This window comes from Chiloscyllium punctatum, chromosome 21, assembly GCF_047496795.1.
Source record: "Chiloscyllium punctatum isolate Juve2018m chromosome 21, sChiPun1.3, whole genome shotgun sequence".
Taxonomy (NCBI): Eukaryota; Metazoa; Chordata; class Chondrichthyes; order Orectolobiformes; family Hemiscylliidae; genus Chiloscyllium; species Chiloscyllium punctatum.
In genome coordinates, this window is record NC_092759.1 from 417,490 (window position 1) to 653,783 (window position 236,294).

The following is a 236,294-nucleotide window of genomic DNA, read 5'->3' on the forward strand; positions in this document are numbered from 1 at the left end:
TTATGGCAATGAATTCCACAGATTCTCCACTCTCCAGCTGAAGAAGTTTCTCCTCATCTCCATTCTAAAGGAGAATCTTTATTCGAAGGCTGTGCCCTTCAATCTTCATCTCCTGCTATTGGAAACATGTTCCCAACATCCAGGCTGTCCAGGACATTAAGTATTTTGTAAGTTTCAATCAGACTCCAATCTCCCTCCCCCCCACCCTATCCTTCTAAACTCCAACAAGTATAGACCCAAAGACCTGAAACATTCCTTATATATTAAGCCTTTCGTTCCTGGGAAAATTCTTGTAATCTCCTCCGGACCTGCTCCAGGACCAGGACATCCCGAGGTATGGAGACCAAAATTGCTCACAATACTCTCAACATGGTCTGACAAGAGCCTTATAAAGCCTCAGAAGTACCTCCCTGCTTTTACATTCAAGTCCTCTCAAAATAAATGCCAACATTGTATTTGCTTTCCTAAATACTGACTCAACCTGCAAGTTTACCTTAAGAGAATCCTGGACTAGAGCTCCCAAGTCTCTTTGCACTTCAGATTTCTGAATTTTCTCCCTATTTAGAAAATAGTCTATTCTTCCTACCAAAGTGCATGTCCTCACACTTTCCCACATTGTATTTCATCTGTCACTTCTTTGCCCACTCTCCTAACCTGTCTAAATCCTTCTGCAGCCTCCCTGCCTCCTCAATACTACCTGCCCCTCCACCTACCTCTGTATCATCTGCAAACTTGGCCAGTACACCCTGTGTTCCTTCATCTAGATCGTTAATGTATAAAGTGAAAAGTTGTGGTCCCAACACAGACCCTTGTGGAACACCACTTGTCACCAGCTGCCATCCTGAGAAGGACCCCTCTGCTTTTTGCCAGACAGCCAGGCTACTAACCCTGCTAGCAACTCGCCTCTAATAACATGGGCCCTGATCTTACTCAGCAGACCCCCATACGGCAACTTGTCAAAGGCCAAGTAGATAACATCCATTGGTTCTCCTTGGTCTAACCTGCTTGTTAACCTCCTGAAAGCATTCTAACAGATTATGGAAGATGGGGAGTACTGCAATCAGGCGACTGGCATCTCCTCCCCCACTCACCCATTGTACTCTATGCTACTCTCTCCCCACCCCCACCCTCCTCTAGCTTATCTCTCCATGCTTCAGGCTCACTGCCTTTATTCCTGATGAAGGGCTTTTGCCCGAAACGTTGATTTCGCTGCTCGTTGGATGCTGCCTGAACTGCTGTGCTCTTCCAGCACCACTAATCCAGTATTTGATTTTCAGCATCTGCAGTCATTGTTTTTACCTATGTGGGCTGAATGGCCTCCTGCCGTGACATAAATGTTGATGAGTCTCTCATTCCCACAACCATTCTCCTGAATCGTGTCTGCTCTGTCTCCGTGTCTTCTCAAAGTGTGGTGTCCAGGCATTAATCCCTGTCCAGGCCTTGATATAAGGTCCCTGGTGAGGTTGGGAGGAGAGGCAACCAGTACACAATTCTATCTCCCTTTGGGCAAACATGCAGTGATTGAAAGTTAATAGTGCTTGCTTCCTGAGACGAGACACTTATTTGTGCCAAACGGGGGAATGTCCCTTTCACAGCCAGTGAAGTGCATTTGAAGTGTTTCCCATCTTTTAAAAGAGGCACACAATTTGTACAAAGTAAGCTCCCATCAACGGGAAATTGAGAATGATCTGATAATAATTTGTTTTCAGAGATGTTGATCAGCCTCTGGAGAACAAGGAGATATTCCTCCACTCCTCCATCACTGCCCCACCTTGCATTTGATTTTTTTAAAAATTAGCATTGTCACATGTACTGAGATACAGTGGGAAGTATTGTTTTGTGTGTGAGAGACAATATTGTAGCTTTAAGAAGTTATTTTGTCCTAGTTTCTTTCAAAAAGAGATTAGGGGTCAAGTACTAAGCAGTCTATGAGAAGATAAACAACGTGTGAAGCCTTGAGTTTTTTTTATTAAAAGTTAGAACAATAGAAGCAGCCTGACTGGGTGGGCTCAAGTGCTCTCAGGTGCAGGATTTTTAGATTTAGCTTTCAGCAACAGTTGCTGTTGGGGGCTTTAAGAAGTGGAAACTATTTTCCCTTGTTTTGATTATAACCTAAAGCTGGAGACTCTCTTGGTAGGCTGCTGGATTACAGGTGAAACAAAACCTGTTTTCAAATTTGCCTTTTTACCAAAGGATGTATTCCAATATATACATAGGAACAATTAATTAGTAATAGTTACTAAATGTGTTATTCTGTTAAGTTTTCCAATAATTTCTCTTTCTTTTGTTGTATTTTAACTATAGTGCTTGAATAAATTGTGTTTTACTTAACATTGTGTAGTTTAACTAGTCGAATTGCATCTAAAGCACAGCACCTCACATTTACCTGTAAAATAAGAAAAAAAGTTACAGTCTAGGTTACTTTCTTAATATATTTTGAGGGAATCTGGTCTGGTCCATAACAAATGCTATCCAGACGAATCCCACCTTATATAAACACATCAGGGTAAAACAGAATGCAGCATATACTGTTACAGCTACAGAGAAGGTGCAGAGAAAGATCAACTCTTATAGATGAGAGGTCCATTTAGAAATCTGATAACAGCGGGGAAGAAGCTTTTCTTGAATCTGTTGGTATGTGTTTTCAATCTTTTGTATCTTCTGTCTGATGGAAGAGATTATAACCAGGTCGGGAGGGGTCATTGATTATAGTGGCTGCTATCCTGAGGCAGCAGGAAGCGTAGATGAAATCAATGGATGGGAGGCTGGTTTGAGTGATGGACTGGGCTGTGGTCACAACTCTTTGCAGTTTCTTGTGGTCCTGGGTCAGTTGCTGTACCAAGCCATGATACATCCAGATTGGATGCTTTCTGCGCTGCACCTATAAAGAAATGGTATGAGTCATTGTGGACATGTTGAATTTCCTTAGCCTTCTGAGTCCTTGGAAGCATTAGCCATTGGATTATTTTCCTTCGCTGACAGGGTCACAGGACATCTCATCTGAAGGACAGTACCTCTGACTTGGCTGCTATCTCCTGTTTTAAACTGCTGCTGATATGGAATCTGAAACCAAAACCACTCACTGATGGAGGTGCACTGAGATCTCAGAAAGTTACAAAAGAGTTAGAAATTACAAAAAAGATCTTGGTCAATTTGGGTCAACGGGCTGAGGCGTGGCAGATGGTGTTTAATTTGGATAAATGCGAGTTATTGCATTTTGGTCAAACACACAGCGGGACATATACAGTTGAGGGGTGACCTTATAGAGGTTTATTAAAATCACAAGGGGCAAAGATAAGGTGAACAATAGCAGTCTTTACCCTAAGGTGGGTGAGTTCAAAACTAAGGGGCATATTTTTAAGATGAGAGGAGACAGATTTAAAACGGACAAGAGGAACAACTATTTTGCACAGAGGGTGGTTCGTGTGTGGAGTGAACTGCCAGAGGAAGTGGTGGATGCAGGTATAGTTACAACATTTAAAAGACATTTGGATAAGTGCAGGAATAGGAAAGGTTTGGAGGGATGTGAGCCAGGGGCAAGGTAGGTGGGGCCAGTTTACTTTAGGGTTATGGTCGGCACGGATTAGTTGGACTGATTTCGGTGCAATCCGACTCTATGACACACCTTTCGAAACACCCTGCTAGATGTCAAAGTCTAACACTTTGAAAGCAGACACACCCTGGGGGCCAGAGTTTAATTGCTGCACGATGACGAAAATGTGGAGATCTCTTCTAAAGCAGCTGTTCAGCGAACTGAACTAGGTCCTGCTATCTTCCTCCTTCAGTTGGGTGGGGAAGTCAGCGCGAACAGCAATGCATTCTTGAAGCTCAAGTACTCCAAACGGAAAGGAAGAAATGTACAGCATAGAAACAGACACTTCCGTCCAACTTGTCCATGCCAACTCGATAATCTGCTGAGAACCCTATCACATTGCCGTCTTCTCTTAGTCGGTCCGAACGGCCTGTTTCTGGCCTCCTCTACTTGGGTATACTTGACAATAAAACCCAACTCTAATTCTTTTTAATCACACAGTCACAGCCAAGGCACTCTGATAAACAGATTTAATCAGCAAAGTTTGTTAGGGCAGGTATACAGAAACACATTCACATTTATTTCTGATTTTAAAAAAAAACTCTTTGCCTAGCTTCAATGAATCTAATTCCAAGTTCCTTTCATGATATGACATTGTGGTTGAAAAGAAAATGCATGTTAAAACATGCCAGTACGTCTAAAGGCTAATTCGGTGCACAAACGGAAAGCATACCTACGGGAAGATAATGGGCTCTTGACAGCTATGTTCACTTCAAATAAAAACAGAGTTGTGAAATAAAATAAACTACTGTGCAAACACCTGTCTCAACTTAACACTCTCCAACCATTAACAGGGTTGCAGCTAAGTACAGCAGGCGCAGGAAATTCAAAACAAAAACACAATCGATTACTCAGCACACCAGGATAACGAGAGTTAGCGTTTTAGGTTAGTGATCTTTCAGAGATGCAGTGAGGCCCACTGAGCGTTCAGAGAATTTGAAACACGCATTGTCACTCAATCAACCTTCTTTAAAAAAGCACTGACTCCCTTACTGTACATAGGTCCCTTGGAGCTGTTGGCACATGGTTATTGCCCGACTATGAGCCCAGATCATAAATGACCCTATTAATCTTGACCGTATTGGGATTGTGTGGGTGTGTGTGTTAGAAACACTGATGTGCATTCCCTTTCTCCTGAAGGGCAGCACAGTCAGGAACAGGAGAAAGCTCCTTCATACTGGAGCAGAGGGGCAGGATTTGTGTCCCCAGTTCACGATTCATCAGAATAGGTTCACTAGTCAGCTATGTGGACTACATCCACGCAGAAGGTGAGTTCTGTAACATCTCAGCTTTCTGATAAATCTCTCCAGCTACGGGAACCCCAGTAGATTGTCAATAAACAAATTACAGACGGTGAACATTGAATCGATATATGGAAAGGAAACTAGAATGAAAGAAAGCTTGGCCAATAACTACTGTTGGTAATTTAAAATAAAATTCACTCACGCAACGAGAGCATCACTAGCTGGGCCCAGCAGTTATTGCCCCAGAGGGCAGTTTGAGTCAACCACATTGGATGTGGGTCTGGAGTCACATGTAAGGCCAGATCCCTTCCCTAAAGGGTATTAGTGAACCAGATGGGCTTTCCTGACAACTGTCATTGTTAGACTCTTAATTCCAGATTTTTCTTAAATTGAATTCAAATTGCACCATCTGCCATGGGCAGGGTTCGAACCTGGGTCCCCAGAACATGACCTGGATCTCTGGATTAACAGTCCAGCGATAATACCACTAAGCTGTTGCCTTCACCCAGAACACCCTCTCTCCCTCATCACCCCCTCCCTGCCTGCAACACCCCCTCCATCCCTACCCCCAATCCCCCACACTCCCTCCCACCACATCCCCTATTCGCACTTCCCCTCCCTCCCACGACATCCCCATCTGCACTTCCCCCCTCCCTTCCCACCACATCCCCATCTGCACTTCCCCCCTCCCTTGCCCCCACTTCTCCTTCCTCCTACATCCCCGATCTGCACTTCTCCCCTCCCCCCACTTCTCCTCCCTCCCTCCCCTCCACTTCTCCTCCCTCCCTCCCCTCCACTTCTCCTCCCTCCCCCCAAACTTCTCCTTCCTCCCGCCCCACCCACTTCTCCTCCCTCCCCCCAAACTTCTCCTTCCTCCCTCCCCCCACTTTGCCTCCCTCCCTCCCCCCCACTTCGCCTCCCTCCCTCCCCCCCACTTCTCCCTCCCTCCCTTCCTTCCCCCAACTTCCCTTCCCTCCCTTCCTTCCCCCACTTCCCCTCCCTCCCTTCCTTCCCCCACTTCCCCTCCCTTCCACACACCCTCCACTTCCCCTCCCTCCACCCAGTCCCACTTTCCCCCCTTCTCCTCTCTAACCCCCAACCCCCCCATCCCCCTCCCTCAACTCCTCCCCAGAAAGCCCATCTACTTCAGGGAAGTGAAATCTGCCATCCTTACCCAGTCTTGCCTACATGTGACTCCAGACCTACAGCCCATGTGGTTGACTCTCAGTTGCCCTCTATGCAGCAACACCCATATTCACTGAACATGTAAACTAAAGAAAAAGTTAAAATTGCCCCTGCGTCTTTTTAGATTAGATTACTTACAGTGTGGAAACAGGCCCTTCGGCCCAACAAATCCACACCGCCCCACCGAAGCGCAACCCACCCATACCCCTACATTTACCCCTTAAATAACACTACGGGCAATTTAGCATGGCTAATTCACCTATCCTGCACATTTTTGGACTGTAGGAGGAAACCGGAGCACCCGGAGGAAACCCACGCAGACACGGGGAGAACGTGCAAACTCCACACAGTCAGTCGCCTGAGGCAGGAATTGAACCCGCGTCTCTGGCGCTGTGAGGCAGCAGTGCTAACCACTGTGCCACCGTGCCGCCCTATTTGGTTCCTGACACAGTTCAGAGTTTAAAACTAAAATAAACACTGTCTAAGTAAAAGCACAGTCTGGCTGGAGCTGAAGGAAAAACTGGAAATGCTAAAATCAGAAACAGATATGGAAACTGCTGGAAAAGCTCAGCGGGTCTGGCAGCATCTGAAGAGAGACACCAGAGTTAACGTTCTGGCTCGAGTTCTGAGGAAGGGTCACTGGATCCTGAAATGTTAACTCCGATTTCTCTCCACAGATGCTGCCAGACCCACTGAGCTTTCCGGCAATTCCTGCTTTTTTTTGTTCCTGAAAGAAACTGAAATACTTTGTGTCTTCAACTCCCTCAAAGTTTTAAGGATTAATTTTGTGGAAGGGGCAATTCTGCCTCCTCAGCCTCATAGCTTCATACGATACAGGGGAGTGGGGAGAAAGATGGCAGACTCAAGGCTCAGCTGAAACCTCAACCGTTCCTGAACGCGGCATCGTAAGGTCATGCTGTGTCTACAATAAAATCCCTTACTTTCAACCATGCTTGAAAGGGACAGTTTCCAGATGATGATGTCACATCCATTGCCTGCACCAAGACAAATCTGCGCAAAATGGCAATGTATTGACACAGCTGAAAATGTGTTGCTGGAAAAGCGCAGCAGGTCAGGCAGCATCCAAGGAACAGGAGAATTGACGTTTCGGGCATAAGCCCTTCTTCAGGAATGCCCGAAACGTCGATTCTCCTGTTCCTTGGATGCTGCCTGACCTGCTGCACTTTTCCAGCAACACACTTTTCAGCTCTGATACTCCAGCATCTGCAGTCCTCACTTTCTCCAATGTATTGACACAGCTTGCTCTCTGTCCAATAATGATCTCCTTCATAAAAAAACCGAAAAGAACAGTCGATGCTGGAGATCAGAAACAAAAAGGGAACTGCTGAAAAGGTTTGGCAGGTCTGGTGGCACGTGTGGAGAGAAATCAGAGTTTGGGGTCCAGTGACTCTTCCTCAGAGGTTCTGAGGCTCAGACCAGCTGATCTTTTCTTTCATCTCCCCATATAAACCCAAACCCAAACCCTTGTTTGACGCTGTCATCTGCTGCTCCCTAATGGTCAGTGCAAGACACAGCAAGGCCTAACGGTTGTCAGGGTCAACACAGGAATTGAAAGGGGCAAATTGGGGACACAGGCAAACCTTGAGAGAAAAGAAAAGCAACAACAGGGAACAAGCCAAATTACCAGCAGGTACAGATGAATAATTTCAGGTTACGTCTTGAAGAGAAAAAAAAAGTCAGACTGCCAGAGCAGTACAAGAGCCACTGGTCCCCAGCTACATCAACAGAACTGAAATATTTGGTTTTGCTTGCTTGCTTTCCTCGTAGGTCTGCGATCCTGAGTTATCCGGGTTCATCTGGAAGAGGGAGACAGCCAAAGTAGAGGAGTTACGGCATTCAATACAAATGGAGTGGGCGGTTCGCTAGATTCTCTCAAAAGGCCGCAATGCGGTGTGGCCCTTCTCAATCCACATTGAGCCCAGACTGAACGCTTGGAATTTGTTGCAAACTCTCAGTGACAACGGGGCGGTAGGTGACAGGATGCTGGTTGGGGTGGGTGGGGAGGGGTACAGACAGAGAGACCCATCTGAGCAGGGCTACATAGGATGGTACAGCACAGGAACAGACCCTTCGGCCCACCACACGAGAAACCCCTGAGACATTGGGCAGCTTGGAGTCTGTGACCCTGGAGCCCCCTTCCCACCTTGTGTGGGTCGAGAGTCATGCTACCAGCCCTCTTCCCTTGCACACATCTCCCTTGGCTTCTATTCCCTTCACCTCTTCCCGCCTCAATCACTTCCTGGATAAGCCAATTCCACATTCTCACCACTGTCTGGCGAAAGGGTTTACTCCCAAGTTCCTCTGGGTGACCATTCCTACTTCCACTGCGCCCATGCCCAACCCAATGCAGTCCATTCCAATTCAAGATGGCGGCAGAGTAGGCAATGCAGCGTGTGGGCTCCTGCCTGGAGTTCATCTGCTGGCACTTTCTTTTCCTTCTTTCACTCTTTTTTTTCCCCTCACTTTCATCTATTCTCCTTCTGTGGAGAATGGATGTGTGCAGTGTGGAGGAGATCGAACCAATGGGGGTGGGATTGCGAGGCCAGTGAGGCTAAGCACTGTAGCTCAGTGGTTAGTACTGCAGCCTCACAGCACCAGGGACCTAGGTTCGATTCCAGCCTTGGGCGACTGACCGTGTAGAGTTTGCACTTTCTCTCAGCGGCTGCGTGAGTTTCTTCCGGGTGCTCCAGTTTCCTCCCACATCCAAAGATGTGCAGGTTGGGGTGAATTGGCCGTGCTAAATTGCCCATAGTATTAGGTGCATTAGTCAGAGGGAAATGGGACTGGGTGGGTTACTCTTCGGATGGTCAGTGTGGACTTGTTGGGCCGAAGGGCCTGTTTCCACACGTTAGGGATTCTAATCTTATCTAATCAAGCACTTAAGAAGAATTGTAATTTGAACTTGGGCCTTTATTTCTTTTTTCTTTCTACTTTGTAAAGATGGTAATGTACAACTTGTAACTTTATTTTTCTACCTGGTACCTAAGATTTTGTACCTGGATACCTTTGTACTTAAGATGGCACCGGGAATGGTAACATTGGACATTTTTCACTGTAACTGTGTGCACGTGAGAATAAAACACAATTTTAATTCACGGCTGCACAGTCCTTCTAGTTTTTCTTTCAGTGCGAGTGTGGGCATCATGTATTTCCCATTTCTGACAGGCGCAGCACTGGTGACGGGTTTTAAAAATATGAAAAAAGTGACGGTGATTTGGTGGCGGGAATGACACCCAGCCGTGTGTGAGCGCACTTCAGGATAGCAAGAGAGTCACAGTCAACTCCATTGCTGCTGGTCTGGGATCACGTGCAGGTCAGACGGGTAATGGGGGGCAGATTTCTGTTACTAAAGAACTAGACCGGCTCAATCCGACAATGGTACTTCTAACATTCCTGATTTGGATCAAAAAGATTGACTTTACTAGATGCCCTGGCGGGATTTGAACCCAGTGCACCAGCCCAGAACTCTAACTTCCTGGCCCAGCAACATTACCACTACTCCATCATCTCTCTCTCTCTCTCTCTCTCACCCCCCAACTCTGGGCTGCTGCATACCATCGGTGACCAGGTCACATGCCGGCCTCTTCTCCTCACTGTACAGAGTTGGCAAAGTATAGCTTCATTCGCTGGCCATCTATCTCCATATTCTGGAATTGCGCCCTTGCCCTCGTTGCTTCCTCCACCGTCTTAAAGTCCACAAAGGCAAACCTACAGCACATTTTGGTAGGAATAACAGTAAAAAAAGGATCATTACTTGAATGCTTAAAATGTTGCAGCTTAATGTTATGCAGAGGGAGCTGGGCACCCTTGCGCATGGATCACAGAAGGTTGGTTTGCAGGTTCAAGTAATTAGGAAGGCAAATGGAATTTTGTCCTTCATTGAGTTTAAAAGCAGGGAGGTTATGCTGCAGCTGTACAGGGTGCTGGTGAGGCCACACCTGGAGTACTGTGTGCAGGTTTGGTCTCCTTACTTGAGAAAGGATATACTGGCACTTTGGGTGCAGAGGAGGTTCACCAGATTGATACTGGAGTTGAGGGGGTTGCTCTATGAGGAGAAACTGAGTAGACTGGAATTCAGAAGAATGGGGTGGGGGGGGTGGGGTGGGGTGATCTTATAGAAACATATAAAGTTAGGAAGGGTATGGATAAAATAAAAGGATGTTTCCACTGGCAGGTGAAGCGAGCACAAGAGGGTGTAGCCTCAAAATTAAGGGGGCCAGATTTAGGCCAGAATTGAGAAGGAACTTCTTCACCCAGAGGGTTCTTAATCAATGGAATTCCTTGCCCAGCGAACGAGTTGACAATACTTCAGTAAATACTTTTGAAGCTAAGGTAGACTTTTTTTCTTGAAAAATAAAGGAATTAAGGGATACAGTGAGAGGGAGGGTAAGTGGAGCTGGGGCCATGAAAAGATCAGCCATGACCTTCCTTGATCTTATTGAATGGTGGAGTAGGCTCGAAGGGCCAGACGGCCTACTCTTGCTTTTAGTCCTTATGTTCTTACAAACAGGCCACTGAGGTCTAGACTTTGGCAACACGGCCCAGCACCTTCTCACCTGGGCTCCATTTCTCAAAAAAAAACAGAAAATTGTTTTTCAAGTCCATCACTTGTGGCATTGGCACCCCCTCTCCCACCACTGGCCCTGGTTGCGAGACAACGCAAGGACGTGTCGAACCTACGAGGCCGCGTGAGAGAGTCAGCAGAAATACTCTCCACAGAGCTCCCCCAGTGATGGGAATCTCAAACCACACTCTCAATGTCAATGCTGCAAAACCAACTTGGAAAGCTTGGTTCACCAATCTGACATCGGTGACCACTGGCATTCTTTCCTGCTTGGATCCTGCTTGACAGGTTACCCCCACCCCCCCACCCCTGCCATCCCTCACCCACAAACAGGCTGGCATCCTTCACCTGCGAGTGGAGGAGGTAGCCCGTCAGTAAACTATTCAACCACAAAATGCGTCACACCGAGTCATCATTTAAATACCCACTCGCGCACACATTATACTCTTGGGATTTTATTGGTGTTACTCGTGATTAGTCAGCCATTAGGGATCAGAAGCCTGGTTAATTCCTCCACTCAACAGCCCAGCTGTGGTAGGCAGCATTTCCAATACAGCAAGGAAGCAACTAGGCGACAGCTGCTCGATAACATGACATTTACCCTGTTTTTGAATGTTTAATGTTCATCAGTTTACAGAAAGGTTCTAGCTATATAGGGGTGGCATGGTGGCTCAGTGGTTAACACTGCTGCCTCACAGCACCAGGGACCTGGGTTCAATTCCTGCCTTGGGCAGCTGTCTGCGTGCACATTCTCCCCATGTTTGTGGGTTTCCTCCGGGTGCTCCGGTTTCCTTCTACAGTCCAAAGATGCGCAGGTTAGGGTGAATTGGCCATGCTAAATTGCTCCATCGTGTTCAGGGATGTGTAGGTTAGGTGAACTGGCCATGCTAAATTGCCCGTAGGTGCATTAGTCAGGGGTAAATGTAGGGGAACCGGTCTGGATGGGTTGCTCTTCGGAGGGTCGGTGTGGACTTTTTGGGCCGAAGGGCCTGCTCTAATCATATAGCACCTTTCGCAATTTTTTATTCGCTCGTGAGTCATGGGCGTTGCTGGTTAAACCCAGCATTTATTGCCTATCCCTAACTGCCCAGAGGGCAGTCAACCACATGGCTGTGGGTCTGGAGTCACATGTAGGCCAGACCGGGTAAAGATGGCGGTTTCCTTTATTAAGGGACATTAGCAGACCAGATGGGTTTTTCCAACAAAGTCATCACTAGAGTCTTAATACTAGATTTCTTTTTTTTAAAAAAATCAAATTCAAATTCTACTATCAGCCATGGTGGGAATGGAACCTGGGTCCCCAGGATGTTACCTGAGTCTCTGGATTAATAGTTTAGTGATAAATACTACTAGGCCATCACCTCCCCCTCCATCTTCAGATCATGCCAAAGCAATTCATAATCAATGGCACATATTTTGGAAGTGCAGTTGCTGATGTATTGTAAGAAACCTGGCTGCAGAGTCAGCTCCTGTAGCTGGTGATAACCACGAGACAACATGTTATCGTTTTGAATCCTAGAACCCCCACAGTGTGGAGACAGGCCATTTGGCCCAACAAGTCCACAGTCAAGGTAGTTGCACAGGGAGGTGGGAGAGCTTCTCAACTTTTCCACGGGATGGTGGTGGCAACGGGAATTGGCTGGTGTTTTCTCTAAAAAAAGAAAGGTCAGCGAATGCTCACCGCCGTCCCTTTTTCCGTGATATCCTGGCACCCACGGCCTCCTTGAAGGTTGATTTCAACATTTCGACTGTTGTTCGTTTGGACAGGCGCCATACAAACAGGGATCTGGTGGAAGCTGAAAGGAGAGAAAGCAGGTCAGCGCAGTCTTGAAACACTCTCGTCTGTTCCCTCAAAACTTGGAGCAAACCCATCACAGAAAAGGCCAGGAGAGAAGACACCCATGTATCGCTGTTAAAGAGATACATTACACACCGACGCTTTCCATCGTGCACTTAAGATGCAAGAACACCAAATCCCAAAGAATTGCCTTTTCTCTCCATTTTCAGAGAAGACAGTGGAAAAATAAATTGCTGTTTGTTAGATGGGCAATGCCAACCTCTGTGAACTGTAGTAGCAAGGGAAGACTATGGAGGAGGAGAGGTATCGCCACCGTACAGAGTTCCTCAAAAAGGGTGTTCTGGACTTTACGCGGTGGCCCAATCCATGGGCATTCCCAGGCGGACTTTGTACCCATTAGGTCCAATGATGGGGTGTCCATCTCCATCGAGGACAGGATCCTGCTTCCCAAGAGCTGCCAACCATTTGGAAGTGCTCTCCAGGCCCAGCAGCGCCACAGTGAGCAATGGCCACTACTGGGACTGCAACCAGAGAGCAACTTGGATGCCAACATGATCACGGGTGCGTTGGCCGGGCAGTGTCAGGAGGACCCAGTGGCTGGCGAGTACTTGGATGAGGGGGCTGTTCAGTAGGGGTCGGCCATAACTACAGGGTACCGCCTTCTGTGCACTACAGAGTAACAAACCAGGAGTCTCCTCCCTGGATCTGAGGTTGACCAGGCCATCTGCACGTGGCAAAAGACCTTCACTGGTCACTCGAGAGCTTCAACTGGTCCCTGGGCTGGAGAGCTACTATCCACCTTCCCCTGTCACTGGTGAAACACCAGGGGGAAGCCTGTATACGTGTTCTTCCCAGCCGCTGAATTACTTTTTACAGCTGGTCACATCAAGACCGGAGATCCTGCAAATCCTGATCAATGAATTCTTTCGATGGGTGTTGCCCATCCCTAACAGCCCCCTGAGCTGAGTGGCTTGTTCGACTGGTTCAGAGGACAGTCATAAAGTCACATAGCATGGAAACAGACCCTTTGGCCCAACTCGTCCAGACCAACCAGATATCCTAAATTAGTCTAGTCCCATTTGCCAGCACTTGGCCCATATCCCTCTAAACCCTTCCTACTCCATGTACCTGCCTGAGTGCCTTCTAAACGTTGTAACCGTACTAGTTCCTCTGGCAGCTCATCCTATTTGCCAAACACCCTCTATATGAAAAAGGTACCCCTTAGGTCCCTTTTAAATCGTTCCCCTCTCACCTTAAGCCCATGCCCTCTAGTTTTGGACTCCCCTAACATTGGAAAAAGCACCTTAGCTAATCACCCCATCCATGTCCCTCATGACTTTATAAGCCTTGGAAAATTAACCCCCTCAGCCTCCGAAGATCCAGGGAGAAAGGTCCCAGGCCTATCCAGCCTCCGTTCTGGCAACATCAACCATGTTGAAGTGAGTCTGGAGTCACATGTGGGTCAGATGGGGTAAGGACAGACGCATTCCCACGAACACCACGCTGTTTCAAAGCTGGACGTCTTGCATTTTATTCATTGAAGTTAACTCCACCAGCAGCCGTGGTGGGAGTTGAACCCATATCCACAAAACATAAAACCAAGGCACCTGATCACATGTCCACAGTGTCCCCATCATCCCCGGGGAACGAGAGGAGACCAGATTTGTGGAGCCTAACGCCAGCAAGGCAACAATTCAGCTGTTGGAAAGAGCGAATGCCAGCAGCAGCAGTAGCTTCCATTCAGTAATTATCACGGGGGATTGGTTTAGCTCAGTTGGCTGGATTGTTGGTTTACACAGCAGTGTGATGCCAACAGCGTGGGTTCAATTCCCATCACCGGCTTGAGGTTATCATGAGGGACTCTCCTTCTCAAACTCTTGCCTCGGCTGAGATCTGGTGGCCCGCAGGTTAAATCACCACCAGTTGCTTCTCTTTAATGGCAAGACTGTGGTGACGCAACACAACAATTATCGGAGGGGTTCAAACTTACCCCCTTTGTTAAAAAAAAAAGCCCCTTGCTTATTGAAGGACTATTATGCTGTGCAAAGGTTTCTGGTCTTAACAGCCGTTACACATGCCACAAACGAACTGTCGAGCGGATAAAGGGAACTCTGTTCAGTTGTCTGACATGAGGGACGCCACTCAGGCACTGGGGGCAATGCACAGCAAACTGACCTTTGGAGAAAGTGAGGACTGCAGATGCTGGAGATCAGAGCTGAAAATGTGTTGCTGGAAAAGCGCAGCAGGTCAGGCAGCATCCAAGGAGCAGGAGAATCGACGTTTCGGGCACGAGCCTGAAGAAGTCCTTCCTGAAGAAGGGCTCATGCCCGAAACGTTGATTCTCCTGCTCCTTGGATGCTGCCTGACCTGCTGCGCTTGACTGACCGTGTTGTCAAATTCTTGGTTCTGGGGATCGAGTGGAGAGATCGGAAGCACGTGTCGTGTTAAGTTGGTGAAAGGTAAATGGGTCTTAATGAATAGGCGACAAATGGGGTTTGGGGCCAGGCAGAGGTTGACGTGGATTGACAAACGCATGGCATGGGGTCAGAGGTGAAAGAAGCTGCAGTGTGCACCTTGAATGGAAATGATTTGGTTGCCCTGCTGTAGAAAGGATATTATTAAACGAGAAAGAATGCACAAAAGATTTACTAGGTTGCCATCTGGACTGGAAGGTTTGAGTTATAGGGAGGGGTTGGATGGGCTGGGACCCCCCCCTAGAGCGTAGGAGACAGAGAGGTGACCTTATAGAGTCATGAGAGGCATAGATAAGCTAGAAGATGGCCAACAGCTTTTCCCTTAGGTATGGGAGCCTAAAAATAGAGGGCATAGGTTTAGATTGAGAGTGGAGAGATTTAAAAGGGTCCAGAGGGTCAATTTGTTTCACACAGAAGGTGGCGAGTGTCTGGAATGGGCTGCTGAGGTAGCAGTGGAAGCGACTACAATTTCATCATTTAAATAAACATCCGGACAGGTATGTGGATGGGGTAGGTATAGCGGGACATGGACCAAACGCAGGCAAATGGGACTAGATTAATTTAAAAACTGGATGGCATGGACGCGTTGGGCCGAAGGGCCTGTTTCCATGCTGTCGCCCTCTTTGACACTATGACCGGACCGCAGATGTACCTTGTTTCACTGGATATGCACGGTCCAGTCGGAGCAGGTTTCCTCTGCATTCTATTTCACCTTTACTTAGCGCGTTAGCTTTGTCTTCCTCTGTCTCAAACATGACAAGTCCAAACCTGGCAAAGAAAAACAAGACAACAGTTACACACAGTTACATTTAACATGTTATATTGGTGGATCTTCTGTGTTATTGTTCACAGTTATGAAAAAAAGTTATTTAAACCAAACAACTTACCGACCATAGGTTGAACTCTCTTAATGCTCTTATTGCCTTGCCAATTGCGGCTGGTCTGATTAGTCCAAATTCCTACCCGCCCTTGATAACCTTTCGGCTCCCCGGCCCCCACTTCAATGATCAGGAATCTATCCACTTCTGCCTTGAAATATTCAGGGACTCTATTTCCTTTTTAGGAAGACAAGATTCCCAATCCCCAAAGGAAAGTAAAGTCTCTTCATTATGCCAGGCAGCATGGTGACTCAGTGGTTGTGCTGTCTCACATGCCAGGGACCCGTGTTCGATTCCACCCTCAGGGGACCGTCTGTGTGGAGACTGCACGTTCTCCCTTTGTCTATATGGGTTTCCTGCTTGCTCACAAATCCAACTACACGCTGACCACGTACCTTTCGTTGACGTTCTGACATATCCAAACACCAGCAACTTTCTCAAATAAACGCTTAAGGTCCTTGGCACAGACGTCACTTGGAAGGGTTTTCACACGAAGTGTCCTAGAGTCAATTCCTAAAAGGAAACGCAGGTGATAAAATCTGTCTGGTTCACTTCTCCCATTCTGAGAGGGAAATCTGCCATCCTTACCTGGTCTGGCCTACATGAGACTGCACAACTACAGAAAGCCACTTTAATTTGCATGAGTCTCTGTTCTCTTTAGCCCGCTCCTGTTCTTTTCCACATTTATCATCCTCTTCAACATCTCCCCAGCTTTCCTTTCAGCCCACAACTTGCGTTTCAATAGCACCTTTAAGGTAGAGGAACTTCCCAATGTGCTTCACACAAGGTGGTGTTTGGCACGTTTACTTTCATTGGTCAGAGTACAGTGCACAGGAACTGTGGTGTCATGTTATGGCTGTACATTGGGTGAGGCCACATTTGGAACACTGTGTACAATTCTGGCTGCCCTGCTCTAGGAAGGATGTTATTAAGCTGGAAAGGGTGCAAAAAAACAAAGACTAACAAGGATGTTACCATGACTGGAGGATTTGAGTTGTAAGGAGAGGCTGTGTAGGCTGGGACCTTTTCCCCTGGAGCCCAGGAGGTTGAGGGATGACTTCAGGGAGGTTTATAAAATCATGAGGGGTATAGATAGGGTGAATAGTCAAGGTCTTTCCTCCAGGGTGGAGTCTTCCAAAACTAGAGGGCATAGGTTTAAGGTGAGAGGGGAAAGATTTAAAAGGGAGAGAGGGTGGTACATGTATGGAATGAACTGCCAGAGGAAGTGGTACAGGCTGGTACAATTACAACATTTAAAAGGCACCTGGATGGACGTATGAATCGGAATGGCTTAGAGGGATATGAGCCAAATACTGGCAGATGGGACAAGATTAATTTAGGATATTGGGTCAGCATGGACGGGTTGGCCCAAAGGGTCTGTTTCATGCTAAGAACATTATTTTTTTTTGAAAAAAAAAACTGATACTGAGCCACACATTGGGACAGCAGAAACAGTAAATGGTTACAGTATGGAAGGAGGCCATTTGGCCCATCATGTCTGCAAAGCCTCTCTAAAAGAAGAACTGATATAGTACCATCCTCCCCGAAATCCTGCATATTTCCATTAAGTCCCTTGTACCCTCCTGTTCACTAACAATTTCATTTTCACTGCAATATTATTGGAAGAGATTTGCAACAGTGGAGATATATACGCCCTCTGGTGGTGCAGGGAGTGATCCAACTTGGTTGACAACCACCCAGCACCGAAGACATACACTCCCTCCATTTCTGACACTCCGCGGCTGCAGTGTGTACTAGATGCACAGATTTCTATAAAATCAGGAGGGACGTAAATAAGGTGAATAGCCAAGGATCTTTCCCCGGGGCAGAGGAGTCCAAAACTAGAGGGCATAGGCTTTAGGTGAGGGGAAAGAATTAAGAAAGGTGGGCCAAAGGGCCTGTTTCCCTGTTCTATGCCTTGATAACCATCCAAACCTTCTAAATCAATCATCTAGAAGGATAAAGGTGGCAGATATCAGCCCTGCAAGCTCTCCTCCAAACCACTCACCATCCTGACTTGGAAATCCATTGCTGTTCTTTCACAGTCGCTGGGTCAACATCCTCAAATTCCTGTCCTTTCCAGCAACTGGAGGGATCCAATGGTCATTGGTTTTAAAATATCTGCTGTTTCTTTTGCTCCTCATCGTCAATTCCCCAGTTACATCCTCCTAAGGTCTCACACTTACTTTAGTTACTCAAACACGGCAAAAGTTTGCAAACCTAACATGTGGTTTTCCACATTCATTGGTACAGGGAAAATAGCCTCAGCCCATTCAACCTCTCCCTATCGCTCAGACCTTCCAATCCCAGCAACATCCTTGCAAATCTTCTCCGCACTCTTTCCTATAGCAGCAAGACCAGAACTGCGCACAGTACTCCAAAACTGGCCCAACTCATGTCTTGTACAGCTACAACATGACTTCCCAGCTCCTACACTCAATGCACTGACCAATAAAGGCAAACGTACCAAATGTCTTCTTCACATCCCGAGAAACGAGGCATACTCCCTGGCTGGAAAGCCTTTGCGTGTTGGTCAAGGAAGGGACTGGGGTCTCCGTTGTAGGACCCCTGCTACTCAGCTTTGCAATGTGCATCGTTCAGGCTCAGCATGGAGCCTGGTCCCTTTGCCAATGACCAGGAGGCTCATTCCCCTTTAGGGGATTCCTACGCCAGGAATCAATGCCTTCAGCAGAGCATCGTGAACTGAAGGCACTGGGGGAAAAAAAAAAGAGACTGACTCACTGCCGTTCAGTGCTCCCAGTTTCTCCACCTTGCTTAATCTTGCTACTTGTCCGAGAATGTTGCACGTGTCAAACTGCAGAGCTTCATTCAGATCGCCCTCATGGTTCAGTTCAACACAGGCGGAGCAGCTAGAAGTGAGCCAGCAAGAAATCGGTCAAATCGATCAAATAAATCTAACTTTTAAACAAGTACACAGATTGCTCAAAACACTGGCAAAGCATTTGGCTTCTTTTCTAAAGGGATTGAAATACAAGAGAAACCACGTTAAACCTGCTCAGACAAACTATGAAATTCTGGTGTACAGATGCTACAAATTGATGTACAGGCAAAAGGTGCAAAATTATTTAATTCATTGAGACAGAACCGGATGGTGGTACCTATTAAGGAAGAATTCCAGAGGAAGGTTGGCAAATTTGCATCCTTTCATTTTGTGGACATTGATATATGAATCTACAGTTATGGCGTTATGCTAAACTCCCCTCAGTCATGTGACCCCACCTGAAGCAAGCTTCCAAATGATGGGTGTTAGCAGCAGTTTTGCTTCTGGTGAGGATATTGTGTTCTGACCCCATCCAACAATTCAGACTGGGTAGTGAAGGAGTTCTGCAGCATTGAAGGTAGCCGTCTGTCAGGTCCTAACCACCAGTCCCACTGGTTCAGGTGGATGCTGGACTCCTTTACTCCTGGGTAATGCACCAATGTTTCGCTATGCAACATCATCCTAACTCCACCCCCCCCAACCCCCCTGATATTTATGGGATCTTTAAGTGCACACAATGACATGACAATATCTGCTGTTCATAACAATTTTCCACAGCATATGTGAAAGGTTGGGATGTTAGAAAGTTACTTCTGTCGTGTGCAAATGCAAGTTTACAACAAGATTCAGAAAAGCCATTGGGGGCTTATTGTTGTATTGTGGGTAGGTGGTTGGGGAAATTAACTGCATCTCTTTCCACCCTGGACCTGATTTGGGATGATCTGATTTTGCAGCGGAAAGCAGCTTCACTTGTGTATTTGCCCTGCGAGTGTTTAGAAACTACTTACTCTGTACCTAACTGTATGTTATACCTGTCCCGGGAGTGTTTGGTGGAGACAGTGTAGAGAAAGCTTCAGTTGGTATCTAACTGTGCGCTATATTTGTCCTGGGAATGTATGCTAGAGACAGTGTAGAGAGTGCTTTACTCCATATCGAACCCCTTGCTATACCTGCGCTGGGAATGTTTGATGGGGACGGTGTAGAGAGAGCTTTACTCTATCGAACCCTGTGCTGTCCCTGCCCTGGGAGTGTTTGATGGGGGGGACAGTGTAGAGGAAGTATTACTCTGTATCTAACCCTGTGCTGTCACTGTCTTGGGAGTGTCTGATGGGGACTGTGTAGAAAGAACTTTACTCTGCATCTAATCCCGTGCCGTCATGGGAATGTTTGATGGGCAAAGTTCTAGATGGAGCTTTACTCTCGTACACAATTTATGTAGTCTGGGAGATTTTGCCGCTGACACTATGTGCCTAGAGTTGGGAAAGAAAAAGCATCTCCTTCCCTGGATTTGACATCAGGTCCCAGTTGGATAGAAAACTGACTGTCGTGAGAGAAACTCAAGCCCATACCTGTCAGGATCCAGCTGGATCGCTTTGTAGGGGACCGACCTCTCACTTAGAAAATCGGCAATGGCTGCCTTCAGCTCACAAGGTGAATTCTGGGACCTCAACTTCTGGATGTAGAGACACCAGGAAGCTGTGAGAACAAGAAACGTGATGAGTAGAAAGACCTCACGCTGTCGATTCCCCGAAGAAAGTTGGTTACTTTCCTAACCCAATGGAGGTCTTTATCATTCTAAACATGGTCACAAACTGGGGCTTTGCAAACACCAAAGGGATTTTGGTTTGGTGGAGTGGGGGGGTCTCAAAATATTTGAGTGTCATCTGGGATTGGTATTACTGGATGGCACACCAACACATACACCCCCCACCCCCACCAATGGACACTGAGCCAGTTGTTTCACCTGGGGAGGGAAGGAGCATAGAGGAGCTCCAAGCGGGGCCAGAACCACAGGGATCAAATCATTGCAAACTTGAGGTAGCACCAGTGAAACTGTGCAACTTGTACTCATAACTCCTGATGAAGTAGACACTGGTACTAGGGTGTTTCAGGGATGTACAGATGGTAAGGAAAGGCCAGGGTTGGATAACACAAGAGAGGTGAAAACACAAGCCCTAGATTCCTGCTAATGGCCCTTAGGAGTATAAAACAAGACGGTATTTCATCTCAGGCACATTTTGATTATACAGTGCGATGAGTTTTGAGAAGACTTGTACAGCGTGGTTTTGCAAACAAAACCAGAGACAACATGAGAAATGATTTTCTGACATTGCGGGTTTTCGTGACCGGAGAAGTGCTCGCTTTCAATTATTCTGCATTAACTTTCAGAGGGAGAGTGGATAAATGCTTTAAGGGGGAAAAATTTATGAAGCGATAGGGAAAGAACAAGGGCAAAGGGAAGTGGGAGCTGTTTGAGAACTCTTTCAAAGAGATCACCCAAGGACCAGGGACTGAATGAGCTCCTTCCATGCTGGAGCATGGAGTCATTTACAGTACAGGCAGTGACAATTCAGCCCATTGAGTCCATGCCAGCTCCCTGCGGAGCAATCTGGTCAGTGCCTCTCTCCTGGTCGATACCTGTAGCCCTGAAAATTTATTCCCCGAGTGGCCATCCAATTTCCCTTTGGAATTAGTTAGTAATGGTCTCTGCTTCCAGCATCCTCGTGACGCCCCGAGTTCTTACCACATGCTCCATTAAAAAAATCTTCCTCATAGCATCCCTAAATCTCTAGTCTGAAACTTTAAATTTTGTCCCTTCACCCTGATACCATCCATTACACAGTCACACCACATTGAAACAAACCCTTTGGTCCAGTCAGTCCACATTGACCACGTTCCAAAACGAAACCAGTCCCAGCTGCCTGCTCCTGGCCCATATCCCTCCAAACCTTTCCTATTCATTTACTTATCAAAATGTCTTTTAAATGTTATAACTGTACCCGCATCCACCACTTCCTCTGACAGTTCATTCCACACACTGACCGCCCTCTGTGTAAAAACGTTACCCTTCACATCTTCTTCAAAACCTTTTCCTCTCCCTTAAAAACATGCCTGCTGATATTGAACACCCCAACCTAGGGGAACGACCCTTGTTACTCACCTTACCTATGTCCCTCATGATTTTATAAACCTCCATAAGTCACCCCTCAACCTCTTACGCTTCCGTGAAAAAAAGTCCCGGCCTACTTTTATAACTCAAACCCCTAATGGGAAGAATTGCTCCTTCCAAGCCTGTTATCCTGCCATCACGCAAACCCCAGTTTACCATCCACCGACTCCATCTATACTTCCCACCACACCGGGAAAGCAACCAACATCAAAGGCCCCTCTCCCATCCTGGATATACGCTCTCCCACCTTCTTAAAGTTTCTATACACATACAAATAGATTCAAGAACAGCTTCTTCCCCGCTGTTATTAGATATCTGAATGGGCCTCTCACATTTTAAATTTAATGTTGATCTCTGCAGCTTGTGCACCTTCTCTGCAGCTGTAACCTTGTGTTCCTCGCTCTGTTCTATTATTCCTATGCCCTTTGTATCTGTCTGCACCGCACGCAAAACAAACCTTTTCACTGTACTGAGGTACATGTGACAATAAAAAAATCAAATCAAATACACCTCTTGCAATCTCCTCAGCTCCGAGGTGAGCAGCCCACGGTACAACAATGTGTTTCTGTGTATGGCAGCCAAAAGAGGGAGACAAAAAACACAAAACGCAATCAACAGAACTTACTGGAGAGACTCAGCAGGTCTGGAAGCATCTGTGGAGACAATGTTCTGAGGGAGGGTCACTGGACTCAAATCATTGACTCTGCTTTCTCTTCACAGATGCTGCCAGATCTGCTGAGCTGCTCCTGCAATTTCTGTTTTTGTTTCAGATCTTCAGCCCCCCCACAGTTCCTTGTTTTATGTTAACTTTGATTGTGTTCCATTTTAACGTACTTTTCTCTTGCGTCTTTTTACGTTTCTTCGTCTTTGCGCTGGTGGCGTGCTCCTCCACTGCTGTTTTCTCGCTTAAAGTCACTTTGAGGAAGAAAATAAGAAGGTAGTAACAGTTGGCGTTATCAGACAACCAGAGTGAGCACAGTAAGTCTGGCAGAGAAATGCAGTGGGACAGGCTAGGAGCCCCGCATTTGACAGTCTCCTTGTTAATGGGACAGATCATGGCATCAAAGAGACAGAACTGAGCACTACTTCAGATTTTGTTGTTAGAAATTGTTTAATCTACTTACATTGCTTCTTACTTTCTTTCTTTTTCTTTTGCAGCACAGAGGCAACCTTCTCCTCCTCCTTCTCCTCCTCTGCTCTCTTGTCGATTAAGAAAACTGAAGGAAGACCAAAGAAATGTTTTGTGGCAATAGACTGGCGAGCCTTACTTTGTACATGTACCAGGGAATCGTTCGTGGTGTTTCAGGGGAGGCTGCGACACAGTAGTGATACATCAAGGTGGTGGGAGGGCTTGAAGGGGCTGGTGATCCCATGTGTCCGCTGCCCTTGTCCTTCCAGATGGAAATGGGTTATGGGTTTGGCGGGTGCTGCCTGAGGATCTTTGGTGAACTCCTGCAGTGCATCTTGTAGATGGCACACACTGCTGCTCCTGAGCGTCAGTGGTGGAGGGAGTGGATGCGGCGCCCAATAAGTGGGGGCTGCTTTGGCCTGGACGGTGTTGGAGCTGCACCCATCCAGGCAAGCAGGGAGTATTCCATCAGAGTCCTGCCTTGTGCCTAGTGGACAGGCGTTGGGGAGTCAGGTGGTGAGTTACTTTCCACAGTATTCCCAGCCTCTGACCTGCTCCTGTAACTGCTGTGTTTATGTGGAGAGTCGAGTTGAGCTTCTGAACAATAATAACCCCTAGGACGTTGATAGTGGTGAGGTGGGGGAATTCAGTGATGATAACACAACTGAATATCAAGGGGTAGAGATTAGATTGCCTCTTATTGGTGATGGTCATTGCCTGACATTTCTGTCAGCCTAAATTTGGATGTCATCTTGTTAAATGTGTTTTTTTTAAAAAAATATATATCTCATTTTCAGATATCTTTTTGAACTTGAACATGGACAGCTTCAGTGTCCGAGAAGCCGCAAATGGTACTGACGTGGTGTAACCATTAGGCCGAAGTGAGTACTGCTGATGCTGGAGATCAGAGTGAAGATTAGAGTGGTGCTGGAAAAGCACAGCAGGTCAGGCAGCATCTGAGAAGCAGGGAAAAAAAAAAAAATCGATGTTTCCGGCAAAAGCTCTTCATCAGAAACGTAACCATTCCTAGTTGTAACCATTGGTGAACATCCCCGCTTCTGTATCTCAACTCGATTTTACCACTCTTTCTCAATATCCAAACCCTTTCATTCCACTCCTTTTTCTTAAATCTTGTTTGGGTAATACTGTTAACATGAAAAGACAGCTTTTCTCCCCCCGCCCCCCACCAAAGTTCTCTACGGTAATACAGGGACATGTAGGTCAGACTGCGTTGCACTGGGAAATGTTGCCATGAATGAGATAGGTTTCCAAGAATAACTTGATATTAGTTTGCTGCAGTCAGGTTCAAACTCAGGATCACGGCGTTGTTAATCTAAACAGTTTGAGCAGGTTTGAGACACTGAACCCTGTTTCTGTTTCTGTTTCCATGGATACTGCCGGGCCTGTTTGGTTTCTCCAGCAGTTTCTGTTTTTGTTTGGTACATGTTTTCTTTCATCTGCAAACTTTGAAATTGTCCCCTGACTTTAATATCTGGATGTTTTTCAGTCACTTTGGCTTTGTTTTGTTTGTTTCTGCTGTTTTTTTTTCAAGATTCCAGTTTTGTAGTCAAGTGTGTAACCAATCGGGCGTCAGAGAATGGCGATTTTGTACACTTTTCATTGTACTCCTGTATTCCTATACTCGAGTACATGTGAGAATAAAATCTAATCCAAAATTGACCACCATGCTGCAAACTTCTGTTTATGTGTGTGTGTGTGTGTATTGTGTGAGTGAGTGTGTGCACGAGTGCTGTGAGTGTGAGTGTGTGAAGTGTGCCAACTGATTACCAGCAATATCACAAGCACTTCACAGTATCCCTACAGTGTGGAAGCAGGCCATTCGGACCATTAAGTCCACACCGACCCTCTAAAGAGCATTCCATCCACACCTAGCCCCCAACCCTAGCCCTATAACTCTGCCTTTCCCATGGCCAATACTCCCAACCTGCACATTTGTGGACTGTGGAAGGAAACCAGAGCACCCGGAAGTAACCCACGGAGACACAGGGAGAAGGTGCGGACTCCACACAGACAGTTGCTCAAGGGTGGAACCAAGGCCGGGTCCCCGGTGCTGTGAGGCAGCAGTGCTAACCACTGAGCCGCTCCTGTTCAAACCAGCAATGGAAGTCATTGAAAAGGTTGAAGTAGACACAACTTCAAGTCTTGAAAAGAACTTCCTTACCTTTCTCCTCAGCATTTTTCCTTTTCTTTTTCTTCTTCTTCGGAGGCAGAGAAGCAGCGTCCCCGTCTGTGTTTTCACTAAAAGCAGCTTTTTAGGAAGAAAGGAAGGGTTTGATGGCAGTGGTGTTACTGAGCAATGCAAGAGGCCACATTCTGACAATGGGATCCTGTTAAATTGCTCTCCTATAATTCTCCCTTTCCCTCTATCAGACCCGGCAAGTTGATCAGGTCATCAAAAACGCAAGCACTTGAGATTCCAGCCTTTACGAAGGGAATAGAGTACAAAACCTACTGGCCAAACCTCAGAGTACTGTGTCTCAGTTGTAAGCCCAGTACTTCGAAAAGGAAATCAAAGGGGAAAAGGAGGTAGTGACATAGATTTGGTATTTGCTCCTGATGACCAGGGGAGCCAAGAACCAGGAGTGGAATTCTCTGTCACAGAACACAGCTGAAGCCAAAACATTGAAAGCTTTGAAAGAGTTACATAGGGTTGTTAGGGCTAAAGGATATGGGGCGAAAGCGGGAACAGGGAACTGAACCGGATGAACAACCAACATCATTATGAATGGCTTGAAGGGCCGAATGGCCCTAATTCTGCTCTTATTTGCAAGAAACTTGGTTTTTATTTTCTCCCTATGCAGCAGGTGGCAACCAGCTAGGACTAATATCTGGGTGCAGGAAGAGATGATGAACGATTTCAAAAGGAAAATGGATGGGCACTTGAAGGTAAAGAACTTGCAAGTCTGTGGGGATAGCATGGATGGAGTGGGACTGACAGGACCACTCCAAGCTGCCACCATCCTGACTACGTCAGCTCTTCCCTTACTGTTGCTGAGTCAAATAGGGATGGCCTAGTGGCATTATCACAAGATTATAACTCAGCGAATGTTCTGGGTTCGAATCCCACCTCAGCAGATGGTAGAATTTGAATTCAACAGAAAAAGAATCCACTGATGATCATGAGACCGTTGACGTTGTTGGGAAAACCCATCTGGTTCACTGATGGCCTTCAGGGAAGGAAGCCGCCATTTGTGACTCTGGGCTGACAGCAATAGACTCTCAATTGCCCTCTGAAATGGCCTAGCAAGCCATTCAGTTGTACTAATCGCTACAAAGGGTCTTCAAGGACATCAAGGGGTGGGTAATAAATGCTGGCCAGCAAATGAATAAAAGACACTCCTAGAACTGCCTTCCTAATAACACGGTGAGTGTATCTATACCCCACGGACTTCAGCGGTTGAAGTTATCACCTCAAAGGCAATTAGTGACGACCAATAAACGCTGGCCTGGCTAACGATGCACTTCCTATTTAAACTTTTTTTGTGATTCGTTCACAGCATATGGGCATTGCGCGTTTTGCTCATCTCATAATCAGCCTTAAGATTCTTCTGGAGCATTGCCGTATTGAACGGCTGAAGTCTGTCTGCTGTGGTGTGGGGATACCCACAATGCCGTGGGAGGGAATTCCAGGCTTTTGACCCAGCGACACAGTGAGGGCGCAGTCGATGTAGTTCCAAGTCAGGGTGGTGCGTGAAAAAATATATGGTTGAACGAACTGATAGGCAATAAAGTGAGTGAGCAGGAAACAACTATTCACTTACGTCTTTCTGTACTTTGCTTCTTTTCCTTCTCAAATAGCTTGTCCTCCAGCTCGTCGCCTTTGCATCCCTCACTTGAAGCTGCTTTTCGAGAACAAAGCAGTGAGTTTTCTGACAAGAGCTGTGCTCGGTAAGGTGCACTCCAGTCCCACAATCCTACTGCCCCTGCCCCGCCTTTCCACCCCAACTTTTGCCACCAGCCCTGGCTTTTTCCTGTCCCGCTCTGCACCTGGTAAGGATCTCCTGAAAAAAAGGTGTTTCCCACCTGGCCTCTTCAGTTCATGCCCCTGTCAAATCCATCAAGGGTTCAGCCTGTAACTTCCACAGAAGCCCGACAGTGTGGGAGCAGGCCATTTGGCCCATTGAGTCACCGCTGACCATCTAAAGAGCATACCACCCACGCCCAACCCCCTACCCTATCCCTGCATTTCCCATGGGTAATCCACCTGGCCTACACATCCCTGGACACTTTAGGACACGTTAGCATAGCCAATCCAACCCAACCTGCACATCTTTGGACTGTGGGAGAAAACGGGAGCACCCAGGGGGAGAATGCGCAAACTCCACACAGACAGCCACCTGAGGGTGGAATCGAACCCTGGTCTCTGGCGCTGTGAGGCAGCACTGAGCCACTGTGCCACCCAGTTTCCACCAGACAAATTTTCAAAAATGTAGATACCAGGAATCTGGCACAGCAGAAACCATGAAGTGGCTCACCCATGCATACTTGATGGGCTCAATGGCCTCCTTTGGTGTTGTACTCCCCTGGTCAAAGCTACAGGTGTACAATATGAGCTACCCTGCTGTTAAGGCAGCTTTAAGTGGATGTGGAAAACAGTCAGAAATGATGTGAGGCAAAACATCGTAACAAAGACTTTGGAGAGGAGATTCAGCAGAGCGTCTCCAGGGATGAGTGATTACACATAAATGGGACTAGATTAATTTAGCGTGTCTGGCCTGCATGGAAAAGTTGGACCAAAGGGTCTGTTTCCATGCTGTATATCTCTATGACTCGTCAGGGGCAATGAATTGACTGACTGAGTCTGCAGACATGCTTGGCAAGGTAGCCAGTGCTGTGCCTGAACAGGCTCAGCCAGAGACAACCTCAAATCACAAGTAGTTTTATCCACTTACACTTGCCGTGTCTCCGTTTCTTCAGCAGGCAAAGCGAGGTTTCTGTGGCGTCTTCTGCGCCTTCTCCATGCTGCTCAGTTGAAGCAGCTTCCCAGGAAGAAACAAGTTCAAAAGATAGTGTCAGTGCCACTTTCCTGCCTTTTCTGATTAGATTCCCTACAGTGTGGAAACAGGCCCTTCGGCCCAACAGGTCCACACCAACCTTCCGAAGAGTAAGTCACCCAGACCCGTTTCCCTCTGACTATGGGCAACTTAGCATGGCCAATTCACCTGACCTGCACATCTTTTGGATAGTGGGAGGAAACCCACGCAGACACGGGGAGAATGTGCAAACTCTACACAGACAATCGCCTGAGGCTGGAATCGAACCTGGGTTTTGGCGCTGTGAGGCAGCAGTGCTAACCAATGAGCCACCGTGCCACTCTTTCTACTCAAATAGCCATATGGACAAGTCATAATGCTCATCTGAAGAGCTCCATTCCCATGCTGAAGACCTGAGCACAAAGATTCAGGCTGACAGCTCTGGTGGCAGTGTTAACAGAGCACTGCGGTTTTGAAAACGCTGGCTGTCGGCTAAAATTGAGGCTCGGCTTTGGGTAGACATAAAAGATCCTTCAGTTGCTATTTTGAAGAGGACTGAGGGGTGTTCTACAGGACAATGTTTTTTATTCATTTGCGGGATTGTGGGGGTCACTGGCTGGGCCCAGCGTTTATTCCGTCCCTAGTTGCCCTCGAGAAGGTGGGGGACGAGCTGCCTTCTTGAACCGCTGCAGTCCCACAATGCCATTAGGAAGGAAACTCCAGCATTTTGACCCAGCGACAGCAACGTACACACTGACATATTTCCAAGCCAGGATGGAGATTTGCTTGGAGTGAAACTTGCAGGGGCTGGTGTTTCCACGTATCTGCTAGCTCTTGTCTTTCTAGATGGACGTGGCCAAGGGTCTGGAAGGGCTGTCTGAGGATCTTTGATGAATTGCTGCAGTGCACACAGTGCTGCGATTGAGGGAGTGGGTGTTTGTGGATGTGGTGCCAATCAAATGGACTGCTTTGTCCTGAATGGCGTCGAGCTTCAAGTGTCGTTTCAGCTGCACTCATCCAGGCAACTGAGGAGTATTCCATCACACTCCTGACTTGTGCCTTGTTGATGATGGACAGACTTTAGGGTGTCAGGAGGTGAGTTTCTTGTCACAGTATTCCTAGCCTTTGATTTGCTCTTGTAGCCAGTGTTTATGTGGTGAGTCCAGTTGAGTTTCCAGTCAACGATAACCCCCAGGATGTTGATAGTGGGGGCTTTGACAGTAACACCACTGCAAGAATGTTACAGGTTGCGGGGGACTTGCAAACTGTCGACTACTCCACCGACTTTAGTGTCATCTGCGAATTTACTAATCCATCCACCTTTGCCTGCGTCGAAGGTGACAAACAGCAGTGGTCCCAAAACAGATCCTTGTGGCACACCACTAGTAACCAGACTCCAGGCTGAATATTTTCCATCAACTACCACTCGTTGCCTTCTTTCAGAAAACTGCTAAATCACCCTCAATTCCATGCCTCTGCATTTTCTCCAACAGCCTACCATGTGGAACCTTATCAAAGGCTTTACTAAAGTCTAGATACACCACGTCAACTGCCCTACCCTCATCTACATGCTAGGTCACCTTCTCAAAAATCTCAATAAGGTTTGTGAGATATGACGAATCCACGTTGACTATCTGAAATCAAATTGTTGCTTGCTAGATTATTATAAATCCTCTCTCTTATAACCCTTTCCTACAACAGAAGTAAGGCTCACTGGTCTATAATTACCTGGGTCATCTCTACTGCCCTTCTTGAATAACATTTGCAATCCTCCAGTCCTCTGGTACTAAACCTGTAGACAATGTTGATTCAAATATCACAACCAAAGGCTCTGCTATCTCCTCCCTAGCTTCCCAGAGAATCCTCTGATAAATCCCATCTGGCGCAGGGGACTTGTCTACTTTCAATTCTAGAATTGATAACACCTGTCCGTAACTAACCCCGACCCTTTCTAGTCTAATATCTCGTAACTCAATCATCTCCTCTCCAATATTCTCCTTTTCCTGAGTGAAAACCGATGAGAAATGTTCATTTAGCCCCTCTCCGATCTCCACAGGGTCCACACACAACTTCCCACTTCTGTCTTTGACTGGCCCCTATTCCTACTCTAGTCATTCTTTTATTCCTCACATACCTATAGAAAGCTTTAGGGTTCTCCTTTATTCTACCTGCTAAAGACTGTCCGTGTCCTCCCTTTGCTCTTCTTAACTCTCTCTTTAAATCCTTCCTAGCTGATCTGTAACTCTCCATCGCCTCAACTGAACCATCCTGTCTCATCAACACATAAGCCTCTTTCTTCCGCTTAACAAGAAATGCGATTTCTGTAGTAAACCACGGTTCCCTTACCTTATCACTTCCTGCCTGACAGGGACATACTTATCAAGGACACGCAATATCTATTCCTTAAACCAGCTCCACACTTCCATTGTCCGCATCCCCTGCATTTTGCTCCCCCATTCTATGCATCGTAATTCTTGCCTAATCGCATTATAATTGCCCTTGCTCCATCGATAACTCTTAGGCATGTACCTATCCCTTTCCAACCAAATGCTGAATTATGGTCACTCTCTCCAAAGTGCTCACCTACAACTAAATCAAACACCTGTATATTTACAGATTGAAACGTAAAAGCTTGATGACATAAATAGTGTGACATTATTCTTCAAGGTGTCACGAACAGACGAGATACATTCGCAAATAATAACAGCACTAGAGAACTGTCCCATTGTAGCATGAGGCCATTCAGCCCATCATGTTGGCACTGACATGCTAATTGAGGATCTGGTCTGGGCCAGTGTCCCCGTAACCCAGCCCATTGTTCCTTTTCAGATCACCATCTCACTCCCATTTACATGCCTCAATGGACCTTGCTCACACCACACTTGCAGCCGGTATATTCCAGATCCCACCCCTCACCGCATATCATTCTCACTTGTTTCACTAACTCCTTCAAAGCTGTGTCCCCTTGTTGTTGATCCTTTTTTGAGTGGAAACGTTCTCTCCCTGTTTACACCATCCGGCTGTGACTTCTCAAAATTCGCTTCTCCAGGGACAATAGTCCTTGAAGTCCTCACACGGAATCATTCTCATAAAATCTCCTCTCTCGTCCCTCCAATCCCAGCACATCGTTCCTGAAGTCCCAGTTCCCAGAACTGGGCACAATCCTCCAACTGAGGCCAAACTGGTGTCTTATGAAGAGCCTCCTTGTTCTTTGACCCTACCAGTGCAGCTGGGACAGGATAGGAGGGATGGGAAATTGGCTCTAGAGACTTATTTGCTGGCTAGACTCTTCAATTACACCAGGACAGCTGACAGCTTAACAGTGAATGGGGAAATGTGGCTGGAAATGTACAGAGAATTGTGGAGATATACAGCACAGAAACAGAATCTCCACGTCAACCAGACATCCCAACCCAATCTAGTCCCATTTGCAAGCATTTGGCCCATATCGTTCTAAAACCATTCCTATCTATCCAGATGCCTTTTAAATGCTGGAAAGCTCATTCCATACATGCACCACCCTTTTGTGTGAAAAAGTTGCCCTTTAGGTCCCTTTTAAATTTTCTCCCTTTCACTCTAAACCTATGCCCTCTAGTTCTGTACTCCCCCACCCCAGGGAAAAGACCTTGTCTATTTATCCTATCCATGCTCCTCATAATTTTATAAACCTCTGGTCAACCCCTCAGCCTCCGACGCTCCAGGGAAAACAGCCCCAGCCTATTCAGCCTCTCCCTGTAGCTCAAACCCTCCAACCCTGGCAGCATCCTGTTAAATCTTTTCTGAACCCTTTCAAGTTTCACAACATCCTTCTAATAGGGCATCATCTCAGAACAGGGTCTTCCAGCTGGGACAGTCATGAGGAGGAATTTCTTCTCCGATGGTAGTCAGTCTGGGGATTACATTATCACAGTGGGCTGTCAAGGCTGGATCATTAAGTATATTTAAACTCAGTAAGGATACCGAGGGTGGTTGGAGAAAAAGCAGAGAAGTGGAGTTGAAGATTATGAGATCAGTCATTATATCACTAGTAGCAAAGTAGATTCGACAGGCTGAACGGCCTACGTCTTCTCCTATGATGTTAGAAACACAAAGTCCCTACAGTGTGGAAACAGGCCATTTGGCCCATCAAGTCCACATAGACCCTGTGAAGAGCATCCCACCCAGATCTAGCCCCTACCTCACCTCTGTAACTCTGCATTTCCATGGCTAATTCACCCAGCCTGCACATACTTGGACGCTATGCACAATTTAGCATGACCAACCCACCCTAATCTGCACATCTTTGGAAACCCATGCGAGGCAAATGTGCAAACTCCACACGGACAGTTGCCTGAGGGAACTGGCACTGAGAGGCAGCGGTGCTAACCACTGAGAGACCGCATCTGCAAGATATCGGCAAGCATCTATTTACATACTTATCTCCCAATGTCTTTTCTTCATCTTCTGATGTGCCAATGCTTCCTCCTCCTCCATTTTCTCAGCTTCTGATGAACAAACATACAATTAGCAGCATAATAAATTCCTTGGTCCTATACAAGACCCTGAGACTTTGCCTGCTCCTCCCATGCATACCCACCAATCAAGCCAGCAGTAGGGATATTACTGGTCAGTCCTCAAGAGTCCAAAGGCCAGCTAAAACGCTAGCTCAGGGACACAGAGACCAACCGCACTGCACACCCACTCCAACCAGCAAACTCAATTCAAACTGGAATTTGAATCTAGTGCAGGGCTGTTTGTAGAACAACAAACTGTGAACTTTTCACTCTCGGCCATTCGGCCCATCATGCCTACTCGTGGTACAACAGTTGTGTCAATTCACTGCATGTATTTGTGTGCTTTTAGCTGTGATTTAAGAGCAACCAGCGCAAACTGGGCAAAGGGGAGGGCACCAGCAGCTGTTTAGACTTCTATCCCTAACCCAAGAATGTCAGATAGAATGTCTGCCAAACTTTAAAACTGTGTATAAAGGAGAATAAGATTAGTGGACTAAATTAGATTCCCTACAGTGTGGAAACAGGCCATTTGGCCCAACAGGTCCACACCGACCCTCCAAACAGTAATCCACCCAGACCCACTTCCCTGACCAATGCACCTAACACTAAGGGAATTGGACTGCTTTCAGAGAATCATAGGATCCCTACAGTGTGAAAACAGGCCCTTCGGCCGAAGAAGTCCACACCGACCCTTCGAAGAATAACCCACCTAGAACCATTCTCTTATCCTGTTACCCGAACATTATCCCTGACTAATGCACCCAACCTACACATCGCTGAACACTATGGGACAATTTAGCATGGCCAACTCACCTAACCTGCACATCTTTGGACTGTGGGAGGAAACCAGAGCACCCGGAGGAAACCCACGCAGACACGGGGAGAACGTGTAAACTGCACACAGACAGTCACCCGAGGCTGGAATCGAATCCGGGTCCCTGGTGCTGCCATGGTGAGAGTCAAACCTATACCCAACCTATTAGCGTTAGCCTGGGTTCTGGATTAGCAGTCTATCGGTAAAGGGTGAAACAAGACCCGGCCAGTTAGTTTACCCTACAGCATAGGTGCTGCCCACCTTTCCCATCCACAGTCCAGACTCTCCCAGGCGGAACTGGGTTGTTATGGACTTTTAACCTAATCTGTTCGGACAAGTAATGACACACCTCCAGGACAGGTAGGGCTTGAACCTGGTGCAGAGGAAGGGGCACTACCATTACTCCAGAATACCCTCTGGTCCCCAAATAGCATACGCTGTTCTTAAATCACAACTAGAACATGCAGATTTACACACTCTATTGACAAAGCACGAGTAGGCATGACGGGCTGAATGGCTTCCTTTTAAGCACTGAAGGCTCAGCCAGTTTGACAGAGTTTGATTGTCTCCTTGGTGCACATGGGCCAGTAGCACAAGATATACTGACAACCGTCAGCCATTTTCTGAGCTAGAACCAGAGTGCATTCTGGGTGTTTGCTGGGGAGTAGTAAATTCGGTAGAAAGAGGCCAAGAAGAGTACAGATTAATTTCAGGAACTGATGATGTGTACATACTTTGTTCTTGTTTCTTCTTCCTTCTTTTAATCAGTAACTCTTGCTCCTTCTTGTTTTTCTTAGTCAATATGGCTTTTGGAAAACAAAAAGTAAAGAGCTAAGTAACAACGGGAACACAGTTGGGAAAAGTACAAAAAGACTTGCAGAATCACAGAACAGTTATGGCACAGGAGGAGGCCACTCAGCCCCTCACATCTATAGCAGCTCTCTGCACCTGCAACTCAATTAATCCCACCCTTCTGCCACTGCCCTGGAGCCCTGGCCCGACAATTATAACGATTTTTACAGCGGCTTTCAAAGTCTAAGTTACAAAGTGCTTTTCAGCCAGTGTCGTATTTTTGAAACAAGAACACAAATCACTGGAAAAGCTCAGCAGGTCTGGCAGCATCTGTGGAGAGAAACCAGAAGTAACATTTTGGGTCAAGTGACTCTATCTCAGAACTATGACAGGGTGGTGGTGGTGGTGGGTAAACAATAGATGGAGATAGAGCCCAAAATGTGAGAGAACAGTTGGACAGACGAAGGAGTGGATGACGATCAGGCTAGGAGGGTGAATAGCTATTAATGGGGACTGTTAGCGGTTAAGAGTCATAACAGCAGACCCTGTGATAATAAGGCCTGGTGTGTGGGGTTGGGGCAAGGCCATGGGACCGCTCAAACCCTCAAGGTGTTGAACTCGATATGGAGTCCAGAAGCCTGCAGAGTTCCTGAGCGGAAAACGAGGTGATGTTCTTCCAGCTTGCACTGAACTTCACTTGAGCACTGCAGCGAGCTGGAGACAGAAATGTTGGCCAGGGAAGACAGGGCTATGTGTTGAAGTGGTCGGCAGCGGAGGCTCAGAGTCCTTTTTGCGGGCAAAATGTAGGCGTTCTGTGAAGTTGTCACCCAGCCTACCCTTCGTTTCCTCAGCGTAGAGGAGACCACATTATCAATAGCGAATACAATAGACTAGACTGAGTGAACCTTTGAAATGTTCTAATTAAAACCCAGCAGCCGACTCACATACTGCAAGATCCCACGGCTATATCGAGATATCGGTTCAGAGACAAATGCTGTCATGCCATGGGGTCTCCAACTTAGCTGCCAATGTTCAGTCTGAAAGGTGGCGCCTCAGCAGCATACATCCCACGTTGGGAATGCTGTCCCAGGTTGTGTGTTCAGGTCCACGAGCTGGGTACCCAAACCCCCACAACTCTGCAGTTCAAAGGTTAGTCAGCTACTGAGCCGCAGCTTTAAAGGAGCCTGAGATTGAGGTAACTGGCTGCTCTGCCCCCCCCACCCCCTTCACCAAATCTACCGGCATATTCCACTACGGTTCTGGAACGCTGCTGTGATGATGCCACGTACTTGCTTTCCGAACCTTCTTCTTCTTTGCCGGAATCAAGAATTCCCTGTCAGCATCCTTAAGCTTTCGTTTCCTTCCCTTGACAACTTTGAAAATAAACATCGCAAACGTCAAACAAACTAACAACTTCACTTGCAGAACAAATGCAAGGATGGAACTTAAACTATGCCTTCGACTTACTGGCTACCGGTCTCAGAATCTGCAGGGGTCTACGTATCCGCAGGGCCCGGCCGAACAACTCTTCACCATTGTACTTCAGTGCTTGGCTTGCATCTTTACCAGACAGGAAGGTCACGATGCCACGTTTTCTAAGGCGCGGGGAAAGAGAGGAAAAACACAAGAGTTTGGCTTAGGAAGATAAGAGAAGAATTCACTGCTATCCCAAAGAGCATGAAAATCAACAAAAACAAAATCAAAATATGTATTCTTCAAAAAGCAGACTTTTGTTCACTTGCTCAACTCTGTTCTCATCTGGTTGAATATCATTCCTGCCCTGGGCACCACACTTACCACTGACTATTCGGCTACAGAAAGCAGTTTGGTGGCACCCATGCCTCAGACTCAGGAGGTCAGGGCTTCAGAGACTTGAGTAAATAATCCAGGCCAACTGCTCCCAGTGCAGTGACAGAGGAAGTCTTTCTGCCTCGATCAGAGATAACTATTATGGAATCGTAGAATCCCTATGGTGCGTAAGCAGGCCATTTGGCCCACCAAGTCCATACTGACCCTCCAAAGAGCATCGAACCCAGATCCCTCCCCTACGCTATCCCCATAACCCTGCATTTCCCATGGCTAATCAAACTAGTCAGCAGATCCCAGGATGCTCTGGACAATTGGGCAAGGCCAATCCACCTAACCTGCACATCTTCCATTCTTTCGTACTTCATCCGTTTAATCTAATATTTGGATCTCCCATCCGTGCAGACACGGGGGAGAACGTGCAAACTCTACACAGACAGTCGCCCGATACTGGAATCAAATCCAGATCCCTGGTGCTGTGAGGCAGCAGTTACACTGAGCCACCTTGTCACCCTCCTGGAAGGAAGAGTTCCGCACCATGTTCTGATCAAGAGTGATCTTTGCAACCTACACCAAAGCTGAGGATCTGGTCGTTTGCAGGAGAGGTTTGTACGTAAGTCATCACACTTCATACAGTCAAAACAAATCACTAAAAACCAGGTTATACTCCAACAGGTTTATGCAGTACTAGCTTGCAGAACGCTGCTCCTTCGTAACTAGCTATCTGATGAAGGAGCAGTGCTCTGAAAGCTAGTGCTTCCAAATACAAACCTGTTGCACTATAACCTGGTGCCATGTGTGATTTTTAACTGCGCCCACCCCAGTCCAACACCAGCACCTCCACGTCATGACATTTCATAGATTATAACCATGATTAGAAGCACTTAGTGGTTGTTAAAATGCTTCAGAATCACTTGTGGTCTAGAAAAGTAATTACTGTAAATAATTTTCTTGCCCTTACCCGGCGCTACTGATGCTAACTGCAACTTCCCAAAGCTCTTTGCTATTGATCAACCTTGTCCTAATGCATAAGTTTGCCTTGCTCCTTCTGATGGACCTCTTTTGCTTGCATGGTGCTCCTCCGGCAGTTATAATTCCAGTTCACAAGAGCAAGGAGGTTATGATGTTCGCAGTTCTGATCGCAACACCTGTGGGAAGGACATGACTGTACTGGAGAGAGTGCAGAAGGGGATTCACAGGAGGTTGACTGGGCAGGAGTAGTTCAGAGAGATGTGACAGACTGGGGTTGTTTTCCTTTGAGCAGAGAAGGCAGATGGGTTTCTGACTGAGGTGTACAACGTTCTGAGGGGCATAGACAGAGAGAAGTGTTACCCCCTTAGTAAAGGGGGTCAATAACCAATTTTAATGTAAAGGAGCAGGGGCTTTTGAGGAGATTTGAGGAAAGGATTTTAACCCAGAGGATGGTGTGTATCTGGACCTCACTGCCTGAGAGGGTGGGAAGGGTAGAAACTGTCCAGATATTTAAGTAATTATCAGATGAACACTTTAAATGCCATAGCTTACGAGGCTACAGGCCGAGTGCTGAAAAATGGGATGAGAATAAATTAATATTCAATGATCAATTGCACACAGGGTGGGGAGTGTTTTCTCACACACACACAGGGTGGGGAGTGTTTTCACACACACACACAGGGTGGGGAGTGTTTTCACACACACACACAGGGTGGGGAGTGTTTTCACACACACACACAGGGTGGGGAGTGTTTTCACACACACACAGGGTGGGGAGTGTTTTCACACACACACAGGGCGGGGAGTGTTTTCACTCACACACACACAGGGCGGGGAGTGTTTTCACACACACACACAGGGCGGGGAGTGTTTTCACACACACACACAGGGCGGGGAGTGTTTTCACACACACACACAGGGCGGGGAGTGTTTTCACACACACACACAGGGCGGGGAGTGTTTTCACACACACACACAGGGCGGGGAGTGTTTTCACACACACACACAGGGCGGGGAGTGTTTTCACACACACACACAGGGTGGGGAGTGTTTTCACACACACACACAGGGTGGGGAGTGTTTTCACACACACACACAGGGTGGGGAGTGTTTTCACACACACACACAGGGTGGGGAGTGTTTTCACACACACACACAGGGTGGGGAGTGTTTTCACACACACACAGGGTGGGGAGTGTTTTCACACACACACACAGGGCGGGGAGTGTTTTCACTCACACACACACAGGGTGGGGAGTGTTTTCACACACACACAGGGTGGGGAGTGTTTTCACACACACACACAGGGTGGGGAGTGTTTTCACACACACACAGGGTGGGGAGTGTTTTCTCACACACACAGGGTGGGGAGTGTTTTCACACACACACAGGGTGGGGAGTGTTTTCACACACACACACAGGGTGGGGAGTGTTTTCACACACACACAGGGTGGGGAGTGTTTTCTCACACACACAGGGTGGGGAGTGTTTTCACACACACACACAGGGTGGGGAGTGTTTTCACTCACACACACAGGGTGGGGAGTGTTTTCACTCACACACACAGGGTGGGGAGTGTTTTCACACACACACAGGGCGGGGAGTGTTTTCACTCACACACACACAGGGCGGGGAGTGTTTTCACACACACACACAGGGTGGGGAGTGTTTTCACACATACACAGGGTGGGGAGTGTTTTCACACACACACACAGGGTGGGGAGTGTTTTCACACACACACACACAGGGTGGGGAGTGTTTTCACACACACACACAGGGTGGGGAGTGTTTTCACACACACAGGGTGGGGAGTGTTTTCACACACACAGGGTGGGGAGTGTTTTCACACACACACACAGGGTGGGGAGTGTTTTCACACACACACACAGGGTGGGGAGTGTTTTCACACACACACACAGGGTGGGGAGTGTTTTCACACACACACACAGGGTGGGGAGTGTTTTCACACACACACACAGGGTGGGGAGTGTTTTCACACACACAGGGTGGGGAGTGTTTTCACACACACAGGGTGGGGAGTGTTTTCACACACACACACAGGGTGGGGAGTTTTTTCACTCACACACACAGGGTGGGGAGTGTTTTCACAACACACACAGGGTGGGGAGTATTTTGACATACACAGGGTGGGGAGTGTTTTCACACACACAGGGTGGGGAGTGTTTTCACACACACACACACAGGGTGGGGAGTGTTTTCACACACACACAGGGTGGGGAGTGTTTTCACACACACACACAGGGTGGGGAGTGTTTTCACACACACACACAGGGTGGGGAGTGTTTTCACACACACAGGGTGGGGAGTGTTTTCACACACACACACAGGGTGGGGAATGTTTTCACACACACACACAGGGTGGGGAGTGTTTTCACACACACACACAGGGTGGGGAGTGTTTTCACACACACACACAGGGCGGGGAGTGTTTTCACACACACACACAGGGTGGGGAATGTTTTCACACACACACACAGGGTGGGGAGTATTTTGACACACACAGGGTGGGGAGTGTTTTCACACACACAGGGTGGGGAGTGTTTTCACACACACACACAGGGTGGGGAGTGTTTTCACACACACAGGGTGGGGAGTGTTTTCACACACACAGGGTGGGGAGTGTTTTCACACACACACACAGGGTGGGGAGTGTTTTCACACACACACATAGGGTGGGGAGTGTTTTCACACACACACACAGGGTGGAGAGTGTTTTCACACACACAGGGTGGGGAGTGTTTTCACACACACACACAGGGTGGGGAGTGTTTTCACACACACACATAGGGTGGGGAGTGTTTTCACACACACACACAGGGTGGGGAGTGTTTTCACACACACAGGGTGGGGAGTGTTTTCACACACACACACAGGGTGGGGAGTGTTTTCACACACACACACAGGGTGGGGAGTGTTTTCACACACACACACAGGGGGGGGAGTGTTTTCACACACACACACAGGGGGGGGAGTGTTTTCACACACACACACAGGGTGGGGAGTGTTTTCACACACACACACAGGGTGGGGAGTGTTTTCACACACACACACAGGGTGGGGAGTGTTTTCACACACACACACAGGGTGGGGAGTATTTTGACATACACAGGGTGGGGAGTGTTTTCACACACACAGGGTGGGGAGTGTTTTCACACACACACACAGGGTGGGGAGTGTTTTCACACACACACACAGGGTGGGGAGTGTTTTCACACACACACACAGGGTGGGGAGTGTTTTCACACACACAGGGTGGGGAGTGTTTTCACACACACACACAGGGTGGGGAATGTTTTCACACACACACACAGGGTGGGGAGTGTTTTCACACACACACACAGGGTGGGGAGTGTTTTCACACACACACACAGGGCGGGGAGTGTTTTCACACACACACACAGGGTGGGGAGTATTTTGACACACACAGGGTGGGGAGTGTTTTCACACACACAGGGTGGGGAGTGTTTTCACACACACAGGGTGGGGAGTGTTTTCACACACACACACAGGGTGGGGAGTGTTTTCACACACACACACAGGGTGGGGAGTGTTTTCACACACACAGGGTGGGGAGTGTTTTCACACACACAGGGTGGGGAGTGTTTTCACACACACACACAGGGTGGGGAGTGTTTTCACACACACAGGGTGGGGAGTGTATTCACACACACAGGGTGGGGAGTGTTTTCACACATACACAGGGTGGGGAGTGTTTTCACACATACACAGGGTGGGGAGTGTTTTCACACACACACAGGGTGGGGAGTGTTTTCACACACACACATAGGGTGGGGAGTGTTTTCACACACACACACAGGGTGGGGAGTGTTTTCACACACACAGGGTGGGGAGTGTTTTCACACACACACAGGGTGGGGAGTGTTTTCACACACACACACAGGGTGGGGAGTGTTTTCACACACACACACAGGGTGGGGAGTGTTTTCACACACACACACAGGGTGGGGAGTGTTTTCACACACACACACAGGGTGGGGAGTATTTTGACATACACAGGGTGGGGAGTGTTTTCACACACACAGGGTGGGGAGTGTTTTCACACACACACACAGGGTGGGGAGTGTTTTCACACACACACACAGGGTGGGGAGTGTTTTCACACACACACACAGGGTGGGGAGTGTTTTCACACACACACACAGGGTGGGGAGTGTTTTCACACACACACACAGGGTGGGGAGTGTTTTCACACACACACACAGGGTGGGGAGTGTTTTCACAACACACACACAGGGTGGGGAGTGTTTTCACACACACACACAGGGTGGGGAGTGTTTTCACACACACACACAGGGTGGGGAGTGTTTTCACACACACACACAGGGTGGGGAGTGTTTTCACAACACACACTGGGTGGGGAGTGTTTTCACACACACACACAGGGTGGGGAGTGTTTTCACACACACACATTCACAGGGTGGGGAGTGTTTTCACACACACACACAGGGTGGGGAGTGTTTTCACACACACACATTCACAGGGTGGGGAGTGTTTTCTCACACACACACAGGGTGGGGAGTGTTTTCACACACACACACAGGGTGGGGAGTGTTTTCACACACACACACACAGGGTGGGGAGTGATTTCACACACACACACAGGGTGGGGAGTGTTTTCACACACACACACACAGGGTGGGGAGTGTTTTCACAACACACACACAGGGTGGGGAGTGTTTTCACACACACACACAGGGTGGGGAGTGTTTTCACAACACACACACTGGGTGGGGAGTGTTTTCACACACACACACAGGGTGGGGAGTGTTTTCACACACACACATTCACAGGGTGGGGAGTGTTTTCACACACACACACAGGGTGGGGAGTGTTTTCACACACACACACAGGGTGGGGAGTGTTTTCACACACACACACAGGGTGGGGAGTGTTTTCACACACACACACAGGGTGGGGAGTGTTTTCACACACACACACAGGGTGGGGAGTGTTTTCACACACACACAGGGTGGGGAGTGTTTTCACACACACAGGGTGGGGAGTGTTTTCACACACACACACAGGGTGGGGAATGTTTTCACACACACAGGGTGGGGAGTGTTTTCACACACACACACAGGGTGGGGAGTGTTTTCACACACACACACAGGGCGGGGAGTGTTTTCACACACACACACAGGGCAGGGAGTGTTTTCACACACACACACAGGGCGGGGAGTGTTTTCACACACACACACAGGGTGGGGAGTATTTTGACACACACACACAGGGTGGGGAGTATTTTGACACACACAGGGTGGGGAGTGTTTTCACACACACAGGGTGGGGAGTGTTTTCACACACACACACAGGGTGGGGAGTGTTTTCACACACACAGGGTGGGGAGTGTTTTCACACACACAGGGTGGGGAGTGTTTTCACACACACAGGGTGGGGAGTGTTTTCACACACACACACAGGGTGGGGAGTGTTTTCACACATACACAGGGTGGGGAGTGTTTTTACACACACACACAGGGTGGGGAGTGTTTTCACACACACACACAGGGTGGGGAGTGTTTTCACACACACACACAGGGTGGGGAGTGTTTTCACACACACAGGGTGGGGAGTGTTTTCACACACACAGGGTGGGGAGTGTTTTCACACACACAGGGTGGGGAGTGTTTTCACTCACACACACAGGGTGGGGAGTGTTTTCACACACACACACAGGGTGGGGAGTGTTTTCACACACACACACAGGGTGGGGAGTGTTTTCACACACACAGGGTGGGGAGTGTTTTCACACACACACACAGGGTGGGGAGTGTTTTCACACACACACACAGGGTGGGGAGTTTTTTCACTCACACACACAGGGTGGGGAGTGTTTTCACACACACACACAGGGTGGGGAGTGTTTTCACACACACACACAGGGTGGGGAGTGTTTTCACACACACAGGGTGGGGAGTGTTTTCACACACACACACAGGGTGGGGAGTGTTTTCACACACACACACAGGGTGGAGAGTGTTTTCACACACACACACAGGGTGGAGAGTGTTTTCACACACACACACAGGGTGGGGAGTGTTTTCACACACACAGGGTGGGGAGTGTTTTCACACACACACACAGGGTGGGGAGTGTTTTCACAACACACACACAGGGTGGGGAGTATTTTGACATACACAGGGTGGGGAGTGTTTTCACACACACAGGGTGGGGAGTGTTTTCACACACACACACAGGGTGGGGAGTGTTTTCACACACACACACAGGGTGGGGAGTGTTTTCACACACACACACAGGGTGGGGAATGTTTTCACACACACAGGGTGGGGAGTGTTTTCACACATACACAGGGTGGGGAGTGTTTTCACACACACACACAGGGTGGGGAGTGTTTTCACACACACAGGGTGGGGAGTGTTTTCACACACACAGGGTGGGGAGTGTTTTCACACACACACACAGGGTGGGGAGTTTTTTCACTCACACACACAGGGTGGGGAGTTTTTTCACTCACACACACAGGGTGGGGAGTGTTTTGACACACACACACAGGGTGGGGAGTGTTTTCACACACACACACAGGGTGGGGAGTGTTTTCACACACACACACAGGGTGGGGAGTGTTTTCACACACACACACAGGGTGGGGAGTGTTTTCACACACACACACAGGGTGGGGAGTGTTTTCACACACACACAGGGTGGGGAGTGTTTTCACACACACACACAGGGTGGGGAGTGTTTTCACACACACACAGGGTGGGGAGTGTTTTCACACACACACACAGGGTGGGGAGTGTTTTCACTCACACACACACAGGGTGGGGAGTGTTTTCACACACACAGGGTGGGGAGTGTTTTCACACACACACACAGGGTGGGGAGTGTTTTCACACACACACAGGGTGGGGAGTGTTTTCACACACACACAGGGTGGGGAGTGTTTTCACTCACACACACACAGGGTGGGGAGTGTTTTCACACACACAGGGTGGGGAGTGTTTTCACACACACACACAGGGTGGGGAGTGTTTTCACACACACACACAGGGTGGGGAGTGTTTTCACACACACACAGGGTGGGGAGTGTTTTCACACACACACACAGGGTGGGGAGTGTTTTCACACACACACAGGGTGGGGAGTGTTTTCACACACACACACAGGGTGGGGAGTGTTTTCACTCACACACACACAGGGTGGGGAGTGTTTTCACACACACAGGGTGGGGAGTGTTTTCACACACACACACACACACAGGGTGGGGAGTGTTTTCACACACACACACAGGGTGGGGAGTGTTTTCACACACACACACAGGGTGGGGAGTGTTTTCACACACACACACAGGGTGGGGAGTGTTTTCACAACACACACTGGGTGGGGAGTGTTTTCACACACACACACAGGGTGGGGAGTGTTTTCACACACACACATTCACAGGGTGGGGAGTGTTTTCTCACACACACACAGGGTGGGGAGTGTTTTCACACACACACACAGGGTGGGGAGTGTTTTCACACACACACACACAGGGTGGGGAGTGATTTCACACACACACACAGGGTGGGGAGTGTTTTCACACACACACACACAGGGAGGGGAGTGTTTTCTCACACACACACAGGGTGGGGAGTGTTTTCACACACACACACAGGGTGGGGAGTGTTTTCACAACACACACACAGGGTGGGGAGTGTTTTCACACACACACACAGGGTGGGGAGTGTTTTCACAACACACACACTGGGTGGGGAGTGTTTTCACACACACACACAGGGTGGGGAGTGTTTTCACACACACACATTCACAGGGTGGGGAGTGTTTTCACACACACACACAGGGTGGGGAGTGTTTTCACACACACACACAGGGTGGGGAGTGTTTTCACAACACACACACAGGGTGGGGAGTGTTTTCACACACACACACAGGGTGGGGAGTGTTTTCACAACACACACACTGGGTGGGGAGTGTTTTCACACACACACACAGGGTGGGGAGTGTTTTCACACACACACATTCACAGGGTGGGGAGTGTTTTCTCACACACACACAGGGTGGGGAGTGTTTTCACACACACACACAGGGTGGGGAGTGTTTTCACACACACACACAGGGTGGGGAGTGTTTTCACACACACACACACAGGGTGGGGAGTGTTTTCTCACACACACACAGGGTGGGGAGTGTTTTCACAACACACACACTGGGTGGGGAGTGTTTTCACACACACACACAGGGTGGGGAGTGTTTTCACACACACACAGGGTGGGGAGTGTTTTCACACACACACAGGGTGGGGAGTGTTTTCACACACACACAGGGTGGGGAGTGTTTTCACACACACACAGGGTGGGGAGTGTTTTCACACACACACACAGGGTGGGGAGTGTTTTCACACACACACACAGGGTGGGGAGTGTTTTCACACACACACAGGGTGGGGAGTGTTTTCACACACACACAGGGTGGGGAGTGTTTTCACACACACAGGGTGGGGAGCGTTTTCACACACACAGGGTGGGGAGCGTTTTCACACACACACAGGGTGGGGAGTGTTTTCACACACACACAGGGTGGGGAGTGTTTTCACACACACACACACAGGGTGGGGAGTGTTTTCACACACACACACAGGGTGGGGAGTGTTTTCACACACACACACAGGGTGGGGAGTGTTTTCACACACACACACACAGGGTGGGGAGTGTTTTCACACACACACAGGGTGGGGAGCGTTTTCACACACACACACAGGGTGGGGAGTGTTTTCACACACACACACAGGGTGGGGAGTGTTTTCACACACACACACAGGGTGGGGAGTGTTTTCACACACACACACAGGGTGGGGAGTGTTTTCACTCACACACACACAGGGTGGGGAGTGTTTTGACACACACACAGGGTGGGGAGTATTTTGACACACACACACAGGGTGGGGAGTGTTTTCACACACACACACACAGGGTGGGGAGTGTTTTGACACACACACAGGGTGGGGAGTATTTTGACACACACAGGGTGGGGAGTGTTTTCACACACACACACAGGGTGGGGAGTGTTTTCACACACACACACAGGGTGGGGAGTGTTCTCACACACACACACAGGGTGGGGAGTATTTTGACACACACACACAGGGTGGGGAGTGTTTTCACACACACACACACAGGGTGGGGAGTGTTTTGAAACACACACAGGGTGGGGAGTATTTTGACACACACAGGGTGGGGAGTGTTTTCACACACACACACAGGGTGGGGAGTGTTTTCACACACACACAGGGTGGGGAGTGTTTTCACACACACACACACACAGGGTGGGGAGTGTTTTCACACACACACACACACACACAGGGTGGGGAGTGCTTTCACACACACACACACACACACAGGGTGGGGAGTGTTTTCACACACACACACACACACAGGGTGGGGAGTGTTTTCACACACACACACACACAGGGTGGGGAGTGTTTTCACACACACACACACACAGGGTGGGGAGTGTTTTCACACACACACACACACAGGGTGGGGAGTGTTTTCACACACACACACACACACAGGGTGGGGAGTGTTTTCACCCACACACACACAGGGTGGGGAGTGTTTTCACACACACACACACACAGGTTGGGGAGTGTTTTCACACCCACACACACACAGGGTGGGGAGTGTTTTCACACCCACACACACACAGGGTGGGGAGTGTTTTCACACACACACACACAGGGTGGGGAGTGTTTTCACACACACACACAGGGTGGGGAGTGTTTTCACACACACAATGTGGTGAGTGTCTGGAATGGGAGGTGGTGGGGGAAGCGAGTACAACTTTATAATTTAATAAACATTTGGACAGGTACATCGATGGGATAGGTACGGAGGGATATAGACCAAACATACACACACAGGGTGGTGAGTGTTTTCACACACACACACAGGGTGGTGAGATTAGTTTAAATTGTGAAAAATGGGCGGCATGGACAAGTTGGGCGGAAGTGCCTGTTTCCATGATATAGACCTCCCTGGCTGACACAGACACATTGGGGCAGAGGGCTGAAAAAACTTGATAACAATGGAAACACAAGGATACAGTGATAACATCCCTACCTGAACTAGGTGATCAAGGTTCAAGGCCCAAATTCCATGGAGATGTGACATAAAATGTCTGAACAGATTGACTGAAGCGTAATTAAAAGGGGAAGCAGAAGACATCTGGTGCATTGTTTCCTAAACCTCTTCCCTCAGTGTGACCCCAGACCATGCTAATTCAGAGAATGTGGGTGGGGAACGAGACGGTGTCTCTGACCGGTGGGGAAGCGGGGAGGGTGGCGATAGACCGGTGGCTTAGGACAGGGTGGAGTTGAGAGCTGTTCTGATGGCGTTGGGAGGAGGGGATATATTGTCCGACGTGCGGGGTGAGGGTTCAAAGCTGCACGGTCTGAGCCGATAAAAGAGAAAAGACCCACCATCCGAGGAACTGTGGGTGTAGCAGCCTCCAGCCTCCAGAGAACTGAGCCGTGCCCACTGACAGGAAACAAAAGCACAAGCATTTCAAGCGGTCTTGTAGCTGTTAGCACTCCGCACAAGCTCCACGGCTGACACTTCCACCTCAAAACCTCACCCCACAATTTCACTGGGTATTGAGACCCAGTGCAGCAGCAAGCACTGTCCTTATGACAAACTGATTTCACCCCTCCCTACCTCGATTTCTTCATGTCAATGGATGTGATCAACAGCTTTCTCTCCATGAAGAATGTGATGACAGCAATCTGCAGCTCGGCAAAATTCTTCGAAGAGTTCAGGTTGCTCACAACCAGCTGCAGCCCTGTTTGAAGGACAGAGGGAAAGAGAGTGACCACATTCAGTTGAGACGTCTAGAATCATACAGCACAGAAAGAGATGCTTTAGTCCAGCTAGTCCACACTGAGCATGTCCCCCCCCCCCCCCCCAAAAACATTGGCCTCATCTGCCTGAGCTTGCCCCACTACTCTCCAAACCTCGCCTCAAAATGAACTTCTGTTTCCGCCCCATATGACTCTATGAGCGAAACTTATCCAAGTGTCTTTTCAATTTTGTAACTTGGCCTGCATCCAATATTTCCGCTGCAGTTCATTCCACACACACTAACCTCACACTGTGTTAAAAAAAAATTGCCCCTCATGTCCTTTTAAAATCTTTCCCCTCTCTCACCTTAAACCTTTGCCCTCTAGTTTTGGACTCCCCCACCCCAGGGAAAAGACCTCGTCTATTTACCCTATCCATGCCCCTCATGGTTGTATAAACCTCTATACAGTCACCCCCTCAGCCTCCGACACTCCAGGGAAAACAGCCCCAGCCTGTTCAGCCTCTCCCTATAGCTCAAACCCTCCAACCCTGGCAACATCCTGGTCAATCTTTTCTGCACCCTTTCAAGTTTAGAAGGCTGATTAGCATTGTACGCAGTATTCTAAAGGTAGCCTTACCAATATCCTGTACAGCTGCAATGTGACAATATGATTACCTGATTTGGGGGTCTCCTTCCATTTTTCCATCTGCTGAGCTTCTGCTTCCTGATGCAAATTAGCAGTAGCCGCCTCCACCTGGCCAATCACTCCTTTATCTTCCTCACTGGCTTCTGGTATCTCCACCTTGAAGTTAAGATCGGTGTGAACATCAAGGCCACCTCCAAAACTCTATGAGCAAAGGTCAAATCACTCGGAAATTGTTCGATCACCGTTACTTGGTACACACGAGGTAGAAAGCTACATAACTCAGAGGGGGCAGAAGTGGTGGGGAATGGGCATAGGGCAGCTGAGGGGAAGGTGGGAGACAGGAGGGAAGAGGAAGGGGTCAAAGCAGAGAAGGTGAGCAGAAATAGTGAAGGACAAAGCCAAGGGGCAGACAGGAATGTCATGTGGAGAATGAGGCAGTGCAGCTGGGGTTGATGGGCAGGGTGAGGGCAGGGGTCACAGGTGACATGGGCACACAGTGGGGAGATGGGTGGGGGGCACTGGTGACAGGACATTGGGGTGCTGATGGGGTACAGGGGAGCTCCCTCCCTAACAGCACTGCAGTTGTCTCTACACCACACAGAGGCAGCAGCTCGCCACCAGCTTCTCAAGGGGCAACTAGGGATGGGCAACAAATGTCAAACTGGCCGGTAACGCCCATGTTCCCTAAACGAGTGGCGGGGATTTGCAATGTGCTGCCTGAGCGTAGTCAATGGTGGTCGCCGAAGCAGCAGGGCATCATGGGGGAATGCGGGGGCTGGAAAATAGCATAAAGGGCATCGTTCAACCAGTCTCCTTCTGCTCTGTTAACAATTCCGGATTCAGAATGAGAAGACAGAAGAGGTGGGAATAAGAACAAGGAATGTTGATGCCTTTCACCTCATCGCTTTCCGGTTTCCCTCTCATCACTTCCCTTGTGCTTCCTTCACCCACTCTCTGACCTTCTGCACTGGCGTCTTGCTCGAGCTCCACAGCTCCTAGATAGGAAAATAGTAGAAAACTTAAATTCAGCTCACTGAGCATCGGCACAGCATGCAGATCTCAGAGCAACTCCTGAGCAGTGCACTGGCCCCACCACCACTGCAGCACAGTATTCAGACCATAGCTGACAGCGACAAATAAGGACAGCAGACGTTAGCGTTGGAAGTATTTTGCAAGATATTTGTTGAAGTGGTTCTAGCCAATTGGTCGGATTTTCTGGAATGGTTGAAACAGAATGCAAATCCGTACAACTGCAGTGGGTGAGAAGGAATTAGATTCAGTGGTGTTGCAGAGAACGGGAAGGAAAAGGGCCCATTGCAGCTTTCTGTTGGATGAGCTGCAAAACAGTTGGGTCCATCAACATTCTCTACAATGAGAGTCAATGAGGACAGGGCGGCACGGTGGCTCAGTGGTTAGCACTGCTGCCTCATAGAGTTAGGGACCAGGGTTCGATTCTACCCTCACGTGACTGTCTGTGCAGAGTTTGCACGTTCTCCCAGTGCCCACCTGGGTTTCCTCCCACAGTCCAAAGATGTGTCGGTTAGGCCATGCTAGATTGCCCATAGTGTCCAAGGATGTGCAGACTAGGCGGATTAGCCATGGGAAAATGCAGGGCTATGGAGATGGGGGTGGGATAATCTTTGGAGGGCCGGCGTGAACTTGATGGGACGAATGGCCTACTTCTACACTGTAGGGATTCTATGTGAGATTGAGTCGAACCAATCTGCATTCTCTGGAATTCAAAAGAACTGAGATGTGATTACATTCAGAGGAGATGACGACAAAGAGTTAATGTCACTCGACTAATAATCCAGAAACCTTGGTTAATGCTCTGAGGACATGGTGGTGGACCAGTGGCTGATTGGTGGAATGTAAATTCAATTTAATAAAAATCAAATTAAGCTAGGCTTGGAGGTGGTGACCATGAAACGACCACCGATCGTTGTAATAGCTCACTGGCTCACCAATGGCCTTTCGGGATGCCAGTGTGCCGTTCCTACCCAGTCTGGCCGACACATGACTCCAGTCTCTCAGCAATGTGGTTACCTTTTAATTGTCCTCTGAAATGGCCAGACAAGCCACTCAGCTCAAGGGGAAATTAGAGATGGTCATCAAATGCCGGCCTAATCGGTGAGGCTCACATCCCATAAAAGAACAAAGAAAAACATAAATGGAGAAGTTTAATTAAATGCAGAGGGCTTGCCAGAGTAGATGCTGGGAGCACGTTTCCCCAGTTGAAGAGACTAGAACTGGGCATAATGGGTGGGCCATTTAGGGTATCTTTCCACTCAAGGGGTAGAGAACTTTTGGAATTCTCTGTCTCAGAGAACTGTGGGTCGTCAGATATTGATGGATGTGTGGATACCAGGAGGAGGTTGGCTAATGTGGTACCATTATTTAAGAAAGGCTGTCAGGAAAAGTCAAGGGACTATAGCCCTATGTCAATGATTGGTACGTTTTGAGGGGATTCTGAGGTGTACGTGCATTTGGAAAGACAATGACTGATTAGGGATAGTCAGCATGGCTGTGTGTGTTAGAAATTGTGCCTCGTTAACTTGATCAAGTGTTTTTGTAAAGGCGACAAAGAAGATTGATGACGTCAGCGCGACAGACATTGGCTATAAAGGTCCTCAACAAAGCATTCAACAAGGTTTTGCATGGTTGACTGGTTAGTAAGGTTAGCTAGCATGAGAACCAGATGGAGCTAGTCGACTGGATATAAAATTAGGCTTGAAGGTATGAGATGGAGTTGGTGGAGGGTTGTTTAATTGGTTTGAAAGTCTATGACTGGTGGTGTGCCACAAGGATCAGTGCTGGGTCTATTGATCTTCGTCATTTATATAAATGATTTGTAGGAGAATATAAGAAGTATGTTTAGTAAGTTTGCAGATGACACCAAAACAGGTGTTGCGATGGAGAGGGAAGGAAATTATTTCAGAGTACAATGGGACCTTGATCGGGATGGGCTGAGGAGTGGCAGATGGAGCTTAATTTAGACAAATGTGAGGTGTTGCATTTTGGTAAGGCAAATCAGGGTAGGATGTATAGTCTTAATGGTCGGGTCCTGGGGAATGTTGCCAAACAAGGAGACCCAGGGTGCAGGTGCATAGTTCTTGAAGGTGGAATCAAAGGTAGACAGGGTAGTGACAAAAGCTTTCAACATTCTTGCTGCATTGGCAAGAGCATTGAGCATTGGAGTTGGGAGGTCATGTTGCGGCTGTACAGGACACTGGTGAGGCCACTTTTGGAACACTCCATACAATTCTGGTTACCCTTCTGTAGGAAGAATGTTATTAAACTGGAAAGGGTTCAGAAAAGATTTACCAGGATGTTGCCAGAACTGAAGGGTTTGAGTTATAGGGAGAGGCTGAACAGGCTGGGGCTATTTTTCCTAGATTATCAGAAGCTGAGGGGGTGACCTTATAGAGGTTTATAAAATCATGAGGGGCATGGATAGGGTAAACATCTTTTCCCTGAGATGGGGGAGTCCAGATCTAGATGGCATGAGTTTAAGGTGAGAGTGGAAAGATTTAAAAGGGACCTGAAGGGAACATTTTCATACCGAGGATGGTGTGTGTATGGAATGAGCTGCCAGAGGAAGTGGTGGAGGCTGGTACAATGACCATATTTAAAAGGCATCTGGGATGGGTATATGAATAGGAAGGGTATAGAGGGATATGGACCAAATGCCGGCAAATGAGACGAAGTCAGACTGGGATGTCTGGTTGGCGTGGACAAGTTGGACCAAAGAGTCAGTTTCTGTGCTGCATGACTCTGCGACTTTACAAGTCGAGTGACAGGGGAATCAGGTAGGATCGTACTGAACGAGAGAACAGGCTGGAATGGTGGCAAAGCTCACCCCAGCTCCTGGTTCAGAGATAGTTGTGCGCCAAAAGCAAACGTTTGTGTCGCTGAGCGAAAATGCCTAGGTGTCAACTGATTAGGTGCACGTTAAAAATACCCTTACTTTCAGTTTGATTGCACTCCACTATTATCTTCACCGTCTCCAATTTGGTGTCACTTGCTCTATCGGTGCGTGGCCCTTCACCACTCAATTCTTTTACCTCATAAACAGCCAGAGATTGCAGTGTATCAATGGAAGGTACTGGGACTGCTACTTCCCCAGCCCGCTCACCCCCAACTGATATTGTAACATTGGCTGAGACGACAGAACTCCGCATTTCGGAGCCTTCCTGCACCAAGGAGTTGGTTTTCTGAACCCCTCTCCTCCTCCTCCTCCTTCTCCTCCTCCTCGAGTGCTTCCGGGTCGCCAGGTCAGTCAGTCCTTCCTGGTTTGCTGAGTGCATCAACCCAGCTGACTTGCTGCTGGCTTGGATCACTTGCTCTCTTGGTGGAATGCAAGCCAGCTCACCCTGGGCTTCCTCCAGCCTCAACGCGGTATTTGCATCCGGGTGTTCTGCTTGGACCACCAACGCAGAGTCTGCGGGAGGCTCTCTGGCTGCTGCACCGTCAGAAATGGCAGACCCACTATCGGCCAGCGGAAGGTGATGTGCTGACCGAAGGGCTACCGAGCCCTCAGAGGTTTTTAAAGCTTCACTCAGCTCCTCCCTGACGGTATTCAGCGTCTCTGAAGGTTTAAAATCAGCCTTCGACTCACGGTCGTGTAACCTGCCCAAAGGTAAAGGCAGTGATTCACCCAGAGCTTCTAAATGGTGCTCACTGGGAGTTGCTGTCACATATTGACTTTCAGGTTCTTGTAGGGGTGTGCACTGCTCCTCCACATTGGCCATTCCTGGCTCATACCGTGGCCATAGTTTCAATGATGGAGCACATTTGGACTTCAAATCCGTCCCCCCATTACTCTCCAAGATGGATGACTCAGGAAGATTTGTCCCTCCATTACTCTCCGAGATGGACGACTCAGGGAGATTTGTCTCCATAGCTTCAGTCTCCGACATGAATGATCCAGATAATTTTGCTCCTCCAGCATCAGGCTCTGAGACAGTTGACCCTGGGAGGCTTGTTCGCTCAGGCCCAGGCTCTGAGATGAATGACCTGGGAAGGCCTGCACCTCCAGCATCAGATTCTGCAACGTGCACACCCTTGCCTGCAGTCTCCAGGCTGGTGGATCCAAGATGGTTCGGCCTTGCAGCCTCAATTTCAGAGGCCTGGGACCCAGAAGGGCTCGCGGGCGCAGCCTGCCCTCTTCCGCTCGGCGGTTTGCTGGGTGGCGCAAGGAGCACTCCCTTTCCCATGGCTCCAGAACGGTCTGGCTCACTCCCAGGTGCCGTGTCAGCGCGGACTGTCTCGGATTCTCCAGTGCATTCCATCGCCCCCTCCCGATCTCCTGCCGCTCCGTGAAGGGTTTCACATGGTGGTTCAGAGAGTCCCCTCCCCGGAGCAGCAACTTTGGGAGGCAGGGCTGGTTCCTCCTCCCCGCTTACCCCCATCGACGCACTGGAGGGTTTGCCACCTTCAGAACCCAGGGGCAGGCTCTCAGAGCATGCCATGCTGTCCTCGTGGCTCTCGGGCCCCAGGGGCACCTCAGAGCATTCGGCCTCTCTTCCGGCTGCCTGCTCTTCCCGTTTCCCAGGCATCACTTCGCCTGCAGGCCACACGGAGGTCCGACTCTTATTCCACTCATCAAAGGCAGAAGCCGTCTGAAAATCTCAGCACTCTGCCTCAGTTGCGGCAGCACTGTGAACAACGTAACTTTGCAAGAACTAGCTACCTGATGAAGGAGCAGCACTCCAAAAGCTTGCACTTCCAAATAAACCTGTTGGGACTATAACCTGGTGTTGGGTGATTTTCTTTTTTTTAAACTTTGCAAGAACTCCCGGTGTCGGAGACCCGTCCCTCGTGGGAAAGCACCTTCCCTCACCAGCCTACTCTCTTTCTCAGCTGCCTCTGCTCCAATGTGCCCGTCCAAATGCCCTTGAGGCGCAGCTACCAATTACACGCTCCAAGGGCCAGGCCGCACCCTGTTCCTGTGCCAATCAGCGAGGCAGAGGAGCTGGCCGCACTCAGGCTCAGTTGATCCCGGGCTACATGCAACACTGCCTCCTGTCACTTCTCATCAAGTCCTTCAGAAGCCCAGTGCTTACCCAAACAAAAGGAACTTCAAACAAAAAAATGGGAACTCAGCTCGCCCATTAAATGAAAAGTTCTGCTGCCAACTCTTTGAGACTGCACTGATCGAGGTGAGCATTTTCCTAAACGTCTCCCCGAATTAAAAACTTACATCTTTCACTTTCCTCATGGCTCCATTTCAGGCAGGAGACGCAAAATGAAAGCGGGAAAGCCCTTCCTCTTCCCGCTGTCCCCACCTCGATAACCAGGGCACTGAAAAATATTTCAACGCAGAATGGACCAACCTTGCAACGCTCACTCGTGGCGTGAGAGGCCACGGTAGGAACTGTTTCAGCTTGCTCCTTCCTGCTGTGATGCAGGAAACACAGCCAGCCATTTTCACACAGCCAGCTCCCACAAACAGCAAATCAGCAGATAATAATCTCTGCCTCAGTCGTAATGTTAGCCAGGGTGGGGCGTAGGGGTTATACCTCAGCACAGGACACTGCTGAGGAAGTTGAACTCTTATTTTGACAGCGATCATTGGATTCTTCATGCCCACCCCAGGGGCAGATGGTCACACCTCATGTCCGGAAGGTGGGACTGGCTGAATCAGAGTTGGTACTGGGTGGAGGAAGACCATTCTGCCCGTCATGTCTGCACCTGCACTCCGAACGATTTAGTGCCATTATCCCACTCTTTCCCTGTAACTGTTAGCTTTCCCTTTAAATACTGCCTTCTTAAATGCTTCGATGGAACCTGACCCCACCATAATTACAGACCTGAACCACTTGCCGCGTGAAAACGTTTCTCCTCACATTGCACGTGCCTCTTTAGCAAATCACTTTCAATCCATGCCCTCTCCTTCCTGATCCTTTTACGAGTGGGGAACAGATTTTTCCCCTCCCTGCTTTGACCTGAATTCCCCTTGTAATTTTGAAATCTTTAATGACTCTCTCTGTTGCATTCTTCTCTCTGAGGGAAACAGTCTCAATTTCACCAATCTGTCTGCATTCTCCTCAATGGGCAGACTTCCTTCCTAAAGGGTGCTTCCCAGGATTGTAGTAACAGATCTAACTGGTGTTGTATGCACGTACTGTATAACCATCTTGGTCTTGTACAGGTTGTTCTGGTATAATGCATATTTCGTTAACATGAGTTGGCTATAACTCGATTGATGAATTATGGACGCAATTTGGATAAGGCGAACTTTTTACCGAACAGATATAGCAATTTTGTACAGTGTGGTTTTCCATAGCACGGGGTCGCAAAGGTATACAACTGTCACATTATAGCAGAACGACCTAGACTCCTTGCAATTATTAATAAAGCCAAGGATAATGTATGTAGGAAAGATATTGTGCAGAAAAGATTTACAAGGATGTTGCCAGGGTTGGAGGGCTTGAGCCACAGGGAGAGGCTGAACAGACTGGGGCTATTTTCCCTGGAGCGTCGGAGGCGGAGGGGTGACCTTATCGAGGTTCATAACATCATGAGGAGCATGGAGAGGGTGAAAAGCCAAGGTCTTTTTCTCAGGGTAGGGGAGCCCAAAACTAGAGGGCAGAGGTTTAAGGTGAGAGGGGAAAGATTCAACAGGGACCTAAGGGACAGCTTTGTCTTGCAGAGGATGGTGCGTGTATGGAATGAGCTGCCAGAGGAAGTGGTGGAGGCTGGTACAATTACAACATTTGAAAAGCATCTGAATGGGTACATGAATAGGAAGGGTTTGGAGTGATATGGGGCAAATGCTGGCAAATGGGGCTAAATTAATTTCGGATACCTGGTCGGCATGGACGAGGTCGACAAAAGGGTCCGTTTCTGTGCTGTACGACTCTATAACTGCACTCTTCAAGGCAGCTAATACCCAAAGTAACACAGTTTCATTAATTGTACTGGGAATATCAGCCTCCATTCTCTGCTTCGGACTCTGAAGGGGTGGCTTGAACGCACCATATTCTGACACAGAGTTGAGCAGGCCATCAATTGCCATGGTTGGCCTAAGTGGTAGCCATGTTAAACACGTCAAGGGGTCATAAATAAAGACTGTCCCTAAAATAAATCCAGCAAGGGAGTTTGGGAGTAGCACTATTACCCAGAGAGTGGTGCAAATGTGAAAACTGCAAGCACAGACTGATTTGTATTTTAAAAACAGGATTCACAGGCTCTAGATGATGTAGCTGGCATTTATTATCCATCCCTAACGGCTGCTGAACTGAGTGGCTTGATTGCCCATTTCAAAGGAGTCAACCACATTGCTGTTGGTCTGCAGTCACATGTAGCCCAGACTGGGCTAAGATTTACAACAATTTATTGAATCATTTTTTTGAACGATTCAAGATTTATTTATTGGAGTTTCATCAGGGAGTTGCTCTGGTGGGATGTGAACCCGTGCTCCTACAGGATCAGGACTAGGCCTCTGGCTTATTGTCTCGGTGATATTACTGCTACATCACTGCCTCCTCTTGGTTACAACAAACAGATGCTTCTGAGGGAAAGCCTGGATTTGTGAATGACAGAGAAGGGATTAGAAGGATATGCTAAAGAGCTTAGGAAAAGCCATAATGCCAGAGGGAGGTAGACAAGATTCCCCCTCCCATCCACAGCACAATGCACAGAAAATGGAACTGCACAACAGGACGCCTGAAGAAACCTGGGGGCGCTGGTGCAAAGAGAACATGGAAAAGTGCAAGTTATGCACTACTTTTCAAACAGGCATTAGTTACTAGTTGATTTCTAGAACAGAAGGTCCTATTTGCAAAGCACTGACATAAACCATGTTCTTTACCAAATTCCGTTCCATTCCCGAGATTCCCGTAGGCTTGCTCAAACGGAGGGCTTTCTTTAATGGCATCCATCTGCCATTCCTTTGGAGAGGGCTCTTCCGCAAACTGAGGAGGAACACAGATGCACAACTTTGTTAGCAATTATTTTGGAATATAGCTCGCTCCATAACAAGTGCCATTCCCAGTAGGAAGAGGACGGCTTGTAGTAAAGGGGGAGGGAGGAGGGCAACAGACAAAAAGTCAAAGGGTCCATGGTGAGTATTTATCACTTAAGATTGCTATTTTTGAGATAATTCCACCAACTTGTTTTGATCTTGACCACAGGGCAGCGTAGTGGCTCACTGGTTAACACTGCTGCCTCAGAGAGCCAGGGACCTGGGTTTGATTTCACCTTCGGGATGGAGTTTACCGGCTCTCCCCATGTCCACATGGGTTTCCTCCCACAGTCCAAAGATGCACAGGTTTTGCGGACTGTCCATGCAAAATTCCCCCTTAGTGTCAAGGATGTGCAGGCTACATAGGTTAGCCATAGGCTACTGAGTAAGGTAAGGGCTCATGGTGTCAGAGGCAAGGTGCTAGCATGGATAGAAGCCTGGCTACCTGGCAAAAAGCAGAGAATGGGGATAAAATTGTCCTGCTCAGGATGGTAGCCAGTGACCAAGTGGTGTTCCACAAGGATCAGTGTTGGAACCACAACTTTTCACTTTATGCATTAATGATCTAGATGAAGGAACTGAGGGCATTCTGGCCAAGTTTGCAGATGATACAGAGGTAGGTGGAGGGGCAGGTAACATTGAGGAGGCAGGGAGACTGCAGAAGGATTTGGACAGGTTAGGAGAGTGGGCAAAGTAGCAGCAAATAGAGTACAACATGGGAAAGAGTGAGGTCACGTGCTTTGGGAGGAAGAATAGAGACACGGAATATTTTCCAAATGGGGAGAAAATTCAGAAGTCTGAAGTGCAAAAAGACCTTCGAGTTCTAGTCCAGGATTCTCTCAAGGTAAACTTGCAGGTTGAGTCAGTAGTTAGGAAAGCAATGATAGCTTTTATTTTGAGAAGACTTGAATATAAAAGCAAGGGGATGTACTTCTGAGGCTCTATAAGGCACAGGTCAGACCACATTTGGAGGACTGTGTGCAGTTTTGGGCCCCATATCTCAGGAAGGGTGTACTGGCCTGGAGTGTGCTCAGAGGTGGTTCACGAGAATGGTCCCAGGAATGAAAAGCTTAACATATGAGGAACATTTAGAAGGATGTGGGGGGGACCTAATTGAAACTTACAGAATACCGAATGTCCTGGACAGAGGGGATGTTGGGAAGATGTTTCCATTGATAGGACAGACTAGGACCGAAGGGCACATACTGAGTGTAAAGGGAACAGTTTTTAGAACAGTAGATAAGGAGAAACTTCTTTAGCCAGAGAGTGGTGAATCTTTGGAATTCACTGCCACAGAAGGCTGTGGAGGCCAGGCCATTGACTATATTTAAGACTGAGATAGATAGGTTCTTGAGTATCAAGGGGATCAAGGGTTATGGGGAGAAAGCGGGAGAATGGAATTGAGAAACTGATCATTCATGATTGAATGGCAGAGCAGAATCGATGGGCTGAATGGCCTAATTTCCGCTCCTATGTCTTATGGTCTTTTGCAGGGTTACAGGAATGGGCGGGATGCTCTTTGGAGGGTCAGTGTAGACTTGATGGGCTGAATGGCCTGCTTCCACACTGTAGCAATTCTCTGACATAGCCCTGATCGGGAACAGGGAACTGCAATGAGCAGGACAGTCATTTGGTTACATACACTCCACAAACTACGTGGCAGAAGTCCCTTCGGCCCAGAAAGGCCATCCTACCCTCATCCTATCCCACTTATGGCTTATATCCCTCTGCCCACTCCCAGTTACCTGTCTTTGGTCATCTCTCAGTCACTCTTATGTGTCTCTACAAATGGGGCTACGGTGCCTACTTCAATACTCTTCCTTGGCAACCTCCTGCAGCTTGATTGCCCTGAGATTTTCTTCATTATTATTTGCTCAGGGGACGTGAGCGTTGGTGGCTGGATTAGCATTTACTGAACCATGCCTAACTGCCCTCGAGAAGGGGTTGTTCAGACTGCTCTCTATGATGCTCCAGAGAGGGAGTTTCAGAAGTTTAACCTAGTGACCGTAATAGAAGAGCCGATATATTTCGGTGGAAGCTCAGAGCTAGAACAAACAGAGTTGTTTTCTCTGGTTTGTTGCCCGCGAGGCAAGGAATAAAAAGTGAGAGGAGTTGAACATGTGGCTACAGGGATGGTGCAGGAGGGAAGGTTTTGGACTCCTGGATAATTGGAGCTCTTTCTGGGGTAGATGGGACCTCTACACGCAGGATGGTCTTCAAGTGTTTTAAACCCACCTTCGGGACAGTTTAAACTAATTCAGCAGGAGGATAGGAACCTAAACTGTAGTTCCAGTATATCGCAGTTTGTGAATAGTAAGGTCAGAAATGAGATTTCAAGGTCGCAAGAGGGCAATGGCAAGCAAGAAGTTGGTTTGAAGTGTGTCTGCTTCAACACCAGGAGCATTCGGAATAAGGTGGGTGAACGTGCAGCACGGGTTGGTACCTGGGATCTTGATGTTGTGGCCATTTCGGAGACATGGTAGAGTACGGATAGGAATGGTTGTTGCAGGTTTAGATGTTTCAGTAACAACAGAGAAGATAGTAAAGGGGGAGGTGTGGCATTGTTAATCAAGGACAGTATTGTGGTGGCAGAAACGACATTTGAGAACTCATCTACTGAGGTGGTATGGGCTGAGATTAGAAACAGGAAAGGAGAGCTCACCCTGTTGGGAGTTTTCTATCGACCTCCGAATAGCTCCAGAGTTGCAGAGGAAAGGACAGCAAAGATGATTTTCAACAGGAATGGAAGTGACAGGGTAGTTTAACTTTCCAAATATTGACTGGGAATGCTATGCTTCAAGTACTATAGATGGGTCAGCTTTTGTCCAATGTTTCCTGACACAGTATGTAGATAGGCCAACAGGGGCTGAGGCCACATTGGATTTGGTACTGGGGAATGAACCCGGCCAAGTGTTAGATTTGGAGGTAGGTGAGCATTTGGGTGATAGTGATCACAATTCGGTTATGTTTATTTTAGCGATGGAAAGGTATAGGTATATAAAGCAGGGCAAGAGTTATAGCTAGGGGAAAGGCAATTACGATGTGATTAGGCAAGATTTAGGCTGCAGAGGATGGGCACAATTGAAATGAGGAGCTTGTTCAAGGAACAGCTACTACGTGTCCATGATAAGTATGTACCTGTCAGGCAGGGAGAAATTTGTAAAGAGAGGGAGCAGTGGTTGACTAAAGAAGTTGAAGCTCTTGTCAAAAAGGAAGAAGGATGAGACGTGCAGGCTCAGTTAGGGTGCTTGAGAGTTACAAGTTAGCCAGGAAAGACCTAAAGAGAGAGCTAAGAAAAACCAGGAGGGGACATGAGAAGTTGTGGGTGGATAGGATTAAGGAAAACCCTAAGGCTTTCTATTGGTATATCAGGAATAAAAGAATGACTAGAGTAAGATTAGAACCAATCGAGGATAGTAGTGAGAAGTTGTGCTTGGAGTCAGAGGAGATAGGGGAAGCACTAAATGAATATTTTTCGTCAGTATTCACATTGGAAAAAGACAATGTTGTCAAGGAGGATACTAAGATACAGGCTTCTAGACTAGACAGGATTGAGGTTCACAAGGAGGAGGTGCTAGCAATTCTGCAAAGTGTAAAAATAAGTAAGTCTCCTGGGCCGATGGGATTTATCCTAGGATTCTCCGGGAAGCCAGAAAGGAGATTGCAGAGCTTTTGGCTTTGATCCTATGTTGACATTGTCTACAGGAATAGTGCCAGAAGACTGGAGGATAGCAAATGTTGTTCCCTTATTCAAGAAGGAGGGGGGCGGTTAGAGACCAACCTTGTTACCAACCCTGGTAATTATAGACCAGTGAGCCTTACTTCAGTTGTGGATAAAGTGTTGAAAAAGGTTATAAGAAATATGATTTATAATCATTTAGAAAGGAATAAGTTGATTAAGACTAGTCAACATGGTTTTGTGAAGGGTAGGTTTGCCTCACAAACCTTATTGAGTTCTTTGAGAAGGTGACCAAACAAGTGGATGAGGGTAAAGCGGTTGATGTGGTATATTTGAATTTCAGCAAGGCATTTGATAAGGTTCCCTATGGCAGACTATTGCACAAAATACGGAGGCATGGGATTGAGGGTGATTTCGCAGTTTGGATCAGAAATTGGCTACCTGAAAGAAGACAGAGGTGGTTGATGGGAAATGTTTATCCTGGAGTTCAGTTACTAGTGGTGTACTACAAGGATCTGTTTTGGGACCATTGCTGTTTGTCATTTTTATAAATGATCTGGATGACGGCATTGAAGGATAGGTTAGTAAATTTGCAGATGACACTAAGGCTGGTAGAGTTGTGGATAATACTGAAGGATGTTGTAGTTTACAGAGAGACATAGATAAGCTGCAGAGCTGGGCTGAGAGGGGTTTAATGCAAAAAAGTGTAAGGTGATTCACTTTGGAAGGAGTAACAGGAATGCAGAATACTAGCAAGATTCTTGGCAGTGCAGATGAGCAGAGAGATCTTGGTGTCCATGCACATAGATCCCTGAAAGCTGCCACCCACATTGATAGGGCTGTTAAGAAGGCATACGGTGTGTTAGCTTTTATTATTAGAGGGAGTAGATCATGCTGCAGCTGTACAAAATTCTGGTGCGGCTACACTTGGAGTATTGTGTACAGTTCTGGTCACCGCATTATAGGAAGGATGTGGAAGCTTTGGAAAGGGTTCAGAGGAGATTTACTAAGACGTTGCCTGGTCTGGAGGGAAGGTCTAATGAGGAAAGGCTGAGGGACTTGAGGTTGTTTTCATTAGAGAGGAGAAGGTTGAGAGAAGTGACTTAATTGAGACATATAAGATAATCAGAGGGTTAGATAGGGTGGACAGTGAGAGCCTTTTTCCTCGGATGGTGATGACTAGCATGTGGGGACAACATTTTAAATTGAGTGGTGATAGATATAGGAAAGATGTCAGAGGTAGTTGCTTTACTCAGACAGCAGCAGGGGTGTGGAATGGCCTGCCAGCAACAGTAGTTGACTCGCCACATTTAAACAGACATTGGGATGAAAACAGAATAGTATAGGTTAAATGGGCTTCGGATTGGTTTCACAGGTTGGCACAATATTGAGGGCTGAAGGGCCTGTACTGCGCTATAATGTTCCATATTCGATCTATGCTCTATTTCCAAGCTGGGGTGACAAGTGGCTCAGGATGGGGTGGTGTTGTCACGGATCTGCTGCCCTTGTCCATCTACACAGATGTGGGTCACAGGTTTAGCCGGTGCTTTCAGTGGCTCCTTGGTGAGTCACTGCAGTGCGTTTTGAAGATGGTGCACACTGCTGCTCCTGTAGGTCAAGAATGGTGTAGAGAATGAAAGCTGGAGGCGATAGATAGGGAATTGATCACATAGTTTGCTTTGTCCTGGATGGCACTGAGCTTCTCGAGTGTTGCTGGTGCTGCTGTCATTCAGGTGAGTATCCCATCACACTGCTGACTTGTACCTTGTCGGTGGTGGATAGGCTTTAGGGAGTCAGGAGGTAGATTACTTGCTGTAGAAGCCCCAGCCTCTGACTTGTTCTTGCAGCCACAGTATTTATATGGCTGGTCCATTTCAGTTTCAGGTCAATGTTAACCCCCAGGATATCGAAAGAATCATAGAATCCCTACTGTGTGTGGAAACAGGTCATTTGGCTCGACAAGTCGACACCAACCCTCTGAGGAGTAACCCATTCCCTTACCCTATTACTTTACATTTCCCCTGATTGATGCACCTAATCTACACACCCATAAACACCATGGGTAATTTAGCATGGCCAATTCACCTAACTTGCACATCTTTGGAACAGCATCCCACCCCATTCCTGTAACCCTGCATTTCCATCAGACCACAAGACACAGGAGCAGAAATTAGGCCATTCAGCCCATCGAGTCTGCTCTGCCATTCAATCATGGCTGGTAAGTTTCTCAACCCCATTCTCCCGATATAGGCAGCGGGATATTCAGTGATGGTAATCCCCTTGATGGAGATGGTCACTTGTGCCATTTACATGCAGGAAGCAGCACTTGCTACGTGACAGCCCAAGCCCGGATACTGCCCAGGTCTTGCTGGTAATAAATTGCATCCAACCCTTTCCTCTGATTAAGTAATAAGCATATTCTTTTTGTTAATGGAAAGTTTGATGACAGTGGTAACATAACCACTCTTGCCTGCATATCTAGGTCTTCAGTCTTTGGAGTCATTGCAACAAACTTCGAAGTCACCGTCTGCATTTCCTTGTCGACACAACTGGCTTTAGGTGTCATAATCCCAACATCCTGCTCCTGTGCTAAAAAGGATGAAAATATGAGATGAGGTTAGATATTGTCATGCCAATTACAAAGTGAAGGCTTAGTGTCACCACGCTCCGGTACATCTTGAAAGAGAATATAATGCAAGACAGTCATGCAATAGAGTTTATCTTTATGTTTCCTACAAGGTGGCCTCCCCTCCTCCTCCTTACAGGCTGTGGGGTCTCTGCAATGGGCTTCGAAGTCTCCATTATGAGCTCCACCTCTGTTGGTGCTTCCACGACCGCCGCTTACAAATCGGAGCCAGTTCATGGGCCTAGCTCCGGACTCCCCCAGCCACAGCGCTAAGGTCTGTGCGACCACTGCACTCAAGCCAGAGCCGACCACGGGGGCTGGGGATAACCTCCGCACCCGTGCCATGGAATCCCCATCGCCATGCAGTCAGTGAGCCTGGCCACAGCCGAGACACTGCTGCTCATCAGCTGGCACTGTTTAGGATGGGTGATGTACACAGGGGAGGGCCGTCTGTGTGTGCATGCGTGACAGGGTGAGAGTGAGTGTGGGTGGGCGGGCGGGCGGTGGGGTGGGGGAGAGTAAGCTTGAGAGAGCTAGCGAGAAAGTGCGTGAGAGAGTGCGTGAGAGAGCGCGAGAGAGAGCGTGAGAGAATGCGAGAGAATGTGAGACAGCACGTGGGAGTGCGTGAGAGAGAGAGAGACTGCATGAGAGAGAGCCAGAGAGTGTGAGATAGCGAGAGAGAGCGTGAGAGAGAGACTGCGTGAGAGAAAGACTGCGTGAGAGAGAGAGAGAGAGAGAGAGAGAGAGAGAGAGAGAGAGAGAGAGAGAGTGTGTGCGTGAGAGAGAGAGTGAGAGCGTGCGAGAGAGAGTTTGTGACAAAGAGAGCATGTGAGTGAGTGTGTGTATGGAGTGTCAGAGGCTGCGTGGCATATATATACGGTGATTTGCCAAAGTCTTTTCCCCAGGGTAGAGAGTCCAAAATTACAGGGTGTAGGTTTAAGGTAAGAGAGGCAAGATTTAAAAGGGATCTAAGGGGCAACTTATTCATGAAGAGGGTGGTCCGTGTTTGGAATGATCTGCTAGAAAATGTGGTGGAGGCGGATACAATTGGGTATATGAATAGAAGGAGATTAGAAGGATATGGGCCAAATGCTGGCAAATGGGATGAGATTAATTTAGGATATCTGGTTGGCATGGACAAGTTGGACCGAAGGGTCTGTTTGTGTACTGTACATCTCTATCGACTTTATAAAGGAGGAACAGGCTCAAGGGGTTACTCAGAATTGAAAGTGCAGACAGGCCTTTCAACCCATCTGGTCTAGGCCAGTGTTCATTTTCCTTCTAGCAAATCCTCCTGCTCCGTTCTCCCTTGTGCTTATCCAGTTTGCCTGTAAGCATCTACACTACCTGCCTCAACCCCTCCTGTAGTAGCGAGTTCCATAATCTCAAGGGAAAGAGGTTTCGCTGAAGAGAGTAACACATTGCTGACTTGTTGGACCGAACGGCCTGTTTCCACACTGTAGGGATTCTATGATTCTTACCTGTGTCGTTGTTACTTTGTGCTGAACTTCTACATGTGTCCTGGACTGACAAACACCCTGGCTCGGGCAAAGAGCCAGTATCACAGGACGATTGCTCCAGAATTTGACCCTGAAGGCAACATCATGCATGAATGAATATAAATAGATCAAAACAAACCAACACTGGCATATTAGACACAAGATGGTAGTTTTTACGAATTCTTTTATTGGGTGGGGGGGTGGGGGGGCGGTGGATGGTGCTGGCAAGAACTGTGATTGTAGCCCATCCCAAAATGCCCTCGAACTGTGTGGCGTGCTAAATCCACTTCAAAGGGCATTTAAGAGTCAGCCGCATCATTCTGGGTCTGGAGTCATGTGTAGGCCAGATCAGGCAAGGACAGTATATTTCTTTCCCTAAAGTGAACCAGATGACTTTTATGACAATACGGTTACCATTACAAACTTTATACTCCCCGACTTAATAAGTGAATTTGTATTAGACCATCTGCTATGGTGGGATTTGAACTTATACCTCAGGAGATTAGCCTGCGCCTCCAGATTACTCACCTCCTGACATTACCACTACATCACTATCTGCCCCATTGTAGATCACCTACAAATTGTTAGAATATACAAAGAATTGACGACGAGGATACATCTTGAGATAGAATCCTTGTGCAATAAGTCCTCAAGGGTGCTACTCTGGGGTATACAAGAGTGGGAACCCTGCATGCTTTTTAAATGGGAAGAGAGGAAATTAGATTCAATTCAGACTGCAGATCCATCAAGAGGCCAGTCACTCAGATGCTTTTCAGAGGAAGCACATAATGATAACATAAAACAAACATTCTTCGCAACGCAGGGTGACCAATGTCCATAGCAGCAGTTGCCCGCGTATTACCTCTTCATTGTCCATTTCCACAACTGCTTGTGTAACCTTCCTGGTTTCAAGCCCCTCCTCATCTCCGCTGTGATCGTCTGGCGCCTGCTGCATCCCACTTGACTCAGACACATCGGGCTTGCAACCCGTGTCCACGCTTTCCCCTTTAAAGGCAAAACAAGGTCTCCATCAGACAAACAAAAACTGGATCAAAACGAAAAGGTTCATTTTAATTGATCTGGACAGCTTTTAAATTTCACAAAAGCAGTCATTCTGTAACAAGCTTAAGGACCCTACATGTCCTAACAGTGCGTGTGGACTTGTTGGGCCGAAGGGCCTGTTTCCACACTAAGTAACCTTTAAAAAAAAAGTTTGAACTCCCAGCCCAGTGAATACTCCCTTAAGATCAGATGATGCAGGAGCTCCCTCACAACACTGCTCCACCACTGACTGAGGGGTGATCTTACAGAGGTCTACAAAATCATGAGAGGCACAGATAAGGTACATCGCCAACAGCTATTCCCCATGGTAGGGGAGTCTAAAACTAGAGAAATATGGGTTAACGGTAAGAGGGGAGAGACACAAAAGGGTCCAGAGCAGCAATTTCTACACACACAGGGCGGTGAGTGTCTGGAACAGGCTGCCAGAGGTAGTGGTGGAGGGGAGTATAATTTTGTCGTTTAAGAAATATTTGGACAGGTTCATGGATGGGATAACTATGGAGGAATACGGACCAAACGCAGACAAATAAGGCTAGATTAACTATGAAAACTGGATGGCATGGGCAAGTTAGGCTGAAGGGCCTGTTTCCATGTTACATGAGGCAATATTCTGCTGTTGAGCTGAACCCTGAATCTCCTTACAATCAACGATGTGAATTTAATGTTAGAAAAATGCTCAAATCTACTTGCCATCAAAAGAAACAATGAATGAACTCAGTCAGAGCTGAAGTGACTGCGTCTGGACTGCAAGTTTGCTATACTTGCCTTCTTAAAACATTGATAACAACATAGACTCATAGACTTGTTGGGCCGAATGGCCTGTTTCCACACTAAGTAATCTTAAAAAAAAAGTTCGAACTCCCAGCCCAGTGAATACTCCCACAAGATCAGATAGTACAGCATGGAAACAGACCCTTCGGTCCAACCCGTCCATGCCGACCAGATATCCCAACCCAATCTAGTCCCTCCTGCCAGCACCCGACCCATATCCCTCCAAACCCTTCCTATTCATATACCCATCCAAATGCCTTTTAAATGCTGCAATTGTACCAGCCTCCACCACTTCCTCTGGCAGCTTATTCCATACACATACCATCCTGTGTGTGGAACCGTTGCCCCTTAGGTCTCTTTTATATCTTTCCCCTCTCACCCTAAACCCATGCCCCCTAGTTCTGGACTCCCCTAGCCCAGGGAAAAGACTTTGCCTATTTACCCTATCCATGCCCCTCATAATTTTGTAAACCTCTGTAAGGTCACCCCTCAGCCTCCGACAAATGAAGAAGGGGGAAAGACAGGGTGGTTGGGGCGGGGAGGGGGATGGAGAGAATAATCGATGGAGAATGGGCAACTATCAGTCTGCTTGACGAAGAAACCGCCGATGTAATACATTTAAAGTAATAAGGTGCACCAAAAAGCTATGCAAACCTTTGACACCAAAAATTTGGTCAAAGAAGCAGAGGTCAAGCACCATCATAAAGGTAAAGAGAGAAGGAGAGAATTAGAGGAAGGACATTCCAGAGCTTGGGGCCCAGGCAGCTAAAGGTTCGACTGGGTCAGAAATTGGGAGATGATCACAAGCTAGAATTGGAAGAGAGGGGAGAACTCAGATGGTTTCAGGGGCAGGAAGAGGAGACAGAGATAGCAAGGACTGTAGGATCTGGGGGTTAGAGATATGAGGGTGGAGGGGTGTAGTTGAATGGCTACGAACCTTTAAACAGAGGTGTCTAATCAAAGCGAAAACATCATTTGGCAATGTGTTTTTTTTTAATTTGAGGTAGAGAGGTTTAGATTTCAGTTTTGTGAAGGTAACTTCAGTTTTAAAATTGGTCAGAAAGTCATTTTGAAACGCGTCCTACGAACAATTTCTGACAAAGCATGTGATTTATCTGTTACTGATTCAGACTGTGTTAAGAGGGGAAATATTTGCACTGCTAATTTCGCGACATAAAGATAAAAACAAATGATCAGGAGATGCAGGTGATTGAGTTTGTGTTAAGTTCAGAAGAATCAAGATTTAGTTTAAAGCTCATCGAGGAATCAAGTTTTCAATTTGGAGGCAGTTTCACCCTAGCACAAGGGGCTGGTTAATTTGTGAAATCTCCTGGCCATGTGAGTTTGTGTACAAGTAAACAGAGATTTGGACCATCAGAGCTGGGAAGAAGTCTTACAACTGTTGCAGCATTCCAAGAAGGAAAACTGGAAAGAGTTTGATCTGATGTGATTTATTGTTGTCATGCATACAGTGAAAAGTTTTGTTTTGAGACCAGTGCAGGCAGTTCATAGCATACAAGGACATACAGAGTGATTAGGTAGAGCAAGGCGTACAAGGTTATGACTTAATTAGAAAATTAAAGAAGATAGGAGTGATACTTCACTGGGATTGAGTATCTGAAAAGGATACTGCTGACAAAAAGGTTACAGTTAGGTTCTGCTGTATATATAAAGATCTTTTCAAATTAGCACACATAGAAACAGTTTTGTTTCCTCTCTTTTCTATGTTAAATGCGTGTTCTTGTCTTAAAAGAACTGAGGCAGCATTGTGTGAATATATATGCTGGGACTAACCCGCAATGTAACCAAATGCAAAAAGTTAAACCCAGGATCATTACACCAGGGTGGCCTGTTGGGTCCAACTTGCCCAGTACTACCAGCCAGGATCAATACACACCTGTTGTTGTGTAGAGTCAATGTAGGCAGTGAGCACTGGGGTGACAGGTGAATGAGACTCTCCTTTTAAAATCTACCCTTTCATGCGATGTGTGGATGGGAGGGGTTCGCTGACAAGGAGAATGAACCATGAACCTGAACTGTTGCAACCCATGCACTGCAATTTTATTGACTGGGTTTGGGGAGATGTTCCAGGATTTCAGTGCAGTCACAGTTAACCCACGGGAATCTTGTTTCAATCAGGATGATATGTTGACTGGAGGGGAACTTGCAGGCGGTGGTTAAGATGTAGGAAGCAAGGTTTCAGTTGAGCTCAAGCGGATGCAAGATTGCACACAAGAGCTGGGAACTGGTTGAGTCTTAAGGGAACGCAGCCAGAGATAAGAGTTTTTGCAGAGGAAGGTACTTGGGTCATGATGGATTGGGGATTGGGTCATAATCGAATCTTATGGCTCTGCTACTGATCCACCGAACACTCATTTCTGTCATATTCCTGTACCTGCTTTAATGCTATTGGATCCAAGGCGATGCTGTTCAATGTGGTCTAGCGAGCACGCCTTCTCTGTACTGGAACGCAGTTTGGCGAGGCGCAATGATTTCCTTTGAACATGGTTTTGTTGCCCCTGAGGAAGACAAACAAGCAGGGGTTAGGTCAAGAGCAGAAGTTCAGGGCCTGCTAAGTATAGTTAAAGAGATAGAGATAGTGAATTATAGACACCTGAGAGAATAGCCAGACAGCCTTAGCAACGACTGAAGGACTTCATCAATAACCTTCTCTTTGTCAGAAGGTCAGAGATGCCCCCTTATGATTGCATTACATCTAGCATCATTCACAATTCCTCAGATACTAGAGGAGCCCAAGTCCAAGACTGAGACAACATTTGGATAGTCTGATAAATGGCAAGTAACTTTTATACCAAACAAGTGCCATGTAATGAATATCCCCAATAAGAGAGAATCTTCAGCTCATGGTACTCAATAGCATTAACAGCACTGAATGCCCCCTATCAACATCTTGGGGGTTACCAATGATCTGAGGTTGAACTAGATCACCTGCATAAATACTGTGGCTACAAAAGCAAGTCAGATACTGAGCATTCTGGAAGGTCTGTCCACCACCACCAAGGCACAGGTCTGGTGTGTGATGGAGTACTCCCAGTTGCCTGGATGTGGTCGACTCCGACAAGACTCAAGACGTTCAATATCATTCAGGAAAAAGCAGCTCGTTTGATTGGTCCTTCAACACTTTCAACACACAGTGCCTCCTCCAACAGTAGCAACAAGTGTGTACCACCTACTATAGAAGCAAGACAATGCTGCTGGGCCCACTATTACGACAACCAATGGGATGCCAGGAATATTTTCTTTGTCCACTGCGGTCATCAACATGCAATGGTACCATTTTGGTGTGCTTAAATTCAACTCTATGAAGGTGCAATATAGCCAGATGTGGGTACACATCCTGGCGTCCCACATCGGGAAGGGACATGACCTTAGCTTTGTGATCAGTCGGTCTGGGGAGGCATGGGAAGCTGTGAAATGCCATCCCAGATTAAAATTACTTTTTTTCATTCAACGAAGGACCCATGAACTAAACTTTCAAGCACACCCATGTATTTCTCAAAACGTGCCTCTAGAGTACTTCTGAAGCTCGTTGTTGCAGTATTTAAGGCATTTGCCTTTGATATACTGAAAGGTTGGTTTGAACCAATCTTCACATAAATTGTAAACTAGGTTCACTCACCCAAATTCTCACCCTTAACTCATCCAAAGTTCTGCTAAACATTCAGACCCTCAGGTCCTGCTCCTTTGCTACCCTTCCCTCGCTGACCCGCATCACCTCTTGATCAAGCAATGCCTTATAGAACACAGCGTAGGAACAGGCCCTTCGGCCTACCATCTCTGCACCAACCATGCTGATTTTCTAAATTAATCCCAACTGCCTGCATGCAGTCTATATCCCTCTATTCCCAGCCTGCCCAAATGTCATAGAGTCCCGAGTGTGGAAACAGGTCATTCAGCCCATCCAGTCCAAACTGGCCCGCCAAAGACCAACCTAACCAGACCCATCCCCCCTACCCTATCCCTGTAACAAAATATTTTTCATGGCTAATCCACCTAGCCTGCACAATCCTCTACACTGTAGGGCAATTTAGCATGGCCAATCCACCTTAACCTGCACACCCCCGGGCACTATGGGGCAATTTACCATGGCCAATCCACCCTAACCTGCACACCCCTGGGCACTATGGGGCAATTTACCATGGCCAATCCACCCTAACCTGCACACCCCTGGGCACTATGGGGCAATTTACCATGGCCAATCCACCCTAACCTGCACACCCCCGGGCACTATGGGGCAATTTACCATGGCCAATCCACCCTAACCTACACATCCCTGGGCACTATGGGGCAATTTAGCAAGGCCAATCCACCCTAACCTGCACATCCCTGGGCACTATGGGACAATTTAGCACGGCCAATCCACCCTAACCTGCACATCCCTGGGCACTATGGGACAATTTAGCACGGCCAATCCACCCTAACCTGCACATCTTTGGACTGTGGGAGAAAATTGGAAGACCTGGAGGAAACCCAGGCAGACAACGGGGGTGGACCATGAAAGCTCCACACAGACAGTCCGCTGAGGGTGGAATCAAACCCGGGTCCTTGGTGCTGTGAGGCAGCAATGCTCCAGGTCTGTCTAAATGCGTCTGAAGTGCTGCTATCAATCTGCTTCTACCATCTCTCTTGGAAGCATGTTTCAGGCATCTCCTTCATAAAAAGCTTCCTTTGCACATCTCCTTTAAACTTTCCCTTTCTTACCTTAAACACTTCAACTCCCCCTCCCACTCCACCAAGGACATGCAGGTCCTGGGCCGCCTGCATCGCCAAACCCTAATCACCCGACGCCTGGAGGAAGAACGCCTCATCTTGTAACCATACGAGATTAACATGGATTTCATCAGTTTCTTCATTTCCCCCCCCCCCCCCCCACCATATCGCAGTCCCAAGCCCCCAACTTGGCACCGCCCTCTTGACCCATCCATTGTCTTTCCCATCTATCCCTCCACCCTTCTCTCCGACCTATCACCTTCTCCCCACCTTCATCTACCTATTGCATTCTCAGCTACCTTCTCCTCAGCCCCACCCCTCCTCCCATTTATCTCTCAGCCCACAAGCCTCATTCCTGATTAAGGGCTTATGCCCGAAACGTCGATTCTCCTGCTCCTCGGATGCTGCCTGACCTGCTGTGCTTTTCCAGCACCACACTCTCGACTCTGATCTCCAGCATCTGCAGTCCTCACTTCCTCCTCCTCAAACTTATGCCCCCCTGGTGGTTTGTATTTCCACCTTCGAAAAAACACCCTGATTAATCCACCCTATCCATGCCTATCGTAATTTTATATACTATCAGGTCACCCCCTCAAGTCTCTGACACTCTAGCGAAAACAATCCAAGTTTGTCCAACCTTTCCCTGTAAGCTAATACACTCCAATCTAGGCAACATCCTGGCAAACCTCTTCTGTATCCTTTTCATGGCCTCCACATTTTTCCCATAGTGTGGCAACCAGAACTGCACACAATACTCCATTTGTGGCCTGACCAAAGTCTTATGCAGCTGTAACGTGACTTGCCAACTTTTGTACTCCGACCAATGAAGGCAAGCAAGCTTTACACCTTCTTTACCACCTCACGCACTTGTGTTGCCTCTTTTAGGTAGCTAAGGACTTGCACTCCAAGATCCCTCTGTATATTAATACTACTCAGGGTCCTGCCATTAACTGTATCCTTTCCTTTTACATTTATATAAATGATTTGGATGCGAGCATAAGAGGCATAGTTATTAAGTTTGCAGATGGCACCAAAACTGGAGGTGTCGTGGACAACGAAGAAGGTTACTTCAGATTACAATGGGATCTTGATCAGACAGACCAATGGGCTGAGGAGTGGCAGATGGAATTTAATTCAGATAAATGCGAGGTACTGCATTTTGGAAAGGCAAATCAGGGCAGGAATTATACACTTAATACTAAGGTCCTCGGGAGTGTTGCTGAACAAAGAGACCTTGGAGTGCAGGTTCATAGCTCCTCAACATAGAGTCGCAGGTAGATAGGATAGTGAAGATGATGTTTGGTATGCTTTCCTTTATTGGTCAGAGCATGGAGTCCAGGAGTTGGGAGGTCATGTTACGGCTGTATAGGACATTGGTTAGGCCACTTTTGGAGTTTTGAGTGCAATTCTGGTCTCCTTCCCATTGGAAGGATGTTGTGAAACTTGAAAAGGTTCAAAACAAGATTTACAAGAATGTTGCCAGGGTTGGAGAATTTGAACTATCAGGAGAGGCTAAATAGGCTGGGGCTGTTTTCCCTGGAGCATCAGAGGCTGAGGGGTGACCTTATAGATGTTTATAAGATCATGAGAAGCATGGATAGGATAAATAGGTAAGATCTTTTCCCTGGGCATAGGTATAGGGTAAGAGGGGAAAGATATAAAAGGGACCTAAGGGGCAACTTTTCCAGGCAGAGGATGATGTTTGTATGGAATGAGCTGCTACAGGAAGTGATGGAGGCTGGTACAATTACAGCATTTAAGAGGCATCTGGGTGGCTATATGAATAGGAAGGGTTCAGAGGGATATGGGCCAAGTTCTGGCAAACGGGACTAGATTAGGTTACAATAATTTGGTTGGCATGGGTGAGTTGGACCGACGCGTCTGTTTCTGTGCTGTACATCTCTAGGACTCCATTTGATCTCCCAAATGCATCAACTGTCTGGGGTATTCATTATATACCTCACCCATTTCCTCTGGCTCCACGCATAAATTCCCTCCTCCTCTGCCCGACCAAGTCCCCTCAGAAGCTGAAGTTTTCCAATAAGATCACCTGTCATTCTCCCAATGAATGTAGGCCCACCTTCCCTCAGAAAACAAACCCACACATCTCAAAAATCAGCTGAAGGAACCTTTTGTGAAAACTGTCTCCACCTGTAAGTGTATCCCGCCTGCAGCAAGAGACCAAAACTGCACACCACTGCTCGAGCTGCAATCTTGCCAATGCACCAGACAGTAGTAACCAGGTTTTAAACTGCAATCCCTTTTTAACAAAGGCTAACATTCCATTGGCCTTCCCATCACTCACCTTTTGTTTCATGATTCAGGTACAAGGACAGCCAGATTCCTGAAAACATTCTGCAGTCTCTCTCTATTTCATTAATACTTCAGAACAGCAAACTCCTCCAAACCTGCCCTGTTCGAAGTACTGTGTGTACACATGGCTCAGGATGAGACAGGATTTCTAGTTCAGTTCTAATCATGCAACCAAAAAAAAAGGCACATCGCAAACAAGGGGGAAAAAAAACCACTTTGGAAGAATTACCTTCATCCTTTCTAATTCTGTAACTGGCTCTTCAGTTTGCTTTACTAATGAGCTCTTTCCATTCACTTTGCACTTCACATCACTGCCTTTGGGATTTCTATCCCTTTCACCTTCAAAATATTAAACAGAAATCGGGAAACATAAGAATTGGACTCTCTTCAACCAAGCCCGTGCATAACAGTAAATTGCAACAGAATAGTAAAACCAGACTATTACTTCAAGCAATACAAAAACATTGATAAAAAAAATCACCAGAATCACAGAATCCCTACAGCGTGGAAGCAGACCATTTGGCCCATCGGGTCCACACCACCCCTCCGAAGACCATCCCACCCACACCCACCCCATCCCTGTAACCCTACATTTTCCAATGGCCAAGCCACTTACCCTGCACATCCCTGGACACTGTGGGACAATTTAGCTCGGCCAATCTACCCTAACCTGCGTATGTTTGGACTGTGGGAGGAAACCGGAGCACCTGGAGGAAACCCATACAGACACACGTGAGAATATGCAAACTGCCTGAGGATGGAATCGAGCCCAGGTCCCTGGCTTCGTGAGGCAGCAGCACTAACCACTCAGCCATCCATAAGAGTAAGTCACCACTTGGTCCAGCCAGTCTTTACCAGCTTCTATCAAAGAAAAGTTCAGTTGGCACCAGTCTCCAGTCTTCTCCCTGTAGCTCTGCAAGCTTTTCCCTCCCTCAAGCATTTATCCAATTCTCTTTTGAAAGCTCTCTAGTTAATCCACAGCTTATGGAGTATCATAGAATCATCACAGAATCTCTACAGTGTGGAAGCTGGTCATTTGGCCCATCAAGTCCACACTGACTCTCCAAAGAGCATTGCACCCAGACCCACCTTCCTACCCCCATCCTTGTAACCCTGCAATTCCCACACCTAATCCACCAAGTCTGCACATCCCTGGACACTATGGGGCAATTTAGCGTTGCCAAAGCACTTAACCTGCACATCTTTGGACTGTGGGAGGAAACCGGAGCACCTGGAGGAAACCCGTACAGACACTGGGAAAATTTTGCAAACTCCACACCGACAGTTGCCTGAGGCCAGAATCGAACTCGGGTCCCTGGTGCTGTGAGGCAGCAGTGCTAACCACTGAGTCAGCATGCCACCCTAAGGGTAGGAAAGGGGATTTGCACGAATGTGCTTCAGTTCATACATCACATGCATTTGTCACACTTCCCAAGACTGGGTTTTAAGATGCAAAGTTACATTACTGGTTCAAAAATTCTGGAACTCCCTTCCACTGTAGGTGTCGCTACATCTCACAGACTACAAGAAAGAAGCTCACTCCCATCTTCACCAGAACAATTACTGATGGACAACAAATGCCATCCAACTAACAGTACCCACATCCCACAAACATTAAAAAAAACATTCTAAAGATTGCTCTCGACTGAACCACTGAGAGTCTTCCCCTTTGCGAAAGGGAATTGAATAAATGATTGACGGGATGGCATTGGCAGGGGAAAAAAGAAGAAGTGGAATTATTTGGACAGCTTGGAATCAGGACTAGGCCATTTGGCTCTTTGGGGCTGTTCTGGAATTCAACAAGATTTGATTGCGGTCTCTTCCAAAGAGCTATCCCAGCATGATGGACTGAATGGCCTCTCTGCCAGCACTGAGTTCTTCTCCGATCCTGCCTGCCCTCTGGTGGCCGGTCTGGGTATTTCAGATAGGCTGAGGAACCGGGTTATACAATCCAACTTCATGTCACTCGTTGGCCAGACTTTCAAAGCTATGAGACTCTATGCACCCCATCACAGCTCCAGCAGAGCCCCTACCTTTCGTGGACAAAGCTTTGGCAGAGGTAACCTTCGGCAGCCACCGACCACTACTGTCTCTCCTCTGAGGCGTTTTCACTGATCCTGTCTCAGGTTGGGACTCCCTCAGACTTGTCTTCTCGGAGACCTTAAAAAATACAATTTAAAAAAAAAAACAATCCGTGCTTCCTTCGATTCACAGAAAGAAAAAAAAAAGCAAACTGCCATTTTGTTTTCCAATAGGCGTTTTTTAGTGGAATCCTGCTGTTCATCCCGTTGTGGAAAGTCAAAAGGCCAGAGCAAGGTGGTTGATTCTTAACTGCTCTCTGAAATGGTAACTTCATCCAAAGAGTTTAAGTTAAGATCTGGCTAGAGGCCAGTGATCAGACAAAGTGTGGGATCCAGAGTCTAAAATAAAGGGCCTTAAAAATCCACTGTTTTGATTAAACAATAAACTTTACGGTAGAACATAATTCTTTGAAGTTTGCATCACATATAGACAGGGTGGTTAAGGAGATGTTTAGCACGCTTGCCTGCAGTGCTCAGACCTCTGAGTTGGCATGTTGAGGTTACACTGGACAGTGTGGCGTAAGTACCCTGTCCCAGTTCTAGGAAGGGTATTATTAAGCTGGAGGGGCTTCAGGAAGGTGTGGAAGGTTTGAGTTATAAAGAAAGGCTGGATAGTGAACTCTTTTTTTCACTGGAACTTAGCAGGTTGAAAGGCGACTTTACATAATGAGGGGTATAAGTAGGGTTAATTGTAGTTGTCTTTTTCCCTAGAACAGGGATTTTAAGACGAGAGGGCACATTTTTAAAGGTGAGAGGAGAGAGATTTAAAAAGACGAGGGGCAAATTGCTTACACAGAGGGTGGTTCGTGCGTGGCATGAGCTTCCTGAGGAAGTGGTGGACGTGGCTACAGTTACAATGTTTAACAGACATTTGGATAAGTCCACGAATAGGAAAGGTTTGGAGGGATGTGGGCTAGGAGAAGGCAGGTGGGACTACTTTAATTTGGGATTGTGGTCGGCAGAGACTCGTTGGACCGAAGGGTCAGTTTCCATGCTGTATGACTCTATAACAGTAATACAGCCTATGTGCACAATACCCATTCTAACAAGCAAAATAAACACCTAGCAAATATGGATGGTAGACTGATTGAACACCCCACAGTGCACGTTAAATAGTATATACATTCAAGGATGTGTCAACGCATAGGAACCTGGGAATTATGTGCATTCATCACTGTCATGACAGACCAGGCTAAGAAAACAGTCAATTTGGCTGGGGACTGAGCACTGAGTTGATCTGAACGGGAGTATTCTCAGTGTCCAAGTCTTTACAAAAGGATGTGAAAGCATATGTGAGGCTGGCAAAAAGAGTGTTTCCCAGGATGAAGAACTTCTGTGATGTAGATAGAGAAGAGAACTTTGGACTACCTTACTTCGAGAAGAGAAGGCGAAGAGCAGATTTGATTGACGTGTTGCTCCTGACGGTGGAAGGATTAGGAACCAGAGGCATAGATTTGAGATGAATGGCAAAAGAAGGAACGGTGACATGAGGGAGGCATATTTTAAGCTGGGGGATCGTTAGGATATGGAATGTCCCTGAGGTTAAATCTGTGGTCCCACCCTTCTAGTAATGAGAAAGGTTTATTCCTATCTGTCCTATCTATGCCCCTCAATTCTGTACATCTCAATCAGGCGCCCCTTTAGCCTTCTCCATTCCAAGGAATACAACACCAAGCTTATTTCATCTCTTGGACTGAGGGGGCTGAATGGCCTCCTATAATTTTCTTCTGATCATATATTTGCCCTTAGAAGCCGAGCACTCAAATCATTCCAAATAGTTAATGATAATTTTGCAGTCCTATTCATTCAGCAATGATGAAGATGCTTTACACACATTACCTTCACCGCCCCAGATTGGGTACTCAGGGTTTTATCAGGCTGAACCTCGGAGAGTTCTTCATGTTCCTTTGGTTCTGGGTTTTCATCCTCATTCCCATCTTCGGAGAGACAGAACTCGAGTAAGGTGGGGGAAAATAAGAACAACAGGAATAGGCCACACACCCTTCGAGCCTATCCTGTCACTCAATCAGATCATGCCTACCTTTTCTCAAGTTACCCGCCTTTGTCCTGGAACCCCACCTGACTTGCAGTGGCTCAGTGAGTAACACTATTGCCTCACAGTGCCAGGGACCCAGGTTTGATTCTGGCCTTGGATGACCGACTACGTGGAGTTTGCACAGACCCCGCCCTGTCTGCATGGGTTTCCTCCCGGGCGCTCCAGTCTCCACCAATAGTCCATAAATGTGCGGGTTAGGTGGATTGGCCATGTTAAGTTGCCCATGGTGTAACTTACAACCATACCTCCTGTATTCACATCCAAGTCATTCATACAAATGATTAAAATCGGTACAGAAAGCCCGGCCTGGGAACACTGTGGTGTGTTAACTGACAGGTAACTGGAAGCTCAGTCAATTAGGCAGTTGGGCGCAGGCTAGATGGATTAACCAAGGGAAGTGTGAGCTGACTGTTATAGGGTAGGCTGGTGGTTCTGAATGGGATAGTGCTCGGAGGGTCAGTATGGATTCAATGAGCCGAATGGCCTGCTTCCACACTGTAGGGATTCTATAAAGAAAACGATGTTAATCAAGAAATGGTCAATTGATTCCCAGATCTGACAGTTTTCTTTGAGGTTTGAGATTTGAGGTGCTTTCTAGATTTTCTAATCCCCTTCGTCTGTTCTGGGCTCCACCAAACTAAGGAATTGGCTCCTCTTTATCGACCCTATCATTTTTGTTGACCTTTTCAAATATCTCTGCCCTAAAACAATCTAATCAAGTTAATTAACCGCTGGAAAAGGGTTACACTATTAAATCTATATATTAGGTATGCGAAACATCCACAGCCCAGGGATGCTATAGAAAAATTCGCATTTTTACGGTCAGAGAGATGTACAGCACGGAAACAGACCCTTCAGTCCAACTCATTCATGCTAATCAGATATCCTAAATCAATCTAGTCCCACTTGCCAGCATTTGACCCATACCCCTCTAAATCCTTCCTATTCATATACCCATCCAGATGTCTTTTAAATGTTGTAATTGCACCAGCCTCCACCATTTCCTCTGGCAGCTCGCTCCATACACCTACCACTTGGTGTGAAAAAAAATTACCCCTCAGGTCCCTTTCAAATCTTTTCCCCCTCTCACCTTATTGCCTATGTCCTCTAGTTTTGGATTCCCGTACTCTGGAGAAAAGACCTTGACTGTTTACCCTATCCATGTCCCTCATGATTTTGTAAACTTCCAAACGTTGCGCCCAGTCAAGCCCTTCCTGAACACAGCAGAGCCCCTTACCTCCCTGGAAGAGCCTTTTGCAAATGAAATCCTTCCAGTCAGTGACCTGTGTAATTTTGACTTCTGGTGAACCCCTCGGACATTTCTCTGATGAGACCTAGAAAGTCAACAAGTAAAAAAAGTGCTTCGTCTTCTGCCCGCGTAAAACACAAACTGAACCAAAATCTTAACCTTACAGTTATGCAGCTGATGCAAGTTGTTTTTAACCCTCGGGTTTCCCAGAATGGGCGTGGCGACCACCCCAGTGGGGGTCACCCCGTGAGATTTTGACGCAGTGAGTACAAGAGGCAGCCACAGAGAGGCCCTAAGTGCAAGGCTCCCGCAAATCCTCATGGATAACTTTTTTCTCTGGGGGGGGGGTGCGCGTGTAGCCCGATGGGCATGTTTCCAAGGTCTGATTGCTGTTGCGAAAGAGAAACACGAAAAGGTGGGTGGTTTTTACAAAAACGTTTGCAGCTTACAGGCTTTCCACCACGTTCCATCTCCCTCTCCTGCCACCTGCTGAGTAACTGAAGGTCACCTGCTCTTCCCCAATCTGGCTTTAATAAACCTTCCGCCCAAACCTGAAGGATGGAAACGTAATACAGAGGAACCTTGATTATCCGGATGAGATGGGCGGGCACTATTTTGTTCGGATAATTGATTATTTGGGTTAATTGATTTAAAGCCTCTCCACTGGGGCTTGGGGTTTTCTGAAGTTTCTTTGCTCCTCGCTCTGCCTGCCTTGCTCTCTCTCTCCCCCTCTGTCTCAGGGTTTGTTTCCGAGCAGAGACACACGTATGTGCAAGGGACCTGTAGCATTGCTGAAGCCTCTCGCAGCGCACCCCCCCACCCACCCACCCAAATCAGTTCAATGGGATTGACACAGCGAGCACTTGCTAAATCCACTCCTCATTCAGGAGATTAGGCAGCTGCACACTACGTGAGAGACCCTGCCTCCCCGTCTGCCCCCACCCCATCTTCACCCCCAAACCCCCCCCATCATCCCTCCCAACCCGCCCCCACCCTCAGCAGCATTTCAGTGAGCTGGGTTTATTTTTAATCATTGCAAACGAAAGATGTGATCAGTATTGAAGCACCCCTTTGATGTAATGTTTCTATCGGGACCTTGAGATCTGTCTTCGGATAATCCGAAATTCGGGCAAATGATATTCGGACAATCGAGGTTCCTCTGTACTCAGTCTAGGCTTTTCAGCCCCCTGAGCCTGCTCTGCCATTTCAGATCACAGCTACTCAAATACTTCCATGCTATTTTCCTTTTCAATGCCAACCCCATGTCCCATGATCTCATTGGAATCTAAAATCTGTCACACGTTCTGAGGGAGGGTCACTCGACCCGAAACATTGACTCTGATTTCTCTCCAATGGTGCTGCCAGGCCTGCTGAGAATTTCCATTGATTTCTGTTTTCGTTTCGGATTTACAGCATCCACAGTTCTCCCATTTTATATCTAAAACCTGACGATCTCTGTCTTCAACAGGTTTAACGACAGAACTCCTGGGTCACAAAGACAAGATAAACATGCACAACTCTCATCTGCCCTGATAGAGTCACAGGGTTGTACGGCATGGAAATAGACCCTTTGGAACAACTCATCCATGCCGACCTGTGTTACAATGCAGAGGTCAAACCTCTCTGTAAATTAAACCGAACAACCAGAAAAGCTCACCTCGCCTCGAAATCTGTACAAATGTGAGTGACAGAGAACTCCTAAATTCCACTTTTTAAGAAAAATAACAATTTATTTTCTTAACTCTAATAGTGAACACTAAACAACAACTATCACACAAATCCAAGCCCCCTTTTTCATAACTACTTATTATCTAACCCCAACTCTGTAAAAATCGGGGCAGCACAGTGGCTCAGTGGTTAGCACTGCTACCTCACGGTACCAGGGACCCGGGTTCGATTCCAACCTCGGGTGACTGTCTGTGTGGAGTTGGCACATTCTCCCCGTGTCTGCCTGGGTTTCCTCCGGATGATCGTATTTCCTCCCACAATCACAAAGATGTGCAGGTCAGGTGGATTGGCTGTGCTAAATTGCCCATTGAGTTAGGTGCATCCAATCCACCCAAACCTGCATATCTTTGTGACTGTAGCAGGAAGCCGGAGCACCCGGGGGGAAACCCACACAGACACGGCAAGAACGTGCAAACTCCACACAGACAGTCGCCCGAGGCTGGAATCGAACCTGGGTCCTGGCGCCGCGTGGCAGCAGTGCTAACCACTGAGCCACCGCGCCACCCCCGACAAAACATTACATAACGAATGGTTACACCCAAACTGTTGACTTCTCCACCTCCTGATGCTGCCTGGCTTACTGTGTTCTTCCGGCCTCCTGGTTGTTTACCACTGATCGATGACAGTTGCTCTCCCACTAATTTTCTAGATACTGGGTTTATATACCACCCCCCTCCCCTCCCCCATGACACATTAAACTGTTATAATTTGATTGGTTTCCAGGTGTCTAAACAATAAATTCAAACTCCATTGGCTTCTGGCATCCTGAGCATAATTTAAACTAACTGGTTAGATTTGAATTTCTGTCAAAACAACCAAAGCTCAAGTATCCATTTAACAGCCAATTGTTATATTTGGAACAGCGTGACCTTTAGCTAGTAACTGTGGCTGCATTTTAAATTCAGAAAAGCACTTTCCATCTTTAAGTGACCATAACACCAGGTATCCTAATCTAATCTAGTCCCATTTGCCAGCGTTTGATGCATATCTCTCTCATTCCTGATGAAGGGCTTTTGCCTGAAATGTTGATTCTCCTGCTCCTCAGATGCTGCCTGACCTGTTGTGCTTTTCCAGCACCACACTCTCAAGTCTAATCTCCACCATCTGCAGTCCTCACTTTCGCATATCCCTTTAACCCCTTCCTATTCACGTACCCATCCAGATGCCTTTTAAATGTTATTGTTGTACCAGCCTCCTCTGGCAGCTCATTCCATATACGCGCCACCCTCTGCGTTAAAAGTTGCTCCTCCAGTCCCTTTTAAATCTTTCCTTTGTCAACTTAAACCTGTGCCCTCTAGTTTTGCACTCCCCTACCCTGGGGAAAAGACCTTGTCTATTTACCCTATCCATGTCCCTCATGATTTTATCAACTTCCATAAGGTCACACTCAACCTCCCACTCTCCAGGGAAAACTGCCCCAGTCTGTACAGCCTTTCCCTATAGCTCATACCCTCCAACCCCAGCAACATCCTGGTAGATCTCTTCTGAACCTTTTCAAGTTTCACAACCTCTTTCCTATAGCAGGGAGACCAGAAATGAATGCAGTATTCCAAAGGTGGCCTCACCAATGTCCCGTACATCCACATGACCTCCCAACTCCTATACTCAATGCATTGACCTTCACTGCATGTTTTCGTTTTCAAGGGAAGAGGGCATCGGTGGCCAGGCCAGAATTTGTTGACCATCCCTGGAGTGCTTACAGTTTCAAGGTCACCATTAGAGAACAATTTTCAAATCCAGATTTTTTTGTTAGAGAAACTGATCTTAAACTCCACCAGCTGCCTGCACCCATATCACCAGATTATGAGCCTGCTCCTCTGGATTTCTAGTTCAGGCACCATTACAAGTGCTTACAAACAGAAACATAGGAAATAGGAGCAGGAGTAGGCCATTTGGCCCTTCGAGCCCGCTCCGCCATTCAATGTGATCGCGACTGATCATCCAACACATTACCCTGCACCTGCTTCCTCCCAAACTCTTTAATCCCTTTAGCCCCAAGAACTATATGTAAGGTCTTTTGAAAACATTCAATATTTTGGCCTTAATCGCTTTCTGTGGCAGAGAATTCCACACGCTCCTCCCTCTCTGGGTGAAGACATGTCTCCTCATCTCAGTCCTACATGGCCTACCCTGTATCCTTAGACTGTGACCCCCTGGGTTCTGGACTCCCCACTCGTTGGGAACATGCCTTCTGTGTTTAACCTGTCCAGTCCCGTTACATTATTGGAGGCTTGTCCATCTTTCGTTAGCACTCCGGAACCTCTCCCCGAAATCTGGGCTGGAATAGCTCCATGATCACCGACCACTGGACAGCACTTGGCTGCTAGGCTCCCCTGGCAGCAACAGACGGCAGAACCACAGAATGCATCACCGCCTCACTCCACGTGAGCATGTTCCAGAAGGGGTAACCAGAGAGATTCAGACAATTCAGAATCCCGTGTGGCTGACTCATGTCTTGCGAGGCCCGGTAAGTAGGGGGAAACACTCAGTAGTGAGCCCCCAACATTCCAACAAATTCAGAACACAGCGCGAGAAACCCAGGACCTCTGCATCTCTTCCCAACACCAGTGTAGCCACTGAAGCAGCCACCCGACTGAGCTCCAGCTGTATCACAGTAACGTAACATATTTCCTCAACTCTATCGTACCTCTTGCATTTTCGAAGCTGACGACGACATTGGAATTTGACTACTGCGCCTTGCTGGTTGGCTGGGAGTCTGAAGACACTGAAGAAACTATTCAATGAGATTAGACATCTGTCAATCAACAAACAGGATGACAATATTTCATTCTCTCTCCTTCCCCCACCCACCGGTATCAACGAGGCTTCCTTGACAGAACCTCCAAACCCACAACCTCTAACAATTAAGGGGAGGCCTCGTAGTATTATCCACGGATTAACAATCCAGAGATCCAGGTTCAAATCCCATCACAGCAGATGGTGGGTACTGAACTGGGTTAAAATCTGGAAATACAAGTCTAACAATAAAGTGATGGGCGATTATTGTAAAAAGCCATTGAATGGCATTTTGGAAAGAAAACTACTGTCCTTACCCCAGCTGGCATACACACGACTCGAGACCTTAACTCTTAACTGATCTCTGAAATCAACTGCTAAAAATAAAAATAAAAGGAATGAAATTGACAGACTACCTGGCATCCACTAAGGCACTGGCAACGACAACAACGAACACAGCCCTATCAACCTTACAAGTTCCTCCTTAATAATATCTGGGGCTTAGTGCTGAAACTGAAAGAGCTGCCTCACAGACTAGTCAAGCAATAGCTTGACCGAGTGATACCACTTAGAATCATGCCTTAAGAACAAAGACCAGTACAGCACAGGCCCTTCGGCCCACCAAGCCTGTGGCTACATATGGGCGGTTAAGAAGGCATAGGGGACACTTGTCTTTTTATCACAGCCGTGGGACAGATGAGAAGAGGAGGAAGGTCATGTTGCAGCTGTATAGGCCACGGCTGGAGTGCTGTCTGCAGTCCTGGCCCCCACACCATTGGAAGGATATGATCACATTGAAGATGTTGCAAAGGAGATTCACCCAGGATGTTGCCTCTCCAATGAGGAGAGGATGGATAAGCTCAAATTGTTTCCCTACAGCAGAAAAGGTTGAGAGGGGATCTGATAGAGGTATAAGATTACCAGGGGCACTGACAACCGTTCCCTTCGGTTGAAGGGTCAATAACAAGGACTATAATTTTAAGCGGAAATGTAGGTGGTTTAAAGAGGATTTCAGAAAAATATTTTTAACCCAGTGGCTGGTGGGGGTCGGGAATGCACTGTCTGGAGGGTATTCGAGGGCGGGAAATCTCTCAACCTTTTGAAAGTACTTGGACGAGCACTTAAAATGCCATAACACGGTAGCACAGCAGTTAGCACTGCTGCCTCACAGTGTCAGAGACCCGGGTTCAATTCCCACCTTGGGCAACTGTCTGTGTGGAGTTTGCATGTTCTCCCAGTATCTAAGTGGGTTTCCTCCGGTTGCTCCGGTTTCCTCCCACAGTCCAAAGATGTGCAGGTTAGGTGAATTGGCCATGCTAAATTGCCCGTAGTGTTAGGTGAAGGGGTAAATGTAGGGGAATGGGTCTGGATGGGTTGCTCTTCGGAGGGCTTATTGGGCCGAAGGGCCTGTTTCCACACTGTAAGTAATCTAATCTAATTTAAACATGCTAAGGTATGGGCCAGGTGCTGAATCGTGGGACTAGTGTAGACTTAGAGTCATTCTTTAGTTGGCATTGGCTTGATGGCTAAAGGGCCTTTTCAGCGATGTATAGTTCTATGATAAATCAAGAAGGGCAACTCAGATGAAACATCTTCACTCAGAGGGTGGCGAGAATGTGGAAATGACTGAGGGACACAGGGACTGAGTGGAGGTGAACAATACAGATGTAATTAACAGGAGGTTGGAGGGCAGAAAGGAACAGGAAGTTATGACGGAGCAAGAGGAAGTACTCTGAGAAGCAAATAATTTGCAGCATAAACATGGACCAGATGGGCTGAATGGTTTGTTTCTGAAAGGAATCAAGAGTTTGATGGATGACTGACCTCTTTCACTTTCTTGGACGTACTCTGCCTGAGTGGAAATCTTCGCAAGGAGTCGATACGAGGCTGAAAACAAAACAGGCTTTTGGTAAGTACAAAGTGCACAACACATTTCTTTCAAGCCATGCATTCTCTGTTTTCCCGAAAGTATCAATTTGTCAATTCTTTCCAGTCCCCGACACTGGTAACACCCTCTTCACACCAGACCACTGCCTTGCCCATGGGGACAATGATTATTCGCTGACAAGCCCAAGCATTGCAGGGCAGCTGATTGCCCACGGTAGGCATCACCGGATTTATCTCGGTAAGCCTGGATTTAGTGTGACTCAATGCCGCTGTGTTCAAGCACACCTGTTGGATGGGATCAGCAGAAAGATAATTTAGGAGTGACAACGTCGGTTAAATTTACTCCTGCCGCAGCCAGAGGCAACAACACTAAACATGACACCCGTGAGACAGCTAAGGTCTGGTCTGTACATGGCTTCACTTTCAACAGTACAAGAGCTGTCGCTGCAAGACAAATATTTCAAACTCACCACTGACACTGTAGGGCGCTGCTGGTTTTTGGGGAAGTGATGGCCTAGCGGTACTAACACTAATCCAAAGACCCAGGGAATATTCTAGGGAGTTTGAATCACTTGAATAAAAAAAAATCAGGAATTAGGAATCCAATGATGACCATGAATCCATTGTCAATTTTCAGAAAAATCCCATCTGTGTCACTAAAGTCTTTGAGGGAAGGAAACTGCCATCCTTACCTGGTCTGGCCTACATGGGACTCCAGGTCCAAAGCAATATGATTGACTCTCCACTGCCCTCTGGGCAATTAGATTAATTACCTACAGTGTGGAAACAGGCCATTTGGCTCAAAACGTTCACACCAACCCTCCGAAGAGTAACCCATCCAGACCCATTCCCCTCCCTTATATTTATCCCTGACTAATGCACTTAACACCAAGGCCAATTCACCTGATCTGCACATCCTTGGAATGTGGAAGCAAACAGAAGTACCCAGAGGAAACCCATGCAGACACGGGAAGAATGTGCAAACTCCACACAGATAGTGCCCGAGGCGTGAATCGCACCCACATCCCTGGCGCAGTGAGGCAACAGTGCTAACCATTGAGCCACTGTGCTGCCCTGGGACGGGCAATAAGGGATGGGCAAGAAATGATGGCTCAACCAGTGACACCCTCATCCCATGAATGAATAAAAAAGACACTGTGAGGCTCTAAACTCAGTCCATTGAATAAATGCGGAATAAACAAGCTAGCCTCGGTGATTAGATTAGATTAGATTAGATTACTTACAGTGTGGAAATAGGCCCTTCGGCCCAACAAGTCCACACCGCCCCGCCGAAGCGCAACCCACCCATACCCCTACATCTACCCCTTACCTAACACTACGGGCAATTTAGCATGGCCAATTCACCTGACCTGCACATCTTTGGAGTGTGGGAGGAAACCGGAGCACCCGGAGGAAACCCACGCAGACACGGGGAGAATGTGCAAACTCCACACAGAGAGTCGCCTGAGGCGGGAAATGAACCCGGGTCTCTGGCGCTGTGAGGCAGCAGTGCTAACCAGTGATGGTGATCATCAGGGAAGGAAATCTGCTATCCTTACCTGATCTGGTCTATATGTGCCTTAGATACAAGAGGGTGAGATGTCTAACTGCAATTAGACAGAGGCCTTGGTGACACTGTACCTAGGGTATTGTATGTCAGTCTCTATACCCAAGGAAGAACATACTTGCCATTGAGGGAGTGCACCAAAAGTTCACCTAACTAATTCCTGGGCTGGAGGGCTTGAAGTCAGAGGAAAGATTAAATAGACCATTTTTTTATTCTCCCGAGTTGAGGAGAAGGAGGAGGAGGAGGACTGAAACCATTCATCGAAAGGCAGGCACAGTGGCTCAGTGGTAAGCACTGCTGCCTCAGTGCCCAGGGACCTGGGATCGATCCTGGTCTTAGGTGACTGTCCGTGTGGCGTTTATACACTCTTCCCGGGTCGGCGTGGGTTTCCTCTGGTTGCTCCAGTTTCCTCCCACAGACCAAAGAGGTGCAGGTTAGATGGATTGGCCGTGGGACATGCAGGGTTTCAGGGACAGGGTAGGTATTGGGTCTGGGTGTGATGCTCTTCAGAGGGTCAGTGTGGACTCAATGGGCTGAATTGTCTGGTGCCACACTGTAGGGACTCTATGAATCTATGAAAGTGAGATGGAGCTTGTTGTAAAACAGGAGAATAATACACAGCATGATAAAAAAAACACAATTGAACAGAACAGCTCAAAAGGAGGCTATTCAGCCCAAGGAGTCTGGGTTAGCTCTTTTGGAATCCTAACCTAACTTTCTCCAATATCCTTCCTCTTTCGAGTATTTATCAAATTCCCTTTAGAAAGTTACTACAGAAACTGCATCCATTGCCCTATCAGACAGTGCATTGCAAATCCTATCCAATTGATTAGTAAAGAAGTTTTCATTCTGCTTCTTTCTCGAATCACCTGGGGCGGTGCAGAAGAGGTTTACAGGAATGGTGCCAGAGCTGAGAAACCTCAGTTGGGGCTCCTTTCCTTGGAGAGAAGGCCGAGAGGAAATCCGACTGAAGCTTTCAAAACCATGAGAGGTCTGGACATTGTTGATCAAGAGAAACTGTTCCCGCTCGCAAATGGATCAAGGGCACAGGGCACAGATTTAAAGTGATTCGCAAAAGATGTCAATCTCAAATACAGCACGAGCTGGAATGAGCTGCCTGCAAGTGTGGAGGAGCCTGATTCCATTGAGATTTTCCAGAGTGCCTTATTTCTAAATGTTTTTGATTATTGTCTCATGTATCTCGGTACAGTGAAATGTTTTGTTTTGCATGCAGTACTGGCAGATCAGACAGTACAAAGTGTATTAGGGTAACAGAGCAAAGAATACAATGTTATGGCTATAGAGAAGGTGTACAAAGAGTGAGATCAACATTAAATTTAAAATTTGAGAGGTCCATTCAGAAGTCTAATAACAGGGGGAAAGTAGCTGTTCTTGAATCTGTTGATATGAGCGTTTGAGCTTTTGTATCTTCTGCTCAATGAAGAGGTTGGAAGGAATTATAACCAGGGTGGGAGGGGTCTTTGATGACATTGGCTGCCTATCTGAGGCAACAGGAAGTATAGACGGAGTCAATAGATGGAAGGTTGGCTTTTGTGATTGTCCTGGGCAGAGCAGTTGCATTCAGATAGAATGCTTTCTATGGTGGATCTGCAAAAAATAATAAGAGTCTTAAAACTAGGTAACAATGTTCAAGGTAATGGGAAAGGCCAAATCATGATGCTCATTGAGAGCCAGTTCACTCACGTTAGACAGGCAGGAGGCCGGAAGAACACAGCAAGCCAGGCAGCATCAGGAGGTGGAGGAGTCAATGTTTTGGGTGTAATCCGTCTTCAGAAAGAGGGTTGCATGTAGGGGAGCTACAGGTAAAGGTTGGGAGGGGGGATCTGGTTGGTAGCTGCAAGGAAGGGTCGGTCAGAGGAATGGAAGGGAGGGGGCATGGTGGGGTGGAACGGGAGCCGGGGAACGGGAAGGGAGGTGATTTGAAGTTGGAGAACTCAATGTTGAGTGTTCTAGGCTCAGGCTGACCAGGTGGAAGACGAGGTGTTGTTCCTTGAAATTAAGGTCTGATTCGCTGTGGCAATGGAGGAGGCTGAGGATGGCCATGTTGGAGAGGGAAGGTGACGGGGAGTTGAAATGGGCAGTGATCGGGAGGTCAGGTTGGCCCCTGCAGGCCCGGCCGAGATGCTCAGCAAAACATACCTCGAGTTTGTGGTAGAGAAGAGTCCACCCGTGCTAGTACAATGGTCTCCTTCTGCAAAGTAATAATTCTGTGATCAAGTGACCTACAATTTCTTGTCATTAATCCTTCACGTAACAGTTTCTCTTTACTTACTCTGTCAAAACCCTTGAAGATTTTAAAGATCTATAACAAATCTGTTCTTAGTCTCCTCTGCTGTAAAGGAAATATTAACAGCTTCTCTGGTCCATCCACCTATCTCTGATCCCTCAGTGAACCACTTTTGTAAATCTCATTCTTGGATTGCTCACTGACCAAACACCAGGTCACTCTCAGCCTGTCTGCAACAGGCAGACTGAGTGTGCAGTTTAAAGGGCCATGATTCAGTCTAAAAACCAACAAGCCATTTCCAGACTCACCATACAGCTGAACCATCAGGAACCAGCGCAAAGCTGCACAACGCCACGCAGCGTAGCAGAGGGTATAACCGGAGTGGGCCTCACATTTACCTGCTGTAACTTTGGCTGAGTTTTTGGCTCTTTATCCAGCTGTGCCTCCTGTTCCGATGAGCTCAGAGAAACCCTGCTCTGCAACGTCTTCCTTCTGCTGACCTGCGCGGAAATTCACAGAATTTAGTGTCAAATCAAGCAAAGCATCTGAAGAGGTGAAACTCAAAACGGTGGCTCAGAATCCAATCTCTCTCCTGGCTAAAGGAGGTAATGCACTCGAGATTGGCTTCCCTAACAACAACCCATATTTACATAGCATATTTTAGATTAGATTTCCTACGGTATGGAAGCAGGCCCTTCGGTCCGACAAGTCCACACCGACCCTCCAAAGAGCAACCTACCCAGACGTATTCCCCGACATTTACCCCTGATGAATGTACCGAACACTACGGGCAATTTAGCACAGCCAGTTCACCTGACCTGCACATCTTTGGACTGTGGGAAGAAACCGGAACACCCGGAGGAAACCCACACAGACATGGGGAGAATGTGCAAACTCCACACAGACAGTTGCCCAGGATGGGAATTGAACCCGGGTCCCTGGCGCAATGAGGCAGCAGTGCTAACCACTGAGCCACTGTGCCGCAATAGTTGGATGGAGGTGGGGTAAAGGTGATAGGTTGGGGAGGGACGGGGGTATGGTGCAGATAGGTGGGAAGGAAGATGGACAGATGAGACAGGTCATGAGGACGGTGCTGAGCTGGAAGGTTGGAACTGGGATAAGGTGGGGGGAGGGTTCCTAGGCAGAAGATGAGGGGCATTCTTCATCCAGACATTGGGTGGAAAGGGAGTGGCGATGGAGGAGGCCCAGGACCTGCATGTCCTTGGCAGTATAGGAGGGGGAGTTGAAGTGTTCGACAACGGGGCAGTGAGGTTGGTTAGTATGGGTATCCCAGAGATGTTCTCTGAAGCTCTCTGCGAGTAGGCATCCTGAATTCCCAATGTAGAGGAGACTGCATCGGGAGCAACGGATACATTAAATGACATGGCAGGTGAAACTTTTATGGATGTGAGGCTCCTTTGCGGCCTTGGACAGAGGTGGGGGGGAAAAGAGTTGTGGGCACAGGCTTTCCCCCTCCCATTCTGCCGAGGACATGCAGGTCCTGGGCCTCCTCCACCGCCACTCCCTTTCCACCCAATCGAAAGCAGCAGAAACGGAACCAAATAAATTCCAGAAGACACAGTACAGCAGCGCTTCACAGGAGACTCCAGAGCACTGAAAAGGTCACCTAGACAAGGGATGAAACATCTGCAAATCAACATCCCAGCTCGGGCGAACATACCCTCAACTGGCACCCAAGCTACAAATCTTTACACAAACCGTGTCTATTAAGTGTTTTCACTGTACCTGCATCCCTCACCTCCTTTGACAGTTCACTCCACACACAGTAAAAAACGTTGTCCCTTGTTTCCTTTTCAAATCTTTCACCTTGCACCTTAAAAATAAATCCCTTGTTTTGAACTCCCCCACTCTCAGGAAAAGTCCCTTGCCCTTATCTGTAACTTTCATGATTTTTGTAAACATCAATTAGGTCACCCCAGCAACCTCCGACGCACGAGTGAAAAAAAGGTCCCAACCTTTCCAGTGTATTTTTATATCTCAAACTCCAGGCAGCACCCTGGTAAATCTTTTCTGAACCCCCTCCGGTTTTAATAATACCCTTCCTACAGCAGGGTGACCAGACTACACGCAGTACTCCAGAACAGAATAAAAGAACATTACAGCACATGAATAGCCCTTCTGCCCTCCAAGCCTGCACCGATCCAGATCCTCTGCCTAAACCTATCGCCTATTTTCCAAGGATCTTTATCCCTCTGCTCCCTGCCCATTCATGTTTCTGTCCTGATACATCTTAAATGAACTATGATGTCCACCTCCGTTGGCAACGCATTCCCTAACCACCACCCTCTGCATAAAGAACTTTCCATGCATATTTCCCTTAAACCTTTCCCCTCTCACCTTGAACTCATGACCCCTAGTAATTTGAGTCCCCCACTCTGGGAGAAAGCTTCTTGCTATCCACCCTATCTATACCTCTCATGATTTTCTGGACCTCAATCAGGTCCCCCCTAAACCTCCGTCTTTCTAATGCTATTTCCATTTAACATATAGTTCGTTCTAGAATTGGATCTTCCAAAATGCATCACCTCACATTTGCCTTGTTTGAACTCCATCTGCCATTTCTCCGCCCAACTCTCCAATCTATCTATCTATATTCTGCTGCATTCTCTGACAGTCCCCTTCACTATCTGCTACTCCACCAAAGATGTGCAGGTCAGGTGAATTGGCTATGCTAAATTGCCCAAAGTGTTAGGTGTGTTAGTCAGAGGGAAATGGGTCTGGGTGGGTTACTCAACAAGTATGGACTTATTGGGCCAAAGGGCCTGTTTCCACACTGTAGAGAATCTAATCTAATCAAATCAATCTTAGTATAGATTAGAGTGGTCCTGGAAAAGCACAGCAGGTCAGGCAGCATCCGAGGAGCAGGAAAATCAATGTTTTGGGCAAGAACTCTATTTTTGATGAAAGGCCTTTGCCCGAAACATCGATTTTCCTGCTCCTCGGATGTTGCCGGACCTGCTGTGCTTTTCCAGCACCACTCTGATCTAGACTCTGGTTTCCTGCATCTGCAGTCCTTGTTTTTACCTAATCAATCTTCGTGTCAGCTGGGTGGCATGGTGGCACAGATGGGCAGCACAGTGGTTAGCACTGCTGCCTCACAGCGTCAGAGACCCGGGGTTCAATTCCCACCTCAGGCAACTGACTGTGTGGAGTCTGCACATTCTCCCAGCGTCTGCGTGGGGTTTCCTCCGGTTTCCTCCCACAGTCCAAAGGGTGTGCAGGTCAGGTGAATTGGCCATACTAAATTGTCCGATAGTGTTAGGTGAAGGGGTAAATGTAGGGGAGAGAGTCTGGGTGGGCTGCGCTTCGGCGGGTCGGTGTGGACTTGCTGAGCCGAAGGGCCTGTTTCCACACTAATCTAATCTAATCTAAATTTGCTAGTCTGCCTCCAGATTATGAACAAGTGGTCCCAGCACGGGTCCCTGTGGAGCACCACTGGTCACAGTTCTATATTTCAAGAAACTCCCTTCCACTACTACTCTGTCTCCTTTGCCAAGCCAGTTTTCTATCCATCTAGTTACTACACCCTGGACCCCATGCAACTTCACTTTCTCCACCGGCCTACCATGGGGGAGCCTTATCAAACGCCTTACTGAAGTCCATGCATGTGAGGTCTCCAGCCCTGCCCTGCCCTCATCAAACAACTTCATCACTTGCTCACAGTGAGGATGCAGGGACATGAACGGCGCTATCTCAATGCAAAACTCTCCCAACCTCCCTTTTGTGGCACATCAGGAAGCCCGGTCACACCGCCAACTGGCGCAAAGTGCGCGGCTATCAAATCTTTTAAAGAGAAAACACCGAGGCGGGGGTAACAGAACCACAACCTGAGCGTCTACCATCCCTCGCTCACTCACCATCTTCTTCATCCAGGCGATTAAAGGCTCCGCTTCTCTTGCCGACGCCAAGCAACCCCCAGGTCAAGGGTCAGAGGTAAACCGGTTCCACCAATGACAGACGTTCCCCCCCCCCCCCCCGTCATCTTTGTTAGGGGCAGGCTTGCGCCGATCACCGCTCCGTTTCCGCTGGGTGCGGGGCTCCATCTTTGTTAGGGGCAGACGGGCGCCGGTCACCGCTCCGTTTCCGCTGGGTGCGGGGCTCCATCTTTGTTAGGGGCAGACGGGCGCCGGTCACCGCTCCGTTTCCGCTGGGTGCGGGGCTCCATCTTTGTTAGGGGCAGACGGGCGGCGCTGGAGGCCGGCCATTTTCCCCCTCCGACCGTTGGGCGCCCCTCAGCGCCATCTTTGTGCGGGGTGGGGGTGGGGGGCTACAAGATGGAATCCGAAGGCCTGTATTTGCTTTGCGGGTCCCGTGAGGAGGAGGAGGAGGTAAGGCCTCTTTCCTGCTGCTATGATTTCCTTTGGTGATGCTGTTGAAGATTTAATAAACGGGTTACGAAGCCTTTGTTTTGGGGTTCCAGCCGAGGATAGGACTGCGCCCCCTGCGGTGGGAGGCCTAAAACGTCCATTTCTCCCCCACCACCAACTTTATTTATACATAAAGGGACACAAACTCATGAACAGTATTAAATAATACAATAATAACAAATTTAAAATATTAACAAAATAACCACTCCCTGCTAGTAAGCTGTGATACCATCTGTGGAGGGGTGCCAATTGGCACATACTGCCACTTGGAGAAAGTGAGGACTGCAGATGCTTGGGATCTTTCTGTGCTTTAATCATTTAAGTTTGCATTGGGTATGCTAGGGGTGCCAAAAACTACGGTCAATGGCTCTCGGTAAGTGGCAGTATGTGCTGAAAATGTGTTGCTGGAAAAGCGCAGCAGGGTCAGGCAGCATCAAAGGAGAAGGAGAAGGGCTTATGCCCGAAACGTCGATTCTCCTTCTCCTTTGATGCTGCCTGACCCTGCTGCGCTTTTCCAGCAACACATTTTCAGCACATACTGCCACTTACCGAGAGCCATTGACCGTAGTTTTTGGCACCCTGGTATACCCAATGCAAACTAAATGATTAAAGCACAGAAAGTTCATTAGGTTAAAAAAAACCCCTGCAAAATCTGGAAATAAATGTAGCAGGAGGATGCCACTTGGTTCTTGATCATGAACTGACCCGCCATCCCTGGCATTAAGTAGATTTAGAATTAGGTTTTATTGTCACATGTGCAATGTCGCCATTCTGGGCGCCATCTTGGGTACAAAGGTATTTGGGTGCAGAAATAGAAAAGAATAAAGAAATAAGTTAGGAGGTTCATTAACACAGTTTTTTGTAGTTTAAAGTACAAAAATAAAGAGATAAAGTTAAAAGTTTAACATTACTTGTCTGTTCCTAGGCCACGGGCCTGCAGGCACTCCATGCTGGGCTTTCCCCACAAGGGCTCGCTCTCCCCCACGTTGACCCCTCTTTCACCGAAAAGGAGGAGGTGAGAACTGCACGTGCTGGAGAGTGAGAGTCGAAAAGTGTGATGCTGGAAAAGCATAGCAGGTCAGGTAGCATCTGAGATGCTGGGCACACTTTCACCTGTGCAGGGCATTCTTTCACCCACTTTGGGCACGCTTTCATGCACGCTGGTTCCACTCGGGCTTGCCATCTGCTTTGCTGCTGACTGCCACACTACCACTGATCAGCATCTGGGCTCACACAGGGCTCCAGCCGCTGCAATGCTATGCTGCTGCCTCCAGGACCAAGCTCCCTCCAGAAGGTGTGTAAAAAAAACTTTAAAAAGAGGAAAAAAAAACAAGTAAAGAATAAGGAAAAAGGAAAAGCAGACAGAATGGAAAAGATCATGTCTTGGACACCTCTACTCTGCTGCTGCCATTGTAATGTAGGTAGGATGTAGGGGCAACGATGCTGGTAATAGATAAACAGGGAGGGGATGGCCTAGAGATATCATTGCTAACCCATTAATCCAGACACCTCAGCTAATGTCCTGGGGACCCAGGGTCCCTCCATGGCAGATGGTCAAATTTGAATTCATTTAAAATATATCTGTAATTAAGAATTTACTGATGACCGTGAAACCATTGTCGTTTGTTGAAAAAAACCGATCTGGCTCACTAATGTCCTTCAGGAAAGGAAATCAGTCATCCTAACCTGGTCAGGCCTACACGTGACTCCAGACCCATAGTAATGAGGTTGACTCTCAACTGCCCTTTGAAATGGTCCAGCAAGCCACTTGGTTATATCAACTACTGCAAAGTCTCAACTAAGGAATGAAATTGGACTGACCATCTGGCATTGACCTAGCCACTGAAAAGACAATGGCAGAATCAACCCCGTCCACACTGCAAAGCCCTCTTTACTAACATCTGGGAGCTAGTGCCAAAATTGGGAGTGCTGTCCCACGGACTAGTCAAGCAACAGCCAGACATAGTCATAGTCACGAAATTATACCTTACAGACAATGTCCCAGACACCATCGTCACCACTCCTGTAAAATCCTGTCCTATTGGCAGGACAGACCTAGCAGAGGTGGCAGCACAGTGGTATACAGTTGGTCGTCCTCAACACTGACTTTGCACCCCATGAAGTTTCATGACTTCAGGGCAAAGAAACTTGCTGATTACCACATACATATCATCCTTTCGCAGATGAATCAATACTCTTTCATATTGAGCAACACTCGGAGGAAGCACTGAGGGTGGCAAGAGCATAAAATGTGCTCTGGGTGGGGGATTTCAATGCCAATTACCATGAGTGGCTTGGCAGCAGCTCTACTGATCGCTGGTCAGCTTCTGAAGGACATAGCTGCTACACTGGGTCTACAACAGATAGTGAGGGAACCAGCAAAACAGAAGAACATACTTGATCTCATCCTTACCAATGTGCTGGCTGCAGATGCATCTATCCAGGACAAATTCTCACCTTCACATTGAGAATACCCTCCATCGTGTCATGTGGCACTGTCACTATGCTAAATGGGACAGACTTCAAACAGATCTAGCAGCACAAGCTTAGGCATCCATGAGGTGATGTGAGCTATAAGCAACAACAGAATTGTACTCCACCCTCATGGTCAGGCATATGTCCCATTCAACCATTATCATCAAGACAAGGAATCAACCTTGGTTTAATGGAGAGTCTGGGAGGGCATACCAGGAGCAGCACCAGGAATACTTAAAAATAAGGTGTCAACTTGATGAAGTTACCAAACAGGACTACTTGCCTGCCAGACAGCAAAAGCAGCTCGTGATAGAAAGAGCTAAGCGATCTCACAACCAAAGGATCAGATTTAAGCTCTGTCGTCCTGCTTCAACCAGTCATGAATGATGGTTAATTAAACAACTCGCTGGAGAAGGAGGTTCCACAAATATCCCTATCCTCAATGATAGAAGAGCCCAGCGTAAAAGATAAGGCTGAAGCATTTGCAGCAGTCTTCAGCCAGAAGTGCCAAGTGGGTGTCAATCTTGGTCTCCTTCAACGATCCCCAGGATACCAGTCTTCAGCCAATTCAAAGTATTCCACATGAAATCAAGAAACGTTTGGAGGCAAAGGCTACAGGTCCTGACAACATTCCAGCAATAATATTGAAGACCTGTGCTCCAGAATTTGCCACTTCCATGGACAAAAAGTTCTAGTACAGTTACAACACTGGCATCTACACAACAATATGGAAAATTGCCTAGCTATGTCCTGTATGCAAAAAGCAGGATAAATCTAACCCGACTAATTAGCAACCCATCAGTTAATTCTTGATTATCAGTTAGGTGATGGAAGGTGTCATCAACAGTGCTATCAAGCAGCACCTGCTCAGCGATAACCTGCTCAGTGATGTCCAGTTTGGGTTCTACCAGAGCCACTTAGCTTCTAACCTCATTACAGCCTTGGTTTGAACATGTACAAAGGAGCTGAGTTCCAGAGATGAGGTGGGAATGACAACCTCTGACATGAAGACCAGCCCCTGACATAAAGTCCTTATTTAACTGACTGTGGCATCAAGGACTCCTAGCAAAACCGCAATCAATGAGTATCAGAGGACAAACACTCCAGCAGTTGGAGTTCAACCTGACACCTAGTAAGATGGTTGTGGTTGTTGGAAGTCAGTTATCTCAGCTCCAGGACATCTTTGCAGGAATTCCTCAAGGTAGTGTTCTAGGCCCAACCATCTTCAGCTGCTTCATCAATCTTTACTTCTGTCCAACATAAGGTCAGAAGTGGGGATGTTCACTGATGATTGCACAATGTTCAGCACCATTCACAATTCCTCAGATATTGAAGCAAGACCTGGACAATATCATGGCTTGCAGTGACAAGGGGCAAGTAACATTCAAGCTACACAATGCCAGGGAATGATCATCTCTAATAAGAGACAAAATAACGTCCAGTCATTGGTTACCATCACTGAATACTCAACATCCTTGGGTTATCATTGACCACAAACTCAACGAGACTTGCCCCATAAACACAGTGGCTACAAGAGCAGGTTAGAGGCTAGGAGTACTGTGGCAAGTTTTTCACCACCTGACTCCCAAAGTCTGTCCATCATCTACAAAGTAAAGTCATGAATGGGATGGAATACCCTCCACTTCTTTGGATGGGTGAAGCTCCAACAACACTCCGACCCATCCAGGACAAAGCAGCCTTCTTGACTTGCACTACATCTACAAACATACACTTCGTCCACCATCGATGGTCAGTAGCAGCAGTGTGTACTACTTACAAGGTGCACTGCCAAAATTCACCAAAATTCCTCAGACAGTACATCCAAACCCATGACCACTGTCATCGAGAAGAACAAGGATAGAAGGTACATGAGAACACACCTGCACATTCTTCTCCAGGGCACTCTGTGTTCTGACCTGGAAATATATCGCCATTCCTTCATTGTCACGGGGTCAAATTCCTATAATTCTCTCCCAAAGGGTATTGTGGGTCAATCACAATGGGATGGCAATAAATGTTGTCCAGCCAGCAATGCTCCCACAAATGAATAAAAAAAGGGCACTGGATGAGTATAGTCCAGACTCCCAGGTTAATTCTCTAAATGCGTCAGTTCCTGATCACACTATGATGGCAGGTCAAATTCAAACATGAATTATAAAAGCTAGAATATCACGTTAGTCCATGATGATCATGAAACTGTTACTGATTGGTGTAAAAACCCACCTGATTCACTTTACCAACTTTAACCACACTAACTTATGTGTGACTCCAGATCCATAGCAATGTTAATTGTCCTCTGCAACAGCATATCAAGCCACTTAGTTGAAAGGCAATTAGGGATCTGTTGACTATGCCAGTGACACCTACATCCCATTAAGAATAAAGCAAAAGAACATATAGCATAGAAGCATGACCCAACAAATCCAGTGTATTCTCCCACTCAGGCATCCTTCCATCTTTTCTCAAACCCTAAATCTACCATTGTAACCACTATTCCCTTCTCCCTATAATTATGGTCTTTCTTCTTAAATGCATCAATATTATTTTCCTCAACCACCCCTTGTAGTAGTGATTTCATTCCCACCATTCTTTTCTGAATACCCTCTTGCTTATTGATGATCTTGTATTCATGGCCTCGATATGCTCTTCTCTTTCAATAAAATGGCTGTGACTCCTATTTTGATATCTGATTCCCAAATATCTTGATTTGTTTAAACATCCATCGATCTCAGTTCTGAACGTGCTCAGCGATCGAACATCCATTGGAGCTATAGGGCGAGGCTGAATAGGCTGGGGCTGTTTTTCTGGAATGTCGGAGGCTGAGGGGTGACCTTATAGAGGTTTATAAAATCATGAGGGGAATGGATAGGATAAATAGACAAGGCCTTTTCCCTGGGGCTGGGGGGATTCCAGAACTGGAGGGCATAGGTTTAGGGTGAGAGAGGGGAAAGATATAAAAGAGACCTAAGGGGCAACCTCTTCACGCAAAGGGTGGTGCATGGATGGAATGAGCTGCCAGAGGAAGTGGTGGAGGCTGGTACAATGACAACATTTAAAAGGCATCTGGATGGGTATATGAATAGGAAGGGTTTAGAGGGATATGAGCCAAATGCTGGCAAATGGGACGAGATTAATTTTGGAAATCTGGTTGGAATGGACGAGTTGGATCTAAGGGTATGTTTCTGTGCTGTACATCTCTATGACAATGACTCTATAACTGTGAATCCCATGAGGGTATGTTTCTGTGCTGTACATCTCTATGACAATGACTCTATAACTGTGAATCCCATGAGGGTATGTTTCTGTGCTGTACATCTCTATGACAATGACTCTATAACTGTGAATCCCATGAGGGTATGTTTCTGTGCTGTACATCTCTATGATTCTATAACTTTACTCGTGATGATGCTCTAAGCTCTAGACTCTTCAGACAGGGGATACAATGTCTCAGTGTCTATCCTGTAAAGCCATCACAGATTCTTATATTATTTTAAAAGAATCAACTTTCTAAACTCCAGGGAAGATAGGTCTAGAATTAGAATTAACTTATTGTTACATGTACTCAGATGGGTACAGTGAAAAGTTTACATATCGCTACTTACGGCACCATCTTAGGTACAAAGGTACCTAGGTACAGATTCATAAGTAACAGACTCTTAAGTAATTAAGTAAGGTCTCTACTACTCAATCTATCTTCATAACCCTCCCAATGTTAAGAATCAATTTAATGAATCTTCAATGAACTCTTTCCAAGTATTTTGCTCTTAACATACAGAGATCAAAACTGTACATATTTCTGCAGGTGTGGCACTTACATGCTAACACTTTGATTTGTGCCCAAAAGCAAGCCAGTTCCTGTGAAACATTTAATAAGTTGTCACCAAGTATCTGTCTCTCATAAAGATACAGAGTCATATGGCATGGAAACAGTCCCTTTGATCCAACCTGTCCATGCTGACTAGGTACGCAAACTGACCTCATCACTGTAGTGATTGGAACAAGGTCAACCAGGTGGTCCTCATAGAATATGAGTTCCTTGATTGGATCTGTTAACCTGGTCCAAACAAGGAGCCCTGGATGACAGATATAAACAGGAGTGACAGAGGTTCTGCTCACTCTAAGAGCCAGCTCTATGTTAGCTGTCACGTAGTATGCACATGTAAATAAAAGGTGACTTGATGACGGGTTACCGGCCTTTGTGAAGTTACTTTCACCATCGTTAAAGAGCCAAATGGAATTTTGGCCTTTATTTCAAAGTGGTTAGAGTTTAAGAATAAGGAAGTCTTGTCACACTGTAAATTTCTTTCAGCAGGAGGCCAAGAACCAGGACCCTGGCTGGTATTTGACCTATTCAAGGAGGGATTCAGACCTACTTTAGTGACACAACTCAGGCCCAGACCGAGATCAATTTACAGGTAGTTCTTCTATATCACAATGGTTGCATTCTTGTGCAACCTGCATTGTAGAAAAATCGCACTTTAGAAACAGCGCTTAAGTGTTGGCATTACAGCCAATACACGTTTTAAAAGTTTGCACTTTAGAAACAGTGTCCCCAATTTATCAGTTGTGTTACAGTGAACTTGCGTTAATGAAATGCGTGTTATAGCAGAACGACCTTAGTTGTTCAATTCATAGCACTGCAATCTCTGAGCCACAAGGTTCAAATCCTACTCCAGAGCATAAGCGCAGAAATCAATGCTGACACTCCGGGGCAGTACTGAGAGACAATGCACTGTTGGAGATACTGTTAATCTGGTAAGACATAAAATCATGGCCCAGTTTGCCTGTGAATGTTAAAGATCCCATGACATTATTGCAAAGGGAGTTCACCCTGATGTCCTCGCCAACACTCATCCCTCATTCAACCTCATAATAGTTGACTATCTGGTTATTATGTGGGGACATAGGTCTTAATAGCAGGCAGGTCTTTCGACCCTATGGATGCTGCCTGACCTGCTGTGCTTTTCCAGCACCACACTCTCGACCTTTGACCCTATGAACCTGCTTCACCATTCAATAAGATTGTGACTGATCTTACTGTGGTCTCAACTCCATATTCATCCCTGCCCCTATAAAACATTTTCTATCAAAAATCCCTCCAGAATTCAGCCATGAATAAATTCAATGACCCAACCTCTTTCTGGAGAAGAGAATTCCACAGATCAATGTTCTTTTGAGAGAAAAAAGCAATTCTCCTCACCTCTGCTTTAAAAAGATTTCTTATTTTTAAAACGTGTCCCTTTGTTCTCAAGTTCCCAAATTTCCTCAATGTACACACTCTATCCAGTCCTTTTGGGATTGTCCCTGCTTAAAATAGATTGCTTCTCATTCCTCAAAATTCCATGGGAAAAGACCAAATCTGTTCAACCTTTCTTCATGAAGTTAAAAATCACACAACACCAGGTTATAGTTGAACAGGTTTAATTGGAAGCACTAGCTTTCACTCCAAAATCTAGTGCTTCCAATTAAAGCTGTTGGACTATAACCTGGTGTTGTGTGATTTTTAACTTTGTACACCAGTCCAACACCGGCATCTCCAAATTATTTCTTCATGAGGGATGAGTCAAGTGAACCTTCTCTGAGGTGCTTATCCCAGTACTGTTTATCGGACCTCACTGTAATCAATTTGACTGTGTCTGTTACAACCATGGCTACAATCCAAACACATTTCATTGGCTATGAAGTATTTTGAGACGTCCTGTGGTTGAGAAAAATGCTTTATAGATTTTTACTTTGACTGCAGACTGGTAAAATTGACATTTTGATTGTGCTTCCTGTGATTTCAAAGTCTGTCAGGTTCGCCTGTAGATGGTGCTGTCATCAGTTTTATAAACCTTGCCACAGAAAATTCTTTGACTGAATTATCCTCTACATCAAAACTGATCTCATTCATGTGAAATGTCAGTGTTGCATTACATCTACCAAGTCACGTTAAAGTATCAGGTGTTGGGATATTGATCTTATTATCTTTAAAGTTTCCAAACTGTGCCAGCACCAAAGAAAGCCGACCATTTGCACATGTACGTTGGTGCTCCCTGGAGGGAGTTTTTGCTGCTCCTTGGATGCTGCCTGAAACTGCTGTGCTCTTCCAGCACCACTAATCCAAAATCTGGTTTCCAGCATCTGCAGTCATTGTTTTTACTCAGTTAACTTTTTGTCTGCTTTCTATCATTTTTGCAAGGTGTCAGTCTTGGCTTAGTTCAATGGTTCCACCACAGAACACACCAGATGGCCTCCTTCTTTAGAGACCGCACTTTCCCTTCCCACGTGGTTAAAGATGCCCTCCAACGCATCTCGTCCACATCCCGCACTTCCGCCCTCAGACCCCACCCCTCCAACCGTAACAAGGACAGAACGCCCCTGGTGCTCACCTTCCACCCTACCAACCTTCGCATAAACCAAATCATCCGCCGACATTTCTGCCACCTCCAAAAAGACCCCACCACCAGGAATATATTTCCCTCCCCACCCCTTTCCGCCTTCCGCAAAGACCGTTCCCTCTGTGACTACCTGGTCAGGTCCACGCCCCCCCACGACCCACCCTCCCATCCTGGCACCTTCCCCTGCCACCGCAGGAACTGCAAAACATGCGGCCACACCTCCTCCCTCACCTCCATCCAAGGCCCTAAAGGAGCCTTCCACATCCATCAAAGCTTTACCTGCACATCCACTAATGTCATTTATTGCATCCGTTGCTCCCGATGTGGTCTTCTCTACATTGGGGAGACTGGACTCCTCCTAGCACAGCACTTTAGGGAACATCTACGGGACACCCGCACCAATCAACCACACCGCCCTGTGGCCCAACATATCAACTCCAACCCCCCACTCTGCCAAGGACATTGGGGGCCCTGGGCCTCCTTCGCCGCGCTCCCTCACCACCAGACACCTGGAGGAAGAACGCCTCATCTTCCGCCTCGGAACACTTCAACCCCAGGGCATCAATGTGGACTTCAACAGTTTTCTCATTTCCCCTTCCCCCACCTCACCCTAGTTCCAAACTTCCAGCTCAGCATTGTCCCCATGACTTGTCCTAACTGCCGATCTCCTTTTCCACCTATCCACTCCACCCTCCTCCCTGACCTATCACCTTCATTCCCTCCCCCACTCACCTATTGTACTCCAGGCTACTTTCTCCCCACCCTCACCCTCACCCTCCTCTAGTTTATCTCTCCACGCTTCAGGCTCTCTGCCTTTATTCCTGTTGAAGGGCTTTTGCCCGAAACGTCGATTTTGCTGCTCCTCGGATGCTGCCTGAACTACTGTGCTCTTCCAGCACCACTAATCCAGAATCTGATTTCCAGCATCTGCAGTCATTGTTTTTACTCATTTAACTTTTTGTCTGCTTTCCATCATTTTTGCAAGGTGTCAGTCTTGGCTTAGCTCAATGGGTATAACTGCGTGGCATTGTATTATGAGGCTGTGAACTGAAGACTGCTTCAGAGATGCCAGCATATAGGGCGTGATTTTCTCTTTCCTTCCCTTCCCTGGAGGTGGTGAGAGAGATGGCGAGAGGGGAAATAGCAGGATGAGTAGAAACTCAACAGTTCCACACCGCCTCTGCAATTAAATGCTGTTCAAGGTTATTGGACGCTTTCTTGACTTGCCAACAAGTGAGATCCCAGCTGACCACCTTATCCCCATGACCCTCACCCCATGAGAAGCAGTAAGAAGACTTATATTCTCATTCTTGGATCCCCGAAGGAATAGGCGGTTTGCGGTGACCATTCTGACCCCAGTAGTTGCTGGCATCTGATTGGCTAGCAGCTACTGACCTTAGGTTCTTGGTAGTGTATATGAGCAGAGAGATCTCAGTGTCCATGTGCATACATCCCTAAAGGTTGTCATCTAGGTTGATAGGGTTGTTAAAAAGGCATACAGTGTGTTAGCTTTTATTAATAGAGGGACTGAGTTTTGGAACCCTGAGGTCATGCTGCAGCTGTACAGAACTCAGGTGCGGCCGTACTTGCAGTACTGCATACAGTTCTGGTCACCGCATTACAGGAAGGATGTGGAAGCTTTGGAAAGGGTTCAAAGGAGATTTACTTGGATGTTGCCTGATATGGAAGGAAGGTCTTACGAAGAAAGGCTGAGAGGCTTGAGGCTGTTTTCATTGGAGAGAAGAAGGTTGAGAGGTGACTTAATTGAGACATATAAGATAATCAGAGGGTTAGATAGGGTGGACAGTGAGAGTCTTTTTCCTCGGATTTAAATGGTCATTGGATAGACATATGAATGAAAATAGAATAGTGTAGGTTAGATGGGCTTCAGATTGGTTTAACGGGTCGGCGCAACATCAAGGGCCAAAGGGCTTGTAATGCGCTGCAATGTTCTATGTTCAATCTTTAATGAACTGTTTGGTGAGCTATCTGACCATTGGGGCAGCATGTTAACCATCACCTGACACAGTCACGACCTACATTTAGGAAATATATGGGAAAACTCTGTCCATAATCCCAGCTGACACTAACAGTACCAGAAGTGTACAGTTGGAGGCACTGTTGTAGAATCATAGAATCCATACAGTGCAGATAGAGGCCATTCAGCCCATCAGCAACCCTTTGAAGGGCACCCAGACCCACATTTACCATATCTAATCCACCTAACCTGCACATCTTTGGACTGGAGGAAGAAACCGGAGCACCCAGCAAAAACGTTTACACAGTCACCCAAGGAATCAAACCTAGGTCCCTGGGGCTGTGAGGCAGCAGTGCAAACCACTGTGCCACCGTGCTGCTCTGTGTTTCCGATCAGATTTTAGCAAACAACCCCATATATCTCATACTGCTATTTTTAACCTGGACTCTGGGCTAGTGTTCAACCCTTAGCTGGCATCTGAAGCAGATGGTCTGGCCATTTATTTCATTGTTTATTTTGAGGAGTTGAAAGGCACTATGTAAATGCACATTGTTCATGAGAAGCCATTCCAGGGGTTTGTCGAGAGAAATATCTCAGTAACTCTTTCTTTGATATATAAACGTATAAGGAGCCTTATGGTTGTTACAATGTATCAAAATGTCCCACCCATAGATCTTTTTATATAGCCAATCATAAGATTGACAACTAATCTGTCTTCCTTTGTGTTCACTGCTTCAGAGGGAAGTTGACTGGGATCTCACTGTTCTTTTTCAGTCTTCTATTAGTCCTTGGTTGCATGATTAATCTAGAGAACAGCCCCTTCCAGTGATGTATCACCCGCTCAAGGCTAAACTAAACTGTTACAGGTTCAAATTTTGGATGAAAACTTAAAGCAGGGGATCCTCAACATTCCCTACTGCCATTACCCATTCCAGTCTGAAACTCTAATATATCTGTGCTCCTATAATTCAGAATTCTGCACTTCATCCCCACTTTAATTCATCACTGTTGGTAGCCATGTCTTCAGTTGTCTAGGCCCTGAGCTTTCAAAGTGCTATTCTCATTTTCTACTTAGAGTCATAGAGATATTCAGCATGGAAACAGACCCTTCGGTCCAACCCGTCCATGCCGACCAGATATCCCAACCCAATCTAGTCCCATCTGCCAGCACCCAACCCACATCCCTCCAAACCCTTCCTATTCATATTCCCATCCAAATGCCTCTTAAATGTTGCAATTGTACCAGCCTCCACCACTTCCTCTGGCAGCTCATTCCATACACGTACCATCCGCTGTGTGAAAAAGTTGCCCCTTAGGTCTGTTTTATATCTTTCCCCTTTCACTCTAAACCTATGCCCTCTAGTTCTGGACTCCCCGACCCCAGGGAAAAGACCTTGTCTATTTATCCTATCCATGCCCCTCATAATTTTGTAAACCTCTATAAGGTCACCCCTCAGCCTCCGACGTACCAGGGAAAACAGCCCCAGTCTGTTCAGCCTCTCGCTGTAGCTCAAATCCTCCAACCCTGGCAACATCCTTGTAAATCTTTTCTGAACCCTTTCAAGTTTCACAACATCTTTCCGATAGGAAGGAGACCAGAATTGCATGCAATATTCCAACAGTGGCCTAACCAACGTCCTGTACAGCCACAACATGACCTCCCAACTCCTGTACTCAATGCTCTGACCAACAAAGGAAAGCATACCAAACGCCTTCTTCACTATCCTGTCTACCTGTGACTCCACTTTCAAGGAGCTATGAACCTCCACTCCAAGGTCTCTTTGTTCAGCAACACTCCCTAGGACCTTACCATTAAGTGTATAAGTCCAGCTAAGATTTGCTTTCCCAAAATGCAGCACCTCGCATTTATGTAAATTCAAACTCCATCTGCCACTTCTCAGCCCACTGGCCCATCTGGTCCAGATCCTGTTGTAATCTGAGGTAACCCTCTTCGCTGTCCACTACACCTCCAATTTTGGTGTCATCTGCAAACTTACTGACTGTACCTCTTATGCTCGCATCCAAATCATTTATGTAAATGACAAAAAGTAGATGGTCCAGCACCGATCCTTGTGGCACTCCACTGGTCACAGGCTCCAGTCTGAAAAACAACCCCCCCACCACCACCCTCTGTCTTCTACCTTTGAGCCAGTTCTGTATCAAAGTGGCTAGTTCTCCCTGTATTCCATGAGATCTAACCTTGCTAACCAGTCTCCCATTGGGAACCTTGTCGAACGCCTTACTGAAGTCTATATAGATCACATCTACTGCTCTGCCCTCATCAATCTTCTTTGTTACTTCTTCAAAAAACTCAATCAAGTTTGTGAGACATGATTTCCCATGCACAAAGCCATGTTGACTATCCCGAATCAGTCCTTGCCTTTCCAAATACATGTACATCCTGTCCCTCAGGATTCCCTCCAACAACTTGCCCCCCACCGAGGTCAGGCTCACTGGTCTGTAGTTCCTGGCTTGTCATTACGCCCTTCTTAAACAGTGGCAACACGTTTGCCAACCTCCAGTCCTCCGGCACCTCACCTGTGACTATCGATGATACAAATATCTCAGCAAGAGGCCCAGCAATCACTTCTCCAGCTTCCCACAGAGTTCTCGGGTACACCTGATCAGGTCCTGGGGATTTATCCACCTTTAACTGTTTCAAGATATCCAGCACTTCCTCCTCTGTAATCTGGACATTTTTCAAGATGTCACCATCTATTTCCCTACAGTCTATATCTTCCATATCCTTTTCCACAGTAAATACTGATGCAAAATATTCATTTAGTATCTCCCCCATTCTCTGTGGCTCCACACAAAGGCTGCCTTGCTGATCTTTGAGGGGCCCTATTTCTCTCTCGTTACCCTTTTGTCATTAATATATTTGTAAAACTCTTTGGATTCTCCTTAATTCTATTTGCCAAAACTATCGACTGTCCCCTTTTTGTCCTCCTGATTTCCCTCTTAAGTATACTCCTACTGCCTTTATACTCTTCTAAGGATTCACTCGATCTATCCTGTGTATACCTGACATATGTTTCCTTCTTTTTCTTAACCAAACCCTCAATTTCTTTCGTCATCCAGCATTCCCTATACCTACCAGCCTTCCCTTTCACCTTGACAGGAATCTACTTCCTCTGGATTCTTGTTATCTCATTTCTGAAGGCTTCCCATTTTCCAGCCATCCCTTTACCTGCAAACATTTGCCTCCAATCAGCTTTCGAAAGTTCTTACCTAATATCGTCAAAATTGGCCTTTCTCCAATTTAGAACTTTAACTTTTAGACCTGGTCTATCTTTTTCCATCACTATTTTAAAACAAATAGAATTATGGTCGCTGGCCCCAAAGTGCTCCCCCACTGATACTCGTTTTCTGTCTTCAAGATTCTCCTTAAATCTTAAATCTGGATGTTCTGAAGGGTCACTGGACTCAAAATATTAACCCTACTTTTTCTCCACTGATGCTGCCAGCAATTTCTGTTTTGTTTCAGATCTTCAGCAGCCACAATTCTTTGTTTCACCTTACATCTTACTTCTTTGACCAGACTTCTGGTCATCTGCCCTAATATTGTTGCTAACGGTCCCATGACATCAATTCAGGGTCATCAGTTTCTGTCTCGGGTCTTCATGTAACTAAGCAGACTAATTTTCGACATGTGGATCTTTGGGCAGGTGGAGCAGGATGTCTCACAGGCCGTGGGGTCCGGACAGCAGGATTTATTTCCCTTTCTTTCCTTCTCTGCCTCCACATTAAGACTTTGTGAATCAAAATGTGACACTGTTTAATGAACAAGTTGTTGCCATTTTGAATGATTCAGTCTCTTCTCAGGCACTAATGCCAAGCTGTCACACTTCAGTGAAAGCTTCAGAGTATTTTCATTACCCTCCCATTGACAGTGGTCATTGGAGTGTTGAGTAAGAGGACCTGGTCAGTTGTCCTGACATGATATTCAGTCCATTGACATTGCCCTGATGTCAACTTAAGTATCTCAGCGTGTATTTTACTGTATAAGGTTCCTGAGAAGTGCCTTTGAATGTTTAACTATATTAAGGCATTGTTGTTCCCCTTAATAACTATCTTTTTCAAGATGTTTTTATTATCAGATCTTAGGGTTATGGTCTCAGGATTTGTCTACCACTAAGGCAGTAATACTTGGAAGATAACTTTCCAAAGCTCCAGTCTTCTGTCCCCAAACACAAGCCAAGGATATAATCACTTGCCCAGATAAGTGCAGATCCACAACACTCAAGTAATTGCACTATGAGACTCTGTGCCTTGAATTCAGTTTTGTCATAAATAATTTTAAACTTGAGGGTAACCTGCAGTTTAAATACTGCAACAATCTCTGAGAACACACCACATAAACAACTTCAAAATCTTCTTACAGTGTTATTTATTACATTGCTGTTCGGATCTCCATTAGTGTCACTGAATCCCCATGGGGGATTACCATTGACCAGAAACTGAACCAATCAACAATATATGTATCATAGCTGCAAGAACAGGTCAGAGGCTGAGAACTCTGAGGTAAGTAACTTAGTTTCTGGCTCCTAAAGCCTCTCCAATATCTAAGGATCAGAGTGTGAGGGAATACTATCGGCCAGTCTGGATCACTGCAGTTCTAATAATATTCAAGAAGCTTGATATCACCAATCCAATACCTTAAGCATTCAGTCTCTTCACCTTTGAGGCAAATTGCCAACAATGTGTACCATCTAAAATATAAGTTACCATACTGCACCGTAGAGCTGCTGTCATTAGAGAGAGACTTAAGAGTCACAATGTCTCAGGCCAGGGGAGAGGTTGAGAAGAGGAATCCTTTATAGTAATCTCAGCCAGGAACTGAACCCATGCAATTGGTATCACTGTACATTACAAACCAGCCATCCAAGCTAAATCAAGTCCCTGGTCACTGTACCGTTTCCTAGATGCACTACAACTCACAAGGCTCTTTCAACAACATCTTCCAAACCCACAACCATTACCATCTAGAAGGACAAGAGTAGCAGATACATGGAAACACCACCACCTCTGATACACTTACCAACCTGACTTGGAACTATATTACTATTTCTTTGTTGTTGCTGGGTTAAAATGTTGTGACTACCCCCCTGGCAGTACTGCTGGATGCACCTACACTGCACAGACTGCAGTTCTTCAAGAAAACACCATCACCTTCACAAAGAGCAATTAGGAATGCGTGATAAACATTGGCCTTGCCAGTGACACCCATCTCTCATGAATGAACAAAAAAGCCACATTAATTACAAACAGGAAAATCACCAGTTAAGCAACAAAAGTATAAATAGATCTGAAATGCTATGAGAGATCAACAGGTCATAGTTTGAACATCCTCAATTTAAGTGCTTCAGTCCAAATTATGAGATTATCCTTAGCTTTTGTTTGTTGGCCCGTTACCAATCCACCTACTTCATCATTATTTGACATCCACAGAAATAGTAAACTGGGGTCTCATTTCCAGTAACATTCAATGACTAGTTAATCTTTTACTTACAGTGAGGGGCTGAACAGTTTTCCTAGCTATCTCAACACAGCCCACACACACAAACTTTGCAACAATATTCTATAGCGCTGGTTTGCAAACTAAGGTCACCGAAGTCAATGGCACAAAATGTTCTGATTGGACTTTGTAGGGCATGTGAATTCTACCTCTGAATTGCAGAGATTAGCAACAGGGGAATGGCCAAAATGGGATTGTCCTGCTGGAACTGAAGATTGTTTGTACGTTGTACTGCGAGAGAGAGGGGATGATGACGTAGTGGCAACGTTGCTGGACTAGTAGTCCAGAGACCCAGACTAATTGTCCAAGGACGGGGCTTTGGCAGATGATGGAACTTAAATCTGGAATTGAAAGCTAGTTTCAGTAACAGAGATCATTCATTGTTGTAAAAACCTCACAAATATTGAATAGGAAAAGAAATCTGCCATCCTTACCAGTCTTACCAATATATAACTCCCAATTATAGAGTCATAGAGATGTACAGCATGGAAACAGACCCTTCAGTCCAACTCGTCTATGCTGACCAGATATCCTAATCTAATCTAGTCCCATTTGCCAGCATTTGGCCCATATCCCCCCAGCCATTTCTAATAATATACCCATCCACTTGCTTTTTAAATGCTGTTCTTGTAACAGCCTCCACCACTTCTTCCGGCAGCTCATTCCATATTCGCACCACCCTCTGTGTGAAAGTGTTGTGCCTTAGGTCCCTTTTATATCTTTCCCCTCTCACCCTAAACCTGTGCTCTCTAGTTCTGGACTCCCCCATTCCAGGAAAAAGACTGCTTCTGTTTACCCTATCCATGCCACTCAAGATTTTATAAACCTCTATAAGGTCATCCCTCAGCTTCTGGCACTCCAGGGAAAACAACTTCCCCCTGTAGCTCAAATTCTCCAACCCTGGCAACATCCTTGTAAATCTTTTCTGAACCCTTTCAAGTTTCACAACATCCTTCCAATAGGAAGGAGACCAGAACTGCACACAGTATTCCAGAAGTGGCCTAACCAATGTCTTGTACAGCCGCAACATGACCTCCCAACTCCTATATTAAATATAGTCGACTCTTAGCTGCCTGCTGAAATGGCCTAGGAGCAACTCAGGTAATTTAGGGATTGGCAACAAATGTTATTTGTACCAGTGGCACCCACAGCCCAAGAAAGAATTTTTTAAAATGGGCAAGTTGTTCATTATTCCTCTTCATTGGCCATTTGCAGCACTCAACAATGGCCAAGATTAGGTGATGTAGCGCTGGTCTGAGCATACTGAGCTGGCTCCAAGCCATACCATGTGTCAAACCCACCCATTGAGTTATAGGGGAAAGGGGTTAATGGTAATGGGCTTTCTATGGAATGTAAAAATAGGCACAGTAGACTATGAGGCCCACTGAGACTGCTCCACTGTTTAGTTAGATCATGGCTGATCTGATGTGACCTTAACTCCTCTTTCTAGCCTGTACCCCATAACCCATAACACCCTTGTCAACCAAATGGTCTCATTCAGCCTTGAATTGAAATTGGAATGAAGCTGACACACTGAACAAACATTGCCAGGGCTACAACGACCTGCAGTGCAAAGGCCACAAATTGCCCAACTATTGGATAAAAAGACACAGGGTCAAAAACAATTCTAACAGTGGATATAGATTTATTTATTAATTTATGTTTGAAAGCATTTGAAATGGTGTTAGATTGGCATTCTAATGCTAGCCTGTGCCAGTTTGCCAAGCAGTGGATCTTTCTAGTGCCAGTGCAATGGGTGCAGATTAAAATTCAGGAAAGGCAAATATCCAAGACTAAAATATACTGAAGCGAGGCAGCAGGATTTGGGACATTGTGGTAACTTTGACTTTTGACAAACATAAAATGGATGTCATTGCTAGTACCATTTTTGTCACTGTACACAGTTCCATGGGCAGTGGTTGCTTTGTGATAGCTTTCCAAAAGAGATGGCATTCACACAACATAGCAACTATAGCTAAAATCATAACTATGCCTGAATCCAGAATTGTATGTGTAGGGAGACACTGTATGCCAGTCAAACCCAGAAAGCCTGGCCTATTCTCTAGAGGCGCTGCCCATTCTGATCAGTTCACTTTGTTCATTACTGCCCATAATGTTCAGCGCATTCTCAGTCTGAGCAAACCTGACCTGTGTCCTTAAAAGAGAAAACACGTGGCTAGAGTCAAGAGGATAGTCAACACTTTATGCCATTGAATTAGCGCAGCATTGCCTTTGATGATTTATTTTTAAAAACATGAATTAGTGCAAAGGGAGGCCATTTGGCTTGTTGAGCACACACTAGCTCTTTGAAAGGACAACTCACTTACAGTTACTCCCTCACCATCTTCCTGTAGCCCTGCAAGTTTTTTCTTTGGGACAGTAAATCTAGTCCCATTAAAAGCTTCAAATAAACCGTCTTGTGCCATACTTTCAGGCAGCGCATTCCAGATCCTAATGACTCACTTCATGAGAAGAGTTTACCTCAAATTGCCTTTATTTCTTTTGACATTTACCTGAAACCTGTTCCCTCTAACTCTAGGGTTATTCCGCAGTGAGAAGAGTCTCTCCTGATCTGCTCTGTCCGGAACCCTCACGTTTTTACATCTTCTATCCTTATTCTGAGATTATGCCTCTGGTCCTCGACTCTCCCACTGGGAGAAATATCCTCACAGCGTTTACTCTGTCAAGAATCTCATATGTTTCAATGAGGTTGCCTCTCATTCTTATAAACTCCATAGGCCCACCTTGCTCAATCTCTCCTCATAGGTTAGTCTCTCCATCTCTGAGATCAATCTAGTGAACCTTCTCTGACTGCCTCCAATGACAGTATGTATTTTCTTAGATATATTGATGGTATTCCAAGTGTGGTCTAACTATTAGTGCCTTGTATATTTTCAGGAAGACTTCCCTAATTTTATACTTGATTCCCTTTGAAATAAAGGCCAACATTCCATTTCCCTTCCTGTGATCTGCTGAACTTGTATGCTAGCTTTTTAAATTTATGCATGAGGATTCCCAAGTGCCTCCATGCTGTAGTCTTTCTCTATTTAAATAATATTCGGCTCCTCTGTTCTTCCTGCTAAAGTTCATAACCTCACATTTTGCCACGTTATATTCTGTTTGCCAAGATTTTTCCCACTTGCTTAACCTGTCTGTATCCCTCTGCAGACTCTTCAGCACTTGCCTTTCCACCTATTTTGGTGTCATCTGCAAACCTGGCTACAGCACGTTCACTTCCTTCATCCAAATCATTAATATAAATTGTAAATAATTATGGCCCCAGCACTAATCTCTGTGGCAGTCTACGAATTACAGGTTGCCATCCCGAAAATGCATCTCTTATCCTAACTCTGTTTCCTATTAGTCAGCCAAACCTCTGTCAATGTTAACTGCACTCTCAATCTGTCCGTCACTTTCAACGATCACCTGACTCCAAACCCATAGCAATTAAGTTAACTCTTAACTACCCTCTGAAATGACTAACAACCCCAGACCCACAGCCATTAAGTAAACTCTCAACTACCGGCTGAAATGACCAGCAACTTCAGATCCACAGCAATTAGGTTAACTCTTAATTACCCTCTGAAATGACCAGAAAGCCACCCACTTCAAGAGTAATTAGGAATTTTTTTGTGTGTCCACCTGTCAAAGCAATCAGAACCTCAGCGTTGGCAGTCAAACAATAGATGGCACTGAATGCCAGCCTGGCTGAGGTGCTCCAGCCTTGGAGTGGGGCTATGAAATCACAACTCTCAGAGTCAAGTGACCCAGGTGCCACTGAGAAAACAGCCATTAGCCTCAGTGAAAAATTAACAGTATCACAAATGGTGGAAATATGAACTGAAAACGGATAAAGCTTTGATGCTGCCTGACCTATGTTCTTTCAACCTTTCCTGTTGGAACTACCCATTATCCTCAACTGGATATGCCAATTTTGTCCATACAACAAAAGCTGGGGCAATGATCCTAAAGGAGTAGCTGAACACCACAATCAAGTTTCAGATTTTGAAAGAATTTGTTTGTGGGAACCAGAACACTAATGATCGGCGCAGAAGAATGGGGGACAAAATGCATGCTCACAATAGAAGTTATACTGTTTGAACTCAGGCTGACAGGCTGTACATGACAAATAAATATGTTTAAATAGATATAATATTTTAATAAACATCGAGCTGATCTACAATGACTCAGCAATAGTATTAACCCTTTCCGTCTCCTCCTTCACACACACAATTCAATGAAACATTCAATCAAATTCTCATCATTTTTACAGGTTACCAGTGAACTTTAGTCCACAGGTTAAGCAATAACAAAGATCTGAGGTGTAATAGAGCTTAAAAGGTACAAAAGACATGAAACCCGCGTGTCCAGTCTGCACAGAACTCTATAAAACAATGCCGTCAACAGCGAGCGACACCATCAATAAAAAGACACTTTCTGCTGTAGATCTGTCATACTCAAAATGGCTCCTTAGGTGTCGTATTTTCTCTTTCTCTCTCTCGAGTTCAAAAATTTGTGAGTGCTTATATCCCGATTACCACAGTCTCCGTGGCTGAGTTATCCAGGCAGTATACCATTGGATATTCAGCTCCTCTTCCGAACATTATATTCCAAATGAACCAGACCATCTTCTTCTTTTCCCTATTATCTTTGTTCCTTCTCTCCACGCTCCTTTTTGGTGCTATACAGTGTTGTGCTTAGAATGCAAAGGTTACAGCTTATAATCTGCTTTGGAAGCTCTTTGAGAGTCTGCTGGTGTTCAGCTGGGGCTGTCAGCTTGTCGCCAGATTGCAAGCTTCTGTGTCCAGGAAAAACAGTCTGACTTTACCTTGTAGGAAATTTAAATATGCGTGAAAAATGGTTCTCAGTGTTCGCGTGTTAAAAGTGGTCTGCAGCTCCCGTTCCCGATTTAGGATATCCTGCACAAAAGCAAAAGACGACTTGTTTGAGATGTAACGAAACCAGCCAGCAGGAAAAGAAAGCACTGTGTAGGTATGCACTTGGGGAGCCTCTTATCTCAATTAGCTAGGTTCAAAGCTGACTCATACTGAGACCTAGGGAAAAGACCACTCGGGGCTATCACCCTATCAGTAGGATAAACCTATCTCTCCCCTGAATATCAGCTAAATGTCTGCAGCAATTACACTTTGAGTAGTCTTAATCTAGCTCCTGTAGACACAGACCCACAGTAAGAACCTGCCTTTCAAAACTTAGGAGGGCTAATGAAATGTCAGCCTTTATTGAAGGAGGATTTGAGTACAGGAGTAATAAAGTCTTCCTTCTATTGAATTGGTCAGACTGCACCTTGTAGTGCTGTGAGCAGTTTTGGTCTCTTTGTCTCAGAAAAGATATTTTTGCTACAGAGGAAATGTGATGAAGATTCACCAGACTTGTTCCCAAATCGACGGGGAGTGCCCTACAAAGACTAATTGAGCAAACTCGGCCAGAGTTAGGGTGCTTCAGGGTTACAAGGAAGTTAGGAAAGACCTAAAAAGAGAGTTCAGAAGAGCCAGGAGGAGACATGAGAAGTTGTTGGCAGATAGGATCTGGGTTAACCCTAAGGTTTTCCAAAGGTATGTCAGGAATAAAAGAATGACAAGAGTTAAGTTAGGGCCAATCAAGGATAATAGTGGGAAGTTGTGTGTGGAGTCAGGGGAGATAGGGGAAGCAGTAAATAAATATTTTTCGACAGTGTTCACAATAGAAAATGAAAATGTTGGCGAGGAAGATACAGAGATACTTACATCTAGACTAGAAGAGATTGAGGTTCACAAGGAAGAGGTATTAGAAATACTGCAGAGTGTGAAAATAGACAAGTCCCCTGGGCCAGATGGGGATTTATCCTAGGATCCTCTGGGAAGCAAGGGAAGAGATTGCCGAGCCTTTGGCATTGATCTTCAAATCATCATTGTCTACAGGAATAGTGCCTGAGGACTGGTGGTTCTCTTGTTCAAAAAGGGTAGTAGAGACAACCCTGATAATTACAGACCAGTGAGTCTCACTTCAGTTGTTGGTAGAGTGTTGGTAAAGATTATAAGAGATAGGATTTATAACCATCTAGAAAAGAATAATCTGATCAGGGACAGTCAGCACGGTTTTGTGAAGGGTAGGTCGTGCCTAACGAATCTTATTGAGTTTTTTGACAAAGTGACCAAATAGGTAGATGAGATTAAAAGGTTGATGTGGTGTCTATGGATTTCAGCAAGGCGTTAGATAAGGTTCCCCACAGTAAACTATTATACAAAATGTGGAGGAATGGGATTGTGGGAGACATAGCAGTTTGGATCAGTAATCGATTTGCTGAAAGAAAACAGAGAGTTGTAGTTGATGGAACATGTTCATCTTGGTGTCCAGTTACTAGCGGCGTACCGCAAGGGTCGGTGTTGGGTCCACTGCTGTTCGTCATTTTTATAAATGACCTGGATGAGGGCTTGGAAGGGTGGGTTAGTAAATTTGCGGATGACACTAAGGTCGGTGGAGTTGTGGATAGTGACAAAGGATGTAGTAGGTTGCAGAGAGACATAGATAGGATGCAGGGCTGGGCTGAGAGGTGGCAAATGAAGTTTAATGTGGACAAGTGTGAGGTGATACACTTTGGACAGAGTAATCAGAATGCAAAGTACTGGGCTAATGGTAAGATTCTTGGGAGTGCAGATGAACAGAGAGATCTCGGTGTCCATGTACACAGATCCCTGAAAGTTGCCACCCAGATTGACAGGGTTGTTAAGAAGGCATACAGTGTTTTGGCCTTTATTAATAGAGGGATTGAGTTCCGGAACCAGGAGGTTATGCTGCAGCTGTACAAAGCTCTGGTACGGCCACACTTGGAGTATTGTGTACAGTTCTGGTCACTGCATTATAAGGAGGATGTGGAAACTTTGGAAAGGGTGCAGAGGAGATTTACTAGGAAGTTGCCTGGTATGGAAGGAATGTCTTACGAAGAAAAGCTGAGGGCCTTGAGGCTGTTCTCTTTAGAGAGAAGAAGGTTGAGAGGTGACTTAATAGAGACCTACAAGATAATCAGAGGGTTAGATAGGGTGGACAGGGAGAGCCTTTTTCCAAGTATGGGGATGGCAAACACGAGGGGACACAACTTTAAAGTGAGGGCAGATAGGTATAAGACAGATGTCAGAGGTAGTTTCTTTACTCAGAGAGTAGTACGGGTATGGAATGCTTTGCCTGCAACGGTAGTAGATTCGCCAAGTTTAAGCGCATTTAAGTCGTCATTGGGCAGGCATATGGACGTACATGGAATAGTGTAGGTGGGATGGGCTTCAGATTAGGACGGTGCAACATCGAGGGCCAAAGGGCCTGTACTGCACTGTAATGTAATGTTCTATGTTCTAATATTCTTGAATTCACAAGAGTTTCAAAGAATGAGAGGTGATTGCTCATGTGACCTATGAGAGATAGGTAGATTTCTACTTTAGACTGGCATATAGTGTTGTGTGGATAGCAGGAGGAAAAGGCCATTTGAAGTGTTTGATCATCCAAGATCATATTTAATAATGGGCTGAATGGCCTACATCTGTATTCCGATATTTCTAAACAGTGATATTAAAATGCCTGTGTTACATAGGGAATTATGGACTTAAGACTGGGAGTGGGGTGTTTGGCCCCTCTGACCCACTCTACCTTTCAACAAAATCATCTGCCTCAAAGCCATTTTTGCGCACTATTCTAAAATCCTTGACATCTTTAAATATCTATCAATCTAACGATCTCTCTCTTGCACATATTCAATAACTGAGCCTCCACAGCCCTCTGAGTTTGCCATTATCTGAGTGAAGACATTTCTTAGTGTGAAATGACCTGTCCCTTAGTCTTTGAGTGTGTCTCCTGTTCTGGGCCCTTCAGCCATGGGAAACATCCTTCCTGCATCTACTCTGTTGAGCCCTGTAAGGATGATAGTCCAGTGGCTTGGACTAATGATACTGAGACATGAATTCAAACCTTACCTTGACAGTTTGGGCAATGTATGTTTAATGAATTAAATAAATCTGGAATAAAAAGCTAATATCAGTCACAGTGACTGAGGCTACTGGGATGCTGTAAAAAGCCGCGACTCTCCCTGGCCTTTATGTGACTCCAGACCCACAGCAATGTGACTAACTGGAAACAGTCCTCTAATATGGGAAAGCAAAACACTCAATTCAAAGGCAGTTAGGAATAACAAACAAATATCAGTGGAGCTCAAATCTTGTGGAAAAATTCTAATCTTGCCTGAGATATGCATTTACCTACTTCCTTCATCCTCACTGTTAGTAGCTGTGTCTTCAGACATTTTGGCTTAGACCTCTGGAATTCCCTGCCTGAATCTTTCTACCTCTCCTTCCTCCTTTGTAACGTTCTTTAAAACCTTTCACTCCGTTCTATTATCTCCTTTGTTGCTCAGTGCCCATTCTGAGCCATGTCAAGCATCTGAATGGAGTTATAACTGAAAATTGCCACTGTACATCTCAGTACTGTGACAATACCATGGCTTTAAGAGGTGTACTTAGTTCTTTTTTTTAAAATGAAGAAAGATTGAGATGAGAGGTGATGATCAGTGTACTTCAAAGGTCATAAAGTAAACAGCTTGTGAGGCATTAGGATTTTTTGTTTCCTAAGGCTGGAACAATAGAAGCAGCCTGAATAGTGGGGTCAAGCTCCTATAGAAACAGGGTTTTTAGTTTTTCAAATACAGTTGTTGCTGGGGTCTTGAAGCTGGGTTTAGAAGCTGCAGTACATCTCTCCCTGCTATTCTCTCTCTGAGCTTTCTCTTGATGTTTTTCCTCCTGGACTAGAGAATTGCCTGTGAGACAATCTATTTTACTGAATTTTGCCTTTTGTCAGGGGTGTGTTTATGGGATGTTACTAAATTGGAACATTGGAACAGTTAATTAGTAGTAGTTAATATATCTATTATTTTGTAAAGCAGTGAGATAGAGTTACAGTAAACCAATTCTTTTATTTTTTTGTCTGAATTTAAATGTGGGGTAAAAATAAAATGTGGTATGCTTAACATCAAGAGGTCTGACCAATCAAATTGCATCTGGAACACAACACCTTACATTTACCTTTAAAATAAGAAAAAGTTCAGAGTCTAGACTATCTTGTCTATATATTTTGAGGTCCATAACTGTACTAACTTCTGAATCATTTACATCATGAGCAAACACATCTGTTCTCTATCTGTTCCAATCATTAACTCTACATTTCTCATCACTGTACTGACATACAGAAGAGGTTCACTGATTGCAAACTGTCCAATGAGGGTCCACTAAGCTGATCCTTTAAATTAGTTGCCAGTTGTATCTTTCCAACTATTCATAGGATCAATAGAATCCCTACAGTGTGGAATCAGGCCCTTCAGCTCAACAAGTCCACACAGACCCTCCGAAGAGTAACCCACGCAGACCCATTCTCTTACCCTATATTTACCCCTGAACAAAGCACCTGATCTACACATCCTTGAACATGATGGACAATTTAGCATGGCCAATTCAGCTGACCTGCATAGCTTTGGATCATGGGAGGAAACCAGAGCACCCGGAGAAAACCCACACAGACAAGCTCCACACAGACAGTCGCCCGAGGCCCTGTGCAAACCCAGGTCCCTAGCACTATGAGGCAGCATGCTAACCACTGAGCCGCTGTGCCACCCCAACTATTATCTTGTCTGAGATCGATTAGTTCAAAGTAAACTGTCAATGATAACAAAGTCGGTCCTTAATGGGTGCCAGGGCCTAATCGAACCATCAGAAAAGGAGCTGACCATCCTGGACTAAAAAATGGGTGCAAACTTTATATTGAAACAGAGGGGCTACGAACTTCTTTCTCTGTTCTTGAGGATAAACACTGCAATACAAATACTCAAAACAAAAAAAGAGCAGTGGTCACTGATAAACAGGATTTTTTTTAAGTAACCCTGACATCTACAGATGTGACCTTTGGGTTAAAGGTTCTGTATGATTCTATTATTCAATGAGTCTCCACCAACAAAGATACTCAAAAGCTACATTAAACGCACTATCCAGCTCTTGACCTATAATCTTGAATATTATGTCATTTCAACTACTCATCCACCATATTTTTAAAGGCTGTGAGGTTTCCCACCTCAAACACCCTCTCAGGCAATGTATTCCAGATTCCCATCATCTTCTGGGTGAATAAATGTTTCCTCAAATCTACTGTAAACCTCCTGTGTTTCATTTAAAAGTATGTCCCTTTATCATTGACCCTTCAACTGAGGAGATTAGTTGCAAACCTGTGTAACAAACATGTTAGATTGTCTGTGTAAACCTCATTTTGTGGTTTTGTACATCTCACTTCTTGCATCAGTTCCACAATTTTGCCACTCAGATGTGCAATCAACAACAGAGATTACATTTCCACCAGTTAGATTTTGGGGTGGTGTATTTTTTCACTCAACTAGACTGTTAGCGCAAAGCATAAGCGAGTTAGGCCTGTACAAGAGACAAACCCTCTTGCTTCCCTAAAACAAAATCTTTTATGTTTCCCCCCTTTCTGAAAGTTATTTTTCATGATGGGCTGACAGTTTTTAGATTAGATTAGATTACTTACAGTGTGGAAACAGGCCATTCGGCCCAGCAAGTCCACACCGACCCATCAAAGCACAACCCACCCAGACCTATTCCCCTACATTTACCCCTACCCCTAACACCATGGGCAATTTAACATGGCCAATTCACCTAACCTGCACATTTTTGGACTGTGGGAGGAAACCGGAGCACCCGGAGGAAACCCACGCAGACACGGGGAGAATGTGCAAACTCCACACAGGCAGTCACCTGAGGCGGGAATTGAACCCAGGTCTCTGGTGCTGTGAGGCAGTAGTGCTAACCACTGTGCCACCATGCCGCCCAAAAGCACTTATTCCACTTCGCCATTATTTCAAGATGTTGCTAAAGAATCGTTCTTTTTCTTCAGGTCCCTGTCCAAAGACAGATCTGACCTACAATCAGAGTCAGAATCAGAGTCAGAGATGTACAGCACGGAAACAGACACTTCGGTCCAACTCGTCCATGCTGACCAGATTTCCCAACCTAATCTAGTCACATTTGCCAACACTTGGCCCATATCCCTCGAAATCCTTCGAAATTCATGTAGCTATCCTGGTGCCTTTTAAACGCTGTAATTGTACGAGCTTCTACTACATCCTCTCACTTTGTTTGGTCCTCCATTACCAGCTTATTTCATACAGGCACCACCCTCTGTGTGGTCCCTTTTAAATCTTTCCCCTCTCACCCTAAACCTATGCCCTCTAGTTCTGGACTCCCCCACTCCAGGGAAAAGACTTTCTCTATTTATCCTATCCATGTGCCTCATGGTTTTATAAACCTCTATAAGGTCACCCCTCAGCCTCCGTCGCTCCAGGGAATGTAGCCCCAACCTATTCAGCCTCTCCCTCTAGCTCAAACACTCCAAACCTGGCAACATCCTTGTAAATCTTTTCTGAACCCTTTCAAGTTTTACAACATCCTTCTGATAGGAGGGAGACCAGAATTTCACGCAATATTCCAACAGTGGCCTAACCAATGTTCTGTACAGCCGTAATATGACCTCCCAACTCCTGTACTCAATACTCTGACCAATAAAAGAAAGCAATGAATGAAACTTCATAGCCAAATTTGCAGACTTACAACTTTGCAATTTCTTATAAATATCCAGGTGGATATTTACAAGAATCTCATTCATAGTTCCCACTGCAACAAGCTTTCAATTCCAAACGTATTAATTGGATTTAAATCCCACCAGCTATTATGGCAGAATTTGAGCACTGGCTAGGCCTCTGGCTTACTAATGCAGTATTATTACCACGATGGCACCAGGTCCCTGACCTGAACACTGCAAACGCTGTAGATCCAGAACCCCGGTTATTGGATTCTGATGTATTTTCCTGTCCCAGGCCCTGTAGCATCACTTTCTGCCATGATCTCAAATTGTTACTGTGGGACTTGGTCATGTACAAAGAACGAAGACACATCACATAACAACAAAGGCCTTGCAGTGGAGTTAATTCTAAACATAATATATGGGATGTTTCTAAGAGATGTGCTGAATTTGGCAGGGATGCACAGTTTGTGAAGCATGGATGCAAGAAGGAACTTATCCTAAATGGCTAGCACCGCTGTCTCACAGTGCTAGGGACCCAGTTTGGATTCCACCCTCAGGCCACTGTATGTGTGGAGGTTGCACATTCTCCCCATGTCAGCATGGGCTTCCTCCATGTGCTCTGGTTTCCTCCCACATTCCAAAGATGTGCAGGTGGACTGGCCACGCCAAATTGTCATAGTGTGCAGGGATGTGCAGACTAGGTGGGTTAGCCATGGGAAATGTAGGGTTACAGGGAATAAGGTAGCGGGGTAGGTCTGAATGGCATGTCATTCATGAGGGTCAATGTGGACTCAAAGGACCAAATGGTCTGCTTCCATACTGCAGAGATTCTACCAACTGTATGACTCTATACAATAACAACATTTAAAAGGCATCTGGATGGGTACATGAATAGGAAGGATTTAGAGGGTTATGGGCCAAATGCTGGCAAATGGGACTAGATTAATTTAGGAAATCTGGTTGGCGTGGATGAATTGGACTGAAGGGTCTATTTCCATTCAGTACCACTCTATGGCTCTATGACTATCACTCCCCCACCACCCCCACCCATTATTGCACAACATTGTGAGTCAGGAACACAAGGTATCAATATTGGCTTCCAGTTCTGTTCTCCAATGCTAGATAGCTCTGTACAATGGGATCACAACAATCCTTTTCTTCAACATTTACTGAAGGAAACAAACAAGAATGCTACAATTGGTGTCAAAAGCCTAGTCAGTAAAAAAAAGGCCAGAAAATTTCCCAGTGATTCCCAACTAAAAGTATACATATTCAGATGCAAGAGTTACAAGAGGATTAGACCTGAACTCCATGATGAAATGTCCTGCTGATTATTGTTTAAGGGAGTCTTGGAAGTAGTAATATCCCTGCCTCTAAGGTGGTGGCTGTGGGTTCAGGGTCGACACCAGGACTGGACAGGCAATGAAGGTGCATTTCTAACTTGGTCAAACGGGTCATGTATCAATCTTTGCAACACATGCAAATCGTATGCAGTAGGATGAGGAGAGACTACTGGTCAGCCATGTGTAGGAGCTAAAATAATTGCAGCCTCTATTATCAGTATTACCAACTGGTCTGGACTACAATGTATGCTGCTCTAGCCACATTAGGGGTGGGATAGTTGATTGCTCAGTTGACTGGATGACTGGTGTAGATCAGATTGATGCTGACATCATAGAGTTTCAATCCCATTCTGTTGGGGTGAAGTTGAAACCTACCAGTGAGCACCTAACCTATTGTGGAGACGGTCACACTGTTGGGAGGTCATGTTAAATTAATGTATGAAAGGGAGAGAAAGGCTTTTTATTAAGAGAGAAAAGTAAACCAGTCAAAACTGGGGGTAGGTGGAGATAGAATCTAAGTAAAATAGAGAACATTCAAGTTTTGATGTTGAGTCTTAGAGGCTGTAAAATGCTGAAGTGGAAAATAAGGAGTTGTTCCTCAAACTTTTGTTGTGCTTCATTAGAACATTGTAGCAGGTCCAGGACAGAAAGGCCTTTTTCTCTTTTACCACCGTTAACAAACCCTCTGTCTTTTGCACAGGGCCGCGACACCATCTACTCCGCTTGCACCTCCACAGCCTCTGACAAAATAATAAAACAACTTCCAATCCCTTTCAGTTCTGAAGAAGAGTCAAATTGGATGTGAACCATTATTTGCTTCTCTCTCCACAGATGCTGCCAGACCCGCTGAGACTCCCAGCACTTTCTGTCTTTGTTTTACTGCAGTATTTTACTTAATGCACATTCATTTGTTTTCATTTTTGCTGTTTGAAAAATCACCAATCAGATTCAGATCTCCTCTTAACCTGAACTTTAAGCCCAAAATCTTCACTTTAAACTGGTTTTCTTCATCCTTTTGTTTACTTTATCTGCAATGATTAGCACCACGTTCATATCACTGGACATGCCCAGTTTGTATCTCACACACAATTATGTCCAATTCCTCCCTTAATGGTGCTGTTTGAAGGGAAGGTGATCGGCGATCAGAACAATGTGTCGATCCTCACTGAATATGCTTAAGGGCTCTCTACCATCCTGCCAGGAACTAGTTTCTGTTTAACTTCTCAACCAAAATAGATCAATACCTTTTACAATGTGGTACTACACTGGAAACCTGAAACTCAAACCCTTTAATACTAGATTCTTACTAAATAGGATACGTCTGGGGCTTTTGGGTAGCCAAACTCTGTTTCAACGAGCCACCACACACTGCAGCACAGAGGAACTATGAAGTGCAGAGGAAAACCACCTATGCAGCGTATCCAAAAAGAACAGGTACTCAATGAACACAATCTGCCGATTTCTCAACAACAAACTCAAGCAAACACAATGCGTCCAGAAACCCGAGCCACTCTCCCCTACATCAACAATATCTTGGAAATGGCTGCCAGACTACTCAGACTGTTTGGCAACATGGTAGCCTGCAAACCCACAAACACACTCAAACAGCAACTAATGAACTTAAAAGACCCTATATAAACAACAAGCAAAACTGATGTCATCAACAAAATACCATGCAAGAACTGTAACAAACACTACATTGGACAAACAGGCAGAAAACTAACCACCAGGATACATGAACATCAACTAGCCACAAAACAACATGACCCTCTCTCACTAGTATCTTTACATACAGATGAGGAAGGACACCACTTTGACTGGGACAACACATCCACCCTAGAACAAGCCAAACAGAGACATGCATGAGAATTCCTAGAAGCATGGCACTCCAACTGGAATTCCATCAGAGAAAAAATTGATTTGGACACCATCTACGGAAAAGAACAGGAAATGACATCACCAACCCAAGGGAACCTAAACACATAAATAGAAAGTGGGGTGTAACACCAGCACTTCACCGGAGGCTCACTGATGATGTTACCTAGTATGGCCTCAGTACAAGCCTCACATGGTCATGTGGAGAGACACAGATAATGTAGCACATGAACAGGAAATTGATTGGTTCTGGAGAGTTGCATTCGCTAAATAAACAAACTGCATGAACTCACAAACATTTGATCCCGAGGGGAGGGTGCTACAGAAGGGGCCATGCTCTAAGTTGAGAAGGGGAGTACATGTTGAGATGTACACGTGATACTATCATTCATATTTTTATGAATTAATAAAGTTTGAAACTGAAGATGGAAGTGTGCTTGAGCTTTCCAACCTATACCCAGCATTCCAGCAATCCTTTTTCAGGAAGGCTAATCCTGTACATGAAAGCTGCTCGCCATCCAATAAATTGTTGGTTGTATCCCAAGGCTAATATCCTGTGGCCCCAGGCTTGGGGAATGAGTAAACGATAGGAAGGGTTACGTGACAGAAAGCAGGAGTGAGGCTCATTATTTTTTATTTATTCCCCTATCTTTTCTCCAGTGTCAATATTTGAAGGTTGCTGCTGGGTTCAACTGCAGGCGTCAATGGGAAAAAACAAGCCCTTTATTGGAAAGGGATAAAGCAGGGTCACTGAAATAAACTGAAGAATGAAGTAACACTTGGAATTGGCGGGGATGGGGAGAGAGGTAGTAGGACGATGCTGTCAGAAAATCTTAAAACACCACCACTTGGCAGTTATTAGTCACCCCTTCTGTAATGTTAAAGTCAGAATTCTTCAGCAACCAAAATATTCAGAATCATTGTCAATTTGTTTGGTTTAGACATAATGTTTTTGTTTGACAAGTAAGTTGAAAACATGGGGCAGTGACTGAGCCTAGCAATAGAAAGACTTAAATTACCTTTGGTATAAATGCGGTCACTAACTCTTCAACTAACCAGCATGCCATGTCAACTATTCAGCTTAATCAGCTGTCTTGCTTGTGAGATGCACTAACTGTTCACACTCTGGTCATTCACCATACGACTCTTGATACTAATCTGGCCGTGTTGCGTTAGCAACTCAGCAACCTCTTACATGCAGCATTTAATTTTTGCCAAATCTCTCTCCTTCTCTCCTCTAAAGGTGTGACTTTGACTATGGTCGTATCCCACACGACTGTTTACCCTCATTTACCTTGCCCAAGGGTCCATCTTTTCGTGCATTCCTGGGAGATGGGCATTACTGGTGAGGCCAGAGTTTATTGTGCATCCTTAATTGCTCGTGAGAAGATGGTGGTGAACCATCCACTTGAACCATTGTGGTCCATGTGGTGTGGAGACCACCCCACAGCGTCGTCATGGAGGGACTTCCAGAATTTTGACTCAGCAACAATGAAGGAACAGTGAGCCAGGCGCAAATCAGGTTGGTGTGTAGCTTTGAGATCTTGCAGGTGGTGGAATTCCTGTACATTTGCTGCCCTTGTTTTTCTATACATTGTGTGCAGCAGTCTCTTGGATGTTCCCTGGTCACTGCATGAACGTGTGCTTTGCGATTTTTAATGTAGGCATGCTGCACTACTACATACTCCCTTGCACTTCCTGTCATAGGCGTTTGGAAGGATTGCAGATTGACTTTTCTGGCCAAGTTACAATGTGTCATCTGTGACTGTCAAATCCTGTGGCACTTGAAGCAGTACTTCTTTCTCACAGTTAGGAGCACTACCTGCCATACCATAAGATTCCTCTAGGGTTTGGAAAGCCCTGTTGAAGAAGCCCTGTTAATTCCGCATGTGTGAACCTAGATGGTGAGTTCTAGCAAGCTAATGGGTGCATGAGATCATTACAGCTGAGCCCTTTCCTTACTGTATTCAATTTCCAGAAATTGGTACTCTCCCAGTATAGTTTTGGCAATGGCACAGCCACATTGGTAAGTTTGTGTGTTGTATCATGCTACGGCTTTCTAACCCAGAAGCCACGTGTTATTGCGTTACCATAATTAAGCTAAGATCCACTAATTCTATACATATCTTTCAAACCATTGGACCATTTATCAGACTGGTCAAGGCATTGTCAAGGGAATTCATCCCTCACCAATCAGGGTCATACAGTCATACAACACAGAAACAGACCCTTCAGTCCAATATGTCTGTGCCAACCAGACCTGCCAATCTGACCTAGACCCATTTGCCAGCATTTGGCCCATATCCTGCTAAACCCTTCCCATTCATGTACCCATCCATATGCCTTTTAAATGTTGTAATTGTACTAACCTCCACCATTTCCTCTGGCAACTCATTCCATACACGATTTCAAATTTTCTTTTCTGCTGAACTTCTTTCACATTTCACACGGCCAACTCAGCCCTTATCCATGTTTAATTACCCTTACTTATGTTTCTCACTTTTGCTTCCAATCCATGTTTCTCACTCTCAAACTGAACACTAAATAGGCGTGGGGCTTTCTCTTTTGTCCATTGTGTGGGGGGGTAAGTGCATTAAGTCATGACTAACAATTCCAACCTATCGGTGAGGTAACTCACCTGACTGCCTACCAATCAGCTCACTTAAGAGCTGACAGGTGAGCAAGGAATGGGGCGCTCTATCATAGGCCTTGACATTGACTAGTGTCTTCTGGTAATGCAGGTTGCTAATCTGAGGCCAACAGCTTTTGGATCTTAAAGTTCACTTGTCCACAAACCATTAGACATAGGCAAAGAAGTAGGCTATTTGGCCTATTGAGTCTGCTGCATCATACAACGAGGTCACGGCTGATCTGATTGACTTCAGTAAGCAAGGTAGAGGGCATCCTCCTGTGGTGCTGAGGTGGAGATGATCTAAAGAGTCAAGTTCTTAGTGGTGATGATCACCAACAATCTGTCCTGGTCCACCCACGTTGACGCTATGGTCAATAAAGCACAACAACGCTTCTACTTCCTCAGGAGGCTAAATCAATTTGGCCTCATTCCTGATGAAGGGCATATGCCTGCAATGTCGATTTTCCTGCCCCTCTGATGCTGCCTGACCGGCTGAGCTTTTCCAGCACCACACTCTTCGACTCTGATCTCCAGCATCTGCGGTCCTCACTTTCTCCTAAATAAGTTTGGCATGTCAATAAAGACTCTTATCAATTTTTATAGATGCACCATAGAAAGCATTCTATCTGGATGCATCACTGCTGCTACTGTTGGAGAGACTGATTGGTTGTGGATGTGGTGCCAATCAAGAGGGCTGTTTTGTCGTGGATGTACTCATTTACAAGCTCATACTGTCTGTTTTTATTCTATTTGCTAGTTTTCTTTGGTTTACTTTTTCTCTTGTTTATTTGTTTCTTATTCATCTTTTGCTGGGTGTTAAACTTTTCCTAATAACTTAGGTTTACCACTAATCTTTGCCTCTTTGAATTTGAACTTACTTGTTTAGTCATGATTGGTTTATCCTTTGTGAAAGACTTCCTAGAATCCTTCTTTGTCACTGGGATATATCTTCGTTGTGGGGGGGGCACAGTGGCTCAGTGGTTAGCACTGCTGCCTCACAGCACCAGGGATCCAGGTTCGATTCCACCCTCCGGTGACTGTCTGTGTGGAGTTTGCACATTGTCCCCTTGTCTGTATGGGTTTCCTCCGGGTGCTCTGGTTTCCTCCCACAGTCCAAAGATGTGTGGGTTAGGTGAATTGGCCATGCTAAATTGCCCCATCGTGTTAGGTGCATTAGTTAGGGGTAAATATAGGATAGGGGAATGGGTCTGGGTGGGTTATTCTTCAGAAGGTCGGTGTGGACTTGTTGGGCTGAAGGGCCTGTTTCCATACTGTGGGGAATCTAATCTAACTATTTTCTTAAATGTCTGCCATTGTTACGCAACTATCTTTTCTGCTAAATTTCTTTTACCAGTCCTCCAGCCCACTTTGCCCTCATCCCTATGTTATTACCCTTATTTAAGTTTAGCACAGCTGTTTGCGATCCAAGTTGCTCGCTCCCATATTACGTCCACTAACCCCTAGGGAATCTTTTACTTGGAGATCAATGATTAAACTTGCCTTATTAAACATTACCATACCCAAAAAGGACTGATCTCTTAGAGGCAAACATCACAGTGTGTCTTGGTATCATCAGGCCAGGAAAATTTCCATTACCAATCAATATCTGAAGCATTCGCAGCTTGCTTTGTGCCAGTGGACACAATATGAGGGCAACATTGGCTCATAGGTGATGGCCTCCATTGCTAAAAGTCCCACTTTTCCCAGGGAAGGAAAAGCTCAGAAGGGATTCCTACTATCCTGTGCACTGTAGCAGGCAGGAGCTAATTGTCTTGAATACAAGAAGGATGAACACTACAAAGAGGGAAGATGGATACTAGTAAACATTACCATCAACCCCAACCCTCCGTGTACCCCACCTGCCCACTTCACAATAAAGAGTGCCAAAACCCCACCTTCAATTCTCTGACTTGTCTCATAAATTAATGTGCACCACTTACCGGGGTACTCAAACTCCTCACCATCTGCGTGATGCTTCGGATATTACTGTAGCTTCTCTCTATTAGATATAGCATGTTGCTGTTGACTGTCATGTTCTGGGCCTTCTGGACTGCAATTGCGAGCAGCTTGAGGCCCGTCTGAACCTCCTCAGCTTTCGTTCCTGACTGGGGAAACACAAGGGTTAATGGAGCAGACCATCATCACAGAATGTTAGCCCTCATTGTTCTAAGGCACAGCACTAGGAGGAGGTTGTCTTCCAATGGAAAATGCAGGCCTATGGAAAAATCCCTTTAAACAAGCAGACTGAAAATCAGGGGGCCAACAAATATTCTGATCCTCACTCTCTTTGAGTCCCCTCCTTACCTAGAGCACCCAATTAGTCCTTTTGCCTAGTTTGACATACCAGGAGTACTTATAAAGTAGTCCATAATATACTACAAAACAAATACCATATACCTTACTAACTCAACCTTTCAATGTTACCAATGAGCTTTGCAAGCTACCACAACTACAGGGTAGTTGTGTCCTTGAAAATGAATAACTTGCATTTATGTAGCTAGACTTCTGGACATCTCAAAGCACTTTACAGCATTAAAGTACTTTTGAAGTACTGAGTTTTCATATTGTCATGCAGTAAAAAAATCCAGAAACCAATTTGTGCAGAGTGAGACCCAAGAAATTAAACTTAACCATGATTAGTTCAGCTATTGTTTTAAAATAATTGGGTTTGGAGGATAAATATTGGCCAGGATTCAAATGCACTCTCATATCTTCTTTGAAATAATGCTGTGAGCCTTTTACATCCAGCTGAGAGGGTCAACAGCTCTTTAGACAATGCCTTATCTGTAAAATAGCTCTCTGGCAATGTGACATTCTGACAATACTGCATGAGGCTTTCAAACTGGATTATACATCCAATTCTTGGAGTGGGATTTGAGCTTTCTTACTCAGAGGTGAGAGGTTAAACTGATCAATCATGACAGGAGTATTGTAACATTGTCATGGACAATGCAACATCTTGCTGCTAAAGCAGAGCTGTGGCCTGTCCTTTTAAAGACAGATTAAAGTCGAATTGCTGTAGATAAGAAATTCTGTTGGTTATGTCCTGAAGCTAATTTGATCTTCACTTTGAATTATTTTTAAATCTATTATTTTAAGATGCTAGTTATGCCTTGACATGTTGCCCTACCTGCACAGTTGTGATCTCCTGCTGCTTTCGCTGTATATATTGGGTTGGGGCGGCAGGAGACAATAGTAATGTTGTTGAATGAGTATGCCTATACGCTGGGAAACAGGTTTAAATCCCACCATGGCTGCTGGCGCAGTTTAAATTCAATCAGTACAAGTAAAATCTGGATTTGAAAGCTGGCCTCACTAACTGTGACCACAAAATTGAAATCAGCCTTCACAGCCAGCAGCCAACAACCAGTCACCCTTTATTTACAAATGCATAGCCTTTGACAATAGCACTGCCTCTCAGTTAGCCAGGTATTCTGGGGCCCAGTCTCCTTGATATTCATCCTTTTATGTCAGTCAGGTCTCCCTGATTGGGGCTGTTAATCAAGTCCAGTCAGGGAACTCATATTCTGAGGTCCAGTTGGCTGACCTTGTTACAATCACTACAAAAATCTAACACCAATTGTTGTAAAAATCTGTCTGTTACACAATGTCCTTTAGGGAAGGAAACCAGCCAACCTGACCTGGTCTGGCCTACACCTGACTCCAGGCTTACAGTAATCATCTGAAATGGCCAAACAAATGACTGAATTCCAGGCCAATTAGGAATGGGTAATACATTCTGGCCTTGTCTGTGACACCCACATTAAATAATTAAAAACAAATCAGAGCAGGTAGAAGATTGGTGTTGGATGTTGGAATCATAAAGGTTATGTTGCCATAGTCTTAACAGAACATTGGAATGGTTTCCCATTAGAGAGACCGGAGGGACACCACATTATGCTATTGGCATTACTCTACATTGCAAGCCAGCCATTGAGCCAAGTGAGCCAACCAACCCCTCCCCGATGCAAAATTATATACCTGATAGAAAGATATTCAGTTTCTGAAAAAGGGTCACTTTGAAACATTGGTCGCTTCTGCGTCAGTCAAAATACTTAAGGAAGTAAACCAGTCGTTTGTTGAGGTTCATTAATGCAAAAAAACACACACCGGACCAAAACCTATCTTTAAATTAGGAATCACCATTTTCTTTGAAGAAAAGTACCTAACCTCTAATTGACCTGGCAAACTGTCCAAGACAATTCTGGTCTAACTGACCCAAGACAGCACAATAATTATATGATGAGGCTTCAACGGGAACACAAGATGCTCACAGCTGGACGTCAGTAGCAGAATATACCACCAGACACAAAATTACATTGACCAACCATTTTATCCTTGTTAATCAGCTTATCAATTACCCACATTGAATACTTACACAGACGACACACTTAAACCACTCACCCTATACCTACTTTCCTCCTTTACACACCTTTACAGGAGTTTGAGGCATAGTGTAAGTGTTAGCAATGTGTAAACATTAGTAATCCTGGGAGTCCAGGTTAAAACAATGGAGTACAGAGCAGTTGGTGGAATTTATTTTCAATTGGAACTGAATCTAGTCTCTGATGATGATATGAACCTAACAATGACTGTCATTAAAAAAAACTGTCTGGTTTAATTAATGTCCTTTATACAGTCATAAAGTCATAGAGATGTACAGCACGGAAACAGACCTTTCGGTCTAGCCTGTCCATGCCGACCAGATATCCCAACCCAATCGAGTCCCAGCTGCCAGTACCCGGCCCATATCCCTCCAAACCCTTCCTATTCATATACCCATCCAAATGCCTCTTAAATGTTGCAATTGTATCAGCCTCCACCACATCCTCTGGCAGCTCATTCCATACACGGACCACCCTCTGTGTGAAACTGTTGCCCATTAGGTCCCTTTTATATCTTTCCCCTCTCACCCTAAACCTATGCCCCTCTAGTTCTGGACTCCATGACCCCAGGGAAAAGACTTTGCCTATTTACCCTATCCATGATTTTGTAAACCTCTATAAGGTCACCCCTCAGCCTCCGACACTCCAGGGAAACAGCCCGAGCCTGTTCAGCCTCTCCCTGTAGCTCAAATTCTCCAACCCTGGCAACATCCTTGTAAATCTTTTCTGAACCCTTTCAAGTTTCACAACATCTTTCCGATATGAAGGAGATCAGAATTGCACACAATATTCCAACAGTGGCCTAACCAATGTCCTGTACAGCCACAACATGACCTCCCATCTCCTGTACCCATTACTCTGACCAATAAAGGAAAGCATACCAAATGCCTTCTTCACTATCCTCTCTACTTGTGACTCTACATTCAAGGATCTATGAACCTGCACTCATAGGGTCATAGAGTCATAGAGATGTACAGCATGGAAACAGACCCTTTGGTCCAACCCTCCATGCCGACCAGATATCCCAACCCAATCTAGTCCCACCTGCCAGCACCCGGCCCATATCCCTCCAAACCCTTCCTATTCATAAACCCATGCAAATGCCTCTTAAATGTTGCAATTGTACCAGCCTCCACCACATCCCCTGGCAGCTCATTCCATACACGTACCACCCTCTGTGTGAAAAAGTTGCCCCTTAGGTCTCTTTTATATCTTTCCCCTCTCACCCTAAACCTATGCCCTCTAGTTCTGGACTCCCTGACCCCACGGAAAAGACTTTGTCTATTTATCCTCTCCATGCCCCTCATAATTTTGTAAACCTCTATAAGGTCACCCTTCAGCCTCCGACGCTCCACTCCAAGGTCTCTTTGTCCCTAGGACCTTATCATTAAGTGTATACATCCTGCTAAGATTTGCTTTCCAAAAATGTAGCACCTCGCATTAATTGGAATTAAATTCCATCTGCCACTTCTCAGCCCATCAGCCCATTTGATCAAGATCCCATTTAAATCCGAGATAACCCTCTTTGCTGTCCACTACACTTCCAATTTTGGTGTCATCTGCAAACTTACTAACTATACCTCTTATGCTCACATCCAAATCATTTATATAAATGATGAAAAGTAGTGTGCCCAGCACTGATCCTTGTGGCACTCCACTAGTCACAGACCTCCAGTCTGAAAAACAACCTTCCACCGCCACTCTCTGTCCTCCACCTTTGAGCCAGTACTGTATTCAAATGGCAAGTTCTCCCTGTATTCCGTGAGATCCAAACTTGCTAAACTGTCTCGCATGGGGAACCTTGTTGAATGCCTCACTGAAGTCCATATAGATCACATCTACCGTTCTGCCCTCGTCAATCCTCTTTGTTACTTCTTCAAAAAACTCAATCAAGTTTGTGAGACATACTTTCCCACACACAAAGCCATGTTGACTATCCCTAAACAGTCCTTGCTTTTCCAAATAAATGTTCATCCTGTCCCTCCGGATTCCCTCCAACAACTTGCCCACCACCGACGTCAGGCTCACTGGTCTATATCCCTGGCTTGTCCTTACCACCCTTCTTAAACAGTGGCACTACGTTAGCCAACTTCCAGTCTTCCGGCACCTCACCTGCGACTATCGATGATAAAAATATTTCAGTAAGAGGCCCAGCAATCACTTCCCTAGCTTCCCACAGAGTTCTAGGGTGTACATGATCAGGTCCTGGGGAATTTATCCACTTCCAGCACTTCTGCCTCAAGAATTTGGACATTTTTCAAGATGTCACCATCTATTTGCCAACATTCTATATCATCCATGTCCTTTTCCACAGTAAATACTGATGCAAAATACTCGTTTAGTATCTCCCTCATTTTCTGCAGCTCCACACAAAGGCCGCCTTGTTGATATTTGAGGGGCCCTATTCTCTCCTGAGTTAGCCTTTTGTCCTTAATGTATTTGTGAAAACCCTTTGGATTCTCCTTAATTCTATTTGCCAAAGCTATCTCATGTTCCCTTTTTGCCCTCCTGATTTACCTCTTAAGTATACTCCTACTGCCTTTATACTCTTCTGAGGATTCACTTGATCTATCCTGTCTATACCTGACATTTGCTTTGTTCTTTTTCTGAAGGAAAATCTCAATTTCTTTAGTCATCCAGCATTCCCTATACCTACCAGCCTTTCCTTTCACTCTGACAGGAATATATTGTCTCTGGACTCTTGTTATCTCATTTCTGAAGGCTTCCCATTTTCCAGCCATACCTTTACCTGCGAACATCTGACTCCAATCAGCTTTTGAAAGTTCTTGCCTAATACCGTCAAAATTGGTCCTTGCCTAATACCGTCAAAATTGGTCTTTCTCCAATTTAGAACTTCAACTTTTAGATCTGGTCTATCTTTTTCCATCACTATTTTAAAACTAATAGAATTATGGTCGCGGGCCCCAAAGTGCTCCCCCACTGACACCTCAGTCGCCTGCCTTGCCTTATTTCCTAAGAGTAGGTCAAGTTTTGCACCTTCTCTAGTAGGTACATCCACATACTGAATCAGAAAATTTTCTTGTATACACTTAACAAATTCCTCTCCATCTAAACCCTTAACACTATGGCAGTCTCACTCTATGTTTGTAAAGTTAAAATTCCTTACCATAACTTCTCTATTATTCTTACACATAACTGAGATCCTTTACAAATTTGTTTCTCAATTTCTCTCTGACTATTCGGGGGTCTATAATACAATCCCAATAAGGGACAGAAATCTGCAGTTCTCACCCAGTCTGGCCAATATGTGACTCTAGACCCATAGTGACATAGTTGAATGTCTTCTCAAATGGCCTAGTAAGCTGCTCAGTTTAAGGGCACTTAGAGATGGTGAACAATCACTGCACAAAGATGCCCACATCCCATTCAAAAAATACCCTCTTCTCCTCAAGTTCCTTAAGTTTTCTTGATCATAGGTCCTGATTCAATGTTCCTCATGACAACTCTCTTCCTATTGGCCAAAAACTTCCACCTGATGTCCCTCCTGGCTCCCAACTCGTCTTGTGGTATTTAAGCCCTTTATCTTTGTGAACAATAAACCTGAAGCTTTATCAATCCCTTTCTTAACCTTGAGAAATGCAATTAAGTCGTTTTAACTGGTTGGTTGACAAGTCTAGTTGAGGTGTTACTGTGGACAATGCACCAGGGAGCAATTTACTCCCATGCTTTTGTTTCACTTCTAAAAGACACAATGCCTGAATATGTTCTTTAATTCTACATAAAATACGTTGCTTCTCATAAGTGTGAATGAGCCGCATTGTGAACCTGACAGAACATCTTAAACTGGTTGTTCATGTAACTTGTAGATTTGAGATTGTTCAGCAAATGCTGTCCAATTGGAAATTATGTCTACCAAGTGACTATTTTACCTTTGCTCACATTGATCTGCCATTGACACAGGCTCAGCTGCCTAAATTATTGTGAACCAGGTTTGTCCTACATCCTATTTACCTTTAAAATATTAATAGGCATACATAATCTCAAAATCTTCACTCCACAAACTGGGCAAAAGAACAGCAGGATGCTATTCAATCCCTCAAGGTTGTTCAGCCATTCAGTTAAATGAACACCCTGATCTGGAATAAACTTGCAACCTAACAAAATCCTATTGATCCTCACCTTGAAAGTTAAAAATTGACCCCTAATTTCTCCCAAATCACCACAACATTCATAATATTTTGAGGAAACAGTGTTCTACATTTTCACTATCCTTTTTATGAAAAAGTGATTTTGCTATTAAATTGCCTTGTTCTAATTTAAGGTAATCTCCCTTGTTATTGATTTCACCAAAGGTACCAGTTTCCTTCATCGAACTTGCCAAATGTTTTGCAATTTTTAAGGCTTCCAATAAATTGGAAGTACAAACCAATCTTATGCAACTTCTCCTTATAACTTAACCCTTTAAATTTTTATATAATTGTGGTGAATTTAAGCCATAGCCAATTTTCCACAAGTCTGATGTTATTCAACTAAAACAACATCAAAATACCTTCTGGTGAATTCAGTATTGTTTAAAAAAAGATGATACTAAAATGACTCAATGTGATGGTGTCACATTATGGCACAATACCAAACCTAACATCAAGGTACACATCTGGTGTCAGATATAGATACTAGGTACAGATTAGAACAATGTTTCCAAAGCTTTTCCCATAGTGACCTCATTTTGATGACGTAGACATAAATCAAGTCTTTGATTAAAATAAAGAAGTTTGAAAGTGATATTGTTGATTTAAATCCTCCAATACTAGCCATCTTGTATTAAAATCTTATCTCACATTCAATGTAAATTACATTATTCATTTTATGACCGGTCTGACTACTAAGTGCTGACCAGTCAGACAAAGATTAGGATGCAATTTCAAATACAGAACAGTTGAATAGCACTTGAAGGTTCTGATCACCTTCCAAATCTGTTCTCATGTTTCCAGAAACGCCATGCTTGAATTCTTCCAATTAAGTTTCCACTCTTGCTCCAGTACCAAATGGCTTGTGACCAAATTAGACTGTCCTTCTTCATCCTTCTCAACCTGTTAGTAGGCTTTGATACCATTGACTGGATTGGTGGTGCTGGAAGAGCACAGCAGTTCAGGCAGCATCCAACGAGCAGCGAAATCGACGTTTCGGGCAAAGGCCCTTCATCAGGAATAAAGGCAGTGAGCCTAAAGCGTGGAGAGATAAGCTAGAGGAGGGTGAGGGTGGGGAAGAGAGTAGCATAGAGTACAATGGGTGAGTGGGGGAGGAGATGAAGGTGATAGGTCAAGGAGGAGAGGGTGGAGTGGATAGGTGGAAAAGGAGATAGGCAGGTCGGACAAGTCAAGGAGACAGTAACTGAGCTGGATGTTTGAAACTAGGATGAGGTGGGGGAAGGGGAAATGAGGAAGCTGTTGAAGTCCACATTGATGCCCTGGGTTTGAAGTGTTCCGAGGCGGAAGATGAGGCGTTCTTCCTCCAGGCGTCTGGTGGTGAGGGACCAGCGGTGAAGGAGGCCCAGGACCTCCATGTCCTCGGCAGAGTGGGAGGGGGAGTTGAAATGTTGGGCCACGGGGCGGTTTGGTTGATTGGTGCGGGTGTCTCGGAGATGTTCCCTAAAGCGCTCTGCTAGGAGGCGCCCAGTTTCCCCAATGTAGAGAAGACCGCATCGGGAGCAACGGATACAATAAATGATATTGGTGGATGTGCAGGTGAAAGTTTGATGGATGTGGAAGGCTCCTTTAGGGCCTTGGATAGAGGTGAGGGAGGAGGTGTGGGCACAGGTTTTACAGTTCCTGCGGTGGCAGGGGAAAGTGCCAGAATGGGAGGGTGGGTCGTAGGGGGGGTGTGGACCTGACCAGGTAGTCACGGAGAGAACGGTCTTTGCGGAAGGTGGAAAGGGGTGGGGAGAGAAATATATCCCTGGTGTGGGGTCTTTTTGGAGGTGGCAGAAATGTCAGCAGATGATTTGGTTTATGCGAAAGTTTGTAGGGTGGAAGGTGAGCACCAGGGGCATTCTGTCCTTGTTACGGTTGGAGGGGTGGGGTCTGAGGGCGGAAGTGCGGGATGTGGACGAGATGCGTTGGAGGGCATCTTTAACCACGTGGGAAGGGAAATTGCGGTCTCCCTTTTGATACCATTGTACAATCCTTTGATTGTCTCTATTACTGGTTAGCTGGGTGGGACTGTCCTCACCCAGTTCCATTCTTATCTATCTAATCATGCCCTTGCAGTTGCTTCTAATCCTCCTCTTACTGGTACTTCCCCAAGGATTTATCATTGGTCCCATCTATTTCTCACCAACAAGTAGCTCCTCAGTCACTTCATCTGAAAGCAACATTTTCATTTTCCAATGTATGCTGATGACACTCAGCTCTTGACGCCGCAATGTTGCTCAACTATCAGTCTGTTAATCCAACATCAAGTACTGTATGGCCAGAAGTGTTCTCCTATTAGATACTGGGAAGACCAAAGCTATCTTTCATCCTTGCTACAAATCATGTCACTCTTGAGATTGAATCCATCATTGCTAATAGGCTGAGACCAAACCAGACAGTTCACAAGATGGTGTCCTGAGCTGACGATCACATTATTTGGGCCATCACGCCAACCACCCGCTTCCATTTCTCTAACATCATTCAACTTCACTGCTGCTGAAACCCTCAGCCATGCCTTTGTCACTTCTTGAACTGGGTATTCCAAATTATGCCTAGACGACCTTCCAGAGTCTGCATGGACTTGAGGTTATCCAAAGGTCTGTTACCTATGTCTTTACTCCTCTTCACCTCTCACCCTCTAATATTGTGTTAAGAGCATAAGGAATTAGAGTAGAAGTAGACCATTCAGCCCTCCTCTACCTTGCTTTGTCATCAAGATAATCATGGCCGATCATTGACCGTAACTCTATTGTTGACTCCACATTTCCTTGATTCACTGAGAGACCAAACATCTGTCACTCTCAGCCTTAAATGCGTTCAACGATGGAGCATTTACAACCCTCTGGGGCACAGAATCCAAAGGTTCACAACTCTCTGTGTAACAAAATTCCTCCTCATCTCAGTCTTAAACAATTGTTCCCCTTTTACTGAGAGAGCATGCTTCTGCATTCTAAATTCCCTAAACAATGGAAACAACCTCTCAGTATCTTCCATGTCAAACCCTTCAGAATCTTCCATATTTTTCTACTATCTCTTATCATGTTTCTAAGTTCCAAACTGTAAAGGCCCAATTTACTCAATTTCTCATCACAGGACAACCCAGAACCAATCCAAATGAACCTTTGGGGCATTGGCTCCAATATAGATATATCCTTCCTTTGACGTGTAGACTAATACAGCACAAATCATTCCAGGTGTGGTCTCACCAAAGCTCTGAAGCAAGGCTTCCTTGATCTTACAGGAGAAAGTGAGGACTGCAGATGCTGGAGATCAGAGCTGAAAATGTGTTGCTGGAAAAGCGCAGCAGGTCAGGCAGCATCCAAGGAACAGGAGAATCGACGTTTCGGGCCCTTCTTCAGGAATGAGGAAAGTGTGTCCAGCAGGCTAAGATAAAAGGTAGGGAGGAGGGACTTGGGGGAGGGGCATTGGGAATGCGATAGGTGGATGGAGGTCAAGGTGAGGGTGATAGGCCGGAGTGGTGTGGGGGCGGAGAGGTCAGGAAGAAGATTGCAGGTTTGGAAGGCGGTGCTGAGTTCGAGGGATTTGACTGAGACAAGGTGGGGGGAGGGGAAATGAGGAAACTGGAGAAATCTGAGTTCATCCCTTGTGGTTGGAGGGTTCCCAGGCGGAAGATGAGGCGCTTTTCCTCCAACCGTCATGTTGCCATGGTCTGGCGATGGAGGAGTCCAAGGACCTGCATGTCCTTGGTGGAGTGGGAGGGGGAGTTGAAGTGTTGGGAGATGTGGCTGTGGTAGCGAGTCTGTTTGAGAACGTGGCTGAAGAGCTTCTGTGCAGAGGAGATGACCTGGGGTGTGCAGTGACAGAGGGACTCACTGAAATCCTTGTAGAGGGAGGAAGAGAGCTTCTTCAAGGAAGGCATCCTTGTAAGAGGTTAAAATCTTCGAGGAGAAAGTGAGGACTGCACACCTCACTTTGCAGTCAAACCTTTGTGAGGTTTGCAGTCAGATTTTGATTTACAACACTTCTAGAGTCATAGAGTCATACAGCACTGTAGTGATTGGAATCAGGTGGATCTTATTGACTATGAGATCTTTGATTGGGGCGGTTAACCTGGGCCAATTAGGGAGCCTTGGCTGACAGATATAAACAGGAGATTCAGAATCTCTCCACTTAAGGGACTGGCTTAAGGGAGACTAGCCACAGCCAGTGTGCGACTTGGAGACGTGATACTGGCCTCTACGCAATGATTCAAGCACAGAAACAGACCCATCAGTCCAACTCGTCTGCACCAACCCGACATGCCAATCTGATTTAGTCCCATTTGCCAGTATTTCCTTCTAGTTATCCCTCTAAACCCTTCCTATTCATATTCCCATCCAGATGCCTTGCAAATGTTGTACCTGCCTCCACAACTTCCTCTGGCAGCTTGTTCCATACACACACCACTTTCTGTGTAAAATGCCTACTCCTCAGGTCCATTTTAAACATTTCACCTCTCACTTATGTCCTCTAGTTTTGGATTCCCCTACCCTGGATAAAAGACCTTGGCTATTCACCCTATCCATGACCCTCATGATTTTATAAACCTCGATAAGGTCACCTCTCAGCCTCCAACGCTCCAGAGGAATAAAGCCCTAGCCTATTAAGCCCTTCCCTATAACTCAAACCTTCCAGTTCCAGCAACATCCTTGTAACTCTTTTCCACACCCTCTCAAGTTTAGCAACATCCTTCCTATAGAAGAGTGACCAGAATTGAACACAGTATTTTAAAAGTGGTCTCACCAATGTACTGTACAGCCACAACATGACCACTCAAAGTCCTATACTCAATGCAATGACCAATGAAGGCAAACATGCCAAACGTTTTCTTCACCACCCTGTCTACCTGCAATTTCACTTTCATAGAACAGTACACCTGTACCTCTAGGTCTCTGTTAGCCAACACTCTCCAGTGCCATACCATAAATGGTACAAGTCATGCCCTAGTTTGCCTTACCAAAATACAATACCTCACAATTATCTAAGTTAAAATCCATCTGCCGCTCATTGGCTCATCTGATCTAGGTGTCTTTGTACTCTAAGATACTCTTTCTTCACTGTCCATTACACCACTTATTTTGGTGTCATCTGCAAACTTAATAATCATGCCTCCTATTTTCACATCCAAATTATTTACATAAATGACAAAAAGCAGCGAATCCATACTCATCCTTGCGGCACACCACTGATCACAGGCTCCAGTCCAAAAAGAAACCCTCTACCACTACTTTCCGTCTCCTACCTTCAAGCCAATTTTGTATCCAATTGGCTAGCTCCCCCTAGATCCCATGTAATCTAACCTTACTAACTAGTCTACCATGCGGAACCTTGTCAAACATTTTGCTGAAGTTCATATAGACAAGGTCCACCATTTTGCCATATCAATCTTCTTTGTCACCTCTTCAAAAAACTCAGTCAAGTAAGACAAACATTATTGTTGTGGTTCTGTTCGCCGAGCTGGGAATTTGTCTTGCAAACGTTTCGTCCCCTGTCTAGGTGACATCCTCAGTGCTTGGGAGCCTCCTGTGAAGCGCTTCTGTGCTGTTTCCTCCGGCATTTATAGTGGCCTGTCTCTGCCGCTTCCGGTTGTCAGTTCGAGCTGTTCGCTGTAGTGGCCGGTATATTGGGTCCAGGTCGATGTGTTAGTTGATAGAGTCTGTGGATGAGTGCCATGCCTCTAGGAATTCCCTGGCTGGTCTCTGTTTGGCTTGCCCTATAATGGTAGTGTTGTCCCAGTCGAATTCATGTTGCTTGTCGTCTGTGTGTGTGGCTACTAAGGATAGCTGGTCGTGTCGTTTTGTGGCTAGTTGGTGTTCGTGTATACGGATCGTTAACTGTCTTCCTGTTTGTCCGATGTAGTGTTTTGTGCAGTCCTTGCATGGGATTTTGTACACTACATTGGTTTTGCACAGACTTTGAACAGACATTATTGCCCACACAAAAATCTTAGTTTAGTATCTCACCCATCTCCTAGGTTCTATATACATAGATGACCACGTTGATCTTTAAGAAACCCTATTCTCTCCCTAGTTACTCTTTTGCAAATTAATGTGTAATATTTGGATTCTCCTTAACTGTATTTACAAAGCTATTTCATGTCCCCTTTATGCCCTCCTAATTTCCCACTTAAGTATATTCCTACTGCCCTTACACCCCTCTATTACCAGATTTACTGAATCCTAGATGTCTATTCCTACCATATGCCTCCTTTTTCTTGACCAGAGTCTCACTTTCTCTAATTATCCAGCATTTTCTATACCTATCAGCCTTGCCCTTCACACTAACAGGAATATACCATCTCTAAACTCTCATGTTCTCCCATTTTTAAAGGCTTCTCACTTCCCAATCATCCCTTTACCTGCGAATAGCCTCCCCCAATGAATTTTTGAAAGGTCCTGTCTAATATCATCAAAATTAGCCTTACTCTAATTTAGAACTTTAACTTTTTAATCAGTTCTATTCTTTTCCACAACTATTTTAAAACTAATAGAATTGTCCAAAGTGCTCCCCAGTTGACACTTTATACATTAGTGATCTGGATGAAGGAACTGAGGGCACTCTGGCTATGTTTACAGATGATACAAAGATAGGTGGAGGGGCAGGTAGTATTGAGGAGGCGGGGAGACTGCAGAAGGATCTATACAGGTTAGGAGAGTGGGAAAAGAAGTGGCAGATGAAATACAATGTGGGAAAGTGTGAGGCCATGCACTTTGGTAGGAAGAATAGAGGCATGGACTATTCTCTTAATGGGGAGAAAATTTGGAAGTCGGAAGTGCAAAGGGATTTGGGAATCCTAGTCCAGGTTTCTGTTAAGGTAAACATGCAGGTTAAGTCGGTAGTTAGGAAGGCAAATACAACGTTGTCATTCATCTAGAATATAAAAGCAGGGCTGCACTGCTGAGGCTTTACAAGGCTTGGGTCAGACCACATTTAGAATATTGTGATATTTTTGGGCCCCATACCTCAGGAAAAATGTATTGGCCCTGGAGCGGATTCAGAGGAGGTTTCTGAGAATGATCCAAGGAATGTAAGGCTTAACAGATGAGGAATGTTTGAGGACTCTGGGACTATACGCAGTGGAGTTTAGAACGATGAGGGGAGATCTGATTGAAAGTCTGGACAGACTGGACGTTGGGAAGATGTTTCCATTGGCAGGAGAGGTGAGGACCCAGGGGAACGGCCTAAGAGTAAAGGGAAGAACCTTTAGAACAGAGATTAGGAGAAACTTCTTTAGCCAGAGAGTGGTGAATCTGTGGAATTCATGGCCACAGAAGGCTGTGGAGGCCAGGTCACTGAGTATATTTAAGATTTGGAGATGCCAGTGTTGGACTGGGGTGTACAAAATTAAAAATCACACAACACCAGGTTATAGTCCAACAGGGTTAATTGGAAGCACACTAGCTTTCGGAGCGACGCTCCTTCATCAGGTGATTGTGGAGGGCTCGATCGTAACACAGAAGTTATAGCAAAAATTTGCAGTGTGATGTAACTGAAATTATACATTGAAAAATCGATTGTCTGTTAAGCCTTTCATCTGTTAGAATACAGTGATAGTTTCACTTCTTTCATGTGTAGACAGTTTGGAAGAGTGGTCCAGGAAATGGCTGATGGGAATTCAATGTGAGCAAATGCGAGGTCTTGCACTTTGGAAAAAAGAATACAAGCATGGACTACTTTCTAAACGGTGAGAAAATTCGTAAAGCCAAAGTACAAAGGGATCTGGGAGTGCTAGTTGAGGATTCTCTAAAGGTAAACATGCAGGTTGAGTCCGTGATTAAGAAAGCGAATGCAATGTTGTCATTTATCTCAAGAGGGTTGGAATACAAAAGCACCATTGTGCTACTTGAGACTTTATAAAGCTCTGGTTAGGCCCTATTTGGAGTACTCCTCTTTTGCCTCCTTTTTTATCCTTCTAATAACAATAATACCCTAGAATATTAAGCTGCCAGTCCTCTCCGTCCTTAAGTCACGTTTGGAATAGCTATAATATCCCAGTCCCATGTTCCCAAATATGCCCTGAGTTCATCTGTCTGACCTGTCAGACATTTTGCAGTGAAATGAATGCAGTTTAATTTATTGGTCCTATCTCATTCTCTGCCAAACTCTTGTCTGCCTTGACTATTTGACTTGCTTCCCTTATCGCCTGTACCAGCCTCAGCTTTTCCTCTTTCTCACTATCGCTTTGGTTCCCACCAAGCCCCTTACTGATTTAAAGCCACCGGAGTAGCACGAGCAAATCTCCCTCAAGGATATTAGTCCCATTCCAATTCAGGGAGAACCATACAAGTTGGTTCTACCCATGAAGAGATCGCAATGATCCTAAAGGGTGAATCTTTGACCCCTACACCAGCTCTTCAGCCTCCCATTCTTCCATTCCCCTCTTACTAGTACGTGGCACCAGTAGTAGTCCAGATATTAGTCCCCTCGAGGACCTACTTATTAATCTCCTGCCTAGTTTCCTATATTCTCTCTGAAGAACCTCATCCCTTTCACAACCTATGTCGTTGGTACCGACGTGTACAATACCCTCCTGCTGGTCACCTTCCCCTTTCAGAATACTCTGTACTGTCTCCGAGACATCCTTGACCCTGGCACCAGGGAGGCAAACACCATCCTGATGTCTCACTGACAGCCGCAGAAAAGTTTTTCTGTGCCTCTGTGAAGCACATTGAGATTTTGTATTGTAGTAAAGCTGACATGTAAACGAAAGCTGCTATGTCGCTGAAAATAACTGGTCTCATCAAGAAGACCCTCATTACAGTAAAATGAATGGAAAATATTACATTTTAAGCATATTTTCTGATAATTGAAATTGCAATTGCTTTTAATATAGTTTAAGCACCTTTAATTACCTATAACTGAGGTTTTCCTATGGTTATAGCATCTATAATGTTCAAGTATTATTCAGCCAGATTTAAAGCAAGCTGGACTCAACCAGAATCAAAGTAGAGCCGAGAGTGTGGTGCTGGAAAAGCACAGCAGGTCAGGCAGCATCCAAGCAGCAGGAGAGTCGACGTTTCGGGCAAAAGCCCTTCATCAGGAATTTCTGATGAAGGGCTTTTGCCTGAAATGTCGATTCTCCTGCTCCTCGGATGCTGCCTGACTTGCTGTGCTTTTCCAGCACCACACTCTCGACTCTAATCTCCAGTATCTGCAGTCCTCACTTTCGCAATCAAAGTAGAGGCAGCTTTGTGTAGTGGTTCCACAACTGCTGTGAACTAAGATGAGACATTTTGCATTAGATGCTCATTAGTGAAGGTTTTCATTTAATCACTTGGGCTTGACTTAAGATCAACAGTGACACTCCACATGTCCAATTCTTAAATGCCCTTTCTCCTTACCACAATGGGCGGAGTGAAAACCAGATGCAAGGGAACAAATGGGTTGAAGAGAACATCTGACCAAGCATCTGCTTTTATAGGAAATGCAGTACTCCCAAAAGGTGTGCATCATGCTGTAGACAAATGCAAATTATGAAGACATTCGCCCCAGCCACAGCAGATGTCAACATTCCTCTTTTACTTCCAACCTGAAATTAAGGCCAATTGGAGGAGAGACGCAAAGCTGTCCTGTTCTAGCAACTTAATTTTATTCTGTTCTAAACCTATTTCACATTCTTTTTCCCTGAATTAAGCAGAAATCTTGCCCCAGTTGGTCAGAATTCCAGGCCAGTCTTGATAAGATTTGGACTCGAATTGATAGCCTTAAGTTGATGACCAGCCAGATACCATTCCACTTACACGCTTATCGGAAAGAATCATGAACAGAATACCAACTTACGTCTTTTGTTTCCCATTCTCTGTAGTTGACATTGGTTTTTGGAAGAGTGAAGTTTCCTGGGAGGGTGCAGGCTTCCTCACACTGTTTCTAAATGGAAGGATATCACAGTCAGGCAAAGAACCAGTCTCTCCCCACCCATTGACACTCCGTTTCAAATCCTCACCTTGAGAGAAAAACCTTAGGAGTAGTTTACAGGACATTGGTGAAAGGTTTCCAAGGGTAAATCCTGCAATCTTAAAATTAACAATTGGTTGTTTTAGAGTTCTGATATGAAGCACTTTTTTTAAATTCCTGTGTTGTGAGCATCACTGGCTTGGCCTGCATTTTATTGTCCATCCTAATTATCCCTTGAGAAAGTGGTGGTGAACTGTCTTCTTCGACCACTGTAATCCATGTGATGTAGGAACACTCAAGAAAGGAGTTCCAGGATTTTGACCTTGCAACAGTGAAGGGGTGGTGACATATTTGCAAGTCACGATGGTACGTTGCTCGGAGAGCATTTACAAGTGGTGCAGTTCCCATTGATCTGCTGACCTTGTCTTCCTATGTGGAAGTCCTGGGTCTGGAAGGTTGAAGTAAGTTGCTGCAGTGTATCTTGTAGATGGTACACACTGCTGAAACTGTGGTGGGAGGAGAACGATTTAAAAAGGACGTGAAGGGAAACTTTTTTGATTTAGAGAGTGGTTCGTGTGTGGAATGAACTGCCAGAGAAAGTGGTGGATGTGGGTACAGTTAGAATATTTAAAAGACATTTGGATAACTACATGAATAGGAAAGGTTTGGAAGGATATGAGCCAAATGCAGGCAGGTGGGACTAGTTTAGTTAGGGATCATGGTCAGCATAAATTGATTGGACCGAAGGGTGTGTTTCTGTGCTGTATGGCTGTTTATAAAAGCAAAATACTGTGGATACTGGAAATCTGAAGCAGACCCTCAGAATGCTGGAGAAAGAATTAAGGTGTGGCAGTATCTGTGGATAGAAATAGAGAAACAAATGCATACCAGTTTTAAGTATGACACTTTAGGACTGTTCTTTCCTATAGGTAAGTGGCATTGAGTTAGATGATCAACCAAACTCTAAACGTGAACTCTGTTTTTCTCTCCACAGCTGCTGCCAGACTTGTTGTTTCTCCAGCATTCTCTGTCGAAGAATGTGGATGTGGTAGCAGTCAGGCAGACTGCTTTGTCTTGGATAATGTCAAGCTAACTGAGTATTGTTGGAGCTGCACTGATCCACACTCCTGACTGGTGCCTTGTTGATGGTGGACAGGCTTTGGGGAGTCAGGAGGTGAGTTACTCACTGCAGAATTCCTAGCTTTTGGCCTGCTCCTGCACACACTGTTTTTACACGGCTGGTCCATTTCTGCTGCTGGAGGTGCTTTGTGAGGTTTCACACCTGGGAGAGGTGCAACAGCATGACAGCGACCTGCTTCTCCCACACAGCGTAGTCAAACTTTGAGTCAGTGATAGCAGTACTAAAACAATTGCCTGTTTTACAAGGACTTTTGTGGATTAATCACTGCCCCTTTTTGTGCCCAGGCTGTCTTCATTCCTGTGATTTTAACTGAATCACAGGATATGCAAGAGACACCTGGGAGTGGTATTCAGCATCTGTCAGGAAGAGGGAAAAAGGCAGTAGGAGAGTGCGGCCATGTTGCACTCAGGGTCTGATTTTGATTGCAGATTGTAATGCTGCTTGACCTCCTTGCTGGTCTTTGTAGCGCACTCTCAAATTTAAGTGCAATATTAACATGTAGAGGGATAATTCATGTGTGCTCACCAGCTGAACACTCGACTACAGCAACAATTTATCTTTCCATAAAGCTCAATCTGTAAAGAAAGTCATTTCACAGTATCTTACAGAGTTTTGAAATTGAGTGGATAGCGCGTGGGCTGGGGGAGGAAAGGTAAGGTCAAGTTGTGGAGAGGAAGTACTCAGAGAGGCAGCACAGGAATGTGGGAACATGAGTAAGCCCCGCAGTTTGTTCTGCCATTCAATAAGATTGTAGCTGATCTGTCAGTCAGTTCTTTCCTATGTTCCCTGTCTCTCAATTCCCTTGCCTAATAAAATCAGTTAGATTCCATGTGGAAAATTGTGAAAACCGTGGTAAGCTTTTGGGAGTGAGAGGATCAGATTTCTCTGACCGATTATGTGAACAGTGCTCATCAACTGTGGTCTTCAGTGGCTGAGTTCTAATTTTAAGATTGCGATAACCCCATTTTGGTTTTCACCATTAGTGAGAAGTTTTTTCTACCGTACAGAAAGCATTCATCAGAAAAATATTTTTAATAGTCAGACATGTTATGACATCTCTGTGCTGTTGGGACTTGAACCATGTTAACAGTTTTGTCAGATCATCCATCATACTTCAAAACTAAAGGGAATATGAACCATATCTTTGCATGCAGTACTTGTTATTTCACTCTTTAAGGTCTGGTATCACTTTGTAGAAACTGTGTGGCATGCCCACCGAGGCCAATGTATTATTTCCTTTTCTCCATTCTTTCTTGGAATGTGGGTGTTGCTGGGAAGGTCAGCATTTTATTGCCCATCTTTAATTGCCCTTGAACCAAATGACTTAGAGTCATAGAGTCACAGAGATGTACAGCATGGAAACAGACCCTTCGGTCCAACCCGTCCATGCCGACCAGATATCCCAACCCAATCTGGTCCCACCTGCCAGCACCCGGCCCATATCCCTCCAAACCCTTCCTATTCATATACCCATCCAAATGCCTCTTAAATGTCGCAATTGTATCAGCCTCCACCACTTCCTCTGGCAGCCCATTCCATACACATACCACCTTCTGTGTGAAAAAGGTCTCTTTTATATCTTTCCCATCTCACCCTAAACCTATGCCCTCTAGCTCTGGACTCTCCGACCCCAGAGAAGAGACTTCTCCTACTTACCCTATCCATGCCCCTCACAATTTTGTAAACCTCTATAAGGCCACCTCTCGGCCTCCGACGCTCCAGGGAAAACAGCCCCAGCCTGTTCAGCCTCTCCCTGTAGCTCAAATCCTCCAACCCTGTCAACATCCTTGTAAATCTTTTCTGAACCCTTTCAAGTTTCAAACATCTTTCCACTACACCTCCAATTTTGGTGTCATCTGCAAACTTACTAACTGTACCTCTTATGCTCGCATCCAAATCATTTATGTAAATGACAAAAAGTAGAGGACCCAGCAACGTTCCTTGTGACACTCCACTGGTCACAGGCCTCCAGTCTGAAAAACAACCCTCCACCACCACCCTCTGTCTTCTACCTTTGAGTCAATTCTGTATCCAAATTGCTAGTTCTCCCTGTATTTCGAGAGATCTAACCTTGCTAATCAGTCTCCCATGGGGAACCTTGTCAAACACCTTACTGAAGTTCATATGGATCACATCTACCAGTCTGCCCTCATCAATCCTCTTTGCTACTTACTCAAAAACGCTCAATCAAGTTTGTGAGACATGATTTTCCACGCACAAAGCCATCCTTAATCAGTCCTTGCATTTTCAAATACATGTACACTTGCTTGTCAATTTCTTGGAGCAGCTAAAACTTAACCACATTGCTGTGGGTCTGGAGTCACATGTAAGCCAGACCAAGTTAGGATGGCAGATTTCCTTCCGTAAATGGCATTAGTGAACCAGAGTGTTTGTAACAAAAACAAATCAATGATTGTTGTCATGGTCACCAGGACTGAAACTAGCTTTCACTTCCAGATTTGTTAACTGATTATTGGTTTACACAGCAGTGTGGTGCCAACAGCGTGGGCTCAATTCCCATCAACAGCTTGAGGTTACCATGAGGGACTCTCCTTCTCAACCTCTTCCCTCGCCTGAGGTCTGGTGGCCTTCAGGCTAAATCACCACCAGTCACTTCTCTCTAATAAGACAGCAGCCCCTATGGTCTGGTAAGACTATGGCGACAGAACTAGAAGAACTGATTTTAAATTTCACCAGCTGCTTATCAGATTTGAGCCCATTTACCCAGAGCCTTTGGCCTGTTAGTCTGGTGACATTACCACTGCCATACCTTCTCCCCACCATTGTGCCTCCTGTTCAGCATGTTAAAATGAATGCAGTATTCCAAATGGAGTCTACCAAGGCTCCATACAGCTGAAGCTGTGGGATAAACCTTGCTTTTTTTTTGATGAAGTGCAAATTGTGTCAAGTTTTTTGGAGGGTCTTTCACCTCAAGGCCTAGCAAGCCATCTCGCTGTATCTTACCAAACTCATCTCATTCATTAACTACCTTTCTGGCATCTCTCCTGAACCATTCTAACCCCATCTTGCCAAGACTGTTCCCAGAACAACTTACCAGTCAGCTGATAGACCAGCATCTTTGGTACCATATTTAAAGGTCAATGTGTACCTTGGACTCTTACATTCTGACGCTGCCCTGCTCAGTGACAGTCAGTGTAAGAATTCAGAGAAGAGGAAGATGGTGCTGGAGATACTGGTAGAGGATTGTTGTCCTCTTCCCAGAGGAGCAGCAGAGATGGCCATGACACCACACCCTAACAGCCTGATCCAAGGTCACTGCCCAGTTCAGAGTAATCTCCACAGTGTGGAGGAATAGCCAACAGTGTCACAAGAAGGTCAACGATCTTCTCCACTCCTATCACGAGCATCTCTCTGCTACTCCTCACTCACTAGCTCTGGCACTTCATCTGTTTCCCAGCAAGGCTCTTGTGCTACCCACTCCCACTATCGTTTGCAACATCTTCTCTCGGTTCCCCTCAAAGCCTCATTCCCTGATTCCGAAGTGGGAATGTTAGCGCTAGAAAGTTGGGGACCACTTCATGGAGACAGCTCTGCAGCTGGCTGAGGAAGCAAATGGTCCATGTCACTAGCACTCAGAGGATCCAGACAGAGAGGATCCTGTGGTGTGTGCAGTCAGGAACTTTGTCCACATGTCCAGTGAGGGACAGGGCTAGTAGATAGGTATGTAGGATGCAAAGGCCCTGATTTGCAGAGGCTGCAGGAGTGCAGCTGTGCTGTGGGGCCCAGCTGCCCTGACCATGCAACTATCTGGTTGTCTCTGTGGTAGAGGTTGCTCCAGCCCCCTCAAGGGCTGCTAGAGAGGTGCATATACCTACACTCCAGCATCCCAGCCACTAGTCCTCAGGACTATAAACATGTCGACAACAGCATTGGCCTAATGCATACTGGAGGTGTTCTTTCATCAGAAGACGCTAGTGCGATGCCAAGGCTCACCAGGACGGAAGAGGGACTACATGCAGGCCCCTCAGAAATCTCCTCTTAGGACACTCCAGCAGCGGCTGGGTTGTATATCTCTACCCTGCCTGCACCTGGTCTAATCTAGGAGTTGGCAAAAGTGAGGACTGCAGATGCTGGAAATCAGAGTCAAGATTAGAGTGGTGCTGGAAAAGCACAGCAGGTCAGGCAGCATCCGAGGAGCAGGAAAATGCACGTTTTGGGCAAAAGCCCTTCATTAGGAAGAGTTGTTTGTCTGTCGCTGCATGCAGAGTATCCAAATAGCAGCCTTTCAAATGCTGGTTGCTGGTGTATCCCACAAAGCAAGCCTGTGCTTCCTGAGTGACCTGCAAGTGAACCTGAGAGATGCCAATGGGATAGTGACGGATTGATAAGTATTGTCAAGGGCTATATGGAGCTGATGTCCATGGTTCATACCTTGAGATGCTATCTGGTGCTGTGCAAGCCAGTGGTGAGCTAAAGTCACCAGGTACCTTCTCTGATTTCCATGTCAAGAATTCACAATATCTAGCTTGCAAGACCGCTGCCTTGCAAGACATTCATTTCACCACTCAGCAAGTGCACAAATGATGCAGCGACCTGCTCCCAAAGTTGAGATAGGCCTTGCCAGATTTGTTGTGCGATTTTGCTACAAATCCTATCAGAGTCCACATTACTCAGGTTCCTGGGAGATTCCACAAAAATGTATTATTTGTATCCCAGCCCTGAAGTGATAAAGGCTGCATTCCATTCATCTTTGACATCTTTGTACACTCAGGTTTAATGATTTGATTCTGTGAACATTCAAATCCCTTTGTTGATCCATGATTCTCAGTCTTTCCTCACTATTGTCTTTCTTTGGATCCAAAGTCTACATCAGAGAGGGAGAGGGCATGGTGAAATTCAGAGGGGGTTCAGTGCAAGTAGTGCTGAGTCAATGTGGACCAAAACTGGAGGAGGGGAAGCTGTGAGCCAATATTAGAGATGAAGAAGGATCACCATAATTGGGTGGAAATGGGGGAGGGGGAGAAAAGTCAAGGCCTGTGGTGAATATCAAAGTGAGGAATGAATGCTTGAAGTAGGAATTCTCTGGGGTACAACAAGTGCATAAAATTTTTAAAGGGCTTGACAAGGTCGATGCAGGAAGGAAATGTTTCCCCTTGGCTAGGAGTCTCGAACCAGGGCAGTCTCAGAGCAAGGGGTAAGTCATTCAGGATTGAAATTTCTCTCTTCACTCAGATGGTAGTGAATCTTCAGGATTCCCTACCTCAGACGGCTATGGAGGGACCATTATTGAATATGTTCAAGAGAAAAAGGAATAAACTTCTAGGTATTTAAAGACATCAACACATAATAGGGGAAATTGGCATTGAGGTAAATCAGCCATGGTCTGGTTGAATGCTGGAGTAGACTCAAAGGGCCAAATGAATCCTATGATCCAATGATCAATGACTCTCTATGATCTATGACTGCTATGACTCCTATGCTACATTAGAACTTGTCAGGGATAATCCTAATGCCGATGTGAGCCTCGGGGGTCAACAAAAAAGTTATAGCATTCTAGCTGGCCTGTAGCTGGTGAAATGTAACATATGGAAAGGCCAGTGGAGGGGACATTGTCTAGCCACATGCTGGGGAAAGTTGCATCTATTCCAATGCAACGAGTCTCCGTGAACCATGTTGGGTTCAATGCAGTTGTAAGCCAGGTTACTAAGGAAATAGGATGTTAAATGGACTAGCAGAGGAAAGTGATCACATTTGGAAAGATGTAAATCAAAGACAAAGCAGAATTAATACTGGAAATAATAGACAGTGACAGAAAGGGGTAGAGAGTATACATCCAGGAATAAACCTCGAAGAGACTGGCATTTACAAGAAGAATAAAACTAAAGGCTCTCCATCTGAATGCACATTATATTTTAGCAATAAAGGAAGAAATAATGGGAGCTTGACAGAAATGTGTGGAGATAATAATGGGTGATTTTAATCTACACATAGACTGGAAAAGTCAGATGAGCAAAGATATCCTGGATGAGAAGCTCGTAGAATACTTTCAGGATACTATATTAGAAAAGTTCTTTCTGAACCTAACCTATACTAGATTTGGTACTGTGCAGTGAGATAGGATTTCTTAATTATCTCATAGCAAAAGTGTCTTTAATTGACCATAATATGATTGAATTTTACTTTCACCTTGAAGGGAAGATTGGCTCCAAAACAATATTTTTCAATTTAATAAGAGCAACCAAGAGAGGATGAATGCCAACCTTGGTAAAATAAATTGACAAATTAAGTTAAAAGACAGGTCAATAGAGATGTCGTGGTAGACATTTATGAGTATATTACAGAACAGATACATTCCAAGTAAGAAAAACTCTAAGGGATGGACACCCCTTGGCGAAAGGGAGGACTGCAGATGCTAGAGATTAGAGTCGAGAGTGTGGTGCTGGAAAAGCACAGCAGGTCAGGCAGCATCCGAGGAGCAGGAGAATCAACGTTTCGGGCAAAACCCCTTCACCAGGAATGAGGCTGTGAGCCGAGGGGGTGCAGAGATAAATGGGAGAGGGTTGGGGCTGGGAGAAGGTAGCTGACAGTGTGATAGGTAGATGAAGGGAGGGGTGATGGTGATAGGTTGGTGGGGTGGGTGGAGCGGATGGCTGGGAAGGAAGATGGACAGGTAGGGACCGGTCATTAAGGCGGCGCCAATTTGGAAGGTTGAACTGGAATGAGGTGAGGGGAAGGGAAATGAGGAAACTGGTGAAATCCACATTGAAGAAAGGATAAAGGCAGTATCAAGTTTAAGGAAAAAAAACAGTTGGCAGGTCAGAGGTTTTGACAGAATGTTAAAAAAGGAATGACTAAAGCAATTGTTAATGAGAGAAATTTAGAGTATGAGAGAAATCCTATCAGAAATATAAAAACCGATAATAAAAGTTTTTAAAAATATTTAAAAAAACAAAAATTAACAAAGTCAGCGTTGGTCCTATAGGAAGTGAGTAAGGAGAATTGACAAAGGAAAATGAGATGGCAGATGAATTGATTTGGAATTTTGCATTAGCCTTCATGATATAGGATACAAGTAACAGGCAGAAGTAGTGATAAATCAGTAAATGAAATGAAGGGAAGAACTCGGAACAATTATAATCACTACAGAAGTGGTACACAATAAATTGTTGGAGCTCTGGGTCAGGATCCTGATAGACTTCTTCCTGGGTCTTAAAGGAAGTGGCCAGTGAGATGGTTGGTGCATTGGTTTTATTTTTTATCAATTCCCTCGATTTGGGACTGTCCCATTAGGTTATTAACAAAGATATAGCAGGACATTTAGATAGATTCATGGAAATTAGGCAGAGTCAACATGGTTTTGTGGAAAGGTTTAACCAATCTACTGGAATTTGTTGTAGAAGTAAAATATGTGGATATGAATCCACACATCCACAACCTTTGGATGTACCATACTTCAGTTTCCAACAGGCATTTGGTAAAGTGCTACATCAAAGGTTATTGTGGAGAATAAAGGTTCGTGCTGTAGGGGTAGCACAAAGGCATGGATGGAAGACTGGCTGGCTAACAGAAAGCAGAGAGTAAGCATTAATCGATTTTTTTTTCAGGTCGTCAGGATGTAATAAGTGGTGTGCCACAAGGATCAATGCTCTGACCTCAAACCGGTTACAATCTATACAAATGATTTGGATGAAGGGACTGCAGGTATGATTAAAAAGAAAACTGATGACTCAAAGATAAGTAGGAAAGTAAGTGGTGAAGAGGATAAATGAAGGCTATAAAAAAAGGACAGAAAGTGAGTAGGCAAAGAACTGGAAAAATGGAATTTAATGTGGAAAATGTGAAATTGTTCATGTTGGCAGGAGGAATAAATAAGAAGCATATTGTGCAGGACAGGTGAATTGGCCATGCTAAATTGCCCGTAGTGTTAGCTAAGGGGTAAATGTAGGGGTATGGGTGGGTTACGCTTCGGCGGGGCGGTGTGGACTTGTTGGGCCGAAGGGCCTGTTTCCACACTGTAAGTAATCTAATCTAATCTAATATAAATGGTGAAAGATTGCAGATGAATCTGGATGTCCTTGTGCAAGAATAATGTAAGGTTAGTATGCAGGGACAGCATAGGAAAGAATGTTATTGTTATCATTTATGGCCAGGAAAGTTGAACATAAAAGTCGGGAACGTATGATTCACATGTGCACGGGTGAGACTACCGTAGTATTGATTAACTTATTTAAGGAAGTTAAAAATCTCACAACACCAGGTGATAGTCCAACAGGTTTATTTGGAAGCTTTCGGAGCGCTGCTCCTTCATCACATGGTTGTGGAGTATAAGATCGTAAGACACAGAATTTATTTAAGGAAGGATGTAAGTGCATTGCAAACAGTTCAAAGAAGATTAACCAGGCTAACACCTGGGTTGTCTTTTGAAGTCACGTTTGACAAGACCTGGAGAGTTCTGGACAAAGCGATTGTGGGGCTGATGTTTCCTCTTATGGGGGAATCTAGAACTGAGGTTCACTGTTTAAAAGCAAGTGTTCGCCCATATAAAACAGAGATGTGGTTTAAAAAAAACTTCTCTGGGGTTTCTGAGTCTTTCAAACTTTCTTTTCCTGAAAAGGCAGAATGAAAGAAAAGTCTTTAAGGCAGAGCTGCTGGATAGCTTCTCGTTCAGCAAAGCAGTGAAAGATTTACAGGGTTTTCTGGAGTATGGACCTCAGATTACAATCAGGTCAGTGGTGATCTTATTGAATAGCACAGCAGGCTCCTAGGGCCAAATGGCCTACTCCTGTTCCATGTTCAAATATTCACATGTAGCCATACGGCAACAAGGTATTGGGGAAAGACTGAGGATCACAGAAGGAAATGTTGTGGATGGGCAACAGATTAGATGTGGGGTAAATAGAGAGCACTGAAACCCTGCCTCAACTTTGCAATCCACATCATTGGCAAGAGAACCTGACAGCACTCAAGTGCTGACCGAGGCAGCTATAATCAATCGACATTGAGGTAACAAACTCTGAGTTCACAAGCTTGTTAAATTAGCTGAAAGCATTAGATTAGATTAGATTAGATTACTTACAGTGTGGAAACAGGCCCTTCGGCCCAACAAGTCCACACCGCCCCCGCCGAAGCGCAACCCACCCATACCCCTACATCTACCCCTTACCTAACACTACAGGCAATTTAGCATGGCCAATTCACCTAACCTGCACATCTTTGGACTGTGGGAGGAAACCGGAGCACCCGGAGGAAACCCACGCAGACACGGGGAGAATGTGCAAACTCCACACAGTCAGTCGCCCGAGGCGGGAATTGAACCCAGGTCTCTGGCGCTGTGAGGCAGCAGTGCTAACCACTGTGCCACCGTGCCTGTCATACACACACATACCGTGTTGATAATGCTCTGGTTGCAACAATGCACATCAAAACTGGAACCCTCAACGCAACACCTTTCCCCTGATTTCCTGTCCCCATAAACATCGTTCCCCCGCTACCCCCCTGATGAAAACCCTAAAACCATTCATCCTCCTGTTCATTTACCAACTCCATAGTGACCTGTTCAACCCACCTTACTCCCCGCCTTCCCTCTCAGCCCCAAGTGGAATAAATATCAGAGCAACATCTCCCAGCAGATACATGCTTTGAATCAAGGAAGCAAACGTACCAGCAAATTCCACCAGCCATCTGTGAAATAGCAGGAGGGTGGAGAAACACAGCAAGCCAGGCAGCATCGGGAGGCGGAGAAGTCAGTGTTTCAGGTTCTCCACCTCCTGATGCTGCCTGGCTTGCTGTGTTCTTCCAGCATCCTGCCTGTCTACGTTGGATTTCAGCACCTGTAGTTTTTTTTTGTCTCTGATCTGTGAAATAGCAGGCTTTGAAATGCCACTGTGACAGTGGTCCACAGTAAACAAGTTCAGGATAAACCAGAGCCCTCGTATATCAAACCTCCACCACCGGTGCTTGAATACAAACGCCTAAAGCACTTATGAAAAGACACATTCCTGAGGAGTGTGCCTCCCACAGATTACTTGATAGATGAATAACTGCAAAGACAGCAAATGAGGAGCTATTAGTCTGCTTTGAGGATTTACATAAATAAATAAAAGCAGTCGTTTCATTAAAATCCAGAGCTGACAAATGACTGTGAGGGATGTTATTATGCAAATGCTTAACATATTGGTGTGAGATTCCTCACTCAGCTATTTTGACAGAGCCACTAACTGCTTTCACAACAATAGTGGAAGTGGAATCTGATAAAGCTGTCTGAGCAATGGAACAGTAACATGAGTCATCTGCATTTCAGCACAGTCACTTAGAAAGATGTTCTCAAAGAATGGCATTCCATCCTGGCAATCATAATTTGGAGGTGCCAGTGTTAGACTGGGGTGTGCAAAGTTAAAAATCACACCACAGCAGGTTATAGTCCAACAGATTTATTTGGAAGCACTAGCTTTTGGAGCGCTGCTCCTTCAACACCTTCAACAACCACTTGATGAGAGAGCAACGCTCCAAAAGCTAGTGCTTCCAAATAAACCTGTTGGACTATAACCTGCTGTTGTATGATTTTTAACTTTGTACGTCCTGGCACAGGTGAACTTCTGTATTGTTTTCCTTCCACCCATGTCCTTTATACTGCCACTCTAGGCAAAAGGACAAAGTTGAAAGGTGTGGCGCTGGGAAAGCACAGCAGGTCAGGCAGCATCTGAGGAGCAGGAGGATCGATGTTTTGGGCATAAGTTCTTCATCAGGAATCAAAACATCAATTCTGCTGCTACTCGGAGGCTGCCTGACCTGCTGTGCTTTTCCAGCACCACACTCTCAACTCTGATCTCCAGTATCTGCTGTCCTCACTTTCTCTCAGAGGAGCAGAGGCCAGGGGAGTGAGATTCTGAAGTGGCACAGGCTGCCCAGTTGGAGGGATACAAATGGACTGGCCACTTTACTTATTAGCTACTCACTTCTAACAGTAATGATTATCTTCCTCAAGTTGACTGCTATTGGGACGGGAGTGAGGGATCCTCTTTGGGCCACTTCCCACGGTCTGTACACTGGATAGAACACCTGGAATTTCTTGGGGAAAATCGGTCAGTCCTGCTGTTAAGTGCGGCGGCATTTGAGGTGAATGAATGGGTGGAGAGCTCGACATCTCGAGGGTGAGATCAAAAGCAGAGTCCCGCCCCAAATTCGCCTGGGCTTGACAAAGATTCCGCCAAAGTTCAGAAGTTGCCGGGGTTGGAGGGTTTGAGCTACAGGGAGAGGCTGAATGGGCTGGGACTATTTTCCTGGAGCATTGGAGGCTGAGGGGTGATCTTTATAGAGATTTATAAAATCATGAGGGGCATGGATAGGGTAAATAGCCAAGGTCTTTTTTCCACGGTAGGAAAGTCCAAGGGTAGAAGGATTCAATAACGAGAGGTCACGCTTTCAAGGTGAGAGGTGGAAAGTTTAAGGGGGATACACGCGGCAAGTACTTCACACAGAGGGTGGTGGGTGTTTGGAACGCGTTGCCAGCAGGGGTGGTAGAGGCAGGCACGGTAGATTCATTTAAGATGCGTCTGCAAAGATGCATGAGTAGGTGGGGAGCAGAGGGATACAGCTGCTTGGGAATTGACCGACAGGTTTAGACAGTACGCTTGGATCGGCTCAGGCTTGGAGGGCCGATGGGCCTGTACCTGGTCTGTAAATTTTCTTTGCTTTTTGTTCTAGAGGGCATTAGTATAAGATGAGAGGGGAAAGATATAAAAGGGACCTAAAGAGCAACTTTTTCACGCAGAAGGTGGTACATATATGGAATGAGCGGCCAGAGGAGATGGTGAAGGCAGGTCCATTTATTACATTTAAAAGGCGTCTGGATGGGTATATGAATAGGAAGGGTTTGGAGGGATATGGCAAATATGACTAAATTAATTTAGGATATCTGGTGAGCGTGGATGAGTTGGACCGAAGGGTTTGTTTCTGTGCTCTACGGCGTTATTACTCTAAAAGAGTCATATTGGACTCAAAACATTAACTCTGTTCCTCTCTATAGAGATGCTGCCAAACTGGCTGAATTTCTCCAACTCCTTCTGTTTTTATTTACGATTGCGCAAATTCTGTCCTCACCATACTTTTGTTTTGTGAGGTCCTTGCCAGATGTTGATCATCTGATAGCCATACATGGCACTTCCCTGTTAGTCTAAAAGGTCATTAGGAGTGGGAATTTCTGCCAAGATCAACTGAGCTAAACCTACTGCAAAGCAGCTGACTCCTGGCAGATCAGAGACTGAGTTTTTGAACCTTCCAGGTCAATGTTCATCAGTGACTCATTGCTTAAATGTATCAGACTATAGAGTGAGGGGTGCACGTTTTTGAATATGTGATAGTCTCTGAGAAACATATATGAGAAATATTCTTAGTCAAGGTAGATGCAGGAAGGATGTTTCCTCAGGCTCGGTGCAGTCAAAGATTAGGAGGCAGAGTCTCAGAGTAAGAGTCAGGCCACCTGGACTGAAATAGGGATAATTCTTTTCACTCAGAGGGATAAAGTTTTGGAGTTGTCTACCCTGGAGGTCTATTGAAGTAGATTCAAGACTGAAGTTGATAGACTTTGTAATACTATGACACCAAGGAATATGGGAAAAATGGTAAAGAAGTAGATGATCAGTCATGATATGTGTGAATGCTGGAGCAGGCTCAATGGGCTGAATGGCCTCCACCTATTCCTGTTTTCCAGGTTTCTACCCAGCAGAGGTAACCATTGCAGTTGATAAGACATTTCTGGGAAGAACAAACAAAGCAGTGTGGACATTATTGGATCATTTGGTAAATTTGCCCCCTCATTGGTCAACTCGTTGGCTCTTGCTCTGGCATAGACAACCAGGAAGCTGGAAGAACACAGTAAGCCGTGACCGTTTCGGGTGTAACCCTTCTTCAGTCCTGACGTTGCCTGGCATGCCGTGTTCTTCCAGCCTCCTGCTTGTCTACCTTGGAATCCAGCATCTACAGTTTTTTTAATCCTTTATCTGGAATGGCTGGGTGCATTTTAGAAATACAGTTGGGCAATATATTGGAAACAACCTCCCAGCCCCACAAAATCTCAATTAGTAATGCAATCCATGTTCAGAGAAGTCTCAAATTTCTAAGCGGGTTCTTCCTATCCCCGAGCATAACTTTGGTGAATCATTCATGAAACCCTTGGGCTACAGCGAAAGCTGTATTCTCCAAGATTTCCAAGGTTTTGCAACCAGTGGAAATAATTTCTCTCTATCCAGCAAATGCATTCCCCTTAATATCTTGAAAGGTTTGATCATCTCGCCCCTCAACCTTTCAGAGTGATTCAAGAATGCAATCCTAGATTCACATAGTATTGGTTTAAATTTACAAACACATTTTGGCTACAGGCCCAGATTAGATTTATCGGATTTGAAGTTGGAGCTTTGATATTGCTCATTAATGTTATATCACAGAGCCTCAAACTTACAGGAGATGGGCAGATTTTGGGTTAATTTCCCCTCATTTTTCTTCTTTCCTATCCTGGAGGCAACCATTTTTCCTAACTATCAGGGTAGATAGTGGTAATGTCACCAGCCAGTAATCCAGATGGCCACGTTAATGTGATATTGGTTCAAATCCCACTGTGTCAGCTCGTGGATTTTAAATTCAATCAATTAAGCTGGATTTGAAAGCAAGTCTCCGTAGCAGTGACCATGACAACAATCATCATTTGTTTTAAAATCCCATCTGGTTCACTAATACAGTTCAGGGAGGGAAAGCTGCTGTTGTTACCCAGTCTAGTTTAAATATCACTTGAAACCCACAGCAATGTAGTTGATGCCCACTGAAATCATAGAATCACTAGAATGGAAACATGCCATTTAGCCCAACAAGTCTACACCAACCCATTTCCGTTCCCCCCCCCAATTACTCTACTGACTAATGCACCTAATCCACACATCCCTGAACTCTGTGGGCAATTTATCATGGCCAATTCACCTAACCTGCACATCCTTGTACTATGGAGGGACCCAGAGGAAATCGCAGGGAGAATGTACAAACTCCACACAATCGCCCAAGGCTGGAATCAAACTCGGGTCCCTTGCACTGTGAGGCAGTAGTGCTAATCGCTGAGCCATCGTGCCACCAGAGGGATAGGCAACAAGTTCTGGCCTTGATCAGTGACACCCACATCCCAGGAATGAACAAAACAAAATACATTAGCAAGGGCACAGCTGCACTGTGAGATTTGGCCTCACATACTCTGTTGTTGTATGAAACCGGACGCTATAAAATAAGGTCACAAAGTCTGGGAAGTAGTGTACCAGGTAAATTGCCGTTTCCCTGCACAGTGTATAGAACACTATTAAACCCACACTTAACATTCATAAAAGGAATCATAGAATTATTTTGTGCTGTAATCACTTGACCCTTGGATTTGTATTGGTTCTTCTCAATCTCCTCTAGATCCACAACCCTCCAAGATCTCTGCACTCGTCCAATTCTAGCCTCTTCAGCACCCCTCTAGTTTTGACATATAGGCCTCAGGCCTAAATAACTCTGCCTCTCCCTATTCCTTTAAAACTTATCTCTTGGGCCGGGGGCCATACCCATTTGGTCAACCACCTTATTAATTCCTAAATTGGTTTAATGATTGCCTTGTAAGGTTTTCCGAGATTCTCAATGCATTGGGTAAAAGACCACAAATTTTGTTGACATGCCAATAATTCATAGAATCATAGAGGCCATTTGGCTCATCCAGTCCACACCAACTCTGAGGAACATCCCACCCAGACCCACCTTCCTACCCTATCACTGTAATCTTGCATTTCCCATGGCCAATCCACCTAGCCTGCCCATCTTTGGACTGTGGGAAGAAACTAGAGCACCCAGAGGAAACCCATGCAGACATAGGGAGAATGTGCAAACTCCACACAGTGTCGCTCAAGGGTGGAATTAAACCCAGGTCCCTGGCATTGTGAGGCAGCAGTGCTAACCACTGAGCCATCGTACCACCTGAATTCTTGATTTATCCTAGAAGTTACTCTTGCCCCTTCAACCAATTTGGTATCTTGACCTTGGATTCGTCCTCAACTGTCCCAAATTTTAAAAAAAGTAAATCGGAGCACAGGTTATATAGGAAATTATTCGACTTTAGCAGATTCTATGCAATGCAGTGAAAACTGCCTGCAGCATTGACTTTCTAACCCACCACTGGAGCTCTGGATTAACATTCACATCAGGTATCAGACTGAAGCCCAGTTGGAAGTCACTGCATTACACCATAACAGGCCACACACATACACAGAATGGCGTACCGTTGAATCTGCAGCATCCTTTGCCTCTCTAATGTACTTGTCCAGCACTCTGATGTCACAGATGGGGTGGAGTGGAGTTGACTTTGCTGGCTTTATATAACCGAGTAACATCACCAGGAGTGCAAAAAGTCCTTGGATTGGAGGAGAAGGAAAAAAAAATAAGAAAAAAGAACCAGCAGTTAACATGCGATACAAATTTATGACAAACCTGGGTCTAAGTGTATAAAAACCTCTGAATGAGTTTAGGGGGTAGGATTGCTGGTGCCTCATTGTATGCCTGGAGGGGAGACCTCAAAATGACACCCAATGCTTTGTCACTAGAAGATATGTAAAAATCAGGAAAGGAGTCATCTTATCCTGGAACCCTAGTTGAAGACCATCTGGAGGATATGGGCATTGCTGGCAAGTCCAGTATAATGAGGAAAGACCAGGTTGACTGGGCTTGTACTGACTGGAAATTCGAAGAATGGGGGGGGGGAATCTCATAGAAACATATAACATCCTGATGGGACTGGACAGGCTAGATGCCAGAAGAATGTTCCCAATGTTGGTGAAGTCCAAAACTAGGGGTCACTGTCTAAGAATAGAAGGTAAGCCATTCAGGACTGAGATGAGGAAGAACTTCTTCACTCAGAAAGATTATATGAATAGGAAGGGTTTGGGGTGAATATGGGATGGGTGCTGGCAGGTGGGACTAGATTGGGTTGGGATATCTGGTCGGCATGGACAGGTTGGACCGAGGTTCTGTTTCCATGCTGTACATCTCTATGACTCTATGTGAATGTGTGGAATTCTCTCCCACAGAAAGCTGTTCGGGCCACTTAATGCGATATGTCCAAGAGGGAGCTGGATGTGGCCCTTGCGGATAAAGGGATCAAGGATATGGAGATAGAGCAGGAATGGGATACTGAAATTACCTGATCAGCCATGATCATGTTGAATGATGGTGCAGGCTCGAAGGGCTGAATGGCCTACTCATGCACCTATTTTTTATGTTTCTATTATAGGAAGATATACGCGGGTTTGTCAGATGGCCAGATCAGTGGCCTGAAAAGTGTGAAGTGATGCTTTTTGGAAAAAGAAACAAGACAAGGTCGTACTCACTGAATGGCAGGACACTAGGAAGCTCAGAGAAACAGAGGGATCTTGGGTCTGCAGTTCCCTGATGGTGGCAGGACAGGTTAATAGGGTAGTTAAGAAGGCGTAGAAAACGCTTAGCTTTATCAATTGTGGCATAGATTTTAAGAGAAAGAAGGTTATGTTGGAGCTGTACAGAACTTTGGTAAGGCCACAGCTGGACTACAGGAAGAATTGTGATCACAATGGAGAGAGTGCAAAGGAGATAAACCAAGTTTGGCCTGGAATGAGCATTTCAGCTACAAAGAGAGGCTGAATAAGCTCGGGTTGTTTTCTTCGGGGCAGAGAAGGTTAAAAGGGTAACTGCCAGAGGTGTATAAGATTATGAGGAGCATGGACAGGGCGAATCGAAAGCAGCTGTTCTCTTAGCTGAAGGGTTGATAATGAGGGGGACTAATTCTAAAGGGAAAGGCAGAAGGGGATTTGAGGAAAAGTCTTTTCACCGAGGGGGTGGTGAGGGCTCTGGGAGGGTAGAGATGAGAAACCTCACAACCTTCAAAAGATACTTGGATGAGTCACTTGAAATGTCAGAACATTCAAGGCTACGGGCCTTGGAAAGTGGAACTGGTGTAGGGAGTAGTATATTTTTGGTGGCACGAACTTGAGGAACCAAAGATCCTCTTCTGGACTCTATGATTCTATGATGCTGTCAATGATTAAAACGTTCTTCTGTCAATCCACTACTAGCTGGCAATCAAACATGGACCAGGATTGCTGAATTTATGATTATCACCAAAGAATGCGGAATATTTCAATCAGTAGGACTAGGATTGTGGGAAGCCTGGGGGTTAGAATACAAAACCTTTACCTCCAAAAATCTATACTGGGTCTATCGTCTCTCTGTTGACTTCCACGAATTTAACATATAAATTTATACATATAAATTAAGCCCTTCAAACCTGCTTTGTTATTCCTGATCTAACTGTGGCCGCAACTTCAGTTTCCCCACCCCCTCACCCCCAACGGATCTGGCTTTATTCTTGACGAACGACAGGATCATGGGGATGTACAGCACGAAACAGATCCTTCAGTCCAACTCATCCATACAAACCAGATTTCCTAAATTAATCTAGTCCCATTTGCCAGCACTTGGGCCATAGCCATCCAAACCCTTCCTATTCATGTACCCATCCAGATGTCTTTTAAATGTTGTAATTATACCTACCTACACCACTTCCTTTGGCAGCTCGTTCCATACACAACCAACCTCTACATGAAAAAGTTGCCCCTCAGGTCCCTTTTATATCTTTCCCCTCTCATTTTAAACCTATGTCGTCTAGTTTTGGACTCCCCTACAGTGGGGAACTTTCACCCTATCCATGCCCCTCATGACTTTATAAGCCTCTGTAATGTCACCTCTCAGCCTCCAACACTCCAGAGAAAATAGGCCCAGCCTATACAGCCTCTTCCTATAGCTCAAAGTCTTCTCTTAAAATATTCAAAGATGTGGTTTTTATTACATTTTGGAAGAGAATTGCACAGACTGACGATCTTTTGAGAGAAAGAAATTTTCTATGTTTGTCTTGAATGTTTTCAGTCACTCAGTTCCAGTAACAGGTACAGTTAGTAAGTTTGCAGATGACATCAAAGTTGGAGGTGTAATGGACAGCGAAGAAGGTTACCTCCGATTACAACGGGATCTTGGTCAGATGAGCCAATGGGCTAAGGAGTGGCAGATGGAGTTTAATTTAGATAAATGTGAGGTGGTGCATTTTGGGAAAGCAAATCTTAGCAGTACTTATACACTTGATGATAAGTTCCTAGGGAGTGTTGCTGAACAAAGAGACCTTGAAGTGCAGGTTCATTGCTCCTTGAAAATAGAGTCGCAGGTAGATAGGATAGTGAAGATGATGTTTGGTATGCTTTCCTTTATAGGTCAGAGTACTGAGTACAGGATTGGGAGGTCATGTTGCAGCTGTATAGGACATTGATTAGGCCACTGTTGGAATACTGCGTGCAGTTCTGGTCTCCTTCCTATCAGAAGGATGTTATGAAACTTGAAAAGGTTCAAAAATGATTTACAAGGATGTTGCCACGGTTGGAAGATTTGAGCTATAGGGAGAAGCTGAACAGGCTGGGGCTGTTTTCCCTGAAGCATTGGAGGCTGAGGGGTGACCTTATAGAGGTTTACAAAATCATGAGGGGCATGAATAGGGTAAATAGACAAAGTCTTTTCCCTGGGGTGGGGGAGTCGGGAACTAGAGGGCAGAGATTTAGGGTGAGAGTGGAAAGATATAAAAGAGACCTAAGGGGCAACTTTTTCATGCAGAGGGTGGTGTGCGTGTGGAATGGGCTGCCAGAGGAAGTGGTGGAGGCTGGTACAATTGCAACATTTAAAAGGCATCTGGATGGGTATATGAATAGGAAGGGGTTAGAGGGATATGGGCTGCGCATTGGCAGGTGGGACTAGATTGGGTTGGGATATCTAATCAGCATGGACGAGTTGGACAAAAGGGTTTGTTTCCATGCTGTACATCCCTATGACGCTATGTCCCAGAAGCCAATTAAGTCCCCTCAGGATCTTCTACGTCTCAATGAGATCACCTCTCATTCTTGTCAATTCCAGTGAATACCAGCCCAATATGTCCAACTTTTACTCATAAGATAAACTCCCTAACAGGAGTAAAAGATTCTGTCTATAATTGCACACCACGCAGTCCTCTATAAAAAGGATGAGAATCTGAAGCACATCTCTTTATGGTCATTTGCCAGCTTTCTCTACTGTGTTAGGTTCACAGTGACCTTGCAAATGTTGCCTAACTCTCAGTTTTCCATAGTCCCTCAGCATCTCATGACACACTGTATTTCATCTCTCGTTACCTAGTAACCCTTTCATGAGAAGCTACCCACATGGATTCATTTCTTCCTCTGTTGTCTCTTTCATTCAGTCAGTCCGGTGGATTGAATTAACTCATGGCCTTAGCTGGATCAGTCAAGGACCAAGAATTCCATTTTGATGGCACGCTGTGTGAAAAGGTTTGGGAAGTGGCAAGGTAAGGGGTGGAGGAAGTGACAATAGCTACATCTGCAGATCCAGCCATAGAAGACAGACTAAACTCGATGAACAGAAAAAAGTTGAGCAGGTCAAACTCCACATCCAAGTCGCCTAGGTACACCTCCAGTTGACAATTTTCAAATTACATTTTGATCCAGCTAACTAGACCCTCTGCCCATCTGTAACTTAGGAGCCTTGAAACTGTAGAAAATGCAGAAATTCAGTCAGTGACGAAGAAACCTGTGTGGTGTTATTTTAATGCGTGATGACACCATTCTCATTGGGCAGGCAGGGCTAATATTGTATCCAGGATGTCTTGGTCAGACTATGCTTTTGAAACCTTTGCCAAGATTGTATTGATATCCATACCTCAGCCATTTCTGCTCTTACATTTAATGACATCATCACAATACATTTTCTTGGCTTCGAAGCACCTATCTTTTCTCTCTTGTAACTGCTACTTCAAACACAAGGTAATTTCTATATTTTACATAAGAGGATGATTGCTGGGTGGGCTTTGCTGACTTTAAAATGGTTTTGGGAAGCAATAGCTTTGAGGGAATTGCAGTGTTGGTGCTTCTGATTTTTGGCCAGAACTGTGAATATTGCGCACATTTCTATGAAAAAGTACAAAAGTAGAAATCCTCTAATTCTTTTCTCCTGAAGTATAGCTCGCTTCCACTTGGATGCGGCTGCGCTATTCACCTCAGTGACTTTGGAAAACAGGAAAACTAGCATTGCAGCAGGACACAGGATCAAAGTGTTGGCAAAAGCTCTCGCTTGTGATTCCAAACCTTTGTTGACTGAATTATTAGCAAAACGCGGAAGGAGGGTGAATTCAGTAAAAGAGTTAGCCTATGTGTCTACTCTCTGCATCTCCTCACGTCGAGCTGTAGACGGACTTAGCAGTGGCCCCAATTGATGACTAGGTCTACAATAACCTATACCCTGAGCTCTGGAATTCTAACCAAAATCTTTCTTAATTCACCTCTTTTCTCTTGCCTTTAAGACCCTAGCTGGCTATCCTCAAACCTCCTTCTTTAACTTGGATGTAGCTCCAACAATACTCAAGAGGTTTGACGCCATCCAGGACTCTTGACTGGTCCCATATCCACCATCTTCAACAATCACTTCCAACCCCACCAATGCACATCTGCAGCAGTGTATACCATCAACAAGGTTCACTGCAGCAACTCACCAAACTTCTTTGACAGTGTCTCCCCAAACTGCACCTTCTGCAACCTAGAAGGTAAAGTCAGTATAGATCCTCAGGACCATAAGGTGCTCTGTCGGTGGAGAGAGAGCTGACTGATGATGAATGTAACCTGAGGGTCACCACACCTCTGATCAGGGATGAGGCCGAGAAGTCGAGATCCTCATCGTCACTTTAGCCAGTACAGGAATTGAACACAGGCTGTTGGCCACTATGCGTCTCAAACCAGCCAACCAGCCAACTGAGTTAACCACCATAAAATATAGTGCAGAAAGGGGACTGTTAAGCCATTAAATGGGTGGTACAGTGGCTCAGTGGTTAGCATTGCTGCCTCACAGCACCAGGGTCCCAGGTTCGATTCTAGCTTTGGGCTACTGTCTGTGTGGAGTTTCCCCTTTCTACCCGTGTCTGCATGGGTTTCTTCCGGGTGCTCCAGTTTTCTCCCACAGTCACAAAGATGTGCAGGTCAGGTGAGTTGGCCATGGTAAATTTCCCATAGTGCGAGGTGCATTAGTCAGAAAGAAATAGGTCTGGGTGGGTTACTCTTCAGAGGGTCAGTGTGGACTGGTTGGGCCGAAGGGCCTGTTTCCACACTGTAGGGAATCTAATCTAATCTCTAAGAACAAGGGCAGCAGACACATGAGGACACCACCATCTGAAAGCTCCCGTCCATGCCACACACCACCTGGATTTGGAAATACTACACTATTTCTTTGCTGTCATTGGGTCAAAATTTCTAACAGCACTGTGGGTTATCTATACCAGATGAACAGCAGTATTTCAAAGGCACCTCAGAACTGGCTGCCATAGGGGCAACTGGGGATGGACAATAAATATTGACCTAGCCAGTGATGACCAAATTGCACAAAAGAATTGAAAGATTTCAATTGAAGGTACAACGAGGAGATCTGAAACTTCAGCCTTCAGGTCCTTCAAGGTTATACAGGAAGAATGCAAATTATCTGGAGTTTCCAATCTAATTGCCGCTCAGTCCTAGCTTCATTGTAACCATTCCTTCTGGACCCAGAGATTCCAGTTTCAAATTTCACTCCATACTTTTGCATTGAGGCTGACACTCCCTGTCAGGGGCAAGGAAAGAAATCGCGTGCCACTCTTTGCCCAGGACCCCACACAGCTAGAACAGCGTACCCCCTAGTGCTCCAGGATCGAGTTATTTGCCTCGATGTACCGCAGTGTCCCAGGCCCTGCCTCTAGTAGCACTACTGAGGGAGTGCTGGGCTGTTAGAAGTGCAGTATTTTGGAAGTAACTTTAAGCTCAGTGCTCGGTGGTTAGCACTGCTGCCTGACAGTGGACCTGGGTTTGATTCCACCCGCGGGTTATTGTCTGTGTGGAATTTGCAGCTGTTTCCTCCAGGTCCTCCAGTTTCCTTCCACAGTCCAAAGATGTGCAGGTTAAATGGATTGGCTGTGGGAAACACAGGGTTGCAGGGATGGGGTGGGTCTAGACAGGGATGCTGCTCTTTGGAGGGTCACTGTGGATTTGATGGACCAGATGGCCTGTTTCCTCATTATAGGGATTCTATGAAAATGAAGCTCCGTCTGGTCTCTGAAAAGGATGTTTAAAAAATCCCATCTTGAACCAGTAGAAGACTAGGAGATTTTCTTTTGGCATCCCAATCAATATTCATCCCTTAATTACCATTTCTGTAATAAATAAGCTGCTCTTGATTACAGTGCTGCATACAGGAACATACTGTCCACAGATTGCTGCCACTTTTTCTGACATGGCAACAGCTCTCGAAAAGCAAAACAAGGAACTGCGGATGTTGAAGATCCGAAACAAAGACAACATTTCTCAAGGATCTCTGAAGAAGGGTCACTGGACTCAAGACATTAACTCTATTCTCTCTCCACAGATGCTGACAGACCTGCTGAGTTTCTCCAGCAATTTCCAGCTTGAGAAAAGCATTGCTTTGGCTCAATGTAAGGTTGAACAGGATTTGACTAAAGTCATGAGACGGGCTTAAGGAGGCTGGCAGCAGGATAAGGTCTAGCTGGTCTGCCAAGCTCACTTGCTCATGCCAGCTGGTGGACTTTGTATATGGGCAGTTACTGGTTAATCCACTGTTGTGACATAACACCCGAGCCCAATCCCCTCCGTATCTCCTGTCCACACGCAGACACTTTCAAATCAGGGTCCCTCATCAGCAAGCAACTGCAGAGAACTTGGCTGATTTCCAGTGAACTCAAGCCAACTGTCATTCCCTCGTGTTGGCAGGTGGGACTAGATTGGGTTGGGATATCTGGTCGGCATGGACGGGTTGGACCAAAGGGTCTGTTTCCATGCTGTACATCTCTATGACTCGTGGCATGAGCTAAATGAAGTGTTTGGTCTGAGCATCTTAGTTCCACACATTGAATCAATAGCCATTAGAGCGCGAGTTGTGTTTTATAAATTGATCGATAGCTAACTCTTTGCTTCTGTGTCTGCTCTGGCACAGGAGAAAGAAATTGAAGAGCAGGCACACCAGAGAGAGCAGTTGTTAACCTCCCCAGTGACTGCAGGTTCAAATACTACTCCAGCCCAGAGCTTCACAGCAATACAGAATTGTTACAGTACAGAGAAGCCATTCAACCCATCATGTCTGTACCAGCTCTTCAAACAAGTTCATTTAATGACATTTTCCCACCTCCTCATAACCCTGTGCATTCTCCTTTTCAGATAATAGTCCAATTCGCTCTTGAAAGTAGTGATTGGATCTACTTCTACCACAGTCTCAAGCAACACAGTCCTCAGTCATTCCTGTGAGAAAACCTTTTCTTCCCCCACATCACTTTTGCTTCTTTTATCAAATGCTTTAAATCTGTGCACTCTCATTCTTAAACCTTTCGTGTGTAGAAGCAATTACTTGCATGGAAGCTTCCTATATACATACAAATTAGGAGCAGAAGAAACCACTGGGCCCCTTGAGCCTGAACCATCATTGAATTAGATCATAGCTGATCTGACTATGATCTCAACCCCACATTTCACCAGCAAATAACCATCAACTCCCTTGTTAGTCAAGTATCTACCTTCTCTGCCTTAGAAATATTCTATGACTTTGCCTCCCCCACACTTGGGGAAGAGTTCCACAGACTCACGATCCTTTCAGAAGAAAAATACCACCTCATCTCCATGTGAAATATAAGACCTCTTACTTTAATCTGTGTCCCCTTTACCTAGTCGCTTCCAAAAGGAGAAAACATCCTTGTCACACGTGGCTACCATGTCAGCTAAAAAAACTCGTGATGCTTTAAAGAAATGTTCACGAGTTCCTTGGCTAGACAGTCTTATGAGATGGCCTGAAGATATATTATAAATTCATGTTCGTTTTTAGATTAGATTAGTTTCCCTACAGTGTGGAAACAGGCCCTTTGGCCCAACAAGTCCACATGGAAGAGTAGCCCACCCAGATCCATTTTCCTCTGAGTAATGCACCTAACACCATGGGCAATTTAGCATGGCCAATTCACTTAACTTGCACATCTTTGGACTGTGGGAGGAAACTGGAGCACCCGGAGGGAACTCATGCAAACACGGGGAGAATGTGCAAACTCCATACAGACAGTTGCCCGAGGCCGGAATTGAACCTGGGTCCCTGGTGCTATGAGGCATCAGTGCTAACCACTGAGCCACCATCTTCCTAAACAAATTCCTTATTTCTATTGCTCGTGCACCGACGCAGCTGCTAACTCTCTACACATCTTTCCTTTCTACCGCTAATTCTACAAACATTTAAACCCCACATTAAAGCAGATGTCCTGAATGGTTGCTCAGGAACTTGTGGAAATTTATTAGCCCCACTGTCACCAAGCTCTCCATCCAACTTGCTAAGCCCACTTCAACAGGTCTTTGTCCAGGCTTGCAAGTTCCTCCAAACTCTGCGCAATCCCCAACCATGGCTGGGTGAGGCATTCTCACCTCTGAGTGAGAGGGGTCGGGGGGGACAAAGAAAATCCTAGCTGGCACTGCCAGTGCGGTGCCAAGGGAGAGCATTGCCATGCCATCTTTCAGATGAGACGTTCATCCGAGGCCCCATGCACCCTGTCAAGTGGCCACAAGAGATCTCAGTTTGGAGACGAGACGAGCAGATCCCGGTTTCCTGGCCAGTATTTATCCCTCAATTGACATTACTAAAACAGACTATCTGATGGTTAACAAATTCACTGACATTATGAAAGCAACAATATTTTTTAAATGTAGTCAATTGGCTGTAAGGCTCTGAAAGCGATATCCCAAGGTTGTGAAGAGCACTATGTAAATTCAGGACTTTCTTTCTTAGCTCCACAGTCTTGTCCGTCAGCCTTTGGCTATCCTTGTTGCTCACTCCACCCTAGCTTCCACTCTGCCTTCATAACAACCATGCCTTCGCTCTGAATCTCACCTACCTCGAACTGCCCTGCTCGAGCAGCCGATCATCCTACCCGAGTGATGTCTAGTGGAAGATTCCGCGGCGCCTGAGCCCTTTGCCTGGTGAAAGCGTGATATAAAACAGAAGGTGTCGCCACATCAGGAAACAAAGCTCGGCCCCCTCAACATTCCAATAAGGAATTGGGTTCGTGAAGTACTTACGCAGAGCGAGCGTCAGCTGCTTCAGGGATGGTGTGGAGAGGTGACAGAGCTGCTTTGTTCAAGGGTGCTAAGTCGCAATAACATTTTCTAATACAGAGAGTGAGACAGACTGCAAAATCCACTTGGACATGTAGAACTGCATTCAGTCTTTCAGGCAACAAAATAGCAAACATTTTACACTGCAGTGAATGAAACTCCTTCTTAATGTGGTAGACCAAATCAAAGCCCATAGAGGTTCATCCTTGTCACCTCTTGGCTTCTATGTATTGGGCTCAATGCCTTCAATCTCCCAGCAAAACATGTTCTTCTGCATTCTCCAGCCCTTTTGTCCCCATTCTGTTAACCTCGCTTGCTACATATCTCCCCTCCAATTTCACACCACCACCAGTAACTTAGCTTCTAGCCCTGACCTCCGTCTCTTGCTCCCTGAACCATTGCCTCTCACTATTTCACAGAATTTTACAGCACAGCAGGAAGCTGTTTGGCCAGTCTTGTTTGTACCAACTCTTTAAAAGGGCTCTCTAATCAGTCCTAATTTCCTCACAATTTCACCAAAACGCTGTGAATTTTCTCTCCATGAGTATTTATCCAAATCCCCTTTTGAAAGTTCCTTATGAATTTGCTTCCACTGTACTTTCAAGCAGTACTTTCCAGATCTCAATAAACTGCTACATTTAAAAAAAAACCTTTTGATCCTTCTGGATCTTTTGCCAATTGTCTTAAATCTGTATCCATCTGGTTAGAAAATCTCTCATCAATGGCAACAATTTCTCCTCATTTAGTCAATCAAAACCCATTATGATTTTAAAAGGCATTTTGTACGCTTTCCTTTATTAGTCAGAGCATTGAGTATAACAGTTGGCAGGTTATGTTGCAGCTGTACATGACATTGGTTAGGCCACTTTTGGAATGTTGCGTGCAATTCTGGTCTCCTTCCAATCGGAAAGATGTTGTGAAACTTGAAAGGGTTCAGAAAAGACTTACAAGGATGTTGCCAGGGTTGGAGGATTTGAGCTATAGGAAGAGGCTGAATAGGCTGGGGCTGTTTTCCCTGCAGTGTCGAAGGCTGAGGGTGACCTCTTAGAGGTTTATAAAATCTCGAGGATAAATGGACAGTCTTTTCCCTGGGGTGGGGAGTCCAGTACTAGAGGGTGTAGGTTTAGGGTGAGAGGCGAAAGATATAAAAGAGACTTAAGGGGTAACTTTTTCACGCAGAGGGTGGTGCATGAATGGAATGAGCTGCCAGTGGTGGAGGCTGGTACAATTGCAACATTTAAAAGGCATCTGAATGGGTAAATGAATAGGAAGGGTTTGGCGTGATGTGGGCCAAGTGCTAGCAAATGGGATTAGATTAAGTTGGGATATCTGGTCGGCATGGACAAGTTGGACTGGAAGGTCTGTTTCCGTGCTGTACACCTCTTTGACTCTATGACTCTAAAAGACTCTATCGTTTCTCTGTTCTGACAAGAACAATTTCAGCTTCTCCACACAACGATGTCCCCAGGCACTAACCCTCCTTCGCATTCATCATTTTCCCAAAATGCTTCCTCAGGATTTGATGTGTCATTGGTCATGTTCCCCCTCTGCAGATTCGAGTGCCACTCCAGGACACAATGGCCAAGAGAGTATAACGAGACCAAGCAAGTTGTTTATAAGCCTTCAAATTCTCTCCTTTGCAGGTGGCAAAACTGAAAGAGTCTCCTAATCAATCCCGTATGATGTGGAGAGGCATTCCTCATTATTATAGCCTCTGGTTTCAGAGTCGCAACCTATTCTAAGGAGAAGCAAATATATCGCTCCATCTACCCTAAAAAGCCTTCGAAGTCTTCACAACCCTGCCAAAAATACACTTGAGATGTCCTTTGGGATCGCCTTGTATAAATCAGAACACAAGAACTAGGATTATGAGAGTTGAAAGAAGGGATTGAAAATGTTAAATCTGTTTGGCTCCCTGCAGTTGCTACTAGACCTGCTGAATTTCTGCAGCACTCTGTATTTTTATTGCAGGCGATAGAGTAGGCTGTTTGTACCATCCAGTACAATTATGACTGATCTGATCGTGGCCTCAACTCCACTTTCCTGTCTGCCCTCCATAAACCTCGATTCCCTCGTGGGGCAAAAAAATCTATCCAACTCAGTCTTGATCATATCCAGTGACTGAGCCAAAGGGCTTCAAAGATTAACAACCCTCTGCAAGAAAAATGTTTGACTTATCTCCACCCACCCAAGTTTTAAACGGTGTGCCCCCTAGACTCCCCTATGGAGAGAAAATATCATCTTGGCATCCACCCTGCCAAGTTCCCCTCAGGATTTTATAGTTCCAAAAATGATCTTTTTCTTTCCTTTTCTCGCCCACTGTTTGGCACCTCGACACTTTGGCACTCAGTACTCATTTAATCCCATGAAATGGGTCATCTAAATATAAATTGTTATTGTCACAACAATAGCAAGACTTGGCAGATCTGGACTCAGCCCGCCTGTCCAAAGCTCAGTGCTGGGTTCTCATAGAAAAACTTCCCAAAAAGTGTCTTTTTTTAAAAACAGCCTGGAAGCCGCAAACAGGCCAGTCTCACTTTATCGGCTTTTATTAAGCTGTAAAGATTAAGTTGGCAGAGGTAATTGGCCATACCTTCAACAGTTGAAAACACAGTTTGACAGCACTACAATAACTGTAGGTAAGAGGAGTGTGTGTGTGAGACTGACTAGGTGAGTGTGTTTGCATGTGTGAGTAAGAGTGGGTGAAAGAGATTGAGTGTGTGGCTGTAAATGATTGAGAGTGAATGGGGCTGTGTATGTGTGAGTGAGTGAGTGAGTTTAATAAAGACTAACTCTCCAGGGAACACCACTCCAAACCGCTTACCTGATATCCCCATATCCAAAACTTCATAGTTCTCTGCGATTACATTTCTTGAGCTGCCATGCGTGAATCTGTTTCCCATTGGAGGATCAGAAATTGCTGCAAACCGTTTATCTCACAGTTTTAACTCCAAATTGTGCTTTCTGGAGGAGATGTAGAGGGGTTAGCTTGTCTGGAATTCTCCCTCCAGGTAATCCAAGTCAGAGATACACGTAAATGACAGAGGGTCTCCGGAGATGCAGGTTAAAGAAGCGGTGGGACAGTTGCGAGGACTCCCGGAGGGTCGTTTCTGTTCTGATTTCTGTCTTTCCCTGTCTAGAGCAGTCTGCACAAGGGAGCAGGACCCAGGCGCAGCCTCCCTCCCTCCCTCTCTCTCTCTCTCTCTCTTTTTACTGGAGTTCCTGAGACTCGCAGGGAGGGGGGAACTTAAAGCGGGGACTGGGAAGCCGGGATATGGAAACCAGGATTTTCCCCGTATATTCTGAGCACTGCTCTTTGAGACGCCGAACTCCCTCCCACGTACCTCGGAGCACGTTTCTAGCCGGGCCCCAACTCGCACAAAGCACATGTGACTGAGGGAAGTTTTACACATAAGCTTCTGAAAGTCTGTCACTGGGAGTGTGTGCAATAGGGGCATCCAGAAGTATTCAGCCCTGCACTCCCACCCCCACACAAAATATAACTTTACAAAATTGTGCGTTCAATTCTCCATTTATAATGACAGATTTATTTGACATGATACTGATTTTTTTTAAAAAATCCTTTCACAAGATGTGGTCATTATTCCCCCAACTACTGACCAGGAAGTGGGTGATGAGCCACCTTCTTCTCTAATTGCCTCTCAAGATGGTGGTGGTGAGCTTCCTTCTTGAAACTGTAGTCCCTAGGGACACCCACAGTGCCATTAGAAAGTTCCAGCGTTTGACCCAACAACACAGGAGGAATGGCAGCACAGTTCCCCACAACAAAAGCAAAAGGAGCAGGAGTAGGCCATTTGGCCGGTCGAGCCTGCTCTGCCATTCAATATGATCGTGGCTGACCTGCTCGTGGACTAAGCTCCACTTACCCACCCTGGCCACGGTAACCCATAATTGTTCAAAAGTCTATCTATCTCTGCCGTAAAAACATTCAATGCGGCAACCTCAGCAGCTTCCCTGGGCAGGGAATTCCACAGATTCACAACCCTTTGGGTGAAGAAGCTCCTCCTCAACTCTATCCTACGGGCGGCAGGGTGGCACAGTGGTTAGCACTGTTACCTCACCGCGCCAGACACCTGGGTTCAATTCCTGCCTCAGGCAACTGACTGTGTGGAGTTTGCACGTTCTCGCCATGTCTGTGTGGGTTTCCTCCCACAGTCCAAAATGTGCAGGTTAGGTGAATTGGCCATGCTAAATTGCCTGTAGTGTTAGATGAAAGGGTAAATGTAGGCGGGTGGGTTGGTGTGGACTTGTTGGGCTGAAGGGCCTGTTTCCACACTATAGGAAATCTAATCTAAATCTGCTTCCCCCTGCCTTATTTTGAAGCCATACCCCTCGTTCTAGTTTCACCCACCAGTGGAAACAACCTCCCTGATTCTAGCTTATCTACTTCCTTATCTATTTTATATGTTTCTATAAGATTTCCACCCCCCCCCCCTCATTCTTCTAAATTCCAAAGAATATAATCCCAGTCTGTTCAATCTCTCCGCATAAGCCAACCCTCTCAACTCCGGAATCAACCTAGTGAACCCCCTCTGCACCCCGTCCAGTGCCAGTATATTCTTTCTCAAGTAAGGAGACCAAAACTGTACACAGTACTCCAGGTGTAACCTCACCAGCACCCTATACAGAATAATCTCCCTGTTTTTAAACTCCATCTCTCTGCCAATGAAGGAGAACATTCCATTTTTAAAAATCACACAACACCAGGTTATAGTCCAACAGGTTTATTCGGAAGCACTAGCTTTCAGAGCGCTGTTCCTTCATCAGGTGATTGTGGAGAATATTCAACACCTGATGAAGGAGCGGCGCTCCGAAAGCTAATGCTTCCAAGTAAACCTGTTGGACTATAACCTGGTGTTGTGTGATTTTTAACTTTGTCCACCCCAGTCCAACACCGGCATCTCCAAATCATGTCAATATTCCATTTGCCTTCTTCATTACCTGCTGCACTTGCAGATCAGCTTTATTGTGATTTATGCACAAGGATACTCAAGTCCCTCTGCAAAGCCGCATGCTGAAATTTTCACCATTTAAATAATTGTCCATTTTGCTATTATTCCACCAAACTGGATGACCTCATGTTTACCAACATGGTACTCCATCTGCCAGACCCTTGCCATTTACTTACTAGAATCATATGTGGCTTGGAGGGGAACTTGCACATTATCGTTCCACGCATCAGGCACCTTTGGCCTTCTCGGTGGTAGAGGTTGTGGCTTTGGAAGGTTGCACATTCTTACTGTTTTACGCTATTTACAACGTATGTGCTGGAGGAAAAGTACATCCTAAAGTTTAATATGCTGTTTTGTAGTTACACTTAACTAGATCATTATGATCTGGATAACCTGAGACTTTTCAGACTCTTGGGGAGAAGGGCCTCCTAATCTTTTACAGATACTGAATTTTAACCCCAGCCCCCCCATCACCCCTTGTATTGGGTACAGAGAATTGTATTTCCCGAAAGGTAAGGGGCGATTTGATCCAAATTTGAAAAGATGTCAAAGGGAACTGATATTAGAGTTGAGAGAAGATTGTTTCTGCTAGTCAGGCATTCCAGGACTAGAGGGTACGGTCGAAAAATTAGAGCCCAACCTTTCAGGAATGAAATTAGCAAACAGCTCCACACACATTGTCTCCTCAAAGTGCCAACTGATTCTAGACCAGTTGTTAATTTTAAAAATGAGATTGATAGATTTCTGTCTACCTGAGCTACTAAGGGACATTTGATAAAGGTAGTTATATGGAGTCAGGTTGTCAAATCAGGCACAATCAAATTGAATGGCAGTGGAATGGGTTTGGGGAGTAAGTATGCTTTTGTGTGAACCATCTTGACTTGGAAATATGTCACCGTCCCTTGATTGTCACTGGGTCAAACGTTTGGAGCTGCCTACCTAACAGCACCCACACCACACGTCTGCAGCGATTCAGACTGGCAGCTCACCACCACCTTTTAGGGATGGCAATAAAATGTTGGCCCGTTCAGTGATTTCTGTGTCCTGTGAAAGGGTAAAACAACTGAGTAGTTCCCTTTCCTTTTAACGTTCTGTGACAAAGGACCAACCAAGGGCTGAAAATAAGGTTTCTAATGGAAATAAAATTCACAGTAACATGATCAATCTTAACTATAACAGTGTTCATTATAACTTAGTTGAAAAATGTGGTGCTGGAAAAGGCCAGGCAGCATCCGAGGAGCAGGAGAATCGACGTTTCAGGCACAAGCCCTTCTTCAGGAATTTTTCAACTCTGGTACTCCAGCATCTGCAGTCCTCGCTTTCTCCTAGTTGCTTATAACTTACAGCAGCTTTGTTTGAGCTGAGGCAAGTTAAAAGTGTAGTGGTAATGTCACTTGTTCAGTAATCTTAGCCTAATTCTCTGGAGATCTGGGTTCAAATCATGTAGTGACAGCTGTTGCAACTTAAGTTCAGTTAACAGATCTGGAATTGAAAGCTAGTTTGTAAAGTTGGTTTAGTGATAGCCTTTAAGGAAGGAAATCAAGCAGTTCTGAAGGAGTCTTTAGCCTTCTTTAGTTTGCACTGACCTATCAACATTAATCCCACTTTTCTGCACTTGACCCATAGCCTTGAATGTTGTGAAATTCCAGGTGTTCTTTGTGAGTAACATCCCCTCTAATTTTCTTGTCAGCAGCATGTGCAGATGCTGATCTCTGTGGATGAAACCCTGGAATGGCTGCGCTAGTACACAGCACAGAGGGAAAGTTGGCTGTGGCATTTCCCACCACCAGTGCATTCCAGATTCCCACCATGCTTTGGGAGAAAAAAAAGTCCTCAAGTCGTCTGTAAACCTCCTGCTCTTCACCTTAACATGATGCGCCCTGGTTATTGACCCTTCAACTAAGGGGAACAGCTGCTTCCTTTCCACCCTATCCATGCCCCTCATTATCTGATAAACCTCAAATCAGAATCCACCCCCCCCCGCCACCACTTTCTCTGCAGTAAAGAAACCAATTTGAGCTTATACCACCTCTCTTCACAGCTAAACTGCTACAACCCAGGCCACATCCTGATAAATCTGTTCTGCACTCCCTCCAGAACAATCACATCCTTTCGTATAATGTGACAACCAGAGCTGCACACTGTTCTTCATCTGTAGCTGAAGCAACCAAAGTCCAATATAACCTCCCCACTCTTATAATCTGTTCCAGAAGCCATAAATGCAAGTCTCCCATATGCCTTCTTAACTACTGTATTAACCCGCCCTGCAATCAAACTCCCCAAGATCCCACTGTTCCTCTGAATTTCCTAGTGTTCTACCATTCATTGAGTACTCCCTTGTCTTGTTACCTCTTCCAAAGGGCATCACCTCAAACTTTCCGGGTTAAATTCCATCTGCCCATCTGATATACCTGTCTATATCTTCCAGTAAACTCAGATCTTCTTCCTCACTATTAACCACCCAGCCAATCATCTCACCCTTACATTCTCATCTGTATCATTTATATATACCACAAACAATTAAAGAACCAGCACTGATCCCTTTATGCCACTGAGCACCAGTCTCCAGTTACACAAGCAGCCTTCTACCACCACTCTGTATCTCCAATCACAAAGCCAATTTTGGATCCACCTTGCCAAATTATCCCAGATCCCATGTACCTTTATGTTCTTCACCAGTCTCCCATGGGGGACCTTGTCAAAAGCTTTGCTGAAGTCCATGTAAACTACATCAACTCCACCACCCTCACCTACACACCGGATTACCTCTTTGAAAAATTCAATCAAATGTTTTAGGCATGACCTGCTTCTGACAAAGCCGTGCTGTCTATCCCTGATCAAACCTCAACTCTCCAAGTGGAAATTAATTCTCTCCTTCAGAATTTTCTCCAGTTGTTTCCTCCCACTGATGTGAGACTCACTGTGGTCTGTAATTACCTGGTTTATCTCTACCACCCTTCTTGAAAAGTGGAACCATATCTGGTTCAGTTCTGTGGCACCTGTGGACAGAGGAATTAAACATTTGGGTCACAAGCCTTGTAATTTAATCCCTTGCTTCCCACAGCAGCCTGGGATACAACTCATCCAGACCTGGGAAGGTTGGTTCACTTTTAATCCTCCAATACCTCCTTCACTCCATATGTCCATCTTCTCAAGAACATCATATCCCTCTCCCCAAATTCATCATTTACATCCTCCTTTCCTAAGCGAAGGCAGATGTGAAGGACTCATTTAACACCCTCCCGTCATCCTCTGCCTCCAAACACAGTTTGCTTCCTTGGCACCGAATAGTCCTTTCCTTTTCCCTGGCTATCCTCTTCTCCATGATATAGATCATAGAATCCTTACAGTGTGGAAACAGGCCATTCAGTCCATCCAGTCCACACCAACCCTTCAAAGTACATCCCACTCAGACCCACCCCCATTCCCCTACCCCATCCCTCTAACCCTGCGTTCCCCACGGCTAATCCACCTAACCTTTCATATCCCTGGGCAGATTAGCATGGTCAATCCACCTAACCTGCTCATCTTTGGACTGACAGAGGAACCTGGAACACCCAGAGGAAATCCACGCAGTTATGGGGAGAATGTGTAAACTCCACACAAAGTCACCCGATGGTGGAATCAAACCTGGGTCCTTGGCGCTGTGAGGCCGCATGCTAACCACTGAGCCACCATGCCACCCTGGCTTCTCCCTAACCTGTTTTACCCAGCAGTGTTTTTCACTGTTTAGTCTCCCATTGCTTTCTTAAGATTTCCCCTGCTAATTCTATACTCCACGAACGCCTCCAATAATTTTCTTCCTTCTTATTCAGTCCTGAATATTCCTAGACATCTGCCATCCTTATCTGATCTGGCCAAGGTGTAACTCCAGATGCACAGCAATGCGATTGACTTTTAACTAACTACCCTCTGAAATCGCCAAGAAGCCAGTCAGTTCAAGGGCGATTAGGGATGGGCAGCAAATGTTGTCAAGTCTAGTCAGCCATGCCAACATCTCACGCAAGAGTAAAAATGAGAAGTACACATTTCCAATTACCCCCCACACTACCACTACCCTTGGAAGCTTCAGCCTCTGATAGCCTTGGCTTGTCATTGAGATCTTTGTCAATGTTGGCTGAGGGAGGTCGAGATTCGATCCCCCAACCAGGCGGTCAAAGAAACATCCATTGAATTTCAGTTGAGATTAACAAGTTGGATTACTGGGCATCAGCCAGGAAGAATTAAGGCTCTGTTAGGACAAATTTGGTCAGTGCACCGCTGGTGTGATCGATCTGAACTGTGGCAGGCAGAAAAACGCAAGAGTGTCTGACGCAGATCCCTGCATTCTAAGTATAGAGGTGTTATCGCCAGAGTGTGACAAGGGAAGGGAGATGAAGGAAGTGTTGCACGAAGCGAGGACAGCATGTTGCAGGCATGTGAAGGCAGTGTCAAGCACCCTCGTGAAATAGGGGCCACAAAAGAATTGGGTTGAAACTGCCAGTTAAAGAAAGCTGTTCATTTATATTACGACTTCTTTGTAGGATTTGGAAAGCAGTTAACAGCTCATGATATACTTTTGCAGTTTAGTACACTGTTGCAATGTTTGTCTCATTGCCAGCTGTACTCTTGAGTTAAGTGGATCACGTCTGACACGAGGGACTCAAGTTCTATGCTAAAGCTCCAGAGCGGTACACAGGAGATGCTGCACTTCACCTGATGAAGGGGATATGCTCAAAAAACTTGTGATTTTGAATAAACCTGTTGGACTATAGCCTGGTGTCATGTGACTTCTGGCTTTGTCCACCCTGGTTCAACTCTTGGCACCTCCACATCAATATTTAGCTGGGCTGTTAAATGAAAGCCCCTATCTGCTTTGCCATTCTGATGTAAAAGACGCTATTCTAAATAAGAGCAAGGAGTGTTCTCTGGTGGGCAATATGTATCTCGGAATCAATGACACCAGAACAGACTAAAGGGCCTTTATTGTTTTGCAGAGGTTGTTTCTGCTTATGGGAGATCCCAGGACAATGGGCATAATCTCAGAGTAAGTGTCACCCATTTCAGACAGAGATGAAGAGGAATTTCTCCTTTCAGAGGGTAAAGAGTCTGTGGAATTCTTTATTGCAGAGGGCTGAGATAGACTTTCAATCAGTTGGAAAATCAAGGATTACAGGGAAAAGTTCAGGATTGTGGTGTTGAGGATTATCAGATCAGCCATGAGCTCATTGAATAGTCAAGCACAGTGAAAGGCCTAGTTTTGCTGCTATTTTTGTGGTCTTGTGAAATGGATCACAACCACTCTGCTTCAGACTGACCTCCCTACGTGTTTGAAATCACAGATAAAAATAAAGTGACATCTTCTTCAACATTTCCCGCCAAAGGAATCAGTAACCTGATTGTGACAGAGAAGAAGCTGAAAATGTGTTGCTGGAAAAGCGCAGCAGGTCAGGCAGCATCCAAGGAGCAGGAGAATCGACGTTTCGGGCATAAGCCATTCTTCAGGAGGGCCTGAAGAAGGGCTTATGCCCGAAACGTCGATTCTCCTGTTCCTTGGATGCTGTCTGACCTGCTGCGCTTTTCCAGCAACACATTTTTCAGCTCTGATCTCCAGCATCTGCAGTCCTCACTTTCTCCTGTGACAGCGAAGAAGGCCAATTGATCGATTGCGATTGTGCTATCCTTCCTCAGAGTAAGCAGAATATTTGCCATGGAGAACTGACCCCCTTCATTTCCCCACCCACATCCCCCCTGTTTGTGAGGTTTTTAACTTACTTTAACATGAGAAGATCATTGTGCTGCAGCTACCTTATGGTTCTGGCTGACCAAGGCTGTCCAACTCTAAATGCCTGCACTGGATATATCAGGAGGACTTCCAGGTGACATCTTTAACACATCTTCCTTGGCCATCAAGTCCTAGTGAGGGACTTGAACCCACAACATTGGACACAAAGGGGTGATATGGTCTATGCGGGACTCTAGAAGCTATGCTCAGGTGGGAGGCACTGCTCCAGTCAGGATGGGTTGTAGACTTAGTCCAAGAGCATCACTATAACCTTCCACGATATGTGGAGACAGGCACACTAACCATTACACCACTGGACCTCTCAGCAGAGCTCTCCAATTAGTCCTTGCTCCTTGCCCATAAGTATGGAAAACATCTTTTTTTAAGGACTTGCCCAGTTCCCCTTTTGAAAATTCCCATTGAATCAGTCCCCATTGGTCTTTCACTGAATTAAAAACAAGTTTCATTTCCATCTGGGATTTTCGTTGATTATATTAAATCACATGCCTTATGATTATCCGGTCAGTGGAAACAGTTTCTCCCTATATAAAGGTTCTTGATAACCCTCTTTCCTTTACTTTCTGTCAAACAGGAACCATGGGTGTTGTTAATCACACAGCAATGATATGGTAGCAGGCTAGAATCAAAATGAATGGTTGTTACCCTATTACTTGAATAATAGGGGTGATCATTTTTCATCAGATCGTCTTGTCTGACTCAATTGCTTCAACATTATTTTCATTGTCACAGAATATTGTCCTGACTAGTCAACAAGAACGACACTTTGCAGTTCCATAGCCCCTTTGATGTCTTTAAAAGAAATCTCTAGGGCTTTTCACAGAGTGGTGTAAAGCAAAATCTTCTGATATTAGGGACAGATGACCAAAAGCTTGGTCAAAGAGTTCAGTTTGTTGGAATGAAGTGGAGGAGTGAAAGAGAGGTTTAGAGAGCTAATTCCAGAATTTAGGACCCAGGTTACTGAAGGCATGGCTTGTAGTAAAAGCCCACCATTCTCTAACTGATACTGACCAACTTATACTGGTATTTACAAGTCCCATCTTTGCCTTCTGACATGTCTGCGCTCTGGCCTCTGGCTCTGATTGGGGAGTTTGCTTCCAGCAGGGTCTTGTATGTAATCTAACATCAATTAAGGCATCTCCCTTAATCGAACAAGGAGGGGAGGGCAATGGCCAGTGGTCTTATCACTAAACTGTTAATCTAGATACTCAGGAAATGTTCTAGGGACCTGAGTTCAAGCCATGTCAAGTGTTGGAATTTGAATTCAATAAAAACCTGGAATTGAGAGTCTAATGACGTCCGGAAAGCTGTTGCCAGATTATCAGGGAGAAACCCCATCTGATCCACTAATGTCCCTTAGGAAATGAAACTTAGTCTGACCTACATGTGACTCTAGGCTGACAGAGTCTAGGGTGGTTCTAGACATCTGGTTGATTCTTGACTGCCCACTAGGCATTTAGGGATGGGCAATAAATGCTGGGCTAGCTAACGTCCCAAAATCCCATGAATAAGTAAAAATGTAAACTGAGGATTGATAATTTTTTTTAAGGTTCCCTACAGTATGAAAACAGACCCTTTGGCCCAACAAGTCCACACCGACCCTCCGAAGAGTAACCCACCCAGACCCATTCCCCTAACTAATGCACCGAACACTATGGATAACCTAGCATGGCCAATTCACCTGACCTGTACATCTTTGGATTGTGGGAAGAAACCAGAGCACCTGGAGAAAACCCACGTGGGGAGAATGTGCAAACTCGACACAGACAGTCACCCGAGGTGGGAATCGAACTGGGTCCCTGGCACTGTGAGGCAGCAGTGCTGACCATTGTGCCACCCCAATATCGTGATATTGAAGAATATATGTATGAACATTATATTCTTGAGGCCCGTATGCATCTAATATTAAGATAAGAGATTAGCCTGTCAGGTTTCAAGTGACCTGGGACAAGATGGAGTATGATATCTTCAGGTTATATGTTATGGTACAGTGATGATTTCATGAGCATGTCCCTTAAAGGCATATTGAGTGTGACACTTAACACAACGCTAGCCCCTTGCACATTCCCGATTTTAATTGTCATAGTATTTGTAGCTGTGTCCTTGTCACTCTTCCTTTTTATGGCTTCGTATCAAATGTTGCTTATTTTCTGGCAGTCCAGTATTGTGCTTTGGGATGTTTTAAGTTCAGTTGTTGCCATAGATACATGCCATGATGAGGCTCCTTACATCAGGCAGTATGTCAGTTCCAATTCTTTGCTGCTATGCATGAAATATCAGTTTTGCTGTCACGACGACAGGTTCTTTGTGTCTCCCTTCACTTTCAGCTGACCAATTTGAGACTTGAATCTATTCAATGATACTTAGAAAGTCAAGGTGACTACAGCTGTGATCTCTTAAAAGTTCATTCTGCTCGGGCTGGGTGGAGGGTTTGGCGGGTGAGGGGGTAGTGGAGGACAGAGACAAGACAGTCGCTGCGAGTGGGTGTCTGTGGAAGGGAACATTGCCAAGAGTCCCCACAGCAGCCACAAATACTCGGCATTCCACAGTCGCCTTTATGTTAGGCGTCTGTCAACAAAACACGGCGCCTGTGATTGTCAAATCTAGATAGCTCAGCTTGCCCAGGGGTTAAAGGTTAATCCCATTAGAGTTTTGTTTGCTTAGTGATACTGAAAGCAGATGAGACCATGCTGTGGTAAGTCTGTGCACCCACTGGCCACTATACTGCTGTCATACCTCCCAAAATCTGTTTGCAAATGGTTAACCTCCTGAATGCTGAGGTCTTGTAAGGATTGATGATTTCATTTAGTTGTGTCATCCTCTTAAAAATCCCAGCCACCACCACCAGTGTTCTTTCTATTTTCTCTTTCTGCTATTGAAGGTGCTGATTTATCAGCAGTTAAATTCCAAAGGCATCTCAATATTACATCAAGATCTTCAAGGGTAATCCTTGAGAATAAATATTGACAGACCTATTGACAGGGAGTTGTGTTATTGTAAGTTTTGTGCTACTTTTTAAAAAGAAAACTTAATTTGGAAATCAAAAAAGTCAACATCTGAGGAAATATTAACATAATCCTAAACTGCCATAAGCCTAACCATAATTCTAAGCCTAAAGCCAGTTCTAACTCTAAACTTAGACCATCCTTGATCTGGGAGAAAGTGAGGACTGCACACGCTGGAGATCAGAGTCGAGAGTGTGGTGCTGGAAAAGCACAGCAGGTCAGGCAGCATCCGAGGAGCAGGAGAATCGACGTTTCAGGCATAAACCCTTCATCAGGAATCATGAAGGGCTTATGCCCGAAGCATCGATTCTCCTGCTCCTCAGATGCTGCCTGACCTGCTGTACTTCTCCGGCACTATATCCTTGATCCGACTGTGACTCTAAGCTATTCCATGTTTGAACCAACCTTTAAATTTAGATACCATGTACTAAATCTAAATTGAACCCTGAGTCTCAGTAAAGAGGTTGGGGATTGGGGAAAAAGTAAAAGGTTCAATGTGATGTCATGCCTGAAATTCATTAAAGTGGGGGTGCGGGAGGGTGAAACTAAGACCATTGCTGAGTACAGAACGTTCAGCATCAGAGAGCAGGAGGTCAGAAGAGACAGTAAGTACATGACAGGAATTGGGGTTAGGAGATGGAATGGAGTCAGAGGGGAGGGGAGGAGAGGAAAGTTCCAGAGGGGTGTGGGTATCTATGAATTGTTGCCCGTATGCTTAATGCTTGAAAGGAAGAGGAAATGCTTCTTGTTGGAATGTCAAATGAGGATGAAATAGAGTTAGGGAGGGGATGCAGGGCAGCTCTGAGCCAGCGTAAGGCGATGCTGATGGAGGGAGAAGTCGAGAGCTGAAACACAGACCTTTCTTAATCTGTGGGCTTTTAACTGCCCTCCGCAATGGCCCAGCAAGCACTTAATTTACAAGCAATTGGGGATGAGCAACAAATTCCTGTTTTAACAGCAATTTCCATGGAGGAAAGAAGGAGACCTGCTGAACATTTTCCATTTGGGAATTAAGATTTCCAGCATCAGTCAGCGTCCTGCTCTTCGACAGTCTTGGCTGGATGTAGGCAACGTACTCTCCTCTCCTGGAGTCGCAACCCATACTCCAACATCTCGAATGCTGAGGGACAGAATTCTGGAGTTTAACCTGCTCATCGCAGTGCAGCCCCATCTGCAGCATGGGAGATGGTGAACTTCCCAGTGCCACTCATCCATTCACCTGGATGAATCGTTATTATTCTTCCCGTTGAGTTGGAAAAGTTGCCCAGTCGTATAAAACCATTCAAAAACAAGGCAAGTAGTAGGGATGGGCAATAAACAAGAGCTTTGCCAGTGACATTCACATCTCAGACCAAAGGGTCTGTTTCCATGCTGTATGACTCTATGACTTAAGAATGAACAAGCAACAAAGAAATGCCTGCATTTGCCAAAAGATATTTTTAATAGCATTCAGATTTCTTTCCACTGTAACTCAGTAAACAACTTTATTTTTGAAACTCCCCATCAGTAACTTAAATTTACATAGCATCTTAAAGTAGTTCATTGTCTCAAGGTGCTTCCCTAGAATCTACTCAGTCCTAGACTTGGCACCATATTTGTGGATGCGAGAACAGGTGATCAAGAGCATTGTCAAAGAGGGAAATTTTGAGGGAAATTTTTAAGGAGCAAAGAGACGGAGAGAGAGAGAGAGAGAGAGACAGAGAGGGAGAGAGAAAGGTGGAGAGGTTTCGAGAGGGAATTCCAAAGGTTGGGACCCAAGCAGCTGAAGGCACAGTTGCAAATAGAAATCGGAGATGCTCATGATTCCCAAATCAGTGGGCATCCAAATGGAAATTGCAACAATTCCGATGTCGCTGGTTACTGCGCGCGTGTGTGTGTGTGTGTAAAACAAAATATTTGCCGACAATTGCCTGGAAGCCTGCATGTTTTCCACATGGTGTTTGCCAGTGTCTGTGCAGAAAAATGCATCCGGGGTTGAGAAGATATTACAAGCATCTGTTTGGCAATGTGTGGTTTCCACTAATAACTTGTTGCTTACCACTATGTGGCTCTTTGATTCTGCTGCTTGGAAGTTTTGTCCCTGTTGTCTTTCAGATGATACATTAAAGTGACATCCCAGTGATCTACGCAAATGAATGTAAAAGGTGCAAAGGCCCCGTGTTGAAGAGAGGAGGCTTGAAGCCAATAGAGTCATAGAGACACACAGCATGGAAGCAGATCTTTCGGTCCAACTAGCTCATGCCAAACATAAGCCCAAACTAAACTAGTCCCACCTGCCTGCTGCTGGCCCATATCCCTCCAAACCTTTCCTTTTCATGTACTTACCCAAACATCTTTTAAACATTGTACTGACAATCAACACATCCTCATAAAGTTCATTCCACACGTGAACCATCCTCTGTGTAAAACATTTGCTCCTCATGTCTTTTTAAATCTCTCTCCTCTCACCTTAAAAATATGCCCCCGATCTTGAATCCACCTTCCCAGAGACAAGACAACTACCATTAACTCTATCTATGCCCCTCTTGATTTTATAAACTTCTATAAGGTTGCCTCTCAACCACCTACACTCCATGAAAATAATCCCAGCCTTTCATTGTAACTCAAACCTCCCATACCCGGCAACGTCCTGGTAAATGTCTTCTGAACCCTGTCCAGCTTAATAATTTCCTTCTTTTTACTGGGCGTTATAGTTATACATTACTCCAGAAGAGGCCTCACCAATGTCCTGTACAACCTCAACACGACTTTCAATTCCTATACTCAAAGGACTGAGCAATGAAGGCAAGCATGCTAAATGTCTTTTTTACCATCCATCTTATGTGATGCCAACTTCAAAGAAGTATGTACCTACTTGTCCCATAATCAACATCGTGAAAAATTGAGATGATCAGGCTGATTATCATATTACCATTTGAAGGGAGTAGCTGTGCACAATTTGGCTTTTGCATTTCCTGCAATAAAACAATAAAATTAGAATAAATAGAAGTAGATATCAGCAATTTAGCCCTTTGAACACATGACATAATGGCTGACCCTGACATTTCAGCACCATTTCCCATCTTATCGCCATATCCCTTGATGTCTTTATCGATCTCTGCCTTGAACATACTCAATGACTGAGTCTCTACAGCCCTCTGGGGAATAGGATTACAAATATTACCACTCTCTGAGTGAAGAAATTCCTCCTCATTTCATTCAAAAGTGGCCTGCCCCATTTCCGAGACTGTATGTGTTCACTAGAGCCCTCAACCCCTATAGCCAGTGGAAACATCCTTCCAGCATCTAGCCTGCCAGTCCCTGGCGAGGATTTTGTATGTTTGCATGAGATCACCTCTCATTCCTCTAGACTCCAGAAAATGTAGGTCCAGTTTCCTCAATCTCTCCTCAATCCCATCACCTTGGTGAACACTTGTTCCACATATCAAAAATAAACATAAAATATCTGTAAAAAGAAGCAATTGCAACACAGATCAATACAGACTTTGCAGAAAATCATGAAATTTTGGAATACATTGTTACTGCTTCAATCCAGTTGCAACAAAAGGGCATTTTTTTTAATCATGAAAGGAATCTATATTCCCATAAGGTCATTTTGAAACTTAACAGAGATCCGTTATATTTTTACAGAAAGACCTTAGACAGTGGTCTTTCCCCATTGCGCCTATGCAGCTGCTGCCCCAAGCTTTGGTGCGTCCTTCAGCACATAGTCCTGGACCTTGAAATGTGTCTGACTGCAAGCGTCAGTCAAGGCCAACACTTTGCACTGGAAGACTAATAGGTTTCAGGTAGGCCAAAGAGCGTATTTGATGCTCTTCCTGATGCAGTTGATGCTTGTCTTGTTGTGCATCCTTGGGAATAGCCCCTAATGGCAAGTATATCTTTCCCTAGGTAAGAATACCAAAACTACATCCAATGATCCTGGTGTAGACTCACTGGAGAGATGAAACACAGACTGGGTGACCGCTTTGTGGAACAGCTACGTTCAGTCCACAAAAAAGACGGAGCTTCCAATTGCCTGTCACTTCAACATACCACTATGTTCCCTGGCCATTATCTCTGTCTTGCTGCAATGCTCCAGCAAAGCTCAGCATAAGCTGAAAGATTATTTTCTGCTTGACCACCCTGCAGCCTCTTGGACTCAATATTGAGTTAAATCATTTTTGGGCTTGAGCACTTTCTCCTATGCCCCTACTCCAAACTCCACTTTATTATTCAAATGGTTTGCTGACATAGCCATCCCCATTGTAAGCGACTTATGGTCCTCATTAGCAACCATTGGTTCTTCAGACTGACCTTTACCCATTCCTTCCTCTGCTCAACTGTTTTTCTCTCTCTGGGCATCTCGGCCACCTATTGTTTACCCCCCTCCCCACCCCATCCTCAGCATGTATACTAACAGTTTTCTAGCTACAATCAGTTCTAAAGAAGGGCCAATGGACCTGAAATGTTAACTCTGCTTTGGATGCTGCCAGACGTGCGGAGCTTTTCCAACAATTTCTGTTTTTGCTTCTGTATTTCAGCTCAGCTTGAGGCAAAAACAACTGCAGACGCTAGAAACCAAGGTTGACAAGCAGGAGGTTGGAAGAACACGGCAAGCCAGGCAGCCAAACAAGTCAATGTTTCAGGTCCTGAAGCTGGATCACACCCAAAACATTGACTTCCCCACCTGCTGATGCTGCCTGGCTTGCCGTGTTCTTCCAGCCTCCTGCTTGTCTACTCTGTATTTCAGCTGACACCTTGTCCCAGAGCACTGTTTGGAATTTGATTCCATAGTGCTTGTTGCATGTTGTTTGAACTATGCAGAGATTAAAAAAACATAGTCAACTACAAAAATGGTGTGTTTACTACCTCTGCCGATAGCAAAACCTGACGCCAAACTGCCCTGTCTATAAATAATAATGAATACAATGTTGAATGAGAGACCTAGGGTCATGAGGTAGTATTGGGTCAAATTCTGTAGAACTGGTGCCGGTCCCACCGCTACAACCACCCAGAGTGACGCCAGATCACTGATGTAAACTTTCCAAACAGTCCTTTGTCTCAGAATCATCAAAGATCCCACCAGGCAATCTGCCAGGTCAACCCAGGGTCATCAAGTGTAATCATTCCTGGAGGAGGACAGACATCTGGCAGAGCCAGTAGGCTCAAGGGGGACATCTCAATCCTGAGGCACACACTTTCGAGGGCTCCAGCCTTTGTTATTTGTATGCAGTGCTCCAAGAAAGGAAACCTAGGTGAATTCTTTGTAGAAATGTGGGCTTCCAGCCAAAGGCAGCCTCCTACGTGCTGCAGAACATGTCGAACTGCCAGAGTCACCGCATGCACAGTAATCAGTCAGCCCATGTGTACTTGTTTGCAGGACCTATCCAATCAGATAAGCCTTGGAATTGTCAGAGATGCGACAAAGGGATCGTAGAGAGCCTTGGTTGTAAATAGCAGAGGCTGTATCCGTGTCTCTGACACTGATCTGAAGCTGGCAAGTGTGCAGTAAACATTTGCATGGACACTCGGGCTAAATGAGGACTGCTCAGACAAGACTTGTTTTGACTTAAAGCTGTACCTCGGCTACTTTAACTCAGAAGGAGACCATTCGGACCATTGAGACTGTGCAGGCATTTCAAAAGGGCATCACCTCACTCCCCCCACCCCTGATCCCGCCCCAACCCAACCCATCCAGACCTTGATGTGAATTTCTTCATTCATTTGTGATTGATCAGAAAGGCATAAAGAGAGACAGGTGCTACACAGGAGGGAAGTACTAGTGAGCAAACAAAGATAATGCTGCGATCTGTGGATAATAAATGATCAGGAAACATATTGGTGTCTTGTCTCATACGTGGCTTGGGACCACTATATCACAGTTGCTACATTACCACAGTGACTACTCTTCATTAAGGGCTAAATTGCGTATAAAAAGTTTGAAGATATTCAGCGGTTGTGAGAAAGTGCTACACAACTGCAATTCTTTACGTTTCTTGTTATTAACCCTTCAACTGCCAGTGGGTCACAGAAGTACAAACCCCCTTGCATTGGACAGCTCAAGCCTTCTGCGGCTAAATGAAACATGTACAATAATGAATATTTAATTTCAGCAAGAAATAATTAATATTTAATTCCAAATTTCTTGGCTGCCTGTTATTTTACAATTTTACCCTCTGCTGTCAATGCAAACACCACAAAACAGAAGCACAGAGTAACTAGGAGATGTGGGTGCAGTGGTAATATCACTGGGTCTATAATCCAGAGGCCCAGAATAATTTTCTGGAAGATATCAGTTGAAATACCACTGTGACAGATGGTGGAATTTGAACTCAATAGATCTGAACACTGCCAAACTACCGCTGATTTATTAGTATCTTTTCGGGAAGGTAATCTTCCATTCTCATCTGGTCAAGATCACACATGACTCTTGACCCACTGTTATGACCCACCTAAATTTATTACTGGATAAGTCAGTTTCTAGATCAAAATCTGGCTTGATTTTGTATTTTCCTTTGGCTTTAGTGAGGTAATCTCTCACTGAAATACAGGTATGCAGTGTTGCAGATTTGTATTTTAACAATTAAACAGATTTATTTTGCAGAGGAAATGAAGACAAAATAGAATAAACATTTAATGCACGTTTAAAGATTTTGAAACACATAGTAAGAATTGTAATCGCATAAATCTCAAAAATATTCCTTTACAGTTTCCAAAACAATATTCACATGAGAGAATTTCCTTCTGTGTCTTCTCTATACATTTAAGGCAACTCGTTGGTTTACCCAAACACTTCTGACATGGAATTGTTACGAAACTCTTTACTTCTAACAAATCTAAACCAATTTTTCCCTTTCACAGGTGCAATTGCTTTACAAATGCATCTTCAGCTAAAAATCTGTAGTGCCACAAAATGAAACCAAAACTGAAAGATTTTTCTCAAGCTATAAGCATTTCCCCCTTAAATTAACAAAAACAAATTCAGAATCTTCCATCAGAAAGCCCAATGTCCTACAGTGTGTATTTTGTTCATTTGTGAACTCTTCCACTGTAAACAAGAACCTGTCACGACTTGGTTCTCTCACCAAACTATTTTAAAATAATACTTGCAAGTTATTTATTAAAATCGAACAGTCACACAAAAAACCCCATGTGCTATGAGTTCAAAATTCAAAAATCCAATCACAAAAATAAATGATACTGGAATATATATTAATCACACACCCTACGTCATACCATAGCAATGTGGTTGACTCTTAAGCTGCTCAATTCAAGGGCAGTTAAGGATGGAATAGCTAAATAATAGTGAATCGAAATGATGGCCAAACCATCAATGGCCACGTCCCGCGAAAAATGAAAATATTCCAGGTTTTTGCAATGGTGATGATAAAAGAATGCAATAGATTTCCCAGTCAAGGTGGTGTTTGACTTTGAGAAGACCATTTAGGTTGTGGTGCTCCCATATGTTTCTTACTTTTGTTCCTCTGGTGAGTTACAGCAGTGCATCTTGTAGCCAGTACTCACTGTTTGCATTGGAGAGAGTGAATATTGAAGTGTAGATAGGGTATCAGTGAAGAAGGGGGGCTTTGTCCTGAATAATGTTGAGTTTCTCAAGTGCTTTTTGAGTTGTATTCATCCAGGCAAGTGGAGGATATTCTATCACACTTCTGATTTGTGCCTTATAGATGGTAGACAGGCTTCGGAGAGATAGGAAGTGAGTTATTTGCCATAGATTTCCAAGCTTATGAGGTGATCCTGTAGCCACAGAGCTGGTCTGTATTCAATTTCTGGTCAATGGTAACCCCCCCCCCCAGGATATTTGGGCGTTTCGTGATGGTAATGCCATTAAATGTCAAGGTGAGATTTTCTCTTCTTGGAGATGGCCATTATGTTGGCATGAATGCTGTTTGCCACTTATCAACCCAAGCTTAGATGTTGACCAGGTCTTACTGCAAATGGACATGGCCACTTCAGTACCTGAGGAGTAGCATTGAGCAATCATCAGCAAACATCTCCACTTCTGATCTGATGTTGGACAGTAAGTCATTGATGAAGCAGCTGAAGATAGTTGGGCCAGAACATTACCTGGAGGAACTCTAACAGAAATGTCCTGGAACTGAGATATCTGACTTCCGACAACCACGACCATCTTCCTTTGCGCCAGGTTGGACTCCAACCAGAGGAGATTCGGTCCCACCTCCCTGAGTCGCATTGATTGTTGTTTTACTAGGATGTCTTGATCCCACATTTGGCCAAATTGCAGCATTTATGTCATGGTCACTTGTACCTCACCGCTGGAGTTCAACTGTTTGTCTATGGTTCAAACAAGGTTGTAATGACTCAGAATCGAAAAGTGCGGCACAGGAAAAGCACAGCAGACCAGGCAGCATCCAAGGAGCAGAGAATCGATATTTTGGGCATAAGCCCTTCATCAATAATGACTCAGGAACTGAGTCACCCTTGCACAACACAAACTGAGTATCAGTGAGCAGGTTATTCCTGAGCAAGTTTGTGGCACACAGAGTAACACGGGGATTGGAATGTGTCACATGGAGTACCATAGAGACAGAAGAATGCCTCACAGAGTAAATATCAACAGAGACTGGAGTGTGTCACTACTATGACTGCCAAGTTTGTGTTATAGTCTGGCGAGGGACCAGTACTTTGTTTAAAAAACTCGACAAAGTGTGAGATCCAGAGGACTTAATGACGGAATAAAGCCACATGATTCCATTTGTTTTGAACAACAACCACAATAAACTTTACTATACAACATTCGAAGAGTCATATAATGATACAGTACATGTTTAACTTATATCTAACTCCCAGACCCAACATGTGGCTGAACACCCAACAGGGCATATGCAATGGAACTGTGGTCAACACAGATCTGACAGAATTCTCAACAACTCTATCCAGATGTTAATGACACAGTCTGTGAACAAATCTCATCACACTGCAAAAGGGATCACAATTCTCCACTTTAAAATCTGGTCTTGAAACTCCCTCTCAAGAGTTGTTCCATCATGGGCTGTCGTAAGAACTATTCATATTCTGTTAATCACTCTTCTTTCCTGGGTCAATGTTCCTTTCGACTCTGAAACTGCACTTCATAGGTTGAACTCCAGCTTTTCACTGACTGTTTGCTTCACCAAGTTAGAACTGCCCTGATTTTTTTTTCCCTAAGCTCAGTTGCAACAAGCTTGTGAGCTTTTCAACACCTTCTCCACTGAACTATTCATTGCTCATGTTTTCTTTTGCGCCCCCATAGGTTCCAGTACTTTTCCAGAAACTTAACTCCAATACTTAGCTGTTTGCTAACTCCTAGAACTTTGTTTCAAGTTCCAACACCACAAAGCCATCCAACTATTGACTTTGCACCAAGTCCACATCCTGTGGATGTAGGTTTGCTCACTGAGCTGGAAGGTTCATGTTGAGATGTTTCGTCACCATACTAGGTAACATCTTCAGTGAGCATTCAGACGAAGCATTGCTGATGATTCCTGCTTTCTGTTTATATGTTTGGGTTTCTTTGGGTTGATGATGTCATTTCTTGTGGTGATGTCATTTCCTGTGGTGAAGCCATTTCCTATGGTGATGCCATTTCCCGTTTTTTTTCTCAGAGGGTGATAAATTGGCTCCAAGTCAATGTGCTTGTTGATAGAGTTCTGGTTGGAATGCCATGCTTCTAGGAATTCCCATGCATGTCTCTGTTTGGCCTGTCCTAGGATGGATGTGTTGTCCCAGTTGAACTCCACATCCTTTAGATGCCTTCCCAGTAATACGACTAATGGCAGCCCTGTCTAACATGGAGTCGGTGTCTGTCTGTTTCTTTCTCCAAGCACCTGTGATCTTTGAACTCTCTTCAATGACCCACAAACTGTCCTGAGTGACCTATTGAAAACATCATAATAAGCCTATTTCTGTGCAGAAATGAATGTTGCCACCTAGCAAGTCGTGAAACTGTCTGTTCCATAAATATGATGGATAAATAAATATTAAGGGTGGCACGGTGGCTCAGTGGTTAGCACTGCTGCCTCACAGCACCAGGGACCCGGGTTCAATTCCCGCCTCGGGCAACTGTGTGGAGTTTGCACATTCTCCCAGTGTCTGCGTGGGTTTCTTCTGGGTGCTCCGGTTTACTCCCACAGTCCAAAGATGTGCAGGTCAGGTGAATTGGCCATGCTAAATTGCCCATAGTTTTAGGTGCATTAGTCAGGGGTAAATGTAGGGAAATGGGTCTGAGTGGATTGCTCTTCGGAGGGTCGGTGTGGACTTGTTGGGCCGAAGGGCCTGTTTCCACACTGTAGAGAATCTAATCTAATGACCAGTCATAGATTGCATAGGTAGAAATACAGTACTGTGCATCATCGTACCGATCCCCTTGGAAGAAAGAAAGCTTCATCACAGTAAAGGTTTCTATCCAATGACTTTGGAAAGGTGATTTGTATTCATAAATTTCGAACAAATAACTTATTACAGACATTATAAAACCTAACATTAACAAAAGCAACTGGAATTAAAAACAACAGAAAGTGCTAGAGAAACTCAGCAGCTCTGACAGCTTCTGTGGAGAGAGAAACAAAGTTAACATTTGAGCCCTATATGGGTGGCATGGTGGCTCAGTGGTTAGCACTGCTGCCTCATGGTGCTAGGAACTCAGGCTCGATTCCAGCCTCAGGTGATTGTCTGTGTGGAGTTTGCACGTTCTCTTGTTTCTGCATGGGTTTCCACTGGCTATTCTGGTTTCCTCCCACAGTCCAAAGATGTGCAGGTTAGGCTGGCTATGCTAAATTGCCCACTGTGTCCAGAGATGTGTAGGTTTGGTGGATTAGCCATGAGAAATACAGGGATAGGGTGGGTCTGGGAGGGATCCTCTTCAGAGGATCAGTATGGGCAGAATGGCCTGCTGCCACAGTGTAGGGATTCGATAACGTTTCTTTGGAAAAGCAATGCATCTTTTATTCATTCATAGGATGTGGATATCACTGGCTGGGCCAGCATTTGTTGCTAATCTCTAGTTGCCTTTGAGAAGGTGGTGGTGAGCTGTCTTCATGAATCACTGCAATTCCTTTGCTGTAGGTAAACACACAATGCTGTTGGGGAGAGATCAGGAAGGTATATAGTTTAGAAGGGAACTTGTAGGTGATGGTGTTACTATGTGTCTGCTTGCCTGCACCCTTTGAGTTGTTAGTGGTGACAGGTTTGGAAGGTGCTATCTAAGGGGCCTTGGATAATTTCTGCAGTGCATCTTGTAGATGGTGCACACTGCTGCTACTCAGCGATGGTGGTGGAGGGATTGAGCTTTCGTGATTGTGATTACAATCAAGCGGGCTACTTTGTCTCTGGATGGTGTTGAGCTTCTTGAGTCTTGTTGAACCTGCACTCATCCGAGCAAGTGGGGAATAGTCCATCACAGTCCTGACTTGTGCATGGCAGACAGGTTTCGTGGAGGTGAGTTACTTGCTGCAGGTTTCCTAGTTTTTGTCCTGCTTACAGGGTCATAGGTTGTACAGCACAGAAACAGAAATCTTCGGTCCAATTCATCCAGGCCATTTAGTCTCATTTGCCTGTGTTTGGCCCATATCCCGCTAAACCCTTCCTATTCATTTCCCCACCCAGACGCCTTTTAAGTGTTGTCATTGTACCAGCCTCCACCACTTCCTCTGGCAGCTCATTCCATACACGCACCACCCTCTGCATGAAAAGGTTGCCCCTTAGTTCAGAACAGAGTGGGTCACACAAAGAGTGGGGTGTGTCACAAACAGTAACACAAGACTGGATTCTGCCACAAAGCGTTTGGTGAGACATGTGACCGCGCTAAGCAGCTTTTCACGCAGAAGCATTGAGCTGCAACCTTGTGGCATCAAGGTCCAAGTGTCCAGTGGCTTTACTCAATTTGGGACTGGCCTGATCATTGTCACCCATACTGAGAATTGCAATGAGCCACAGTCTCTCTTGGCTACTTGTTAGATAGCAACAGCAAGAGATTACCTTCTCTGCAACTGGTATGTGTTCAATTTGATTTGTTTTGCTATTCTTTAAAGGTCCTTTCAATACCACTCCGATTCAAAACCGGACCCTTGCAGTGCAGATTCTGCCAGGAGTTGTGCACTGACCACGCAGTGCACTGCAGTGCAGATAAAAAGGAGCATAGCCTCAGCCTCTTTATGCAACAGGCAGAGAATTCTCTGGATAGCTCCCGAGTCAAAACCTTTCTATTGTTAGGACGAGCGGTCTGTTCCGCAGGCAGATCCAGTTCAGCCACTCAGAGATGTTTACACTCTGGCTGCAGCAGGAATGCTGTGAGTTTTTTTTGGGGGGGGAGGGATCTGGTGCTTACTTCTACCCCACACCTCATCCAACAGTGCAAGTTCTGTGCCAACATCGTCTCCTTTGGCCCTAGGCATCTCTGGCACCTTGACAGTCTGGCCCTGTTCCAGCTGTAAGACTAGCCCAGGATCTAGCCAGCAGGGTGACCAAAGAGTGCACCAACCTCCCTCATCCCTCATCCCACCTGGAGGTGTGTAGAGGTCACAGGTTTGTCACTGGGCGGCACGGTGGCACAGTGGTTAGCACTGCTGCCTCGCAGCGCCGGAGACCCGGGTTCAATTCCCGCCTCAGGCGACTGACTGTGTGGAGTTTGCACGTTCTCTGCGTGGGTTTCCTCCGGGTGCTCCGGTTTCCTCCCACAGTCCAAAGATGTGCAGGTCAAGTGAATTGGCCATGCTAAATTGCCCGTAGTGTTAGGTAAGGGGTAGATGTAGATGTAGGGGTATGGGTGGGTTATGCTTCGGCGGGGGCGGTGTGGACTTGTTGGGCCGAAGGGCCTGTTTCCACACTGTAAGTAATCTAATCTAAGACCGCCCTCGTTTTGCTATGTGTCTGAACTAGTCACATGGCACGAAGCCACGATGACCAAATAGTTTCGCTCAGTTAGCTGATCTGAGCCAGGGTAGTCGCTCAGAGCTTGACAACTGGCCTTAATAGCCTTGTACTAAGAAAGGGAAAAAATATGAACTCTCAGTCCCTCTGCTGATCACTATCATGTGAATTCTTACTGGGAGGTGTTAAGGATGAATGTCCATTAGAAAATGCCTTTCAGTCCATCAGGCCCCATCCTGTCTCTGTAGAGTAAACCAGTCAGTCTCAATTCCCCCTGCTCTATCCCACAGCCCTGTAAGTTTATTTCCCATCCAATCACTGTTCCTTTACTTTTTTTTGTAAATATATTTATTAGCAAATTTTTTTAGCTTTACAAGCATATAAAATTATTGAAAGATACAATCATAACAAATATCAGTATAAAAAGGAAAAAAACCACAAATTACAATACAACTACTGTCTACTAACTACTAACCTACCCTATAATACAAAACAAACCCTAACATTGTGCAAAGCAACACCAATAAAAAGAAAGAAAAGCAAAAAAAACCAAAAAAACCCCACAAAATACAGAACAGCTGTGCTCAGCGCAAAGCTCCCAAGCAAAGGAACGGGAGCATTGTATATATGTACCCATATTAAGTCAGGAGACCCCTCCAGGACCCAGGCTTGACAAATCTAACCATCCTGGTTAAATAAATGCCATAGTTAAGATAACTGACAAATCTATATCCCAATAACTCAAGTAGGGCTGCCATGTCTTATCAAAATGGTCTGTTGTGTGGTGCACAATGTTTGTAAAACAGTCCAAGGGAATGTGATCCATAATTAATTTCTGCCATCCCAGCAAGCCCAGCGGGTTCTCAGACACACAATTCATCAGAATATTCTTCCGTGCACAGTATGCAAGAATATTAAATAGTTTCTTCCCATGCCCGTCTAAAGATGGTAAATTTGGTAGACCTAAGAGGAGAGATATCGGGTCTACTTTGACTTTAGTCCTCAATACCCCCCGTTCCTCACTGTTACTGGATCAAAATCCTGGAACTCCCTCCTTAACAGCATCGTGGATATACCTACAGCACATGGACCGCAGCAGTTCATAAGGCAGCTCAATACCACCTTTCCAGGGCAACTAGCCTTCAGTGAGGCCTATTCCCCATGAGTGAATTAAAACGAATCGCCCTTAGAGAAGGTGAGGTAGTTTCTTGAAGACAAAGAGTTGCTTGCTACAAAACACTGCAGATACTGGAGACCTGAAAGAAGAACGAGGGGAAAGACAGAGTTAATAATTCAGGTATACAAGTGGTTTGCCAAGCCATTTCAGACAGCAGTTAAGAATCAACCACATTGATGTGGGTCTAGAGTCACATATAAGGCAGACTGGGGAAGGTTAGCAGACTTTCTTCCCTTAAAGACACTAGTGAGCCAGATGGGAGTTTACCACAATTAACATGATCACCGTCTGTGATACTAGTGTTTTAGTTCAGATGTATTAAACAGTTGAATGCGATGCTCCAACAGGATTTGAATTCATATCATCAAGATCATTTGGCTTCAGAATTAATAGTCCAGTGACATATCCGCTATGTTACTCCAAGACTGTCTCTGACACTGAGCTTAAGGAAATGGAAAGGAGTCTAACAACATGTCTGACTTATTTTAGCACCTTTTAACTATTTTAAGGCAGAAGCATATTGGGAAAGTATATCCAAAGTTTTATAGGTCTGGAACAGATTAGAGGGTGACAAATGTAGAATCATAGAATCCCTACAATGTGGAAGTAGGCCATTTGGCCCATCAAGTCACCAATAACCTTTTGAAGAGCATCTCACCCAGATCTGTCCCCTTACCTTATCCCTGTAACCCTACACTTCCCATGGCCAATCCACCTAGTTTGTACATCCCTAGACACTATGACAACTGTAAGATCATAGAGTCCCTACAGTGTGGAAGTAGGCCATTTGGCCCATCGAGTCACCAATAACCATTTGAAGAGCATCCCACCCAGATCTGTCTCCTTACCCTATCTCTGTAACCCTACCCCTGTAACCCTACACTTCCCATGGCCAATCCACCTAGTTGTACATCCCTGGATACTATGGGCGATTGAGCAAGATCAATCCACCTCACCTGCATATCTTTGGACTGAAGGAGGAAACCAGTGCAGACTTGGAGAGAATGTACAAACTCCACATAAACAGTCGCTTCAGGGTGGAATTGAACTCAAGTCCCTTGCGCTGTGAGGCAGCGGTGCTAACCACTGAGCCACCATGCCATCCAGTTCCACAGGGAGGAAATCCACTGTTTAAAGATGGATACAAGGAGAAAACAGAGAATTAAGACCAGTTAGTCCAGCATCAGTAGGTGGGAAAGTTAGAAAGCATGTGATAACAGGGTATTTAGAAAACATCAATATTAGTTGAAGTTGACATGAATTTATGAAAGGGAAATCATGCTGACAAAACTAAGAATTTTTTTGAGGATGTTGAAAAGATTGGGCTGAATAAGTGATGTGATGTATTTGGATTTTCAGTAAGTTGTTGATAAAATCTCGCATAAAAGGTTATTGTGCAAAGTCAAAGTACATGGGTTTAAGGATAACATATTGGCTTGGATTTGGAATTGAGACAGGAAATAGAGTGATGGGTCATTTTCAGAGTGGAAGGCTGGGCTCAGTTATTTACAATGTATACCAATGATTTGAATCAGTGAATGAATGACACAAAACTAGGTGGGATTGTGAGTGGTGAGGACAATGTAAAGAAGCTGCAAGGCAATTGACATAAATTGAGTGAGTGGAGTGTACATGACAAATACAATATAACTTGGATTAGTGTGAAGGTATCTAATTTAATAGGAAAAACAGAATGACAGAGTATATTTAAATTATTATAGATTGTGTGATTATGATGAGGTGGACCTCATTGATAATGCAGTTTTTGACTGGGATTGTTAACCTAGGCCAATCAAAAAAGCCTTGGCTGACCAAAATAACCAGGAAAATACAAATAAAGTTTTGAATTCCCTACTGGTAAATGAAGTCCCATTGTCCATGCCCTTTGTCCTACACCTGCACACACATGACATAGATGCTGGGGAATAATAGTGTGGGGGTAAGGGAAAAAAATCCCAGGAAATTAGAATCTTCTCAGTTGAGTACTCCAAACTGGCTGGCTACAGCTAGTATAATGTGCACTAGTAAATAAAGGATGATTTGATGACAGGACCCAGCCTCTGTGCAGTTACTTCAGTGGTGACGGGAGAAGACTGGACGTCCCTGAAGAACATTGGCTTGCAACTGTCACCTTGGAGTTGGGGTAAGCATTTCTGGCATCGTGCCTTTATTTGGGAAGCTTGACTCAATTGACCTTGCTGTCGAAGACCGTGGAAAGAATGCAATATTTAACCAGGCAAATGACATTGGGGCAGATAAAAAGCAACGAGTAATCCTCTGACTGCATGTGGACCTACAGCATTTTCGGTTATAAGGGGCTTAATGTTCCCAGAGGCACCAAACGCTAAAACCTGCCAAGAGTTGACAGAGTTGGTTAACTAATATTGGGAACTCAAACCTCCTCGAATCCTGAGACGCTATCAGTTTTATTTGGCTGGTGGTAATGGGGGCAACAAAAGGGCCATCGCAACCTGGATTGAAACCTATTTTGGACCTGGTGAGACCAGATCACCGTAGATAGCATATTACTGTGAGGAGCCCTTCATCAGGAATGAGCTCATTCCCGATGAAGGACTTTTGCCCGAAACATCAATTTACCAGCTCCTCGGATGCTGCCTGATCTGCTATGCTTTTCCAGCACTACTCTAATCTCCAACATCTGCAATACCCACTTTCACCAATTACTGGGGAAGCAAGGGTGATTGACCCAAGCAAAGGTTGCCGTCAGACACTGGCTGACTTCCACCAGGGTCATCCAGGGGTTCCAAGATGAAGATGCTGACAAGAAGCTATGTCTGGTGGACAGGCCTAGATGCTGACACAGCCGTGTTGATGGGGCAGTGCCCAAGTGCCAACAAGGACAAAAGTTGCCACCAGCAGTACCCTCACATTTGTGGGAATGGCCGGGTAAATGCTGGGCTCGGTTGCATGTTGGCTATGCTGGTCCTTTCATGGGCTGAATGTTCCTGGTCATTGTGGATGCCTGTTCAAAGTGGTTGGACGTGCATAAAGTTAGTTCAGCAAACTCAGGGACAATGATGAGGAAGCTCTGAGCATCATTCACAATACATGGGCTCCCAGAAGTATTAGTCACAGACAATGGGACTTCATTTACCAGCAGCGAATTCAAATGTTTCCTCAAGTCCAATGGCATTTGGCACATAAGGACAGCTCCATATCTTCCCTCACCCAATGGTCTAGTGGAAAGAGCGGTCCAAACATTGAAGGCAGGCTTAAAGAAACAGCCTACAGCATCAATTGAGACCAAACTATCCCATTCCTGTTCGATTATAGGTCCATCCTGCACTCAACCACAGGGATAACTCCAGTGGAGTTGTTGATGGGGAGAAGACTCTGCATCAGGTTAAAGCTGATATTTCCAGACCGAGGGAGGGGAATAAAATGGCAATAGGAACTCCAATGCCAGCCAAATGCCTCCTCCAAGAGAGAGAGACAATTTAATTCAGGGGTGAAGTTTAGTGCCGGAACCTTGGAAATGGCCCTGTATGGGTACAAGACAGGGTTAATGCAGTCAGGTCCATGACTTACAAAGTTTTTATAGATGATAATGTCCTGAATAAACATGTGGATCACCTGAAAGCTGTTACCTTGAAAACAAGGCAGGAGGAAAACACAGTTGGCCTCTCTGAACAGCCAGAAAGCCTGGCAGAAACCACAGGTGCTCCCTCTCTGTCTAGTCTCAGGGAAACTTCAGAGTCTTAAATGGAAGCCACTGAAGACGAGAAGGAAACTCTCCTGAGACTTTCTGGTTGCAAGAGACAGGCCACAGTCTGGTGCACACCATATGTGTCTAAACCCGAGTCAGAGGAACTGGACCTGGGGCAACAACTTCGCAATTGAAGCTACAAGCGAAAGCTACCAGGCCTACATCACGGACTTTGGGGGTGGGGGGAAGGGCTGTAGTGATTGGGACCAGATGGACCTCATTGACTATGAGCTTCTTGATTGGGGCTGTTAACCTGAGCTGTACTCAGGTAAATAAAGAGTGACTTGGTGATGGGACTCGACCTCTGTGCAGGTATTTCAGATTGGGAAGTTTTAATACATAAAGGCACCTAGGTGACCTTGTAAACCAGTCATTGAAGGCAAACATGCAGGTGAAGCAAGTAGTTAGCAAGGCAAATGATATGTTGACCTGCATTACAATGAACAGCACAGTGGCTCATTGGTTAGCACTGCTGCCTCACAGCACCAGGGACTAGAATTCAATTCCACCCTTAGGCGACTATCTGTGTGCGGAGTTTGCACATTCTCCCTGTGTCTATGTGGGTTTCCTCTGGGTGCTATGGTTTCATCCCACAGTCCGAACGTGTGCAGGTTCGGTGGATTGGCCATGCTAAATTACCCCATAGTGTCTAGGGCTATGCAGTCTTGGGTGGATTAGCCAATGCGAAATATGGGTTGTAGGGAATGGGAGAAGGGGGGGGGGGTCTGAATGGGTTGCTCTGTGGAGGGTCGGTGTGGACTGAATGGTCTGCTTTATATTGTAGGGATTCTTTGACACTACAGAGTTTGAACAAAAAACTAAGGATGCCTTATTGCAGCTGTACAGTGTTTGGGTGGGAGCTCACCTGGATTATTGTGTGCAGTTTTGGTCTCCTTAATTAATAAAGAATAGACTTACCATAGAGGGAGTACAGCAAAGGTTCGACAGACTTATTGTTTGAGAAGAGATTGGGTTAAATAGGCTTGTTTTAACTGGAGTTTAGAAGAATGAGTGGGAGATCTCATTAAAACATACAAAATCCTCCCAGGGCTGGACAGACTGGAAACAGAGACCGGGGTCTCCAGAACAAGGGGTCACAGACTCAGGATGCAGGGTAGGCCATTTAAGATTGAAATGAGGAGAATTTTCTTCATTCAGAGGATGGTGAACCTGTGGAATTCTCTGCCAAAGAATGCTGTGGAGGCCAAGTCACTGAATTTATTTAAGAAGGAACATGAGTTCTCAAACTAAAAGGGTGATAGGGTTCTGACATTGAGATAGCAAAGCAGTCATGATCATGTTAAAAGATGGAACAAGCTCACCGAGTTGACGCTTGCTCCTAATTTCTGTGTTCCATGTGCTGAACGCTGTAATGATGACATCAGTAGTCAAGTGCTATGGAGACTCTAACCCTTCCTCTCCAACTCCCTAACTGACCTCTCTACCCCATTCATTGACTTTCCAGTTGGGGTTGTCCTTGATCGATGTGACCTTGTGACACAAGGGGTCATTTCAAGGTACCCTTCCCTCCTCTCCCAGAGAACTGGGACCACTATTTGGGACCACCAGGTTAAAAACTACTTGCTTGTCTGGTGGGGTTGTGACCTCCTGCTTGATGTCCATCTAAGAGTCTAGCCGTGGCCTGAGTTTTCAATGTTTCAGTAAAGGTGTAGCGCTCCCACAGGACAGATAGTGTCAATGCAAAGGGGAAACTAGGTCTGAGGGAGAAGAGTAGAGGTGGGTATGTTAATGGAGTGAGATGAAAACCTATTGGAGGAGACTCATGTGGAACATAAACCTTGATTCAGACTGAGTGAAGAGGTGACCGTCTAGTGGTAATGTTACTGGAGAGCTTTAAGTTTAATGGTGTGGTGGAGACAGTTCAAATCCCACATAGCAGGAATTTTAATTGAATAACTCTTAATAATGGTGACAGTGGCCAGGTGGGACGAGATTGGATTGGGATAACTGGTCAGCATGGACGAGTTGGACCAAAGGGTCTGTTTCCGTGCTGTACATCTCTATGACTGGATGACAGCTATCATCACTTGTCAAATCCATCTGATTCACCAGTGTCCTTGAGGGAAGGAAATTTGCCATTCTTACCTGCGCTAGCCTCCATGTGACTCCAAGCCTATGGTAATTCGCCGACTGAATTGGCCCAGCAAGGTATCCAGTTCATACTGGGATGTCAGCCTTGATTTTTCATGCTCAAGTCCCAGACTTGAACCTGGAATGTTGGGGGACCACAGCTCCCCACTGAGACCAAGTGAAAGGTTTGAAAGGATGGAACAGGGTCTACAGAAGATACAACTCATTTTCTGTAGGACGGGTGACAAAAGCGAAGGGCTATTGATGCAAGAGTGAGGGCCGATGGGGGATAAACCTCTTTGCAAACAAGGTAATGCTCACTCTCTGCCATCTGGTTGAGGCAAAAACTGTTGGAACACCGTTCCCTTAACTGTCAGCACATACCCCAAGCCCACAGAATTTCCAAAGTCTTGACCAATATGCTTCCTCATCATCAAGAGCTGAACATGACTTGGTCAAGTCGCTGGAGACAATGAGCCCAATATGGTAGAGATGGACAGCATATGTGTGGTAACCCCAACACATCTAAGTTCACCTCTGAGTTACAAATATTATTTGACTTGGATACATAGAGCATTGCTGGGTCAAAATCCGACTTAATATCAGATTGAAGATGGCTAGGCAGTAGGGGTAGAATCAGAGGCTTTTCACTTTCTACAATGGGAAATGTGCCATTAGCTGATGGTACACAGACTAGGGGGCCACAGATTTAAGTTCTGGGAAGATGAGGAAAAATGTACCTTTACACAGCAAGTAGTAGTGACCTGGAACTCAATGCCCAAAAGCGGGCAGGGCAAGTGGCCCAGAAAGGTACGCAGTTCAAGGGCAATAAGGGCTCGGCAACAACAGTGATGCCTGAAAGAAGGTGTATTTTAAAATGGACAAGGGAAGTGGAGACGATCAGTGATTTCCAAAAGGAAACCGGGTGGACACTTGAGGAAACCCGCACCAACCAACCCAACCACCTACAGCCTGGTCCTTGCTAACCAAAATGTCCACCCACACCAACCCCACTTCCCTGCACTTGGCCCAAACCCTTCTAATCCTTTCCTATCCATGTATTTGTCCAAATGCCTTTTTAAAGATGTATCCATCTCAACCACTTTCTCTGGCAAATTATTCCATATGCATACCACTCTGTGTAAAATATGTTGCCCCTCAGGTTCCCTTTTATTATTTCCCCTCTCACTCTTGATTCCCCAATGCTGAGAAAAAGACAGTATATTCACCCCATCCATGCCTCTCATGATCTTATACACCTCTATAAAAGGTCCCCCCTCAGTCTCCTATGGTCTAAAGAAAAAAAGTCCCAGCTTGTCCAACCTCTCCCTATAACTCAGACCACTGAGTCCAGGCAACATCCTTGTAAATTTCTTCTGCACTCATTCCAGTTTAGCTACCCCTATTAGCTCTCTGCTGAACGTTTCAGAGAACACCTCTGAGACACCCGCACCAACCAACCAAACCGTCCCATGGCTGAACACTTTAACTCCCCCTCCCACTCCACCAAGGACAGGCAGGTCCTTGGCCTCCTCCATCGCCAGACCATGGCAACACGATGCCTGGAGGAAGAGCACCTCATCTTCCGCCTAGGAACCCTCCAACCACAAGGGATGAATGCAGATTTCTCCAGCTTTCTCATTTCCTCTCCCCCCACCTTATCTCAGTCCCAACCCTCGGACTCAGCACCGCCTTCTTGACCTGCAAGCTTCTTCCCGACCTCTCCGCCCCCACCTCCTCTCCAGCCTATCACCCTCACCTTAACCTCCTTCCAACTATTGCATTCCCAACACTCCTCCCCCAAGTCCCTCCTCCCTACCTTTTATCTTAGCCTGCTTGGCACACCCTCCTCATTCCTGAAGAAGGGCTTATGCCCGAAACATCGATTCTCCTGTTCCTTTGATGCTGCCTGACCTGCTGCGCTTTTCCAGCAACACGTTTTTCAGACTTGAGGGAAATAATCTTGCAGAGGTCAGAGGTATAGAGCATGGAGACCGTGACTGACTGGATTGCTCTACATGGACTTGATGGTCTAATGCTGCAATGAATGGGGCAGATAAATGCATTCAGTGTGAGGCCTGAACAGTAACACGGAGTAAATGGATCGAATGGCTTGTTTTGCCCTTGTCACTGTTGCATTATGAATCACGTCAATTCTGTGAAGCCGACTGCTCAGCAAGACATTAATCACCTCCAGAGAGCTGCATCCATCTGTGACTGGCAGGGATTCTCTCTTGCGCATTGCACAAGGCATTGCTTGAACTTGAATTTCAAGGCACATTTTCGATTCCTGGAAACCTCATGGTCGACACTGAATCTGCAGCACACCCTAATGGCTCCCAGTGGTAGTGGATGCAAGTGGACATGCACCAACACACACATTTCCAGCACGGGAACTCACAGTGATGAGGGCAAAACAAGCCATTCGATCCATTTACTCCGTGTTACTGTTCAGGCCTCACTCTGAATGCATTTATCTGCCCCATTCATTGCAGCATCAGACCATCAAGTCCATATAGAGCAATCCAGTCAGTCACATTCTCCATGCTCTATACCTGTGACCTCTGCAAGATTATTTCCCTCAAGTGTCCACCCGGTTTCCTTTTGGAAATCCCTGATCGTCTCCACTTACCTTGTCCATTTTAAAATACACGTTCTTTCAGACATCACTGTTGTTGCTGAGCCCTTATTGCCCTTGAACTGGGTACCTTGCTGGGCCATTTCAGTCGGCATATTACCATAAGGTCTGGAGTCACATATAAGCCATCACAGGTAAGAACGGCAGATTTCCTTCCCTCAAGGACATTGGTGAATCAGATGGACTTCTGACAACTGATGATAGCTGTCACAGTCCCCATTATTAAGAGTATCTTTATATCCCACAGGTATTCAATTAAAATTCCTGCTATGTGGGATTTGAACTGTCTCCACCACAACACTAAACTTAAAGCTCTCCAGTAACGTTACTGCTCGTCTGTCAGCTCTTCACTCAGTCTGTATTAGGGTTTATGTTCCACATGAGTCTCCTCCCATAGGTCTTCACCTCATTCCATCAACATACCCCACCTCTACTCTTCTCCCTCGTATCGAGTTTCCCCTCTGTACCGACAGCTGTGGGAGTGAATTCCATATTCTCCCCACTGTCTGGATCATGAGGTTTCTGTGGAACTCTCCCCTGGATTTATTAAAATCTGTCTTAGCTTGACGGCTCACCTGCAAGCAGTAACACCTTCCTCATATCCACCCTGTCCAACCGCCTTCATCATTTTAAAGTCCCCAGTCGCTTTCCTGGGGCGAACAAAGTCAGATGACACCAGGTTATAGTCCAACAGGTTTACACGAAATCTCACGCTTTTGGAGTGCTGCTCCTTTGTCACCTTCTATAGCAGGGTGACCAAACTCCATCCAGTATTCCAAAAGTGGCCGAACCAATTAATTGAGATTTCTTTGTAATCTTAGATCATCTTTTTCACTGTTCACTATATCACCAATCTTTAGCAACTTTTTCACGATCTATAAGATCATCTACGAATAAATGAGAAATAGAACTGTGCACCTTATTCAAAGTGAGCCCTGTGGTTTCCATACAAGTTCATGATAGCTACTCTGCTTTTGAATCCTAATCTTTTCAGGTTGAATCCCAGTGCTTTGCTCATATGGTTTTGCACAAAAATATCCTGCATTTATATAGCACACTTTGGTGCAGCAAACACAAATGATGCACAGCAAGATCCAGATTGAGATCATTACTTGAATCAAGTGTATTTTTAAAAAAATATTCATTTGTCAGATATCAGTCTCGATCGCTCTGCAGCATTTATTGCCTGTTCGGAGTTGTCCCTTGAGAAGGTGGTGGGGGTGAGCTGCCTTCTTGAACCGCTGCAGTCCACCTGGAAGGGAATTCCAAGATTTTGATCCAGCAATAGTGGAGGAATGGCGATATATTTCCAAGTCAGGATGATGAGTGGCTTGGAGGAGAACTTGAAGGGGGCTTGTGTTCCCATGTATCTGCTGTCCTTGTCCTTCTAGATGGAAGTGGTTGTGGGTTTGGAAGGTGCTGTCTGAGGATCTTGGGTGAACCTCTGCAGTACCTCTTGTCGATATTATACACTGCTGTTACTGAGTGTCGGTGATGGAGGGAGTGGATGTTTGTGGATGCGGTGCCAATCAAGCTTTGTTCTGGTTGGCGTCAAGCTTCTTGAATGTTGTTGGAGCTGCCCCCAATCAGGGCAAGTGAGGAGTATTCCATCCCATTCCTGACTTGTGCCTTGCAGATGGTGGACAGGTTTTTGGGAGTCAGGAGGTGATTCACCACAATATTCCCAGCCTCTGACTTGCTCTTGTAGCCACTCTGTTCATGTGGTGATTTCAGTTGAGTTTCTGGTCAATGATCACCCCCAGAATGTTGATAGTGTGGGATTCAGTGACGGTACATCATTGAATATCAAGGGGCAGTGGTATGGATAGGGTATGTGAGCATCCTATCTACAAGACATGGAAGTTTTGAACGTGATCCATACCTTTGCTTTGGGCAACTTTCCCAATGGCTGTGAAAGCTGATCGTTGCGTGTTCAGCTACAAGATCCACATGTGACACTGTGGGTTGGTTGTTTTCAGCACTGGTGCCTGTTGCAGGAGTGCATACCAATCTGCGATTGGGTTCACCACTTTCCTCTGTTGCCAGCTATTGTCTCCCTGGTACAATAATGGATATTTGGGGCCTTCATGTTGAGCTTCATGCTAACATCCTTGGAGTCTTAGAAGCCCCCACAAGTCAGCTGTCCTGATTACCTCATCTTCAGGAGCTCCTCCACTATTATTGGGGTTGGTTAGTTCAGTTGGCTACATGGCTGGTTTGTAGTAGGTATTATGCCACTAGTTTGGGTTCAATTCCTGAACTGGCTGAGGTTACCACGAAGGACTCTCCAACTCAATCTCTCCCCTCACCTGAGGAGTTGGTCCTCAGTTTAAAACCACCACCAGTTGCCTCTTTCTAGTGAGACAGCAGTCTTATGGCCTGGTAGTATGCTGGCAACTTGAGTCAAAAGGTGTGGTGCCGGAAAAGCACAGCTGACCAGGCAGCATCCAAGGAGTAGGAGAGTCGACATTTCAAGCATCAGCCCTTCATCAGGAATGAAGAGTCGATTCTCCTGCTCCTCGGATGCTGCCTCACCAGCTGTGCTTTTCCAGCACCACACTTTTTGACTCTGATCTCTAGCATCTGCAGTCCTCACTTTCTCGTGATGGGCAGCTTGACCTTGGCTGTTAGAACATTTTTTTTATCCTGCAGTTGCACCAAAGTCACCAAGTTCATGTGATCGTTGTCTTGCCAAATCGTATCCATGATGTTCCATGGATATATATATATAAGATCCTGAGTGGATTTGACAGGGTGGATGCTGAAAGGATGCTTTCCCTCATAGGAGAGCTGAGAATGAGGGGACAGGGTTTAAAAATCGGGGTCTTCCATTTAAGATAAGGATGAGGAGAATTCTTTTCCTTTCAGTTCATGGTGAGTTTTACAACTCTCCATAGAGGATTGCAGGATATGAGCTATAAGGACAGGCTGGACAAACTGTGGAGGGGGCAGAGGCTGAGCAGAGACCTGATACAAGGTTAGAAAATTATGCGAGGCACAGATTGGATCGACAGTCAGAATATTTTTCCCAGCGGTTGAACTGTCTAATACTAGAGGGGCATGTGTTTAAGGTAAAAGGGGGAAAAATTCAAAGGTGATGTGAGGGCAAGTTTTTTTACACAGAGAGTGGGAGATGCCTCATAGAGCTGGAGCTTATAATAGGTTTTCTTAAAATCATGAGGAAATATAGATCGGGTTAACGGTGAGTGTCTTTTCTTTAGGACGGGGAATTTCAAGACTAGTGAGCATATTTTTAAGATGACGGGAGAGAGGGGTATGAGGGACGTGAGGGGCAAATTTTTCACACAGAGGGTGGTTCAAGTGTGGAATGAACTTCCTGAGGAAGTATGGATGCAGATACAGTTACAATGTTTAAAAGACACTTCGATCATTATGAATAGGAAAGGTTTGGAGGGATATGAGCTAAGTGCAGGTGGGTGATACTAGTTTAGTTTGGGATTATATTCGGCATGGGCTCATTGGACTAAAGAGTCTGTTTCTGTGTTGTATAACTCGATGACGATATAAGTGTGTATAATCAGGATCTGTGTGAGAAATAAGTGGGGAATGGGAGACGGTCAGCGTTTCAAAGCCCAAGTTAGTTTACATCCAGGATTGGGCTCTGAACCCCCTCTCTTCCTGATTGACCTGTGTTTTCTAAGCCTGTCTGCCATCTACAAGACATAACCAGGAGTGTGATGGAATACTTGCCTGGATGGATGCAGCTCCGACAAGGCTCAATGAAGTCGACACTGTTCATGATAAAGAAGCCCTCTTGGATGCACCATCACTTTAACAACCACTCCCTCCACCACGTCTACAAAGTGCACTGCAGCAAATCACCAATGTTCCTTTGACAGCAACTCTATCATCCAGCAGGATGAGTACTGCTGATACATGCGAACATGGCAATTTATAGCAAATATTTACAGTGTGATGTAACTGAAATTATACATTGAAAAATACCTTGATTGTTGAGTCTTTCATCTGTTCGAATACCATGATAATTTCACTTCGAACAGATGAAAGATTCAACAGACAATCAAGGTATTTTTCAATGTATAATTTCAGTTACATCACACTATAAGGTTTTGCTATAAATTCCGTGCCTTAGAATTGTGTCATCCAATATAACCTGATGAAAGAGCAGCGCTCCGAAAGCTAGTGCTTCCAATTAAACCTGTTGGACTATAACCTGGTGTTGTGTGATTTTAACTTTGTACATCCCAGTCCAACACCGGCATCTCCAAATCATGCCTTTTAAAGCAGTAAGGTGTTTCCATTGTTTCCTTCCTGTTAGTGAGGTATTCTGGTGCCTTTCCATCTGAGCCGTCCTTTGTGTGACTTTGGTATCACTGGGGTTTGAGACTGCCCTTAGGGCTTTGGGACAGCTGTGTTGATCAGGTCCAGGAAGCTTATTATCAGTTTGTCTTGGGAAGTGTATTCCCTGGTCTGCGAGTGACAATGGTCATGTCTTAGTTTCCCTTGTCAGCCTCTTCGGTTAATGCTGAGGCATTCTGGGTGTTTCTTGTATGGTTTGGACAGGCTTTGATTTTCTGTGTTCTGTGTGGCCATGCTGTGGGTAGGCAGGGTGGCAGATCTTTTCCCGCAATTCTAGACAGCACTGAGGTGTATCTACACCCCATGCATTTGAGCAGTTCAAGAAGGCAGCTCATCACCGCCTTCTCAAGGGGCAATTAGCGATGAGCAATAAATGTGGGCCTCACCCTGTGACACCCATATCCTGCGAAGGGATAAAAATAAAATTGAGCAAATGGGACAGGGTGTATCCTGTCTATACCCATGGAGCCAGGTGATGGAGTGATGAGAATGTGACTGAGACTCTGAGAAATGTCCTGAAGAACAAAGGTATGGAAGATCAAGGGACTGCCGTTCCAATATATGGTCTGTCAGTCTGTGCCTAGGGAAGACGATAGCAATGAAGCTTGAAGATTTATGAGTGAAGGCTTGGAGAAGGTTGAGTAGTTTCAAGGATTTGGGACAAATGGTGGCAGAGTATGCAAAAGTAGCAAAGAAAGTTAAGCAAGGGATGTGCTGTGGTTGGAATAGTTGGCAGGCGTTCAGGGGAATGTTATGTAATAGAAATGGTTCACTGAACCCAAAAGGAAGGAACTGCGTGACAGGTAAGAGCCGGGCATCGCTGTGGAATGGCAGAAACTTGGGCCACATCCAGAAGAAAAGAACAACATCTAGACATGAATGATAAATGGACGCTCAGATAGATGTGCACAGTGACAAGAAAAGACAAGACGAGCTGCCAATGCATAGGGTCCTCAGTGAAGGCTCTGGGGACATTGAAAAATGTGGTGGAGAAGAGACTGAAAAGGTGCGGTGAGGAGAGGAAGGAAATAGGGATGAGTTGAGTGAAGGAGGTGAAAGAGGGTCAAGAGGAAAGTGGAGACCATATTTAAGGTGCAGCAGTGAGAGACTTTACAGGGTAGACAAGCAGGAGGCTGGAAGAACACAGCAAGCCAGGCAGCATCAGGAGGTGGGGAAGTCAATGTTTCAGCTCCTGAAGGAGGGTTACACCCAAAACGTCGACTTCCCCACCTACTGATGCTGCCTGGCTTGCTGTGTTCTTCCAGCCTCCTGCTTGTCTACCATGGATTCCAGCATTTGCAGTTTTGTTTTGTCTCTAACTAAGTGATAGCCTTTACAGCAGATTTGGAAGAGTGACAGTGAGAGAGGAGATGGATCATCAGCATCGTGGCGACCATGAGTAAAACAAGGCAAACCGAGTATAGACAATTGAGGGATCGCCATTGACTGGGACACCTGGGATAACTCAATTAGAATCAGAAAATTCTGGAAAACCTCAGCAGCTGTGGAAAGAAAAAGAAGCGTTACTGTTTCAGGTCCCACAGTATTAGGTCAAAATTCCAGCATCCACCTTCACACTGGGGAGAACCCCCATGTCCTTCTTGCAAATATTCCATGAGAATTTTACATCCACCCGAACAGGCAAAAGGGACCTCAAATGTCACATCTGAAAGACAGTACCTCAGACAATATAGCACTGCATCAGGAGTGTAAGATCTACCTCTCAGATAAATATCTTTTGAAGATACAACAGATTCATTCTTATTTGGATCTTGATGCAATAAAAGCAGTTCAGGCCATTCTTCCCATTGGGTTTGTGCTGGCATTTTGAAAAAGATATCCCAAGGACAGATTTGTTGCCAACACAATGCATATGAGAGTTTGCACATTTGCAACGACATTGCAGAATTTTTGTGGACATGCCAAACAGTGACCACATTGGTATTGTCAGCATAGGGTCATAGAGTCATAGAGATGTACAGCATGGAAACAGACCGTTCGGTCCAACCCATCCATGCCGACCAGATATCCCAACCCAACCTAGTCCCACTTGCCAGCACCCGGCCCATATCCCTCCAAACCCTTCCTATTCATATACCCATCCAAATGCCTCTTAAACGTTGCAATTGTACCAGCCTCCACCACATCCTCTGGAAGCTCATTCCATACATGTACCGCCCTCTGCGTGAAAACGTTGCCCCTTAGGTCCCTTTTTTATCTTTCCCCTCTCACCCTAAACCTATGCCCTCTAGTTCTGGACTCGCCGACCCCAGAGAACAGACTTTGTCTATTTATCCTATCCATGCCCCTCATTATTTTGTAAACCTCCATAAGGTCACCCCTCAGCCTCCGACGCTCCAGGGAAAACAGCCCCAGACTATTCAGCCTCTCCCTCTAGCTCAAATCCTCCAACCCTGGCAACGTCCTTGTAAATCTTTTCTGAACCCTTTCAAGTTTCACAACATCTTTCAAATAGCAAGGAGACCAGAATTGCACGCAATATTCCAAAAGTGGCCTAACCAATGTCCTGTACAGCTGCATCATGACCTCCCAACTCCTGTACTCAATACTCTGACCAATAAAGGAAAGCATACCAAACGCCTTCTTCACTATCCTATCTATCTGCGACTCCACTTTCAAGGAGCTATGAACCTGCACTCCAAGGTCTCTTTGTTCAGCAACACTCCCTAGGACCTTACCATTAAGTGTATAAGTCCTGCTAAGATTTGCTTTCCCAAAGTGCAGCACCTCACATTTATCTGAATTAAACTCCATCTGCCACTTCTCAGCCCATTGGACCATCCGGTCCAGATCCTGTTGTAATCTGTGGTAACCCTCTTCGCTGTCCACTACACCTCCAATTTCGGTGTCATCTGCAAACTTAATAACTGTACCTCTTATGCTCGCATCCTTTGCTCCACATTGCTCATTGGGTCAAATCCTAGAACTCCCTCACTAACACTGCCAGCACCCTCTCAAGGGGTAATTATCTATGCACACAAAGTGCCTGTGATGCCAATGTCCCATGCATTAGAAAACTTAAGAAAAAGAATACTGGCAGAAGGGGAAGTGAATGAGGGCCAGTAAAGATGGCTGTGGTAATTTGGAGAAGTGAGAGAATGGAGTTTGGTTGATAAAGAGCGTATGGAGAATTTGAAGCAGGATTACAATTGTTTTACAGAGCAGTGAGAGGAGTGTGTGACAATGCAATGGAGGCGAAAGCAGACACTAACTGACCAAGGAAAGACCTAGACTTTGTCAAGAGATTTGTTAAAATATATGAAGAGCTGGTATGGGAAAGACTCTTGTGTATAACAGGACATCAGTCATCCTGTGTTTGTATTTTGCTTCACATTTAGCATCTGGACGTATTACTGCAGTAAAGGCGCTTGGGAAACACAAGTTGTTGTTGTTGTAAAGCCGTCTGATCGGTGGGGGTGCTGTCCGGGAGGTCTGCTCAGGTGGGCAGTGTGGTGCACTCTTGCCTCGTACCTGACACTCGTTGACTCAGGGTGTTGAGGGCGGGCCCGGGCTGCCGCCATGTTGTTGAGGTCCCTCGCGCGCATGCGTGTTTGCGAGCGGCGGGTCGGAGGTGGTGACGGGGGGATCGAGCTCCAGCTCCCGGTTTGTGTTTCACTGGAGGGCCGGGGGGCGCCGCCTGGGCCCAGAGACCTTCCCCATCCCCCTTCCAGGCCCCGGGCCTTGGCAGCGGACTAGGAGACCCCACTGTTACCCGCCGGTGGGTGTCAGCTGTTCGACTCGAGGAGGCTTCACGGTTCCGACGTGGTGAGGGCGGCTGTTCAACTCTACGGGGCATCACCATATTCCCAGGAGCTGAGGGCCGGCTGTTCGGCCCCAGGAGCCATCACCATATTCCCAGGAGCTGAGGGCCGGCTGTTCGGCCCCAGGAGCCATCACCATATTCCCAGGAGCTGAGGGCCGGCTGTTCGGCCCCAGGAGCCATCACCATTCCCAGGAGCTGAGGGCTGGCTGTTCGGCCCCAGGAGCCATCACCATTCCCAGGAGCTGAGGGCCGGCTGTTCGGCCCCAGGAGCCATCACCATATTCCCAGGAGCTGAGGGCCGGCTGTTCGGCCCCAGGAGCCATCACCATATTCCCAGGAGCTGAGGGCCGGCTGTTCGGCCCCAGGAGCCATCACCATTCCCAGGAGCTGAGGGCTGGCTGTTCGGCCCCAGGAGCCATCACCATTCCCAGGAGCTGAGGGCCGGCTGTTCGGCCCCAGGAGCCATCACCATATTCCCAGGAGCTGAGGGCCGGCTGTTCGGCCCCAGGAGCCATCACCATTCCCAGGAGCTGAGGGCCGGCTGTTCGGCCCCAGGAGCCATCACCATTCCCAGGAGCTGAGGGCTGGCTGTTCGGCCCCAGGAGCCATCACCATTCCCAGGAGCTGAGGGCCGGCTGTTCGGCCCCAGGAGCCATCACCATTCCCAGGAGCTGAGGGCTGGCTGTTCGGCCCCAGGAGCCATCACCATTCCCAGGAGCTGAGGGCCGGCTGTTCGGCCCCAGGAGCCATCACCATTCCCAGGAGCTGAGGGCCGGCTGTTCGGCCCCAGGAGCCATCACCATTCCCAGGAGCTGAGGGCCGGCTGTTCGGCCCCAGGAGCCATCACCATATTCCCAGGAGCTGAGGGCCGGCTGTTCGGCCCCAGGAGCCATCACCATTCCCAGGAGCTGAGGGCCGGCTGTTCGGCCCCAGGAGCCATCACCATTCCCAGGAGCTGAGGGCTGGCTGTTCGGCCCCAGGAGCCATCACCATTCCCAGGAGCTGAGGGCCGGCTGTTCGGCCCCAGGAGCCATCACCATATTCCCAGGAGCTGAGGGCCGGCTGTTCAGCCCTAGGAGCCATCACCATTCCTGGGTGGTGAGGGCCGGCTGTTTGGCCCCAGGAGCCATCACAGCTCCTGGATGTTGATGGGCAGCTGTTTAACCCCAGGAGGCATCACTGTTCTTGTGTGGGGAGCGCTGGCTGTTTGATCCTAGGGGGCCTCACCATTCACAGGTGGTGAGCCACAGCTTCTTGTAAGTGGAGAGGACTGTCAGTCCAGAATGGTGAGTGCCAGGTCTTTGACCCGAGAATGCATCCTGATCTGATCTGGCGAATCAGGGTAATTGATCCTAGGTAGCACATTCTGGGGTGGTGAGTGCTGGCTGTTTGGTCCTGGGCGGCGTCATCATTCTGCGGCTATAGGAAATTGCAAGGCGTCACAAATTTGTGTGGGTGATCGTTGACTGGTCCTGGATGCCATCACAAGTCCAAGTGATTATGACCACCAGCTGTCCAGCCGCGCAAGGCTGAACAATCGGGAGAACTCCTTGGTTACCTTCCATACCCTCTCTAGGGGGAACTGAGGGCTTTAACCCTCTTGCTAACCCACACAGCTATTTCAGTTCGCAAGAGAACCAAATATCAGTGGTTAGCACTGCTGCCTCACAGCACCAGGGACCCGGGTTCGGTTACAGCCTCGGGCAACTGTCTGTGTGGAGTTTGCACATTCTCCCCGTGTCTGCGTAGGTTTCCTGTGGATGCTTTGGTTTCCTCCCACAGTCCAAAGACAAATAGGTTAGGTGAATTAGCCATGCTAAATTGCCCATAGTGTTCAGGGATGTGTAGGCTAGTTGCATTAGTTAGGGGAAATGTAGAGTAATAAGTATAGGGGAATGGGACTGGGTGGGATACTCTTCGAAGGATCAGTGCAAACCTTTTGGGCCAAATGGCCTGTTTCCACATTGTAGGGATTACAGTTAAGTGAAAATCAGATTTTGACATTTTTACTCAATAACACAAGAGCCTACCTTCATTAAATTATTCCTTGGTTCAGCACTCTCTCAGGATATTCTTAAATACCACTGTCAGTTTTACTTTTCTTAATTCTTTCATGAGCATTGCTGGCAAGGCCCAGCATTTATTGCCCATCCCTAATTGCCCTTGAACTAGCTTGCTTGGCCATTTCAGAGGACAATTAAGAGTCAATCACATTGCATAGGGCTAGAGTAAGTCAGCGCAGCAGGTCAGGCAGCATCCAAGGGGCAGGAGAATCGATGTTTCGGACATGAGCCCTTCTTCAGGAAAGAACCCTGAAGAAGGGCTCATGCCCGAAACGTCGATTCTCCTGTTCCTTGGATGCTGCCTGACCTGCTGCGCTTTTCCAGCAACACATTTTCAGCTCTGATCTCCAGCATCTGCAGTCATCACTTTCTCTTCTAGAGTAAGTCAGACTGGGTAACCGTTTCAGATTTCCTTCACTAAAGGCAATTAGTATCAGTGAATCAGAGTGACGCAGCACTGAAACCGATCCTTTGGTCCAACCAGTCCATGCTGACCATAATCCCAAATTAAGCTAATTCTATCTACCTGCGCTTGACCCATATCCCTCCAAACATTTCTTATTCATGTACTTATCTAAATGTCTTTTAAACATTGTAACTGTACCCAAATTCACCACTTCCCGTGCAAATTCATTCCATATACAAACTAGTCTGTGTAAAAAGAAAATTTGCTCCTCATGTCTTTTTCTGACAATTTTCTGACAATTGATGAGCATTCACATGCTCACCATCACTGAGCATAGCTTTATCTTCCAGATTTATTAACTTGAATTTAAATTGCATTAGATGCCAATGGTGTGATATGTCACACATCCCTGGGAATTACCTTGGGATCTGGGATGGCTAGTCCAGCAACATTACCACCACAGCACCATCTCCTCACTTCACACAATGTCACTCAGTCTCTCCTCTTCCTCCCTTTACATCCTTCCAGTGAGTATGGCTGAAAACCAGCCCACAGCACCAGCGTCGGAGGGGGCGATGGACATGGACCAGGTGGAGTACACACTGCGCAAGAGGCTGCCGCGCAAACTTCCGAAACGCAAGAACGACATCTATGTCAACATGAAGACGGATTTCAAGGCGCAGCTGGCTCGCTGCCAGAAGATGCTGGACAGCGGATGCTTCAGCGAGATCTGCATCCATGGCCTGGGGCTGGCCATCAACCGCGCCATCAACATCGCTCTGCAGCTCCAGGGGGGCAGCTTTGGGAGTCTGCAGATCGCCGCCAACACCTCGACTGTCGAGCTTGTGGACGACCTGGAGCCAGAACTGGACGAGGGCGAGCCCCTCACCCGCACCAGAAACAACTCCGCCATTCACATCAAAGTCTTCCACACACTCCCTCAGTAGCAAGTGGTGGCTCTCAGTGTTTACAGTAGTGGGAGGATTGTGACATGTATCTCTGGAGAAACTCATTCGTGCATTCAACACCATCAAAATATATCCTGGATGCTAAGTAAAGGACTGCTTTTTTTCATTTGCAATGTTTTCGGATAAAATAATTTTTATTTGAAGTGAAATTGATTCAAGTTATGAATTCAGTACGTTTGTGATTCTGTTTGAATTATGTGTACAAGGTATTATGACCATAACCTCACCATGGAAGCAGGAGAAGCTGTTACACTAAAGGGTGTTTATGAACCTTGTAATCACTCCCCAAGTATTTATTTTAAACTCTTATTTATTGGACCAGTGAACAGTTGCTCCTGATATCTCCCATTTACTCGTGTGTTACTTCTCGACTCTCAGGCTGAGCCACTGCTTGGTGCAGCCTTTCCTGTACCTGCCAGTGGTTCATTTCTATACTTCCGTTGGATCCTCTGTGCCAAGTTTGAACGTTCATCCCAGACTCGCTCCAGAGCAAAATTGGCACCCCACTGTGGTACTGTGGGTGAGCCACACTTGTATAGGTGTGAAACAGAGGCCCCCTGCTGCCCATTTGAGCTGATGTTAAAGGTCCCAGGGATATATTTGAACAGGAGTGGTGTGGGGTGGGGGGGTGGGAGTGGCCCATTGGTGTCTCCGAGTTGACAATTACCACTCAATATCACTGAAACAGACAATCCTGTCATCATCATATTGCTGTCTGTGGGAGCTTGCTGTGTCATAAATTGCAAACAAGGCTAATTAGCTGTCAAGCACTTTAGGATGTTATATGCTTGTGATGCTGTATATCTCTCCTTAGTGCTCTGAATATAAAGCAAGTTTGGACATTTGTGGCTCTCATTGTTCTATATCTCCAATAACTACAGTTGAGGCAATTTATATAACTATTCAAATCCTGTGTTGAACTTGTCAGTGCCTGTGTTCAAGTTTCTGCCTGACTGAAGAGGTTGGAAGAGAATCTTATCAGGGTTGAGAGGGGTCTTTGATGATGCTGGCAGCCTTTCCACAGCAACAAGAAGTATAAATGAAGTCCGTGGATGGGAGCTTGGCTCCTGTAATGGTCTGGGCTGTGCACACCACTTTCTGTCGTCTCTTATGATCCTGGGCAGAGTGTTGCCGTACCAGGTCGATATGCACCCAGCTGGAGCGTTATCTCGGGTGCATAAGAAGGTCCTGATGCGCGTGTCATTCTACACAGTAACTGTGTGAAAAGGTTGCCCCTCAGTCCTTTTTTAAATCTTTCTTATTTCACTTTAAAAATAGGCCCTCTAGTTTAGAGCGACACCCAACCAAAATGAGTGTTCCTTGCTTTTCACCTTTTCTGTGCCCCTAATGATTGTATAAACCTCTATCAGGGCATCCCTCAGCCTCTTGCGCTCCAGTGAAAAATGTCCCACCCTATTTTCAATATCTCAAACCCTCCATTTCTGGCAACATCCTGGTAAATCTTTTCCAATCCCTCTCCAATTTAATGATATCCTTCCTATAAACAGGGTGACCGGGACTAGACACAGTACTCCAAAAGAGGCCTCACCAATGTCCTGTACAAACTCAACATGACGTCCCAACTCCTGTACTCAAAGGTCTGAGCAACGAAGGCAAGCGTGCTAAACGCCTTCTTAACCACCTTGTCTGCCAGTGTTAAAGAGTGACTCACCTCCTGACTTCCCAAAGCCCATGCACTGTCTGTAAGGCACAAGTCAGAAGTGTGATGGGATACTCCTCACTTGCCTAGATGAATGCAGCTCCAACGACATTCAAGAAGCTTGACACCACATTGGATAAGTGGCCTGCTTGATTTTCACCCCATGCACCACCTTAAACGTTCACATGTTCACTCCTTCCACCACTAATGCACAGAGCAGCAATGTGTACTATCTACAAAATGCAGTGTGACCTCTACACCCAGCTCAAAGGACAAGGGCAGCAGCTACCAGGGCACACATACGCTGCAAGATTCCCCTGTGCGTGCAGAGTGTCAGCTGAGGATCAGTTAGTCTTGGTTCAATACCAGCACCAACTGCTTGGTGCAGCCTTGACTCAGAGCCTTGTTTATTCTGTAATTGCAATGTCACCTAGGAATTGAGTTGGTTTGTTAATACTGGTTGGAGATTATTGCTGGAAATGACCTTCCTGCTTCTGACAGGATCATAATTCGTCACTCGGAAACAAAATTGTGGATGAACTGCAGAGGCATTCACTAGGTCTCCTCAGCAGATAAGGCGAAAAGACACAGGAACAGAAGTAAGCCGTTCAACCTATCAAGTATGCTCTCCGAATACGATCATCCTCAACTCTGCTCTCCTGCCTTTTCCCGATAACCCTTAATCCCCTTCTTAATTAAAAAAATCTGTCTATCGCAGCCTTGATGACCTTGCCTTGCCAGAAAGAATTTCACAGATTGACTGCCCTCAAAGAGGAGAAATTCCATCTTCTGACTTAAAGTACAAACCCTCATAGTGAGGTTACGTCTGGTCCTAGACTCTCCCACAAGGAGAAACAATCTCTTCACATTTAGAACATAGAACATAGAACAATACAGCACAGAACAGGCCCTTCGGCCCACGATGTTGTGCCGAACTTCTAACCTAGATTAAGCACCCATCCATGTACCTATCCAAATGCCGCTTAAAGGTCGCCAATGATTCTGACTCTACCACTCCCACGGGCAGCGCATTCCATGCCCCCACCACTCTCTGGGTAAAGAACCCACCCCTGACATCTCCCGTCAAGTCGCGTAAGAATCTTAAATGTTTCAGTAAGGTCACCTCTCATTCTCGTAAACTCTAATGAGTGCAACTCCTGATGAAAGGTTCCTTCGATTTCCCCCGCTCCTCTGATGTTGCTTAACCTGCTGTGCTTTTTGCCAGCTCCACTCTTTATCCACTCTGAACCTCCAGCATCTGCAGTTCTGTCTCCTGAATACAGGTCCATTCTGCTTAACATCTCCTCAAAAGAAAATCCCTCCATACTGACATCAACCCACTGAACCTTGTCTGGACTGCCTCCAATGCCAGTATATCTTTCCTGAGATAAGGGGACCAAAATGTTTAGTAGCAGCATTTCAGCTTTGATCTGATTAGTGCCTTATATCAGGCCATTCAGCCCACTGAATCTGCACTGAACCTCCTAAAGAGCATCCAACCTCATCCCTGCAATTCTAATGGCTAATACACCCAACCTGCACAGCCCTGGATACTCTGGGCAGTTTAGCATAGCCAAATCCACTTGTGCGTCTTTGGACTATGAGAGGAAACCCATTGTTATGAAGTTGAAGGTACGTACTTTTAAGAGAGAGTCAAAGCTGGCAAGCACCTGTCATGTCACAGAGTGGGCTGGAAAATTGAAAGATGGAACATTTTGGCTATAATCTAGATACTGGTTGTTTTCACAGCAGTTCAAATTTAATCAATCAGTTTAAATTATGCCCCAAGATACTAAAACCTAATCTGATTTGAATTTTACTGTTTTGACAACATTGAGCCAATGAGGCAATCAATGTTTGGGGTTTTTAAAGCAGGCATTTTGGACAGTTAGCCAGAAAGAGGACCAACTGCCATTGAAAGACTGCGATTCACCACACTCTCTGTTAAAGGTACCTTTTTCATATGAAACATCTTTGCAGCAGAAGACCAAAGACGACCCAGGGAGATCTACAAACAGGAAGACTGACACCGGAAACGACAACCCTTGTCTGGTTTTGAAAATTGAGTCGCTGTAAATTTAATAGGGGCTTTTATTGGATCAGTATATTGTTAAAGGGTGGGGGGTAGATAACAAGAAAAAGGAGGCACAGAGTTGTAAATGGTTATTGTTTGATGTTCACTTTTAGAGTTAAATAATAAAATTGTTATTTTTTCTTTAAATAGTGGAATTTAGGTAGTTCTCTGTCACTCATACTTTAACAGATTACAAGGCAAAGTGAGCTTTTCTTGTGATTAGATTACATTACATTACATTCCCTATAGGCCATTTGGCCCAACAGATCCACACCGGCCCTCTGAAGACCCATTCCCCTATCCTCTATTTACCCCGACTAATGGACGTAACACTATGGGCAATTTCCCATGGTCAAGTCACCTGCCCTGCACATCTTTGGACTGTGGGAGGAAACCGGAGCACCCGGAGGAAACTTATGCAGATACTGGAAGAATGTGCAATCTCCACACAGACAGTTGCCTGAAGTAGGGCTCGAACCCGGGTCCCTGGTGCTGTGAAGCAGCAGTGCTAACCACTGAGGCGCCGTGCTGCCCGTAATGTGTGTTTGGTTTAATTAGCAGAAGGGTTTATAGTTGTGTCATAACACGATGTAGACACAAGAAAATGTGCAAACACCACGCAGACACCTGAGGGTGGAATCGAATCCAAGTCCCTGACACCGTGAGGCAGCAGTGCTAATCACTGAGTCACCATGTCACTCGTAAATTACAAAAAGGTAGCTACAAAAGCTTTGGGTGCTTAGTGGTTAGCACTGCTGCTTCACAACGCCAGGGACTTGGGTTCAATCCCACCCTTGGGTGACTGTCAGCGTGGAGTTTACATATTCTCCCCGTGTCTGTATGGGTTTCCTCTCGCAGTCCAAAGATGTGCAGGTTAGGTGGATTGGCCATGGGAAATGTGGGGTTACAGGGAGAAGGTAGTAGCGTAGGTCTGGAGGGGATGTTCTTCAGAGGGTTGGTGTGGACTTGATGGCTGAATAGTCTCTTTCTGCATTGCAGGGATTCTGTCGTGTTTCCCATGGTAGGAAGTGAGAAGGTTTAGATTAGATTACTTACAGTGTGGAAACAGGCCCTTCGGGCCAACAAGTCCACACTGACCCGCCGAAGAGCAACCCAACCAGACCCAATCCCCTACACCTAACACTAGGGGCAATTTAGCATGGCCAATTCACCTAACCTGCACATCTTTGGACTGTGGGAGGAAATCCACGCAGACACGGGGAGAATGTGCAAACTCCATACAGACAGTTGCCCAAGGCAGGAATTGAACCCAGGTATCTGGCACTGTGAGGCAGCAGTGCTAACCACTGTGCTATCGTGCACAGTGGTTTTGACCGAGTTGACCGAGACTGGAGGTATTCACTATTGCTATCGTGCCATACTAGTTTTTCCAGTTACCACGGTGACCAATTAAATACCTTGTCTATATCAGGTTTCAAACAACAAGATCTGTCATCGAAGTTACTTAACAAATGTAATTATAGGTTTATTATCAAAACAAAATGTATTCAATGAAAATGCAGGAATTAGTTAACTAACGCACTCGGTAATATGAAAGAGCCAAAAAAAAACAAATTTCTCTGCTAAGGTTGGCTTTCTGACAAAACAACACATTAACTAATAGGTTACCCTTGAGACAAAAGGATAAAGCGTGGATTATTATGGAGTCTGTTGTCCTGGCACATGGGGTCAAGTCAATAATGACCCTGTTGTCTAAGATGTGTCTTGCTCAGGAAATACAAGCTTCGTTCAATGACTCTTTCAGAAGAACAAATCGATTTCATCCTGAACTGGTGTAGAGGGTGTTCTTCTCAGAAGTGGGAGAGATCAGCCGGGTAGCTCTTCCTCGCAGGCTTCTTGTCCCCCAGATGAAGACTAGATAACAAAGCATTCTCCATCCAGTCAACGTGCGAAGATCAGCTCCAACAAAGGCCCATGGTAACACAAGCAGTTACCACCAGTCATCGGAGCACTGCTGCTTCATCAGGTGATTGTGGAGAAAAGCTCTAAGACCCGGTATTTATAGAAAAAGTTCACAGTGTGATGTAACTGAAATCATATATTGAAAAAGTCCTGGATTGTTTGTTAAGTCTCTCATCTTTTAGAATGACCATGTTGGTTTCAGTTCTCTGGTTTCTGTTGGTTACATGAATCCATGTAAGATTCTGTAAATCCGGTTTTGAGATTAGAATCAGTCTGACCATTGTGGCAGAGACAGCCTCACACAGGGAGCTAACACCTTCAATACATTATCTGGGCCGACATGACACCAGTTGTTAAAGTTCACTCGAGAATGTAAAAGTTTTGTGATTTACATATAAAAGAACTGAAACCAGCATGGTCATTCCAGAAGATGAGAGACTTAACAAACAATTCAGGTCTTTTTCGATATATAATTTCAGCTACATCACACTGTAAACTTGTATTATAAATTCTGTGTCTTACAACCTTATTCTCCAGCAACCGCCTGATGAAGGAGCAGCGCTCCCAAAGCTAGTGCTTCCAAATAAACTGTTGGACTATAACCTGGTGTTGTGTGATTTTTAACTTTGTCCACCCCAGTCCAACTCCAGCACCTCCAAATCATGACCACCAGTCATGTGATTTTTAGGAAGTCTTGTTTAAACAAAAGACTCTCAATGCCCCCAGTGACCGACTAATGACACCTTTTAAAGAAACCAGGTATTTCCACAAAATTACATAAGAAGTAGGAGCAGGAGTAGGTCATCTGGGCCCTCAAGGTAATAAACAATGACTGCAGATGCTGGAAAGCAAATACTGGATTAGTGGTGCTGGAAGAGCACAGCAGTTGAGGCAGCATCCAACGAGCAGCGAAATCGACGTTTCGGCCAAAAGCCCTTCATCAGGATGAAGGGCTTTTGCCCGAAACGTCGATTTCGCTGCTCGTTGGATGTTGCCTGAACTGCTGTGCTCTTCCAGCGTCACTAATCCAGTATCTGGGCCCTCAAGCCTACTCTGGTATTCAACAAGATCATGGTTGATCTTTTTGGATACTTAGCTCCACTTACCCATCCTCTCACCATAACCTTTAATTCCTTTACTGTTCAAAAATCTATCTTCCTCCGCCTTATAAACATTCAACGAGGTAGCCTCAACTGCTTCACTGGGTAGGGAATTCACAACCCTTTGGGTAAAGATGTTCCTCCTCAAATCAGTCCTAAATCTGCTCCCCTCCTTATTTTGAGGCGATACCCCACAAATCTAGTTTCATCTGCCTGTGGAAGCAATCTTCCTGCTTCTATCTCATGTATTCCCTTCATAATTTTAAATGTTTCTCTAAGATCCTCCCTCGTTCTTCTCAATTCCAATGATTATAGTTCCAATCTATTCAATCTCTCCTCATAAGCCAATCCTCTCAACTCCAGAATCAACTGAGTGAACCTTCTTTGCACCCCCTCCAGAACCAGTATGTCCTTTCTCAAGTAAGGAGACCAAAACTGCACACAGTACTCCAAGTGCAGCCTCACTAACACCCTGTACAGCATAATCTTCCAGTTTTTACCAGGATATTGGAGAGGATTTTGAAAAATATGAATGCAGAGGTGGGAGTGAAGGGAAGCAAAGACACTGCCTCTCTGTTGGATATCCAGTCTATAATGCAAGAAACTTGGAGCGTAAGCAAGCAATGAAAAAGGCATCAGTGGCAACAGGACAGATGAGAGCCAAGGCTGAATATGAAGCAGAGAAAATGCCATACAAAGAAATTAAAGGAACTTTTAAACGTTTGCTTCCATTTGTGATCATTGAATGAATGTATTGCGAAGCACGAGGAGCCCAGTATTCCCTCCCCCGTCTCCTGAATGGCTTTAATAAGCAGCTCCCCTGGTATTTATTAACTGCTGGAAAATTTTCTTTTAAACTCGGTCAACACTTGTGTTATTCCGGCCACTTTGTTGTGGGTGGGATGGGGTGAGGGGGAAGGTGTAGGCCAAGAGCCAGGGGAATTGCAATTCCTGTTAGAGTGGCCCTCTCTGTTGCCATAGCAACTAAAAGCTGCGAATGCTCGGAGATTGGGGCCTACTCTGACTTGTCTCACCCTGTGGCCTGACGAAGACAGGCTGCACAAAGTTGAACTGCATTCCTTATGGAATTTAAAAGGTTCAGGACAATGTGGGTTTGACAGAAAGTAGAATGCACTGGGGAAATGTTTTCTCTAAAGGGATGAAGGGAATCATAATTTCAAAATTGGCTGTGTCTATTGACACCACATAATTTCATGTATTTAAATGGAGGACAGAAAGGTGTTGTGACTGAACACACACATGCAATGCATTTGGGTATAACATCATTGGATGTCACATTGCTGGAATCATATACATACACCTTTCTGGATTAGTGCTCTCTCAAAGGTGTAAGTGAATAAGTGTCAGCAGACACAGCCTTTAAGGTTAAATCCTTTCAGAGGGAAATCACACAAAGCATTGTGGAAATCTGCAGTTCCCGCTGACAAAAGCCTGAGATACGTTAGAGGTCCTCTGGAACTTCCAAGACTGATAATCATGCCGTCATTAAAACTGGGCGAAAGTGAGGGCTGCAGATGCTGGAGATCAGAGCGGTGCTGGAAAAGCGCAGCAGGCCAGGCAGCATCCGAGGAGCAGGAAAATTGGCATTTTGGTCAAAAGCCCTTCATCAGGGCTTTTGCCCGAAATGCCAATTTTCCTGCTCCTCAGATGCTGCCTGGCCTGGATTCCTGATGAAGGTCTTTTGCCCGAAATGTCGATTTTCCTGCTCCTTGGATGCTGCCTGACCTACTGTGCTTTTCCACCATCATTAAAACTACCTATTTCTACGTGTGCAACATTGCCCCTGTGTGATCATTTCGTTCACATCTTGGTTACCCGTGTGTCTGCCCAATTCTACCCTCTGTCATCTGTCATCTAAAACGTTGCTGCCCTGTCTTAATTCATGGCAAGGCCCATTCCTTTATCAGGCGAAAGTGAGGACTGCAGATGCTGGAGATTAGAGTCGCGAGTGTGAAGGGCTTTTGCCCAAAACGTCGATTTTCTAGCTCCTCGGATGCTGCCTGACCTGCTGTGCTTTTCCAGCACCGCACTCTCGACCCCATTCCTTTTTCACCCCACTGTGCATGCTGACCCTCAGTCAAGCAAGTCCTGATTTTCAAATTCTCCTCCCTGTTTTCAACTGCCTTGCCCACCCCCTCCCAATCTCCATGATGCCTTTCAGCTCACCAACCCTTGCGGTATCCCAAGCTGCTCCTACTCTGGTGTCTTTGAGTGTCCTGAATTTTAGTCATTCCACTATTAGTGAGCATGTCTTCATCTGCATTTGCTTTTCCCCTTTCAAAACACTCCTTAAGTCCCTTGCCTTTGATTAGTCCTTGTACCTCCTTAAGCAGCCCGGTGCAATATTTTATGAAAGATTACAGGGAGGAAGTGGGAAAATGGGGTTGAAAAACCTACCAGCCACGATCTGATGGTGGAATAGATTCAATGGGCCAGATGGTCTCGTTTCTGCTCTAATGTCTTATGGTCTGCAAAGGGCCTTGAGACATTCCATAATGATTCTCCATAAGTTGTTGATGTTGTTGAACAATCAAGGGCTATGGAGCTCAAGTAGGTAACCTAGGGGGAAGCAGTGGGGGAGTTGCATTGCCACTGAACCCAGAATCCAGAAAGCCAGGCTGACTTACCTTAGGACAGGTAACAAAATCTGAATTCAATAAATCTGGACTAAATTGCTAGCACTAAAGGTGGCCTTTGTTACATGTCGTAAAATGTCATTGGGGTCACTAATACACTTCATGGGACGAAGTCCACCAATCTTACCTGGTCTGACCTAAACGTGACTCCAGACCCACAGCAATACTTGATTTTCAAACCCTCTTGTCAATTAAGGATGGGCAGTGAATGCAGACTTGTTTTCATCCAACAAAAGATCTTTTTAAAAAAAGCTCTTGGTGCCTTCCTGTAGAGATGAGCACTGAAGTTAAATCTATCTCATTTAATGTTGTTCTGTCCTCAACTCAAGCCATCTGATTGGCCCAGGCTGGACTGATCTGTTTCAGTGCTATTTCCGTTAGAAGGACAAAGCAGTCAGCATCTGTTAGATTTCACTCATCCCAGTCTTTTGGGTGCGCTGCCTGAAAGGGCATTTCAAGCTAATGGGACAGTCACCTCTAGAAAGGGATGCTTTGGAGATGCCGGTGTTGGACTGGGGTGGACAAAGTTAAAAATCACACACACCAGGTTATAGTCCAACAGCTTTAATTGGAAGCACTAGCTTTCGGAGGGCCGCTCCTGCATCAGGTAGTTGTGGAGGACACAATTGTAAGACACAGAATTTATAGCAGAAGTTTACAGTGTGATGTAACTGAAATTATACATTGAAAAATACCTTGATTGTTGAGCCTTTCATCTGTTCGAATACCATGTGTAAATCACAAAACTTTTTTAAAAAAAGTTACATTCTCAGGTTAACTGTAATATTTAGATTAGATTCCCTACCGTGTGGAAACAGGCCCTTTGGCCCAACCAGTCCACACCAACCTTCCGCAGAATAACCCACCCAGACCCATTTCCCTCTGAATGATGCACCTAACACTCTGGGTAATTTAGCATGGCCAATTCACTTGAGCTGCACATCTTTGGACTCTGGGAGGAAACCAGAGCAAACCCACACAGACACAGAGAGAATGTGCAAACTCTTGCAAGGATGCCTGCCTTGAGGAAGTTTTCCTCCTCTCTCTACAAGAATCTCAGGGAGTCCCTCTCCCACTGCAACTCCCAGGTCATTTCCTCTGCTCTGGAGCTCTTACTCTATGCTACTCTCTCCCCACCCCCACCCTCCTCTAGCTTATCTCTCCATGCTTCAGGCTCACTGCCTTTATTCCTGATGAAGGGCTTTTGCCCGAAACGTCAATTTCGCTGCTCGTTGGATGCTGCCTGAACTGCTGTGCTCTTCCAGCACCACTAATCCAGTATTTGCTTTCTAGCATTTGCAGTCATTGTTTTTACCTCAAACTCCACACAGACAGTTGCCTGAGGCAGGAATCGAACTCAGGTATCCGGCGCTGTGAGGCAGCAATGCTAACCACTGTGCCACTGTGCCACCATGCCACCACAATTGGTGTTAGCCAGATAATGTGTTGAAGGTGTTAGCCCCCTGTGTTCTCTGTCTGTCCCATAATGTTTAGACTGATTCTAATCTAAAAAGTGAGTTAACAGAGTCTTACATGAATTCATGCAGTTTTTGAGCAAAGTTGAATGTAACTCTGCAAGTACAAATTCACCCCACAAATCTATACGTATATGTATGCATGTGGGTTTGTGTGTGTGTCTGTCAGTTTGGGGTGGGGGGTTGTGACTCTCTCACACTCACAATGCACACATATACATTTGTGGGGTGAATTTGTACTTGCAGAGTTACATTGTACTTTGCTCAAAAACTGCATGAATCCATGTGAGACTCTGTTAACTCACTTTTTAGATTAGAATCAGTCTAAACATTATGGCACAGCCAGAGAACACAGTGCTTCCAATTAAACCTGTTGGACTATAACCTGGTGTTGTGTGATTTTTAACTCTGGTAAGGGAGTTTGAATATGGCATTGTGACACGGTGGCTCAGTGGTTAGTCCTACTGCCTCACAGCACCAGGGACCCAGGCTTGATTCCATCCTCAGGCGACTGTCTGTATGGAGTTTTGCAAGTTCTCCTTGTGTCTGTGTGGCTTTCCTCCGGGTGCTCCGGTTTCCTCCCACAGTCCAAAGGTGTGCAGGTCAGGGTGGATTGGCCAAGCTAAATTGCCCATAGTGTCCACAGATATGCAGGTTAGGTGGATTAGCCATGGGATAGGATGGCTCTGGCTGCGATACGTTATGGAGGGTCAGTGTGGACTTGATGGGCCGAATAGCCTGCTTCCACACTGTAGGGATTCTATTCACAGGGACGTGGGTGAAGAGCATAGTGAATTAAATGGTTCTTCCAAAGATACAGTATAGACAAGCTGCCTTGGGTGGCTACCTCTTTTGCTAACATGTTGGTGGTCTCCGGTGTCTCTATTTATACCTCGTCTTTTCCTGTACTTGTACTTTGAATTGTGTCAACTTTATAACTTTCAAACATCCTCGTCCCCTTGATTTCCATTGTTCCACCATTGCCTTCGGATACTTGGGGCCTCAAACTCTGGGATTCCCTCTTGAAAACTCTCTGCATTCTCTCAGTTCTACTTTAAAATGCTCTTTAAAGCTGATCTGATGTTAGGTCATCTGTTGGAAACTGTGGCTCATACAGTTTTCGGTTTGCTTTGGCAACCCTCCTCAGGATTGGTTACATCATTAAGGAGGCTACATAAATGCAGCTGTTATTGACTGACCCTCAACTGACGTCCTTACTCTCTGCCATCCGAGCTAGGTGACTGAGCGTATCTAGCCAATGGTTGGGTCTATATAGATTTTTAGATTAGGTTACTTACAGTGTGGAAACAGGCCCTTCGGCCCAACAAGTCCACACCAACCTGCCGAAGCACAACCCACCCAGACCCTTTCCCCTACATCTAACACTACGGGCAATTTAGCATGGCCAATTCACCTAACCTGCACATTTTTGGATTGTGGGAGGAAATCCGCACAGACACAGGGAGAATGTGCAAACTCCACACAGAAAGTCACCTGAGGTGGGAATTGAACCCAGGTCTCTGGCACTGTGAGGTAGCAGTGCAAACCACTGTGCCACCCACTACTAGGCAGAAGTGGGTACTGCAGATGCTGGAGATTAGAGTCAAGATTAGAGTGGTGCTGGAAAAGCACAGCAGGTCAGGCAGCATCGGAGGAGCAGGGAAATCGATGTTTTGGGCTGAATGAAGGGCTTTTGCCTGAAACGTCGATTTTCCTGCTCCTCGGATGCTGCCTGACCTGCTGTGCTTTTCCAGCACCACTCTAATCTTGACTCTATATAGATTACACTGAGGCTGTCCTCCCCGTGTGACATCATTGACATTAATGACTGGGTGCAGTTGGTAACAAATGGTTCAAAATGGTGCCAAGTTGTTTATTAAGCTGCTTCACACTTTGAGTCCGAAAATCTTCAACGATGAGGTAGAGCGGCAGCAGGGGAGTAAAGATAATCCTGCGGTCTAGATCCTACAGCCCAAAGACTCACAGGCCTGCCCTGTCACTTGAAGACACTCAACAGAGCCCAAGTGGGTGTCACTCTCAAATTGAGGCACGGCTGATGGTCAATCAGCAAACAGTACATTTCCACCCCTGCTCATCTCCTCTTTGGTCAGGTGGCTTGAACACTCAGTTGCCAAGCCTCAGAGGTAGGACAAGTTCTGTTTGAGTAAGGTGGTAAGTTGGCACTGGCAAGCCACAGTTCCCAGGCAAGTGGAGAGGAGCTCAGTACTACAAGCACACTGACTTTTACAGGCACATTGCAGCCAGGAATTCGAAGATTAAACGGCTGGAGTTTGCTCACGCAAATTCTGCAGGGTCTTAATCTTGTTTTCAATTTTCCCAGGTGTAATAAATTTGGAATTAAGTAAGCTCTTTGTTGGTCAAAATGCACCCATGTCAAACCTCCACAGAAATCTCTCCAGTTCCTAAATTGTTTCCCTGTTTTTAAGGATCAAGCTGTTTGCTGTGGCTCCACATCTCTCTCTCTCTCTCTCTATCGCTCTCTCTATCGCTCTCTCTATCTCACCCCGCACTCCCCCAACCCAAACATACAGGGATACTGGGATACAGTGACCTGGCCTGTTTCCAGAGAAAGGGAAAGCAAATCAGCCAGGGCTTTGACCCGGATCACCAGTGCAACTAATGGGAAATGCATGTGTGTGTGTCTGTTTGCTTGTGTAAGTGACTTATATGTTGGGCATGTTTTTGTGCATTTGGGTGTATGACCATCTTAGGTCAGAAGACAGGTTAGGAATTAAAGCAGAGAGCGCTGGAAACACTCAACAGGTCGAGTAACCTCTGCCGAGAGAAGAACAGGATTACGGTTTCAGGTCAATAACTCTTCACTGAATTCTTTCACAGGATTTGGGTATTGCTGGCAAGGCTAACATTTGTTGCCGTCTCAAATTGCCTTTGAGCTAAGTGGCTCCCTTGGCCATTTAAGAGGGAGTTGAAAGTCAACCACATGGCTCACGGTTTCAAAACTCACCCTGTGTAAGGAGGGCAGGTTTCTCTCCCGAAAGCGAATGAATGAGCCAAGTGGACTTTTACAGCTATCGATAGTCACTGAGGCTAGCTTTCTGTCCCAGATTAATTAATTCATTCCAATAACTGTCACGGTAGGGTTTGAACCTGTATCCCTTGACAACTATTATTCTTGGATTACTAATCCAGTGACATTGCTACCACACCACCTGAACTAAAGGGATCAAGAAAAAATAGTTTAAAACAATCCTGATGTAGTGAAAAAGAAACAAACAGAGGGAGAGGCTTTGATGTCCAAGTACTGAAGTCATGACTTGGAGGTGCTGATGTTGGACTGGGGTGAACTAAATTATAAATCACACAACACTAGGTTACAGACCAACATAGAGTCATAGAGATTAGATTAGATTCCCTACAGTGTGGAATCAGGCCCTTCGGCCCAACAAGTCCACACCGACCCTCCGAAGAGTAAACCACCCAGACCCGTTTCCCTCTGACCTATGCACCTAACACTACGGGCAAATTGGCATGGCCAATTCACCTGACCCGCACGCCTTTGGACTGTGGGAGGAAACTGGAGCACCCGGAGAGAATGTGCAAACTCCACACAGACAGTCGCCTAAGGCGGAAATCAAACCTGGGACCCCTGGTGCTGTGAGGCAGCAGTGCTAACCACCGAGCCACCGTGCCGCCCCAATGATGTACAGCACAGAAACACAGCAACAGGTTTATTTGGAAGCACTAGCTTTCGGAGCGCCATTCCTGGAGTTCCAAACGTTAGTGCTTCCAAATAAACTTGTTATTGTGTGAGTTTTAATTATTGAAGTCAAGGCTGAGGCCAGAAGGTTGGAGATTGTCAAGTCAAAACATCCAAGTCAAGGGAGGGCAAATGGCTGGCACCTATTACCAAGTCTTGACTGCTGGTGAACATCTGAGAAGATTCAGTAAATCTTTTATAAAATGCATGTTTCAATCTTGGGAGGTTTTGTGCTGGCCTTGGTGTGGAGCTCTCTCATCTCTCAGCCAATGACTGTTGTGAGTTCAAATCTATTCCAGAAAGAGGCATATAGAAAGAAACATATAGATATAGAAAATAAGAGCAGGAGTAAGCCAGCCAGCCCTTTGAACCTGCTTCTCTATTCAACATGATCATGGCTGATCATCCAGCTCAGTCCCCTATTGCTACCTTCTCCCCCATTTAATCTGTTTTAGCCCCAAGAATGGGATCTAACTCCTTATTGAAAACATTCAATGTTTTGGCCTCAACAACTTTCCATGGCAGAGAATTCCACAGGCTCCCCAATCTCTGGGTGAAGGCATTTCTCCTTGTCGCAGTCCTAATTGGCCTCTCCTGTATCATACAGCAGACCCCCTCAGTCCAACCAATCCATGCTGACCATAATCCCAAACTAAACTAGTCCCACCTGTCCCTGTATTTGGTCCCTGTATTTGGTCCCTGTCCCTCCAAGAATTTCTTGCGTGCTCATCCAAATGTCTTTTAAACATTGTAACTGTACCCACATCCACAACTCCCTCTGGAAGTTCATTTCAGATGCAAAGCCCTCCAAAGAAAAATGTCCCTCATGTCTTTTTAAAATCTTCCTCCTCTCACCTTAAAACAAATGCTCCCTAGTCATGAATCCCTCAACCTCGGGAAAGACACCCGCCATTCACTTTATCTTTTCCTGTCATGATTTTATAAACCTCTATAAGGTCACCCCTCAGCCTTAGACTGTGACCCTCTGCTTCTAGGCTAACAGTAGTAAGATTAGAGTGGTGCTCCAAAAGCACAGCAGGTCAGGCAGCATCTGAGGAGCAGGCAAATCAACGTCTTGGGCAAAGGCCCTTCATCAGGAGGGTTGCCTGACCTGCTGTGCTTTTCCAGCACCACTCTCTAATCTTGCCTCTAATCTCCAGCAGCTGCAGCACCCACCTCCGCCTAGCCTCCATGGTAGTATCAAGGAAGCCCCACATTGCGGGTCGATTTGTAAGAACATTTCCAGAGAAGGGTTTCACCCAGGGTTCCTAGGCCAACATTTGCCCCCTTAAACACAACCCCCCCCCCCCACTCCCAACAAAAAAAACCCCTCTTTGAGCTGCATGTGAAGCACTGGCCTCCCTCAGCGAGACCTTTCTTGGTCGCGTGGTACCCGCAGGAGGAGCAGGGTGCAGGCTGGGGGGGGGGGGGGGCAGGGCAGGTGGCATCGAAAGGTGTGGCGTT

At 45.7% G+C, this 236,294-nt stretch overlaps 3 protein-coding genes across 16 annotated transcripts; 1 reads left to right on the forward strand and 2 right to left on the reverse strand.

Annotated features, from left to right (window-relative positions):
• Positions 1–7,204: 7,204 nt before the first annotated feature.
• On the reverse strand, positions 7,205–93,425 carry LOC140492498 (uncharacterized). 9 transcript variants are annotated; one of them, XM_072591391.1, is made up of 32 exons: positions 93,275–93,425; positions 89,795–89,896; positions 85,519–85,581; positions 83,606–83,692; positions 79,219–79,315; positions 77,765–77,862; positions 75,878–76,004; positions 74,074–74,183; positions 69,196–69,319; positions 65,830–65,972; positions 64,950–65,058; positions 63,313–63,431; positions 57,011–57,113; positions 49,093–49,190; positions 48,225–48,396; positions 47,426–47,549; positions 35,397–35,524; positions 35,219–35,302; positions 33,872–33,943; positions 32,246–32,314; positions 27,750–27,836; positions 26,619–26,696; positions 25,019–25,105; positions 22,832–22,924; positions 22,542–22,622; positions 20,107–20,233; positions 18,499–18,626; positions 16,152–16,269; positions 15,531–15,646; positions 12,288–12,402; positions 9,598–9,750; positions 7,205–7,838 (listed from the first exon to the last, which is right to left on the reverse strand). In XM_072591391.1, the coding sequence occupies exons 1-31, from the start codon at positions 93,284–93,286 to the stop codon at positions 9,633–9,635; spliced, it is 3,189 nt and encodes a 1,062-aa protein (XP_072447492.1). In that variant the 5' UTR covers positions 93,287–93,425; the 3' UTR covers positions 7,205–7,838; positions 9,598–9,632. The 9 variants fall into 9 exon arrangements, with proteins under 9 accessions (XP_072447492.1, XP_072447493.1, XP_072447491.1 ...); XM_072591392.1 differs by lacking the exon at positions 93,275–93,425 and adding an exon at positions 93,245–93,266 and having other exon boundaries at positions 48,225–48,351; XM_072591390.1 differs by lacking the exon at positions 93,275–93,425 and adding an exon at positions 93,245–93,266.
• An 18,358-nt stretch (positions 93,426–111,783) lies between these two features.
• Positions 111,784–175,693, reverse strand: epoa (erythropoietin a). 3 transcript variants are annotated; one of them, XM_072591399.1, is made up of 5 exons: positions 175,205–175,693; positions 162,424–162,554; positions 145,921–146,007; positions 129,545–129,709; positions 111,784–115,054 (listed from the first exon to the last, which is right to left on the reverse strand). In XM_072591399.1, the coding sequence occupies exons 1-5, from the start codon at positions 175,281–175,283 to the stop codon at positions 114,908–114,910; spliced, it is 609 nt and encodes a 202-aa protein (XP_072447500.1). In that variant the 5' UTR covers positions 175,284–175,693; the 3' UTR covers positions 111,784–114,907. The 3 variants fall into 3 exon arrangements, with proteins under 3 accessions (XP_072447500.1, XP_072447501.1, XP_072447503.1); XM_072591400.1 differs by lacking the exon at positions 175,205–175,693 and adding an exon at positions 172,161–172,217; XM_072591402.1 differs by lacking the exon at positions 145,921–146,007.
• A 40,854-nt stretch (positions 175,694–216,547) lies between these two features.
• On the forward strand, positions 216,548–221,047 carry pop7 (POP7 homolog, ribonuclease P/MRP subunit). 4 transcript variants are annotated; one of them, XM_072591405.1, is made up of 2 exons: positions 216,548–216,605; positions 219,763–221,047. In XM_072591405.1, exon 2 carries the CDS (start codon positions 219,768–219,770, stop codon positions 220,179–220,181), a length of 414 nt encoding a protein of 137 aa, XP_072447506.1. In that variant the 5' UTR covers positions 216,548–216,605; positions 219,763–219,767; the 3' UTR covers positions 220,182–221,047. The 4 variants fall into 4 exon arrangements, with proteins under 4 accessions (XP_072447506.1, XP_072447504.1, XP_072447505.1 ...); XM_072591403.1 differs by having other exon boundaries at positions 216,553–216,767; XM_072591404.1 differs by having other exon boundaries at positions 216,553–216,720.
• Positions 221,048–236,294: the final 15,247 nt, after the last annotated feature.

What these genes read in the sequence shown, in the direction of transcription:
- LOC140492498 (XM_072591390.1), bottom strand. An exon ending in TGGAAATGGACAATGAAGAG is followed by an intron (nt 65,059 to 65,829) that starts GTAATACGCGGG and finishes TGTTGCCTTCAG; the next exon opens with GGTCAAATTCTGGAGCAATC. An exon ending in GAAGAAGAAACAAGAACAAA is followed by an intron (nt 32,315 to 33,871) that starts GTATGTACACAT and finishes TTTGTTCATCAG; the next exon opens with AAGCTGAGAAAATGGAGGAG.
- epoa (XM_072591399.1), bottom strand. Translation starts at nt 175,283, where the DNA reads ATGGGAAACAGATTCACGCATGGCAGCTCAAGAAATGTAATCGCAGAG. An exon ending in TTTGGATATGGGGATATCAG is followed by an intron (nt 162,555 to 175,204) that starts GTAAGCGGTTTG and finishes CTCCAATCCAAG; the next exon opens with GACTTTTTGCACTCCTGGTG. An exon ending in AGGATGCTGCAGATTCAACG is followed by an intron (nt 146,008 to 162,423) that starts GTACGCCATTCT and finishes CCTTCCATTTAG; the next exon opens with AAACAGTGTGAGGAAGCCTG.
- pop7 (XM_072591405.1), top strand. Translation starts at nt 219,768, where the DNA reads ATGGCTGAAAACCAGCCCACAGCACCAGCGTCGGAGGGGGCGATGGAC.